The 221,846-nt window shown below is 51.0% G+C and overlaps 1 protein-coding gene and 4 long non-coding RNA genes across 5 annotated transcripts; 4 read left to right on the top strand and 1 right to left on the bottom strand.

The window, feature by feature from the left end:
* Positions 1 to 3,645: 3,645 nt before the first annotated feature.
* Positions 3,646 to 5,341, top strand: LOC125356387. Its single transcript, XR_007211886.1, has 3 exons — positions 3,646 to 3,701; positions 3,812 to 3,998; positions 5,166 to 5,341. It is a non-coding gene; the product is annotated as an uncharacterized LOC125356387 (long non-coding RNA).
* A 59,726-nt stretch (positions 5,342 to 65,067) lies between these two features.
* Mvb12b (multivesicular body subunit 12B) lies at positions 65,068 to 213,371 on the bottom strand. The gene is made up of 10 exons (XM_048343001.1): positions 213,221 to 213,371; positions 198,265 to 198,387; positions 166,390 to 166,497; positions 161,541 to 161,637; positions 157,579 to 157,708; positions 153,971 to 154,093; positions 129,129 to 129,223; positions 84,763 to 84,818; positions 82,744 to 82,803; positions 65,068 to 66,573 (listed from the first exon to the last, which is right to left on the bottom strand). The coding sequence occupies exons 1-10, from the start codon at positions 213,278 to 213,280 to the stop codon at positions 66,487 to 66,489; spliced, it is 939 nt and encodes a 312-aa protein (XP_048198958.1). The 5' UTR covers positions 213,281 to 213,371; the 3' UTR covers positions 65,068 to 66,486.
* LOC125349164 lies at positions 90,671 to 108,224 on the top strand. The gene is made up of 3 exons (XR_007210469.1): positions 90,671 to 90,800; positions 102,019 to 102,022; positions 108,214 to 108,224. It is a non-coding gene; the product is annotated as an uncharacterized LOC125349164 (long non-coding RNA).
* Positions 117,882 to 130,777, top strand: LOC125349157. Its single transcript, XR_007210468.1, has 3 exons — positions 117,882 to 118,109; positions 127,744 to 127,749; positions 130,764 to 130,777. It is a non-coding gene; the product is annotated as an uncharacterized LOC125349157 (long non-coding RNA).
* Positions 213,372 to 214,058: 687 nt separating the features above from the next.
* On the top strand, positions 214,059 to 214,999 carry LOC125356385. Its single transcript, XR_007211883.1, has 2 exons — positions 214,059 to 214,253; positions 214,771 to 214,999. It is a non-coding gene; the product is annotated as an uncharacterized LOC125356385 (long non-coding RNA).
* Positions 215,000 to 221,846: the final 6,847 nt, after the last annotated feature.

Raw genomic sequence — 221,846 nt, 5'->3', positions numbered from 1 at the left:
ACCTGGGTTCCGGGAGAAGCGCACAGACTCGGGAAATGGAGGCAGGACGCCCGGCTGGCTGGAGACTCAGAAGAGGATGAGTGCTGGAAATTCCCCACCCAGCAGCAACCCGCGCTCCCCTCGGTGCAGCCCGGCTGGGCTTGACCCCGGACACGTGGGTCAAAGGGTCAGGCGATCGTAAAGTAACACGGCCACTTTCCCACCGCCCCAGGAAAAGGGTCTGTGGTCCTCCTGTAGCGGTGGGTGAGCCCCAGCGGCCCCGCAGGGTGTCCTGTTGGGGTGCTTGGAGCTGGGTCCACACTCGCCTTGGGGATTTGGAGGCTGGTGGGAGAAGGGTGTGAGGAGAGGGGGTTTGCAGTGTGGACTTTGTGCTAGTGTGTGTTTGTGTCCATTCCCAACGTGGGAGGCAGAAAAAAAATAACAAACGCAGCTAAGCCCCCTCCTGCAGCCCCCTTTCGCCAGCCACAGACCCATGACTTTTTAGTGCAGGGTTTTGACCTGTGGGATTTCTCCCAGGATGCTGCCCCCCGGGGTGGGTAGCTGAGGGCTGAGTTCTCCCCCGGGGGGAAATCAGGAGTGGTCAAGAGCAGGTCTGGCTGGGTCTGGGTAGGAGAGGGCAGGCAGATCCTGCGTCTGGGTAAGGCAGAGTCCCTGCCCCGTGGTGACCAAGACCCTGGACCTCGTGCCACCTTCCATCCCACAGGGCTGCTGAGAGGAAGAAATATCCGTGCCTGCCTCCTGCCCTGCACATAGTAGGCTTCCACACACATCGGTTAAATAATTGGAAGAATTTAGTGAATGCCAGAACACAGAGGCGTTGAAACTTTCCAGCCACAGCTGGAGGGAAAGCAGCCCTAACCTCCGCTCAGCCACGTTGTCCCTTCCCTTCCCCAGGGCAGGTGAAGTTCAAGTACAGACCACTCTGGGCTAAGCATGGGAGAGCCCAGGCAGTGCCCAGACACTCAGCGCAGACAGCTCCCCTCGCCCTGCCCTGGAGCCTGAAGCTGAACAGCCACTACTCGTAGTCAGATACCTTGCAACAGTGTCGGGAGCCTTCCCTATGCCCTGAAATCACAGTGCCGAACTCCCAAGGTGTCTAACATTTATTCCAAACAGGCACTTTCTTCCAGAATCTTTGGATTTCTTGCCGAATGGTGGGATTATTTCAGCAACCCTATTAAACCCTCCCCCGGAGGGGGGGGGAATCCCCAACCAAGGACCTGAGCTAGAACAAAGGCCAAGGACCATAGTCAGAGCCATAAAAGCCCCATCAGAACTCTCACAAAAACTCACAGAAAGACATTTTATATGAATTGGACACAAATTCACAAAAGCTAGAGGATTCATTGGTCTCCATCGCGAGGGTCTGCGGCTGGGGAAGGGGCCTGGGTGTGAGCAGGGGGCCAGTGCCCGGTGTATTTGATCTTTATCTTAAATCCACTTCAAAACATCGAGGCTCTGCGGAGTTGGAGGTTCACCCCTTCCTGTAATTATTTGGTGTCTAGTAAAGTTTTTATGAGTGTCTGTGCAAATAAATGCATCTTATGTGCATTTGTTTTTGGCTATTGCCGCTTGATGTAGGAGGTGCACGCGTGCTCTGTTGGCCCTGGGAAGGGAAATGAATGACGGTGAAAATAAAAATAAAGCTAAAGACCTCTGAATCAGACAGAGGGTGGAGCTAGGGTGGGCACGTTGCGGATCCCAGCCCTCTGATGTGGGTCAGTGGGTGTGTGTGGGGGCGGGGGGGGGGCTGCTGAGATGCTGCCAGCAGAGTTTGCAACCTTTGGGTGTCTGTGTAGGGGTGCTTGTGTGGGAGACTTAGTGGCCTTTAGGTTTTAGGAGGACGTTTTTAGAAACAGAAAAAGTGTGTGTGTGTCTGTATGTGTGTGTGTGTGTCTTGATCGTGGGGCTTGAACTCTGGGCCTGAGCACTGTCCGTGAGCTATTGTGCCCAAGGCTGGCACGCTCCTATTTGAGCTCCACTTCCTGCTTTGTGGTGGTTGATTGGATGGGAGATAAAAGTCTTACATACCTTCCTGCCTGGAATGGCTTTGAACTGTGATCCTCAGATCTCAGCCTCCTGAGTAGCTAGGATTACAGGTGTGGCCATCGGTGCCTGGCCTTTTTTATTTTAAACTATTTATTTACTTTTTATTAAGTATTACCCAAGGGAATTTTAGTTCCAGAAGTCAGGTTATGAGTACCATTGTCTTGATGATTGTCATCCCTTCCATCCTTCTCCCTCATCTTTCCCCATCCTATCCTACCCTCAAGTTACATATTTCATTTTTACATAATGTACATTGAATATAATGACTATTTGCTCATACTTCCTCCCTCCATTCTGTGTCCACCTCTCCTATTAACCGCCCCCCCCCACCAGAACATGTTTCTAGCTTCTGGTATTTGTTTTGTTAAAGGGTTCATTAGTTGTTCAGAAGAGTTACACCATTGGACTCTTCCCCTAAGTATACCATCCTTTAGTCAGCTTGTTTGTGTGTATAGGCATATGACCCAGCACATGTTATGTATTTATGTCTATGAGATCTAATGTCCACGTATGAAAAAACATGTGTTGTTTGTCTCTCTGAACCTAACTTCACGTAACATGACTTTTTCCCCTAGGTTCATCTGTTTACCTGCAAATGACATAATACTGTTCTTTCTGATAGATGAGTAAATTTCCATTGAATATATGTACCACATTTTCTTGACCCATTCATCCCTTGAAGGGCGACTGGGCTGTTTCCATATCTTGGCTATCGTGAATTGTGCAGCAATGTGCAAGTGTCTTTACAGTATCCTGACTGGTAATGTTCTGGACAAGATGCCCTAAAGTGGTATGGCTGGCTCACAGGGAAGTTCTGTTTGTTTTTTGAGGAGCCTCCACACCACCTTCCAGAGAAGGCTTATTTTCCCCCCACCCCCCTCCCCAGCCCTGGGGCTTGAACTCAAGGCCTGGGCATAGTCCCTGAGCTTTCCTTCCTGCCTTCCTGCCTTCCTTCCTTCCTGCCTGCCTTCCTTCCTTCTTCCCTCCCTCCCTCCCTCCCTTCCTTCCTTTCTCTTTCTTTCTTTTCTTTTCTTTTCCTTCCTTCCTTCTTTCCCTTCTTCCTTTCTTTCTAAACTCAAGCCTAGCACTCTATCACTTGGCCACAGATTCACTTCCAGCTTTTTGGTGGCTAAGTGGAGATGAAAAGAGTTTCACAGACGTTCCTGCCCAGGCTGGCTTTGAACTGTGATGCTCAGATCTCAGCCTCCTGAGAAGCTAGGATGACAGGTGTGAACCATCAATGCCTGACAAGCCTTGTCTTTTGATGGCTGTTCTCCGGGTATTCTTGGTAAATGAAAACGGATAATAAATGAGGGTGATTTTTGGCACGTGCGTGCGTGTGTGTGTGTGTGTGTGTGTGTGTGTGTGTGTGTGATAGCACATGATGACTGAAGTGGCAGAGTATCCATTGTTTCTCCTGACTGTGCGCTCAGCAGATCTGACTGGGAGATGAAGCTGGTTGAAGGCATGTGGCTGTCTACCCTTCCTCCCAACAAGGCAGTGAGTGTGGGCAGGGCTGCTCCTCCGGAATGGTTCAGAAAGCAGTTGACCTGCTGGCGCCTACCAGCATCGGAGGGCAAAGGGCCAGTCCAGAGTGTCAGGGGCCGAGATCACCCATTCTCTGGCTTCATCGAGGCCCATCCAGTCTGCAGGTATGTTCTGCTCAGGACATGTACTAGCTCTTTCTCCCCAGCCCTGCAGTCTTGATTTGTTTTAAAATCTTTTTGTTATTGTTGTTGCATTTTTTGTTGGAGAAATATAGAAAATGCCAGGGGATATTCGTGTGGTAACTCCTGCCATAAGCCCAGAGTTTCTTCCCTGATTTAATGGGCTTCCCAGAAGCCACCACTGTGCACATTGAGGACATACATCTAGAATCTTCTTTCATCGCAGCCCCTCCAAAATCACCTGGTACCCCATGAGGCACAGAGCATGAGACCTTGTAACAGGTAAGGAAATCACCACCTCAGAGAAATGAAGTCACTTGCTAGAGGTGGTGGGGGGTGATGGGGGGGGTTGGAAATCACACAGCCTTGAAAGGGTCAGATCCTGGATTTGAACTCAACTGGCTGAACTCCAAACCCCAGGCTCTTGTCACCTCCCCATATGGCTCCCTTGGGCATCAGGCCCAGGCGTGAACAGTCCCCTCCTGCCTTCCTCCAGCAGGGAGGAAGCTGGACTTTCTCCAAAGGAAACGCTGGGAAACACAAAACCCAAATAGCAAACAGGGCAGGGATGGTTCCCAGGCCCCAGCTGCCTAACCTGGGGTGGTGGGAGCATGGTCCAAGCTGGGCTGGGTATCATTCACCAAGTGCCCACCACACAGCAGCACTTAGTAGTTGTTATTTCCTAATACAGCGAGTCTGTGAGGGAGCTATTGCTATTCACCCCACTTTGCGGATGAGGAAACTGGCAGTCATTGTGGTCCAATGACCTGCCTTAGATTACGAGTCTTTTCAATCCTGAGCTCTGGCTTTCCATGCAAGAGGGATGGATGCCTTCCCTGCGGTTGCTCTGTCCCCACCTCTGCTCTTCCATCATGCTGCAGGTATGTCCAGACCCTTCCTTCTGCATGCTCAGGGATTATGGTGTGGCATGAAGCTGTGATTCAGGAGCTACTCAGTCCGTAGTTCATGCCCCCGTGTCTTCATTTGACTACTTTGGAATTGGCAAAGTGGGGGTCTTTTGAGTCTGGAAGAACTGTCAATGGGGTTTTAGAAAGGTTGGGGGTTCACTGGTGGTGCCAAGGTCCGGAAGCAGGGAAGCCCCTCTTGTCATTGGAAGCCTGCACTGTTGCAAGGCTAAGGTATGGTTGTAGGGATGGGGAGAAGTCTGACCGTGGGGCCCTGTGGGTCATGCAAAGGAGTGGGGGGGCACTAGGGAGGTGCGGCCCGTCAGCCCGCAGTGCCTCCATCCGCTTTGATGGGCGAGGCCATAGGCAGGGGGTGGGGGCAAGTGACGATGAGGCCCCGGGGTTTCAATATCCCTTTTGTATGGAACAAGGCCGGGCGGTCCGCAGAACAGACCTTATCCTCCAATTTCCCATAGAGGTTGTGTTTCCAGAATCAGGGTTTCAAGTTACACAGAGTTATTCTTTCTGGAATGTGTCCCCCCAGCAACCCCGCTGGACCCTCGGTGGAAGGAGGGGCTCTTGTGAACTCCGAGACTCACGCGGACACAAAACAAGCACCCAGCCCAGCCCCACAGCTCAGCAGTGTCTGTCCCTCAAACAGTCTAGCCAGTAGCCAAAGCCACTCGCAGGAGCTGGGGCAAGTTTTCAGCACTAACAATAACACTGGCAGTAATTAATAATAGTATAATAATAAGCTTCATGAAGACCAGGCCCTGTGTGAAGCTTCTGAGATCAATGAATTATTTTTAAAAAGTGAGCCACGGATACACATTTCCTCGATGGGGAAAACTGAGGCTCAGAGGGAAGGGCCCTGCAGAAGGTCTGGCGGGGTTGCCCTGCGAGTGTTAGCAGTGGAGGGGGGAGGGGAGGGGGTACTGAGTGGGGAGGGGGCACTGGGTGTGCACTTGGCCTCTGCTGGCTCCAGACAGCCCTCTTGCTGCTCCCAGGGTACAGAGAAGCCAGAAACTGTCATCCCGGCGTTGGGGCCTCCACCTCCAGCTCCAGCCGGCACAGTCTGCTGCGTAGAGCTTTTCCCCCTGGAAGAGCTTGGTGATTCAGGCATTGCAACCCCCAGGAAAAGCCTCTGCGTGCAGAACCCGTCCTCCCCACGGCCTCTCCCTGGCCGGGGCTCTGCCTCCCTCCCCGTTGCTCTCTGTACAGCTTGCCAAGCCCCTTGGCCTTCATTCAGCTTCTCAGGCTTAGAACGTGCTCTGCTCCCCTTTGCCTGGAGGGGTCCCACCACTCCCTCTGCTTCCTGACTCTTGTGCATCCTTGTGCCTCCGTGTAGATGCCCCTCCCGCTGGGAGCCTTCCAGGACCTGCGTGTTCATTCTAGCAACCTGTCCCTCCTTCATGGTAAGGGCTGTATGTCTCCAGTGTGTGCTTCTCCAACCTGTGCCTGTGTCACCGGGATGACAGGTGTGTATCACTGTGCCCAGTCATTGGTTGAGATGAGTCTCATGAACTTTGTGTACAGAGTCTTATAGGAAGGTCCATAAATGTTTTCCAAGCCTGCTGAGCTGCAGTTTCTGCTCTCCTGATGTCTCCGTCTCTCGCCCTGCCTCCCTGTCCTGATATGTGTTTGTTGAAGGAACGGGCATGTTTGACCTGTAGTACTTTCCCCAGTCTGAGTCTTGCCGTGGGGTCTGTTAACATGCTCCTCTCTATCTCCTGTAATTAGATCTAGAGGCTTGATGGGATTCGGGCTCAGTTCTTGGCACATCCTTCTGTGAGGAGCCCGCAGCGTCCTGCCCTCTCTTTTGTGTACAAAGTTAGCAGTTGCTGCTTTTTGCTGCCGAGACTTATTAGGCCATTTGGGATTGCAAAATGATCTGATTCCAATTCTGTCTTCTGACTTCCCTTATTAGCTGGGATCCTTGAGAAAAGGGCATTGTCTCATTAACTCTTTTGTCACCATGAAGTACAAGATAGGATGATCTCCTTCAATGCATACTCTAGAGATGCCATAAGAACTTGATTCCTCCATAGTTTCCAAACAATGAGTCAGTTTTCTAACATCCTGGGAAGAGGTGGTTTTTTATTTTTATTTTTTGTATCCTTATGAGTAGGAGGGCATTACATATTAAATCACTGCAATTCTTATGAATGGCCCAACGTTTTCCTTTTCCTAGACAGACCCTCCTCCCACTGACTTTGAGGCTCTGATGGCTTCTTTCCTTTGTGGAATAGAGCATCTCATGAAAATTTCTGCCCCAGTCCTGAAACCAACATTTCTCTTAGGAGCCCTGGTTGCTTTTAGCAAATAATGCATTAGACCTCAATCTGGGTTTAAGCAGGGTTCATGGCTGTGGCATTGATCATTGTTCCTGAGCTTTCCCAGTGGATGAGTTAGGAGGGACTTGAACTCAGGGACTGAGCACTGGCCCTGACCTTCTTTTGCTCCAGGACAGCACTCTTATCACTTGAGCCACAGCTCCACTTCCAGATTTTTGATAGTTTATTGGAGAGAAGAGTCTCATGGGCTTTCTGCCTGGGTTGGCTTCAAATTGTGATCCTTGGCCCTCAGCTTCCTGAGTAGCTAGGATTATAGGCATGAGCCACCAGCACCTGGCTGAAAAACATATTCTTAAAAAGATAAAATACATCATAGATCACAATAGCTAAATCTTTAGAAGCAATTCAGGTGTCCTTTAATAGGTGAATGTATTAGCAAAGCATGGTACACCCATTCAGTGGACTGTCACTCTGCTAGAAAAAGGAAATGATCTTAAATGAATATCACTAGGCAAGACATATAAGTCTGTATGATTTTATTGACATGACTTTCTATAGAAGGCAAAACTATGGACACAGTAAAAGTGTTGGTCAGGTGGAACACGGGACTTAAGGCAGTAAAACTATTCTCTGTAACACTATAGCAGTTTGCTCTTAGTCACAGTTTAGGGTGGTTTGTTTTTTTTTTTTTCAGTTGAGGGGCTTGAACTCAGGGTATTGTCCCTGAGCTCTTTTGTTCATGACTAATGCTTTGCCACTTTGAGCTACAGCTCTACTTCCAGTTTTCCAGTAGTTAATTGAAGGTAAAAGTCTCACAGACTTTCCTACCTTGGCTGGCATTGAGCCATGACACTCAAATCTCAGCCTCCCGAGTAGCTAGGATTACAGGCATTAGCTCACAGTTTCGTTTTTCTCCAATTTTAGTTATTCACGGACAACCATTGCTCAGATATATTAAATGGAAAATTTCCCAGAATAAACAGTTTATAAGTTTTAAATCACACTCCCTCTGAATGACAAGATGTAATCTCACTCTGTCCCACCCGGGATGTGAATAGTCTTTGTCCAGTGTATTCATGGTTTATATTCTACCAGCCCATTAGTCACTTAGTAGCCCTCCTGGCCATGAGATGGGCTGTTGGGGTATGGTGGTACTGGTGTATCTATGTATTACAGTGCCTACATTGTTCATTCTGCTGCTGCATCCTGTCCTATAGGCCTGGGGTCATGTGACACCATCAAAGGAGGGTATTTATGATACAGGAAGCTATTTCAACATACCGCATTCATGTAAATTCGATTGGTCTGTCGTTACCATTGTTTTAGCTTATCAGTTTTTATCATCCATCTCTGTGTTAGTCACTTTGGCATAGCTGTGACCAGCCTGACAGAAAGAACTGAAGGGAGGAAGGGTGTACTTTGGCTCATGGTTTCATGGTTTCAGTCCTTGGTCACATGGCTGTGTATTTCTTGGCCTTCTGTGAGGGAGAACATCATGGCAGTGGAGGAGGTTCTTCATCTCATGGTGGACAGGAAGCAGCAAGAGACACAGGAAGTAGCCAGAGAGAAGATACTTCCCAAGGACTTGCCCCTGAGGACCTACTTCCTCCAACTTCACACCTCCTAAAGTTTCCAGAACATTCCCAACATCATGCCACCACTTGGGGACCAAGTGTTGAACATAGGAACCCGTGTGAGGACATTTCATATTCAAGCCACAGCCATCTTGTGTGCAAATTTAATTCTTTTATTATTTTTTTATTTTTTTGGCCAGTCCTGGGCCTTGGACTCAGGGCCTGAGCACTGTCCCTGGCTTCTTTGTGCTCAAGGCTAGCACTCTGCCACTTGAGCCACAGCGCCACTTCTGGCCATTTTCTACATATGTGGTGCTGGGGAACCGAACCTAGGGCTTCATGTATACGAGGCAAGCACTCTTGCCACTGGGCCATATTCCCAGCCCCTGCAAATTTAATTCTTATCATAGGTATGTATGACTAGGGGAAAGGTATATGTAGGAGTCCATCTTGAGTTCTTGGCACCCACTTGGGGGAGTGGGTCTTGAGATGTATGGCCCTCAGATGATGGGGAACTAATGCATGATGGTGGAGAATGGCGGCCAGTCTACACTGATGGAACCTGCAGTATGTATAAGAGTGAACCCTGGTGTCAGTCTGAACCTCATGTGATAATAACGCATCCATATTGAGTTCTGCATTGTAACAAATGTACTCTACTTGTTAATATGGAAGTTGTTAAAACATAGCACAGTAGAGGTGGGGTGGGGAGTGGGGAGAGGAGGGCCAAGTGGATGGGAGGGGAGGGGGATAGGGGATACTACTGGGAGGGTGGGGGGATCTGGAGATTTAGGCTGGGGTAACATGGAAGTTACTTTCTGTTCAATTTTTCTGTGAACTTACAACTGCTCCAAAAGTCTAAGTCTATTCATTATTTATTTTTGATCATGAGCTTGTATTGATATATCTAATTTAAATTCTGGGCTACAGTGTTTTGACTTGGCTTTGCGTATCTCACATCTGTATACTCTTTTTCTCATGAGAAATATTGTGTTTTTTTAAAACATCATTGAGTTTGTATTGTCATTGAATGTCCTCTTGTACACTTCATCACCAAGAGTGTGCATTTTGTATTTTACAGGGCACTCCATTTCTTTTCTTTTCCGCCCCCCCTCCCACCTGCCAGTTAAAGATACTTACCTGCTAAGTATCTTCGAGATAATACCAACATCATCATGTCTTAGACCATTTGCATTGTTTTAACAAAATGTCTTAGACTGGGGCTGAGTGGGGTAGTGCACACCTGTCATCTCAGCACGTAGGAGGCTGAGGTAGGAAGACCAAGAGTTGCCTAGTAGCCCTCTCCTAGGGGGGGGGAAAAAAAAACCAAATGTAAGCTCACTATGCACCCTGATGATGGGGGTAATTTATGAACAACAGAGGTTGTTCATGTAATTTAAACAATTCTGGAGATTGGAAGTCTCCGCAGATGTGGCATCTGGTGGGAAAATTCCAGCTGTGGGGCCATTACTCCCCCCCCCCCCCATGAGGGAGAGCCTGTTCTATAAAGGCCCCGGATTTCAGTCTCTACTGCACTGGACATTAGGTTTCAGCAAGGGAAGTTGGGTAGCAGAGACACAAACTCAGCCAACAGCATACTGACTTGGGGTCTGGGCACTGTCCCTGAGCTTTTCTGCTCAAGGCTAGTGCTCTACCACTTGGAGCCACAGCTCCACTTTTGGTTTTCTGGTGGCTAACTGGAAATAAATGTCTCATAGACTTTGCTGCCTGGGCTGGCTTTGAACCATGGCCCTTAGATTTCAGCTTCCTGAGTATCTAGTATTACAGGCGTGAGCCACCATAGTGCAATGCCTCTGTACTTCGTAGACAATTCTCTCAGAATTATAAAATTTCTTTCTAGTCCTGCTACCCTGACCTCAGACTTTGTGCTCTCATAATCTTTCTGATTCATAGTCAGTCTATCTTGTCTCTTTGTTGAGGGTCTAGAACTATTTTCTGGCATTGTAGAAAGGACTGGCTGTATGACCGTTGGGCTTCAAGTAGCTGTGGAGTGTGTTATCCCCACCTTTTGTAGAATAGGAAATGAGGATTGAAGAAGTTAGGATTTGAACTCCTGTCTCCCGACTTCATGTACTTGTTTCTAAGTATTTCTGGAGTGTCTGATTCTGTTCCAGACCCCATCTCAGGTTCTGGGGCAGAGAGGTGACTGAGACAGGGTCCTGTCCTCAGGGAACCCCTTCTAGTGGGGCCATCGTGTCTGAGCTGATGATTTTTGGCATAGTATTGTCCGTCTGTTTGTCCTGTGCACAGGTCACTCCTCAGGGTCTGATTCTAATCCACTCTGACCCAGGGCCCATCACAGCAGAAATTAGTGGCTGGGTGAACTATAAAATAAAATAAAAGCAGGAAAGTTAAAAGGAAAACACAGCCTGAGGCCCTGATGGAAGCTGTATGCCTCTTAGATGCAGAAACCTTTGTAAAATTTTTTAAAATTATGAATGTAATGTACTTCATGATAGAAAAATTGAAAAGCAGAGAAAATGAGAAAATAAAAATAACTATAAAACCAGCTCTTTTTGTTTATTCCTTTGGTCTGCCTTACTTATGGATAGCCTTTTCAAAAAAAAATATTGGCATGCTATATATATTTACTCGGCAGTTTGCATCCTAAAGAACATCACTAACAATATTTTATCAACGTTCTCCTAATTGAACATCCCTTTAAACCTAAGGGGTGTCTACTTAGGGGCTGGATTTATTTCCACCAGTGATGACATTCTTTACCATATAAAATAATTATAAGCTCAAGATTGAGGCCAGCATCGCAACAGGCAGAATAAGTAGGTTTTAGTGCTGCTTCACTGTTTCTTAGACATGACTGCAGCAAATGCTAGGAAGCTGCTGCAATATGCTCAGCCACGGGCTCTGGCCTGCTTGGTCTTTGCTACTTGGAGTTGTGGGGGCTGGAGGCGTGGCTCAAGCAATGGAGCTCCTGCCTTGCAAGTGGGAAGCCCTGACATCAAACTCCAGTACTGCTCAAACAAAAAAACACAGTGAAAGCAAAAGCTTGGAGTTATGGTCATGGCACAGTTGCTTTTTTACAGTCTGGTCTCTGCAGAGGACTCTGAAGCTCACTTTGGACTGACATTGGAAGGTGGGATGAAGAAGGGCCTCGAATCTCTGGGCCTCGGGAGTCAGACCTTAACCTAAGCTCTTCTCCACTGAGGTGGCCCTGTGACCTGGACCAGGATGGTCACCCATGAGTAGGCCTCTCGTCAGTAACAGAGGATGCAACTGTGCCACCTCCCGTGGCAGCCTGGTGTCTGACATGGAAGCCACTGAGAAATAACTATTCTTATCACATCTGTGTGGTTGAAGCTCCCCGTCATCCCTTCCCCTGAGTTGCACTTTGTCATTTACTGCTGTCCTTGGCGACTTGTCTGGATAGAAGGCTAATCCAAGCCTTATGGAGTCCCCACGTGTTGGGGATTCACGCTGCCCTTCTCCCAGCCCTGGGGCAGTGTAAAAAGCTAGCCACTCCCATCTTCCGGCTTCAACCGGAAGAGAAGTCCCCGCCCCTGGGGGGCGAACACGTTCCTGCCATCATGGTGGGGACTTCTACAGAGACCCAGCTCTTGGGGGGCTGTAGTCTCCGTCCACAGAGGAAGTTCCATGACATCACCTGATGGGCAGCCCAGTTCAGCCAATTAGCTAGTCACCCCAAGTCCCTCCCCTTCCGCCTTTGTCACCGTAATAAATTCTTCTGCCTGCCCCCTGGGCGGGTGAGACTCGTTCAATCCTCAGTTTCTGCGCCAACCTCTGACACATGAGAGGGGATGGGGGGAAGGTTTTCGGCAACCCTCTTCTCTGCTAAACGCGATCCACAAGAGCATGTTTTGCCTTCTGCGGGCAGGAGACAAAGCCGAGTGCTCTTTCATAATTTGGGGTTCAGGCATTTTCCCCGGGAGATGGGGGAAAAAGGGGTCCCAGAGATCCCAACACCCATGCAGCTGCCAGCAACAGGCCAGAGCCATGGTGGCCCAGCCACCCCCCCCCCCCCCCCACACACACATACTGTTTAAGCAAACAGGCACCACAAACCTGCTAGTAAGGGCCTATGATTCCATTTTGTTCCAGGATAACTCGAAATAACACGAAGCAGTGTCATGTAGTAAATAGGTGTATTCTCTGGAGTGAGACAGTACAGGTTTCAAATCCTGGCCATCTCTGGGAAATTGTTTCTTGTCCAATTAGTTGCAAATGTTCATTCCAGTGAACAGCTTTATTTTATTTTTTAATTTTATTTTTGTCAGTCATGGGGCTTGAACTGAGGGCCTAGGTGCTGTCTGAGCTCTTTGTTTTGCTGACTTTCCTGCCCAGGCTAGATTTGAACCATGACCCTCAGATCTTAGCCTCCAGGATCTTAGACTTGAGCCACCAGCATCTGGTGTGGGTGGTTTTGGGCCTTGATGTTGGTTTTGCTTTGGGAGAACCAATTTTGTAGGACTATGAAGCAAGATTTCATTCTCTGGCTTCCTGGGTAGGCCATCTGACCCAGGCTTAGGCCAATTGAAAGTCTTCTATTACTTGACCACAGAGATTGGTCCATAGATGGCCATGTGACCCAAGCCTGTCCAATAGCGAATCTCCTTAAGGCCTTGCATTTGAGAAGATAGCTGTGCAGACATCATCTCACTCCCAAATGGGCTGCCTGCCTGAGACAATGGAGTTGCCAGGAGACACCACAGGGTGGTGGACACCTCTTGAGCCCCTGCACCAAGCCAGTCATGGTTCTCCATGAACACTAGCCAGTTAATCCTCTTCCCTTGCCTAAGCTGGGATTGAGTTCAGCATTCTGTCAGTTTCAGTTAAGACCATCAAACTTCAAAAAATAAAGAGGGAGTATCCCTTCTCTCAAGGGACCAAGAAGTGTTTTAGATTTCAGCACCCCACCCCCGCCCCGATTTTAGAATGTTTGCATATTCTTTACCTTTGAGTGTCCCTAATTGGAAAATCCAAAACACCTTTTGGGTTTTAAGTAGAGATTTCCCATTTAGCTCAGGCTACCCTGAGACTCACTACAAAGCCCAGGCAGGCTGGCCTCAAACTCTCAATCTTCCTGCCTCAGCCTCCTGAGAATTGCAGGTGTGTACCACCACGGCCGGCTCAAACCCAAAACGTGTTTGAGTGGAATGTTAGTGCTCAGAAGCTTTAGATTTTAGAGTAATATAGTAATATAGTAATATAGTAATATATATATATATATATATATATATTTCAGGTTTTTGGAATAGTTACACCTCCTGTAGTACCTGCTTCCCTAAATTGCTAAAAAGGATTCACTAAGGAAGCATATATAAAGCTTTGGATAAAATGTTTGGCACAAAGTAAGTGGTAGTTATTTATATTGTTGTTGCTGTCGTAAATTTAACAGAAGAATGAGAAAGTACAGAGAGAGACAGGAAAAAAAAGTATGTTTTCCTTCATCTCACCTCTTAAGGAAGGGGTAGGCAAATATTTTGAAATATTTTTCTTCCAGACATGTTCTTATATATTTATAAAATTTTAAAAAATGGGATCATGCAATTTTGTAACCTCTTATACCTGGGTATAAATCAAATAAATCCTAAAGATTTATTTCTGCAGGATAGTTGTTGGTAATGGCTGTGTGGTTTCTGTGTTCTTGGTGGGTATTGATGATCTCCCAAGTTGTTTTTGTACAAATAACACTGATGATATTAGCAATGGACTGATCTATACCTTTGGGCATTTCCCAATGGTCTCCCAGTCACTGTGGGTGGGATTCCAGACTCTAAATATTTTAAAGATCAAAAACTTATATTGTAATTTAAACAATGAAATCCTTTCCTTTTTTCCTTCCTTTATTCCTTCCCTCCCTTCCTCTCTCCTTCCTTCCTTCCTTCTCTCCCTCCCTCCCTCCTTCCTTCCTTCCTTTTCTCCCTCCCTCCTTCCTTCCTTCCTTCTCTCCCTCCCTCCTTCCTTCCTTCCTTCCTTCCTTCCTTCCTTCCTTCCTTCCTTCTCTCCCTCTTTCCTTCCTTCCTTCCTCTCTTGCTTTCTCCTTTTCATTCCTTCTTTCTCTTTTTCTTTTGTGCCTGTTCTAGGGCTTGAACTCAGGGGCCTGGGTGCCTCTCCTGCCTGGGCTGGCTTTGAACCTAGACTCTCAGATCTCAGTCTCCTTAGTAGCAGAATTACAGGTGTGAGCCACTGGTACCTACCATGAAAATTTTCATTTTTGAATAAAATGCATTCTTAAGGACTTAAGTGCCTTTACAGAAAACTGAAAGCCCAGCTCTGTGGTTTCTGATCTGTGGTCCACACCAGACAATTTTCAAATTTTCAGCTCAGATGTTGTGAATCCTATGGCCGTCGGGAGGAGGAGGGCAGGGCTTTGTTTGCCAGCATGCTGACATCAAGAAGAAACATGATGACAGTGAAAGTTGGCTGAGTACCTCTGGCTCACACCTGTAATTCTAACTACTTAGGAAGCTGAGATCTGAGGACTGTGGTTCAAAGCCAGGCTGGACAGGAAGGTCTGTAAGACTCATCTCCAATTAGCCACCTAAAAACTGGAAGTGGAGCTGTGGCTCAAGTAGTACAGTGCTAAGGGACAGTGCCTAGGCCCTGAGTTAAAGCCCCAGCATTGGTATACACACACACACACACACACACACACACACACACACACACACACACCTGGATTTGGCTAGCTCTGAGGGTTATGTGTCTCCACCTCTGGGAACCTCGCTTTCTTCTAAGTGTTTCAAGGACCCAACAGATAGGTAGTGAGCATCTACCCACAGGTAAGTGCTGAATGCCATTTTTATTTTTAAAGAAAAAAGTAAAGTTGTATACTTGAAGAATGACACAATCATCTATGTCGAAAATGAAGCATAACCTACTGAAAGGCTCTAAGAACTAATAAATAGCTACATAAGGTTGAGATTATATAAAATAAAAAAATATAAAGCTCAGTTGTATACCTATATGCTGGCAACAAGGTCTCAAAAATTGAGGGGTGTGACATTGTTTAAAAAGAAATGTACTGGGCTGGGGATATGGCCTAGTGGCAAGAGAGCTTGCCTCGTATACATGAGGCCCTGGGTTCGATTCCCCCAGCACCACATATACAGAAAACGACCAGAAGTGGCACTGTGGCTCAAGTGGCAGAGTGCTAGCCTTGAGCAAAAGGAAGCCAGGGACAGAGCTCAGGCCCTGAGTCCAAGGCCCAGGACTGGCCAAAAAAAAAAAAAAAAAAAAAGAAATGTACTTATGAAACCTAAGGATTACAGTTCAAAACCAGCCTGGGCAGGAAAGCCCTTGAGACTCTTATCTCCAATGAACTACTCAGAAAATCCAGAAGTGGATCTGTGACTTGAGTAGTAGAGCTCTAGCCTTGAGCAAAAGAAGCTCAGGGACAGCTCCAGGACTTGCCAAAAAAAAAAAAAAAAAAAAAAGGAAAAGGGAAAAAACAAAAAAGAAATGTAGTCATTACCTGACTTAGGAAACAGTAATCCTACTGTACATCACCTTTATAGTAACAATAAAAAGCAAAACTAATTGACACATGTTTCTTTGTTTGCTCATTTGTTTATTTGTTAACTGGGGCTTGAACTCAGAACCTGGCCCTCTTGCTTAGCAGTTTCGTTCAAGGCTGGCTCTCTACCACTTGAGCCACACCTCTACTATACTTCTGGGGGTTTTTTTTGGTTGTTTTTTTTTTTTTTTGCTGGTTAATTGGTGATAAGAGTCTTTCAGATTTCTCTGCACGGGCTGGCCTTGAACTGAGGAGCTCAAGTTACAGGTGTGAACCATCAGCACCTAGATCTTTCTTTTTGTTTTTGATAGAATTGGGGATTGAACTCAGGACCTCACATTTGCTGGATAGGTTCTCTTCTTTTGACTGGTATCCCATCCCTTTTTGCTTTTTAGTTATTTTAAAGCTATCTTATATTCCAGTCCTTTTCGTTGTTCCCCGTCACTACTTTCGTCATTTCTGAGGACCAGGTCTGGCTTTTTCTTGGAAGTAGCCAAGCCCAAGGATCCTCTTACCTACACCTCTTGCATAGCTGGGACTATAGTCATGAACCCCTATGCCTGGTATATTTGTTGAGATAAGGTTCTGCTAACTTTTTGTTTTGTTATGGGGCCAAGGCAGACCTCAAACTGCATGCGGTTTCCATGACTCTGCCTTCTTAATCGCTGGAGTTACCAGTGTTTGGTCATCAATTGACTTTTTTGAATGGTGTTATTGAGATCTCAATTACCATCAGACACTCTCCCCGTTTCCCTCGCCCTCTGCCTCTGTCCCCCACCACAGGGCACTGGCCGTGCCAGGACTGTACAGACCCTCCACAGATCCCTGAGCCTGTGGGGCCTGTGGGGGACAGACAACACAGATTTGGTCCCGACAGCTCTCCACTTACCTGCACGGCTCTGTTTGACTGCCAGCGCACAGAGCGGCTCTTCCCTGTGAGCACGCTACGCTCCAGTGAAGGTGGACACCCCAGAGAAGGTGAGGACCCTCCTGCCTCACATTTGGGGGGGGCAGGGGGGTTCTCCAGCAGGTTGCTTATGTCCCTGGAGGGTTGGAGTCTGGTGAAGGGTGCAGGGGGCTTCCTTCTGCACAGGCCTCCTTCTCCCCAGGCAGCCATTGCATTGTCAGGAGACCTTGCCACCATCCTGGTATCAAGTGCCGCCTGCTACCCTGAGCAGCCCCCCTGTGCCCCTCTGCTCCTGGGGCCTGACTCAGTTTGACTCCCAGTCCCCTTCCTCCTGAGGTGGACTCTCCCTTTCGGGACGACTTCCCATCACCACCCCGGTCCCCAGCCCATTACAGGCGGGAATCGGCCTCTGCTCACCATGCCTTGTGCCACCTCCAGAGACCAACTGGGTCCCAGCGGGCATGAAGAGCTGCAGCAGGTGCGCACGGCCAATCTGCATGTAGCAGCGCTCAGCCAATGACACAGAAGCAGGGTTGGGGGGGGCGCTCAGAGCAGCCCCCTCCGCCAGTGACACAGAGACAGAGGCAGGGAGCACAGAGTAACCCCCACCTGCCCAAAGTTTCCCAGAGCCGGCTAAGATGGAGCCTGAAGTTGACTCCATTTCCCTCTGGTACTATGTGCCAATCGGTCCTGCCACATCCTCCTGGGGCAGCCCATTTCCTGCCAGCTCCAAGAGCGGGGAGCTGGCAGGCAAAGGGGTGAGACGGGTGAATGAACGGACACAGCACCCTGCGAGGGTGGTGTCCGTGTGGATCCCCGGACCCCAGTCCTGCGGCCCGAACCCAAGGACCCTGTGGGAAACTTCTCACACCCACAGCCGACCCAGCTTTCTGCCCCGGGGGTTCCTGGGCTTGCGGCCCCTCACCTGCCCGCTGGGGTTGGGATGGGGCTGGGTTCTGACAAGCAGCTCAGCTCCGGGGCCCAGCCAGCCGTGGGCCGCTGCAGGCCTGGCTGGCCCCTACCCCTACCCCAATCCAGCTGGCTGCGGGAGGAAGGCGGTGGGGGCGGGGGGGGGGGGTGTGCAGCTTCACAGGGAAACTTTTGTTCTTGTCAAGAACAGACAAGGGCTGGGGACAGAGCTTCCCTTTGGCTGCCACGGAGACGGGGCCACTTGAGTTCATGTTTATTTTCACAGCGTGGATTCCATGGAGATAATCAACGCCGACAGGGCAGCCCTGGGAAGAGGGCTCTGGCCTCAATGGAGCTCCTACTATGTGCTAGCACAAAGATAGACTGGATGGGGAGGGAGGGGGGTTCACAAGATATACAGCAGGTGTGTGGAGAGCTGGCGGGGGAGGCTGCCTGCCCCCCCTGGGGTCTCTCTGAGCGATAGGCACAGAGGCTCAGCATCCTGGAAGCTTCACGGAGGACACGTCCCTCACCCAAGCAGGGAAGAACACTAGCACCTTTGCCAAGACCGAGAGTCTCCGATCTAAGCCGAGGCCTCGTCCAAGCAATGGCATTCTCTGACCCTGTGTGCAATGGGTCCAAGTAAGAGCGTGTGTCTATCCAGAGGGTTTTGCAGTCGGAAGGGGAGCCTGGCACATCATTAAAAACTCAAAGACCACCATTGGAGATACCAGTGGCATCAGAGCCGTCCCTGTGTGCCACCCAGCCCTGGACCCTCAGACAGGCAGCGGGCCCCATCAATGCCAGTGTGGATGGAGACAAGTGTGAAGCACCCTACTGGTTGTCCCCCGACAAAACCAGAGTAGGGTTTCGTAAGGCATCACTGTAGCCTACCCTGATGATCTGAGCCTGCCTGCCCCTTTGGCCCTTGCTCTGTCCCCAGATCCGTCCTCTCTGGCATCTATCTATGTATGGATTATTTATTTATTTTTGCATTGACTTTTTCCCCTGAGAGTTCATTTCACTGCTGAAATACACTTGGGGAGCCCTATTACCTACCCTTCACTCCCTCAGGACGCCTGGCTAGGCTAGCTACCAACTCACCCCTTAGACTGCATCCGAAGCCGGAGGAGCCGAGGAAACAGCCGGGTCAAAAACCAAGCATGGAACCAATCAAATCTTTTAACCTGACACTGCAAACTTCCCACCGACTTCAGAGAAATACCTCAAGAAGTGCACGACCTTTTTTTTCGTTTCTCCCCACGGCTACCTCCTCCTCCAGCCGGGTCTTTCTAAAATACAGATTTGACCTTGTCACTTTCCGGCTTCCAAATCCACCCCTAGCGGCTCATTATTTATTATTCTTCTTGGCTAATATTGATCGAGGTCCTCTGCTTGCTGGGCCCGGCCTGGGCTCAGTGCCTTGCGTGCGTTTATACTCAGAGGGGAGAGACTACTGCTAGTGCCATGCAGGGGACCACAGAGCAGTGATTTGGGGGTGCCATGCATGAACTCATGATTAATGTCTGCAATGCGAATCGAGATCGGTCTAAAGCCAAAGCCCCCAGTCTCCTGAGCCTACCTTTTGGGGCCCTGCGTGGCACGGGGCTGCTGTATTCCCTTCATTCCCTGCCCTGCTCCCTCTGGTGACAGCCCATTACTTGGTCCCTCAGTCCTTCAATCTCACTGTGAACGAGCCCACTCCCACCCCCTCCCACCCTGGACCTTAACCCTGGCACCGCTCTGTCTTCAGTAATCCATCCACAGCTGCGATCTGCCTTCTGAGTGGTCACAGCTCTCCTTTGACCCTGAGCCTCCTGCTAGCTACTGTCTTCTAGTCCTCTTTCCCTCTCCTACCTAGCGTCTCCAAGACAAGCACATGCCCTGTTCTTGTCCATCTCCTCCCCGCTACCACCTCTCCTTTAGCTCTTTTTTTCTCTTCTTTTCTTTTGCAGGGGAGGGGGTACTGGAACTGGGGCTTGAACTCAGGGCCTGGGCACTGTCCCTTAGCTTTTTTTTGGCTCAAGGCTGGTGCTCTCCCGCTTGAGCTGCATCTGGAGATAAAAGGCTCACAGACTTTCCTGTCAGGGCTGGCTTTGATCCTTGATCCTCAGATCTCAGCCTCCTAAGTAGCCAGGATTGCAGGGCAAGCTGCCAGTACCTGGCCACCTCTCAGCTCTTGACTTGCACCTTTCCTCCAGTGGTGCCACGGGGCCACCTGTGACCTCTTGCTAGGTTCTCTGTCTCCGTCCACCCCATCTCTTCCCTGACTCATCACCTTCCCCCAGGCTGCTCCTCCTCCAGCTACTCGTGGACATCTCCTCCTTTGCTCTGTGTCCTAATAAAGGCACCCCCATGTCCCGCCCCTGCCCCGCAGCTGTCTCCCACTCCCCAGGGGAACTCAGTACCACAGGGTGCTGTCGGAACTGCCCCCAGCTCTGGATCCTCCCTCTTCCCCCTGCCTCCGACTGTCTGTCGGCCTCCTGGTGTTTTTCCTGGGACCGCCCCCCCGGCCCCCCAAGCCTTCTTAGTGGGGTTCCACTCACCCCATGTGAGCTCCCACACACTTCCTGTTCTCCTCCCTCCCCCACTTTCTCCAGGGAGGGCCAGTCCTGTCTGTCCACCTGGTGCCATGTGGTGTCGGGGGGGGGGGGTGGCATCCCTGGGGCTGCTCCGTCTAGTTCCAGTCCCCTTGTTCTCCTGCCTCCCCACTGGCCTCCTACCTCCAACATCCCCTCCATCCCCTCCATCCCCTCCCCTCTGCCCTCGGGGGGGGGGGGGTGATCTGCCTCCAAGGCACATTTGACCTTCTCCTGTGTCACTTCTAGGAATCTCTGTCCTCTCCCTAAAACCTGTCATGATCTGCCCTGGCCCACCACGCAGTCTCACTTTCCCATGGTGAGGTTTGAGACAGGTCCCCCTTCCCCCCCCCCCACGGAATGTGAAAATGACCCGCGCACAGGCGCACCGCACTCCAGGTGTGTGAGCCTCCCTCGGTCTCCAGGATCTTCCTCTCCCCGTCTTTGTCAGGTCTTCACGCCAACACCATCTCTCCTTCGCTCCCTGGAAGACACACATTCCTCCTGTGATCCAGCGGGAGCGGTACAGGTGTCTGTTAAAGGGACCGTTCAGGAGACCTTAATAAACTTCTCATCTGTCTGTCCTTCTGCCCCAGGCTGAATTGGAAATGTCTCCGGAGGCTGAGCTCAGGGACAATCTCACCCTGGGTCTACAGACTCAGCTCAGGGAATGCCTGGAGGAGGAGTCCAAGGGAAGGGAAGGGAAGGGAAGGGAAGGGAAGGGAAGGGAAGGGAAGGGAAGGGAAGGGAAGGGAAGGGAAGGGAAGGGAAGGGAAGGGAAGGGAAGGGAAGGGAAGGGAAGGGAAGGGAAGGGAAGGGAAGGGAAGGGAAGGGAAGGGAAGGGAAGGGAAGGGAAGGAAGAGGAAAAAGAAAGGGAAGGGAAGGGACAGGGTGGGAGGGGAGGGGAGAAGGGAAAAGTAGGGTAGAGAAGGGAAAGGAAAGGAAGGGAAGGGGAGAAAGGTAGGGGAGGGAAGGGGAAAGAAGGAAAAAGTGGGGAAGGGAAGGACAAAGGAAAAGGAAAGAGGAGGGCCAGAGGTTGTTCAATTGAGGCTTTGCGCCAAGCTTGGGGTTTCTCTTGTCATGGATACCCCAGGACCAGTTGTGGGTCCCTGGCTTTCCCACGAGCCCGGGGAGTCATCACTGCCTCTGGCTTTTGGAGCTAGAGAGGCCTGTCTCTAAGTCCTGTAGCTGAGTCACCTTGACCTCATCCCTTCACCTTCCTGGGCCTCCTTCGGTCCTCTTGTTCACGGGAATGATGACCTGTACTGAGGGGCTCAAGGCTTCGGTCTTAGCTGGGCTGGCACCGGGCACCTAGTGTGGCTCAGGAATTGCTCAAGCATGCTCGCTTGCACACAGTGTTGCTGCAGGTATGCATCCTCCGGGCCTCCCTGCAAGGCACCCCCTGGCTCTCCCCAGCATATGCACACGCGTACACGGGCCCACGTGCACGCGCGCGTGCAAGCACGCACACCCACCCACCCCCCACAGAAACCCCGCTGGGTAAAACCTAACAATTATCAATCCAAAGTCCTTGCGCCAGGCCCGAAGCCTGATGCCTTTTCTTCCTTTCCCGTGCTATTCCTACATGTGCCAATGAGGAAAATCTGAGTCAGGAAGGTCAAGCTATTTGCCCAAGGTCACACAGCCGGTGAGTGGAGCTCTGAAATCACAGAGCCCTTAACGGGCGGCCTGGTCTGTGCATCCTTCCTGGTTCGCCCAGGCGGTTCCTGGGCTGTGAGTCCTGACTGCAGCCCAGCTTTCTCTGCCAGCCAGGCTCCCCCACCTTCCCCCTGCCTACCGCTCGATCTGTTTAAACTAGCCGAGCAGGGTGAGGTGGGGAGGCCACGGAGAAGGTACGGAGATGTTTGTTTTCCTTGGGGGTTTATATCAACATTGGTCTTGACATTTCGCCTGTTATTATGTGTGGTTCTTTAGAGGGTGAAATAATATTTTCTTTTGCTTGAGAAAAGGACAAAGTTCAGACAGAGCTCTTGGCCCCAAATGGATTTTCCTCCTTCTCTGCTTTCCACGGGCTGGAACTACACAGAGTTCCTTCAGGACACTTCTGCGGGATCCGCGTCTTTGCGGGGCTGGGAGAGACCTGCAGTGGATGCTGGATGCCTTCCAAGGACGCCATGTGCAGCTCCCTGGTGCCTGCGAGCAGGGGCTTCCCTCAGTGCCCACAGGGGGTGGAGGCTGGCAGTGCCTGGGCACCTGCTCTGGGCATGGTGGGGTCCAGCCCTGTCTTCTAGGCTCCATCACCTTTGCCCCTCCCTGGAGCCCACATTGGGGGGATGGGCTCACAGCTGGGGCATGCTGGGAGGGATCCCCAGGAGGCATCATGCCCTGGATAGACACTTGGGCACCTGGAAACGCAGACATTCTCCCTGACCCGTGAAGAGCCCCAGCTCCAGACACATCCCGGTGTCATTCTCTGTGTGGCATGCCCAGGGGGCCAACACGCACAGGTGCTTCCAGGCCTGGCCACCTCAGAGACACCCACTCGGTGTCCCATGGGACACTGTGGTAACAGTCACCGCAGCTCCTGTTCTAGCTGTAGAAACCAACCACAAACTGGGTGGCTTCAAACCACAGAATCCTTCCAGGGGATTGGCTGGGTCGGTTTCTGTCTCATGACTTTCTCCTAGATTCAGGAGTTGCCTGAGATCCTGGGGGCTCCTCTGCTTGTGGACTTGGCTTCCTCTGATCCCTGCCTCAGTCTCCCCCTGGCTTCTTCCTTGTGCATCTCCTCCATTCTCTAAGGAAGACACTCGTCATTGGATTTGGGGGCCTACTCCAATTCAGTATACCTGCCTTTTCGCTCAACCAGTTTTATCTGCTCTATTTCAAAATCCTGTTATGTTCTAAAGAGGTGTGTGCTCCTCAGCTTTCTGACACATTGACAAAAATCCCTGACACAGACGATCACTTTGAGGAAGGAAAGGCCCAGGCCCATTGTGGTTCAAGGTTGCTGAGGTTTCAGTCCATGAAGGCCACTTGAAGGCCCCTCCCACAATGACTTCACCCCTTCCATTAGGTCCCATCTCTTTTTTTGGGGGGGGGGGGGCAGTCCTGGGCCTTGGACTCAGGGCCTGAGCACTGTCCCTGGCTTCTTCTTGCTCAAGGCTAGCACTCTGCCACTTGAGCCACAGCGCCACTTCTGGCCGTTTTCTGTATATGTGGTGCTGGGGAATCGAACCCAGGGCCTCATGCATACAAGGCAAGCACTCTTGCCACTAGGCCATATCCTCAGCCCGTAGGTCCCACCTCTTAAAGGCTCCACTACCATCCCCTAGCCCCATAAGAGAGGCTGACAACCAAGCTCTTTTTTTTTAAATGAAAAAAATTTATTTGATTTAAAATTTTTATTTACACAAAATTGATTACATAAATCTATACTTAAAAAGAGCCCTTTTTGGGAATACCAAAATGGAGAGACATAGGGTAAAAAGAGAAACAACTAAAAAAGCAATACTTGCAAAAGTGTTTGGTGTAAATGAATTGAACAATTCATGGGGGGAAAAGGGAAAGGGGGAGTAGGAGGGGGTAATGAGGGATGAGGTAACAAACAGTACAAGAAATGTATCCAATGCCTAACAGAACCAAGCTCTTGACATAGGGTATATTTAAGATTCATAACACAACAGGGTGAATGTTTTCCTCCCCATTTCATAGTCAAGGCAGCAGAGACTCAGAAAGGACTTCCTTTACCTCAGAATACACAGCTCCATGATTCACAGGCTCATCTCCCCCACCTCACCACCCTGTACCAAAGACACAACACACACAGACACACAGACACACACACACACACACACACACACACACACACACACACACACACACACACTGCATCTTGGAAACCAGGGCTTCAACTGACACCTGGGACTGATTCATTTCGTTTCAGTTCCATTTTACTATGGACTGATGTGTAATAATGGCAAGTGTGTATATACTGTGTGTGAGGATCAAATTGTAATGAGTGCATCTAATCACGTATAACGTGTGCATTCAGGATCCTTTCTTCTAGCTGTTTTGAAGCATGCACCATTGTTAGCTATAGTCACCATGCTAGGCAACAGGTCACTGGAGCTATTTCATCTGATGGTGACTTAGACCCATCGACCAAGCTCTCCCTACCTTCCTCTTCCCTTTCCCCTGTCTCCTAGCCTCTGGTTAGGCACTGTTCTCTACTTCAGATCAACTTTTGTTGATTCCATATCGGGGTGAGATCAAGCAGCATTCGCCTTTCTGTGTCTCAATCATCTTATTTAGCATAATGTCCCCCTGTTTATCCACGCTGTCACCAATGACAAAATTAACTTTTTTTTTTTAAGGCTGAGTAGTATTCCATTGCATGTGTTTGTTATGAGTCTGTATAATGTATGTCACATTTTCTATCCCCATTCCTTTTTTTTTTTCCATGTTACTGGAGTTTAAACTTTGGGCTTCGCATTTGCTAGGCAGGAGCTCTACCAGTTCAGCCATGTCCTCAGCTTATTCTCTGCCTTAATCCTTTCAGCTAGACTTGATGTTGTTGCCCAGGATCTAAAGCTTCTTCTTGAGACCCCCTGTGATGATACAAGGCATTACAGCCCTAGAGCATTTGTTGAGCCTAGACTGGCCTTGAACCGTGATCCTCTTGTTTACCTCCTGAATAGCTGAGATTACAGGCACATGCCACCGTGCCCAGCCCATACACTGAGGTTGATTCCATTTCTTGGCTACTATAAATAGGACTGCATAAATTATGAGTATATCCGTCTCTTTGACATACTATTTCATTTCCTTCATAGTAGGATTGCCAGACCATGCAATAGTTATACTTTTAGACATTTTTCAAGAAACTTTAACATTTTCTACTTATACGAATTTATGTTATTAGTGCGAAAGTATCTCCCTTTCTCCAGATCTTTAGGGATTGAACCTAGGGCCTTCAGTGTGCTAGACAAGTGCTCTACCATTTGAGACACACCTTCAGCCTTTTTGCTTGCATTTTGATTTTGAGATAGTGTTTTGCTACCTTTTCCTATGCACGATCTTCCCGTCTCCTTATCCCTATTAGCTGGGGTTATAAATGTGCACCAGTGGTAACCTTTCTGTTGCTTCCTTTAGCTTGTCTCCTTCTGAAACTCACAGTGTGAGCATTTGGTAATGGTATCTTATATGTTCAATTAGCTGTGTCCACCTTTAAATTTTTAATAGAGCTATCTTTCAGTTCAGAGATTCTTTCTGTAGCTTGATATATAGCACTCCATTCTATTTCTTATTTAATTCATGGACTTCCTCAACTCATAATTTCTATTTGGTTCATCTGTCCCTTCCTTCCTTCCTTCCTTTCTTCCTTCCTTCCTTCCTTCCTTCCTTCCTTCCTTCCTTCCTTCCTTCCTTCCTTCCTTCCTTCCTTCCTTCCTTTCCCTGTGTTAAAAGTTCAGATTACAAAATATTGCTCTGTTAATTTTGTTGAATTGTCTATTTTTTCTCTGGTGTATCACTGAGTTTCCTTACGATGTTGACTTTGAATTCCTTTTCTGGTATTGTGTGACTTTTCTTTTCTTTCACTAGAGCATTACAGTATTCCTGTGATGGTGTCATGATGTCCACAGAGCCACCACTTCTTCTAGACGTCTCAGCGTGGCTCTGAGGATTGGCTCCTGGGGAGCAGTAGGACCCCGTGGCCGTGAAGATCCTAGGACTATCAGGTTGGGGGGGGGGGTGTCTCTGGACCCTGTGATGGCAGGACACTGCAGCATCCTCTACTACCAAGCCGAGTGCAGAGGTGATAGGACCTGTGGAATGGCAGAGCACAGCTGCTGCGTGTGCCCTGGGCAGTGTAGTGGTGACCCCACTCCCCAGGGTGGGGCTCTCCCAGCTGCTCAGATTCAACTCCCAGAAAGCGGGGTCCCAGAGTTCCTTAACCCATAGGGCAGGGTATCTCAGCTCAGCCGAAGCTCATTTTCCCTGGACCGAGGACTATCAGCTTTGGGATGTACAGCTGCCCGGCTCAGCAGGGGGTGACACCCCACTTCTCCACGGGCCTGGGGGGTAAGGCTGCTCTGGGTCGTCAGGCACTGTGTTCTGGGAGGCAGTGTGTAGTTTCAGCCGGAGCCATGAGGGGCAGCAGCAGCCTGAGGGGAAGTGCGCAGCATAGAGTGGTCCTACAGCAGCTTGGGTCCTCAGTTAGGATATAACAGGGGTTGGCCTGGGAACAGGAACAGCTTGGCAACTAGGAGTGATTCAGGGGCAGCAACGCCCCAGGGGTAGAAGGATGTTGTGGCTACTTGTCCCCAGAGCAGGGCACATTCCTGCAGTAGCTACAGTTCCCAGATGACCCAGGGATTGGCTGGTTGCTCCTAGCATCTCTGGACAAAGGTGTTAGAACAAGGACAGTTCAGGAACTTGAATTCCAAACCCAAGAGCTGTATGAGTGACTTAGGAGCTCCTACCTGTACCTGCAGGGGGAGCCTCACCTCCCGCCATTGTGCTAAGATTGCTGAGGGGCAAATGCAGACTCTCATCCCGTGAGTGACTGACTGAAAGGCAATGCAACTCAAACTCTGCCCTGAGCGGTGTTCACCGTTACAGCGAGGGCCTTGATTGGGGAAGGATGGGACTCTGGAAGTGGAAGAGGGGAGAAGCTGGAGACACTCAGCCCGTAAATTCCAAGGAGTCTTCTTAGCTAGAGGAAGAGGTCTTCTTAACCTCAGCCTAACTGTCCCTAGCCAAACAAGTGCCTCAATGGGCCTGAACTCATGGAAATCACCAGTTCCCTTCTCTCCTGGAGCAGCTGGCTTAATAGATGGTGGAAGGGCCTGGAGCCTCGGGTTCAGAGCTAGCCTGGGGACAGCAAGGCCTGATCGGCCCTGGGCGAGGTACTCTAGAAGGTTGTCTGTGCTCCGAGTCGTGGAGTCCATCGTGTAGTTTCTCTCACAGCCGGGAGTCAAGTCCAGGAGCTGTGGGATGGGAAGAGAAGTTCTTCCCTTCATCATCACTCATTGACAAAATGTTTGCTTCCTAATTCTGTCTTTATGCTCTGAGCTTTTTTTGGCCTAGAGGTCTTAGTTCTGGGAGGAGTAAGGCATCTGTCAGGAGCCACCATGGTTCCATCGAAATAGCAATGTTTAATGGGGAGCTACTTGGGGGCTCTTCTTCATGCTTCCTAATCAATAGGCAAAGGATGAAGTTATGGCGCTGGTGTCTGAATTGCTCTTGAGAGCCAAGGGGAAATCAGACGGTGCCTCTCCGTTAGAGGGGTAAGAGTGAGCATGTCTGTGGAACTGGAGATCTCGTAGGATGTTCGAATATTATCCCACCCTGTGATTAAGATCAATGGGAAGCTTCAGCAACCTAGCCCAGGCAGGCCTAGGAATAATGTCCCAGGCATGTCAGAGTCAGTGCCTAGAACAAAGTACCATAGGTGGGTCACTTTATAAAGAACATGCAGTTCACAGTTTTGGAGACTAGAAGTCCAAGACGGGTGGCTCCATCTGTTCAGTCTCTGGTGACCATCTTCCGGCTGTGTCATGACATGACAGATGGCAGCTCATTGTAAGAGACAAGAGAAGCAAGATACTAGGGAAGGGCTAGGTGGGCTCCGTGTTGGATAACAACCACCTCTGGAGGGAACTAACCTAGACTCTGAAAATTACACTAATCGTTTTGAAGGAGGGTGTCCCCATGCTCCTAAAGCCCCCACCAATTCCATAGTACTTCCTTGGAAACCGGGCTCCCCGCATGCTAAACTTTTAGGGGATACACTCATGCAATACCCAAGCTGTCGCGCTGCTGTGTCCTCAAAACAGTGCCCAGTGCATGGCAGGGCCTGGGAGAGGCTCACTGATTTGGGGACATACGTGGGAAGAGGTTGGGATCAGCGGCATTGAGGGACACGGGGACAGTGCTAGACACACCCCTCATCGGTGGGCATGACTCTCCACAGGACAGGTCACAGGAGACCATGGCTGAAGACATGGCTGGACCATGGCTGTGTCACGGGCTGGGACTAGAGCTGCTGGGGACCAGAGCAGGAGAGTCCCCTGGGAAGTGTGACCTGTCATGGTCGCTGGTCCCTCCTGTCCCTCTGTGTGCCCATCCCTCATCCAGGATGCTTCTCCTGCTCTACCACCGACCACTGCCGGACTCGCCTTTGAAATCTTATCTCCCATCTCGTTCTCTGTTTCCTCCCTGTCCAGGCCTCATCTGTCGCCTGCTCCCCAGCCCCCACCTGCTTCCTATCTATGCAGACACCACCCCCAACCCTGTCCTGTCTTGTCCCGTGCTGTCCTGTTGGCTGCCCAGGCTCTAGCCTGTCCCTGCACCCCCCAGGGAAGACTGTGGAGCTGTGGTTTAGGACTCTGCCTGTTCCCCATCTCCCCTCAGGCTCTGCACCCTAGATCCTAGACCCATGGCTCTCTCCAACCCTTCCCCGGAAACGCAGGCTACGGCGCTCAGCTCCCAGGCTCCCTGACCAATTTTCTGATCTGGGCTTCCTCCTTCCCAGGCTTCCTCCCCCAGGCAGCCTTCCACACCCTTCTAGAAAGGCCCACCTCCTCCTCTTCCCCCTTGCCCAGGCAAGATGTCCTGTGGCCTTTGCGTCAGTCACAGCTGCCCTGGGCTTCTGCCTCCGTTTTTGTTGACCGTGTCTCAGGCGACAGGCTGGCTTAGCTGTCTCTGTGAGAATGGGAAACAGGCTTGGTGAGCACAGACATTAGCTCTGCCTGGAACTCTTGGCTGGTTCTTCTAAAGTCTAGCATCCTCCCACCCTTCAGAACTCAGCTGCAAGGCTGCCCTCAGCATGGCCGTCTGGATACTCTGCACCCCCCCCCACTTCTGCACCTCTGCACCCTGGTTTTGGTTCCTTTGGGACCTCACCTCTGAGCCCCATCTCGCAGGAGATTGGAGACTTCCCAGCTTCCTGACCTCTCTGAAGCCAAGAGTACCCCAGGGGTTCAGATGTGTCCAAGGAATCAAACTCCTAGCCAGACCCAGCCTGCCCAGCTTCAAGTCCTTCAGCTCCACTTAGCCACTGAGCACCCTGGGCCTGTCTTTATCTCTGGGTCTAAAGAGAGAAAACCCCTTCTCCAAGTCCCTGAGGCTGAGGATAGCAGAGCATACCTCAGATTTGAGACTACGACTTACTTCACACACACAAAGTGAAGGGACTTTGAGTATTGAAGGCCTGGCCAGAGTGGTAAAGTGCTGACCTAGCCACCTCCAGGCCTAGAGTTGAATGCCTGCTATTGCAAAACAAGACCCAAAACAAAACATCCATAAACACTTACCCCAGAGCCTGGCACATAGGAATCATTCAACCAATATCGACTTCCGCTTCCAGCAGGCTTAGCGGTGGCAGGAATGAACCATCCTGAACTTGGCCATGAAGCTGGCTCCTGCAAGGTTATCACAACGACAACTTCTGGGCGTGTAGACTGGGCAGGGCCTGGGTCCAGGGGCCAGCAAGGGGCTGGAAGGCCATGTGGTCTCAGGACGGATGTAGCTCGGGAACTTCCTCCCTGGTGGCGTGGGCAAGTCTTGTACCTTCCAGACCTTCATTCATCCATCTATCAATGCGGTCAGCAGGCTTCATGTCACCATGTGAGAATTCAGAGACTCTACAGGCATCTTGGGTGAGCTCTTGGTGGACGGTGACTGCCAACAGAAGCAATAAACTTGGCTTTGCCAGAGACCGCTCCAGCCCCAAGCCCGTGCATCCCTACCCCATGGCCGCTTAGATCTGAAAGGTCTCCCCAAGTGTTAAAAACTCGCTCCCTCGCAGTGCCACTCGCTCCTGGGAGGTGGTGGGATCTTCCACATACCCCTGCCCTGATGTGCCACCCCACCAGCAGGGGCTGACTAGCCATGGGCTGAGCCCCCAAAATCTGTGAACCCAAATAACCCTTTTCTCTTTAGAAGCAGGTCATTCCAGGTACAGGAAGGGAGAGCTGACTATTGCAGTGAGTGCCGTGGCCATTCACACTCAGTCAGGACCCCCCCAGGCCACAGCTGTCCACTGTCGGGTCAGGGGGTCTGGGAGGGGGCCGCAGCCCCATTGGGGAACACTTGGGTCTCTGTCTCTGGCCTCTGGTACTTGTTGAACTTCTCTGAGACAGTTACATCTTGAAAACTGAATCTTAAATGAGGAAGAAGGAGTCTCAGAGGGAAAGCACCTGAGGGTCCTTGGCAGGCATTTTCTGTTCACTCCATTCATTCATTCATTCATTCATTCATTCATTCATTCCTGGGATGCATCCCAGACAGCACCTCAATGGGCAGATGGAACAGGCTTACTGGGTTTGTGAACTGCCATCTGCCCAAACTTCTGATGGCTTCCACTGTCCACAAGGAACAGACAGCACAGCTGCCTCACGTGAAGCAGCACCTCTGGGGTTCCCACACCTGGGCCCTTCCCAGGCTGAGACCCTGGGAAAGTGCGTATCTACTCTGAGTCTCCATCTCCTACCTTACCTATTTCCCAGGTTATGGGAGAAGCTGGATTGGTTCAGGCAAACTGGGAAGGGTTTGTCACTTTGGGGGTTGGGAGGCCGAAAAGGGAAAATGAGCAAATGTCCAGCACAGGAAGGAGATGCTCGGGAAATGACAGGGATAGCCGAGGCTCTGTGTATTGCTTTTTTGTTTACAAATTCCTTGCATATCAGTTATTTCACATGCATGGTCACACTCCAAGGATGAGAAGCTGAGGCACAGAGGTAATAGACAGCGTATCTGGGGTAACAGACTGGAGAAACTCACTCCTACTCACCAAGGGTAACAGCATGGCAGTGTCAGGCTCAGCACAAGGGAGTCAGGCTCAGCAGGAGGGAACAAGGCTCAGCACAAGGGAGTTGGGCTCAGTATGTATGTGTTCCTGTGATGAGAGCCCAGGATATGCTGGCCTTCCTTCGCTCTGTTCTTGCGATTTCAACCAGGTAGTGAAGCCTGGGAGGGTAGATGGGTAGCCTGGGTAGGTGGTTGGGGCAGACAGGCCTTGGTCCTGGCGGAGGTGAGATTCCACACTTCTGCTGCAGGCTTTGATCTCAAACTGTTGTCCACCTGGGCCCCTCTGAGGCCAGTGCTCTGTGTCCTGGTCCTTGATTCCCTTATCCATCATGTAGGGAGTAATCAGCAATCATGGCGGGGTATTTATCTAATAGGGCATTTCTAAGAATTCCCTGGGGCCATCCTAACGGAGCTCCTGCTCTCGTAAGCACCTAGCAAACATCACTTAACCATTTGAAGTTTTTCATTAATACTCATGTAACTCACCAAACATCCCCCCTGTCCTAGGATCACACCAAATCCTTACAACCCCACTAATTTGGGAAAGGGACTGTGATTGTCCCCATTTCTCCAGGAGGGGAAAGAGAAGAGGCAGTTGCCCAAAGTTGCCACAGGGAATGAAGATCAGGGCTGGGAAGCCAGACCAAAGTGACAGGACAAGAGCAGAGCCCATGTGTCTCTCCTCTGTCCCAAAGGGGCCAGACAAGAACAGAGCCTGTTCACTCCTATTCCTGACAGCTTTTCATCCTGTCACCTTCCTGGCTCTGCTCCCAGGATGGACTTTGTCCTTCTGTTTTTGTGCTTCTGCACGCCATTCCCCACTTCTTTTCATGGTACTTATCACTAGCGGAAATCAAATTATTTGTTTTCTTGCTTATTATTCACGCCTCCCATACACATGGCAGATAGAGGGTAGAAGGGCCTTTTGTCTCTTACATTCATTGCAAAAGTCCTAGTATCTGAGCGGGTCCTCGGGAAAACACTTGTCCAGTGATTGGATCATTTTCTAATTGTTAGAAAAACAAATGAGGCACTAGCTGTGGTGCAGTGCCTCCTGCTAGCCAGCAGATGGCAGCAGAGAACAAGACACCTGCCGGGTGGAGCCCAGGTGAAGGCATAGGTTTGAGCTTCCAGGTTGGGCAGGGTGTTGTGTGTGCTTGTGCACTTGTGCAAGTGTGTGTGTGTGTATCTTCCACTTCCTCCTGTTCACCACAACCCCAATCGGATAGAAGGAAGCCTTTGTCTTAAGCAAGCCGCCGCTGGGTAAGCACAAGCTCGGGCACATTGACTACGGCATTGAATTCAAACATCATCCTGTGTTAGCTTCCCTGTGGAGACAGGAAACCTAGATGTGATAACACCGCCAGCTTAGACAGACTGGAAAGAGGCCTGGGATCCTTCCCCTTGACCACCATCGGCTTCCGTCACTGATCTGTGGACCTCATAAGCTGCCCAAGGAAGGAATGAGGTCCGAGGCACAAGGAGACAAGATGCCCCAAACCAAGAGCAAGCTAAGTGTATGGGAATCTTTGCTCCCAAGTTGTTAAGGATTTAGAGCCCACGAGGACAGACCCCTGGGAGAGCACAGCCCTCCTGAGCTGGAGAGGACAGACCCCTGGGAGAGCACAGCCCTCCTGAGCTGGAGGCTCACTGTGTCCACGCAGGCCCACGCACCAGCAGCACTCTTGCTCTGGGTGCTCTCAAGGTCATTCCAAGGGCAACCTAGTGCTAAGCCCAGCAAAGCCTGTAGACACAGGAAGGGGGATGGAGTGAGGAGGGACCGGTCCTGGAGGCCATTCAGGTTCTCTGAGCCAAGAAGCCCTGCTTGCAGGAGTCTAAGCAAAAGGTCTCTCGGACCCCTTCTCATCCTCCAACAGGGCCCCGCTTCTCTGCACCTTTTATCTCCCTGCCGTGGCTGTGATTTATCTTGCTGTGAAGGGCCAGGGCAGCCTCGGAGGCAAAAGGCCCTTTTGATGGGCCATGAATCTTTCCTCTGCCGATCCTCCGGCCACTCTCTGCGTGGCCAGGATGCCCCAGCGCTTCCTCTCTGCCAAGTGAGGATTAGGGGGGGGCCATAAAACAAGGACCCCAAAGCCCTAGCCCAGACAGCACACACATGGGCCTCAGATGCTCAGGAAAATGGGGGACAATCGGGGTTCGAACCTCGTCTTTCCACGGGAGCCCTCATTTCTGGCCTCCTATCTCCCATGGGGAGACTTCCTGATCCGGCCTGGGGTCTGAGCCAGTCAGGGCTACCCCCCCCCCCACCGCCATGGGAAAAGGAATCCAAGCCAGAGCTACAGGGGATCCCCGGGGCTGCGCAGGCTGGACTGGGGGTGAGGGGAGGCCTCAGCGGGAAGAGCTGAGCACCTACGAGGTGCTGGTACCTCTGTGTGCAGTTCCCACCGCTCTCGGATGAGAAAACGGAGATGAAACGAGGCTGGGATCTGAATCCTGGTGAAGGAACATCAAAGCTTTGCCCCCGGGGGAAAACTGAAACTATGACGTTTGAAACACGTTCATTCTTCCGGTGGTACTTGGTATTTGTTCGTGTTCACAGAGCCATGCTATATTGCCCAGGCTGGCCTCACACTCCTGGGTTCAAGCAATCCTCTTGCTTCAGCCTCCCCAGTAGCTGGGATTACAGGCACAAACCACCATTTCCAGCTAAATCTTTATTTATTTATTTTTTTCTGGTCCTGGGGTTAGACCTCAGGGCCTGGGCACTGTCCCTGAGCTTTTATGCTCAAGGCTTGCACTCTACCACTTGAGCCACAGCTCCGCTTCTGGATGTTTGTGGTTAATTAGAGATAAGAGGAATCACTGACTTTCTAACCTAGGCTGGCTTTGAACTATGATTTTCAGATCTCAGTCCCCTGAGTAGCTAGGATTACAGGTGTGAGCCACCAGCGCCTGGCTTAAATGATATTAATTTTGTGGTGGTTCCTACCTAAACTCCTAGCTATATGGGAGGTGAGATTGGAGAATCATGGTACAAGGCTGAGTAAAAGCAAGAGATCTTATCCAGAACAACGGACTAAAAACAGAAGGACTGAGGTGAGACTCAAGTGGTAGAATGCTTACCTAGCAATTTTGGGGTTCTGAGTTCAAATACAAGCACTGGAAGAAAGAGGGGGAGGGAGGGCTTGTGGTACAAAACTAAAAAAAAAAAGTATAAAAATGAGACTGAAGATTATGTCTTCCTCTCTTTTCCTGTGGGCCATAGGCTTCTAGTTCCTATTCTAAGAAGCAGTCCTGGCTTTTAGATAATTATGGCTTTACCATTGTAAAGTGTGTGTGTGTTTGTGTGTGTGTGTGTGTGTGTGTGTGTGTGTGTGTGTGTGTGTTGGTCCTGGGGCTTGAACTCAGGGCCTGGGTACTTTCCCTGAGTTTCTTTTTGGCTCAAGGCTATCACTCTACAGCTTGAGCCACTGCTCCACTTCTGGCTTTAGGGGGAGGTAGAAGAGTCTCATGGACTTTCCTGCCCAGGCTGACTTCAAACTGTGATCTTCACATCTCAGCCTCTTGAGTAGCTGGGATTACAGGTGTGAGCCCCCCCCCACTTGGCTCAGGGAATTTCTTTTCCTTCCTTCCTTCCTTCCTTCCTTCCTTCCTTCCTTCCTTCCTTCCTTCCTTCCTTCCTCCCTCCCTCCCTCCCTCCCTCCTTCCCTCCCTCCCTCCCTCCCTTCCTTCCTTTTCTTCTTTCCTCTATCTCCTTCCTTGCCTCCCTTTCCCCTTTCTCCCCTCCCTCTCTGTCTTTCTTTTTTGGAGGTAGTAGCATTTGAACTCAGAGCCTCCCCTTTCTAGGCAAGTGATCTACCACTCGAGTCACACTACCAGTCCCCCTTTTTATTAGCATATATTAGTTGTACGGGGGGGGGGGGCGCGTTCATTGTGACATTTCTGCACCGGTGAACAATGAATCTAGCTCCTTCATCAGCTCTCTCCCCATCCCCTCCCCCTTTCCGAAAACAATTTCTGCAGCTTTCGTGGTTCCATTTTCATGCATGCAGTAAACTACTTGGACCGTATTCATCTTCACCCTCCCTCCTTCTTAACCTTCCCCTTTTTGTTTTAGGTATTAGTGTCTTTGCCTGGTCGGGCCTTGAACCTTAATCCTCCTGATCTCTACCCCCACAAGTAGCTGGGATCACAGATATAAGCTACCTCACCTATTTTGTCTCTTCCACACGAATGGTAGCATTCTGTGCAACGTGTGCTCTTGGCTGGGTGTGCTCAGGCATCTGTGGCCAATGGCGGGTTGACAGGAGGCTGGCTGGCTCGAGAGGCCTTAGGTGGGTGCCTGGACCCTCCTCCAGGTGTGCAGAGTGGCAAGGCAGGGAGCAGTGCCAGCTGGGCGTCAGTCACTGGATCTCCAGAAGCCTTTGTACGCCTCTGTTACTGTTCAGCTGCCAATCACCCATGCTGCCCAGGCAGGCACCCACGGGACAGAGGGGTGCACAGGGCCCGTCCTCCCCCCTGCAGGGAGCCCAGGCTGGGGGCACTGGAGCAGAGAAGCACCTCTCCAGAATGGCTGCCACTTCTACCAGCGCAAGACCTAGGGGGCCAGAACACATGCTGGGATAGCCTGCCACCCTCCCGGCAGAGAGCGGCGGGGCGGGGCTGGCAGGTGTGGGCCAGAGCTGAGGCCTTACAGCAAGTGAGCTGAAGGAATCTGGCTCCCCAGCCTTTCAATCTCCCGCATGAATGAGTGGACGAATGAATGAACCAACCCACAAACAGGAAAGTGACAGGAAAAAAAAAATGGAGCTGAAGATGTGGAGCCCAGTGGCTCACGCCTGTAATCCCAGCCATGCAGGGGCCATAGGTAAGGAGGATCACAATCCAGGTAGCTTCTGGAAAAAAAAAAAATGAGACCCTACCTGCAAAATAGCAAAGGCAGAAAAGATGGAAGGTGTGGCTCAAGTGGTAGAGGGTCTGCGGGGCCCTGTGTTCAATCTCCAGCGCTGCTGGAGGGGGAGGAGGGGGGAGGGAGGGAGGGAGGGACCAAAAGGGATAACAAGGAGACTGGCTTGCTCCTTTTTATATAACCTTCTATCCTTCATACAGGCTTAACGTCATTTTAGTTTATAACCCAGTCAACGCTGCAGACAACACTCAAGGGGAGAGCGGGGGAGAGGGCGCACAGTGGAGATGGGGGAGGGGCTGTGGGGGTGTCAGGTGTGGGGCGAGGTCCAAGTGCGATGGGGTGGGGCCGGAGCCTCCATTCTTACGCCTGAAAAGCGGGTCTAATAGCCGCTGGCATTCGGGGACCCCCCCCCGGCCCTGCCCTGGTGCTCAGCACGCAGCACCACAGGGCCGTGGCTGTCCCATCCCATGGCTTTCCTTCCCAGTGAGGGAGCTACGGCAGCTGAGCCAGGATCCTACCCAGGTTGCTTTCCTGGGGTGAAGGGCTCTGGGTTGCACAACGCTGGCGCACAGTAGGGCTGCATACAACGGCCTTACCCGGAGCCCGACCCCCCCCCCAACCGCCCCCCTGCCCGGGTGGAGCCCCATGGGGGCTACAGGGCGCTGTGGCCGGCCAGGCAAGTGTTTCCCTGCCGCCGCCGCCGCCTGGCAAATGGGCCTCTCTTTCTAACGACCTCAGACAGATTTAATTAAAAAGCACACGCGCCCCCCTGTGCAGAAGGGCCGCAGCTCCGCAATTAAAACGTGGCCATGTAAGGTCGGTGCCTGGGCCTGGGTGCCGCAGCCACCGGGTTTTCTGGAAAAAAAAAAAAAAAAAAAAAACGCCGTCCCCCCCTCTCCCCCCTCCCCCGCCCCGTGCCCACATTATTTATTGAGTTAATTTTGTCCTCCGGCTGCAGAGGACAGCGTCAAGCCTTTAGGATGACCCTGACCTGCCTTCCTCTTGCACGCTGGGCTGGGCACAAGCCGCCTGCCGCGGGGAGAAGCGAGGCTGGGGTGCCCATTCCGCACCCGAAGCACCGGGCGGCCTCCTGAGCCAAGCGGCAGGGCACGTTTCTTGCCGTTCTTCTGTCTCAGCATCCAGGAGGGGCCCAGAGCTGAAGCCACCAAGGAGACCTCGGAGGCAGGTCTCAGCGCGCAGCAGCTTCTTGTCATTATCGGCAGCGTTGGGACCCCCGGTGTGATTGCTGGAGAAAGCCCAGGGGTCTTGGCCAGAGTGTGGCCAGTAGGGTTGGGGAGGCCCAAGCTGGACTCAAAGCGGCGGGCTGGGTATGGTGATACACTCCTGTAATCTCAGTAGGCCCACGTGAGAGGATCACAAGTTTAAGACCAGCCTGGCTACCAGGTAAAGAGACCTTGTTTCATAACAAACAAAAATGAAGACCAGACAGTCAGAAAGACACACGTTCTGATTCTGACTGTACCATTTAGTAGCCATATGGCCTCGGGGCTCTGTTTCCTCATCTGCTAAGTAGAGGAAACGTTTTTCCGTGTGAATGCGTTCCAGTACTGGGGTTTGAGTTCAGGCCCTGGGTGTGATCTCTTTTTTTTTTTTTTTTTTTTTTTTGCCAGTCCTGGGGCTTGGACTCAGGGCCTGAGCACTGTCCCTGGCTTCTTTTTGCTCAAGGCTAGCACTCTGCCACTTGAGCCGCAGCGCCACTTCTGGCCATTTTCTGTATATGTGGTGCTGGGGAATCGAACCCAGGGCCTCATGTGTATGAGGCAGGCACTCTTGCCACTAGGCCATATCCCCAGCCGATCTCTTCATTTTTTCCCTCCTGCTCAAGGCTGGTGCTCTACCACTTAAGCCGAAGTTAATTGGACATGAGCGCCTCATGGACTTTCCTGACTGAGCTAGCCTTGAGCCTTGATCCTCAGATCTCAGGCTCCTGAGCTGAGTAGCTAGGATGATGAGCTAGGGCATGAGCCATTGGTGCCCAACTGGGGATAATCTAATAAGATCGTAGACTGGGAAATCCACAAGCCAGGCCTCAAACCAGAGCCCTGGGAGAGCTCAGAGAGGGAGTGGCCTTGCGTGTCCTGGCCCGGGAGGGTGACACAGGGTTGTTCTAAGGGAAAAGCCTCTCTGAAGGCCAAGGGGCCAGAAGGAGGCCTCAACTTGTTTACTCCCAGGTGCTTCTGGATGCTGGGGCCGGGGGGAAGAGGGCGGGTGTTTGCAGGGGGAGGGAGTGGCAATGGAGGGGGACAGGGGGGAGGGAGTCAGCTGTCTCATGGCCAGATAGTGGTCTGATAGCAGGGCCTGCAGGACAACAAAGCTATCGGAGGCGGCGACAGGATACTGAATGGGCTTCTCCGGGCTGGTGCAGAATTGCATTTGGCTTGGATTTAATTAAAAAGACTCAAATCTTTCTGATAATCCTCCCGGCAACGGCTGGAGCAGGGCCCGCAGCCAGCTCCCTGGCAACGGCTCATCCTGCTGATAAAGAACTTGGTGGTGGTGAGGGGGGAATGGTACTCCCCCATGCTCTCCAGCCGCCCCCCCCCACGACAGCCCACCATCACTATCACCCTGCCCATCACTCCACGGGGGAGGGACGGGAGGCCAGAGAGGCAGCCTTGGCCCCATCTCCATGGCTAGCCCGTCCCCAGCTGGGGCTCCAGCCCGGGCCCTCAGCTCCCCCTCCCTGCTCACCTGCATGAACCTCTTTGTTCCTGGAGCCTGCCCCTCGCCTCCCGTGGCTCAGGTGGCTGCCCAGCTCTGGCCTCCAGGGGCTGTGAAAGGCGCAGGTCTCTGTCTGCTCAGAATCCGAATCCAGAGGGGAGAAAGGACAGAGAGATCTGGTGGATGAAGGAAGGAAGGAATGAGGCCAAGCCAGCCTGCCTGGGTACCAAGGCTTTGCCAATTGACCAAAGCCTGGCAGGCAAGTGACTGACCTTCAGTCCATCGCCTTCATCATCCCGACATGGTGGGTTTCCTTACTGACTGGTGGAGGCCCCAGAATTGACCCTGGGGATCCTGGCTCGGAGGTCACACTTCCCACCCCATTGCCCCCTGAGCCCCGTGGCCCCAGGCAAACTCTGGGACAGCCTCTTTCAGTCTGACCCACACAGGCGAGGGTGAAAACGTGACCCTTGGTGGTGGTCACCAGGGTCCAACCGCCCCATCACTGGCTTTTCTGTCGCCCTGGGCTCTTGTTGGCCACAATGTCTACTCTCCACCAAGAAGGCCTCCGCGGGCCTCCCTGCCCTGCCCATCCCAGTCGGCTTTCCTTTTCCTTTTCATGTATTCACTCCTTCGCTTGCTCACTCCTCCAGGCTTGGCCCCATTCTCGGTGGGAGGCCTGTGGGAGAGGAGGGCAGCCACAGGACCTGCGTCCCTGCTGAAGGAAGCTTCTCCTCCGCTGGGGAAGCTAACCCCCCCGGGGGAAGCCTATCCGCAGGGAGGGATAGTGACAAGTTATGGCTTTGGAGATGGGGAGGCAAAGGGCCAGAGGCCTGCCCGGGGGAGATGCCCCGAGTAAGTCGCAGGCTGCGGGTGGGGTCGTGATGGGGCAGGGGTCGGGGATTGTGACCAGGGCCCCAAGATGTCCAAGCTCAGAAATGGAGGGACTGGTGGCAGATAAGCCAGGGACAGGACGGTCCCAGTGGGGTCCCTGGTGCAGGGGACGGCGAGATTCCCCCCCGGAGGGACCAGGACTGGGGAACGGAGGCGGGCGGGCTGGCCAACCCTCTCCCAGCCTGGGATGATGGCTCTTCTCTTCACTTCTCTGTCTGACCCACTGTGCTCTGAGCGTTATGTCTGTCTCCTGGGCTCAGTGCCATCCTGTATCCTCCCAGCTCCCCACCCCGTCTCCCCATCTCCCCATCCCTGACTCCATCGCTGCCCAAGGAAGGCCTTCTTCAGAGCTACAGCCAGGAGAGAGGCTGCTCGTGCTCGTGGTGGTGGCGGCAAGGCAGGCAGGCAGGCAGGGGATGGAGGGTGCGCTGGGGCAGGGAGGGGGTGGGTGAGGGCCCCGTGCCCTGAGCCGGTCCTGAGTGGGGCATGTACATGGAATTTCTTAATCCACACCACAGCTGGGTGATGTGGATGCGGTCACTGTGGTGTCCGCTTAGCAGAGGAGAGAAGGAACCTCAGAGAGGTTCAGCTGAGGTCAGGCCTTGGACAAGTCCACGCCATTCAGGACAGAACCAAGAGTATCCCCACCGGCTCTGATTCCCAGCTCCAGCCCTGCCCGAGCCGCCATGATGCGGGCTGAGAGGGGGTCAGGTACCAGCGAGGGCACAGAGGCTGAGAGCTTCCCCATGCCCCTAGCAGGCATTGCACGGGACTGGGGGTCCCTCAGACACTGCCCCCCTCTCCCCCCCTTTCACGTCAGCAATATATCCAGGGTTTGGCCCACTCCGGGAGTGAGGGGCAGTGAGTTGTGGAGCGCCGGGAGGGAGGAAGGTTAGGGACTCTGTCTGTGGGACTCTCCGGTGCCCTGGGTGGGGCCCCGTGAGGGCCAGGAGAGGAGGACTCAGCCCCCAGCACCTTCCGCCTTCTGTGTCCCAGAAGGGGGTCCTGTGAGGTGGGGCTCTGTGCCCATCAGGAGATCTCCACCTGAGCTCTTGCTGGGAACTCAGCTTTTCTCCAATATTACATGTATTATAACTATATATCATGGTCCTATTATTTATTTACTTAGAATATATATGGTATTGTTATATACTACAACATGTATCATTGTATAATATAATAACAATATATATTCTATAATATATTGGCATGGTACATTGTATATTACATTATATCATATGCTACATTATATATAATAAATATAAGACAGGATATAATATATATTCTATTATACTATGCACTATACTAAGATATATAATATTTATATGTATAATTATAAAATATGTGATGTATAATATAATAAGTATATTATATAATATGTTATAAATAATACATATTCTATATTATAGTATATATTATCTAATATATGTTATATATTATAGAATATATATTGTGTAATATATTATATAATACTATATATTATACATTGTACATTATAATTCTATTATGTATATCATAATAGAATTATATATTATACTATAGGACATATTATATATTATACAATTATATTATGTATAATAATATATAATATAATACTCTATAATATGTAATATTACTGAGTATAATATTATTTTATATAATATACAGTATAGGATACTATTATGTAATATACTATCCTATATTATAGTGTATACTATATATACAGTATATATAGCATATATAGTATTATTATATTATAACTGTATTATCCTAGACAATACATAGAATAATAATGTAAGTATAATATATGAGGCCAAAAAGCAATGGGGCCAATTGATCATGATCTGACATCTCCATAATGGTGAGACACCATAAACCTTTCCGCTTTATAAGCTGATGATCTCCGTTATTTGTGACAGTGACAGAAAGCTGACACACCCCCTACCATCTAGTTATTTGTGCCACAGGAGCAATAGCCTTAAGAGCTTAGATGGTAGTAAAAATGAAATCAATCTATAGGAATTAATGAGTTTGGGAATCATTTCTTACTTTTAATTTGACCGTCACTTATTTAATTGCAAGTTTTCCAACTAAAACTTTTTCGAATTGAATCTCTGTATTGAACCATCAGCTCACAAAAATAATTCCCCCTAACTTCCCAAGCTCTTGCAAGCTGGTGTCAGCCAACCCCTCCTCCCAAGATGGAGACACGTCATCAGAGAGGCTGGCAGTTCTTGAGCATGTAACTTCCTGTCCGTGGGCCTCAGTTTCCTCCTCTGTGGAATGGGGGACAAGAAAGTACCTCCCAGGGTGCTGTTGCAGATCAAATGAGCTATGGCTCCTAAAGCAAAAGGCTGGCAGGAAATGCTTGATAATGTATTCACTGGCTGCAAAAATCAGGCAGAAAAGCAGGGGTGTGGGGTGTGGGGGGGGTGTTTCCCTGGAGGAGGTTACATAGGAACCAGGCTGGCAGGTTTGGGGGAAGGTGGGGCCGTAGGGGTTGGGGTAAGCTATCCTGGATGATGGTACCCAGCAAGCCAAGAAGGAAGGCAGCGATCTAGCTGGAATCCAGAAGGCCTGAGGAGAGGAGGCGATAAGACTGGAACCATCTGGAAGACCGCTCAGGGCCAAGTGTGAGTGTGAGCTTTCTTCTGAGAGCCATGGATCTCCTGCAGGCTGTCCAGCAGGGTCGGAGGGCCGCTTGGCACTGGGCTATGACTGCCATGGAGAAGAGGGCAAGGAGGGGGCCCCAGGGCTGGTGGCAGTGGCCATCTAGGGACAGCTGGGTGGGACTGGAGGTGTTCAAGGACCCCTGTGTCCTTGACCTCTCCTCTGCTCTGCTTGGAGTTCCTCCCTCGGCCCCATCCCCAGCCACTAATCCGGTGACACCAGGTCCTGGGGCTGGGGTGGGGCCACTGGGCAGCTGGCCTCAATTAGCTGGGAGCCGGGTCTGGACAGTATCATTAGGAGAAAACCAGAGCCCAGCCATAAACTCTAATGAATGCATTAATGGAAGGCTTGTGCACCTCAAAGGGGGAAAAAAAAGCGGGTCTAAATAAAGTTATTAACACAGCCCACCTGTGTTCGGCCCTCGGCCTCTATTGTTCAAATAGCCCATTAGCTCCTGAAGCAGCCAATCTTGGAAGGCCGCCCTGCCTCTCTGAAGCAGACGTTTAACGGCATTCATATAATTCAATTAGGTCCGAAAGCCCTGGTCCAAAGGCATCCCGGGGGCTTTCATCTCCGTAATGGCCTGCAGGCCGGAGCGGGGAGCAGCAGGTTAAAAAGGGAGATTTGGAACCTGCCTGGCAGCCCCCCGTCACCCTGGCACCCAAATGAATTTCCCCAGGCCACGCACATGTCTGCCCAGCTCAGGATTTGCACTCAGACCCCTCCACGCACTCCCCAGCCGGTAACCCAGGCCCCGGGTCCCTACTTTTCTCTCATCTGCATTGTCCAAGGGTCCATCCATCCCGACGGGGGCCCCAGGTCTTCTCGGTCAGCCCTATTAATAATAAAGAGTTAGGAAAATTCATTAGGAAGTAGGCCTTTTATAGATTCCGCTAAAGCCGCCTTCCTACTTCTGTCACTGAGAAAGGATAAAAATCCTTTTATCACTCTACAACTTGTTAATGGTCCTCCCCGGGAGGACTTCATCTGTAATAAACATCTTCACAAAATATGCCTCCCCAGGGAGGAGCGCTTAATTTCCTCAAGGCCTCACACATGTAAGGGATTTTATGACCTACAGGTGCTTCGCAATATTGCGTGAGCTTCTAATAAATGGCCAGTAAACCGCAGGTAGCGATTCGGAGAGCGATGGGCCCGTGCACCTGTCCACAAAGGGCCTCCACACCCCAAGCCTCTACCTCCCGAGGCCCAGCCCTGACACGGAGGGTCCCAACCAACCTGCCCCCAAGATAGGCAGGTAAGTTCTTGTGCCGCTGGGCTCCATGATTGACTTACAGAGCCGGGGAGGCAGGATGGCCAGGAAAAGTCCATCTTGGGGGTCTGCGTACCTGGGCAGGGAGTACGGGCCCACTCCGATGCCGCACACATTCCCTCCAGTTGCCTTGATTGCTTTCTCTGGTTTGCTTCTTTGAGTCACTCCTCCTATCCTCCTCTGTGGAAATGAGGAAATGAAAATGATCGGCCCGTTTAATTGCTCTCTCTGTTTGCATCTGGGCCCGGACTGGAACTTGAACTCAGGGCCTGGGTACTATTTCTGAGCTGTTTTGCTCAAGGCTTGTGCTTTACCACTTGAGCCACCGTTCAACTTCTGGCTTTTTGGTGGTTCATTGGAAATAAGAGTCTCATGGACTTTCCTGCCTGGGCTGGCTTTAAACCAAGATCCTCAGATCTCAGCCTCCCAAGTAGCGGGGATTACAGGCGTGAGCCACCACACCAAGCCTGGGTTTCCATTTTCTTATTAGGTGGATGGACGGGAAGCAAGCTTGCCTCTCTCTTAAGTGTGATTTATACAAAATATGGTTTGCATATCTTCAGGGCAGTTTTCTGGATGTTAAAAAATAATTGCTAGGAAAAAATTATGTTGTAGTTAGGTCACTAGAAAAAAAATTACCAAATGAGTCATTTTGAAGTTTGCATTTAATAAATATCTCTCTGTTCTCTGGGATTCCTTCCAAGCTTTGAACATGGAATACGTTGGGAGGGCTGGGCTGGGTGTTTGTCTGTGGTTGTGCTGTGTGGTGGGGTGGGGTGGGAGGAAGGGGTCTGGGGGAGGGGCGGTCAGAGGATGCGGCCACCCGCTCTTCCCTAACACAGATATAAACTGAGGCCAGGCCAGGCTCCTGGAGGTGGGCAGGGACAGAGACGCTGTCCTAGCCAGGCGCTAGCTGGACCAGGTGGCCTCATCCGCCCCTTCCAGGATGAGATGGCTTGGAACCAGGGGTGGGGCAGTGCTGTGAAAGGCAGCTCGGGTCTGTGGACCCCGTGGTGTTTCTGGGACAGCTTCACGGAAGTGGCTCTCCTCAGAGGCCCAGCCCAAGCTTCTGACCGGGGGAGAGCTTCCAGGAACTTAGTACTTTCGTTGTTGTTGTTCAAACCTGTGAGTGCTGAGTATAAATGCTAAGCTCACTTGGGCTTGTCCAGCAGGTGCCCGGAGAGTGTGGGTGCCGCTCACCAAGCTAGGAAGAGATGGGGGGGGGGAGCAGGCCCAAGGGTTCAGCCTTCCTGAGACCAGCAGGTACCACAGAAGCTTCCAGAAGGAGGGATTTCCCCCACTGCATTCTGGGAGTGTGGAAGAGCCGACTTGTTCTGAATGGCAGCATCCAACGGGCCCAGCCCGGGGCTCTCACGGAGGCCTTGTGCTGCCGGCCCTCACAGAGGGGAAGCCGGCGTCACGCAGGGACGTCCCTGGACCAGAAGCCCAGGGCTGCGGCTGGACCACCTCCCAGCATCCTCTTCGGTGCCAGGGACATGTGGGGCCCCTGTTTTAACCAGACAACGTACACAGGGGTTCACCTGGTAGTGCAGAGGCCTGGCATAGCCCTGAGGCCTGCTTCCCTCTTCCAGACATGGCTGCCCTCCTCCTCTTCCCCAGGCCGACCGAGAAAGGGGTCATTCACCCCCTGCCCTCACCCCTGCTGGCCAGCCTGGCCCAGCCCGGCAGAGCCATGGGAGGGCCGGGGAGCCAGAGTGGCTTCAGAGACCTGACGGTCATGATGAAAGCCCCGGACGGCGGGGGCCCAGCCCAAAGGTTAGAGGAAGCAGGATTATTCCGCCCGGGGAGCGGAAGGCCCAGGGGGCAAGGGCCCTGGCTAATGGAGAGCTCCAGATGCTGGCCAGCTGTTCTCTGTCTCCCTGGAGGCCAGTAGGACCAAAGGCATTGTCCTACAGCAGGGGGGAGGCAGGGAAGATAGGAGAAAGAACTGGCCGAAGGAGTGGATGGGGAGACAGGAAGATTTGGGGGAGCTTCCCTTTGAGAGGCTCGAAGGAGTAGGATGGCAGCTCCCGGTATGGCGTGGTGGAGTCTGAGGGGTGCTGGGGTGGAGGGGTGAGCCCAGCACCTGCTGCAGGAGGGAAGAGAGCCTGGGGAAAGTGAACATTTTCCTGTAAGGACATGATGTGACCCAGGGGAGTCCCTTACTCCCTGCATGCACCCCCCCAGCACCACCACCCAGCCGCCCGGCTCTAGCCAGGTCTGAGGAGGTCCTGGGGAGCCCTTGGGCCCCTTCTCCCGGTTCACTGAAGCCGAAGGAAATTTTATAAACCTGTAAGTCTTGAAGGCACAGACCCACCACTGACCAGGGCCAGCCCGTCGCTCACGACCTTTAACGTCCAAGGCCCAGAGACCATCACAAAATGCGCAGTCCTGAGCCTTGAGGTCAGCATTCGGAGCCCTTAGAACCCCCAGGGCCACTGCTAGGAAGTGTGAGGTGCTTTCCACAAGTTTCTAGGTGTCTGCGTTTAGCCAGCTGCCTAAGCATGCCATCAGACCCGCATTTGCCCCCCGGAGCCTCTGTTTTCCTCATCCCTAGTAGGGATGGGGTATGAGTTTTTCCCAGGGCTGAGTCTAACCTGGAAACCTTTGCCCAGGGAAGGCACAGAGATGGCTGGCTCCCTCCTGCCCGCTGCCCCTTCCGACCTCACCGTAAATCCCAGTTCACAGATGGGAAAACTGGGGTGCAGAGAGAGGCCCGGGCCAGGGGGTCACCCAGTGTTTCTAGCCCGCAGGAAGCACTGATGGAAAGCTGAGGGGTGTTCCTGCTTAGCTCCCGCAACCCAAGGATAAGTTTGCCACATAGATCTGGCATACAAGGTTAAATAGGAATTTCAGATGAAAAAAAACAAAACAGAAGATGCCAGGAAAAACAAAACACAACAGAGTGGTGGTGTGTCCCATAATACTTGTCCCAGAAAGATCCTTCAGTGATCTGAAATTCACATGGGAGTGAGATTCCTTATTCTTCTTTGCTAAATGTGACAAGCCCACTTAGGGTAGGGGCAGCCTCATCGCGCAAGTTGGGGTTACTTGCTGTGAGCTTGTGGAGATTCTAGGCGACCGTGATTATTCCTACAAGGAACAGAGAATGCGTTTCCGTGTGACATTGCTTTGGATATATGTTTCGGGAGGGGATCTCTCAATGGGAATTACTTATCAGGGAATAATGAAGTGCTCTTGAGTCCGATGTTTGCAGAGTACGGACAGGACAGGGCTGAGCCAGGCCACTGGTCCCCCTGACCGAGGGTTTTGATGGAAGAAGACAGAGAATAATCCATGTTGAAATGAGACAGAATTTTGCCTCTGCCCTTTTGGGATCTGATCTCCTCCATTTATAGCTTGTTAGGACACAGGTAGGTTTTTGGGGTTTCTTGGAGTTAAAATAGAAAAATAAGAGGCCACTTCAGAGTATTGTTTCTTGGATTCTTATTTTTATTTTCAAATGGTTGAGAGCTTTTCAAAAAGCATTCCAAAAGGGCTGTTGCATTTGCTCAAGAAGAAATCCAGAAAGGATTTTCTTTCTTTAGTATTTTCTTTCTCTTTCTGTCTCTCTTTCTTGAGCAAAAATAAAGATGAAAACAAATTTTTGGAAGGAAGCCATCAGGGAGGAAAACCCAACATTTGCAATCAAGAAATATCAGCTGGACACGAAAAAGAGAACCATAAATAGTGAATACAGAGCACACTAGAAGGAACCTTTAGATTTTCTTAAAATTACTTTAATGCTTGGGTTTCTACTTTGTTGCATTACAGTAATCATGTTTAGTTTCAAAAAATGCTGAAACGAAAACTTCAAATCTGAATTACTTACTCTTATTCTTTTCAAATATCCGGTGGTCTTTAAAAGATATAGATATATCTGTATCTATCTATCTTATTTGTTTATTTATTTACTTATATAGCTTCTTCCCAGAGTAGGAGAAATATTCGAAAGCCCCCAAATAATGTATGCAGATATTTCCTTTCCAGCACGGTCCTCAAAGGCGGTCGGGCTCTGCCCTTGAGGTTTGCAAAAGCCACATTCTAGCCCTTCTCCAAACCCGCGTTTACCCAAGTGCCGCGAAGGCTGACGAACGGAGCGAGTCCAAGATGCTGAGCACAGCCCAGGGCCGAAACCTGAGGGGCCCACGAGCAAAGCCTGAACCCCGTTTCCCATCTTCCCACTGCCCCTCAGAGCACGGACCCCAGATGCACATCTCCCCCCAAGCCTTGGGGCCTGGACGTGCAGCTCAATGTCAATTAAGGTCCAATTCCAGAGGTGCCATCAAAGAGTTAACTAAGATGTCCCAGTGCGCAAATGTGGGATAATTGAGAAACAAATTCTACAAACATCTTGAAAGGGGCAAAAGACCTTTGATCTTTCTATAGAGGGGCAGACATTACAATGCCGTCTGCCTTTGGGGGCCTGCCCACACCCCCGTGGCAGGCTAGAGGATGAGATCTTTGTGAGAAATCAGCCTACACCTCATTCCACCGCACCTTAATTATCCTAACTGGTTTCGTATGGCCCGAGGTATTTTCCCCAAAGATTAGAGGAGAGGGCCAGACTGACAAAATAATTAAATATGCAATTTGCCAAGCGTGGGCAATATGGCTTTGAAATCACCTTTTCAGGAAGTTTTACCGCTTGTTCATTGACATGTATATTGCAGGCTTCAGACTTTTATTTAAGCTGTTTTGATTGCCTTAATGGATTAATACTTGAGTAGCGTCGGCGCGTGTGCATACGCACTCAAGGGGTAGAGACGGGACTGTTTATGCTTTGATAAATATTGTGCCCCGCTTCTCCTGGTATTAGAACTGTAGCAAGCACATGGAACTTGCAGCTTCTTTGTAACAACTTATCTCCTCTTTGCCGGCTCAGGCAAAATCTCAAGCCCACTGTTGGAAGCTTTCATGATGCCAGGGCTGGGTGCTGGCTGGCACCGGGGTGGGCACGTTTGCCTGCGTTGTATGTGTTTGGGGCTTGGGTCTGTTTGGGTGGCATTGCTGAAATGAGTCTGTGTCTCTGGACAGCAGGCTGCCTTTCCAATAAGACCCCCGGCAGCATCCAAGGGAGCAGAGGAATGTGTTACTGTCCTCGCTTATAACTCCTGACACGAGCGTGAGACATTCCAGCGGGTTGGGGGCTGGTGAGGATTTGGAGAAGAATCTCCGCTCAGACCCTGCCACGTTTGGAAGAAGGCATCCGGAAACCGGAGCTGGGAGTTTGCTCCGAGGGAATAGTTTGCATTCTGTGCTCACGATGGGGAGACATGGAGTTCCTTCAAGAGAGGGAATTGTGGAATGACACTGTTGCATTCTCAGCTTTTGGCCGAGCTGGGTGTCTGGTCGGGGGTGGGGGGGTGGGGGGAGCATCTCCTCCTTAGATATGAGCAGAGGGCCACCTGGGGAAGCCCTGTCTGGTCTGTGTGCCCTGTGGGCAGAGGATTCTGGTGTTGAAGGATTGGTGAGAAGATGGGGGGGGGGAAGACAAAGAAAGAGGAAATCGAGAGCCACGTGGATGTGGCCACACACTGTCACACACACACACATGGACGTGGGGACAGCCTCTGAGGGAAGAGGGACAAGGCCTAATTGTCCTTGAGATGTGCGCAGCAATCTGGCTCTCTCTCTCTCTCTCTCTCTCTCTCTCTCTCTCTCTCTCTCTCTCTCTCTCTCTCTCTCTCTCTCTGGCTCTCTCTTAATCCTTCCCAGAACTCCCTAATGAGGCTGTGGCCTCTCCTGGTGGGAACTTTGCTCTCTGAAATTGGCTTTGATAAAGTGGACAGAAGGTCTGGGACGAGTTACCAGGTTTTCCTCTTTCCCTTTTGAACCCTGGGGTGGTTTTGCTCTTTCATGGCTGGAGCAGGGGTTTTGGAGCCTGTGTCCCTCTGTCCTCGGGCTCTTGGGACACCCTGAATAGGGGACAGGGATACCTTAGCCCCGGCCCTGGCCACCGGAAGTAGGGAAGGAGAGAGCTTTGCCAGGATCCCGCTGGACCCTCGTGCAAATCCTACTAAACACACAAGAGCACCAGGTCCAGTGTTGTGAGCACGCCCAGGCCTGGGTTGGCAGCAGCATTGGCGATGGAGCTGATGGCCCGGTGGAGACTCACTCTGTGCCAGGCGTGAACCGAATGTCTGACAGCAACACTATTGGTCCGTGCTCACAGAGGAGCAAATGGAAGCTCAGGGAACGGGGAGACTTGCTGGTGGGGGTAGGAGGGGTCCCATCTGTCATCCTTCATCTTCTCTCTCAACACTGACCTTGTGGAAGGAAGGGGCCTTCAGGAGTGTCACCAGCCCCGTGGGGCTTGGCTTTTGATCTCGGATCATTAACACAGGCATCTTCTCCAGGGCTCCCCTCATCAGAAGACCTTGGCCAGAGAGCGCTCACCCCACCCATACCACCCGCGTGGGTGCTGCCCTGCGCTCGCAGGCAGCTCTGGAAGGCCCTGCTCCGTCCAGGCCCCGTGGCCTGGATTCCTTCCTCTGATCCCAGCTGCCTTCCTCCTGCCTGGATCCCAGCCACTGACACCCTAGGGTTTTCTGTGGGGCTCCTCAACCTTCTCTGACACGGGCCACGTCTGCCTGCTGTGCTTCACACCCGCTTGCTGTACAGGGAGGCAGGCAGCGGCAGGGCCCAGTGTCCGTGTCACTGCTGCTACTCCTGCCGGCTCCCGGGGCCGTGGGACACGACCGTGACTCTGCCATAACGTGTAGGAAAGGGGACATCCGCTATAAGTTGGGATTCATCCCACCGAGGGTCTGCGTCGCGCCAGGAAAACAGCGAGCACGAGGTGGACAAGGGGCCTCTGTCCACGCTGATGGGCTCTGCAGTGGCTCTGAGCTGCTGTGCCCGCGAAAGCCCCCAGGGGTGGCCACGTTGTGTGTGTGTGTGTGTGTGTGTGTGTCTTACACACACAGAGACACAGAGATCTGGGACATTTGGTGTCTGTATCCGCCCTCCTAGGGGTCCCTGTGGATCCCTCTTAATAAGTTTCTTCACAGCTCATGGACAGAGCCTGGGGACACCTCTGCCAGCGCGGCTCGGGCACTGGAGAATTCTTCCCACAATCCATCACTGACTGGGCTCCTGGGACCTCAGGGCCACTCTGTGGTTAGCGAGCAGAGGGAGAGGGAGCGATGAAAGGGATTGGGTGTGAGAGGAGCTGCAGAGCGCTCTCCCCGCCGGTTTATGAGGAAAATGCCCAAACCTAACGAAAAGTTTCAAGAGTGCAGCCAGCTTCTTCTCTGCGGTTTTGCTTTTCAAAGTTTCAGTTAGCTGTGGTAAACCTCCCTCTGAAAATACAAATATTTATCTTGACAAGAGAAGGAGGGAGGGAGAGAGGAAGAGAGGGGAAGGAGGGAGGGGGAGAGAGAGAGAGAGCGCACACTTTCACAAACCATTTATCACAGCATATATATTGTCAATTATTCTACTTTATTGTACATTATCCTTGCGAATCTTTTACCATAGCTCATTTCAAAACTAAGCTTCATCGTAATTTTTTTGTATAGAAAACACATCACATATATATATATATATATTATAGTGGGTTGTATATATATGTATATCTTACATATTCTATAGTATCTATAGAGGGTAGATGTGTTGAGCAGTCTGTACAGTTTATATACAGGACATATAAACTCTAGCCAGAGTTTCTTTCAGTTACCTATTCGGGGCCCCAGAACACATAGATCACATCGCCATGGCCGAGGGGGGTGGGGTGGGGGGGTGCTGTAAATCATTGAACGACCACAGCCCACCCCCTACATTCAACTGGTGTACCTGCTCCGTCTGTTCAGGTATACATGTCCGTTTGTCTTTTTGTGCTGTAACCTTGAAACTAAGCTTCAGACATCATTCCCAAATACTTTGTGTGTTCCTAAGAGTGAGGGTATTTCCTCCTTCTTGTTTCTCTCTCTCCTCTCTCTCTCTGCCTTTTGAGACATGGTCTTCCTTGTAGCCCTGGCTGGCCTTTCAACTTGCAAATCTCTGGCCTGGCCTCTGCCCTTGGCGGTAACAGGAGAGGGTGGTTTTGAGAGCTGTCAGGCATCCATTCGACTTCCATTGCAAAGGCCAGAGGCCTTGCCGGTGGCCATCGTTGGGTTTTGGTCCCATGTTGGGCGGGGGGGGGGGGTATACAGTAGGTGCTCAGCTGTGCTTGTCCAGTGTGGGGGGAATGAAGGAGACTCATCCACCGCCTAGCCTGCCTGGGGCCTCCTCCTGCCTCTGAGCCCATGGCAGGGAGACCTCTGTCCTCACCACTGGAGGGAAACCCTGTGGGGAAGGCGGGGGGGGGGGGTGTTGTCAGGGGCTGGAGCTGAGTTCAGATCTCTGTGGGGCCTGTGCTGCCTGGGGCTCCCCCAGGTCCACAGCTCCCCTTGGGAACACCAAAGCTGAGTTTGGAAAAGAGAAGCTCTGGTCCCTCTCCAGGTGCCGGGCCGCCCTTCCCTCACCCCTGCCCAGGGGTCAGAACGCAACCGTCATGGTGCCCCCGGCCTCCGCGCTACGATGCATGCTTGGGGCCTTTGAGCTCTGCAAATCTCCCACAGCCCCTCTGACCAGGGTCAGCATTGGGGGAGGGTGGTCAGGGGGTACATATGTTTTGGCGTGTGTCCATGACCATTAGGATGGGCCTGGAAGTATTGGTGTGCAGGTCCGGTGTGTTCCTATGCACGAATATGAGCCTATTCCTCCCCCGCCACACCCCCGCCCGTGTGAAGTTACACGTAGGGCTTGGGTGCAATGGAATAGTATTCAGCCTCAAAAAAGGAGGACATTTTGGTGTATGCTACAACATGGATGGAGCTAGGGGATGTTGGGCTAAGAGAGAGAAGCCAGACACTGAAGGGGAGTCCTGAAGGGGTTTCTCTCATTTGAGGGACTTGGAGAAGTCAGTGCAGTTCAGAGACTAGAAGTAGCATGGCGGCTTCTAGGGGCTTAGAAAGGGAGGAATGGCGGGTTGGTGTTTAATGGAGGTCATTTTGCAAGATAAAAAGGTTCTGGGGACAGATGAGGGCAATGTCTGTGCAACAGTTTGGACGTATTCAACATTAAAAATGGTGACGAGGATACATTTTGCTATGTGTATTTTAGCCTAAATAATAAAAACAAAAACATACAACCCCGGGGTTCGGATCCTGTGATTGGCTGCGTTATATGGTTTTCTGTTTTAGAACAACAGCGTCCTCTCTCCGCCTTCACAAACCATGACCACTCACGGGGGCACGTGTGCTTCATGCCCATGCACATGTGCGCGTGCACACACACACACACACACACACACACACACGCCCACCAGAGTGGAAGCTCGGCTCGCCAGCCGGGTTGCAAACAGAGGCATTTTGTCAAAGGAAAAGCACTTGATGAAAAATTGGTTTATGAAACCTGAATTCTGGCATGTTTTCACGTTTTAGTTTTGTCAAACACAGGGTAATAAATGTTAAACATGTTGTTTATTATTATGCACGGTTGATTTCTTTACGATGACAATCTTATCTTAAAGTTCGTCGCAGGGTGAAGGGCCGGAGCCGGTACAGCTCTAGAATCCTCGAAGGGGAGAGATGTTTTACAGCCGGCCCCAGCAGGAATACCAGGAGAGCTGCTTTGTATTCGGCAAAATCAAATAAACAAAGAAGGGCACAGCCCAGGCCCCCGGCCCTACTGAGGTCAGGTTGGGGTTGATGTGGCACAGAGCAGCTCGGCCGGAGCTATAGGCAGCTCGGGCTTGGTGGCCGTGAATGGCGGCAGCTCCCCGGTGAGCCTGTGGCCTCGTCTCCATCCTTGTGCCGTGCGACCGGGCTGTGGTTCCTTCCGCGGGAGACGGGACTGTGCGTGTCTTAGCTGTAGTCTCTGCCTTCTGGAGGAGGGTCAGGCTCCTGGCCCCAGGGCACTGGGCGTAGCAGAATTGAGGAAAAGCCGAGTGAACTGCCCCCCAGCCGGCCCCGCACCCAGGGTTGGACAGAGCGCCATTCTCTCCCTACACCCGCGTCCTCGGCCGTGGCCCACTCAGGCTGTGAGCGCCTGCTCCCACTCCCTGGGTGTGCCGCTTGGGGTGGGGGCTTGGGAGGCTCTGCTCCAGCCAACCCTGTTCAACAACCCCCCCCCCCCCGCACACACACCCCTCCCCACCCCAGGCCTGCAGCCTGGGTCTAGGCCCTGGCTGTGTCAGCTCAGAGCCCACGCAGGCTAGAGGTGGACAGCGGAGCGGAACTCGGGCAGCCCCGAGGGTCTGGCCCTGGGCACGTCGGGGTGGGGGTGGGGGGGCTTGGGCTCCTGGGACAGTCTTAGCCAGCCGGTTCCATGTGGCCCAGGCAGCCCCCACACTGCAGATTTGCCAAGTGAACCCCAGTATCTACGGGGACTTCTGAGCTGGAAGACAGAATTGGAGAGGCAAGATGCATGACCTGTAGGCCAGAGGGGTCTCCAGAAGGTTCTGAGAGGAGGGCACAGAAAGATTGTGGTCCTTGTCTGATGCCACACAGCACATCATCCCTGCCTGAGGCTGGGGTTGGGTGAGATCAAGGACAGCATCCCCTGGCGCTGTTTATACCCCACCCGTGGGCTCTATTGTTCTCACGTCCTTTAGGGTGTCGATATGGGGTGTTGGGGTTTAGAGGAAGGGAACACGCCCCTCTGCCCGCGTGGTGTTATAATGCTGCTTTTGAGCATAGATTTGGGGGTCATTCACCCAGATATGGCCCAGGTACACCTCCGCCCCCCCCCCCCCCACTTTCAGGGCCCCGCAGCCTTTCTCTCCACTACCTTGGGCTGCGAAGGGTTTGGAGGGAAGGGTGAGCAATCGGAAAACCGAGCTGCCCAGGCCCTGCCCGGCTCCGGCCGCTTGCAGGGCGCCCGAGGCTCCTGCCCCCTCTGCCCCACGGCTCCCCCAGCCTCTGCTTACCTCAGCCTCCAGCCCAGCAGCAGAGCCTCCATAAAGGGATAAAAGATCACATTCTTCACTTTTTTAAGTCTCACAAAAGCTGTATGCATAATTAATGTGCAATAAACGTGAGCGGCTGGAAATTAACTAAATGAAAAAAAAAAGGAATATACTTAATTGTGAAAATTTAATTTTGCCTTTCTTCTTCTTCTTCCCCCCCTCCCTCCCTTTCTTCCCCTCTCTCCCTCCCCTTCCCCTGCCCTTTTACAACTTGTTATATTCTCAGAGCCCCTCAGGTCTTGCAGGAGATCATATTGAGGAAGGCTTGCCTCCTGACCTCCTACCGGGCTGCGGACAAGATTAGCAGAAAGGCAACGGAATGCCGAAGCTTCCTACCACCCCAAGACTTTGCTTGGTGGTGGTAGGGAACCTCCATGTTGGAACTTTAAGGCTTTTGGGGGTGTGCAATTTCGAGTTGCCTTTGGAAGGAACTCCGAGAGAAACAGCCCACCCCAGCATTGAAAACTCCTAAGATGAATTCCACAGTTAAAAAACCAAAGGACTAAACACATTTCCACATATCCAAACAAAAGTATTTTTAAGCAGTAACTTTGAAGGCTCTTTTTCTCATTCTAATTTTTTTTTTAAGGACAAGACCTTTTTCAGGTAGCTAAGCTCGCTCAGATGGTGAAATTTCTCAGTGAAAACACTTATTGACCTATCTTTTCATAAAACCTGAGGATTTGACTTTAAGAAACAATTCATATACCTGAAAAATAATTTTTTATAATGGATTAGAAAAAAGAATAAAACTCTATTAGCAGATACTTTAAAGTATGATTTATTACACATACACAATGCCAAAAGTAATCCAAAACATCGAATCCCTGAAAATAATTTGCTACTGATCCATACCCTTTGTATGCCAACTATAACTTCCTTTTCATCTTCCTCAGTCCCAGTCTAGATCAGCAGATAATTTTCACAGTGGAATGAGAAATCAAGAAACCCAGAAGTTTGGTTGGGGAAAAAAAAATCACTGCTCGGTAGTTAGCCCTTCTCAAGCCTATGCCTGCAGTCACACGAACTCAAGGTCACCTCTACATCCACAACAAGGGGAGATGGTCGGTACAGCTACATACACGTGCTGCCCTTTCTGCCCGGGTACCTGGTCCTGTTTAAGGAAAAACGGCTGTCATCCAAGCGATGCTGACCACAGCGAACTGCGAATAACCGCCTGGTGCCTGTGGATCCGACTGTGCGTGCTGCCTCCCCCGGCAGCCCAGCCATCAAGTGTGGCTGCTCCTGAGCACAGGTGGCCCTGGGAGGGCAGACTGGGGACGGGCAATGGGTGAAGATGACAGGCAGCTCCTGCAAGAGCCTTGAAGGACCAGCTTGGTCCAAACTCCCCCGCAGCACCCAGCTGGGCCCCGGTCCTTTGCACGAAACAGCTCTTGACACATTGGAATGCATTATCCTCTGAGGTCGCCTTATTATAAACAAAGCTTGCTGCTGCCGCCCTGGATAGATTTCTATCCTATTTGTATTGATCACGGAGAAAAACACACACACACACACACACACACACACACACACACACACACACACACAATCCCTTATTCCCTAGGTGATAGATACAGCCAGCAGGGAGTTAGCACTGGGAAGAAAACATTTGTCTCCATGTGGAGTTGAAGGGTCTGAGCTGGGATGGTGGCTTTGTTTGCAAGGTAGCGATGGACAAGTTCTGTTATAGAACCACGAATGGGGGGATTACAGTCTTGCAGCACCACTGAAGCTGTTGAAGCTTCAGAATTTCCTGATGCAGCTGGGGGAGACAATCCAAGGTGGCAGGGACCATGGAGATTCTAGGGACTTACCGATAGGTAACACCTGTCCGTGCAGGCAAAGACTGTTTATCACGGCACGCTCAGTGTCTACCGCAGCAGGTAGCTGGTAAAGTCACGGCAGAACGCCATCTTTGCTCTGGTCAACAATAGCTGGAGGTTGGCTGTCCACACATGGATCAATGAAATGCATCTATCCATAAAAGAAAAGTTGAAAAGCAAGCTGCAGAATAGTGTGCTTGTTATATTCTGTACATTGCCTTCATTTCTGTTTTCTTTTGGAGCTAGGATCTATGTAGCCCAGGCTGACCTCAAACTCATGATCCTCCAGCCTCAACTTCTCTGGGCAATCTCCTTAGGTTTAAGACAAGGGAGAAGGAAAGGAAAGAGTTCAGCCTAGATTTTTTTTTTCTTTGCCGGCCTTTGTAACCTTCTGAATTTCCCACGCTGTGTGTAAGTAAGTTAATATTAAAAATAAAGTCCAACACGTCAGCAGAGCCCTTCTTAAAGAAGGGACTACAGAAGGCTGGTCGCCCCAAGAATTCTGGACTTTCGAGGCGCTTGATCTGGTGGGTTCTTAGCTCTGATCCGTCCAAAAGGGTGTGGGGTGGGGGGGTGACAACAGTATTTAATTCCTAGAGTGGAAAGTGGAGGTTTCCTGGAGACAGAAAGGAACGGCTCAGCTCAGCGGCCAAGAGAAGTCAGTAAATGTTGACGTGATGTTAAGTGACATATAAATCATCATACACGCATATAAATCCCCATCGCGACCGCTGGCACCTTGGTTTTCATGAAAGACATTGGAAGGAGCCGTGTGTGTCCAGCATCTGAGGCCGACTTGGTTATGTGATGAGTATTTGCTCCAGTGGTGTTGGGCTGATCCTTCTTCCTTCCTTGCTTTTTTCTCCCCCCCTTTCCTTCTTCTCCTTCTCCTCCTCCCCTTTCCTTCGTCTTTCTGCTTCATTTTATTTTATTTTTCTGAACTGGCAAATGGTCTTCCACGCCTGTGTACACAGGCAGGTGAACTAATAGAATTAAGCGTCTTGGTTTAATTCCTCTGGGCCACTTGGCAGAGGAGGGCGGCTGGACGAATATTTTAATTAAGCTGACACCCAGAGTCACAGTCCTTGATTAGTCCCGCTGGGCAAGGTTTGGAAAATTTGGGGATTTAATCAAGTGTGGCTTCAAATTTCTTCCCAAGATAGAAATATGTCATTAGGTGTCCAGGCTGGAAAAAAAAGAATACAACTTGACTGTATTTTCTCTAGAGAATGACACCATGATTCGATTAGCCCCCTTTTCCTTGACATTTTGCCCATTTTATTAACTTCTGCTTTGCTTTTAAGCAGGCAACTACTGTTTTACTTCCCTGAAGAAGCTCATAATATTATAATTCAAATGTCAGGACAGATTAAGTTAAACGAACTGTGTAATTCCCCAAGGAAAACAAACTTCAGAACGGACACGGTTAGTTTTGTACCATGTCGCAGGCTGTATTAGCGGCAGCGTGCGGGGCCCCCTTCAGTCACCTAATGTGCCAAAGTTGGCTCAGAAGTTCCCCCGCTCTGCGAAGGTGAGAAATTACTTAGCTAACAAAACATTTCGTTCTTTTCCCCTCCCCTTGCATTCTTTCTTTATGAGACCCTCAATGTGACTTTCACCAAAAGGAGAAAAAAAATCTCTTGCACTTATTTGTGAAAAAAATGTATATTAAACCCCCACTCCCCCCCCCCAGAAAAAAAACCCCTCAAATGGAAAAAAAAAGTCACACATGGTTTTATTCACAAGCAGTAGAATTAATGGGCTCTCTTCTCTTTATAAAAATTAGAAGCAGATGAGTTCATTATGATTTCACCCTAATAAAGAAAACCTGCTTGATTCTGACAAGACATCGACTCATCTAATAGATCTCCTAAATAATGAAGCTACTTCCCGCCTGTTGAAAAAAAAAATAAAGGAAGAAAGAAACTTGCCCCCCCCCCCCCACCAATCACGGACTTTACCTGGGCTGCTTCTAGATTAATGAAAAACACACCAATCCAAAATTCTGCAAAATAAAAAAAAAAAATAAAAAAAAAAAAAGCAAGAAAGAAGCTTGGTGGAATTCAAGGGATTTTTTTTCTTTTTGGAAAATGTAAGCGATTTTGAAAAGAGGGCATTTTGAAATGTTTACTTTGCGGTGGTTTGAAATGTTCCCATCTTTCAACCAAGTGGGGCGGAGAAGTGGAACCATGTGAGCGGCTTCGCGGCCCAGCACGCGCGGGGCGCGGCCCAGCGGCCTTTATCTCGGGCGATCTGCACGCATCTCGTGCTGTGGGCAGGCCCGGGTGTGGGGGGGGGGCGGGGGCGCGGGGCTGGGGTCCCTCTGCTCCCCTCCTCCGGCCCAAGCCAGCAAGCAGCCTTACCCCAGCTTCAAAGCACAGTTGGTAGACTGGGCTGTGTTGCTCCATGTCAGGGACCCTCGAGGGGGAGGTGGGGGGGCCTCATTCTCATCCCCAGCGCGGCTGCCTGATGTGGTCCTCTCGGTTTAGTCACGGGGGTCCCCAGGAGGGGTTCCGTCTGTGCGGCTTTCAGCACTTGTTAAGCAAGAAGCTGGGGGCTTCTCGGAGGAACTGCAAAAGATATTTGCTCTCCCCCCCTTAGGTCACAGCAGCTGGGGCCACAGCCTATGGCCTCCTGGAGAAATAGAGTCAGCTTGGCCGGGGTGGGGTGGGGGTGGTGGGGTGGCGTGGAAAGCAGAGCAGGGGGAGGGGGGTCCTGTCGGGGTTGGGAATCTTCTTGGTGAGACCCCTGAGAAGAGCCCGGGAAGGCAGGGGGTGGAATGGGGGAGGGGGGAGGGAAGGGAAGCTCTGTCAATTCTGCAGTTCAGAGCTCTCAACGCTCTCCCCCACCTTTCCTAGTTGGGACCCACCAAGGGTGGACAGGGCCCGGCTCAGACACCTGCACAGACCTGCCGAGGGACAGATGCAGCCCCCACAGTGGGAACAAGTAATGTTTCTTTCATTTTTTTTTTTTTTAATAGTGCTAGGGATGGAAGCCAGGGCCTCAGGCATGCCAGGCAAATAAATGCTGTGCCCCCTGAGCCACCCCCCCCCCCGCCCCATTCCCGCAGTCCTATTTCTAAGCAATCCGTGAAGGCAGGTGAGCCCCGGTACCTTGTTCCATCTCGGGCCGCGTGCTGCTTGCTTCCTCCCGGCCAGAGGCCGAGGCGCCTCCCCCAGCCCAGGTGGAGCGGCTGAGCACGGCCATCCGCCAGGCCCCTCCTTCAAGCCACAGCCCCACGCGGACCACACTTCTAGGGAGAGGTTTTTTTTTTGGGGGGGGTGGGGGTGGGGGAAGCAACAAGTTTGAGCCAAGACCCTATGATTGCAATTCTCCAATAAATTCCTCCCAGCTGAGCCCTAAGGGTTTGGAGCAGCTTAGCCAGGCAAGGTCTCTCTCTGTGTGTGTGTGTGTGTGTGTGTGTGTGTGTGTGTGTGTAGGGGGTTGTTGCAAAGTTCAAACAAGACCTGGGGTTATGGGGGTGGAGGGGGCTTGTGCACCGGGAGGAGGCTCAGAGTTAATTAAAGAGCCCGCATGGTGGCACCTATAAACTCGGCCCTCTGCCTGTTAAAGCGTCGGACGGCCCAGCAGCCTGCAGGAACCCAAGGGAGGTTCAGAGAGGCCGAGTCCCCAGCTCAAGGGCATTTGGTGGAAAAGAAGAGTCAGGATCGGAAGCCGTGGCCTTACACCACTGTGGCTGGAGGTGCAGACAGGTCAGGGATCAGTGAAGGACGGTCAGCCCCGGTCCGCGCTCCCCTCCCGGGACCCTGCCCCCTCTCGCTGTCTGCAGCGTCCAAGACATTCAATCAGGTGCCGTTGATGCCTTGCCCAGCCGTTGGGGCAGGGCTGGGCCAGCTTCCCCAGCGACAAATGGTTCTCATTTGAAAGGGAGGTTATAAAAATACATGCCCAAAGACACTGTTGGGGAGCTGAGGATTAATCTCATTTCAGTCAAAGACATTCCAAATATTTTTCTGGCGTGTGTGTGTGTGTGTGTGTGTGTGTGTGTGTGTGTGTGTGTTGGGATGGGGGTGGGCACAGGCTGCAGCCCTGGCTGGGGAGGAAATCGAGTTCCTGGGGCACCCCTCAGGGTGGCCAGCCGTTAGGGAGTCATGTGGTAGGGGCTGGTAGGGTCAAGGGTCACCTTACATGTGCTTGGCAAGGCACAAGCGCCAAGGCTGGCTTTGCTGGGGTCCTCGGCTCTGGCCTGGACATGCGGAGCACATCCAACAGCTCGGCTGAATTTCAGATGGATGTACGTTTCCAAGAGGAACGGCAGGGGTGGCTCACGCCTGTCATCCTCGCCACTCAGGAGGCTGAGATCTGAGGATGGAGGTTTGAAGCCACATCTGGACCGTGCATGTGGTGGTGGGTGTCATCAGAGAGCGCCCCTGTGAGGCCAGACTGGGCGTGAGCTGATGGGCGGAGGACAGGGGCCTAGGTGGGCCCCCATCCAGATTGCGCCACACCCTACAAAGGAGGTATTAGCATGGCCCCACCCCCACCTTACAGAAGACTGTGAGATGTTTCTCCCCTCCCCATGCTGGGGGTCAGGACTCAAGGGGTGGGGTTGCCTCAGTGCCTCATCCCCTGGAGATCTGCAAGGACCCCTTCCCCCAGGCACCTCCTCTAGGCCATAGGGCAGGTGCTAGGTGCCCAGTCTGCAGCTCCAGCCAGGCCCCTAACTGCAGGGTGGCTTAGTTGGTAGAAAGCTGGCCAATGAGAGAAAACATCAGGCACTGAGTTCCAGTCTTGGTCCAAAAAAAAAAAATGGTGTCTTTTAAATGTTATTATTTTTCTGCTTAAATTTTGATTTGAGCTGAATAAATTATTGAAGATGAACTAGCACCTTTGTGTTAATTCAGCGAACAAATATTTGCTAGGGGCTGTTTGACACCAAACCTTGGTCTATTCTTGGGGGTGCCCATGAAGAGCAGAGGTCCTGGCTGTTCTGGATCTTATGTTCTTCAGGAAAGAGATCTTGGAGTATTAAGATGGATATGGGCCGGGTGCTGGTGGTTCATGTTTCTAATCAGAGATACTCAGGAGCCTGAGATCTGAGAATCGCAATTCAAAGCCGGCCTGGGCAAGAAAGTCCATGAGACTCATCTTCAATTGACCATCAGGAAACCAGAAGTGGTGCTTTGACTCAAAGTGCTAGAGTGCTAGCCTGGAGCAAAAACAAAAACAAAAACAAAAACCCCACTCAGGGACAGTGTCCAGGCACTGAGTTCAAGCCCCACAATTTAACCCCCTCCGCCCCAAAAAAAGGGATAATCTGCTAATTTTACATAGTTTGTCTTTTTTGAGTGTTCAAAAATCTATTTACGTGTATTTATGCGTGCTAGTCCTGGGGCTTGAATTCAGGGCTGGGTGCAGTCCCTGAGCTTCTTTTGTATAAGGCTAATGCTTTATCACTTGAGCCACAGCTCTGCTTCTGACTTTTTGGGTGATTAATTGGATATAAGAATCTCCCAGCATTTCAGGTCTGGGCTGGCTTTGAACCCCGGAGCCTGCCTTTTCTTGGGCCTGTGCTAGGTGCCCCGAGTATGTATGTGTCAGGAAAGGGCAGAGTGAATGTGACATTCCTCCAGGAGCCCAGACCCAATGGGAGGACCTAGCATCTGTAATTCAGTGACACAGGGCAAGGCCCTGTTGGCTTAGAGGTGGACGCACTTATTATACTGCCTCAATGGGGGTAATGGGGTCAGCTGGGCATTATAGAGAAGGTGCAGGAACTGGGTTTTCACAAGATGAACGGACGTTTTCCAGGCAGAAGAGTGGGGGGGGGGGGGGGGAAGGGGGAAGTACTGTAGGCAGAAGGAATAGCATGTGCAAAGGTACAGAAGCATGGGAGAATCTAGGATGGAAAGCCACACAGAATTCAGGGGCATCGACGAGGTGGGCCAGCCCAGGAAGGAGGGGTCTGAAATAAGTCCAAGGGGCTCCGGTGAAGGCCGCCAAGATGGTGGGGGTGGAGGGTCTTCATAGCAGGTATCAGCCACGTGAAGATGAGTGGAGCAGGACGGGATGGGGCGCCCCGCTTCTGCAGGCGGGGGGGGGGGGGGACACCACGGCCGACGCGCCGTGTGGTTGGAAAGCACAGGGCCAGCGCTGAAGCCAGAGCAAAGCCGAGGGGACGCGCGCTGGCCTGGAAGACATGTGTGCTGAGCACTGTCCGCGGGGAGCAGGTGGCCCCGGGGATTGGGGGGGGGGGGCGGGGGGGGCGCTGGGGTCCGAGTGCTGATCAGATGTGTAGCCGGATCTGAACCTCTGGGAGTGTGCTGCACCCCCAGGCTGGAGCTGTGGGGGGCAGAGGCATCACCTGCCCACCCTCCCACCCCACCCCCCCAGTCTGTGCTGGGACAGCGAGGCTGGGCTTCACAGGTGTGCGTGGAGGAGGGCAGTGTGGTGGGCTGCAGGGGGAGCCCTCCGGACCCCAGGCCGGGCCCACCAGGCACACGGGAGAGGGGAGGGCAGGGGCCGCCCTGGTCTGGCCCCTGTGAGGCTCGGCGGCGACGGCACCCAGCTTTGGGTGCTGAGGGGCCTCCGGGATGGCCCAGGCTGCTGGGCGTGGGTTTGGGGCCTGAAAAAGCACCCCGAGTTGTGGCTGGGCCCCGGCACGAATAACCAGATGCACCCTGCACCCCACAGATAGGGCTCATGCAACCTCGAGGTGGATGAACACCCCACATTCCCTGCTGGGCCCCCGCTTTGCTGGTCACCTGGGTTTGCCCCTGCTAGGTGCACCCAAGGGGGCAGTGGCAGCCCTCCTGAGTCCCATGGGCTTGAAACCAGGTCATTGAGACAACGGAAGCTCTTTCTAGAAGGCTGCAAGGCCGGGCTGGCCGTCTGCCTCTGAGGACAGATCCATTCGAGGGCCCAAGGATGCTTCCGGAGGCACAGTGACCTCTGGCGGCTTCAGACACCACAGCCAAACAGGAGGAAAAGAGGTTAAAACAAATGTTTATTTAACAAATTATATTAAGAATACAGACAACCACACAGTGAGACTTCCTTTGCCAAGTAGAGTCACCTTGAATAAATACGCGGGAGGAAAGTCCTCGCCCAGGCCCGCGGCCGCCCAGCAGCTCACCCGTGCCGGGCCGGAGCGCAAGGCCTGGTTTCCGGTCACCGAGGGAGGAGCAGGTGCCTGGCCTCCCCCCCAGGCTTCGCGTGGCCTGGTAGTGCGTGGCTGCCCGGCAGGGCCCCTGCTTCTCGGAGGCTGGCCTGTGATGGGGGCGGCCGGGTGCCGGGGGGCAGGGCTGCCAGGGAATCCTGATCCAGGGACCCCGGCCCCGCGGCATGGGCAGCACAGGGCCCGGGGACAGGCACGGAGTCCATCACAGGGCTGGAAACCAGGGCCAGCCTGGGGCGTGGGCTTAGGTCAGGTGGCTGGCCCGGGGTGGGGTGTGGGGGGGGGGGCTGTGCCCACGGGCCTGCCTCGTCTCGGGTAGAACCGGGGAGCAGCAGGGGAAATGTGCTTAGACTGCCTGGCCCGGGTGCCTGGCAGGGGCGAGGTGCTCAGAACTGGGGGGGGGGTGTCCCCGACTCCTCCTGTGCCTTCTCATTGATTGGGGGAACGCCGGTCGGTGTCTGTGGCCAGCAGCGATCTCTTCATCTGAGACCGGGGCCTCCTCTGGCCACGCGGCAGAGGCCGTGGCTGGTCTGTTCATGGACTGGGGTGGGGCGGGGGGGGGGGGAACGACTTTCTGATAACTTGCAAGTGAACGGGGGACAAACCACCTCCCGCCCATCGCCCGTGTGCCCCCGCTCCAGGCACCTGGAGCGGGGCGGGGCGCTGTGCTCTGGTCAGGTCTTTGAGGAGGGCTGGGGACTTGCTGGGTGGACCGAGGGAGCGGCCGTGGGCTTTTCCCCATTTCAGAGAGAATCTTTGTGCTTCCTTTCCCACGGCGGCCCGGGGCCGGAGGGGGGGGGGACGCCTTCCCCTCCCCCCCGCCCCCCTGCGCCCCCCTCACAGGTGTGAGCCAGAGCCCCGCCCGGCTCTGCAGCCTGACACTCAACGCGGGGGCTAGGATGCGCGTGTGCACGCGCGTCACCTGCACGGGCACACGTGGTCCACGTGTGCACACACCACCCGCCACTCCCAAGGCAAGACGCGCCACCCCGCCGTTCACGTAAGCTGCCGCCATCACCAAGGTCACAGTCAAGGTTATTCTGGAACTCAGCCTGCCGTGCTCTGGAGATATCCTCAGTTCGCCCTCTTGGGGGTTGCGTGTGGCCCAGTGGGGCAGAAGGGGGGGTACTGGGGTGGTCTCATTCTTTCTGTCTTTTCGATCACTGCCCCTGGTCTTACATCATCGCCCTTGGGTCTCTCAGAGCCCCCCCCCCCCCCCGCTCCGCCCTCCCCCCCCCCCCTCCGCCCCGGCTGTGGAGGAGTCTCGTTCTGGGCCGAGGGAATGGCAAGGCCATGAGGAAGGGCCCTGTCACAGACAATGTCACCGCCGGGACGTGGGGAGAGGTCGGAGGACAAAGTGCACCAACTGGAATGAAACAGGCAGGGGAGCCCGGAGCTCTGACCCCCCCCGCCCCCCGTGTCCCTTCTCTCAGGGTCACACTAGGCCTCTCCGCATTGGGCCAGCCACCATAGAAAAGCAGCGGGTGGCTACGAACATGGGGCTCCCAGGGCCTCAGATGCGCGGCCGGTGTGATTTTGTGCAGCCCTCTGTCCGCCCCTCTTCCCTCCCTAACCCCCCCACCCCCCGCCCCGGGCCACGGCTCCCTCCAGAGGCCGATGCTTTGACTTCAGGGGTCCCCACAAGCTGCTGGGCGGCCTCGAGGCCGGGAGGTGTGGGGTGTCACCGCCTGAGGCCACCATCCCAGCACACAGAAACGAAGATGCAGGGCCGGTGGGGGAGGCGGGGCGCCCACCAGGGGACCCCGAGGCTCTGGACCCGCCGGGGGGCTGACGCAGGTTCGTGAGGTATTTGGGGCCCCCGCCGTGGCTCTTAGCCGACCCCCTTGGCTGCTTTGAACTCCCATCCCTACCTGGCTGCCATGTCTGGCGGAGGCCACTGGCTGAGCCACCCCACGCCCGTCGGCCCGTGAGGACCCACCGTGGCCTCTCATCCAGACGGACCGTCTGGGGACCGGGGGGTGGGGTGGGGGGGTGTCGGAGGCCTGCAGTCTACGGCATTGTGACGAGCCCCAGCTGCCAGACACTGCGAAGCAGCCTGTTGGGGGAGAGGGCCGGCTCCCAGGGTGGCGGGGCCGCTGCTGCGACGGCACCAAGCACGGGGTTCACCTCGAGTCTGCACGGCACCAAGCACGGGGTTCACCTCGAGTCTGCACCTGACACGGGAGGAGTGGCTCCTGGCTGGGAGGCCTTGTTCGTGACGCGTCCGAGCCGAGCCTCTGCGCCGGTGTCCCTCGGGGCTGGGGCCACCTCAGGGCGGAGGCAGGCAGAGCTGTGGTTGGCAGGTGGCACCCTACGAGGAGCCCTTGGGGGGTGGAGAGTGCGGAGGAGCAGCGCCTGGCAGCCACGCCCACATCCAGGCGGGCACGCGTCACGGTCACCGCACCAGTCCCCGACGTCCAGTGTGTGACCCGCCGAGGGGTCCACGGCTGCGTGGCGTGGAGCAGGGCCTGCTGGCTCCCCCTCAGGGTTGCTGTAGAGTCCGGGGGAGGGGGGGGCTATGGGTAGCCCTGGGTCAGAGGACATCGCATGTCCTGAGGGCCACCCCTGGGGTCCTCAGGAAGGGCAGTGGGTTTGTGGGGTTCCCACGGGGGCGGGGGGGGGCAGGAGAACAGGAGCCAGCGGGCGTCCCTGGGCATCAGGAGTGGCTGCCTGGCCCTTGGGGGTGACTCTGGGCGGGGAGGATTTGCGCAATGGTCATCACACAACACGTGGGGGGGAGCCGCTGGTCGCTACAGCACACACAGATTAGTCACGATTATGGACAGTGTCCCCGGGGAGGCCGGGGGGGGGTCTCGTCAAGCAAGCCGAGGACCGGGCGGGTCGCTCAGCTGCCAGTCTCCGGGGCGGTGGGCGGGCACGGGCACGCTGAGGGAAGGGCCGGCTGGTGCCGGGGAGGGGGGAGGCAGGGGCGGGCGAGGGAGGGGGCGCCCCACAACCCCAGCCACCCTGTCAGTAGTGTGGGCACCAGGCAGAAGGTGTCTTCTCCCCCAGATGGCCGGCTCCTCAGGACTGGGGGATCTGCTGGCACCGGGTGGGGCTGGGCGGGAGCCGGGCGGCCGCGCTCTGCTCCGTGCGGAAGCTGTACTCGTACTGCGGGAAGAGCGAGACGGGAGGCGCCGTCAGCGCAGGGGCCGCGGCGAGGACCATGGCGGAGGGCTGGGCGGGCCCGCGGGCAGTGCCTGGACACGCTGCGCGGGGACGCGGGCCCCATGGGCACACACCGCCGGGCAGCAAAACAACCGGCCCATGCCGTCAGCAAAGCCGTACCAGCACCTAGCACCAGGGCAGACTCCCCTCAGCCCACAGGGTATTCCTCTAGTTTCTGTCTTGGGGGGCAGGTGGGACCCCAGGCCGGCCCAGCCACTGGGCCCTGGGGTTTCCTGGACAGGCACCTTTGTGGAATTTCTGAGCACTATGCATGGAGTCTCGGGAGTAACAGGAGGACGCTGGGAAGGCCCTCCCGAGTTGCCCTCTGGCACTCCACACTGTCCTCACCACCCGACTGGTGAGGGCCCTGCATATCACCCAGCTGGGCCCAGGCAGCTCTCAGCTGTGGGCTGTGGCCTTGTCCTGACCCAGGATCGCAGCCCTGACCCAGGATCCCAGCCCTGACCCAGGAACACAGCACTGACCCGGGGTCACAGCCCTGTCCCAGGATCCCAGCCCTGACCCGGGGTCCCAGCCCTGACCCGGGATCCCAGCCCTGACCCAGGAACGCAACCCTGACCCAGGATCCCAGCCCTGACCCGGGGTCCCAGCCCTGACCCGGGATCCCAGCCCTGACCCAGGATCCCAGCCCTGACCCAGGATCCCAGCCCTGAACAGGATCCCAGCCCTGACTCGGGATCCCAGCCCTGACCCAGGATCCCAGCCCTGACCCGGGATCCCAGCCCTGACCAGGATCCCAGCCCTGACCCAGGATCCCAGCCCTGACCCAGGATCCCAGCCCTGACCCAGGATCCCAGCCCTGACCCAGGAACGCAGCCCTGACCCGGATCCCAGCCCTGACCCAGGGTCCCGGCCCTGACCCAGGATCCTGGCCCTGACCCAGGGTCCCGGCCCTGACCCAGGATCCCAGCCCTGACCCAGGATCCCAGCCCTGACCCAGGAACGCAGCCCTGACCAGGATCCCAGCCCTGACCCAGGATCCCAGCCCTGACCCAGGATCCCAGCCCTGACCCAGGATCCCAGCCCTGACCCAGGAACGCAGCCCTGACCCGGATCCCAGCCCTGACCCAGGGTCCCGGCCCTGACCCAGGATCCTGGCCCTGACCCAGGGTCCCAGCCCTGACCCAGGATCCCGGCCCTGACCCAAGGTCCCGGCCCTGACCCAGGATCCCAGCCCTGACCCAGGAACACAACCCTGACCCGAGGTCCCAGCCCTGACCCCGGGGTCACAGCCCTGACCCGGGATCCCAGCCCTGACCCGGGATCCCAGCCCTGACCCAGGATCCCAGCCCTGACCCAGGATCCCAGCCCTGACCCAGGAACGCAGCCCTGACCCAGGATCCCAGCCCTGACCCGGGATCCCAGCCCTGACCCAGGATCCCAGCCCTGACCCAGGATCCCAGCCCTGACCCAGGATCCCAGCCCTGACCCGGGGTCCCAGCCCTGACCCAGGATCCCAGCCCTGACCCAGGAACGCAGCCCTGACCCGGATCCCAGCCCTGACCCAGGGTCCCAGCCCTGACCCGGGATCCCAGCCCTGACCCAGGATCGCAGCCCTGACCCAGGGTCCCAGCCCTGGCCCAGGATCCTGGCTCTTCCCAGCCCTGACCCAGGGTCCCAGCCCTGACCCGGGGTCCCAGCACTGACGCAGGATCCCAGTCCTGACCCAGGCAGAATCCCAGCCCTGACCCAGGGTCACAGCTTTTGGGGGGTGGCAGGGCGCGCTCAGCCCCGAGTACAGGCACAGGGGAGGGACAGGTGATGGGCATCCTTCCCTGCAGTGGGGGTACCGTGGGGTCTGCCAGCCGAGGTGCAGGCGTGGGGCCCTGGGGACAGCCTGGACACGCAGCCATGGGGGCCTATGCGCCACAGCAACCAGCAGCTTGGTTTACGTCTGTGGGCAGTAGACTTCTTGCATAAAGCAGACCAGCACGGAGCTGCCGTCTTTGGGCTCGGCCACCACAGGGTGGTCGCCTCTTAGGGAATATACTCACCCCATAGGAAAGAGGCTGCAGACCCCGCCCGGCCACCTAGCCCCCTGCCCTTCAGGCACACCGGCCTAGCCCTCAGATCACCCACAGCGAGCCACCCATAGCAAGGAGGCCATGGGGTCAGCACAGGACTAAAAGCCACCTGAGGACCGAGGTCGGCCTGTGCCTCAAGTGAGGAGGAGAGGAAAGGCTGGACGCCCTCGGGAGACCTCGGAGGACTCACCTCTAAGGCGGGGCACAGCCTGGGGCCCCCGGGAGGGGGCTGAAGGCCACTCCTGACACTGAGCAAGCCCCTTGCTACGCATCAGCCTGAGCCCCCCCACCCCCCAGCAGCCCCAGCCAAAGCAGGTTCAGAAAACGGCCAGAACAACACCGCCACCTGGTGGCTGCCTGTGCAACACGCAATCCCGTTCCCTCCATCCAGGGATGCACGGGGACCTCCCAGTATAGGCACGAACTCCATGCTCCCGGCCCGTGACACGCACTGGCCACTGGCCAGCAGAACTGGATGGACTCTCTCTCTCTCTCTCTCTCTCTCAGCTTGCTATCTGATGCTTGCTTTTGCTCACTGGCTGGTGCTCTACCACTGGAGCCAGCCCTCCCCCCCACCCCGAGCCTCTACACTTTCAAGGACCTACCTCCCAGGTGACTGGAAGCCAGGGGTCCGTTCCAGGGACGGTTTGGGCCACTCCAGGACCAGCCCCAGGGCCAGAAGAGACACGGAGGGGGATAGCGGGGAGGGCAGGCGGGTGAGATGGGCACACAGGTGGGAGGGGGGCAGGGTGGATCAAGGGTAGAGAGGTGGGGCGCTCACTCTGAGGGTCAAGAGGAAGCCCCTAGAGCAGGCCTAGGTGGAGGCGTGGTGACCTCAAGAGTGGCTATCCTGCCTCTCTGGGGGGGCTGCCAGCTCTGGGTGTCAGGGAGCCCACAGTCAGACCTAGCCCTGGCCCAGGGTGCTCTGGGTGGCAGGTGGGGGAGTGATTGGTGGGGCAGGTAGAGGGGCCTGATGGGAAGTCCTGCCGCCCGGCGGGCCGGGAGGAGGACAGGGTCTCTAGGGCATGGCCGGACTGCTTCCTTTCCTTTCCTTTTCTTTGCACTCGGCGACCCTGGGGGAGGGGTGCACAGCCTGCCTCCCTTGGGATTTTCTCCCCCTCCCCGCCCCGCCCCTTAGGGTATCTTGGCTGGAGACAAACATCACCCCCTTGTTTTCCCTAACTCCCCAAATGAAATTTCAACATATGTCCCCCGACATAATCCCCCTTAGGCTGTGGATAACCTTCCCAGACGCTGTCTTCCATCCAGGACTGCTCATCCCAAAAATGTTTGCCCAAGAGACTAGAGCTGCTTCTGGAAGGCCTTTCACTCCCTTGGGCAAACAGCGAGTACCTTTGAAGGTGGATTTGGGCTCGGGTCTGTTTACTCAAGACATTAGTCTCCTGCATAAGGAAAACCTGCACTCGAGTACAAACAGCAAATCCTTTTTGAATTAAAATTTTTTTTCAATTAAAAAGCATTTGGTTCGCAGAGCCCCGTCCAGCTGAGCAGCCGCCGGGACGGGCGCCCTCTGGTGGTCAACGGCTAGCACTGCAGGCACCAGCTCAGCCCAGGCTCTCCCAGGACCCAGGAAAGAGATGTCACTGTCAGGGGCTTTCCTGGGGGTGGGGCTCCCCGCAACTGAGGACCTCAGGTCTGCGAGGTCCTCATACCCAACAAGGCTCTGCTCCCCAAAGGGGAAGGAAGGGACCTGGGCTTCAAGTGGCCCCAGCCTTACTGCGATGAGGGTGATTCCCTACCCACCCAGGCATCATGAATAAAACCACCGAGCCCGGCCCGGTTCTGCACTGAAATCCGCGCAACCGCCCAGTGCCTGGGCCCACGAGGCTGGAGGAGCGTCCCGGGCGGGGGGGTTCCCTCCACACCCCTTTTTGGTGCCAGTCATGGAGCTTAAAATCAGGGCCTGGGAGCTGTCCCAGCTCTTTTGCTCAAGGCCAGTGCTCTACCACTTGAGCCACAGCTCCACTTCTTTTTGGTGCTTAACTGGAGCTAAGAGCCTCATGGGCTTTCATGCCTGGGCTGGCTTTGAACCATGATCCACAGATCTCAGCCTCCTGAGTGGCTAGGACCACAGGCGTGAGCCGCCAGCACCTGCCTGGCACCAGAGGATTCTGATGGCTGGGCAGGAGCAGCCCAGCCTGACAATGGCTGCTTGAGGGCAAGAGAGGCCAGCACGCTGGGCCCACATTCCAGACCCCCATATTCCAGCCCCTCTTCCTCTGCCAAGTCTGCATCTTCCCTGCTAGGCCGGGCCTATGGGATTGTTGCTGACACCTGTACTTTGCACACGAGGGAATTGAGGCCTGAGGAAGGATCTGACCTGTTGAGGTCCAGAAGGGCCGAGGGGGTAATGCTGGCCGGGGCCAGGCGTGGGGAGGCCCTAGGCAACCGCTGAAGACCCGAGGCAGGCAGGCAGCAGGGACTGCGGTGACTCTGGGAAGAGCCTGGAAGGGAGTGGTCCAGGGGGTGCGCCTGGAGGCCCGGCCTGGGCAGGTGAGGGAGGGAGGGAGGGAATAAGGAGCTGGGCCACAGAGAAGCCTGGGAGCTGGGAGGGTGGGCCTAGGTGGTCATGGAGGCCGAGGGCAGGAGCTGGGCAGGCGCGGAGGGAGGTCCTGCCCCGTGGCCCACCCCCCACCTCCAGATCTGCACTCTTACTCTCCTGCCCTCTCCTTCTAGGCCTTTCCACAGCCTGGGCACCTGCCCCAAGCCTCAGGCCCAAAGCTTCTGGCTCGCAGCTGTACCCCTGCAGGAACCTCCTCTCTGAGCCGCGTCCTTCCCCCACCCGGCGCGGCACGGCTGCTGCCTGGCCGGCTCGACGGGGTGCAGGCCGCTTAGTGGGAGCTTCAGCATCCCCCCCCCCGCCAAGCCCTTGGCTCCCAAGTGGCTCTGCTCCCGGGGGGGGGGGTGTCTGGAAACCCCTGAGTATGTCCACTGCTTTGGGCAGCTTAAGGACAGGCGGTGGGCCACATCTGGTCGCTGCTCCGTGGGAACCTTGTCCCTTGCCTGGACCACAGTTCCCCAGAGGCGGGGGGCCTGGACGGAGATGGGGGCGCTGGGCCCAGCCCGCTTTGCCCGGAAGACGCTGTTCACATACAGGTGGGAGAGGCAGACATGAAGGACGCTCTGTGCATGGCAGCAAAGTTCTAGAATACTCGGGAGCTGAGCAGAATACCTTGTACCATACCTGAGGGTGAGACCCCGCCACTTGGGGCTCAAAAGCCCCGCAGGTCAAGAAGTGACAAGGTGGCAGTCCTGAGGACTGCAGAGAGGGAGGGGCCGGATCCGCCGTCCCCTGGGGGGGGGGGAGGGCTGCTCCATGGTCCTCCCTGTGCAGGGGGGTAAACTGAGGCTCAGGAAGGTTGAGCCATCCATCCAAGACCGCCTAGGGACGGGACACAGCAAAGGGACAGCTGCAGCCGGGTCAAGGTGAGGGGCTGGGGGGGGGGGGGCTAGCGCCCTTCCTGCTCTCCTAGGTGGCCAGTGGGGCTCGGCGGAGAGCAGGAGTCGGGCACTGGGAGCCCCAAGTTCCCTTGTGGCTATGGGAGACCTCGCACTGGACAGAGGGGCTGCGGACGGCCCACCCTGTGGCGTGTCTGGGGACTGGGGCTTGAGCTCAAGCCTGGAGCTCCACCACTTGAGGACCGAGAAGGGGGGAGGGGGAGGCGGGGGGAGGGGTGACCGTCCCGGTCCAGAGCTCTTCTACCAGGTCCCCTGGAGCAGCACGGGGCCTTGGCAGGCTTGTCAGCACTGAGCCTGTCACCGCTGGGAGTTCAGAAGACACCCCTACCCTGAGTCTGCACAGAGACCCCCCGCCCCTTGTCTGCTCCCCGAGGCTGGGCGGCCTCTTCTGTGTCTCCAGTGCGGGTGGAGGCGGAGGCCTGGAGCGGAGGAACGGAGGAGGGAGCGGTGGGGTGGGGGGTGGGGGGTATTCAGGGAAGGGGCTGGCCAGGCCAGGCAGGACACTCTGGGTGACTTCAATCCATTACCAACAAGCCGGAAGCAGGGCTGTGCCCCGCGTGGCAGCATGCCCGCCTTGACGGGGAAAAGCGAAGGGATGGCCCCCAGGCCTCGAGTTCAAGCTCTGGGGCTGAGCACCGCCGACGGGAAGATGGCCTCGAATGCCGGTGACCCCAGACTTCGTTCAAAGACACGGTGGTTCCAGAAGGTCAACCTCATACATCGATCCGCTCCTGGGTGTGCCAGGCGCGGCCCTCCTGCTGCAGGCCCCATGGCCGGCCACCCCGCCTGGCCAGGACCTCACCCCGGGACGGCCAAGGATGATGGGGACCGACTGCAAGGAAAGGCTGCGATGTGAGGATCCTAGTTCAAAGCCAGCCTGGGCAAGAAAGTCTAGGAGACTCAGCTCCGATTAACCACCGAGTGGTAAGAACACCAACTAGCCGTGAGCACAAAAGCTCCGGGACAGCACCTAGGCCCCGAGTTCAAGCCCCAGGACCAGCGCGCACGTACACACACACACACACACACACACACACACACACACACACTCTGAGTGGTTCTTGTGCCCACGACCATTCCAAGCAGGGGTCTGGAAGACAGACTGAGATGGTCCAGGGCTGGGCAGGAGTCCTGGCAAGGGGTTGGGGGACAGGAGCCCTGGGCACCTGCATACATGCCACAGCTGGGCCAAAAACAGCTTGAGGACGCTGCTGTCACCGATGGGTATGGCATTTCTTGTCTTCTTTCTCTTTTTCTTGTCTTGATGCAAGTACTGGTGCCGGGACTCAGGGCTTTGCGCTCTCTCTTGGCTTTCGCCACTCACGGTGGGTGCTTTACCACTGGAGCCAGGAACAGGAGATGAGTTTCATGGACTTTCCTACCGGGGCTGTCTTTGAGCCGCGATCCTTAGATCTCAGCCTCCTGGGGAACTTGGGTAACAGGCGCGAGCTACTGGTGCCCACGGAGGTGGCATTTCAGAATTCATCTGACATCACCCAAAAAAAAGTGAGCCCTTGGAATTTCTCCCTTTTTAGATTATTTATAGAAACTATTCTAAGCAATCCTAATTTCCAGCATAGGCTTCTGGGAGGAAAGGGAGAAGGGAGCACTCTGAGGACGTTCTTCCCCACTCTTGTCTTCATGCTATTTTCAAAGACAACAGCACCTATATGGCTGGAAGCTCCCTTCCCCTTCCCCTTCCCTTCCTCCTTTCCTTTCCTTTTTCTTTTTTGCCAGTCCTGGGGTGTTGGGTTTTAAATTGCCGGGCTAGCTCTATCCCTCCCCAACACGTGGGGAGGGGTCCTGGGCTTATCTAACTCTTCCGTGTGGGATCTATACTCACTCTCTCACGCCACCCCCCCCGCCCCCGCCGGCTGGTAGGGTTCTGACGCGGGAGCGGGGTCCCGGGTGCCTCGGTTCGCGTGTGGGTGCCAGAACCCCTTGCCCGCCAGCCCAAGGAAGACATGGGCGCGTGGGGTCTTGGAGAAAACCTCTAGGGCTTCTGTTTATTCAAATGAGGAGCCCCCCAGATACACCCCCGAGGGCGGGCACAAGAGAGGGATTGCAGATTGGTCACAGAGGGCTGTCCATCAAGTGATGTCAGGGGACCTCCTTTGGGGGCGGAGGCCCAGCCCCCCAAGGATGGGCCCCTGGGGTACCCCTCCATTACACATGTGCTCGCCCCAGGAGCAGGGCTTCTCTTCCTGTCAAAGGCAGGAAGGGGAGGGGCAGGCCAAGGTCAGCTGTGGCCCCTTAAAGGCACAGCTGACCCCAACATCTGCTACTCTTTTTTTGTTTGTTTGTTTAAATTAAAGGCACAACTGACCCCAACACTGGGGCTTGAACTCAGGGCCTGAGCACTGTCCCTGAGCTTCTTTTGCTCAAGGCTAGCACTCTTCCACTTGAGCCACAGCGCCACTTCCGGCTTTTTCTGTTTCTGTGGAGCTGAGGAATGGAACCCAGGGCTTCGTGCATGCTAGGCGAGCACTCCACCGCTACCTGCCAAGGAGCAAAGCTTCGCCTTGACTTGGGTTTTGCACGAGCAGGTGTGTCACTCATGTAGCTGGGCCAGCTACCTCCCTGTCTGGCCAGTCCCCTTCTGCGGCCTTCCCCAGGTAACCAGCACGTGGGCCACCGTGCGGGGACAAGGCATGTGAAGGGTGGCAGGGGGGGACACCCCCGGATTCAGGATCGGGGCCATGTCAAGACAGCCCAGCGCACGCAATTGTGCAGGAGGCCCTTCTAGAAGCTCTCGTCCATTGCTGGCGAACACAGGGAGGGAAGGAGGGACAGACAGCCAACCGGTTCTTTAACATGATGGAAAGAAGCAGAAGAAGCCAGGAGAAGTGAAAACACAGAACGCCCAGCACAGCCTAAAGAGAATCACCAGGGGCTCCACAGACAACTCCGTCCAGCCTGCTGGCAACACCAGAGGCACACCTGTCCCCAGAGAGACAGGCCACGCTGGCCGCCCATCACCCCGTTCATGCACAGGCTCAACGAAGAGCCAGCAAAAATGGCAGAGGGTGTGGCGGCCCATACCTGTGAGCCCAGAACTTGGGAGGCAAAGGCAGGACTACATCAAGTTCAAGATCAGCCTGGGTGACATGGTAAGACAAACCATCTCTCATACATATGGTAGACTTTTCAGAGCCTCCTCCCCACTGGAGATCTGAAAGTTCACCTGGAAGCACTGAATAATCAGGCCACTGAAATTACGGAAGGGCGTGTGTGTGTGTGTGTGTGTGTGTGTGTGTGTGTGTTAAACTTATTAGAAAGCTGAACGATCAAAAGCAAAGTGTCAGTAATGTAAGAAAGAGGAAAGCCCAGTGCAGAAAACTTTCGCAAATTCGCTCACTCGTGGACAGAGGCAACCAAAGTAGCATTTGGAAATTAGAAGAAAAACAATCCGTTAATCTGAAGAAAACTGGGGGATAAAATAAAGGCAGTTCTAGACCTTTCTAATATATTTCAGATGGATTAAGTTGTTGGAAGGGAGTTAAGATTTTACTACGTAAAAATATAAGGGTTAAAAGCATTACAACAAAGTAGAAAACATTCAAACAAGGATAAATCATCATGAAATGTAAAAGCTTTTGTATAGTGGTTTTTTTGTTTATCACGAATGGGGGAAGATATTTCTCTCTCTCTCTGTGTGTGTGTGTGTGTGTGTGTGTGTGTGTGTGTGTGTGTGTGTGTGTTTAGGTACTGGAACATATGACAAAGAAACTTGGTCATGTTTGTATGACCTATCTCCATATGGGCATATGACCTTCCTTCCTTCCTTCCTTCCTTCCTTCCTTCCTTCCTTCCTTCCTTCCTTCCTTCCTTCCTTCCTTCCCCCCCCCCCCTCCCTCCCTCCCTCCCTCCCTCCCTCCCTCCCTCCCTCCCTCCACTGGGGTTTGGACTCTGGGCCTCGTGCTTGCTGGGCAGTGGTCCTACCATTTGAGCACACTTCCAGACCTGGTTTTGCTTTAGTTTGATAAATTGCTTTCAGCAGGACAGTGTATCTTGTTTTTGGCTAGGCCGGCCTCATTCCTCAGTCCTCCTCCCTCTGCTCTCTGAGTAGCTAGAATCACAGATGTGCGTCGCGGTGTCCTGTTTGCTTGTTGAGATGGGGTCTTGCTAACTTTTTTTTATTTGTATGGCAGAAGCAAGTGGTTTAGCCTCAGACTGTGATCCGATCTCTGCCATCTGGGTTTCTAGGATGACAGGTATGCAGCACCATGACCGGCCCAAGGTTTCTATCTTAGAAACATGCAGAGCTATTAGAAATAAATAAGACAAATAGGCTAAAAGAAAACAACTGAGCCAAGAACCCCCAACAGGAGAGATTCACAAGAGAAAGGCAAGCGGCCCATAAACATAGAAGTTCAACTTTAGAAGTAGTTAACTAAACAAGGTCAAACATCTATAACACCAGTGATGCTTAGCTAGAAGGAAGGCCAGGATGTGGAGGAAGGTGCTGTCACGCCCCTCCGGTAGGCATGTCCTTTCTGGAAGGCAAAAACGGAAATGTGCATTCTCCCAAAGGAAGGCCTGGATAGCAAAGGCAGACCCAGGGTGGCGTATTCCATACGGTAATGGGGAATAATGGGGAATACTGCAAGTCAGTCGTTGGTGACTGGTTAAACAAGGCCTGGCATAATCAGAGGAAATTCTAGGAAGTGAGGGGAAGGGTACAGAAGCTTGGGCCCAGGGTGTGTGTGTGTGTGTGTGTGTGTGTGTGTGTGTGTGTGTGTGTGTGTGTGTGTGTGTGTGTGTATCTGTGTTGTGCTGCACCCCCAGGGCTGGGTAGCAGGGGGCGCTCTCTATCCTCCGTGTTCCTATACCATTTGCATTTTTGTACATGTTCTCTGCAGAGGAAAATACTAATTTTTTTTTTAAAGATTCAGACTGGCAGGGTCACTGTTTGAGACAGTAAAGCTTCACTTAGGGAAAGGGGACCGATCTGATCAGCAGCATGAAATGCTCCAAGTCGGCAGCGGAGAGTGACCAGCCCAGGCTGTCACGGGGGACTAGGATTCCTCTTGTGTCTTCACAATGGCTACTTCACTAATTCACTAGGTTTCCTTAAAAAAAAAAAATCTAGTTTTAAACTAGGTGCCAGTGGCTCATGCCTGTGATTTTAGCTACTCAGGAGGCTGAAAGCTGGAGGATGGAAGTTTGAAGCCAACCTGGGCAGAAAACTCTGAGCCGCTCTTATGAACTGGAACTGGAGGCATTGCTAGAGTGGCCGGCACACACACACACACACACACACACACACACACACACACACACACACACACACACGTTTTGACAAACAATAATTGCGTTTTATTGCAGATTAATTCGGTCAAGCTAATCAATGTGCCCATCACCTCCCAAAGTAGCATCTCTGTGTGGGGAGAATGCTGGGTTTCTTTGTTTCAGGCTGGAACGATCCCAGCCCAGTGTGAGCTCTAAGAATGTGGGTGCGGCACGCTCCGGGTCTTTGTGCAATCTATCAGAGGGAAAGTTAGTTGGTACTGACTTAACTAACCTTTATTCAGTAAACAAAGTAGGAAGATGTCTCTTCCTTCAAACAAATGAGCTCCCTGACTGAACAACAAAGCAGTGGAACGGATGTGGGGTGGTGAAATTCCAATTTCATGAGTAGACAGACAGGCCATGGATTTCCAGCTGCAGTCCAAGACTCGACCACTAGATGGTGCAAAGTGACCACATAAATTTTGTGGCTGCAATGGGGCTCGGCACCAAGTTCCTTCACGTTAATAAACGCAGGGAAAGCTTCCCCAAAGTAGAAAGCACCGGCAATTGTGCGAGCATCTGAACATTTTTGCCTCCATAAAATTGGGACTCTGCCATTTCATTATGGGCATAAAAGCCTTCTGCCTGACTTTCTTCCTGTAGGATGTACACTCTGAAGTCCAGGGTGACCTTGTATTATCTGTAGCAGGCCGGGACTTAAGGTCCAAAAAAGTTGAATTTGATAATTCTTTCTGCCCTTCTGCTGCCAAGTGAGTTTTCATTAACTTCACCTCCGTGTCGTGACGTAAATGCGAGCGAAATCGGCCCCCAGCTAAATAAGCAGTAAGCCCCATTTTTCAACACACAAACACATAAAGATGTCAGCTCAAACTGTTTACTAATTAACACTTAAAAAGACACAAATTAGATATGCGTGGCTAAGAGCAATTATAATCAAGACGAATTTCTCTAGTCATTTGGGAACTGGGGAAAAAATGCCTAATTGCTGGAACCAATGTTTTAAAAACTGAAATCACGCCAGTTAGCAAATATGTTCATTTAAAGAACATTGCACGTGACTGCACTCCTGAGGACTGACTGCAAACACAAGAACAAGGAAAATATTTAGGTATAAAATTAAAATTTTAAGCTCCCTCAGATTTATAACTTCTTCATTAAATATGTCTGCAAATAGCAAGCAGCCCATAAAAACCTGTAGCAATTAAGTGGTTAAATGAACTGCCTCCCTTGTCAATTTTAAGGGACTGATTAATAATAGATCGTCCCTTTACTAATTAGACTCTCCCTCGTCTTGCAGCTTTCAAGTTCAATGAAAATGGAGGCTGTCTGCTCCACCAGGAAGCGAGGTAGGCTAATGAGCGGGCTCCTCACCACGCGCGCGTGTGTGTGTGTGCGTGCGAGCGTGCGCAGGGCCAGGGCGTGGGCCAGCCGGGCAGGAGGGGACCCGCTTTGCACGGCGCTGGGGTGGAGGGTGCAGATTCCCCAGCCACCGAGTGTCCTACGGCCACTGATGTGGCTGCTCCCCATTTAGAAGGCTTGCAGATTTTGCACAGAATGCACTACCCGGGCCCTGCCTCCTGGCACTGCATAGATCTGGCCGGGCTGGAATTGGGGGGGGGGGTGGGCGTGGACCAGGGCAGGGGTGCAAGGCGATCATCAAGGAGAGGGGATGGTGGTGAAGGCTGTGCCTGGCCTGAGTGCCGGGTGAGTGGGGACCCCGTTGGGTGAGTGGGGACCCCGTCGGCTGGGGGAGGTTTATTTGTCTGTCTTCTCACGCTTCATCCCTCTTCTGCTAGCCTGGCAGGATGCCTCAGCCGGGCACACACCCCTGGAGCAGCAGGGAATTGGGGCAGGGGAGGTCTCAGAAAATGGGGGCAAGGCGGGAGGCATCAGGATGCTAGTGGGAGCCGGAGGAAGAGCAACAGCTTTGAAGTTTCTGAGGACTTCCTTCATTTTCTACTCACATCATTCAAAGCCCAGGCAGGAGCTGAGAGAGGACTCATCTTTCCAACCGTATTACACACACATGCACACACGCACACACATATATAGTTGTTGCTTCTTTGTAACACCTCTCTGGCACGTATATTGGTTTTAACTTTACAACATGACCTTGCTCGGGTATGTTAAGGCGCCAGTGGCTCGCGCCTGTCATCCTAGCTACTCAGGAAGCTGAGATCCGAAGATGGTGGCTCGAAGCCAGCCCAGGCAGGAAAGTCTGGGAGGCTCTTATCTCCAATTCACCACAGAAAAAGCCAGAAGTGGGCGCTGTGGCTCGTGGCAAAGCGCTAGCCTCGAGCAAAGGGAGCTCAGGGACAGAGCCCAGGCCCAGAGTTCAAGCCCCAGGACCAGCACAAAGAGCCGAAAAAGGAGAAGAAAAAAAGAAACACACGTGAGGACCCTGTGCACATGGCTGGGAGCAGCCCCGGGCCAGGCTTCGCGTCGCCGTGGTGGGTGGCAGTGACACCGGGCACCCGTGGGTGGCACCAGCAGGCCTCTGTCCCGGCTCGAGGCCCAGCAGGCCCTGCCCCAAGGTCAAACCCAAGGGCAGATTTGGATGCCAGATCTGTGCTCCGTCTACACAGCACCCTTGCCTTGCTCAGTCTTGGGGTGCTGCCAGGTGTGTGTGTCCCCTACCTGCTCTCGGTGTCCGCAGCTGTGAGGACTAAGTCATGTTCTGCTTCCAGGGGGTTCGGGGTGCGCGGCCTTCTTACTGCCAGGCGACACTGTCCCCATGCTGCCCCTCAATGCCGGTGGCCGGGGCCTCTTGGGTGCTGGCGTTTAGGGGAACTCATACTCCATTTCTGGGGGTCATTCATGAGGTGACCGTCCCCTCAGGCCAAGACAGGGCCAGCAGGGCTCCGGCTTAAGCTCAGGAGCATGGAACAGAGTGGGGGGAAGCGCCTGCTCTGTCAGGCTGGCGTGCCCACCTCCAGGGACAGGGGTTCGATTCCCGTACCTGGGTGCAGGGGACACATCTGGGCCCCACTTGGCCCTCCCGTTGGCTCCGAGGAGGCCTGGTGACAGCGCCTTCGTTGTCGGGGTCATTTCTGTGCTGCCTCTGCATAGCAGCATCGTGAGAGGGGCTGGGTGGGCCGGGGGCAAAGCCGGCCCTGAACCCCAAGGCGGCTCTTCCGTTTACTTAGTCTACTTCATCGTATCTGCTTGGTTTTGGCTAAATGATATCACATACCAAGACTTACAGAGAGCAAAGCACATTTCCAAGCTGAAATCCCTGGGGCAGCCAGGCTTGCTGGGAATACAAAAGGAAAAACGAACGAAAAACCCCAAACCAGTTCTCTCTAGATGACACCTCACGCTTCTAGTCCAGGGGTAACTCTGCCTTCCAGGAGAGCCTGGCTAGCTCTGGGGAACCCTAAGCAGCTCCAGGAGACACCCTGCCTGCTCCAGAGACCTGAGCGGGAGCCGTGGCCGCAGGCCCCGAGGGAGGGGAAACCCCGGATGCCAGACGCAGCATCAGACTCCCCGAGATGACCCCCACGGCTGGCCTGGCGGCCCTGACAGCCGTTGACTAAGTGAAAGCCCCCCACATCATCCCGACGCCACGTCGCGCGAGGGTCCAGCGGTGCACTACACACACACACACCCACCACACACACACACACACACACACACACACCCCAGCCAGCTACTTCAACAGCGACACAGCCTCTTCCATGAAAGGAAGTTGCACCGCGGGCACTCAAAGTGCCCGATCTGGGCACTTGGAGCAAGAAGGGAGCCGCTCCCAGGTGGCCTGGGCCCGGCGCCTGCACCCCGATGTCCCCACCTGACCGGAAGACCTCCTCGGAGGAGCACGATCCCATGGATCTTCCGCCATTAGCAGAGGATCAACCTCAGCCTTGTCCTGGGCAAGACACCTCACTCACCTCTTGGAGCCAAATTTCTGCCTCTGGTGGTGGTGGGTGGTGGTGGTGGTGGTGAAATGAGGCAGCTTGGCTGACAGCGATGAGGTCCACCAAGCCCAGAGATACATCCCTAGCCCACGTCGGAATTAAATACGCCTCGTGAGGCCCACGGGGAAGAAAACCTGGCATGGCTGCCCTCTCTGTGGCACCCCCAGCCCCCCCAAGGATGGGCTGTCTGCTGCTGCCGGCCTCTCCCCAACACCCCTCAGAGACAAGTTCCAAGGTTACTCCGCCTTAAAGGAAAAGGGAGGTGACCTGGCCCCCTACTAGGGGCTGGTCCAGGTGTCTGTCTGTCTGTCTGTCTGTGGTCCGTCTTTAATGAACCCAGGTCTGCCTGACCTCCCACTTCACAAAGGCTGTGTCCACAAGGAGGGGGCCCTAGAGCCATCGCCGCGACCTTGCTCGCACAGAGGCAGGCGTGAGCATCTAGGCCCGTCTGATCTTCTCATGTCGTTGGCTAGCCTTCCTCCCAGGTAAGGAACCAGAAAACAGATCAAAAAAGGGAAAAAAAAGTGTGCATAGATGACAATCAGGTTCTTATGATTTACTGAAAATCAAAGACAAAGGGGTGTGTGTATGCATGTGTGCGTGTGTGTGTGTGTGTGTGTGTGTGTGTGTGTGTGTGTGTGTGGTTTTGGTCTTGCTTTTTGCCCTGACAGGTTTGGAAATTTGTGATAGTACATTGATTCAATTTCCCTTGATTTCAGCCATCTTTCAATAATGCAACCTGCTTGTGCTAGCTGGGTACAACAAGAGAAAACCCCAAGGAACTGAGAATATTGAAATGGTTCTACCATTTCCATCTTTGAGACAGATGTTCCTCTCCGAGGAGAGCTGGCGCCAGCACGTAATGGCCTCCTGCACACAGAGGACGACTGGCTCTTCCTGAGAGGAGGAGGGGGACGTCCGTCTCCCCGCCCCCCCCCACCCCCGCCCCCACCTCTCCTCGGGACTCTGATACTGGACAGCCTTGCTTTGTAGCAGATAAACAGCCCAGTGTACTCAAACCAGGCCGCCCAACGGGGTCTCCACCCGCAAGGCACTCAGACATTTTCCTTCGAATTCCAGAGGTCTGGTCAAAACCCACCCGCCCCCCCCCCCACCCAAGATCCCTTTGTAGCAATCAATAAAACAGAAGGGGGATGAAGGACAACCTTGCATCTGAACCCCGGCCTCCTCTGCTGAGCTCAAACGCTGACCCTCCCAGCTCTGCGCCTAGAGACGAGCACTGGTCGTGTTCCACTGGAAGCAGGGAGTCGGGATAGTCAGGTACTTTTCTTAGGCAATACACGCGTGAGATGAAGGGCGCCCAGTTCCTGCCGCTCCTGTCTCAGCCTCCAATGGGGGTGTGTGGGGGGGGGGCAGGGTCCCAGGCCTGCCCATCGCCGCTCGGGTGGCTTACTTACCTCCTTTTCAATTTCTGCTAGAGATTTGATGGTGATTCCCAGGAGGTCAAAGGGCTGCATCTGAAAGAACAGAGCAGGTCAGTGGCTGGAACACACGCGTTCCAGTCCACTTTCCTGCAGGGCAGGTGTGAAGTCTCAAGCCCCCTCCGGCAGGGAGCTGGCAGGTGGACTGTCCACTTGCTAACGAGGCCGGAGGAGGAATCAGTCTGTCGGCTGGGGACCACTGCCTGGTCACAAACCCGGGTGGGTCAGCGTCTCCCAGAAGAGGGAAACCAGGGCCGGTCAGCTTTACCTCACTTCTGCTGCTGTCAGAGGAAAAAACCGTGGGTTAAATCACCTCATCATTTCCTGGTGAGTGAGCTGGGTCCTGGGGGCTCAGGCCTGTCATCCTAGCTACTCAGGAGGCTGAGATCTGAGGATCAAGGTTTGAAGCCAGCCAAGGAATGAGAAAGTCTGTGATTTTTTTTCTCCCCATAGGCCATGGGGCTTGAACTCAGGACCTGAGCACTGTCCCTGAGCCTTTGCTCAAGGCTAGCACTCTACCACGTTGAGACACAGCACCACTTCCAGTGTTCTGGTGGTTAATTGGAGGTAAGGGTCTCATAGACTTTCCTGCCTAAGCTGGCTTTGAACCTTAATCCTCAGGTCTCAGCCTCCTGAGTATCTAGGTTTACAGGTGTGAGCCACTCCCTGGTGCTTGGCTTCTGTGAGACTCTTATCACCCACGTGTGTGCGTGCAGGTGTGCACACACACACACACACACACACGCAGCGAGTGAATTACTCAGGCAGGCTTGACCCTGGGCCGGGGCCCGTGTCTGTGGCCCTCAGCACTTGCTGAGTTAGAAGCAGCCCTCCTGTGAGGGCAATGTGGGGACAGAGCTGTCACGCGAGCCACCCCACCCCACCCCCCCACCGCCATGTTCCTGGGCTGCTCTTCGGTCAGCCAGTCTGGCTCTGTGAGCCGCGAGCCGAGCGGGGCGGTGCGGGGACGGGCGGCCTGCCCGTGCTGCCCGGGTCCAGCGAGGTCCAGCTGCTACATCATTAGGCTCTGACGACTCCACTAAACTTCGCCGGCTGGAGCAGGGGAGCAGGGCAGAGCCGCCTCTCCTGGGGAGCGGGAGGGAGAGGCGCCAGCGTCACCATGGCAACGCGGCCCGGGAGCGGAGTCTGCGGAAGTTACTCGGGCTCCGCATGTCACGTCAGGAGCATTTTTCAAGATTAAGCTGCTTACCAGAAGGGTTCAGAGGAGGCCTATTATATTTCAGGAAAATGGAAACTACAGAGCAGGTCAACTCGCAGGCCGGGTGGCTTTAAGCTGGGTCCAAGAAAAACACGGAAGGGGTCTTTAACTGGTGCCCAGACTGGGGCCTCCGCGCTTTCTATCGGGAGGGATAAAAGCCAGAGGCAAGCTTATGGTTTTGGCCTGAGACATAGACCCACATCCCCAGGGAAAGGCCACTGCCATCCTGGGGGGCCAGGCACCATCTGAGAGGGACCCCCCGGGCTGGGGTCATGGTGGAGTTTCTCGGGGTCTGCATTCTGGCCTCGGGTCCTGGCTGCCCCTTGGTCCCTTCTGACACCGACGAGGGCTGGGGGCTTGTGTGCGTGCTCACAGGCTGACAGCCAGAGGCACCCTGCCCCCCCCACCCCCCCGGGAAGCCCTGTACACAATGCAGTTACGATGGCAAAATGGGACTGGCTCCTCGCTGCCTGGATTGCCACCACTGACTATAAAAGAAAGCAAATGACTAGGCTGAACTAGGCAAACAGAACCAGCCTATCTAAGGAAGGCCCATTTGCCATCACCCTGGAGACAAAGGTGCGGCTGCGGGGTGTGGTGAGCGCAGGGTCTCCAGGGAGACCCAGGCACCGCTCACCGGGCCTCGCTCCCCTGGCTCCCAGCAGCCCTCAGAGGTCTGGGCAGGGGATGGCTTTCAGGGGGGAGAGAGGACACACAGGCAGAAACAATTCCCAGAACATTGCAGGCAGGGGAAAGGGATCACGCAGGACACTTACGTTTTCGGGAACACAGGAGAACTTCTCAGAAATCATAAAAGGCACGCCATCCATTGCTGCAAGAGGAAAGGAGAGACAAAGGCATTAACGACACCACAGGTGTTCAGGAACCTGAGGTGTCCACCCAGAGAACACCTGGCTGGAGCCGGGTAACCACCCAGTGCAGGTGAGAGGGCAGGGCCTGACCCCATCCGGAAGTATCTGATCTCCAGGCCACCAGGGCCTGGGAACAGGCCGGGAGAGGACAGGGTGCGCTGGAGGCCAGCGGGGGCACGTTCACTGGACATTCTCTACGCTGGGAAAAGCATCGTGGGAAGTCCAGGCAGAGGAAACAGTAGCTTTGGAGCTGGCTGAGGTCCAGGAAGAAGAGGGCGTGCGTGTGGGCTCAGCCGCTGGGAGGGGGACGTGCCGGTCACTCTCGTTTGACTCTCACTCAGGGCTGACTGGAGCTCACAGGCTGCTCGATTCTAACAGGACACAAGGGAAAGGCCTGGGATGGGAAGCCAGGGGTCCGGTGTCGCAGCTCCTTTGCTGCACCCTCAACTGCCACCCTGCAACCCACAGGGACCTCTGCGTCCTCCTTAGGCACGTGGGAGGCGGGCACTCAAGCCTGAAATCCTAGCATCCCGGGAGGCCGAGGACAGGAGGATCACAGTTTGAGGCTAGTCCAGGAAAAATCTTCACGAGACTCTATCCCAATCAAGAGCAGAGTGAATCATCCTGGAAGGGCTATGGTTCCAGGCCAGCCCCAAGCAAAAAGGTTTCCACCACCCCCATCTCAACAGAAAGAGCTGGGTACGGGATGGAGGTGTATATCTATTATCCTCACTGTAGGAGGAAGTGCAAATAGAAAAAATAGAATTTAAACAGCCCAAGTGTGGCCCTATCTCAAAGACAACCAGAGCATAAGGGGAACTTGAGATCCGGTTCAAGTGGTAGAGCACCTGCCTAGCAAGCACATGAGGCCCTAATTTCAAATACCAGCAACCTCCCAAACCCCCAAGCAAAGGCATCCACGGAGAAACACCACTCTTGGACTCCTATGCCAGGGAGGAGTCTGAGGCCAGGCCTGCCAGGATCTTCCTGGGAGGGAGAGGTGACAACTCTAATGCCAGCCAAGCTCATTCAGTTCAAGGGAAGGGGGACCCAGGATGGAGGGAGGCAAGAGAAAGGAAGAAACCCAGGTCACACTGATGGGCAATGTAAGTCACATGGCTTGGGTTAAGCTCTGCCCACCACCGGCTTCAGGGAAGTGAGTTGAGGAGAGAGAGGAGAGAGGAGAAAGAGGAGAGCGAGCACCCCAAGAGCATGCCCGGCCTCTACAGTGCTGTGGAACCGCCTCTCATGGAAGGCAGGTCCCAGAGTGGGGCCACTTGACTCCGACAGACACCTGCTGTGACTATCCCCTAAGAGAAGGGCCAGGTGCTAGGACAAAGCACGGCACCTGGCCCCGAGAAGAAGAGAGAGCCCCAAACCTTAAACACCATACATTCCAGCACCCTAGTGACATTGGTGCACGGCCTCGGGCACTGCGGCTCCTGACTCCTTGCTGACCCAGGCCTGGCGCTCAGCTCCAATCACTTCTGATGATTCTGAGATGAGGAAGAGGAGGCTCAGAGGCAGAGCTTGCTGACATCACTCAGGAGGTGGGGCTTGCTGACTGACATCACCCAGGTAGGACTCAATGACCCTAGACCCCTGCCTTGTGCTATTGGACCCTGACCACAGTAACATTTGGCTGTACACATGTATACAAATCACGCAGTAAGATCTCCATCATCTCATACGAATTAGGACATGTAAGATAGAACACATTTACACTGTGTATGGACTGGTGGCTGTCGTTTTCAGGGGCCTCTCCTAGCTGCCAAGACTGGGGAGCAGGGGCAGGGTGCAAAGAACTGTGCCCTCTGCCCGCTTCCACTGCGGGGTCCTCTTAAACCCCCTGGGGAACTAGGGGAGCAGCTGGCCGACACTGGGGTGTCCGTCTGTCTCCGGCATACTTCTGGTGGGCCCTAAGGTAGTTTCTTCCTGTAAGAACTTGAGGTGGCGGTGGGGAAGAAAGTAGGAGTGACGCCATTACAGACGCGCCCTTCCCACAGCGGTTCCCGCAGGAGGCAGCTGGAGGTGCCAAGGCTGGGATGCCAAGGCCGGTGCACTCTGCCTGGGCTGGCACAGCAGAGGGACACGGCCAGGAGCTGCTTGCACCCAATCCTGACCACAAGCTGCTGTGTGGAAAGCCCATGGAGATGGGTCCCCTCGGCCTCAGAGTTCACAGCAGGACAGATGTTCCTCATACCCTAAAACACACCCTCAGCTGGGCGCCGGGGGACTACTCAGAAGGCTGAGATCTAAGGATTGCGGTTTGAAGACAGCTGGGCAGGAAAGTCCCTGTGGGACTCTTAGCTGAGCAAAAGAGCTCAGGGACAACACCCAGGCCCTGAGTTCAAGCCCCACCACCACCACCACCACCACTACCACCAAAACACTCTCAGAGGAAAGAAAGCCAAGGTCGCGGGCTGCTCAGGAGGCACCGGGCTCCCAGCCACAACCAGGGCTTGGAAGAGAAGCAGGGACGGCAGGAGGTGGTCTATACTTGCTGACATGGGGGCCCGTGGGGGGGTTGTTACTAGGGCTTGAACCCGCCGCTCCATCTCCAGCTCTTGGTGGTTGACTAGAGGTAAGAGTCTCACAGATGTTCCTGTCCAGACTGGATTTGAACCATGATGCTCCAGATCTCAGCCTCCTGAGTGGCTGGGATTACAGGCGGAGCCTCTGGTGCCCGGCTGACCACATGTCCAATGCCACCCACGTGGATGAGATGCGTAAGCACAGTCGGGAAACGTCAAGGCGAGGAGAACCCCTGCGTGGCTGGCCTAGGCTGGATGAAGAGATCACTTAGACCTTGAAGGGCCTCTCTGAGGGGTGCCTGAGTATTGCCAGCTATTGAAAGACACCTGGGGTGCACCTGCTAGAGGCTGGTGGATGTCTGGGAGGACTGGGTATAACAGTGACACCCCGTGAAGGTCTCTGAACATTAGGGTCCTGGGGTACACTGATGATGGCTGTCCACAGTGCAAAGTCCTGGAGTTGAGGTCTGCCAGGACCACCTAGGAAGAGACGGGGAATAACACGAGGAGAGGGAAGAAGACACAGCTGTAGCTGAATACACCAGCAGTGGGGCTTAGCTATTAGACAGGGGGTGCCAACATAAAGGCCACGTATCCCAGTCCTGGTGCCCGGACCGTACAGCCATCGGTTCATTCTGGGAGTCCTGAAGGCCAGGAAAGAGAAGCACCTGAAGCAGATCCCACGAGGGAAAAGCAGCCGCCACCGTCAGGTGGAAGGGATCTGGACACTTTGTTCCCCAGGACTCCTGATAGCACCCTCAGAGCCCAGCACTGTGCCCAGCCCACGGGAAGGGCAGCCAGAGGAGGGAGCCCGTCCAGCTGAGAGCCAACTCCAGATGGACCTAAGCAAACGTGAGCAGGGCGTTGTAGGGCTGTCACAACAGGAAGACGGCTTCGCCTGCCTTGGGGAAGAGGTGCTGGGCAGGGTGGGGCCAGCTGAGCTGCTGCCCAGCATGGAGGCAGGGGGTCACCTGCTGGGGAGCCAGGGAGGGACTGCCTGGGTTGGGCAGAGCGGATCTGTGGGACTGCTTAAATCCTTTCTAATTCTACAACATCCATTTCTACTCTCCTTATCTGGGCAGCCTTTCCACATTTGAAAGTATCCAGAGGTTTGCCAAACATAATTCTTAAAATCAATGGCACATATTTTTCACGTTCCCAAAGACTGCTCAATAAATCATCTCTATGCTGGCTTCCTGTTGTGGGGGGGGGGCAGTGTCGTGTTTGCATTTACTTCTTCCCGCTCTCCTTTTCTTCATGAATGCTGCTCAGGAAGAGAGACACTGGTTCTGGCCATCTTAGCAGCCAGTTTCCTGCCGAGCCTACTCAGGGTGACAGAGTCAGAGCTCTGCGTGAGAGGCCACAGGCTCACTCTGCCCTGGCCTGTCAATCAGAAGGGTTAGGGCGGGGCTTCTCCCCCTAAGATCCCCTGAGAGGTGCTTAGTCACAACCCAGAAGCAAGGGTGGTTGCCTGCCCTGCCAATGATGGCATTTCCAAGGGCATGCATGTGGGTCCTTTCTCCAGGCCCTGAGGCTCCCAGGATGACATTAACAAGAGCCCCTTCAAGCCAAGGAGGTAATGGAAGTTCTCCCTTAGCTCCGTTCTACAGAAGAGAAGAGGGGAAAGGAAACCCACATTTCCGAGCCACGTACGTGGCCACGAACTTGCACCGGATGCTTTAACCCTCACATTTCCACTCACAGAAATGTGAAAGGAGTCAGGCTGGGATGGAGTCAAGATTCGAACCCAGAATCTGGTTTGCAGGAAAGGAGTTCAGTGGGTCTGAGTTTTCACATGCCAGATCAGCAGGTCGCCTTCCTCACAGAGCCTTGGCTGCCCTGTCTGGGAGAAGGAGGAGCCTGTGCACGGGCCGCCGGGCCGGCAGAGCGGACAACAGAACGGAGAGGCTGGCAGGTAGCGATCTGCCTGGCAAAAACAGTGGCCTCCTCTCAGCAGAAGGTCTGCACCAAGCAGGCTTCCTTTCAGTACCCGGCTGGTGGTGCTTTCTTCCCTTTCTAATTTTTATTTTATTTATTCATTTTGGGTAGCAGTTTTAACAAAAAAAAAAAAAAAAAACGCTGATCCACGCTAGCAACATCCGCAGATAAAAAGCAAGGATGTGCCTCCGGCTCCGGCTCCGTAGCGCAATTAGCATTCTCCTAAACAAACGAGCTTCAACAGAGCTGTAATTAAGCAGGCCTGTAATTAAGTATATGCCCTTTATCATAACGATCATGCTTTAAAATGGTACGATGCACGGAACTCTGTTATTAATGCTGTAATCCCAGACTGAAGTGCGCGTACATAGAAACGCGCGTGTCAGGCCTGTCACCGGAGTGTTTGTAAAATACATTAAAGAAAAAAACCCAGAAAACAATGAGTGCATTTAACTGTTCTTTTCACCACCAGGCAGGAGGAGTCAAGAGGATGGCGAATGCTTACAGATTCCACGAGGCTTAAACAAATAAAGCTCTGATCTGCTGCGTATTAACCCCACCCCCCGGTTTAAAGGAAGGAAAAAGGAGTATTCTCTTTTTGTTTGTTTGTTTTCCGCCTGCTGACATGAATCCTCATCTTGGGCTGTTCTTCAGGCAAGCAGGCCCCCATATGCATGTTGCATTTGTTTGGACATAAAATTGGGTTTCCGGTCCCATTCTACCAGGAATCTGTAGGTACTTCCTGGCAAGGGGGGGGGGGGCGGTGGTTTGCAGCTCCGGTCCCTGCCCTGGAGGCACAACTATGATTTGACTTGATGGCAGTCCCCCCTCCTCAGGCAACATGTCCCCTCCTCCCTCCCCATTGACCAGCTCCCAAGAGCTGCAGAGCCAGTGCCCCTCCCCTCAAGCCCCTTAGTTTCTCGACATTGCAACGAGCAAGAAAGAGGTGAGATACTCCAGTCCAGAAATGTCAACATGCGTGATAAAGAACATCATAAAATCGTGCGGCAAATACATACGATTTAGAGGAAGACTCCATTACCAGTACCTCAGTTGTTAACAAAAGGTGTTAAGTAACACCTGGGTAATAGTGTTCAGGAACTCCGGGCAATCATAAAGTACGCTTGGACACAATGAACAATGTGGCTTATTGGTGCACGGTCACTTTGAGAACAAAATTCAGTGCCATTGGAGCGGTGGGAGGTCTTTAACTCTGTGTACCTGCTTGGGATTTAGACTGTAATCCTTCCCCTCCCTTCCCCTTCCCTCCTTTTCCCTCCCCCTCCTCCTCTCCTTCCTCTTCCTTTTCCACTCTTTTCCCTCCCTCACACCTCACTTTCCCTTCTTTTCCTCCCCCTTCCCTTCAGCCATTCCAAGGGCTTTTTATAATTTGTGAAGGGAAAACTGCCAACAGCTCAAGATGTCAAGGCCATCCCTCAAAACTCACTCGGAACCCCAAACCTGGTGCCTGTGGGGAATTCCGCTGGGGACAAGCCTTGGAAGGCATTCGCAGACACCTCCAGGGCTGTCTGCGCCGTGACATTCCAATCGGGTTCCCACAACAACTTCCTTCCAGATCCCCAAAGTCATTTGTTTTGCCAAGTGATTCCTAGGCCAAAAGGAGTGCCTTATCAGCGGGAGCCAGAGCCTCCCGCCCCGCCCCTGCGTGGCATCGTGCGGGGGGGGGGGGGGGGGCGGCGGTGTGGGCGTCAGACACACGCGTGTGATGAGTGTCTGGCCACTGTCAACCATGTGGCTGCAGGCAAGTCACTTAACCCGAGTCCGATTTTCATCTGTCGTGGGCAGATAAGCATGTCCGCGCTGTGGCACTGGCGGTAAAAGGAGACAGGAAGCGCGGATGGGCCGGGCACAGTCCGAGCTCCAGAAGCTCCTCCAGGGCAGGCTGCCCAGGGCTGGGCATGGCATGCGCCCTCCTGCCTGGGGTGGGGGGGAGAGGCACTTTCCCTTCCATGGCTAATTTCCCCCCTTTTGTTGAAACCAGCTCATTTGTGCTCCAATGTATTTTTAAAAACTCCCCCAATACAAGAACCCTTGAGCGAGGAAGGAGCCGCTCGTGGGCGGGGCAGGTCTGCCCTCCAGACGCGGGGCCATTTTCTATGCATTTGCATGAATGTTATTCCTTGCATACAGAAGAAATACGGACGCTGGTTTTGTGTGTGTTGGCCTTCTTAATAAAAACAGCACAGCCGCAGGACGGATGGCTTTCTGTGTTCACACCACCTCGGGCTGACACAGAACAGTGCAGAGACCCCGGTCAGCTCTGAGGAGCCTTGGCTGCCACGCCAAGGGGCCTCAATGGCAGCCACCAAAGGCCTGTGGTACAGAAGGAACGGTGGGGTTCTTGTTTCGGGGTCTTGCACTTGCTGTGGCTTGAGGCTGGAGATGAGGCACTGACGGACTGTGGCAGGGGAATGGAGGAGAGGAGGCATCAAGATGGGAGATCCAAGGACACCTAATGAAAGCCTCAAGAGATGGGGGGCCCTGGTCTGAGGGGCTAGGAGGAAGCAAGGGATTGGGAGAAGGGGATTCTGGGAAATGGGGGAGGAGCAGAGAGGAGGCAGCAGGGAGCCAGTGTTCTGTCTGGTGTGCCAGCTATGAGGGTCTCGCAAGACCCCAAGAGAAGAAAGCTGATCCGCCTGACTGCACACCAGGCCCCACATGGGGGGTGGGGGCAGGGCTGCGTGGATGGAACACAGGTGGCAGGCCTGGCAGCTTGGGGCACGGTGGGAGAGGTTGGCACCTCCTACTGTGGTGCCAACTGAGGCCAGGAGAGAAGTTGAAACCACCTTGAAGGAAATACAGTTCCAAGTTCGGGTTCGGATCAGGGCTAAGGAATGTTGACACTGGAGAAGAGAAGTTGTTAAACACAGTGCACACACAAGCCCGTGACGGTCAGTCAGAAGCCCAGGGGTCAATGCAAACCCAGCCTCCTCGTGGCCATGTGGGTAGCAGTATGTAAACACAGGTAAGTGGGCATGTGTATGTACATGAACGTGTATACACACTACACAGTTTTCTCTGCCTTGGTTCTCAATGCAATGCCACCTCAGGAGCTGCAGCCACACCTAGAACCCGGGTTTTGGTCTCTAGCATACTGCTCTCAAACAAAGAGGAGCTGTGGGGAAAGGTGTGGTTCAGGAGCGGCAGGGAGAGGATAGCCAGGGCCATCTTCTTGTGCCCGATAGACACCCCAAGGAACCACAGGGACATGGCAGGACGGAGCCACCCGGAGTTCCCAGTGCCCGCTGCCAAAGCTCACCCTGTAAAGCCTAGATACGCAAGAAGCTGAGATCTGAGAATTGAAGTCGGAAGCCTGCCTGGGGACAAATCTGTGAGGCTCTTATCTCTAAACTACCAGCAAAAAGCTGCAAATGGAGGCATGGCTTATGTGGTAGAGCACCAGCTGTGAGTGGAAAAAGCTGAGCAAAAGCATGAAGTCCTGAGTTCAAGCCCTAGTATCAGTACACACACATACATGCATACACACACGCACGCGCACACATACACAGGAGTTCCCGCTGGCTAAATAAGGAACAATCTGAACATCAAAGAATGATAATAATGAACCAGAATCCACTTGTCTACACCATATACATAAACAAATAAGCTGGGAGTGAGGAAAATCTCCCCCTTATAACCAAATACCATGTCATACATATTAAAGGAACGATGGGGTGGGGACAATGGCGAAAGTTGGATGGGGAGCAAGCGGTTCACATTGTCCTGAAGAATTTGCAATAACCAATGACACCATGTCATTTAATTATGGAGGGAAAAACCAGTACTGTACAGCAAAGATACACAACAAGCACCTCCTTCACTAGGTTACCCGAGGGCACTCAGCGGTACTGCGTTGTGCCAGTCCACGGAGGGCCTGATATCACAGATAGACAGACACAGCACCATGTGCGTGTGGACCCTGCCACAGTGCACGATCCTAGTGGACGCGGTAGTACCCAGCACAGGGTCCGAAGCTTAAGTACCGAGATGGACGGCCAGGGAGTCCCCACACACCCGACTCACGGCCGTCCCGGAAAAGCTGAGGTGAAAGCGAAATGGTTTCTGTCAAATATGATTTCTCACAAAACACATATGTATTAATATCTGCAAGGTTCTTACATGCCCACCCCAGGGCTATTACGTGATTGTTACTAGGCACTTTCTCTAGCACTGGGCTCACTCAGTTATGAAGTGAATATCTGGGGTGCCACAGAAAGTTCTCTGAAGTAGATGTAAATACAGTCAGCAATATGGCACCCTCTTCTTCCCTCACACCCGCCAGGCCAGAGTTGCCGCCGGGCACATACCCAGTCCTCATACATTTGTCAAGTTTCCCACTGAGAAGCGCAATTCCTTTCTTCCTCCCATGAATCTGGGCTTGGCAATGGGACTTGCTTTGGCTAATCTGATATTCACCAGGGTAACGCCAGCGGAGACCTGAAAGGTGCCTGTGTGAGGAGGAGTCGCCACGTGGAGTCTTGGCTATGGGCTTGGCCATCCTGGGCCTCCCAGCCCAGCTTAGCTCACTGGACCCCAGAAGAACCACCTCACACATGACCCACAGAACTCGGAGAAAAGATCAGTGTCGGCTGTTTCCCACCAAAGCTGAGGACAGACTTTTCTGATCAGCTGCTAAAGGAATGGACAGTCCAACCTCTGTCAAAGCTGGCCTCCAGTAATTTTTGTGACATGATGTAGCCCTCTGTGTGGTTGTGAGTTAAAGGAGCGCAGAATGACTGAAGATACAGTCTAGGTAAATCTGAGTAATTTTAGACGATTAGCTTGGTGAATCCTGACCACTGGTGGGGGTTGCTCAGTGGGGGCATCCTTGCAACCACATTCCAATGGAGACCAAGGGTCTATTGTAGTCTCTTCAGAAATTCTACTTAAGATTTGAAAAGAGAATGTCTACAGGTTGTAAGAGGCCCCACATGTGACATTTCAGAAGTCTTTTGCTGTTGACTTGTGACATCAAGTTTGTTTGCCACACCCTGGGCTCTGGACTGGAAAGAAGGTGGCTCTGGGGTCTGGACCTCAGCCCTGGGCTGGGGGTTGAGCTCTCAAGGGGCTGTCACTAAGGGACAGGTGGCCAGAGAGGCCCCAGGCCCCATCCTTCTGCAGCCACGGTGACAGAGAGACACATACCACATTAAGAGGGACCTGCTAGGTCTAAGCCTAAATCCAGCTTACCTTTCCTAATCAGGCTGTGGGAGGGAGAGGCTTCCTCCCGGCCACCATCCCCGTGCCGGGCTCTAGGGGACAAGCGTGGCGAGGGGAGCTAGTTGAAAGAGCAGCTTGAGGGAGGATGGTTGGCTGAGGTGACACTGGCTTTGATTTGGAAACGCCATTGGATGTGCTTGCCTTCTCTCTGGCTGCCGTGTCAGTGAGCTACAATGCCATAAATTACCCCAGCTTCAGGCTCAATATTAACCTTTAAAGGGCATGCCATAAAAAAAAAAATTGTATCCTCTAAATATTGGTTGTTAGTTCGCTCTGTAGGTCTTTCAGGCAAAGCAGGTAGGAAGCTGCCAAGCGTCTCCAAGTGCACCTGTCAGGCCCATCTCCTGCCACCTGACAGTAATTCTAAGGGAACACAGCGGCGCCACGACGAACAATTCAGCCAGCCACTCCAGCCGCAGCCCAAGCTCAGCCTCGAGGTTTAATAATAGAGCCCGCGAGTATGACTCTAATTTCTAGAGCTGATGAACTTTCAGAGGCAACATGAGTTGAAATAACGAGCGTAGAGATGACAAAGAATTTTAATCCAAGGTTCTTTGAGCTCTCCAGGATAATAAGCACTTGTTCCTTGCTACAATGGGCATATAAAAGAGAAATCTAAATAATAATTGCTGTAATTATCTTGGAAAAAATATGCAGAGATTAATGGTGATTATGAAAATCCTGCAGAATTGTTCTGGGAAATCATCACCGATCAAGAGGTATCTTGAAATGGCCGCTGCCATGGAACTTTTGACACCACACTGCAGGTGGGCCTGGAAAACGTGACACTTTCGCTTTCTCCTGTAAAATATTACCCTGTGTTTGTGAAATTGATTTTCATGACTTCTCCTATCCTGGCTTGCGTTTTTAACTCTTCACACCCATACCCCCCCAAAAGAGGCTTCCACAGGACGCCCCTTCATGGCAGGTGCATGTCATTTGTGGTTCAAAGCCCCCCAAGTTCAACTTGTTATTTATTCAAATAATTAATTACTCTTGTATCCATTGAGTGGTTTGTCATGACACATTAATGACTTGATAGACTTCCATGAACTGGTGAACACAGAACAGCAGAGCGTTTTTATCGTCATTTAATTTTAAAATGATCCTGTGTGAAATTATCTCGTCGTGAGTGATGAGCGCATAAAGAACCGACTCAGCAAAGCCCCTTTTGGATCATTGCTTTATTAATGGTAACGTCAGGGAAATGAAAAATGCTAGCATTGTCATATTCCGCTGCTGGGTAGAGATAGATGGTGAGGGAGTGGGTGAGGGTTTGGTGTGCCGGCTGCCACCCGTGTGAACCCCCTCCTGGTGTGGCAGCCAGTGCACCCACCCACCCACCCATCTACCAGACCAGCCACCAGGCCGCAGGCTCAGAGCCAGGCTCTGTTCCTTGGCTCCCAGCAGCGATGACTTTGTGCGTCTCTGTGTGTGTGGTCTGCTCCTTTTCCTGAACTTGAATTTTTCCACGAGTGATATAAAAGCACCCTCATGCAAACATTTCGCTTTATTGCTTTGGACATTAAGCATTATTAATCCAATAGAAAAAAAAAGTTAAAGATATTGCTGTCACCTTTAAATGTGAAATGATATTAGGCGCTAAAAAAAAATGCTGGGTTAGGAGAAAAGATGTTCCCTTAGTCTCTCTCAAGTCTTGAGATAACCGTGCTAGCTTGGTGATAAAATAATAGTTTCACATGGTCCACAGCACCACATCTGCTTAGGAGATGCTTCCTGTTCACTTTTTTTTTTTTTTTGCCAGTCCTGGGCCTTGGACTCAGGGCCTGAGCACTGTCCCTGGCTTCTTTTTGCTCAAGGCTAGCACTCTGCCACTTGAGCCACAGCGCCACTTCTGGCCATTTTCTGTATATGTGGTGCTGAGGAATCGAACCCAGGGCTTCATATATACAAGGCAAGCACTCTTGCCACTAGGCCATATTCCCAGCCCCTCCTGTTCACTTTTGTTTTTCCTCCCCTCTCCTCTTTTCTTATATAGTGAGGATTGTTCTCTGATGTTTCAGTGACAAACTCGGGAGTCTATGTGAACCACTTGCCAGCATGTGCTTCCCCAACAGGCCGCCAGCGTCGGCCTGCACAATCCCGGGGCTGCCGCTGGCCACGCCGGTCCCTGTGGGGACACTGAACGGGGCAGGAGGGAGCCAGGAACTATTCCTGACCTCCTGGCTGGAAGAGGGCCAGACTTGGCTTTTCTTACAAGTGTTTCTGTTCCTCACTTTCTATGAACTGCTCCATGACGTGGGAGCAACAGGGACCTGTCCCCTCCCGCACGCGAGTGATCTGTGCTTCAGCTGCCAAGGAGGCAGTGGTGGAGGTTACAGTGGGCTCTGCTGGCCTCTAGTCTAGGTGCTGCCAGCATGCTGACGGACTGAATCCTCAGGACACCGAATGAATATACTATGATGATGATGATGATGATGATGATGATGATGATGTGTTTAGGAGGACACTGGGGCAAAGAGTATTCTGCCCAAGAGCACATGGCTGACAGAGGCAGAGTCTGCCTCGATTCCCCAGGACCCTGATTCACCCCACCACAAAGCAGTCCCTCCTGGTTCTATTCAGATACCTGGAGCCCACCCTCCCAATCTCATAGCCAGCATCTACCCTTCACCCAGCACCTTCCCTCTGGCCACACCCACCACCATAGCCTCCCCTATCAACTAGCCACACCCACCAAGTAGCCACACCCACATGACCACACCCACTCATCTGGACACGCCTCCCTCCAAACCACACCCACATCTCCAGCGCCAGCCTGAGAGGCACTACTAGCTACCCCCCTCCCCCCCACCTTTTTGGTCATTCATGATGTAGCCAGCCCAGGGTTCTCTTGGGTCCAGAACTTTTGAGGATGGATCCTTTGAATCTCACAGGATGAAAGGATTCCAGAAAGGCCTTTGGTTTGTCTCCATTTCTCCGATGAGCTTTCTGACGCCTTGGGGTTTCCATGGCTTTTACTTTCAGTGGTAGGAAAAAAAAAACAACTGGTAATAAACGTAGACACCTCATGACTGCCTTCTTTGAAATCCAGACAGGGTTCTCCAGACAAGGTTTTTCCTCCCCTTCCTCTGTTCTCTCTCTACCTAGCTCAAACCGAATCCCTCTTAGTGTGAAGCTAAGGAACATGCCGTTTCTGCCTTGTACTGAATTCTTGAGCTTCCTCTGAATCCTTTTGTGCTTCTGTGAAAATCGCTTCCAGCCACTTGAAAGTCTGCCCTGAAGTGTTTCAAGGGTTCCTTTGGTCAGAACAATATGTGAAAGGCCATATTTCCACAGACACTAAGGGCTCACAGAGACATCCAGGCAATTCCACACCATTCGGCTCCAGGGCGGGCAGCAGCTTGGGAGGTCGGGAGCCCACATTTAGGAGGCCCGCAGCATACGCAAGGCCCCATGGGAAGCTCTGGAGTAAAGAGACCTTCCTCAGATTCAGAAGCCCTGCCCGCTGAGAACAGAACCTGTAGGAGGGTTTGACAGGCCAATGTGGTGCCAGGGTTTGGACAAGGCAGGGATCAAGGACCCCAGGAAAGACAAGAAGAAAGACAGGCAGTCTCTCAAACATGCAGAAGTTATCACCACCTCTCTACTACCTTCTGATGTGCAGACCCAGAAGGATTCCCATCTACCCTCAAATTACCATGACATCAGATGCCCAGAGGTTTGCTGGCTAGCTCAGTGCCACCCAGGGGAGGAGGGGGCCAGCCACAGAGCCAGTGTGAATACAGTCTCCTGACTGCCACACAATCATTTGTTTGGAAAATGTAGTAGAAAAATGGTTCCAGCATAGCTTTGGCAAGGCCTCCAGAACCCAAAGGCAGGGCTGCCTGTTGGTAAAATAATGCTGGTCTGGGGTTTCCAAAGCTCAGGGGCATGGGGAAAATGGCCACAAGCTTTCTGCTTGGTCTTGTTGAGAAAAGTCCCCCACACCTAATGGTCTTTTGAGAGACACACTTGGAAAGCAACAAGGGTTTTGCTTGTTCTCATGTGTGCCATTCTTGCTGGAGAGAGGCCAGCCTGCCGATTCCTGATCTCGGCTTGATTCTGTCCAGACAGTTGGACAAGCACCAAATTATGATTTCATTTGTACGCACAGTGGTGAAAACACAGGTAGCTTTAAATATTCTGCTTGTAAAACCCGAACGGCCATGAGACAGGGGAGCTGCTCCAGGAACACACAAACCTCAAACCTGGATCCTCTAGATCTCAGCCTCCTCAGAGCTGGGATTATAGGTGTGAGCCAACAGCATCTATCTATCTATCTATCTATCTATCTATCTATCTATCTATCTATCTATCTTATCTATTTGGATATATATGTACACCAGTTAAAACAATTAACAACAATATTCTATATAGTGGAGTCTATTTTAGTGAGGGCTGGGGATATGGCCTAGTGGCAAGAGTGCCTGCCTCATATACATGAGGCCCTGGGTTTGATTCCCCAGCACCACATATACAGAAAATGGCCAGAAGTGGCGCTGTGGCTCAAGTGGCAGAGTGCTAGCCTTGAGCACAAAGAAGCCAAGGACAGTGCTCAGGCCCTGAGTCCAAGGCCCAGGACTGGCAAAAAAAAAAAAAAAAAGTGGGGTGAGGCTCACATGGGAGAGCATCCGAGCTCCAATTCCACTACCATCAACTGCCCCTACAGGAAAAAGCAAACAAACCGAACTTGATTGTCCTCGAATCATTTATGGTGGCTATTCAAGACTCAAATGTCAGTCCTAGTTGAATCATCAAGTAGGGAGGTTATCCTTGCGGGCTTATCAGTGAGGCCAACGCCCCTAGCACTGCAAAGCGAACTCTACTTGTCACGGGAACTTCCCTTTGGTGAAGACCAGGGGCTGCCGATCTGGGGACAGTTGCATCCTAGCACCAGAGACTGAAGTTCACGAGAGTGGCTGAAGAGCTGTGAGCAGAGTCTGAACAGGAAAGAGTTCAGCCAGGTTTCTGCTTGTTTGTTTTAAGTCCACCATGGGGTGCTGAGTGGGCAGGGTGGACCAGGACACGGAGCGGGCCCGTGCAGCGACGGGAGCTGGCTGAGGGGCAGAGAAAACACCCTCAGTGCCAAATCCTCCTTTTTCACACATGTGCAAAGCCTTTGGAATTTCCCTGGAAAAAGCGTTATTTCAAAAGGGATCTTTGAAGTCTGAAATGAAAGCAGAAAGCCACTTGTTGGTCTTGAAGGCGGGTTTTTACTGCAGAAGGGGCCCAGGGCAGGTGCGGAGGGTGGTGGCCGCCCAGTTCTGAGGTGGGGCGTCTGTCTGCACAGCTATCCACAGGGGGCCTCCTGCTCTCCTGGGCCGGGTCCTTCTCCCTCCTGGCTCTGCCCCGAGGGGCACCAGGAATCTATTGCTTTCCCCTCAGCCCCAGGTCAGGGCTGCAAAGCCTCACCAGAGCCTGGAGGGTAAGCAGGATGGACATGTATGCAGATGTATGTATGGAAATGTATGCACAAGCATGCAAGTGTACACGTGTGCAGGTATGTGGGAGGAGTGACCAATTAATCACCAGAAAACCGGAAGTGATATTGTAGCTCAAAGTGATAGAGCTTTAGCCTTGAGCAAAAAGCTCAGGGACAGTGCCCAGGCCCTGATTTCAAGGCCACAACAACAACAACAAAACACCAGAAAGAAAGAAAATGATAATTATAGCCAGGCACAGTGGCTCATTCTGTAATCCTAGCTACTTGGATCTGAGGATCAGATATGGAGTCAGGCCACGTGGACAAATCTGGAGGAGTATCTCCAATTAGCCAGCAAAAAGCTGGAAGTAGAGTAGTTCAAGGGGGGTAGAACACCAGTTCTGACTGAAAAAGCCAAATGAGAGAGTGAGGCCTAGAGTGGTTCAATCCCCAGTACTGGCATAAGGAAAAGGAGAAGAAGAAAAAGAAATAATTGGCAGAACCAAGGGACAGCTCCAGAATGGAAGAAAATCTTCACCAGTTATTCAACAGATAAAGAATTAATGCACAGAATATACAAAGAGCTCAGAAAATTACATAGCAACAGAACAAATAAGCCAAATAATACATGGGCAAGTGAACAGCACAGACAGTTCTTAGAAGAAGAAATGCAAAATGGCTAATAGATGTAAGAAAAAATGTTTGCATTCTTAGCCACAAAGGAAATGCAAATCAAAACTCCATCTCTCCCAAGTCAGAATCAAGGAAACAAACCATAAATGCCCACGAGGATGTGAGGAAACGGAGCCCGCATATACTGCTGGTAGGAATGCAAATGAGTGCAGCCACTATGCAAATGAGCATGGAGGTTCCTCAGAACTACTAAAAGCTATTCTACCTTCTGACTCCACCATTCCACAAGTGAGCATAACTCAACAGTATATACAAGAAAGATACCTGCATATTCATGTTACTGCTGCCTTGTCCACAATGGCCAAACTGTGGAATCAGCCAAGGTGCTTAACAATAGATGACTAGAAAAGAAGGCACAATACCTATATGCCATGGGATATTGCAATGCCATAAAGAAAAATGAAACCAGGCCATTCGCAGGAAAATGGTGAAACTGGAGACCATCATGTTGCGCAAGCCAAGTCAAGCTCAGAAAACCAGCCTATGATTTTGCTCATGTGTGGAAGTTAGACCTAAAAAAAAAATTCACGGACATGTACATACACGTCGTACGTAGATAAATATACACACATATCTAACACATGGAATACAGTTCTAACTATGGGACTGTTTAGGAGAATGAGGAAAAAGGGGGAGGGAGAAAGGAAGATGGAGGGTGAATAATTTCAAAACACATTGCAACTGTATAATAAAGGCAGTATAAAGAGTGTCAAGTTTGTTGATCAATAGGGGGTTAGGGGAAGCAAGGAAAGAAGCTGTAAAAGAGTGGGCTAGTCTGGTCAAAATACAATATATACACATCTGAAATAGCAGGGTAAAAGCCGCTGGTACAATCAGTGTACATTTCTGATAGGAGGGGGGAAGAGATCTAGAGATGCGGGCGAGTGAGGATAAATGTGGTAGTAATAATTGGTTTGCGTGTATGAAAACAGAACAAGGAAACCTGTTGAAATAGTTTCAAGAAGGGTGGGTGCAATGGAGAGAGAGCCAGCTGTGGTGAGGCTGACAATGTACGGACATTGTCGGCGTGGAGATGTCACCATGAGACCCACCCTGTCATATATGCTAATGAAGGAAGATGCTCAGCACTGTTCTGCTGTCTCTCCATCTCTGTGCCAGCCCCTAATCCTATAGAAAGCGGAGTCCTGTGTGCGCGGTCCTTGCACACGGGAGGGGCGGGGGAGGGAGCAGCGGGGCCACAGGCTGCCATGGCATGACAAATAAGCCGCACGATGTCTGAGACATATTGGTGTTTGCTTTGTGGTTGGGGTGTGCCATCTGCGCCTCGCCGTGGAGGCCGGCTTCCTGGGCTGCACTGGGAGGAGGCAGGTGCGTCCACCAGCCCCCTGAACCCCCGTGACACCCCCACCCCCACCCCCGGTGCAACAGAGTTCTCCCACTGCCTCTGGGAGCCGGGGCTCCTAGGACAGCAGCAGGCATTGCCTGACGGGTTCCACCCAGGCTGTGGGCCAAAGGAGCCGCGATGGCCGCCTGGGTGCCCTGCAGAGATCTCTGTCTACACGGACACCCCGTCTCAGAAAGCTGATGTCGGGCAACCAGGAGAAGGCCCAGCACACGCTTCTTGAGGCAGGAGCTGGCAACTGAGAAAGAAAGAAACTAGGAATGCAGGAGAGAGGCTGGGGAGGCACAAAAGGTTGGGGGGACCGTCTTCATTCGCTGTGTGACCTTGGGAAAGTGACTTAGCTACGGTCATTTAGTAAATGGGGGGTCACAGTGACGCCATAGGCTTTTGAGGATTAGAAGAGTTCACACATATTGGACATGATGGTTCAAGACTGTAATTCTAGCTACTCGGGAGTTGGAGGATCATAGTTCGAGGCCAGCCTGGGCAAAAATAAGTTTGTGAGACTCCATCTCAACCAATGGCTGGGAATGGTGGTACGTGCCTGTCACCCTAACTAGGAAGGAAGCATAATGGCTGGTGGTAGCGCCACTGGTGCCATCCCAGTGACTCAGATCGGAGGTTTATAGCCCCGGCTGGCTCAGGTATAAAGTGAGACGATACCTAAAAAATGTCCCTCACTATCACGCCTATAATCCTAGCTACTCAGGCGTCTGAGATCTCACAGTTTGAAGCCAGCCAGGGAAGGAAAGCTCATGAGACTCTTACCTCTAATTAATCGCAGAAAGAGCCAGAAGTGGCACCGTGACTCAAGCGGTAGAGCACCAGCCTTAAACAAAAGGAGCTCGGGGACAGCACGCAGGCCCAGCATTCAAGCTCCAGGACTGGCAAAAAAACTCCTCACAAAAAGGTGGCCTAGAGGGGCTCAAGTGGTAGAACACCTGCCTTGCAAGCATGAGGCCTTGTGTCCAATCCACAGCACTATCAGTTCCTGGAACTGGACCCTAACTTAGCTCCATAAATACTGGCTAGTGTTCCTGAAACAGGGAGTCTCTTGCTTCTCTATGGCAAGACGGACTAGGAGGACAAAGCCTGCGTGTAGTTGCAGGAACTGACTGCCATCCCAACTGGGCACAGGTGCCCTGGGAGTGCCCTGGACCCCTCCCCCCGCCCCCCATGTGGACTCAGAAACACTTCTAGGCCTGTGGGCAGGGAAGGGAGGAAGTGGCTACTTTGCTCAAGTATAACTGTCCTCAGGTTTATCCAGCAAGAATGCCACAGACATAGTCACTGTCCTCAGTAAACAGAAGTGACAGAGAGCCAGAGTGGCCTCGCCTGGCTATACGGTGGGGACCCTGGGGCAGGGAAAGGCCTGTGCATGCCTGTGGCCTTCTCTATGTGTCACGGTCACTGTGTGCCGGTGGCCAGTGAGCTTTCTCTCAATGGTGGCACAGTGTGGAGCACAGCGGAGCCCTGAGCCTGTATTGGAATGTAGATGTGGATAGGTGACATCAGGAGCAGATGGCCTCTGAGTGTCTGCTGTCCTCTCAGGCTCGGTGCCGGACTCAGTGCTTCTTGTTGAGCAGGCTTGGGCTTCCTCAGTTGTGGTGGAATGAGAGGAGGTCTGGTGTGTTTCTCACGGCTGGTGACTGGGGCATGGGTGGTCCCTGGGATCAGCCCTGCCCAGAAGACGCAATGAATCCCTGTGTTCTCCTACACTCCGCTGCCTCACATCCTGGCCCCTAGACTCACCAGGGACTGGTGAGAGTGTTTCACTTGAGTGTGCTCAATGATCTAAGTCCCAGGAGAAGCACACTTGGAAAAGGAACCAGCTGGTGTTCATGGTGAACGGCAGGAATGGAAGAATCCATCTGGGGTCCTTGGATCCTTAGCAATGGGTGGTTTATTTGGCAGTGACTGAACCATGCTGGACACAGCAGGTGCTCATTTCCGCTGGGGTTCAGGGACCCTGAAGTCCCCAGGCCTCCTGCCCATAAGGAGGGTGCAGATGGGACAGGGCAGCTGAGGGGTGCATGGAAGGGCAGCCGAGGGGTACATGGGGGGTGCTCAGAGGAGAGGCCGGAAGAGAACTCAGTCACCAGGGATGGTGTCAGAGAAGAGCTGGGAGGCAGCACAGGCTGGAGACTGGACTTTCCTGACCAGGCTGGCTTCAAACCAGGATCCTTAGAACCTCAGCCTCCTGAGTAGCTAGGATTACAGGTGTGAGGCATCAGCATCTGACTTAGAAATAGTACGATATTTTAAAGACATGATTCTGATTTTGAGATCAATGAAACATAATATTTTGTTAAGCAGTAAGCCCAATCTTCATAAATGCTAAAACTCCAAGTTAAATAACAGCAGCTCAAATCCAATACTTGAAGAAGAACACACCACTGTCAGAGTAAGGCGAAATTCACTTCAGAAGTAGAGTCACAACTTTGTGACCAGGGTTTGGAACCAGGGCCTGGCCCTCGGTAGTCAGATGTGCTACAACATTGGGCCTCACCGCTAGTCCTTTTCACTCTAGTTATTTGGGGGACAGAACCTCCTATTTACACCTGACGCTGGCCTGGATCTCAGTCTACTTCTTTAGGTTTTCCAGGTAGCTGGGATAACAGGAGCAAAACCTCCCAGCCCCAGCTGGCCTCGAACTGTGATCTTCCTGACGTCTACCTCCAGAGCAGCTGGGATTATAGGCAAATGCCACTGCACCCAGCCAAAGTGCCTGAGTTTAATTTTAAACCTGAAGTCCCAGGAAATAGGTAGAGAGAGTATTCTCTTGAACACGATCGAGTTCTCGTACTGCCATTTCCAGTCTTCATCAGACTTAATTTTGAGCCACTAGAAACATTCCACGAAAGCCATCAGCCAGGGAGACTGAATGGCAGCCAGGGTTCCATCACTGCTGCTCTGCACGTGCTCGGAATCATACAAAGTGGGAGACAAACTATCAGAGGCAAAATTACCTGAATTCGTAGACAGTATTGCAATCCACCAGAAACCAAAGTAAACCAACTTTGAAAATCACAAGCACAGAGAAGTGACCATTACAAAGTAGGCATTCAAAACGAATACTTCCCTGTCTATGCATATCATATGCATAAATCTATAACATTATATAAAAGCACACCATATTGTTACCATTACTATGTCATATCTATAAAATATCGATCTATCTATATGTTGTGGCTATATGTCATATAGCCATAACATATAAATTATATCTGTGATATATATTGTATACATATATTGGTGGATCTATGATATATGAGCTATGTAATATTTTATACACACACACAGGCAATCACTTGTTAAAACTTAATGAACAAAGCAGCAACTTTAGACTTTAAGCATGGGAAGAAGATAGTAGAGCTTTGGTGAATAATACAAAAAGGACATTCGAATAAATGGGAACTCATATTACTCTATTCTTTCCAAATTATTTTATGATTTTTTTTTTGATTAAAATCTGAAACTATCTCCCTTGGAATTTCGGGTGACCCTACATTTCAACTATGTTAAACAAAGTAAAGTGACACTGAGGTAGAACTACTAAGAACATTTTGAAAAAACTACTGAGACAGGAAATCAAGGCATATGCATTTATGGTCATCAACAGCCTGACCCTCGTCAGAACACGTGTTCCAGTCATTGGGACAGAACACAGCCAGGGGATGGGTCTTGGTGGATAAGGCCTCACTTTGCATACAAGTTGGTTAAAAAAAAGGAAGATGATGTATAAGCGCTGATGAAACTGATGGATAATTTGGGGGAAAAAATGTAAGTTGATTCTTTTTTTTTTTTTTTGCCAGTCCTGGGCTTGGACTCAGGGCCTGAGCACTGTCCCTGGCTTCTTTTTGCTCAAGGCTAGCACTCTGCCACTTGAGCCACAGCGCCACTTCTGGCCGTTTTCTATATATGTGGTGCTGGGGAATCGAACTCTGGGCTTCATGTATGCAAGGCAAGCACCCTTGCCATTAGGCCATATTCCCAGCCCCTGTAAGTTGATTCTTAAGCCATAAAGTAAAATTACAGATGAATCTTAGATTTAAATGTCAAAAAAAGAGAAAAAGTTACCAGAACACATCACTAGGCAGGCTTTCTAAAAATGTGGTGGCAAAGATGCAAAACCACAATGAAAAAGCAGAATAAAGGGCAAAGTGTGAAGGGAAAACCCAGCAGTCACAGGAAAGCAGGAGGGAGCCTTATTCCATAGGGGCTTCCGCCCCCATCATGAGGGCCAGGCGAAGCAGAAGAGACACCAAGGTGAACAGACAAGAGGACTGGCACGCACACAGCCAGCCCACCCGGGAGAAGCACAGCTGTGCTCGGTGCCAAGCAACAAGACACTTCCTACCTCTCAGAACTGACCAGGATTCGGGGCAATCACAGCCAGTTAGAAAGACCCCAGCAGGGAGGAACCCCAGAACTGACCTCCCTCATAGATGTTTAAGTAATAAACAAGTTCAACCCCTGTGGTGGACAATGTGTTACGATATATCAAAATGATTAGAAATAAGTTTATCTATCTATTTGTCTACAGGAATGCGTCTCAAAGTACAGTACAGGTGCTAGGCCCCTCCCCCTCCCCTGGAAGTTGTAAATCCAGGTGAACTTCTGACAGCCCGCACAAACAGGTGGTCATGAGGCAATTACAGCAGTATAGCACAGACTACAGTTTGTTTATGCACTTGTGATTCAATCCTGCATCCTTATGTTAGTTTTGTGTTTTTTTTTACATTTCTCTCAACTGCAAATGGTGTCATATACCAGCTGTAAGTGCCTTTGTAGTAAGTGTGGAGAAAATTTAACTTTTTATAATAGAGATTTGTGCATATTTTATGGTAGTAAATGACCAAGGAGACTGTGTGTGTATGTATGTATGTATGTATGTATGTATGTATGTATGTATGTATGTGTGTGTGTGTGTGTGTGTGTGTGTGTGTGTGTGTGTGTGTACCAGTACTGAGTATCAGTACTGAAGCTTAAACTCAGAGCCTGTGTGCTGTCTCAGCTTTTTGTGCTTTAGGCTAGTACTGTACTACTTGAGCAACAATTCCACTTTTAGTTTTTTCCTGGTTAATTGGAAATAAGAGTCTCACATACTTTCTTGTCTGGGTTGGCTTCAAACAACAGTCCTCAGATCTCAGCCTCCTGAGTAGCAAGGATTGCAGGTACGAGCCACTGGCACCTAGCTTCTAAAGAGACTACTTCTGCATATTTCATACATTCACAACATGAATATAAGATTTAAAATTTTTTCAATAGTTCCAGGTTTGAGGATTATTTGCAAAGTATTTTAAATGGTCACAAATCTTTACAAACATTGCTGTCAGTAGACTGGTATAGTTCAAACTCACTTTGTTCTGGGGTCTATGCCAATATCCAGCTACAGAGGGATAAAGTATTCTGTGTCTAGATGGGAGAGGACCATGCAACAGTTACTAGCACTCTGAAGGGAGACTTAACTCAATGATGAGGAGCAGGTCTCAGGACCTGGGTCAGATCTGGAGGGATTCACATAGTAACACAAAGGAGGAAGCTACCAATGCATGCAACATGGGAGAAAACTGAGTGCATTTATACTACAGAAAATGGTAAGGGATCACCAGGTACTATTGTGGGGAGGGAAATAACTGGAAATGCTATGAATGAACTTTTTGCTTTAGGTTTTTGAGGTTTGAACTTGTGCCTTTGAACAGGGCCTTGTGCTTGCTTCTCAGCTGGTGCTGTACCACTTGAGCCATGCTTCCAGTCGACTGGTTATTTTGGAGATGGATTCTCTCTGAGTTTCTTTGTTTTTTTTCCAGGGCTGGCTTTGAATCATAATCCTCCTGAGTAGCTGGGATTATTACAGTCATGAGCCACCACGCATACCCAGCTTTCAATGAACTTTTAGGGGTGGTGGGGACATTCTACATTTTGCTCTTAGAGGTGGTTGTCATGTAGTTTGACATTTGCCAAATTCCCCTGAACTGTGTTTATAAAAATGGGGAATTTTGGGCTGGGGATATGGCCTAGTGGCAAGAGTGCCTGCTTCATATACATGAGGCCCTGGGTTCGATTCCCCAGCACCACATATACAGAAAATGGCCAGAAGCGGCGCTGTGGCTCAAGTGGCAGAGTGCTAGCCTTGAGCAAAAAGAAGCCAGGGACAGTGCTCAGGCCCTAAGTCCAAGCCCCAGAACTGGCCAAAAAAGAAAAAAAAAAAATGGGGAATTTTACCGCAGGTAAGTAATACCTCAGATGCAAAAATGACGACCAAAAAAAAAAAACCAAACCACAACAGAATGGACAATGAGGTAGAAAGATATTTTCACATGTAAATATACAGTAAGGAAACATTTTCAAGAAAGGATATACTTAAAATATTGTTTCTCTGCCCAGGACTGGCCCAAAAAAAAAATATTGTTTCTCTGAGTAATAGGATTATGAGTGACATTTATCTTTCTCTGTGTGATTTAATATAGTTTCCAACTTTTCCACAGTACTTTCATAATTCAAAAGAAAAAAGATTTGCATTTGGTTTTCACTGCCATGACACAAAGGATACTCTATCAGAGAACATTCCTATCTAGCAACTAACTTTTTCATTCAGTTCTTATGGGAAATGACAGGCAGGCTCATACTCACAGAACTCTCTGGGGGTACCAGTTCCTGTGACACACCCAAAGGGCGAGGGGAGGGGAATGTGACAGAAAGACCACCTGGCAAATACCTCCATTTGTAGCCAGGAAAACTGAAAGAAAGACATCTTTTTTTTTTTTTTGCCAGTCCTGGGGCTTGGACTCAGGGCCTGAGCACTGTCCCTGGCTTCTTTTTGCTCCAGGCTAGCACTCTACCACTTGAGCCACAGCGCCACTTCTGGCCTTTTTATATATATGTGGTACTGAGGAATCGAACCCAGGGCTTCATGTATATGAGGCAAGCACTCTACCACCAGGTCATATTCCCAGCCCAGAAAGACATCTTTTAAGTCTGGAAGGTCAACAGGAGCCCAAATTTTAAATTCTGAACTTTGGTCAACCTGGATCTTTGGCTCTAAAGAATAGTGTGGATTTCCAACCCAGAGGAACCTCTGCTCTAATCCCTGGGCTTTGCCTCCCCACCTGCCCCAGCCAACTATTACAATTTGAATATGAAACCATCCCCACAGGCTTCTGTGTTGAAGTCTGGGTCCCTAGGTGGTCTACTTTGGGAAGTGGTAGAGACTTCAGGAAGTGGCCCTCAGCTGGAGGAAGTAGGTCTTGAGGGCTGAGCCTCTGAAGGGTTCTGGTCCCTGGCTCCTTCCCATCTTTCTCTTTGCTCCCTGGCCACTGTGATGGGAAGAGCTCATTCTTTCACATGCTCCTACCTCCCATGATGCTCTGCCTCGCCTCAGGTCTGGAGAAATGGCGTTAGCCTTCCAGACGCTGAGGCCTCTGAGACTGTGAGCCAGAACCCATCTTCCCTCCTTTAAAGTTGTTTCTCTCAGGTGTTGGTCACAGTAGTAGAAAGGCTGATTGACCCCAGGGCTGAGCTCCTAGGAGAGAAAGACCAACAATGCACAGGGAGAAGCCATACTGGCAGCCAAGGTTTCCAAGGCTGGAGGAGGAAGCCATGTCTCCCGGTCCAGGGTCACTGACTTTTCTTTTCTAGAACATTTATGGAGTTTATATTTTTCTTCACATCTAAACACACCTTTAAGACAGTTTCACCACACCTGGAGGAGTCTGACTGTCCTTACCCAATTCTGGGGAACAGGACACACTCCAGCCCTACTGATTGATGCTGGCTGAGCTGTGGCTTTGCCACGATTGGTCAGCAGCTATGAGAACCACTGGCAATATCTTTCCCACCTCTGCCAGAACAGCACGTTGAAGCTAAACACTGCTCGGTCACGCGGGATCTCAGAGTAAGACACATAGAGCAGGGTTCCAGCCAACCCAAGCCACCATTTTGTATGAGTGACATACAAAATGGGATAAGGCAAGCCACTGTGATTTGGGGGAGGGCTTTTGTTACTGAAGCACACCTCAGCAAGAACTGATTAACACACCAATTTTAATATCCCGAATGATGATACCCTGGTATGCTACTGTGGGTGAAATTAAAGATCTACAAGGCCAAGTCTTCTCTATAACCACCCCTCCCCCACGAGCACACATCTTTAAGAAACACGATACAGCCTGGGGGAAGAGAATAGGGCAGCCAGGAAAATGGTGAGGGGAGGGGCTCTGGAGGGTAAAGGCCCTAGGGCCATGCAGAGAAAATTCATCAGGGCACCTGCCCGATCCCCCATCCCCACCCCCACCACAACAGCGAGCTCTGTTGACAATGTAAGAAAGACCCAAAATCTAGAATTGTCTAAATGTACAGGCAAAGTTCACCTAAGAATCAGAGATATTGAAAAACATGGAGAAATCGAAGCCAAAGAACGATTTCCCTAAGCAGCTGGCTTCAATATTGAACAGTCCAGCTATTAATTCCTAAAGTGAAATCCATTGAACCACCTCAATATAAAACGTTCTCACCTACTCTGCCACTAATTTAGATATCTGGCACCACAGCTCCTATTCCGTTACCCAGAATTCAGCTAGATTATGGTTAATGGTCCACTTGTTTGGTGCAGGTGAATTACATTTGCATATGCAATTCATGCCTAAATATTCTGGCCTATTAATGTTATCACTAATTACATAATAATAGTTACCAATTTCCACCCGGATCAAACTTACAGTTTTGTAGCTATTAGGGAAATTGTGCTTTGTAATTAAGATAATCCTCATTTCCAGATGCTAATTAACTATATAATAATTAGTCTCATTCACTAATGCAAATTAAGGATTTTCATCTTTATTGATAAAGGAGTTGCTTCTTATCGGTTAAGGAGCTATGGTGATAGCAGCAGAAATCTTTGCGGAGAAATACTTTTTCCTCTCTAAGGGTGAAAAGGTAAATCCATTTTTATCAATCTCATTTGCAGATGCAAATGAGGTCTGATTAATCAAGTCAAAGATAGATGTGCTGGTCGTATTTCAGGGACAGCACAGACAGCTTACTGAGTTCGCCTCTTTTCCCCTATAAATACACAGATAAACAGGACTAGAGAACACTGGGCTTGGTCGGTCTCTGCAATCCTAAGTCTTTTGTTTCCCCTTGGGTGGCAGGCTAGATCTCCAAATAGCTGTGTCTTCACATCCTCACACAATAGAAACAAGATCTTTTTTTTTTTTAAATGAGTAAATACAGAGGAGAAAAGAAAAGCTATGTTTGCTTGGATTATTAAGTTTTCTGGGCTCCAAACAGAATACAAACTGGCACCTCCCATCGTGACTAATGAGAGCTGCTTGGGCGAGAACAGAAGGGCTGACAGCCAGCGAGGTCTGGTTGGCAGGCCCCAGCCCGGGCCTCGCCGCATTCATCATCCGCTAAACCAATCCACCAATTCCGTACCACCATTTGTCATTAATTATGCTAATCAGCACTCCATTACTCTCTGATGACACTGGAGCTGTTATTAGCTAGTTATGGCTTTTCAAAAGCACAACTTATTGTCATGCTCACAGGCTGTGCAGGCATTAGCCCATGGGGGGAAGAAATGTCCAATTATGAAAAGAAGAAATTTCCTATTATCTTAAAAAAAATAACAAACCAATTTAGTAATTAGAAAAGTCTCTGAACTCATAGGTTCTTTCTTTCCTGCCCACCTCCCTTAAAATGACTGAAACAAAAAAAAATTTTTTTAACGTGCTTTTTACTATTTCTCAGCAAGGGAAATTACCAACCTGGAAGTGTGTGTGTGTGTGTGTGTGTGTGTGTGTGTAAATGCATGTGTGCGTGTGTGTTGTTACTGTTGTTCTGGAAGAGGATTCTGAGAACAGGTGCGCATGTGCATGTGTCCAGCTTCTTTCCCTTGGCTGAATTAGCAGAATTACCTTATTACCTACATTTCAGTCCTGCTGAATGCCTGGGGGCCCAAAGCACACCCATGTGACCTTTTACCACACACTCTGGGCAGGAGAAGCTGTTCGCTAAGGACACCGGCCTGCACGCCCCTTACCTGACAGCTGCTGCCAGGACGGGGACGGTGACAGCCTCCTTGAACCCCTCCGGGCCCCAGCAACACCACTGCAAGTGGCACTGCCTCTCAGATGACCTTGTAGATGGAAGGTCAAGTTAGCATGGAGTCCTCTGGGGTCAACAGCCAGGGCAAGTTGTGGCACACTTCTGTGCCAAACTCCAGGCTTGGCAGAGGGACTCTGCTTGGCCCTGGGACTAAGCTTGCGGCCCTTGTCCAAACCAAGTTGTTGTGCTCAGGCTGGGCGGCTTTGCCATGAGTTTGAGAAGTTTCATCTGGATTAAGAGCTCATTAATATCATCAGAGTAAATGGGCCTATTAAAACATCTTTAAGCAATATCTGAACATAAATCTCCCTAAACTATATTTAATGACTGTACTTAAGATACATTATATGCAAGTCTTAATGAGACATTAGATAGCATTTTGGAGATTAAAATTAGAGGATCCATATAAAGTCTGTCCACTTAATGTAGCTGTAAGCTGTCCTGAGGAAAGCATTACTACCACATTATTACTGCATTAGAACAAATATTTTTAGTCATTTCTGATTTATGCAGACCCCTTTTCACATGACTTTCATTTTCACACACACACACAACACTGGATGTTTTCAAAAAAGTGTTTGTGGAAAGTTCTAAGTTCTTGGATGTATTCTGGAGGGAAAGGCAGAAAGAGAATCTCGCTGGTCCTGCCCAGAGATATGGCTCTAGGCTTCCCAGCACATGGCCTTCTGTGTCATTTAACTCGTCACTCTAGATCCAGGGGTGACCAGGTGTGTCCTACCACTTCCTTCAAGATTGGACTTGATAGGATACAGAATGAAACCCCCAGGTGTTCTTAAGACCAGGCCAGTATGGCAGACAGAGATCTATGCCTGTGGCACAGGCAACACTAGGCACCGCACATTTTTCTCTCCTGAGAGCAGTTCCCGGCCCACCCAGCACGCCACGGCCCCCTCCCGCTGACCCAGACGGGCTCTCTGCGGTGAGCTCTGTGGCCTTCTGTTTGCCTCTGTCCCCCCTGGGGCCTGCTGGAGGTGTCAGTGAAGTCCTCTTTCCACTCCAGGGCCCCCATGCCAAGAACAATCGGCGAGACTGAAAGGATATTAAAAAAAAAAAAAGTTTGATTCCCGTGGGGCCAAGGGGATTTGAACTCCTTAAACATCCAAATCCTCCTCAAGTCTGCTCAAACAAGCGAGGATTTCCAGGCCTGCAGGGCAGCTGGGGTGCAGGGTGGGAACTGACGGCGGGGGGTGGGGGGGGTGGGGGGATCTCTTGAAAACAAGTCCAATTTGAGACTGAATAAACAGGGATATCTTTCTACATATTTACCTGCCATATTTTAAATACTACAAACCCCAATCAAATTTTTATTTTGTTATTATTATTACCATCACCATTATTTGTTCTGTGGTGCTGGGGATGGAACCTGGGCCCTCAGGAATGCCAGGCAAGTGCCCTCACTCTGAGCTGCACCTCCTTGGGTCCCCAAACTGACCCCCACCCACCATTCCACTGTTTGCAGGAGGCTGAGCTCCCAAGCACCGTGCAGAGTCACCCCTGCCAGCAGACACAGAACGCCAGCCCTGGTCCAGGCTTCAGACCCCACTGGAGGCTGATCTGGAAAGCAAGGCCGGCCTGCCCCAAGAGGCTGGCCAGGAATGGCTTTCCACGAGTGTCAAGGGGGAGTACCCACAGTTTGAACCTGGACCCGACACCAGGGAAATGCGCATGGTAATAAACTGACACTTAGAGAGGAATTATCAGCGACCCTTTCAAGCCTTTTTAACTTCTGATACTGTATACCAAAGTGTAACCTTTTATACATGCTATTCAATTATGAAAGACTTCTGGGATTATGGAAATCAAGACGAGACGGCCCGTGACACCTCTCTTAATAGAATGAGATTATCTAGAGGGTTTTTATTTTTTTTTCCTCCTTCAAAGGAGAAGAAGAAAGTAACACAATTTAAACACCGTGGTCATTAAAAGGCGCCTCCTCCCGCAGCATGTAAAACCCCTCGGCAACCAGCCTATTTCCATTTGTTCCTTGCAGATATTCTTTCCCCAAAAGGAACCACCTCATAGTACAATTTTGCGTTTTTAACTGTATGAATGAGGCATTCTTCATAAATAACGGCAATGTTCTCTACACAGGAGCTCCTTTTTTTATTAGGGACACAGTAATGAACAATGAGCAATGTGTTCTATTATTCTTTGTCAAATCACAAAATGCTACATTAGAATAACTGTGCTGGTCAATGTAATATAGTAGATTAAATTCAACTTCTGTGGGAAAAAAAACCCCACTGTAAAACAGCATGATAAGAAGGCTATAAAAAATTTAATTTTACTCCAAACTCCATCACAAAAAAAATGGTGTGAAAAGTAATTTTGCATAATCAGTCCACGCCATCTGGAACAATTAACCGATTTCTATAGAACTATGAGGATCAGTCATATCTGCTTATTAAAGATCAGAAATTATACAAGTAATAAATCCTTGAAAAAACTAAGCGTACTCCCGCCTGTCAACGCTATTTTAACTTCAAATACTGAAGAACGCCTGATAAGGCTGAAAAGAAGAGATTAATATATGCAAATTACATCCAGCATTTAAAATCCCCACAACTGTCTCCGGTTTTCTGTCCCTTATTGCTGCTTCTATGTTTTATTCATACAGCAACTCACCTGTCACTTCATAAGCTATAATATTATGGGGGTATTATTAAACAGCATAAAGCCGTGCTTTAATTGGAAAGCTTCATTGCATTTTCCAATTATTTGGAGTAAATTAAAAGCAGATGCACATAGTTTAATAAGGATTCTAATATCAGTTCCGGGAAATCAAAATTCATTGTCATTACTATGCCGTGATAGTTTTGCAAACTGTACTCAATTTCAGAGGTTTTTCAAAAGAAAATCTGTCTATGCAATCTGTTAATTGTCATTCGGTTAATAACTGTTTAAATATCCAAACTACACAGCAGCTTCCTAATAAAAAAAAATTAAACTACAGGGTTTCTACAAGCAAACAAATAGAGTGTGCCGTTATTGGACTGGGCTGGGCCGGGCAGGGCTGGGCTGGGTTGGGCTGGACTTTTCAGACTTTGCTGGCTCACTTTACAACCATCCAGGGTCAGAGAAACACCCAGCTTCCCACAAGCCAGCTTGCTGGGAGCTGGAGGACAAAGAGCTGAGACTTTGTACTTGTGCACGTACCAGGCGCAGACCTGGCAGACATCTCTCTGTGGAAAAGGGCAGAAGGTATGTTATAAATCGTGCTTTCAGAGGTCTGCACTGCTCAGCACAAAAAAAAAAAATTATTAAGCCTCCAAAGTTTTAATTGGTCCATCCAAGATAAATCCTTTTAATGAGTGAATTAACGGATTCAGAACACAAACATGGGGGGGGGGGAAAAATCAAAGAAAGCAAATGTGAGCAATTTGTTCTTAAAAGAAAAAGAAAAAAAAAGGCCTGGCTAGCTCGTGACCCCTGGGTGGAATGATGCTGGCGCTCGGGGATGAGGGTCACGGTGTGTACGGGCTGCCAGACAGAGAGGGCTGCTCGCTACGCCTGGGGACTCAAAGGACCCACTCTGCAAGGCAACTCCTGGTAGGGGATCTGAGGGCAGATGTAGCTGTACTGCACAGATCGCCGGTCGCAGCTACAAGTTGCAAACATACAAATACATGGAGCGAACGAACGCATTTACAAATGGAAAGTCATGGGTTGGCTCCAACTGGTACACGTAACCTTTTCATTTTCAGACCAAGTGACAGACTTTTTCAAACCCTAGGTGTGTAAATTATAATAGGACAAGCAGTAATTGACTTTTAAACCCCACCCACTGCGAGGGCTACAATTAATCTGTTTTTAGCATAGGAAGCTGCTGCTCGCAAAGTTCATAACGTGTAGGCTCTTTTTTCCCCCGATCCAATTAAAATCTGAGTCTTTCTTATAAGTACCAGCGGAGAATTTACTCTGTGGCTCCTGTTGGAAAGGGCAGGAAGGGAAACACACCATCCATTCCCTGGGCGGGTCCCTCCAAACCAAAAAGGACGCTGGAGCCTTCTACCAAACAACCAGAAACTATGCCCGAAGATGAAGATAAAAGCAATTCTTGTGCAGTGATCCAAAAAATAGCATCTCTCCCCCTCCCCAAAATTACCTGTTTTAATAAAGTAGACACACTGTGCCAACTGAACCATTTAATTATCTGCAAAAATGATGAATCAAAACAATGGTTTGCAAAAATAAACGACTAACCCCTGATTAAAATGTCTGTCCTCATTAAATCCAAATAAAGGACACAATATCTTCTTCTTTATTTTTATTTTTGAAACTAGAGCCTGAAGAAAGGGGCAATTTCTCAGCATTGGAGGCTTTAGGCTTTGTATATGGTAAGACAACCTTCCCTGAGACAGAACTTGTAAGAAGCTTGTTAAGCATGGTGTGAAGGTGCATACCTGTAGTTACAGCTACTTGGGAGGCAGAGTTTGGAGGATGGAGTTTGGAGGACAGCCTGGGAAAAACACAAAAGCCTGTCTAGTAACAAACAAGCAAAACACAAACTAAAGCAAAGGGGCCCAGAGGTGTGGCTCAAACAGTAGAAGGCTTGCTTAGCAAGCATGTAGGGCTGAGTTCAAATCCTAGGACTGTCAAAAGAAAAAAAAAAGGGAAAATTGTTGTTGATTTAAACAGTGACAAGTTCCCTTTATTATATTATTATTATTTTTTTTTTTTGGCCAGTACTAGGCCGTGAACTCAGGGCCTGAGCACTGTCCCTGGCTTCTTTTTTGCTCAAGGCTAGCACTCTGCCACTTGAGCCACAGCGCCACGTCTGGCCATTTTCTGTATATGTGGTGCTGAGGAATCGAACCCAGGGCCTCATGTATACGAGGCAAGCACTCTTGCCACTAGGCCATATTCCCAGCCCAAGTTCCCTTTATTAAAATTGTTTTAAGCTAGGTTCTGGTGGCTCGAGCCTACTATCCTACCTACTCAGGAGGCTGAAATCTGAGGATCACAGTTTGAAGCCAGCCCAGAAAAATCTGTGAGATTCTTATGTCCAATAAACTACTCAGAAAAAGCCAGCAGTGGCGCTGTGGGCTCAAGCGGTTAGAGTGCTAGTTTCGAACACAAAGAGGGTCAGGGACAGCACCCAGGCCCCCCAGTTCAAGCCCCAGAACTGGCAAAAATAAATAGATGAATAAATTACCCAATAGCAGACACGAGGGTGGACCAATGACTGACTACTCAATCAGGAGGGCAGACTGGCTTTCTGTGACGCCAGAAGGCCCCCTGGTTGGGTGCACACCCTCCCCCCCCCCCCCCAGCGCCCCCTGCGTGTGTCCCCTTCCCACTCCTCAGCCTCCACAGGCACCTGCACCTGCTGGGGTGGCCGGCGCATGGGTAGATCTGAGGAACCTGTGACAGTCACAGATGCCAGCCCGGGGAAGACAAAGCTGTGAGAAGCTTATTTCCAATTAACCAGCAAAAAGCCAAAAGAAGAGCCATGGCTCAAGTGGTAAAGGGCCAGCTATGAGCAAAAAGGTCAAATGAGAGCACAAAGCCAAGGTGAAGCCTCAGTACACACACACACACACACACACACACACACACACACACACACACCCTGAAAAAAGACAATTCAAAAACATGAAAGAAAAGAAAAATGGGCTCAATCTCATGTAAACTAGATCAATGCAGCTACCAAGACCGATCCAACAACAAACGCTGAACGCTGCCCATGTGCTGGGTCCGGCCGGGGCTGGGTGCTAGGCTCTCGCCAGAGAAGGGGAACGGCACCTTCCACCTTTCCACAGTGCACCCTCAATTCTGGCTGAGGAGCCAGGCACTGAACAACGTGTTATAATCAAAGAGGTAGGAAACCAAGCTCTTGACCAAAGAGTCACACAAAGTATCATAGCCCCAGGGCTCACTGGCCACAGAAGCGACACATCTTGAGTGACAAAGGCCCCACCACCTGGTGGCAATACGCGAGTCTAAGGACTTTCTCCTGAGTGAGGCAGGAGCTCTGTAGGCTCAGGGCATATTTCAGGTAAACACATAGCCATGGAACATAAAGACGGGGTGTTTATTGCCTCTAGGTAGCGAGCGATTAAAGACTCTTAAGTGTGTCACCAGAAGCAATGGTTAGGGCCAACGAGGTGACCTGTCCTCTCTCCCTCACAATTATGGATGTCGCCTGGCTGGTGGATCCGTGAGATCCTTCATGCATGAGAAATCACTCTCCAACAAAGGATCTCACCTTGGAGAGGTGTTCTGCATCCTTCATTGTCTTACAGACAATGCAAAGACAAATCTGTGTGATAAATAATTCCAGCAGAGCTCCAGCCCAGAGAACTGAAGTTGTTTCTTATTTGTTTGTTTGTGCTGAAATACCATACATGGAGTTAGGATTCCCACTGACCACTAATAAAACCGGGAGGGGAGAAAACACATTCAGAATTCAGGACAGAAATGCAGAAGGAATGACGAAGGATGGATTCGTCAGGTAACCTGTCCATACAGGAAAAAGGTGGATCACAGTCCATCCGCCCAGCTGCCAGCCATGCGATGTGTTAGCCCCTGCACTGAGAAAGGAGGCTCACAGGGAGAGGTGCCAAGGGGAACTTCTGATGGCCTCCCCAAGGTCCACAGAGTCTGTGTCTCCTCCCCAGGTCCTGAAGAGTGTGGTCTGTGTCTTCACATGCTCAGCCACACCAGACTGGAACCTGCTACCCAGTGACCACTGTCAAGACGCAGCAAGGCACATGGCCAAAGGAGCACTGGCGAGTTCAACGCTGGCAGAAGAAATCTGGGCTAGAAGCTCATGGGTCACAGGCTCAGGCCGGTCTAGATGGTTGGCCAGGACACATAGGGTCAGGACTGGCTTGTGTCTCTGGGCTTGGTTATCCACAGATTGACCCTTAAGGGGCCCAAACTTCAAAACAGGGCAGACAGGTGGCATAAGGTGGCATAGTGGGACCCCTCCCTGGGGACAAGGATGGAGACTCAAGTCAGGGAGGGGAGACCAAAGGCTCCATCTCAGTGAGTGACCTAGTGGGCATGGGCCTCCCACCCTTACTAGCAGGCTCAGAGGACATCAGTGCCCCAAAGACTGCGCAAGCAGGGTGCACCTCAGGTCCCTCTGCATCCTGGACACGGTCTGACCCACACCGCCATTGCTCTCATCCTGCAGACCAAGAAACAAGCAGCGGCTGGTGGGCATGTGCCCAGTGGAGGCCTGTGACCCCCTACGCCGCATCCCTGCCCAGTTCTGGTCCCCGGGGGCACTGGGGAGGCCTCAGTAGGTAAGTGTGCAAGACCTGTCTCGGCCAGGTTCCAGATGATCAGTGCTGGAACTTCAAACTGCAGAGAGAGCCACGTGGCAAGCCATTCTAGGCATGTGCCATTCTCCACCTGCCATCTGAGGAGGGAGCACGGCCACATAGGACTAAAAGACATGCTCTGCTCAGTGCCGCAGAACTCAAGTATGGACTCCGAGTCCCGGGTTTGAGTCACTGCGCTAGGTACTACTGCGGGGGAGCAGGGCTCCCCAAACCCAACCCGCACTGGGGCTGTCTGGGTAAGGACAGGGCAAACTGGGACAAGGGACAAAAAGACATCGAGAGTGCACACGAACGCTCTGGGCATGTGCATGGTGAACACTACGAAATACACCAATTAATCTAATTCATTTTAATAAAGCGAAAGCAACTTTGGCTCCCTAAATGTGTTAAAATGAAAGGAGCTGCCTTAATTACATCATTTACCCCTCTCAGCTGAGAGTTCATTAGCAGGAGAGAGAGACAGACAGACAGAGGCCTGTTGACAGGGGTGTCTGGGAAGGGCAGATGAGAAGAGCTGGGACTAAGGGACCCCATGGTCCGGCCTGGCCCTGCAAGGCTCACACTCACACTAGGAAGAACTTACAAGGGCCCCGGGAGGGGGCACACTTTTGCTGAAAAAACAGGACAACAAGAAGATGAACACCTGGAAAGATGCCAGAAATCTGGGTTCAAGACTGTGTTTCAAGACAGTAGGATGCCTACGAAGTCCGGGACCTCTGGCTGCATCTGCCAGCCATATCCAGGCTATACCTCAAACCCCTCCTTCTCCTGTCCCCGCAGCTCCAGCCATGGGCGGCTCCGCCTTCACCTCAGACCCCAGGACGACACCGGCACCAGGTGGCCGAGGCTTGTGGGGTGGGGGTGGGGGGCTCGACCCCCCACGCCCCTGCTAGGGCCCCTCACGGCTTCACCGGTGGATTTAAGAAGGGGATGTGGCCCATTCAACCACCGCTGCCCACGCGCTGCTGCCACGCGCCGAAAGGCCAGCAGAGCGAGAGCCCAGTGGGAGGGTGGCCAGCTTTTCAAGAGCACTGAAGTATCTTTCACCTCATAATGTTTTTATTTCTCACCATGACGAAACAGGGCAGGAGAGAGCACCGCGAAGGCCCATGGCCCAGAGGCACCCCCCCACCCCCCACCCCCAAGACGCTTTTCCTCCTCCCAGCAAAGGCGCGCTGAAGATTTTATAGGCGCCGCCAGCTCACTCTGCCAAGCCCGGCTCTCCTTCCTGCTCCCAAGCCGTCATTCTGTCACCTCCCCAGAAAGGGACCAGGGGCCGCTCGCCACAGAAAATAGCCCGCTTCCAGGCAGTGATGTGACGCACGACCGCACCTCAGCTTCCAGGGGGTGCTGGGGGGAGCCGAGCCCGACCGGTGGCTGCACGTTTCTCTGGACGGAGGAGGACATTTTCATGGGAGCACAAGGCTCCGATGAAGCCCGTGCCGGGCATGAGCCAGTGTGTCCTGGGTGGGAATTCTCAACAACTCTGGGAGTGTCTCCATGGCTCAGAAGAGGCGAGTATGAGACACGGGATCCTGCCCTCTGGTTTACAACGTTCTCACAAACCCCAGGCCCTCACCACCATCCAGGGGAGGAAGTGGGCAGTCGCCATCGTCTTTTCCAGATGTGAATAACTAGCACGGAGTGACCTGCCCAAGGTAGCACAAAACAGAGCTCCATGGCACACGCACGCGCTGTGCAGTGCGCAACCTGGGTGGCCGCACGATGGCTAGAACGCGTGTCACGATGCTGAAGCTGTGGGTGGCTTCCCATCGCCTGGCCCACAGCAGCTCCCAGCGTCTGATGAATGACAGGAGAGGTGAACGATGCTCTTGCCTTGCCTTTGTTTATTTACATCCCCTCCCTTTGTTTATGTACATCCTCCTCCATCGCCACACATAGAGGCAGCCGCCTCTGTCGCGTCAGAAGCTCAGGATGCTCACAGCGGTGTGGGGTGAACCAGAGGAGAGGGACAGGAAGGTATGCTCCCCACCTGGCTGCGGGGGGCTCTGGTAGGCTTCTACGAAGATAGAGCAGCAGAGACAGATTCAGGAAGGCGACAGGGCAGATGCACAGAGACACAGGTAAGGAGGTCACAGGCGGCAGATGACTGGGCAGGTGAGGATGGATGCAGTCAGCCGTGCCATGGGGCCGTGGGGGGGGGGGGCGGTGTCCCATGGGTTGTAATGGAGGAGCAAAGGGGCTGAAGCTATGCTTTGGAGAGAGAGACAGAGAGAGGGAGAGACGGGGGGGGGGGGGAGTTGGCACCTGAGCAGCTGACTACGGCCAAAAAGGCCAGGCAGCCAAGAGAGCTGAGGAAGTGCCTGGCACCAGAGCTCAGGCAGATGTTGAGAGTGAGGACACCCAGGAGAGTAGAGAGAGCCCACTCTAACACCCAGCTCCAGGGGACTTGCCGGGGTCCTGGACTGCGGCTTAGGCTTGCTCAGGAGTCAGATGGCCAGGACCCCAGGGCAGGAACCCCGGGGTCTGCCTCCTCTGGGCAGCATCGTGGAGGGGCTCAGGGAAGCCGAGCTCCGAGAGGGCAGAGCTCCCCAAGCGCCCACACGTCTGCCTGTGTGCGCTGTTCATTAACTCCAGTGACACGGCTACCCTGCCGGATGTATAAAAGCTCATCCAATTAGCCAGGCCTACATGAATATTTGCACTCTTAAATCTTTTTGCATTTCGAAAGGGTTAAAGCTTATTATTAGCATATAATTTACAGTCCTTTCTCCCAGGAAAGGAATAATGCACAGTAAATGCCACATTCATTTTAATAATACATGTTACAGTCTGTGCCCAACATCTGCACAAAGGTAAAGGAGACAGATTTTTTTGACATGTCCCACTCTGCCATCTAAACACAGGCTTTTTGTTTCTTAAGTGACGGAAGGTTTAATCAAGAAAGCAGGCAATTCATCAATCGAAACAAGGCAGCGTGCGTGCGCCTGACAGCACACACATGGTTGTGTACGGAGCGAACCTGGCCACCTGTCAACCGCCCCTTTACATCAGGATATACAAATACGCTCTGCGAGCAATTCCCCGTCCGCACCCGCTCCCTTCTTCTTCTGCTTATTATATTTTTCTTTATACTCGATGTTGTTGTCAGTCGGGGCCAGAGGAGATGGATAGACAAGGCCAGTACAGGTGATGATAAAAATGTATACACCTTTACCACGACTTATCTCCTCCTTGATCTGAGTATCATCATTAGAGATATTTTCTTTTCACTTCATTCAGGAATTTTCTCCCTCTGGGGTGTGGCCAAACTGATGCCCCTCAACGGGACCCCAGCCGCCCTCCCAAACACCCTCCTACCACCTCTGTATCCCCAAAGCAGCTCTGCAAACCCCAGAGAAGGGAAAAGGGAGGCAGAGGTCTGAAATGTCAACACTGCCCTGGGCCACAGGAGACAAAGGCACAGGGATACGGAGTAGTGACAGTGGTTCTCAGACGGTGGTCTTTCCTCCCTGGTGATCACCAGTGACACACCCGCCTCATGTACCAGCTAACAGGCACGCCTTGCTTAAACATGGTGGGAACTCTGCACGCGGGACCGTAAGCACTGATGTGGAGCGACGGCTAGCACCGCCGACGGAGCGCACCAGCTTCCGTGTCTCTGCCCATTAAGGTACAAGGTGGATTTTTAAACTATTTTTTTTCTCCTAATTGAGAGGCAGAGATAGTATAATCACAACAAATGCGAGGGGAAGTGTGTTTGGGGCCGCATGGTCAGCGGCAGGTGAGGCTTTTGGGATCTCGCTCTAAGATACACAGGCTTTTTTTTTTTTTCCTCCCCATCATGAGATGAAGAACTGGTGGTAGAAATCTTATCCGATTGGATGAAATATATAAATCATGAATTTCATAATACTGATAATTAAATGTCCATCTTCCAATTTAAATGAGGACTAGATTAAAACTGCATGGAGAAGGCTGATACTCAGAAATCATTAATTATTTTTAATTGCTTCGTGCTTTCCCGGCCCGATGTCAGGCTTTCCCCGGCTCAGCCATGGATCTGTTCGGCTAGAACCCTCCTCCTCCTCTCTGTACTCACACACGTTCTGGTATCAAACCTCTTGCCTGGGGGTGGAGGGGGGGAGGGGGGAATGGGGCCTAAGAGGGAAGAGCTGTGGAGGGGAGGGAGATGGCTTCTCCAGCAAGCAAAGAACAAGTTGAAAAGCAAAAAATGAAAAAAATGGTAAGAAGCTAGCAGCACCGTGTGCCAGGGCAGATCCTGGTGGTGGCTTCTGTCCTGGTACAGCCATGTGGCTGGCTGTCGGGAGGATTTTGGTTTCCTTATCTGCCCGTTTTACTTATGTATTCGTTTGAATCTATTACCTTATACTAGTCTGCCATTTTTTTTTCAAGATGAAGGAAGACAAGTTTCCTTTAAAAATGAAACCCTTTGCACGTGGAAAGAAAGTCGTTTGTAAGAGCAGCAACAAGAGAAGCAGGGCAGGCTTGCTCCCGGTAGCTGGTTCCTTCTGCAAAGCCCGGGAGACATTGGTGGGGTGGAAACGAGGTCGTGAGCACCCCTGGCAGGGCCCTGGCTTACAGGGCCTCCGGCACGAAGTCTGGAGTGGTGCAGGTGAGGTTTAGATGGGAAGCTGGGCAGATCCGTCCTTTCAGATATGTCTGAGGTCTCCATTTCCTAACCCACATCTCAACTCTTTTATTTGTGCCAGTACTGGGGCTTGAACTCAAGGGCTTGCACTTTTGCTTGGCTTTTTTGCTCATGTCTAGCACTCTACCACTTGAGCCAGAGCTCTACTTCCAGCTCTTTTTTTTTTTTTTTTTTTTGGTCAATTGGAAATAAGAGTGTCTTGAATGTGTCTGTCTGGGTTGGCTTTGAAGCATGATCCTCAGACCTCAGCCTCCCGAGTAGCTGGGTGTGCATTGCAGCTAAGAGCCACTGGCACCTAGCTCATTCACTAGTTTTCGCAGTTATGGATGAGGCAGTTATTCATGTGGATAAAATGCAGATGAGGGCAGAAATAAAGAAACACATCCCTCTGAAGCCAGAAGCACACCTTGGTCCACAGCGATGTCTCACTCGCTCTGCGTGGCTTTCACGGAATCCATGGGAGCCCTCGTGCATCGCGGGATGGCTTTATGAGGAAAGGTTACTCCCTGGGCTCCGTGAGAGGCATAGTTAACTTCTTACCCAGCAACTGGCTAATTTTCATCCAATCTGGAGATTGTTTCCTGACTGGGAACCAAACCCAGAGGCCCCTGGATACAGCCACACTTGATTCCTACCCTCAGTTTTCACCTGCTCCCTTTTCTCATCCCATGTTTGTCTCATTGCAGGTATTTGGGGAGGCCTCCCAGATCAGGAGAAACGGAATCTAACGAATGGTCAGACATCCAAACATCTAAGAGAGAATTTTAAGGAAAAAAGGGAGGGAAAGTGATGCAGTCTGGGATCCAAATGCTAAAATAGAAGACGTTACAGCACAAGTAAGACACGCTTAAAGCGAAAATCCCCAGCCAAGTAGAGTTCTGGGGGAGGAAGACCATTAGGGATGGGGTGGGGTGCAGCCTGGAGAGACCCCACGGCCTGCCTGGAGGCCATGTCCTCCACAGCTCCGGGGACCTCCACGGAGGCCAGGCCTCCCCCGGCATATTCCAATGCCTGCAAGACAGCAAGACTCGCACGGGAAGGAGACGTGAACCACCGCACATCCACAGGAAGAACAAGAGGCAAACGGGGTGCTTTTAGAGATTATGACAAAAAGAAAAGCAGGCTGTGTCTGCTGAGGACCGCGGCTGGGGTGGGCAAGGGTGTTGTGGAAAGGCCAGAGGAGAAACACTGCGGGCTCTGCAGGCCAGCCGGTGCCCCGGCCGACGCACGTCTCCGCTACCACAGTGTGAGAACAGCTGTGCACACTCTGGTAAGGAACCTGAGTGGCTGAGTTTCAATAAAACTTTAGAGTTCACGTCATCTTCAAACATCAATAAAGAGTATTCTTTTAATTTTTTTTTTTACCAACTACTTATAAAAGACCCCCTGCACGATGGGAGAAGCTGGAGGAGTGAAGGACGGCGAGCTCTGCCCTGTCTGGGGCTTGGTGGGGGTAAAGAGGTGACTGAAGAATCTAGAACCACAGGTGTTGGAAGTGGAATGGACAGGGCTTCAGGGTCCGGATGAGAAGAAGAGGCTATACTCTCAAGATGGGACAAGCAAACCACCGATTTGTGGTCTAGAAGTGAGCTGAATCCATGAAATTCTAATCAGTAAAATTCAAATCCATATTATGACCCAAGAAACTTGTGAGCACCCAGAGAAAGCCCTGGGTAGTCACTGGGACGCCGGCTTTACCTAGAGTCAAGGGCACGCCAGGCCTGTGTTTTTCTCATTACACAAGCAACCCATGCTATGGTAGGAGAAGAAGAAATGGCAAGGAGGCCGGAGGAGAGGAGAGACGAAGGCTAGAAAGTCAGAAGGCCAGCATGGACATCTCTGCAGAACTTCAATGAGACCAAACTCATCATCCTCTTTTCCTTCTCAGCAATTTCCACATGCGTCTTTCTAGCTAAATCTCTCTTTTCTTTAATAGCTGTAAAGTAAAGGCCACTGGATGGATGTTTTGCAATATAACCACTGTTTTCCTTGTTTAGGGTCATTTAAGATATACCTAACTTGCCAGTCCTGCCTTGGAATATAATTTTAAAACATCAAGTTCTCGTCTCTTGTGGGAAAATCTTTTTGCATACCTGTAGATATTTTTCTAGAACAGATTCCCCAAAGAGGAATGTGCTGCACGGTCATTGTGACAGGGACTTAAGATGGCAGAGCAGGGGACATAAAGGGACACGACCCTCTGGGACTTCGCATGGAGCCAGGAGAAGTTCCTCATCCCCCCGTCTGTGAGCAAGAGAGAAATACATAGTGGATTGTGTAAATCTAGCTAATCTGGATGACAGACTGCAGAGTATCCCAAGTTGCAGGAAGACAGGGCCCAGGTTGAGCATAGGGGCCACAGACAAATTGGGCCAGAATTCTGGATAGGTGTTCAAGCAGCCAATCAGGGAGACCAGCTGCCCTGGGAGTTTATGTGCATGCCGGGCCACATGCTTCCCCACTGTGTGTGTGTGTGTGTGTGTGTGTGTGTGTGTGTGTGTGTGTGTGTGCGCGCACACGTGCATCCATAGTGAGGCTTGAACTTAGGGCCTGGGTCTTACAGTCTCCATGAACTTTCCTGCCTGGGCTGGCTTTGAACTGTGATCCTCAGATCTCAGCCTCCTGAGTAGCTAGGGTTACCGCTAGCACCTGGCTCATGCTTCCCTTTCTTTATGAAGACTCTACGAGTGCCCTGTGTGCCAGGGACTGAGTGTGTATGGTCTCTGCTTGTGCCCAGCCCCTCTGGGCTGGGGCTCTCCATCTGCAGGTGTGGTGAACTGCTTTTGTTCAAAGACCAGGTAAAAGGGGATGTAAGTAGGCACACCACAGGGCAGGCATTTAAAAGTAACCATACGCATGCATTAGTATATGGGCTGCCTTGCAAACTTCAAATTACATTGTTTTGGAGTCTACTTATCTTAGCAAGGAAGCAGAGCACCTCAGGAACCACACAGAACAGGCCGGTGTGATCAGCAAAGGCTCAGTGGCTGAGCTGCGCTGCAGACGTGGGCTAGGGCTGGCTTAGGAGGAGGACGGTTTGATGACTCATTTCATTACAGCACAGCTCCAGTTATGGAGACATGGGCATTGGAGCGGGGGCTGGGACCTGGGGTACACTTCCCCTTAACAGTTTTTGGAATAAACTACTGGAAACCCTCACATTGCAAGACCAAGCTGAGATGGGCTTTGGCACCAGATGCGGTTTATGAGGGGGTGGCAGGGTGGTCTTTGTTCCCTTTTAGCCAGAATGAGGCAGAGGCAGGCTGCCAGTGAGGGGTGGGCAGGCTTCCCAGTTACACCCTGATTGCCCAGTGCTGAGCTTGCAGGCCTGATGGAGCCAGAGGGTCCGGGGGTGTGCGTGGAGGGGTGCAGTTCTGGCAGCTTCTACAGAGCACTCTAAGTGCTGGAAGAGCAATTTGGTGCCTGCAGTGGTCGAGGAGGCCTAAGTTGGTTGGTGCCTTGGACCGGAGCTTCAACTCCTTCTGCAAGCTCAAGTCCCAACGAGTGCTGCTTACAGAAATGCAGTGGGAAGTTACTGAACGGCTTCCTCCGTGTCCCGAGGTGGGTACCTCACTATTGCTCAGCTAGCCGTTGAAACGAACCCAGGCAACACCTCATCAAAGCTGCAAGGTGAGAACACAGTGGGAGAGAAGCAGACAGCAACCTTCCTGCCAGACCAGAGGAGATTTCACTCTGTGGGGGCCTTTGCTACCAAAAAAAAAAAAAAAAATGCCAGCAGCTGGGAAAGCCATCAGAGAGCCCAGGGAACGGTGGTAGAGCCCGACGCCGCAGCAGAGAGAGGCTTTCCAGCTGCAGGGGAGAAGCCGCCTTGTGTGACAGTGCTGTCTTTGCTCACGATCTGACAAGGGTGGCCCGGCTGGATCTCCTGGGCCTATTACGTGCTACTCTGCCACCAAACATCTGGGGAAATACTCAGCTTTTCTACAAAAGCGGTCATCTTTCCACACTTGTTATGCTCTACCTGAAATAGCCAGCGCGCCGCAGCGGCCCTCCCGGGAGACCCCCCCTTTCTTAGACAAACTGCTCCTGCGGCCCTGGAGAGCCGGGCTCCTGGAGCGCAGCCAGCCAGGGGGCGGGCGGGGCGGGCAGGGTAGGAGCACCTCTTGGGCCTTCCTTCCCAGCAGGAGTGTTGCCCAGAAATGCAAGGCTTTGGCTTAGACTTCTAAACCTATTAGGGACTGATCAGAACAAGAGAAAGTAATACTGACAAGAATTATGCCATTGTTCTAGTTCATCTATTTAGTCACTCGAAGTTGCAATTTTTAGAAAAAAGGGGGGGAAAAAAAGAGATTACCTTTTAAATAACCGATTCATTATGGTACATGAATGAATGCCATGTTCCTCCGTTCAGAACGTCACTCAGCATTAGGGGTACGCACGGGTAAGTGGCACAGATTTACCACTTCCCCCCCACAAACACCTCTGCCCGGTGGTCCAGGGTAATCAGAGGCGAGTTTGTGAGTTTCCTCATGTCTTAGCAAGTCACCTGCCCTGCCACCACGCCTAATGAATCTCAATTCTGTAATCGGGCTGTTAAGGTTCCCTTCACCCCTCGAGAAGGCAAACAGGGGCAACGAGGGCCGATGAAGTTCCTGCCAGGTGAATGTTATCCATTTTCAAGGCTGAGTTCTAGCGTGGGAGGGGCAGGCAGCGCGCACTGTCTAGCTGCAAGCTCGCTGTAAGCCATGAGCAGCCAGGAGACCTGGATCCTGGTAGGCAAGCCAGGAGGCTGGCTTAGCTGGGTACTGCTCTGAGACCCCAGGGATCCCGTGGAGATCCCCCCCACCCCTGGGTCTGGCAGGTGCGCAACGGGGGTGAGGCTTCTCTGGGAACTTCCCTTCGAGCTGGTGAAACCCACACATTGATTTTCATCATTGGGTTTGAAACATGGCCGACTATTCTGCCGTGACACAAGCTGGGGCAGAGAGCCACGAGATAGACAGGAGAGAAGAGGAGGACACAGGCTGGTCAGCCCGCCCGCAGCGGCGACCCCACATACCTGAAATGGCATACAAGTTAGAGTGCTGGTATTCGTAGTCCGTGCGGGTGCTGTTCCGACCTCGGAAGGTGGCAGGCAGTGTTAGAGAGATGTGCCTGAGGAAGAGACAGAGAGACACAAGTGGTTATGGGGAGTGCGTGGGGAATTGCACCCCCCCCCCCCGGGCTCAGACACCACCCCGCACCATCAGTAGCTGAAGCACAGCCCCCGCCCACTCCTCCCCCAGCCTCAGCCTCCCAAGACATCCTGAGGCTTCCACACACCAGGGGGCCCCTTCCTCCATGCTGGCAGGGACGTTTGGGAGGAGGAAGGGGCGTCCAAGCGGCACTGGAGAGGCGGACACTCAGAGCCAGACCTCCACACGCTGCGATCAAAATGCCCAGCTCTGAACAGGAGCCGCCTAAAGACCTCCATGCCTGCCCACAGGGCTTCCAGGTGAGCCAAGGTAGCACCCCATTCTGAGGTATAGTACCGCCCCCCCATAGAGCTCGGTAAGTACCTTCAATTGGCCCACACTACCTTGAACAGATCCTACATGAGCAGGTGGTCAACAATGGCCGTCCCACCTGGAGGGAGGCAGGGGAAGGAGGGGAGAGGGAGGGATGAAATGGCATATAGCCTGTGCTTGGGCCATGCCTAGATGCTTCCAGACCGGAGGAGCTGCCAGAGTCCTGGGAGGGGGGTGCTCAGGCCATGCTGTTCTCATGGGCAGAGAAGCAGGGCAGGGAAACCAGGGGCCACAAGTGTGGAGCACAGGCCTACGGGCCAAACTATTTAGGGCTCCGGAGTTCTGAGCCCGCTCGATGGGGTGTCCCCGCGGAGTCACCACGCAGGACGGGACCTATGCCAGCTGTGTCCTTGGTGCAGTGGGTGCAGCAAGCATGGGAGGAGGGGCGGGCCGGGGGCCGGTGGATCGCATCTGGAATCGTAGCTACTCAGGAAGGCGAGATCTGTTGGATCCAGGTTTGAAATCAGCCACGGCAGAAAATCAGTGAGAATTCAGAAGCGAAGCTGTGGTTCAAGTGGTAGAGTGCCAGTCTTGAACGAGAATGCCAAGTAAGAGCGTGAGTCTCTGAGCTCAAGCCCCCACAGCAGCACGCACACACACACACACACACACACACACACACACACACACACACACACAAAATGAGGAAGAAAGAGGAAAAGAAAGAGGAGGAGGAGGAGGAGCTACCACTACCATGTTCTGGAATGGGTGAGATTCTGGAAGGATCCCACCAGGAAGTTAGCAAAGCCACACTTAGCTATGGGCACAGGGCATAGACAGGCTATGAAGCTGGAAAGGTAAGCCAAAGCCAGATGGAAACAGACACCAAATGCACAGTAAGGGTTTCAGTTTTGCTCCCTAGGATGGGGGTTCTCAATCTCTGTCCTTCCTGTGATGGCACAGACAAAGGCACTGGGTCCTTGGAACTAGCCAACAACACAGGTGCACAGGCATGGCTCTGGGGAGCCCCGTTCAGTGGCCTGCTGGGGTGCAGCCCAGAAGTGTGCTTCTCACAAGCTCAGGGCCGGCAACCCGGAGTGGTCCAGAGCTGCCGTGGAAGCGCGGTGCAGTCCATCAATGCCTCTGACCGCCGCACTCAGTCAATGACGCGTGCAAACAGAAGAAAGAATGATTGCCTGTGGTTGTGGCTGAATGGAGCTGGAACAATGACAGGTGACCCTGCAGGGGGCCTCCAGGTGGCAGGGCCGGGACACATGGCTGTCATGCCATCTCTTACGGGTCCCCCAGCATACCTGGGGCCAGACATGGGGGGTCCGTGTGGTAAGCAGGCCCAGTGCTGAATGAAGATGCTGTTGCCTGTACAGCCATGATGAACAACTCCATGGCAGCAACTGCGGAGCCCGAGCCCACGGTGGGCCTTCTGCGTGACTCCAGGGCGCCTGTCTGTGACAATGGCCTGGGGTAGGCACCCCTTGTCCCACTGTGCCACCTACGGGACCTCTAGTAGCCAGGACAAGCATGCTTCCGGGTGACCATATCTACTATTTCAAGGTGTCAGTCCCGCTGGGTGCATCGGTTCCCCTGACGACCTAAGGGCCTCACAGGCTGCGGTGGCCATTCCCGGGCTGGCGGCATGCACCCTGCTCAGGGCAGCAGCCACATCTATAGAACACAGGAAAACCAGAGGACCCGGATGGCCTCCAGGAGGTGGGAATGGGGTCGGGCACGTCAGCACAGATCCGTGGGGATCTGCAGCAGGACGAGTGGAGGGACGCGAGGATGTCCACAGCCACCCGAACACCTGCTCCCAAGCATGCGCGCAGGTGGAAGGAGACAGGGCTGCGTAAGGCGCGCCGGAGCTCTGGGGGTGACTTCCCAGGAGGAGGACCCGGAGGGAGGCTGAGGGCTCAGGCCCTGCTGCAGCCTAGGGCCAGCAAGAAGGTCTAAAAGGAGCCCAGGGTGAACCACGGAGCCACAGAATTTGGGGGCTTGGCAAGAGCTCCCTTGCACCCTAAGAACAGGTAGGCAGAGACTCAACAGGATCCAATGGACGGGCTTAAGGGCTCTCCTGCGGGTGGGCCAGGGAGGAAGTGGATCTGAGATGCTAAGGTGGATGATGGGAAAGGGTAGCCAACTGTGATGGACACTCCCACAAAACCACATGCAATTACTCAGCACCTGCTGTATACAGACTTCAAGTTCCTGTCCAAATCACCCGCCACAGATCCCCAGGTGGGAAGGTTTGGGGAAAGCTGTGGGAGGAAAACAGGGAGCCTGGCTACCCAGGGCTTCCTAGCCAAGTCTTCCTGCCTCTCTGGACATGGGTTCCACCTGGCCAGCTCCAGCCTGCGACTCTCCATGCCTTCGCCTGCTTCCCTTCCGTGTACCCCCCCCGACCCCACCTTAAAAGGTGTTGCTTGCAGGGGTCTGGGGCTTTCCCCGTGGCCTCCTCTTCTTCCTTCTCCTTTCACTGCTTGCTCTTCCTGCAGCTTGTCATGCTGCAATCTGATTCTTTATCCATGCTCCCTCTTCCTTCTTCCTCACTTATTTCCCAAACTCCTGTTCATCCCCCAAGGCTCCACCTAACTCTCCTCTCTTTGGTAGGATGGCTAGACTGGGCGCCTGCGTGTCTTCTCTTATCATCGTGGAACTCCTCAACAGTAAGGCCAGATCTCCTCAATTTTGGACTCCATCTTCTATTTGTTGCTGTTGTTACGGGGTAGACTAATAGCAAGCCTTGGTTGACGGAATCAAGTCTTTCCATGGCAAGAGCTTTCAGCTCAGTTATTCTTTCATTTCCCTGTGCCGCAGATTCCCCAAGCAAGCAGTGCAAGCTATACAGGCAGCACGCACGGTACACACAGAACCGGCGTGGCTGCCACCAGAAAACGCACAAGGGGAGATAAAGGTTTTGTTCACGATGTTAATCCTCCCAATCCAGGAGCATGGCAAGTGTTTCCAGTTCCTTAGTACACGTCTAGGATAATTCTAGCAGATCACAATAGTTCAATAGCTATGTCCATATGAACACATAAGGTGATGTGAAGCAAAATGAACTCCAAGTTACGGAAGCAAGTGGTTTATCGTTGTTGTTGTTATTTTCAACATACCACGTGAAATTATGCCTTTTTCTTTTGTCTTTCTTTCCCATGGTTTTACCCCTGAGTCACTGTAACCGATTTTGGTACCCTGGATATTGTATATATGTGTATTGGAACTAGGGAAGGGAAGGGGAAATATCAGAATCGAGAGACAAAGGATAAAAGACAAACCAACGCAACAGCAATACTTACAAAACGATATGCTGTAAGCCATCGGTACAACTCATGGGAGGAGGGGGGAGGGGGAAAATGAGAGAGGAGGTAACAAGTTGGATAAGAAATGGACGCACTGCCTTACGTATAAAACTGTAATCCCTCTGCACATCACACTGACAATAAAGAAATAAATTAAAAATTTTTTAAAAGGTTTTGTTCACCTCCAAGGGACAATGTGTCATCCTTTCGGGGAATATAAAGACTCCGGGTCACCTGCATGCTGGCGGCTTCTGCAGAGCAGCTGCTTAACAGGACTCTGTTGACTTGAAGTCCAAGTACCAAACACTGCAGCTAGAGAGGCTGGCGTGAGGCCGGGTGAGTTCAGAGGGCAGCAGGGCCTGGCCCGGGACAGCTGGAGGGTGGCCGCATCTCCATTTTGCACACAGAAGCTTTCCCTTTTGATTTTCCCCCTCCCACTTGTCTTGGAGAGAGGAAGCAGGGGGGACAGGGTCAGGAGGCCGAAGAGACCGCTGCTGTGGATAAGAATGACCTGCAGGGACCGAGGGACCGGGGAGTCACCTGCTGCAGGAGGAGCCACCAAGGGTGCTTGGGGGTGGGGGGGGAGGAGGCTGGTCGGAAAGCCACAGGCAAGGAGGGTGGAGCAGTGCGGTCAGCCACTGGGCACGAAAGGGGACTCTGGGTTCCCAACATGGGGCACGGGGCTGGGCCCCTGGGACCCTATCCAGCCGGACACTCCTGACCAGCTTTAGAGTAGTCATCCTTCTCGTGTAGAGGAAGAGGAGGCTGAGGCGCTCACAGGCAAAGCCAACGAGGGAAGGGCTCTCCACACGCCCGCCGTGCATGGCTAGCCATCTCATCGACCTTCTGTAGCTCCCTGACTGCCAGGACCACAGACTCCCCCCCTCCCCCCCGGAAGACCCCACTGAAGTCAGTGCCACCAGAGACTCAGAATCCCTGCCACTCACTGTCAGGTTAGCCCAGCAGGTTCCACGCATGGCTACACAGAGGGGTCAACCGCCAGTGGCCGCGGTTAAGAGGACTGCCCACTACAGTCCACTGGAGGTGGGTTCCAATTCCAGCGCCGGGACCCGGGGTCTGGGCAGCCTGGTGGGGGTGGGGCGGTTCAGCTCCCAGGGCATACCCACCCAGCTGCAGTGCAGGCACAGGCCACCGCCCCATCATCACCCTGAAGTCCTGCTGGTGAGGGCCCCAGCACGGAGGCACTGCTAAACCCACCGGACCATTCCTCTGCACCAGAATGAAATGGAAGCCATGTCACGGTCAGATAGGCTCATCTCTCCTCTCTGACAGCATCGAGGCCAGCATCACAGCACGTGCCATTTAGCCCCTCCATGTCCAGTCTCTCATTCCTGCCTCAGGGCCTTTGCACTTGCTATTTGTGCTGCTAGAAACACCTTCCCTAGCCCTGAAGAAGCTGGCTTTTCCTACTGGGTCAGACCTCCCCTCAGAGACGCTGCCCTGACCACTGTCGGGACGAGTAGCCCACCGCCAGACAACCTCAGGAGGAACTGTGCTCCTTTCCATGGGGTGGTCAGAGTTGCTTTTTTGTGTCCCCAGAGCAAGACCTCTATCACCCTTTCACTTCCCACCGGACTGCAGTGCCCAGCCCAGCCCAGCAGGACCTTACACGAGTTGGGGGAATCCAGTAAGATTATCCCATGCTCATGAGTGAGCAAATGGGTCTGATCGTGACTGTGATTAGAGATAATTTTGGGACTCATCCAGGAAGGCTCCCCCTTGTCTGTTCCTCCCCAGGGCTGGGTTAGTTAATGGCTTGGAAAATGCAACTATTTCTGATTCATGAATATTTTTATACAAACAGTGAATTCCTAGCGGTATTGCTCAGAAAGCCAAACACCGAAATCCAATGAAATATCAAACAATAGGGACTGATTAAGAATCACGGTCCAACTGTGTACTGGAACATTTTACGGTGTCCTAAGACATGTTAAGGGAATGCTTAATGGCCTGAGCCCACAGCACCCCGCGAGGGAGAGCCACACCTGGAGTCCTGACCATCAGCCCTGTACGGTCTCTCCTTTGTGGTCTGGGCTGCTCCCCAGTCCCCCCCTCACCCCGTGCTGGGGAGGAAGGGAGGGAGTGGGGCTTTATCGGGTGGGTACCAGGCCTCCAGCTCTTCCCCAGTGCCAATCCAAGGGTGCTCAGAATGAGGAGGGGCTGGATGGCTTCAAGCAAGACCCAGACACCCAAGGAAGCAAGGGTAGCTGGGTGTCCACAGGACGGACAGCAGCTTCGATGGGGTCACGTCGACTGGGGAGCACTCCGGGTGGATCACAGCTGACCCAGGACACCGAATGGCACCCAGGGAGGAAGAGCCTCTGGCACACACCCCCTCGGAGGTCAAAGGGACCACCAGCTTCTGCTTCTCCACTCAGGGGCGGGAGCATGATTCCGGAAATCAATTTTGTACCTAGAGAGTTAGAACCGGAGCAGTTCCTGAATTCCAGCGGCTTTCACTTGCTTTCCTCTGCCTGTTGCCCTGAAGCAACCCGGAGAACCCCGGGGCACCCTGCCAGGCTGGACACCAGGGCAGCTGGTCGCTGGATGTCTCCCTGTGGGAGGCACTGACTGTTCTAGAACACACAGACAAGCATCTTGTCCGCTGCCCACAATAGCTCCAGCTAAAGAGATGTAGAGGGAAATTTCATTTCTTTCTCCCAGTCCATCTGCGGCAACTTATTCAATTAACACGGCCACTAAGCTGCAGACAGCTCCATATAAAAGCCCTTCAGTTATAGGATACATTTTATTATGTGACAATAGTTGCCAGCACGATTTATTTCCTTTGATGGGATCCTGCTTTTTCCTTGTTAATTTAAATCTGTATTTTCCAGTGCTGATTCCAGGTCTGTGTGAATTTTTAAAATGTTACCATTAATCTTGCTGGACCAGGGGCCACATACAATGAGGACAGCTCTGCCCAGGCGGCAGCAGGGCCTGCTGTCCTTGAGAGCCATCAAAGGGCAGTGGTGGGGCAGTCTCCAGGAAGGCGGAGGCCAATGCACAGTTAGGGACTCGTGTCATTTCTACCTCTCTACCCCCCACATGTCCTTACAACCAAACTCTGTGGCGTGGAATTTCAGCTCCCATTCTATATTCCTCTAGGGTTGAAAGTTGTGCAAAAGCCACTCACTGCCTGGGGTAGAAGTTTTCAGTGTCCTTTAGGGAATCTCTGGGGTCCATAACATCACAAAGATTTTCAAAATAATATCAAACTATCTTATTTCCTTAAACAGCACACTAAAAAGCAAACTATAGAAGAAACAAAAATCCAGTCAATTGTCCTCCATCAACATTTGAAACCCTTACTCGTGGAAGGATGCTATTATGAAAATGGAAATACCAGCTGCAGGGCTGAAAAGGATTTTTATGAAATATACATTTGAGGCATACCCAGGATGCACTCAGAACTCTTACGACTTAACAGAAGTCAATCCAATTTTAAAATGGCTAAAATTTTGGACAGATACTTCCTTAAAGAAAATATAAACAACCAGGATGGGTATATGGCTCAAGTATTTGTCCAGTGTGTGTGAGGCCCTGGGTTCAATCCTTAATAAAAACCAAACAGAACAAAACAAAAGCAATGGTAAAACTGCACCTGGAAAAACGTCAATATTGTATATCATGAGGGAAGTGAGATGCCATCACATACCTTTCAGAATGGGAAAAATTAAATAGCTGAACAACATACACTGTTGGCAAGGACATAGAGCCACTGGAACTCTCCCGGGATGGTTTGACCACTTCAGAAAGTGGCATGCAATTCCTTTAAAAAGTTAATCATACCCTAGCATTCAACTGAGCTGTGGCTCTTCCAGATTTTTATCAAAGGAAAAAATGGAAATGTATTTATACAAAATTTTGTTCACAGACTTACCTATCATCTTTATTTGTAGTAGTAACACACACACACACACACACACACACACACACACACACACACACACGCCAGATGTCCAGTAACAGGTAGCTGAACTGATGGAGTACCATAAAAATCAGTATTACTCTGTAACCAAAAAGCAACAGACCATTCACTGGTACATTGGAGAGGAGATAATTAGGCTGAGTAAAACGAGGAGGGCGGCAATGAGTACATATAGCACAATTCCATTCATAGAAAATTCTAGAAAATGCAAATTAACCCGTGGAGCTAGGAAGCAGGTGGGTGGCTGCCCGAGGAGGAAGAAGTGCGCTGGAAGGAAGCACCGGGGAGGCAGGTGCTCTCATGACCTTGATTTGGGAGAGGGTCTCACAACTGTCCACATATACCAAAGCTCATGAAACTGTAGTTTCAGTGTGCTATTGATCACACATGGGTTAAACCTCAGTGAAGCTTTTGGTCTCTGACTAGAAGATGGAAACGGAGAAGCCAGCAGGGCGTACAGAATCCCGGGAAAGGCAGTGAAAAGCCCTAAGTGGGGTCAGCCCTGGCCAGCGCCCAGCGTGACTTCAGACTTGCTTCCTGCCACACCAGATGCCTGAAGACAACAGAACCAGCAAGCCCTGGAGGTAAAAGAAGTTGTGACTCAGAGACTCTTCACTCCTTCAAGGAGTGTCGTAATTTGAGCGGCACCAGCCACCAAAGGTCATTTCTGTCTCCTCCTGCAGAAGGAATACATCGAAATATGCTCCAATTTGGCTGGGGCGGCGTGCGCCTGTGGCCCCCAGCCACGCCAATGGCTTGGGCAGGAAGATCAATCGAACACAAGAGTTCAGAGCAAACCTGGGTGATATAGTGAGACAACTCCCCTTCCCCAGCTCAACAAAACAAAACAGAAAGGCTCCAGCTGATTCAGAATCCAAACTTAAGCAAGGCAAAGCACGTGGGAGAAGAGGCTCGGCATTGCTGGGGGGCAATGACACAAAAACTCTCATCCGGGCACCGCCACAGGGATACACATAGGACAAGCCAGATGCCAAGTGTGAAACTCCAGTGCGGCCAAAGCCTCCAAAACCTGGTATTTATTTATTCTGTCTCTTGAGATATCTGAGGAGAAGCTAAAGTGTGAGGAACGCTTTATTTAAGATGGAAAACTGTAATATTAGTTGGCATTTTCACAGTTCTGTCTCTCCAGGGTATCATGAACACCAGTACTTCTCCCCCACCCCCACCCTGCTCGGTCAACCCACTCCTGCGGCAGCTGGATGCTGCACTGAGAGCCCGAGCAGCTCATCCGCTGCCCAGGCATGGGGCACAGACACTGAATGTTCCTATGACACTAAGCCTGGTTACAACAAATAGATCTCAGACACATGGCTGTTAGAGAAAACCAATACCAGCCAACGTTGCACAGTGATATGTTTTAGATACAGACTCACTCATGGAGAAATCTATACAGCCAAGGTCCTGTGCCTCACGGAGGGAAGACTCTGGCCCGGGGCAGCCTACGGACTGGACAGGGGAGAGTATAAATACTACCTCGCCTTTATCTGTGTGTGTTGTACTAGGGCTTGAACTCAAGGCCTGGGCACTGTCCCTTAACTTTTTCACTCAAGAGTAGCACCCTACCACTTGAACCACAATCCCATTTCTAACTTCTTTCGGTAGTTAACTGGAGGTAAGAGTCTCATGGACTTCTATGCCCAGGTGGCTTTGAACCACGATCCTCAGATCTCAGCCTCTTGAGGCGCTCGGATTACAGCCACCAGCAGCAGTACCTGGCTTCACGTATTTTTCAATGTTAACTTTTTCGAGTTCTTCTTTCTATCAGAAAGAAGATGGCAAAAGTAGGAGGAGGACTCTTCTCAGAGCTGTTAGGCGAGTTCTCAGAGATGGTACCAGTGAAAAACCCACACAGCACTGTCTTGCTTTTTAATGTCACACGTCTGCTGGTGAGCCAGGACCTGGGCAGAAGGCAAAGCGACGTAATGGACGGGGCAGGGGCTGTGGAAGGAACATGCAAACGCAGTAATAATTGGGTTAACATGGCAAGGGGGGAGGCCAGAGCAAATGGCTAAATGAAATCCCCTTTTTATTCCTACAAAACACCGGCGGGAAGAACTCATCTGTGACGCACAGCTTCTGTGCCAGGTGTGGGGACGTGCTTAATGAATGCCACTTAATGAAGAAAAAGGCTCTTATAAAACACCTGGCACGAGCAGGGCGCGGGAGTCACAGGGAAGGGGACGTTCACAGCAACTGCTGGCATTTTAATAAGCACCTTCCAGAGCAGCGGCTCTCTGAGGCTGGTCAGCGGCAGCAGAGAGAAGGTCCCCGGCCACTGCCCACATGCGATGACAGGCTGGGGACCCTTATTTCTTAAAGACCATATGCTCAGGTACTGGTTTGCCCTGGAAGGTAATTAAAAAGACTCATTTTTTTTTTTTTCAGCTGGAAGGGCCTGACCAGAGCACAGACCTTCCTCAATGATTTTTCCAGCCCCAGGTCCCCTGTGGGTGCACACTGGGGCTCTGAGTTATGAGGAGACAAAGGAAGAGCAGAGATGCGGTGTGCGTCTACGAAGCCTGACTCCACTGGAGCAGGAAAGCGGCATTTCCATGACCCTGGGGCCCCAGGATATTTTAAATTATGGTGACTTTTCTTTACTCAGATGGAAGCCACCACGAGCGGTGGCTATTGTCTGATGCGACATGTTTTGTTTTATAATCAACACCAGTGAAGGAGCAATGAGCTGAAAAAAGACCTGTTTCCTCTAGAATGGTACTTATTATCTTGTGATTTTCCTAGGCCCAGACCCGGAACTGCATTCCAAATGGTCTCCGTGAGGTCCGGGTACGAGCTAGGGTAGGGATAGGCATATGGCTGCTGACTCGGTCCATTCGTTTTGAGTTGCGCTCTGAGTAGATGCTAAGCACTATCCTTGGCACTGAGATCGTTTACCAAAAATAAATATGAATCATACTTTCCCCACGAGGAATTTGGTTACAAGCAAACCAAAACTCACACGCAAATCCTCTATGGAAGACTGAAAAGCCCTAGCCGAAGGTCAGGTGTACAATCAAAGACTAAGAGGTTGTGTGCTTCAATTTAAAAATAATGCTGGGAAGAGAAACAACAATAACAACAAAAAACTAACCTGTGTTGAGAGTGGGCCGTGAGAAGAAGAGAGGGTAGCAGGGGAGAAAATAGGCCCAAATAGTAAAATAGCAATTCATGTGTTAAGAGAATGACCCAAGAGACATCCCACAGCCAGTGGGGAGGGCAGAGGGCCCAAGAGGAGTGCAGTGGGAGCTGGTTCTGGCTTGGAGTCAGGAGGGGCCTTCTGGGGGAGGTAGGCGCTGGGGCTCTGTTCCACTTTCCACGTGTCTCTATTCTACAGATGGAGGAAAGGTGGTTCAGAGAAGGGAAAGAAATGATCCAGAGGCACCCAGCTCCTGAGTGGGCCTACGGCTGAATGCATCCACACCCTGTCCAACTGGGCTCGGTTGCTTTACCGAGACGGCTGCAGGGCTGAGTGTATATGTGCGTGGCCTGCTCGCCTCCCACTCAAGCAACCCCCTTGCAGTGATCGATAAAACTCCAACCGACCAACCTGACTGTGTAATGAGTTTCCCTCATGGGCAACAACCCCTCCCTAGCCAAATCACTCTGCATCGGACAAGAAAGGAAAGAAGTGGGGGAGGGGGGGGCGAAGCTGTCACAGGAAGACTAAGGAAATCACGATTCCAAACTCCCCAAGTTCCTCAACACAGAGCTTTAAAGTGTGTGCAGCCCGATGGCATATGGCAAATCAATTACTAGTTTAAATCTTAAAACAAAAACATGGCAAGTGTGGTACAGAAATAATCGAGAACAACGGTTTGGCTTAGATTACAGCGGGCCACTGGAGTTTTGAATACAATTAATCATCATCCCAGGCAATGGGAAGCCATATTGACACTTATTCCTAATTTGAATATTTAATTAGGGTGAAGTTCTTCATCAAATTATCGCAGAACTGGGAGAAAGCCTGGAAGACTTACACAATTACTACCTTAACCCCTTCCCAGCTGCATCCTGCTTGCTGGGAGTCCCGGTCCCAGCCCTGCAGGGGGGCACGCCAGCTCCCGCCCTGTTGCACCAGGAAGGGAGCCCAATGGTAGCCAAAGGAAGGCTTCAGGGAGTGACTGGCTCTTGCCCAGACTCGGTTCTGAACCCTAAATGAAGGCCAGTATGCACCAGGCCCACAGGGCGCTAGCTGTGGCTACCTTCTACGACCCCATCCATCCTCCCCTGCCCCCCACCCCCGCAACCTGCAGAGGCCAAATCCCTACCCCATCTCACAGAAAGAGAAACTGAGGCCCACAGGAGTGCGGTCACTTGCCAGGCCAAGGTATACATCACATACACATATACACACCCCTCACCAAAAACTCATGACCAACACACTAGTCAAAGGCCAATGAGCATTTCTGAAGCAGGAAGATCTAATCCCAGTTCCTCCAATGAACTCTCAAGACTCAAAATGCCCCACGGGGTTCCTCAGAGTAGGCAGTGACAGAGTCTCTGTGGCCAGCTGCTTAGGGGGTTAGGGGAGGCGAGGGACTAAAAGGCTTGGGAAATGGTGTCCCCTGTGGACAAGTGACAGGCGTGGTCGCCCAAACCCAGCAGGGGTGGGCACTACACACACTAAAGTGATGAGAAGACAGCCAGGAAACAGAAGCTATTTCACGATTTGGGGGCAAGGCTACTGCTGGTGTTTCCTAGACCCCTCGGGACTCCATCTGACCAAGAGTAACGTGTTTTCTTCCAAAGCCCCCGGGGCAGGCAAAGGCTGACATCATACCTCGTGCAGGCCGTGAAGGTCTCGAGTCCTTGCTGCTTTGGGATCTGCTGAGGATGAAGGACAGACACCTTGATGGCGTCAGATTAACAACTGTCCTCACGAGTGGCTCTACTGGCCACTTTTAACTGCAAGTAGGATACAAGACTGAGGCAGCGCCCCCACTCAGAGCAGGGCAGCCTCCTCTCCCCCCTGCCTCAGCCCGGCCACAGCAGGGGCGGAGGGGGGGGGGACACCCCAGATCTGTCAGGCCCGCTCCGGGATAGCTGGTGATGGGAGCAAATGGCGCCGGGAACTCTGAAACTTTCCTTTGTATATTATATTAATCTGTACAAGAAAATCTCTTTTAATGAGGAGTGATGTAGTTACAAACTCTCCAGAGCCATAATTAGAGAAAACTAATTGAAGTTGTGTTTTGACACACTTTCCAAATTCACGGGTGCCGAATGACATATTCACAACACTCTGCCTCACATCCATGGCGACGGCAAAATCATTAGGCTAATCACACTTATTTGCATTCTTATCACGCCAGCAGCGCTCCTTTAAATACTGTTTCTACTACTGCTCCTTTACTGTAAGTTTCCACGGGAAGATATTAACAGTAATTATTAGTACTTTGGTGGAATTTTAACGTTAAGAAGAACAAGGCGTATGGCGATTCTTTTTCTGAGCCGCATGGGAAGGTGTGGCATTCTCTCCCGGGCCACTGTTGGGGTGACACCAGACGCCACCTCAGCCACATTTACACACTCACTGGGGCCCACACCCAGGGCGATCGCAAATCTGCTTGGTCGGAAAAAATCTTTCCTTTTTATTATTTTTTTTTCCAAGTACAGTAAAATGAAATCGTTAAGTAGAATTTTCTTTTCCAAGCAGTTAATTTACAGCAGGGTCTTTGGCAATAATAACTAATGAATTCCAGGAGGACAGGCTCTGGCCGGTCTCTGTCGCCACCCTCGCGGTGATGGGAGGCAGAGGCGGGACCAGCGGCTGGCGGGCCGGGGGCGGGCAGGCTCATCTGTCAAGATGGAGGCACCATTTGCCACCAACAAGGGCAATTTTTTGGATGCGTAACTCAAGACGCTCACACCCAGAGAGAACGACGCGACAGTTCTAAATAATGGTTATTAATGATGCTCTCTTCAAAAGTGACAAATTACTTGTGAAATTTAGAATCGGAGAGGTATGAAGACTGAACACGTCCCGTGAACGTGACAGGAAATGGCAGCGTGCACACACAGGCGCCCGCTCGCTCGCTCGCTCGCTCGGCGCGGGAGGAGGGCAGGGGCCTCTGCTCCCAGCACTTCGGGAATCCTGGTGCTCAATCCACCGTGAGTGAAAAGTATGACATGCTCCACGCACAGTACTCAGAGCCAAGTCCTAGTCCCTGCTTAGGGAGAGGCTGGAGAGAGAGCGGCTCTGACCCCAGGCTTCCGGAAATACCTCGAGACCAAGACAAAACAACTACTGAGTCCTTCACCATTCCTAATCGAAGGGGAAATGTCTTCATTCCATACTATCCAAACATCCACTGCAGAAGGGACGGTCAGATCTCCATCGGGGAGGATGTAACTAGGGCGGGCAAAGAAAATGCTTCCTTAGACAAAGGCCAAGGAGTGTGGATACTCCTTTAAAGCTCAGGAGTTTTCTGGGCTTAAGTTACAATTTTTTGTACCAATCTGTTATTTTTTCAAGTCACTGAATACTTAAAAAAAAAATAGCAAAGGAACCTAACTTTCATAGCTGCAGCAACAGCCCAAACCGTGGTATGTATTCACCAGATTTAAGCTCCTCCATTCCACTTGGACCGAATAACACCAAAACACCTCCCTCCCTCATAAAAGAAATGAGGACCTGATTTCTCACCTCCATTCCACACGATCTAGCCTAATCTTACAAACTGAAATACGTAAGAGTCTCTAAACCCCCGCTGACCCTCCTCCTAAAAACCAGAACATATGGGCTAGTTTTTTTCATCTTCTTCCAGCTGACTAAAATACCCATCTTTCCAAATTTCAGGAGTGGGGGGAGGGGGCCACCCAAGTCAGATTCATAGTGGCTACGGGGGGGGGGGGGGTGAGAGCTGGGGGCGGGCTGTGGGCAGCCTGCACCAAACCTGGAGCCCACCCTTGACAAAGACCCCAAGCCATGTTCCTCTACTGCCCAATCTGCCTCCTTCCTCACAAGCTGGAAAAACAAGGAAGCAGCATAAAGGCCTGGCTAAGGAGGACGTGGGCCAGGGGCTGTAAGCGAGACAGCTGTATGGGGTCTTGTGCCCTGTCATACACACCTAATGCAGGAAACTCGAGGCAGGGATCTGAGAAACAAGGAAGCCCCAAATGAGACTCCTTGTAGGACGCACTGGGCCCGGGCTTCCATGACTGGCTCCTCCCACCCTAATTTTCTGCCCTTGGCTAAGTCAGAAGCTCTCCAAGATCAGTATCATCTCATAAAATGAGGCAAACAATTTTACATAGGCACATGGAATTTTCAACTATAATCAATATACCTGTGTGCAAATGGAACCAGGTAACTTGAGGGAATGAGTGTTGGGAGAGATGGGGGAGAATGAGGAAAAGGGTAACATTGACCAAGATTCATTGTACCTATAAACTGACACGTTGAACTGAAATCCTTTTGTACCTAAAGATAATTTTTAAAAACTGAAAGCTACTTAAAGATAATTAAAAAAAAAACTTAAAGAGCTAAAAAACCTTTACCTCTCAGCACTGCTGTAAAGATCACAACTGTATACGTATTTAACTGGTTACACGATGCATGCCCACGAGATGTTCAGAAAACGGTAGCCAAAATAGTCACGATGATGATCACTGTATTTATTCAAGTAATAATAATTATTAATATTATTATTCAACTGGAAACACAACATCTGCTGCTGAAGAAAGGGTATTCAAGTTGAATGCTACCCAGCCCGTGGGCAAACACCCAACCTAAATAAACCCAAAAGGCCTTTGGAAAGTTACTGCCAGCATAGAATTTTATTAAATATCCAAATTAATAATTGAAACCTTGCCTTGAAATAGAGCAGCACAAGGGTGGGGGGAGCAGTAAACTCTTGGGGAGCAGCACCGGTGTAATGCTCATTTTTACTTTGTTTGGTGGCTAGATTTACACTGAGAGACCCGGGTGAAATATTCTATAGCGCTACCTGCAAATAGACTGTCAGCCTCCACTCTGATAAAAGGTAAAATATCCTCCACTAAATGGTCGGGTTCACAAAACCAGCCCTCAAGTGAGCTGATAAATCTGTTTTGACACACAGAGAACTATTTTCATAATCCTGAAAAAGGTCTTTCTCCAAAACCCTGCTGCCGAATCCAACTGTCCAGAGCGGGTACACACTGGCAGGCAGGCCCGGGAGAGAATGAATTCACATTTACAACGCTGCTTCCCAGACAGCCCCCCACCCCCACCCCAAAGCACACCTAACCATCACAACCACCCAAAGAAAATAAAACACTCACAAAGCCACAAACATCACAGAGAGAGCGAGCACATTTACAAGCAGCAAGTACCTTGTCAAACTCACGGTGAGACATGGAAAGCCAAGGCTGGCTCCAAGGTAGAAGCTGTATTGACTTATAGTCAATTCTTCATTAAATAGAAGCCCTGACTTCCCAAGAAGCCATATTAAAAATTAATATCAAAAAGTGTATTGCTCAGCCTAAACTCATCATTCATATCGAACAATACCAAACTGCATCCTAATGAAATTTCTCCTTCAAAATTACCCTGACACCAACGCTAAGTTGTGTAGCACTTCAGAGATAGCTAGGGCTCTGCTCCCTAGCATTTTGGGGGTACTCAAATGCCTTCACTGCAGGTTTCTGACCAGTGATTCTCACAACCCCACAATAAATCACACTGCTCAAAGCAAGGGCCTTGTAACCATTCACTGGAGGGGGCGGGGGTGGGGGGGGGGTGGCCTTTAAACCACTCACTGGGGGTGGCGATGTGGGAACCCTGCTGCTCTCAGGTGGCATCTCCAGCTTGAAGCACACATGTCAGAATGTGATTCAAAATATGTAAGCTGTATCTGGCCCTGGGGACCTCCTGGAAAATCCTGACCCCAGGCTGCTGGTCAGGAGAGCGAGGAAGCTTCCTGTGAAGATGGCCCGGCACCTAGGTGGCTGTCCCCCAACTAGGATAGTCTCAGCTCCTACAGAAAACCCCCCATCCGGTGGGCAGCCAGGCTTGTGGAAGTCTGCGAGCTGCAGGGGGGCTGGTCTGCTAGGTTCCGGTCCTAGCTCTGACCCCCGCCCCCGCAAAGAATGTCATCTCAGTTTCTTCCCCTCAAAACGGGGCAGACATCTGTACATCTATAATCGCAGCTGTACGGAAGGCAGAGATGGGAGGACTGTGTTCCCAAGCCAGCCGAGGGAAAACAGCTGGGTGTGGTGGATCATGCCTGTGATTCCAGCTACGGGGCGGGGTGGGGTGGGGGTAGGAAGATCACAGTCCAAAGCTATCGCTGGACCTTATAGGAAAAATATGAGAGACCCTATGTGAAAAATAAACTAAAAGCAAAATGGACATGGTTCAAGTGGTAGAGCACCTGCAAACCTCAATATTGCTAAAAACAAAAACAAAAACAAAAAACAAGGGCCGACACAGTACCTGTTGGATGACTGTAATGAGATATTGTCTTTAGAGATCCTGGAACATTGCCAGACATCAGCCTTCCACTCAACACGGGTCTCTGCTACCTAGCTGACTGACTGGACAGGTGGATGGACAGACAGATAGAAGAACCCAGGAAAGAGAAATTGGCAGACAATGACATTGCCTGGCCCTCTGCATCTGTACTAGCTCACTTTATCCAGTCCATACTCCCCAGGTGTCCAACACCTGGAATTCAGGGGTGCCCGTACCTTGGGGGCCATGTATTTCTCCCAGAACACTTCCTGTAGCAAAGGAGACAAGTGGGGTGAATGCGCTTTCTAGGTTCGGATGAGCAGGTGAAACAGTTATTACCACCCTGATGCTGCCGTGCCTGGCCTTTTCTGTGACATTAGGGGAGGACAAGAATCTTGGCCATGAAAAGCAGCCGGCCCCACTGGTGAGGCCGGAGGACAGCACAGGGGGCTGGGAAAAGCAGGGACCCCGTGGGCCAGGCTTTCTGGGTTCGACAGCAACGGCCGGTGGCCACTGAGTCCCACCAGCCTCAGCCCTGTCCGGGTCTGGGGAGCTCAGGCCCCGCTCTCTGTGGGGATGAGGAGAGGGGCGGGGTGAATGCCATGGACGTCATGGCATTCACGGTGCTCAGGGTAAAGCCCTACAGTCTAGCCTTCCCCTGCGAAGCAGTCACATCAAAGAAAGTAGCAAAACTGTGTGTCAACCTTTACACAAAACCACATGCACACAGCTTGTGCGTGGAGGAAACGGAACCAGAAGCCACCCGCAGAGGCGTCCCAAGCCCCTCATACAAACAGCAAACTCCAAGCCCTCCTCACTGGGAGCGGGGCTGAGGGCCTGGTGCTCTGCCACTGTGGCTGAGTGCCGGACTGGGCCCCAGGCCTTTCCCCCAGCCTTTCCTGCAACCGAATGAATGGTCAACACAAACCACAGCTTCCGGCTTCGGCCCTCTGGGCTGAGCCTTCCTGTGCTGCCCCAAAGAGAAAGTGCTGGAAGCTCCTCTCCCAGGCAAAGCTTCCCACAATAAGCCTTGCCACTCAGAGCAGGCGGAGGACGCTGCCACAGGACAAGCACCACTTCTCTTGGCGGGAGGCACGTGGGTCTCCATCCATTGCTACCACAGGTCAGCTGACAGAGGTCATCTTGTAGCTGAAAACTGGCAGGTGGCGGCCTGGCGATTCGAGGCTATCGGGGTGGCCGGGAGACGCCAGCTGGTGACACCAGATGTCTCCATCGCTGACGCACTCTGTGACCTCCATCAGGAGGTCAGAGCTGGCCTCCGGGTCAGGCAGGGAAACTGTGGGAACAAAGTATGGCCTCCAGTATACCCCTGCCCCCCCATTCCCTCTCCCAGGTGCTCTTGTTTGCCAGGCTGGTGCTCTACCACTTGCGCCACACCCCTGGCCCTACCTTTCGCTTAAGATAGGGTCTTGCAACCTTTTTCTGCTTTGGCTCGTTGTGGGTTTTGACAAGGGACTTGATGGAGACAGGCCTGCAGGGCCCGGCCTGAATTCCAGATCATAATGTGATTTCCCCTCTCCTGTAGGAAGGGCCATTAACCTTTCAGATGACAGCCCTGGGACCGGTGTGATGAAACGGTTTCCGAGGTCAGCAAGGATCTATGTTCTCAAAGCCTGACATCGACATGCAAAAGTTGTGACTGAATCCTGGTGTCCCTGAGAGGAAAACTAAGTGCCTGTGACAGATCTTCCACAGTCAAAATGCCCCATTTCCCAGAGTATCTGTCACAGATTGATAACATCCACGCAAAAAGTTAAGTACAATTATGTCTGTCACTAAGAAACATACTTCAGAGCCGGTGACTGACAACTTGCTGGAAGCTGACAAATCACTGGAAGATCACCGGAACACCCCGAGACACGTCAGGCCACCGACACCCGCGAGCGGCTCCCGGCAGGTTGCAGGAGCGGACGCCGCCAGCCAGGCCCGTGCCTGAACCGAGCCTTGTGCTCCGTGGCTTTGGGTAGGAGGCTGATCCTTTTCCTCCTGGGGCAGAGGGTGTGGGAAAGATACCCCGTGTGCCTGCGGCCCGAGGGCCGAGGGCTGGGCTTCCCCCTCAGGGATTGGGGTGCCAGCTGACTGACAGCACCCACAGAGCCTCAATTTCTGAGGGAGGGGGGACAGGGAAGAGAATACATTTTACACAGTCTTCCGGGACCCCCGAAGGTCTCAGCAATTCAAGGGCTGTCCGACCACCAGGCAGTCAGGAGAAGCTTTATGTTGCTGTGAAAAAAATATCCAAGATAAACAACTCGAGAGGGGAAAGACTTCTTGCGGCTCTTGGTGCAGAGGTTCTAGTCCATGGCCAGTCGGCTCCACTCTTTTTTCTTTCGTGCCAGTGCTGGGGCGTGAACTCAGTGCCTGGGCACTGTGCTTTAACTTTTTCATTCAAGGCTACTGCTCTACCACTTAGGCTACACCTCCACTTCTGGCATTTTGATGGCTAACTTGAGATAAGTCTCGTGGACTTTGCTGCCTGGGCTGGCTTCATTCCTCAATCCTCAGATGGCAGCTTCCTGAGTAGTTAGGATTTCAGGTGAGTCGCTGGCACCTGGTTTTTCCGTTGCCTTTTTTTGTATGTGTTTAAATTGTGGCAGAACATCAGGTAGGATCAGATGGTGGAGCACGCTGCTCACCTCATGGTGGCCAGGGAGCAGAGGAGAGGCGGGAGGCGGGGGGAAAGAGTACACTCCAGGACTGCGAACCAGACCCCATCTTTGTTTCCACCACCCAATAGGCCACCCAGTTATGAATCCATCAGTGGACTGATACACTGGTTAGTCAAAGCTCTCATGAGCCAACCAGCACTGCCTCGTCCTCTGAACAATGTATCGGGGACCAAGCCTTCAACACATGAGCCTTTTGTGGGGAGACACTTCATACACAAACCACAGTAGAACCCATAATTCCCAGGTGGCTCATCTAGTGCCAAAGAACTGCCTTTGGTAAAATGTGGAGTCCAAGTCTACCTCCTTGTGACCTCAGCCTAAATGATCCAGCTTGCTGCCTCCCTGCACACCCCCCCACCCCCGCAACCTCCACCAAATGGACACAGGCATGCTTTCTCTTTAAGAGACTGGAAACTTATTGTCTATTTGTTTTGTTTTTGTTGCCAGTCCTGGGGCTTGAACTCAGGGCCTGAGCACTGTCCCTGGCTTCTTTTTGCTCAAGGCTAGCACTCTACCACTTGAGCCACAGCGCCACTTCTGGCTTTTTTCTATATATGTGGGGCTGAGGAATCGAACCCAGGGCTTCATGTATAGGAGGCGAGCACTTTACCACTAGGCCATATCCCAGCCCCTGGAAACTTAGATATTGGAAATGAACTATCTGTCCTCACTGGGGTCAGGAGCAAGCTCTGAACTCAAGTCACTTCTGCAGGATACGTTGTGGCCATGGGTGTGACCCTTCTACACCTGACAGCTGGGGCAAGTGCAACAGGGCCGGGGCCTCCTGGCATGTCCCTGAATGTGCACAGCAGGCTGCATTTCACACAGCCTAAGCTCCTGACTGGCCTGTCACTTCGCACGCACGCGCACACACACGCACGCACGCACGCATGCACACAAGCACACCCTCCCTCAGCCGAGCCAGGTCTCCTGGCTTTGGCACCTGCACTGTGGACTGTTGGAGCCTCGGGACTTGTGTCTCTGGTTCCTGCAGGGTGCCGGCGCGGGGAAGATGTGGAGTATCGATTCTGTCATTCAGCACATCAGCTCTCCCTAATGACTCGGTGTCATCTTCAGGTTTGATAAGCATGCCTCTGATGTCTTTATCAAGCTGCTGATTCTGCTGCTCAGCAAGCCCGGGCTTGTGGCCTGCCATGGCCTCCTCCCATTCACACATCCATTCTCAGGGGCTCTACTGGCTGTGGGGCCCAGCCTCCCAGAGCTTTCCCAAATCTTTGTCCTGGCAGCAATTGCTCCTCTCCCATCCTGGCGGAACCAACCGTGAGACCCTGTGTGTGAGAGGTGGGGCTGCCTTTCTGGGTACCCCTGCAGAGGCCCAGGGAAACCCCACCATTGTGAGGACACACTCTGCTGGTCATCCCAGAAGAGGATTGGGGGCAGGATGAGACAGCCACTCCCTGCCGGGCTGTGTGTATGAAGCTAGTATACAGAGGACGGAAGGCAGAGGCTCTCCTGGACGAGACGACTTGTCCTTCTTCATCTAGAAACTCAAGACGGGTGTGTGAGGAAGAGGAGCTCTGCTGAGCCATGTTATGCGGCCTTTGGCAAGAACGCACTGAACATGGGTACAGCCAAGGAGCACCTTGCCTTGGCACCTGCTGGGCAGGAAAGGAGGTTTCTGGCCTCCTGAAAATGTTTTCTGCCCTAGTGGTAAGGTGCACGCAGAAAGGCCCTATCTCTCGGAGGCAGGCAGAAATCTAGAAAGCAAAGTCAGCACTGTCACCTGGGAAAAGGTCCACCGAGTGCCCTTTTGTCTGCTACGAAGTTAGAGGAGACAGCTGGGAGGTATGAAGTCTGAATAACGATAAAAATAGAAGCAGATCACATATGTTCTTAGCATGTTTCGAGGCAAATTCCAGGCTCAATGAAGGTGGCATGTATGCTACCAATCCCTTCCTCCCTCTTTCCAGAACCAGGAACCGTCAAAGATCTGCCAGCCCGGCTCCTGACCCGGTGCCTGCCACCTCCCGGTTGGTCAGTAGAGGGCGCTGCGTCACCACTCTGCTGGCAGCCTTGGTGGTAGCAACTTGATCCTGTGTCCACACAAAGACCACACTTGATGAAGTGTTTGGGATGCCTGTGGTTTAATTCTCCACAAGAAAACACAGCAAATCACACACCTGTTCTTACAGCAACAATGCCACCAATGTAAAAAGTATAGTTACAAAAAAAAAAAAAAAGGAAAAAGGTTCTGGGCATCTGTTCACCAGATATAGGATTTGTTCACCAGATATAGGATTTGTTCTTCTATTGTTTTCCCATGGTACTCGGGGACTTGGGAGCCGTCTGCAGGGCAATGGCAAGAGGTCCTCCCTGTTTGTGAAACCTGTGTGAAAATGAATCTGGGCCTGGGCCAGGAGGGTGTGGAGAGAATGGTGGGGGGGGGGGGGGGGGGAGCTGGCTCCGCCCACAAGAGGCTCCCAGAGGACCACAGGAAGGAGGGCTCTGCCCAGGGGCCCAGTGAAGACTTCCTGGGAGAGGAGACGTCCTCTGAGGCGGGGATGTAAGACACGCGTGCCACGCAGGGCAAATGCACAGAAGCAGGAAGCCGGCGGGGAAGGAGAGGTGGGCAGCCTGGCTTCGACTTTGGAGCCTGAAGGCTAGAGACGGAAGATAGGAAGGCACAGGAGCTGAACGTGGAGGCCTCCACAGCTCACAGGAGGACGGCTGCACTAGGCAGGTAGCCCCATCCAGAAAGAGGGGTGTTTGCCTCTTCTGGGGAATTTAGAGACGCCTGGTGCCTTGAGGAATAAATGACCATTTCTTTTCCTCAAGTAAGTAAGTAGCATTTCACTAAAAAAAAAAAAATCAAATAGATTGGCTAAGAAAACAATACCAAAAAAGCACGTATAAAAGACAAAAGCAAAAGGAACAAAAGAGTGTTGGTGAGTTAGGAGGTTTGCACAGGTGTGCACACGCTGAGCAAGGAAGGCACAGGACAGCTGATTTTCTTTTTTAACCTGGGAGAATTAATATGCATTCAACGATCTCACTGCACACTGGCTGACTTAACTCAGCCAAATTAGAATACATTTTATATTGACTATTTTGACATTTGTTTTATCTGGCAAGTAAAACAAAACTGATCCAATTTCCTTGCAGCCATTGTAAACCATAAACTGTACAACAGAGGTTATAAACTATATAAGCCTTATAAATACTTGGTTCAGCTGTGCTGCACATCAGTTCTGCCCAGCTCCCAGTGGCCGGGTGTTTTGGGGCCACCTGTTTCAGAGGCAGGTGACCCTGCTCTTCCCATTGAGCGCCAAGCTTCTAGGACAGCTCTCTCTCTGCTTCTCTGGGGGGAGACGCCATCTCTCTGCACCTCGCCGGGGGCAGCTGTAACTGCTGCTGGGTGACCAGACACCTACGGGCTCTCCAGCGTCTGGGGTGAGCCCACGCTTGAGCTGATCCTGGCACAAGCGACAGGCCTAAGACAACCCTGAGCACAGGACAGAGCAGTGCCAGGGCTGACGGTCAGCAGGAGAGGAAGTAACAAGTGTGAAAGCAGCATTGTGCCAGCCTGCTCACCCCGCAGCTCAGGGAGCTCGCTGGCTCCTCCCTCCGGCCTCTCGGTCACCAGAGAAACTGAAAATCACCTCCAAAAGGTCAGGTGACCAGGGCTAAGTACATTTTTGTTGTTGTTTTATGCCAGTGCTGGGACTTGAACTCAGGGCCTGGCCACTGTCTCTTAGGTTTTTGGGGGGTTTTTTTGCTCAAGGCTGGTGCTCTCCCACTGGAGCCAAACCTCAGCTTTTTAGTGGTTAATTGGAGGTAAGATTCTCACACTTTCCTACCTAGGCTGACTTCAAACTAAGATCCTCAAATCTTGGCTTTCTGAGTAGCTGGAAACACAGGCATGCGCCACTGGCACCTGGCACAGTTAGTTACGTTTGAAAACACTCGAAACGTCACGACAAAGACCCCGTTGTCTTTGGAAGCTGGGTCCCTGCAGCACAGAAGCCTTGGTGCTGTGGCACCGCAGAGCTCGTGCTGCTAGGCGTGGAGGCACGGCTCGAGGAGGGCAGAGGCCCCTCCCGAGGGGCGCTGTGGTGTGCGGAACCCGACAGGCCCCCACCACAGGCTGTTCTGTCCTGACAGATGTTCACTCTGCCCCCTCCCCCCACACGAGGGCTGTCGCAACCCCCAAGTGATGCGTGCGCCTTGCCATTCTCTCTTGGCTGTGTATCTCTGGAACCCTCACATGTACCCCAACTTCTGCTGTCAGTCCCTTAGCCTCCGGGGATTTACTCCAAGAGATGCCCTGTTTTATTCACGGGCAGCGGTGAGGATCAAGACCATTACACCCTCCCTCTGGCCCCACTCCGTCAGTACCAGAGTGGCCAGTCCAGGCTCTCCGTGAGATCAAACATTAAAATGAACATCACCCTCCTGAAAACATCTCATTCCCTCCCCCCCCCCCCAAGGATCTTGGTTTGTAGCACACTGGAAAAGAGCCAGTAAAAACATGAATACGATTACCAACGCCCCCCCCCCCCCCGGGTTTCAAAACAGCCAAGGCAGAGAGGAAAGCCCGCTTTCTGGAGGCCAAGCAACTCAGTCGCGTGGCTACCACACATGTCTGCTCATCAACAAGATTTTTGACTATATTTTTTTGGGGGGTCTTTTCTTTTTTGGTACTGGGGATCGAACCCAGGACGTTGCACTTGCTAGGCAAGCGCTTTGCCACTGAGCTACATCCCAGCCCTCAACAAGCTTTTTGAATAGCAATTGTAGCCTTCAGCTCTTGCTGCCTTAGGAGCCTGCGACACACAAATAAAAGAGGATACAGAAGGGCTTTTACATCCACAGAGTGCACACATCATCTCTGAAGCCACAAGTTTAAACTTTGGTAAGTTTTCAGTTCTAGCGTGCCTCAAAGTGGATGTGGTCTAATGTGCGGAGGGAGCCCAGGGACCCCCGAGCAAGTACGGAAGACGCCTCTGGGAGGCCTCACCTGGGCAGGTTGGGGGCTGGGGTGGAGGCGGCCGACGACTGTGAGGGCGTGGTGGGCTGGGACGAGTCGTGATTCCTTGGCACTTTGCCCATTCGGTACCAGATCCCCATGCTGTTCAGTTCCCTTCGGGAGAAAAGGAGGCGTCTTTAAGGGCTGCGGCAAACCAGCTCCTTCATGAGCCACAGCTTCAAAGCCCAGAGACTCCATTCTGACTCACCTCAGATGGGTCATGTCTCTTCCCATCTGTGCTCTGGGCATCCCAACCAGAGCCTAGTGTGGGGGGGGGGGGGGCGACTGTGCCAACTACCGGCCTTGGAGCCAAGACTGACTTCTCCACTGCCCGGAGCCTGCCCCTGCACCTCACGGCTGTCCAAATGAAACTGGCATGCTCTTCGGGACTGAACCAGAATGACTTCAGCCATATTCAACTTCTCCACTCCCTCCTCTCCCCACCCCCCTCCATCCCCAAACAGCCTCTTTGGGATCAGAAGCAGAAGACTAGCGTCTCTGCAGAAAACTCCGAGGACTTATCCTCTGGCTACCCCTCATCAGCTTCCCAGTGCTTTCTAGCAACTGTTCTAAGCCTTAATTCTGTCCTATTTGAGGAAGCCTTGGCTGCACAGCTGGCACCGGGCTCTGTCCTGGCTCAGGCTGCCAGGCTGCCAGCAGCCTTTCCAATGGGAAGTTTGCATCCCTCGTGGCCAAACCACATCCTTATGCAGTCATGTGTGGAGTGGCGCTCATTTTTAAGAATAAGTGCCTTTGCCGGGCCCTGGTAGCTCACGCCTGTAATCCCACCTACGCCAGAGGCTGAGCTCTGAAGATCACAGTTCAAAGCTAGCCGGCACAGAATAGTCCATGAGATTCTCATGTCCAACTAACCACCCATAGCTAATGAATTATCACTGACATTAAAAAAACAAAGAATACACTGGCCCAAGATAAATTTATTTTAAAGTCTACTTTTGCTTATCAATACAAACACAGGTAAAAAGCTATTCTTTGGAATTGTTTAAATTGTAACCATTTTAATTAAAATACACACAGTAACCGCATTTAGACTTTCAAGTTCATTACTGAATGGCTGGTTTCTGTTATTTGTATGTAAAACACTGTTTCTAGGAAAGAGGGGTTATTCTGAATCAATTCCCCCTCTTGTAACCTGTTTGCATAATTAGTTTGTAGCATGTTGCACAAAGCAGAGAGAGAGAGAGAGAGTGTGTTGAAACTGGGGCTTGAATCAGGACCAGCGTGTGGTCTCTTAGCTTCTTTGCTCAGGGCTAGTGCTCTACCACTTGAGCCACAGCTCTACTTTCAGCTTTTCAGTGGTTAATTGGAGACAAGAGTATCACAGACTTTCTGCCGGAGCTGGCTTTGAACCACGATCCTCAGATCTCAACTCCCTGAGTAGCTGGGATTACAGGCATGAGTCACCAGCACCTGGATAAAGCAGGGTTTTTTTTTTCTTAATTGGTCATAAGGCCTGGGTACTGTCCCTGAGCCTCTTTGTGTTCAAGGCTAGCACTCTTCCACTTTAAGTCACAGCATCACTTCCAGTTTTCTCAAGATAAGAGTCTCAGGGCTGGGGATATAGCCTAGTGGCAAGAGTGCCTGCCTCGGATACACGAGGCCCTAGGTTCGATTCCCCAGCACCACATATACAGAAAACGGCCAGAAGCGGCGCTGTGGCTCAAGTGGCAGAGTGCTAGCCTTGAGCGGGAAGAAGCCAGGGACAGTGCTCAGGCCCTGAGTCCAAGGCCCAGGACTGGCAAAAAAAAAAAAAAGATAAGAGTCTCACATACTTTCCTGCCTGGGCTGGCTTTGAACCACGATCCTCAGATCTCAGTCTCCAGAATAGCTAGGATTGCAGGTATGAGCCACCAGTGCCTGGCTCCAAAGCAGGATTTTGAGTGTGGAGGAACATAATGATCATGGTGGTGCAGGGGAAGGGAGTGGGCACCAGGCCTTGCACATGCTGAGCACAGGCTCCATCTTGAGCTACACACATGTCCAGCCACGTGCACCATAAGCACCACAGACTTGTTGGTTCAGAGCAGTTGGATCCAGAGCTGAGGACTTTAAAGAAACAGTGCACCAAGATGAAGTTAATCTCCATTTCGGTGACACACTTCATTCGAACAGTCAAGCTCTGTCTGCGGCCCACACAGTGCAGTGCCATGAGGAAAGCCCCGGCTTGGGGAGTAAAGGTTTAAAGGGAACAAGAGCCACATAGCGGCTAACGCAGGCCCAGCAGCTGACCTGAGAAGCCAGGTTATGAGAAAGCACTGCGGGGAACCTATAGTGCCAAGTGAGCTGCATGCTGCTTGCAGAACTGTGCTGGGGGGGGGGGGGGGAAGCCATGGCGATGGGGTGAAAACCACCCCCTGGGCTGAGTCATCTCAGAGACCCTATGTCACCTCGGCTTCCTCTCCTCTCAACCCTTCATGTTTATCTCCCTTCATAATTCTTCTTATCTGTCCTTTAGTTTGAATGTAGCCTCCATGCCTCCAATTCAGCTCGGTCCATCGGAAAATGACATTTTTCCAGGGAACACTGATCACTTCCGTGCACTTGACCCTATTTGATCAACAAGACAGGGTCTAGGAACTTGGATATACTTACTCTTTGCATCCAGGGGATAGATGGGTAAGTGGACAGTGCCACCATGCCTACCAAGGGGAGCAGGTGTGAGATGGAATCCTCCCAGGGGACTCAGCAAGGAGGGAGATGGGAACTAGGGCTTTAGGGTCCTCTGAACTCCTACTTCTAGCTGCCTGGAGCCCACCAGCCACTGAACTCATTTGTTCTATCAGCCAACGAACTCTTCCTTTTGCTTAGGCCAGTCTGGGTGGGGCTTCCTGTCACTTACGACCAGAGGGAATGCTGGGATTGCTTTATACTTGGAACCATGAAGCGGCTTGAGGGCCAGGCCCAGGCCCTGCACCGAGGCTGCCAGTGAACTACATGTGACGGGCCGGGCCCCAGGGGCTCTCTGTGTATCAGGAGACAAGTATCCAACCATAGACTGCCCCATGAGTTAGCACCAAGTCACGTGATATTTGTGATCCTTCCTGACTTGGAAACTTCCAATGGCTTTCCATTGTGTTGGGGATAAAGCCAGGCAGCCACCACATCCCAGGAGGCCCTGGCCAGGCCATTCCTCTCAGCCCAACACTCTGTCCCTTCCTGCCCACCCTTGGCACGTGGGACTCCACCCTGCTTCCACACTGACTCCTGCTCTGCCTGCTAACCTTCATGGCTGGCTTCTCCTGGCATCAAGGTCTTTGCTCAAAGTCACCTTCCTGACTCCTAATTGGAGTAGCCGCATGTCACCACTGGGGCGCATTTCCCTCACTGTGCGAGCCCTGTCATTTATCTTCCCGTCCGCTGTACATCTCTGCCTTTGAGAGCAGGCGCTGCGTAAGAGCAGGGCCTTTGCTTCGCTCTTTCCCTCCCACGTGCAGTGTATGCTCAGTGTACAAAATGGATGCTCCGCAGATGTATGGGGAGGTCAGTGCCCAGCGTGGAGAGGCCGGCGGGCCCCATCCTCGAAGTGACCCAAGTGCTCCCAGGGGGACGTGGCAGAGGGGACCGCATTGTGGACTCACCCGATAAACGTGTACTGAGGAGGCGCCTGCTTGGTCCGGCCCATGATGCGAATGTCACAAATGGCAGCTTCCGTGGAATCCCGGGGGATAAATTTAATGCACAGCCTCTTCTTTCTAAAAGCCACCTCCTCTGAAGGAAGGAACAGGGAATGGATGAGTCACAGAGATGCCTCACCTCTGCTCTGAGAACCATGTGTCCTGGTATGTCCCCCTCCAGGTAGCAGAGGTGACAGATCCCGGTCACCAGATGGAGGGCTGGGCTCTACCCTCGCCTCGCCTGGGGCTGCAGTGCACAGGCCGTGACAACAGAGTATATTGCTCACCCTGCTCCATGCCAGGACCTGGTCCTGGAACCCACAGGCCCCGGAGCCGGGCTCAGGGATGTCCTGATTAGCCACAATTATTCTGTATACAAAGCACCAAGGAAAGTGGGGGTGCTTTCACAGCCCACACACTGCTGCCCTGAGTATCAGCCCATTTCACCACGTGCCCTTCTTCTCTTTTCTTTATAACAGAAACCTCCAATCTCATCCCACCGTGTATGCATGGTGCTGGGGACAACTGAATAAATGCCCATGTCCCTTGCACCAGGCATCTGTTCTTGCCAATGTTGCAGGATGCTTAGACAGACCCCACCCCCAGCACCAGATCCTGCCCAGCCCCATCTCAGCAGGCATTTCTTTCCACACCACCACGTGCCACGGGTATTCCTAATGAAATCAGGAAACTTGTCTCCATTCTTTCAAACCATCATTTGCTGATGATGGGCGTGGCTCAAGGCTGATGGTTCTCTTGATCCTCTTCTTCTGTCCCAAGCTCCCCTGCTCAATTTCTCTTCAGGCACACACACAGGCTGGAGAGATTGGGACATTCTCTCCTGTTTCTGGTGGGTAAAAGCTGGATTAGGTCATGTCAGATCTTGCAGGCAGAAACAGCTCATGGGTGGCATGTGTCCTGATTAGCTGGAAGTCTTCTAAATATTTGGCCTGCTGAGAGTAGGAAGGGACAGATCACTGGGCTTTTTTCTCTCATTGTCAAGTCTTAGCATAATGAGTTAGGGCTCTCGCAAGTGCTGCAGTGACCAGCGATGAAGTGTACTTTGTCATTCATCTGTGGTTTTGAACACGGTTTCAAACAATCCACAAGTCAGCTGGATCTGGGCTGAAACCCCAGCTCTGTCATTTTCTGGTGGTGCGACCTTAGGAGAGTTGAGTGAACTCTGTAGGCCTCAGTTTTGTTCTCTCTAAAAGGAAGCCATATTGGAGCTTGGAAACTCTGTAGCTTCTTTCCTGGGGGCAGAAGCTGAGGGCTAAATCAGCCCTACAGACAGTAATGAAGCCCTGAATCCAGACCCTAAGCCTTGTCCCTAAGGCTAAACCTTGTCCCTGATAAGGCAGAATGGCATCCTCCTGGTGAGGCGTCCCTGAAAGCCACCTGGCACCTTCCGAAACCAATACCTGAGCAGTCAGACCAGCCCCGAAAGCCCCTTTGGAAGTGTGGAGAAGGCGAGACCTGCCTGAAACAGAGAGCCAAGTGCAGGAAGTTCACAGGCTTTAGCCACACAGCCCCGGGCCCCAGGCCACTCTCTGTCTGCCGCCCCCTGAGGTTAGGGCTGGAACTGCTCATTACACTGCGCAGGCCCTGGCAGGCCTGCTTTTAAGTAAGTATATTATCCACAGGCAATAGAACTGTGTTCAGTCATGCTAAGAACTAAGGGAAAGTGCACAGCCCTTTACCCAAACAAAACAGTCTTCCCAGGTTTAAGTGCTCTGTGGATTGCTGCAAACTCATATTTGAAATCAATTACAGGAGTCTCATCTTTTTGGCTGACTTTATGAACTCAGAGTCTTATATACTCTCATGGGACACGGGGGGAGGGGGGAACATGAGGTCTCTGTCCCCTAGGTAAAGCCACTGGGAAAGGGTCCTTGAATAGAAATGAAGGGGCTCTCAGACCCGAGGTTCCAATACAGGCACCCGACGGAGAATCCAGGGCCTGACCTCAGAATGTGCATGGTGGATAGTACCTGATGGAGCCCCAGATGTGGGGGACAGGTTTCTCAACCAGACCCACATGACCCCCAACTTGTGACTACGGCTTCAGACAGGACTCAGGCCTGGGCTCATCGCTGACCAAGTTCAACAGCACAGGAAAACTGCACTGTGCCTCTGCAGCCGACCAATGCAGACAGCGGGGTCCATTCACTATTCAAAACCACCAGCCACGCCATGCCCACCACTGTGAAAGGCCTGGGAGCAGGGGCCAGAAATGAATGAGCAGTTTTAGTCCAGAAGCAGATAACACACATACGAAGAAGTAAAATCCACCGGTGTAAAGGCCTAACCTTGCTAGGGAGTCATGGAATAAAAATTAAATACAAGTAAACTAGGACAACTGAGTAAGAGTGTGGAAACCTATGCTGGGAGGTGGGAATCAGGCACAAGCCCGCATCATCAGCAGAACGGGAGATTTCTGGGGGTCCACTGGTAGCAGAGGGGGAGTAAAGCAGGGGTCTCCAGAGGCCATGTACTGCTGAAGGCTCTACGCTGGGCAGGTAGCCCAGGTGATGCCAGGAGGACATGGCCCACGTCCGAGAGAGAGAGAGAGAGAGAGAGAGAGAGAGAGAGAGAGAGAGAGAGAGAGAGAGAGAGAGAGAGAGAGAGAGGTAGCAAGGGCTGAGGAAAACAAAGCAGCAGCTAGGATGCAAACTGCAAGCCACATGCTGAGGCGGGAAGGGCCCCTCCACTTGGCAGATGAGGAAACCGAGGCCAGGAAAGGTGAGGGGATTTGTCCGCATCTGCTCGCTGCCCTCCATCCTTCTGTAACTCGGGCGAGGCCCGGTGCGCTGGAAGGCAGCAGAGGAGGCGCACCAGGCTCTGCCTGCCACATCCAAGTAACAGAGTGATGGTGGCGTCTGTACCGATATGGAAACTGTTCTGTGGGAAATGCCAGCAGGAAAATGGAAAACTGACAGTGAGCCCAGAGTGGGCTGACTGCAAGAAGAACATGAGCATAATGAATTAGGAGGCGCAGAGCTGCCCAAATGACTCATGCCACAGAAGGAAGATTTTCCTGCTTAACTGCTGTGCAAACTCCTAAGGTGCTAACACAGAATCGAAAGTAAGCACGCTAAGTGAATTACAGCAAAGCGAAGAAGTCCAAATATCCAGAAGTTTCCTGGCATAGTTTCACCATTAGAACAGGACAGGGGGCTGGGAATATGGCCTAGTGGCAAGAGTGCTTGCTTCCTACACATGAAGCTCTCGGTTCGATTCCCCAGCACCACATATATGGAAAACGGCCAGAAGGGGCGCTGTGGCTCAGGTGGTAGAGTGCTAGCCTTGAGCGGGAAGAAGCCAGGGACAGTGCTCAGGCCCTGAGTCCAAGACCCAGGACTGGCCAAAAAAAAAAAAAAAAAAAAAGGACAGGACAGGAACAGCAGGACCAAAATCATTACACTCGGCTCCCAATGCTCCCGGTCCAGGGCTCCGAGCCCTGAGGTAGCTTCTGCTTCAGTAGAGTTTACTTCTGCCCAGCATGGCTCAGTGGTCAAAAGATGTAGTCAAATTCAAGTCCTGTGTGCTCTAACTTGCAGTTTTTCTGACTTTGTTTCTGGTTTGCTGTATGAGACCAAAATGGACACATTATTGCCCTTCTGGTACCCAAGCATCTTTTGATTTCTCTCCTTTGGCTTCTGGGTCTCATGTGGTATTTGGCTTCAGGAGTATCAGAGCACAGACTACAGACGCAGGCTATCCCCAGATTCCTGGCTCCAATCCTGAGTGTGCTCACGCCACCAGGAACACTCTGTAGAAGCCTCTGAGAGCCCAGGCAGACAGGCGTTGCGAGCAGCAGGCTCTATTCCTGGCACACAGTGAGGTCTCCTAACACTTTCCCAAGAAAAATCATCCCCAATCCTCCTGGTGGGGAAGAAGGCTAGCAGCACCTAGGGGTGACTCACGTGTGTCCACCGTCTCTTGGATCGGGATGAAGCCCACGGGCAGCGTGTCCTTGATGTCAATGAGCTTCATGTCCACTAGCACATTCCCCAAATGACTCTTGGGAAGAAGAAAAGAGATACAGACGATTAATCTGAACCTGCCTATGGTAGGTTGGCCATGTTGGCTTTAAGGCGCATATTTAACACAATGACTCACTCGGTTTTACGACAGCAGATTAATTAGAGTAGGTGACACTTAATGTTCCCTCCTGGTTACATGGGGACTCCAGTGGCCCCAGGAAGGAGTTTCACGCTCAGAACCTCAAGGCCACCTTCTCAGACTTGGCTCTGGCGAGCTGGATGGATGACCCAGAAAACACTATGGCCAGAACCCAGCAGAGGGCAGCGGGGCAGCCAGCCCCTGGACCCACAGCCGCCCAGCCCCGGGCCAGGAGGTTGGGGAAGAGCAGCTATCGGACCAGGAGGGGAGCCATCCTAAGTGATCATCCGCTGCACGCAGACACACGCTTTGGTTATTAGCTACTTTCTGCAAAAATCCCAAGAATCATAAACTAACAGAGAGAATGCCCTGCTGCCTCCACGTCTTCTGGAATGACACGCACAAAGGGCCTCTTACAGCTTCCGTTTAGTGGTGGGACGTGGGGTCCACAGTGCGCAGTGTACGTAACGGGTATAAAAAACATCTTTTGAAGACTAGTGCCCCATTCTGTAACTGCAAGAGAGAATTCTTTGTGAACACGCCGGCACTTGCAGCCTGCATTTCACATTTAGAAACAGCCCTAAAGAAATTTGTCCTGCAACTTAAATACATAGGGCCACCACAGAGATTTCAGTAACATCTTCAGGGCCATTTGCAGCCTAGTCAGAGCCAGTTAAGGGAAGAATGATGGGTTCTCATCCCAAATCTCTCCGTTAGGATACTAAGCAACACACTCCATACTCCCATTCTCCAGGAGTACTGCAGCCCCCAGAGCCCAGCACGACTGGCTCTCCTTTGGCTTGTCTGTGCCCTGGACAGCCTTCCAGCCAGTCAGCCCATGCTCTGCCTTTGACCACAACCCTTGTAGGCCTTTCTTCTTGTCTTGCTTAGGGAAAAACGTTTCCATCTCCATCTCCCTGCCCGGGCAGCCAAGGCCTCGCTCTGTCCTCATACAGCACCAATGTCTCTGAAAGCCATCAGGAAATTCCTGCCAACTAAACTAAGCCATCCCACCCACCCCCATACTCGGTTTTTTGTTTGTTTGCTAACTTTGTGTCCGTTTAGATCTTCCCACTAGAGCTTAAGTGCTGTGGGAACCAAAATGGCCTCTGCTTCCACCTCAAACTCAAGCCTAGCATAGTGCTCGTCCCACCACAGATGCTTGATAATTATTTGCTGAGCCCATTAATGTGTGGGGGCACATGTTTCAACTGAGAGTCAGAAATCAAATCAGATTTGCTTTAGGTGGCATATCACAAAATCTAAGCCATATCATAATAAATTCTGAAAGTCTGTTTAAGAAATACATTACGAACCAAAAGTACACAAAGGAAATGAATTCCTCACACAGCAATATGAAGGTCAAGATGGCAAATGTAGCCTGTGATGGGTAAGTTCCTGGCCTGCCATCACGAATCCATTCCTCCCTCTCAGAGTATTATATCAGCCAACAATTTAGTGTCATTACATCCCAGATGGCAGGGGTGTGTGGCGGGGGGGATCCTCGGAAGACAATGTACACTGTTAGTGGGACGTGACACCCTCCCTACAAGTGGAATAAATCTCTGACCGCTCACCCAACTCACACACATCAGCTGCTTTCAGAATCGCCTGATCTAATCTATCATAATTTCTCCCCCCTGGCAGTTGCTTTTCCATGTCATCACTGCTTTCTGCATTGAGAAATTAACAACTGGGCATGTTTTGCTGCCCTGGAGATGGATGGGTATTCATCAATATCCCCTCCAACGTCTTCGACTCGACAAGTTGGGTTTTACAGAAGTCAACTACTAACCACTTAGTGACCAGAGCATGGGGGGGAGGGGGGTGCCACCATTCAGATGAACACCAGAAAATCCTCCTGCGTCTACCAAACGGGAGGCTGCATGGGTGAAGCTTCCTGCAGCCCAAGTGAGGCCCTCGTCCTCCGGGCTGCCGCTATGCGGGGGTTTAATATAGTTGGGCTGCGACACCATTAATTTCGCTTGTTCCTCTCCCCTCCCCCATCCGGGCTCCCTTTCATTTCCTCCTCATAAATATGAAGAACGTATTCCCAATCCTTGTTGAGCACATGATTCATGCCAAAAGCCCAATACACACTGACTCAGTGTATTTATATTGTCTCTGGTAGCCAGTATTTGCTAGTATACTGTAATTATTTTTGACAACCTTGCATTTAAGGTAGCCACAGATAACCAACTTAATATTCAAATGTTCATAAATCCTTCTGTTTAATATCCTCCCTACCTAATCTATGTACATTATTATTACAGGTAATGCAGAAAGTACAGGGCATGAAAAGTGCAATTAATCTCCATCCTTCCCCAGGAAGCAATGTCACTCCGAAGCCGGGTTTCTATATTAATAGCATTATTGGGAAAAAGGAATTTAGGTTCCAAAGGAGGCTCCCCAAACTCCTACACTGGGAGTCTCAAGTCGCCTAATTAAGAATATGCCCAGCCTTGAGGTCCCCCCCACCTGCCGGCACTGCTGGAAAAATTATGCTCTACAAAGCTCTGGTTCCAACGGCAAGGGCTGGGACCGACCGAATGCAACCGGTTAAGATACCCCTGGTTCCTGCCCCGCTGCTCCTGGGCCGGAGATGGGGCCCTTGCCAACCCCCCAGATTCAATTCTAAATCAAGTTCATCCCTTGACCTGACCATCTCGATCTCAATTATTCTGTTCCCCAAAATAGAACAACCCCAGTCTCCACACTGTATCAAAGCCTAGTAGGTAGGGGCTTCTCCCACTGTTCTTCTCCTTCCTGATACCCCTTGGCACCCCCAATACTCAGCTGTGGATGGTCAACAAATCAATGTGCTCTCTAGAATGTGTTTACCCAGGACACACAAAACTAACAAGCCCTGGTGACATCTCTGTCGGCTGGACTTGTCACTGACACCCCTCCCACCCCCCAGGGAGTGTGGGCTTCTTATCCTACAGCCAGTGGAGGGAATGTAACAAACAGAACACCAAAAACAATAGAACCAGGACTGGCCACAGAGGTCATGGCTGTCCTCTGCAGCCATGGACCGAAGCCTCTGTGGTCAGGGCGGAAAAGGCTTAGGGAAGAGGGGTATTTGTCAAATCGACAGGTATCTGTCAAACCCTCCATAGGAAGTGGTGGTGGCCAGTAACAACACAGAGGTGACAGGAATTCAAAACAAAAAATGGTTTCCAAGAAAGAGTGGGTGAGCCCCAGGGACAGCAATGCTGATAGGGCCCTGTGGGGGGCTACAATACAAAGAATGGGTGATAGGACCTATGGATACCCTCATGAGCCCACGTCTGGGAGGGCGATGCCACCGTCAGGCTTCCTCTGTGGCGTCTCCTAGGGCCACAGGGAGCCGGGGGACCTGCACAGGTGCACCGTACGTGCTTGGTGCCATGTTCCCAATATTTAAAAACATTCAAATCCCTGCAGTAAAAACGCTCCCTGTGCCTGGTGCGGGCACCTTCTCCTCCTCTGTCACAAGCAAATACACTGCTCTTCCAATCAGGGGAAAAAAATCAATGTCCTGACATATTAAGAATCACTCTAACAGAGAAGAGAACCAATGATCAAGAGGAACAGGGCAGGAAGGGGCTGCGAGCCAGAACACAGAGCCCCAGCTGGCCACATCTGGGTGGGGGGGCCGTGTCAGAAAGACTTCTTCCTTCATGCTTCTGAACAAGAAGGTTTCAAGTTGCTCTGGTTTTGGTGAATCTTATGAATCATAAACCAATATTACTTCTTACAGTTAAATGTACAAAAACAAAGTAGCTTAAAAAAAAAAAGTATTTGCATTAGAAGGTGACAAGAACACATTTAGGCCAAAAATAAGATGTCCACTCCCTCTCCCAACTTCAAAAAAATAAATGGAAGTTTTGAATACTCCCTATTTGGGGCCAGGGAAAACAGGTGATGGTGGACAAGCCATATACTTCTGGATCTTGGTGTATACGTGTGTGGAAAGAGGACGACCCCGGAGGCCCATTTATAGGTGCCCGGGGCCCCCTCATCAGGGCAAGGAATTCCCTTCCTCTTTTGCTAAGCCATTCATTAAAATGCTATATTGGGAAAGTCTTAGTATGTACGTTTATGGGCCCAAGTATTAAAATCCAGAATAAGCTGCACATGTAGATACCTACCTAGAAAAATAATAGCAGGACCTATGTCCCAGAGAGACTCAGAGAAAAGGGAAAAGCCCTCTGGAAATAGGGCCATGTCTGGGGCTGGGTGTAGAAGCCAGGAGTGGCCTTTAGGGCCCTCCCGAGAACATGGCTGTCACTGGCTGGCCAGCATTAAGCCAGGTTCAGTGGCTACTCTCCATCCATACTGCCAGTGATTCATTGCTTGCTGCCTGGCAAGGAAAAAAGTAGGTAAATGAGAGCTGGGAGAGAAATTTCCTGATTTCCTTTGGAGAAGACATTTTAATGGAATTCACTGTACACTTGGGTACGTGGTTAATAACTCTGTTAATAAATGGGGCACAGCGCTGGCTGCCGATGCTACCCAGTTCCCTAAAACCACAAATAAATTAATATGGCAATGAAAATAAACCACCACCACCACCACAACAACAACAAAAAAAAGAGATGAAATTTCCAAGCTGAAGTATGAATCACTCCTGCATACTCAGCAAACAGAAATCACCACTAGACTTACATTTTCTTTGGAAAATGATCTTGTGAAACACAGGTATCTGGTAACCTTGGACTTGAATAAGCCGTCCTTCCAGAGGTCAGCATCCACGCCATCTGCCGTCTGTGCCACCTGCGCAGGGAGAGAGAAGAGAGTCGCAGGTAAGGCAAGACTGAAGGTGTGCGCAAGTGCTGCTTCCATACCTGGTCCAATTAACACCGGCCCGAACTCTCCTGGCATCTCATTAGCTTGTTTCACCAGGCACATGGAAGAGAGCTTCCAAAAGGGGAAAAGGGAGAGTGTGAAAAATACAACTTCTAAAAATATGGTCCCAGGGGAAGCCATTGATTAAAGACACCCTGACAAAAGTGGTCCTAATGAGGAAAAGAGCAACTTTTGTTGTAATGGACCAAGAAGGGACTAGGAAGTCAGCACATTAGGATGCTCATTAACAAGCACTCGGGGGTGGGGGGGTGGGGCAGAGGGGATGGCATGAGATGCAGAAAAAGGCCCAATGGGGTGTGAAATGCACCTGAGAGGGGCACCCCTGTGGTGGGGCTGGCAGGACCTCCTGCCTGGTAGGGGGTGGGGGAGTGGGGGGAGTGGGCCAGAAAAGCCGCTTCCATGCTGCATCCTCCTGGTACAAGGCCTTAAGGGGGAATTCAAGGTCAGCAACTACATCACGACAGACTCGGTTAGTTCCCTGTTTCTAGTCTCACTGGGAAGCTGTTTTCTGGGAAGCGTTCAAGGGCAAAGGCAGCTTTTTTTCTGTGCATTATTGGTCCGGGGTGCAGGGTATTTGTGCCGGGGGAAGCACAGGGCTGTGTCCTCCTTCCCTCTCCCCAGCTGCTGTCACTAGATGGCGAGGGCTCAGTCCCTGTGACACTGGGGGAGCCTCCGTGCCACCAGAACCACATGGGCGCATTGAAAGACCCAGAAAACGGCACCATCTTTCCAGATCCATCCAAACGGGCCTTGAAGCCATGGCCTCCTGGCTGCTTTTGACTGTGCTTTTCTGGTTTGCATGGAGATCCCATCCTTGTTCTGATGAGCTCCCAGACATTCTGGCAAACTGTTAAGAGATCTCCTTTCTCTATACAAACTGCCTTGATGGAGCCTACCAGTGCAAACTAACCCCATGCTGCATGCAGTACACCCTTCTGAGCAGCACAGGGGGTAGGGAAAGGCCCCCCCTCACCCCGACACGCCTGGAGGCCACCCCAGCCACAGTCTCACAAGGTAAGAGGACACTTAGCAAACACCAAGATGGGAAAATGGAAGGTTTTTACACCAAGGGGCAAACTATTTGTCCTGAACACCGAAGGAGAACTAGAATGGACTAGAGAGAAATAGAACTAGGAGAACTAGAATGCTCTGAGCATGACTGTTTCGGTCACCTCCTGTCCCCATGATGTGGCAAAGATCAGCCCCATCAGTGTTTGTCCCCATGACGGCTCCGTACTCTGCGTTCCGGGCTTGTGTGTGGCGTCCTCCCTATTGCAGAGGAATAGCCCCAGAGGCGGCTTCCCGAACCAGTAATTTACAGAACCTGTACCTTCTTCCTCCCGCTAAGCTGGAGGAGCTAATGATCTACACAACGAATGTCACAGTGAGAAGAGGGGTCCCCATGACCTTTGGGGTCCAGAACCAGAAAGGCCGAGGGAGGAGGGAATGGGGAGGACCACGGTCTAGCAGCGTGGAACTCGTGGGTTTGACCTCGAAAGCCAATGGCTTCGTTTGGCAAGTCCTCTGCTGTGGGTAACATGGACACACTGCCCTCCTCGGGCACTGCGGGGAGAGAGGAGAAGCGGCCAGTGAAGGGCGTCCACCGTGGGTGTGAACACTCACAGGGAAGTGCTGGCAAAGGCAGCCCTAAGATCCCAAGTGAGGACAGACTATAACCAGGTCTTGGTTTTGTCATTTTTCTTCAAAGTGCTAGCGATGGAGCCCAGGGCCTCACACCTGCCAGGCAAGGGCCCAACCACTGAGCTAACCAGTTCGTTAACGTGATGTCACAAACATTAGGATTCATGAAGCCCTCCATTGTCAAGTGGGGTCTGGTTCTGACCTCTGCTCCCCTGAGATTCCCTCCCCATCTCTGGGCCCAAATCCAGTCTTCCAAACACACCTGCAACACGGTGTGACCTGGAGACTGTGGCTTTCTCCGGGACTAGGTGATGCCTGTTGTGTTTGACAGCTTACCAACCATACCCAGCGTGGTCCCTGACACACATGGCCTCAGGACAATTTGCTACAGGAACGAATGAACAAGCCAGAGTGAAGTGGGCAAAAGCTGCCCACCCTGCTGGCCACCCAGGTGACACGGGAGGTGAAGCTTCCAGGACTGAGCCCACAGGATCGCTTTCATCCAGACGCCGGCCCTCCCTCCCTCGCCAGCCACCATACTGTGGGCCATGCACCCTCAACCCCAAGGCCACTGCTCTTCCAGTCATCGTGTCCATTCCCCACAACACTGCTGGTGACCACAGGCCATCCAGACCCTGGCACGGACATGCGCACGCACATGACGCACGCACACACTCACTCTCCTGACTGCCCTCTCTCTCTAGCCTTTCTTCCCAGGATGCAGAAGCCACTGGAGTTAGAGCAGGAGGTGGCCCAATAACCAGGGCCCAACAGATCTCTTTCTTCCCTGCCAATCATCATCTAAAACGACAAACAAAGAAACCAGCAACGAGCTAAAGTTAAGAGCAAGAGGGAAACCACACACAGACGAGATGCAGCCCATGCTGTGGTCTAAGGGCCTGTCAGCGAGGACAAGTGCTGAGCCCACGCCCCAGCCAGGTGCCACTGGAGGGTGGGGGGTGAGCTTAGGGTGGCAGTGGGTGACAGGAACTATGTCCATAAGAAAGCAGCTGGACTCCCAGTGGCAGGGAGGGCGGGGGGGGGGGCAGGGGGGGAGGGTACAGCAAGGCTCAAGACTCCTGAACCCCAGCCCAGAGGGGAAGAAGTGGGAGGGGGAAGGGGCGTGACTCTGAACTGCAGACAGGGACTTAGCTGTGGATACTGAGTGGTGCCCCAGCACCTCTTTCTTGCTTCAGGTGACCCTCTAATTCTAGATGCTGAAGGCCCAGTTTGGAGAAGCAGAAGCATTGCAGAGGTGACTTCTCATAGGCGTTGTATGTATGTCCTGGGTGTAGCCCCCAGGGAACAGGCCACCCTCTCTCCCTCAGCTCCAGCTCCCTCAGCCAGTGAATTACACCTAAATATCCACTGACAACAAAGGACCACTAGGCTCTGGGGAAAAGTCACAGATATGAACAAAGTACCCCAAATACAAAGCAGGGAAGTGGAAGTAGCATAACTAATAGGAAGAAATCAAGACAGCTAAAAGAACAATCTAGCCTATAATCAAAACCCTCCAGGGAGGAGTCGGTTTTCTATACCCGACAAACAAGAACAAACACTGTGACAGTCCTTAGGAACACGGTGAAGATAATATAAAGAGATCAGAAACCAAAAAAGTGAGAGCCGAGTGGCTGGTGGCTCATGTCTGCAGTCTAGCTACTCAGGAGAGTGACACTGGGGGAATCACAGTTTGAAGTCATCCCAGGCAGAACAGTAGGATTCTATCTCCTACATAACGAGCAAACAGCTGGCTGGAGGCTTGGTTTAAGGGACAGGCCACCAGCCAAGCAAGCAAGCTGATCAAGAATGAGGTCCTGAGTTTAAGCTCAGGTACCAGAAGGGGCGTGGGGGAGTGGGGAAAGAGAGAGGGGAAATATAGAGCTAAGCTTAAAAACTCAAGAAAGGGCTGGGAATATGGCCTAGGGGCAAGAGTGCTTGCCTCGTATACATGAAGCCCTGGGTTCAATTCCTCAGCACCACATATATAGAAAAGGCCAGAAGAGGCGCTGTGGCTCAAGTGGCAGAGTGCTAGCCTTGAGCAAAAATAAGCCAGGGACAGTGCTCAGGCCCTGAGTCCAAGAGCCACAACTGGCAAAAAATAAAATAAAAATAAAAACGCAAAAAAGAAAAACAATTGCCCAAGCACTGGTGACTTCATGCCTGTAACCCTAGCTGCTCAAGGAGGCTGAAATCTGAGGATTGTGGTTTGAAGCCAGCTTGGGCAGGAAAGTCCATGAGACTCTCTTCTCCAATAAACCACCAAAAAGTCAGGAGTTGTGGCTCAAGTGGTAGAGCACTAGCCTTGAGTGGAAAAGCTCAGGGACAGCACACAGGCCCTGAGTACAAGCCCCAGAACTGGTACACACACAAATGTGTGTGTACATACACACTATAAACAAACAAAAAATTTAAGTATCTGAACAGCTGAGCAAATGAAATAAGTATGCATTGTCCAAGAAAGAAAATCCACTCCGAGTTCATTGACGGAGAAAGAGGTACTCAGTCTCTGTAGCTTGTAGCCACAGGGCACAAGTAGTGTACCCAAAGTCTGTGAGGAGGGAGGTTACAAGAGGACAAATGTGTGGATAGGTAAATCACAAAATAAACAGTATGTCGAATTATTCTAACATATGGAGATGGTGCATCAGGGAAGAAAACCTCACAAAGTTGAAAGCAACTGCTCCTGGGAACAGAGGAGGACAGCAGGCCGGGATCATGTCATTTCTCATTCGCCTTCGGCGCATACATCCATCACTTGGTGAACATAAAAGCACATTTCAATTGTAGAAAGCCAGATCGCGGGATGGACGATCATGGAAGACGGTGTGGAGCTCAGGGTTCCTTTAGACAAACTGCCCGTGTCTCTAGCATCAGGGACTTCTTTTTTTTTTTTTTTTTTTGGCCAGTCCTGGGCCTTGGACTCAGGGCCTGAGCACTGTCCCTGGCTTCTTCCTGCTCAAGGCTAGCACTCTGCCACTTGAGCCACAGCGCCGCTTCTGGCCGTTTTCTGTATATGTGGTGCTGGGGAATCGAACCTAGGGCCTCGTGTATCCGAGGCAGGCACTCTTGCCACTAGGCTATATCCCCAGCCCCTATCAGGGACTTCTTTAGTGGCACAGCGTGTGCTCACACCTACGTGGTACCTCCTGCGTTCCAAAGCTGGCAATCATGTCTAAGGTAGCATGTGGCTGGGTTCATTCCTACCTCTGGTGTCCACCAAGAGAACTTCTGGTTGCCCCAAAGAGGGCTATACAATGCTGCAGGGAGGGGGGTGGGGAGGGAGTCCCTGGAGGGTGGTGGCTATTGATGCAGCCTGGACAATGGGGCTTACACTCAGACCGTCCTCAGACCGTGAGCCTCCACCTCACACAGATACAAAGTGTGTGTCTGTCTGTCTGTCTGTCTGTGCAGTCAGGCAGACAGGCAGACACACACAGTCAGAGAGACAGACAGACAGACACACACACACACACACACACACACACACAGCAGACAGACAGACACATAAACAGGAAGCTGGAATGACAGCCTGGGAGTGGTAGGTCTGGCTTCCTATAGATCCTTCCTACAGACATTGCAGCTGTTTAGGAGCTTGGAGGTGAAATAAAAGAATTCTGCAAGCTTAAGGAACCTGCCTCCCAGGGCTGCACTCTGCCTTAGACACTGGCCCATGCAAGTCAGTCGTATGCACTTTTTCACTGAATCCCAACAACCAACGACATAAGTACGGCTCACTCCCCAAGCTTCATTCCACTTACAAATGAAAAACTAAGAATGTTATTACATTTGGTCCAAGCCACTCCCTATGTGCAACCTCCTGGTCACCATCAGGACACTCAGGAGCCCAGCCTTCAGGAAATGCTCTTAGGACTGCCGACAGGCATCATGCAAGCCTATGTGGAATATACCAGAAGTGCTCACCTGATGGAGAAGAGCCACTCAGAGCCACAGTGAAAATTCCCTCTCCCAGCTCCCCCGACTTTCCCCTCAGTCAGAGGGAACTGCGAGCACAGCATCAACACAGTGCTGAAGGCTGCAACTGAGGGGCCACTTGAGGCTCTGTTTGGAAGCACGAGGCGTTAAGAGCTTGCTCTGAGGACAGAGGACCGCAGGTGGGAATGCGCTCTGCTCTTACAGTAGGAAGAGGTGGGGCCTTGGAGAGGTGCTTAGGCTCTAGAGCTCTGCCCTCAGGAATGGCCTGCCGCTGATAGCTGACCCATGAAAGCGGGGGGGGGGGGGGGGGGGGGGAGGGAGGGGTGGCGGCAGGGGGGGGAAACAAGTTTGGCCTCCAGGTGCTCTCTCCTGTGCTTTCTCCCAGGTGAATCCTTCAGTCAAGTAAATACATAGCAAGAAGGTTTTCACTAGCTGTCACTCCTGCATCTTGGATTTCCCCACTTCCAGGGCCTGGGACAAATAAACTTTCGTTGTTTATAATTCATCCAGTCTGTGGTTTCCTGCTATAGTAACCAAAAACAGACTAAGCTATAGTTAATACTAATTTTTATACCCAAATGCCTCAGTTATTTTGTGAGACCTACGTCTAACATAGTTCTGTGGCTTTAAAAGGTCTCTCATCCACGTGGTTACTGTATATGATTTTGGTACATTGTATATATGCCTACCTGAACCAGGGAAGGGAAAGAAAAAAGAGGGTGTAACAGATATCACAAGAAATGTACTCACTACCTTATTATGTAACTGTACCCCCTTTGCACAACACCTTGTCAATAAAATTTGATTAATAAAAATAAAATAAAGAAACTAGAGCAGACAAGGGGGAAAAAAAGGTCTCTCATATTCAGGTAAGGTCTGCAATCTTCATATTCTTTTGCTTACAAGACAAAGAACTCAAGATGGCCCCAGGTAAAAGAGAAGATAAAGAACACATATTCACAGAAACCAAGGGGAATTTGAGCCACCGCATCTCAGGAAGAGAAAGCATTTTGCGGGGAGGTCAACACTTCAGGGGGGTCCCATGCTCTGGCTTCTCCTCTGCTCTCTAGCTAAGACTTCTCCACTCACTTCTGCTCAATCATGCAGCATTTATTCTCCATAAACCATTAGTGTCCGTGACTCACTTGATACAGCAATGTCTGTGAAGTAGCTGAGGTTCCTGTCCAAAGCAGAAACTGAGGAACCAAGGATCCTGGTTTAAGAAAGTTGAGTGTGTTCATGCAATGCTGGTTCTGCTCTTAGGATGGTGGATGCATACAGAATTATGCCTGTGATCGGTCAGGTGGGGCAAAAGCAGCCTATCAAAAAGTTTGTGAGAGAATATAGATAAATAAAGAAAGAAAAAAAAGACAAGGAAAAGACAACAGTTCCGTTGGAAAATGAACAAGGCTATCAAACCAGCGATTTCTAGAGCATTGCAAATAGCCAACAAATATGAAGGACTGGTGGGCATGGGCAATTATTAAATTCCAAAGGGAACAACACATGGTGACGTTTTCTTTATCCGTGTAGTAGAGACATTTTTCGACAGGGCAAGGAGTGGCAGTGCTCAGCACTGAGGGGGCTGCGGGAAGTGGACCTCACTGTCACTGCTAGGGTAAGCACAGAGAAGAACTAGAGTGAAGTATATTCGACATTGCCATCAAATGCCTTGAAATTTGGAAAAGATGGAGGGGGGGTGGCAGGGAGAATGATGAAAGAGCTAACATTGATCAGGATGGATTGAACTTATAATCTGACTTGTTAAATTAAAACCCCTTTGTACAACTACTTAAAGATATTTTCTTTTTTTAAAGCTGGGAGCTGGTGGTTCATGCCTGTAATCCTAGCTACTAAGGAGGCTGAGATCTGATGGTTCAAAACCAGCCCAGGCAGGAAAGCCCACAAGACTCTTATCTCTAATTAACTGCTCTCCAATTAATAGCTCTGGAAGTGGCGCTGTGGCTCAAGTGGTAGCGCACTAGCCTTGAGCACAGAGAGGCTCAGGGACAGAGCCCAGGCCCCGAGTTCAAGCCCTAGGTCTGGCAAGAGAGAGAGAGAGAGAGAGAGAGAGATACTTTAAGTCTTGAAAACACATATATTCTGTGACAAAGGGCAGGCTTCAAGGACAGGTCAGCTGGTACACATGGGGTACAAAGTAAGGATGCTGAGCTTCTGGGGGCCCAAAGCCACCTTGATGCTTAAGCCAGTGCGTTGAAAGAGATGGGTCAGTCTCTGACCCCTAGGTGCCACATTCTAGATGAGAAAAGACACATAACAAACACAGAAACAAACATGAGATGATCTCCGAAAAATGCCTTGTAGAAAGTGAGACCAACGGGAAGAAGGGGGAGGGAGGCCTCCATTCAGGCGGGTCTAGAGGGGTGTACTCAGAGGAGGTACGGGAAGAGGCTGATCTTTGAGGTCTGGGAGGGGATGAGTCCCTTGAAGACCCGTCAGTAAACTCAAAGCAGATAAACTGTAGAGACAGAAAGGCTGCTGGCTCTTCCCGGATCCAGGTAAGCTGGGAAGGGCATTACTACAAGGTCTGTGGGGCTTCATTTACAAAGCAAAAAGTGAGCAAAGATGCCCCCATTCTCATGATTATGACAAAGACTCAGTCATTTAGGCAACTTTGGGGACCTTGATCTATGAATGCAGATGGCTCACAAAACAGTTCACAAAACAGTTCGGATACTTTGGTTCTAGTGTTGTTGGGGATTTAGTTTGGCCTTAATGGGGGATGGGCGACAAGAGCCAGACAGACGCTGCCCTTCCCTCCCCAGCCCTGGGGCAGTGTGGGAGCCCCTCCCACCTTCCAGCCTCCACCGGAAAAGAAGCCCCCCGCCCCTGGGCGGCGAACACGTGCGTGCCACCATGATAGGGTTGTCCAGCCCACAAAGGAAGTTTCATGACATCACCTGATGGGCAGCCCGGCTTAGCCAATGGCCAGTCCCCCTCCTTTCCCGCCATTACCGCTATATAAACCCCCCTCCCAATTAAATCCTTTGGAGACCCATTCAACCATCCAACCGTCTCCCCGGTATCTTTGTCCTGCGGGGGGCCGAGGAAGGGATTTCGGCATCCCACTTCAGCTTAGAGCAGTCCGGTAAGGACACGCCTTACTCCTTCTGCCGGTAAGAGGGGTAGGGCGGAATTTCTTTCATAATCGAGGTTCAGGCATTCCCCCGGGAGATAGGGGGGGGAAGGGGCCCTAGAGACCCCATCATTTGGGCATCTCCTCCGGAGAAGTGAGGAGAAGGGGTCCTCAGAGGCCCAGACACAGTGTTATGTTTTAAAAGTAGTCTATACGTGCATGAGGCCCTGGGTTTGATTCCTCAACACCACATAAACAGAAAAAGCCAGGAGTGGCGCTGTGGCTCAAGAGGTAGAGCGCTAGCCTTGAGCAAAAAAGAAGCCAGGGACAATGCTTAGGCCCTGAGTCAAAGCCCCAGGACTGACAAAAAAAAAAAGAAAGAAAAAGAAAAAAGTAGTCTGTATAAACTGGAAAAGCATGCAGGAAAGGGTGACATTGTCAAAAAAGAAATGTACTCTTTGCCTGACTTACATAACTGTAATCCCTCTGTATATCACCTTTATAGTAACAGTAAAAAAATTCTAAAGTAATCTATATGGAAAAGGATCTAGAAAAATATAAAGCAAAGTGTTAAACACTAGTTAATTCTGGTCAGTTGAGATTATAGATTTTTTTTTCTTTTAAATGATCTTTTGCCTGTATGTTGTGGGTTATTTTTTTTTTTGCTTTTAGTTAATGAGCTTTTTTAGAATAAGAAAAATTATAATTGTTAAGACTTCGTTTGATGGGTAAGAAATCTAAATCCTGCTGGGCTCAAACTTGAGAAATACCTTGTAAATCAATCAGCTACCCCACTCAGTCAGCCAGAGAGGAGGCCCCCATAAACCATTAGCCACAGAAAGCTCTTGGCCCTCTGAATCCAGCAGCCCAAGGGGAAGTTCTCTCAACGCTAACCACCCATTTTGACACCATGTTTACACCCTGGGGTTTCAAGAGGGCCCACCCACAATTCAAAGGTGTATGTTGGGACCAGGAAATTCTGCAGACATTCCAGAGGAAATATCTGGCTGCCACTCTGAACGAGAATGAAGTTCAAAGGCCTGCAGACACGTTAGATCATCCACTGTGGAAACACAACACTTGGCCCAGGTCAGAGCAGAAATGACTGAGCTCTTCATCACCGCCCTCTGCACACAGCTTGGGGGCAGGGAGCCGAGCCAGCCATCCCAGTGAGCTCTGCAGAATTACTCCAGGATCTTCCTGGAGTCTGGTTTGATTTGCCTCATCTTATTATTTTATATTCTGAATGGACAGCTAACGTCTGCCACAGTCCTTCAGCTGAAATGTCTGATATTTTTAAGCAAAAGAAATAGAATACCTGGTTCTGCCCCTAAGACTGAAAGGTGTCTCTCAGTCTCCCGAGTTGTTCTTTCTACCCACATGGCACAAAGACAGAATGGACCATCCACCCCCATTGGCCCAGAGCCTCTTGGAGTCTTCCCTGCCCCCCCCTCTGACTCCTGCATGAACGATGTCTCCCCCAGCCATGCTCACCTGGTCTTGCCTCCTGCCTTGGCTCCTCCCATCCCTCACTCATTCTAAACAATGTCATTATCTAGTGCCTGGCTGAAGTAGTTCATGGCCACAGAGTGTCCGTGGTAAGACCAGCCAGTGAACTTGGATTTGGGGAGTCAGGTGGATTTGAGTTCAAGTCCCAGCTCTGCTGTTCACATGCGGGATTTCCCAAAGACACGCATGGACTCTCTGAGCCTCACAGAAAAATGGAAAACAGCAAAATTCTCTTCCTCATTGGATATCTGTGAGGCTCGAATGAGGAAAAGCACAACAAACCATTTATCCACTCGTTTCAGGCCTACTGTAATGGGTGCACATTAAAAGACAGATAACAGATGTTGGTAAGGATGTGAAAAAAAATTCAGAATTGCTGATGGCTTCAAACCTGGGTTTGCCCACTTTGGAAACCACGGTGGCAGCTCCTGGTGATTAAACATAGGTTAGCATCTGATCTCACATTCCCATCCTGAATAAGAGCTCAAGAGAAAAGAAAAAACAAACATATATCCACACAAAATCTTTTGTGTGAAAGGTTCACTGTGATAGTTTTCATAGCTGCCCAACACGGAAACAACCCAAATGTCCACTGACCAACGAAGTGTGGTTTAGCTCTACAATGGACCATTATTTAGTCATAAAGAGGAATGAAGAGCTAGTACATTACAACATGGACAAACCCTGAAATCATCCTGCTAGAAGTCCCAAAAGTACTCAGATGATATGGTATTGATCATATAAAATATCCCCAAGGGAAAAGCCTCAGGGGCAGGGGCTGGGCTGGTAGCTGCCAGGGCTGAGGGAGGGGGTAGAGGCGGCTGGGGGGGGGTTCTCCCTGGAGATGACTGTGTTCTGTAATTACACCGCAATAACAGTGTGCAACTGTGACTATACTCAAAACCACTGAACTGTACACTTTCAAAGAATGAATTTTATGGTATGTGAATTGTGTCTCAATAAAGTGCTCTTTCCCACCCCCCCAAAGCACTTAGCATAAGATCTGGTACATGGCAGACACTCAAAAATCTTAGTTATGTATTATTATTTCTGGCCTCCAAAGTCAGGTCCTGTTGATGTATCCCGGGCTCCCCGAGACAGCGCTTTCCTCAGCCTGTGTGTTGCTCAGGTATGTGACTGTGGGAGGTAGCAAGAGGCCAATTCTCCTGTGCATTGGGAGGAAGAAAGCAGGGCTTCACTTATGACCAAGGCCCTGAAGACTGGGCAGGGCTCATGTACTGGGCCAGGGCAGGCGGGGTTCCCTTGTTCCAGGACTCCAAGAGGGAGGGCCTGGGCTATGGCGCTTTGGCCTCTGCCACACCTTGAGGGCCAGGTCATGGACATGTGAGGCACAGCCTTGGTGGCTGTCACACATGAGGTATAAGTCATTCTGTTCAGCCACAGGACATGTCTGCCACAGAGCCTCTGGTGACAACCGGGGCTGAAGGACCAACAACCCAGTCAACAGCATGGCCACACCAGACAGCCATGGCAAAACAAAATGCCAATCAGAGCCTACTTGAGGCCAAAACCAAATTTTTTATTAAACAGTAAATATAAAAAGGAAAACTTTAAAAACAATTAGAAGAAAATGTATAATACCTTTGTGTTTTGATAGAAGGAATTACTGACGGAATAGGCACGGGTACTATTGATTAAGTGCTGATGACTTTTACTCTCTTAAAAGACTTGCTGGGCTCCAGTGGCTCACACCTGTAATCCTAGCTACTTAGGAGGCTGAGGGCTGAAGATTGTGGTTCAAAGACAGCCCAGCAGAAAAGTCCCCTCGAGACTCTTATCTCTGATTAACCACTCAAAAACTGGAAGTGAAGCTGTGGCTCAAAGTGGTAGAGCACTAGCCTTGAGCGAAAAGAGCTCCTAGACAGCTCCCAGGCCCTGCGTTCAAGCCCCACAACCACCACCAACAACAAAAAATTGAAAACTTAGATACACACACAACAACAACAACACACCACCGACCAACCGAATAGCATAAAGGTGTAAAAAAAACAAGCTGCAGACCTCAAACAAAGCTGATGAGCATTCTCAGTAATCAACAAGATAAAGAAGTAATCCACAAGGGAATGACACATGATACAAAAAAGCCATATGAGTTCCATGGCCAGGGTACCAGAGCATTCATAGTATCATTTGGCTTTTCTTAATTACGAAGATATCCTTATAGTCTCTTCTAAATCCAAAGAACCTCTTTTTTTTCCTTTAGGACAAAGAACAAATCTTGATAGGTTACTTTGTGGCCCTCCACAGGTTGCAATTAATAGAGAAGAAAGATAATACTTTCATTCTTTAAGAGCTTTTCTAAGTTTTCAATGCCAAGGGTCCCAGGCCCTCCTCCTGCTGCAGGACCTGGGACTGAGAGGTCACCTCGTGTGGATGTTGCACCTGCTGCACAAGGACAAGTGGAGAAGCTATGCACCAGATGAGGCTCTGATGGCCCTGAGTTTCTGGTAAGAACGGCAGGGTTGCATAGCTCCATGGGGGCTGGAATCTGGGCCAACCCCCTCTGCCAAGCCCCTCCCCTGCCACACCCCGACCCTGCCCACGCCCCAACTCTGCCCAAACCCTTCCCCTGCCACGCCCCTACCCTCGCCCCGCCCCTGCCAGGCCCCGCCTCTGCCCACACCCCACCTCTGTCCAAGCTCCCAATCTCTAGGCGCCTGGGCCAGACTAGCAGAGAACACAGCAGCTCAAAACATGGTCAGATGTGATTCAAGTCCTTGCATCATTTAGTAGTAGCTGTGTACTCCGGGGTACCTTCCTTACCCTCTCTGATCCTCAATTTCTGTCTCTATAGATAGAAAGGACAGATTCTCCCTCATGTATTGGTAATAAGAATGGAAAGAAACAAGGCAGTAAAGTGTTTTGTCCAGGACCGATACACAGCCATTACTTGGTGGTGGTGGTGGTGGTGGTGGTGGTGGGTCAAAAGCATTGTCCCCCCACCCCCACCCCACCTCGTGGCCCTGGTGAACATGAGCAGTGGGGGTGCTGGATTGGAAGCACCACTTCCCTTCCACACCCAGGTAAATCCTCTTCTACCCATCAGCCATCACCAGGGCCCACTCATCCCTCCCAACCACAGTCTTTACTTTTCTCCCTGCAAATATTGACCAAGCACTCCTGCTCTGACTGTGAACACACAGACATGAGCCCCATCCCTCCCGTTGGGGGGGGGGGGGGCGCGGCACACAGGGAAGGCGAGGGAACCGGCAAAGAGCTGGACGACCTGGGAGAGCATGGGCTCTCTTCTCTGCTTTCTTATTTGTTATTTCTGTCGTGCTGCTACATAACAGAGGTGCCTCGGCATTGCAGGGGAGCATGCAGCCCAGCAGAGCTCCAGGGTAGGGAAGGAAAGGCAGGATTTGTCAAAGAGCACCACCAGAGCCACAACAGGGAAGAGGAGGGAGGCCCAGCCAGCCAGGGGGGAATGTCAGGAAGGCAGAGGTGGGGGTGGGAGGTTTGTGGCCTGGGCTGTGGGCCGTGCAGAGGAGAATGGAGATCTGGCTAGCTGTGTCCATGATGACATGAGTTCAGATCTGCCCCTAGGGAGCCCAGCCAAAGAAAGCTGGGTAGGGGTGCTAGTGCTAGAGGAGTGCAGGGCCTCCTGGAAAATGGGACAAGAGTAAGATTCGCACCTGGGTGGAGGCAGAATGAAGAAGGTCCAGACAGGGAGCTGGGAGCCTCTGGGCTCTGTGGTGGAAGGCTCAGAAGAGGGGCTGGGGCTGACTTGAGGGTGGATGGAGGTGTCTCCTAGCCACAAGCCACCCATGGGCATCTTGTCTAGCCAGAGGTGGAACGTAGGCCTGGTACGAGCTGGGGAATGGGCAGCCAGGTGCAGGAACATCTGGTTCCCGCTGCACAGCTGGACAGGACAGGCAAGAGAAGATCAGGCCGCAGAGGAGGCTGTGGGAAGGGACTGCAGAGGGGAGGGCAGGGACACAGAGCAGAACACAGGGGAGAAAACAGAAGGGATGCTAGAAGTCTAGGGGTGGCCTCAGGAAATACAACAACAATAGTGCAGAAAGAAAGCCTAAGGCTATAACAAGCAAGTTATAAAGTAACGTACAGAGCAGAACACACACACACACACACACACACACACACACACACACACACACACGAAAACCAAAGACACAGGACAAAATGTTAGTGGTGGCTTTCGTGTGAATGGCAGGCTGTGGGCCACTTGTCTTTATCCTGAATAGCCAACCTCGGCCAGGGAGAAGAGGACTGGGAGGAAGCCCTGGGTGGGACACGGGGGGGGGGGGGGGAGGGGAGGGCTGAGGCCTGAGCAGAGCTGGAGCCATTGGGGGAAGAGCATCCGAGGAGAGGCCAGCCAGGGCCATGAAGCTTGGCCTGGTCTTGGCTTGTCCAGCACAGAGTGGACAGCGACACGTTTGTGTGGCGAGTGAAGAAGGAAGAGACTGGCAGAGCAAGGGGGGGGGGATTGTCCATGGAGACAGCAGGTAGGGATGTGGACACGGGGGTGATTTGTGAGGGGGGCGGGAGGCTGCAGAGGGGCTCCTCTCCCCACCAGCCCTCTCCTCATGCCATCCTCCGCCTGGGAGTGTGAGTTCACTCAGCTGGGCTCTCCATCAGACACATTCTAGCACATGGCCTGCACACACAACTCCCTAGAGCTTGGCAAAATCCCCCTCTGGACCCAGAGCAGGCAGTTGGTGTAGGAGCCTGTAGAAATGCTCCTTTGCAAGCACCGCATGTGGTTCAAGATCCTGGAGACCCTGCACACCCAAGAGCCTTCTTTTTGTTTTTGTTTTTGTGCCGATACTAGGGCTTGAACTCATGGCTTTGTGTTATTATTTGGCTTTTTTTTTTTTTTTTTTTTTGCTCAAGGCTGGTGCTCTACCACTTGAGTCACAGCTCCAGCTCGCCCAAGGCCTTAAGAACAAGAAAGCAGCCCTGCCCATTGGTGCTGAAGCAACTGACCTCTATGCAGTCCCAACCAAAAGACACTGGGTCTAGGCCAAGTCTCAGACAAGGAGGCTTAACCCTAACCGTGTAGTGTTTACGCTTGCCAGCAGGGGCTTAGCAAGACTGTAGAGAGAGTAGTGATCTGGGACCAGCCAAAATCCCCGTGACCCTGTCCAGCCTCCGCAGGACTTGGGAACAGAGGTGGCCTGCATACTGGTACAGGCCAGGCCGCCCAGTGTGGTCGCCTCCTCTCTCCATCTCTTTACCAAGACCACCTGGGGGGGGCAGAGTCAATCTGCTCTGGCTCTGGGTGTCACGCTGGTATGAAGAACCCCAGAAGAGACTCCACAAGACAAGGAGGGCAGGAAGAATTGAAGTGCTGGGATGTATGAGAAGCTGAACTCGTGCTGTTCGTGAGTCATGCTCGGTGACAGGAGACAAGAAAGCAAAGGAGATGAACTGGCCCGTGTGGCTAAGTCACTCGTCTTATTTACTCTATTTCTCAGCTCTCAAACCACAGTGCTGGCTGTAATTGCATTTCAATTCATGTTTAACACGAACATAACTTAGCTGGATGTTGGCATCCAATATCCCAGGCACAGAAAGGCAGACAAGAAAAGAGGCAGCGGATCCAATCTAGTAAGCGGCCCTCGCATGCCTGGCGGAGACTGACCCACCCAGGCCCTGCACTGGGCACAGGGGTGCAGCTCTATGGAGGCCACAGGGCCCGGCCTGCAGAGGCTGAGCACCCAGGGAGAGACGCGCCCACCCACAGCTGGGAGGAGTGCTAAGAGCTGCAACAGAAGCCGAGTTGCTATCAGAACCCACAGCCAGAGAGAGAGAGAGAGAGAGAGAGAGAGAATATGCTTCCATGCGCATGCATGTATGTGCACAAAGACACAGATGGCCAAGCACTAAGAAACTGTGTGGAGTTCAAGGGGATGTGGGGTCTGTGGAGGATGGGTCCAGCCTTAGACACCAGTGTAATCTATCCATTGGATAAGCACCTAGTGAGTGTTACTGAGATACTGAACATTCACTAGAAATTTAAACAAAGCCAATACCAGTGGCTCACACCTATTATTCTAGTTATCTGATAGGCGAAGATCGGGAGGATTACAGTTCAACCTGGGAAAAAAAAATTCACAAAACCCCATCTCAGCTAGTAGCTTGGTTCAGATGACATGTCTGTCGTCCCGGCTACATGGGGTGGGGGGGGGGGGCTGAGATGGGAGGACCATGGGTCCAGGCCAAGCCTGGGGGTGGGGGTAGGGGGAAGCTCACAAAACTCCATGGAAAAAGCAGAGTATAGTAGCTTCGATCTTTTATCCCAGCTATGGTGGGAAGAATAAAGAGGACTGTGGTCCAGACCAGCCTGGCCCTATCTCAAAAATAACAGAGCAAAAAGGGGTAGGGGCAAATAAGCAGTAGAGTACTTGCCTGCCAAGCATGAGACCCTGAGTTCAAAGATACACAGTACTGCTAACAAAAAAAAAAAAAAATAGGGAAGTGAAAAAAAATGAGCATGAAGCTGGGTGCCAGTGGTATCATGTGCGGATGACCTGTGCCTTGAAAATTTGGTGATTGGACCTAGAAACAATTGGGGCCTAATTCTCTTTTTGGAAATAATTCCCTAAAAACATCTCCAGTTTCTTTGTTGGATATGTAAGGGATAGGCTTTCTTCTTTCTTCTTCTTTCCTCCTCCTCCTCCTCTGCCTCCTCCTCCCCCTCCTCCTTCTCCTCCTGCTTTGTTGCTTGTGGGGCTTGTTGGTTCAGGGCTTGGGCACTGTCCCTGAGCTCTTTTGCTGGAGGTGAACCCTCTACCATTTTGAGCCACAGCTCCACTTCCAGTTTTTAAGTGGTTAATTGGAGATAAGGGTCTCTCAACTTTCCTGCCCAGGCTGGCTTGAACCACGACTCTCAGATCTCAGCCTCCTGAGTAGCTAAAATAACAGGTGTGAGCCACCAATGCCTGGCAAGATTTCTTCTTAAATAGCAGTAGAAATTATCCAACACATCCCAAGATTTTGGCTTTGTAAGGCTGCACACAAAAACTGTATATCATCTTTTCTTAGACTTTACACATTTATTTTAATTCCTTTCACTATCAGACTTGCCAGTTTATTATATCCTTTTTACAAAGACTTTCAATTCTCTTTTTTTTGTTTTACGTGTGTGTGTGTGTGTGTGTGTGTGTGGTGTGTGTGTGTGTGTGTGTGTGTGTGTGTGTGTGTGTGGACTTTCCTGCCTGTGCTGGGTTCCAATCACAATCCTTAGATCTTAGCCTCCAATGTAGATAGGATTACAGGTGTAAGCCACCAGTACCCATACTTTTCTTTTACTTTTTTTTTTTTTTTTTTTTTTTTTTGGTGTTGGTCCTGAGGCTTGAACTCAGTCTCAGTGCTGTCCCTGAGCTCTTTTGTTCAAGGTTAGTGCTCTACCACTTTGAGCAATTCTACTTCCAGTTTTCAGTGGTTAATTGGAGAAAAGAGTCTCATAGACTTTCTTCCTTAGGGTGGGCTTTGAACCATGATCCTCAGATCTCAACAGCCCGAGTAGCTAGGATTACAGGCATGAGTCACCAGCCCCAGTTTTCTTTTAATTTCTGATTTTTGCTGTATTTTTTCTCTATTTCTTTTCTATCTACTTAAGCTATAAGACTATCAGACAGTCTAATGTATGTAATACTGGATCCCCAGTAAGAGAGAGATTTAAAAAAATGTTGAAATAATGACCACAAGTTTTCCAAATTGAGTGACAACTATAACTCCACAAATTCAAAAAGTCATCAGGTAAAATAAACATTAATAAAATCACACCAGAGCATATCACAATGAAGATGCTTAAAACCAGTGACAAAGAAAATCCTCATGAGCAACCTAAGAAAACAGACCCACAGGTACAGAGGAATTACAGCATGCATGCCATCAGACAATGGAGTGGCAACTTTAAAGTACTGGGGAAACATAGCCAATTAGATATCTAGAGCCAGAGAACCCTTTTAAAAGCAAAGATGAAATAAAGGATTTTTCCAGGCATAAAAAGGCTGAGATTATGTTGACAATACCAGTAATATTCAAAAAAGTTCTTAAGGGGCTGGGGATATGGCCTAGTGGCAAGAGTGCTTGTCTCGTATACATGAGGCCCTGGGTTTGATTCCTCAGCACCACATATACAGAAAATGGCCAGAAGTGGCGCTGTGACTCAAGTGGCAGAGTGCTAGCCTTGAGCAAAGAGACGCCAGGGACAGTGCTCAGGCCCTGAGTTCACGGCCTAGGACTGGCCAAAAAAAAAAAAAAAGTTCTTAAGATGCTGGGCATCAGTGGCTCACACGCAGGAGGCTGAGTTCTGAGAACCACAGTTTGAAGCCAGCCTGGGCAAAAAAGTCTATAAGATTCTTGCCTCCAATTAGCCAGCAAAAAGCCAGAAGTGGAGGTGTGGCTCAAGTGGTAGAAAGCCAGACTTGATGGAAAAGCTAAACAAGAGCACGAGGCCCTGAGTTCACCACCCAGTTCCGGCACATACACATGTATATGCACGTACACACATACACTCACACACAAACCAGAACACATGTGTATACACACACACACACACACACACACACACACACACAAGAAATGCAAGGTGTATGATGGATGCTGTAAAATTTTCCTGAAGGACAGAAACAGATCTAAATAAATGAAAATACAAACCAGGTTCCCAGGCAAGAAAACACAAATGTAGACCTGTGTTGGCCCAGGGCTGGTGGGAGGAGGGGAGCAGCTTCTTAATGGATCCAGGATTTCCTTGGCATGTGACAGTGATGTTCAGGAATTGGGGAAAGGCAATGAATGCATACAATGTGAATGGTTTCAATGCCACTGGAGTGGCCCGCTTGAAAATGGTAAATTCTACCTCTAAGTAACTTTAACCTCAGTTTTTAGAAAATCAAGGAACTGCCAACTGCAAATTTAAAAAAAAAATCCCCGTGATATAACTTTCAATAGTTGAAAGTGCATTATAGGAATAATGTATATAGGATTAATAATAACAGTAGATTCACGAAACAGAATGAGGAATAGGTTCAATAGATTCATGGAACAGAATGCAGCCTAGGAAATGTCCCTCTTTGGGCCCTAAGCACATACCACCCTGCAAGGAGATTTCTCACTGCCTTACCACTGCCATCACCAGGCTCCTTTCTAAATCAAGTGAAACCTGTAGGCCTTAACTTATAAGGAAGACATTGTGCCTTTGTCATAATGCAGTACAAACGCTGGGGTGGGATGTTAAGGCCATGCTATACTGTTAGTGGTAGACTACACTTGAGTGTTTGGAGGTCCCAGGCCTGGGCCCGCTGCAGGTGGCTGCCTTGCATCCCTGTCCTAAAGGGTGTGCATGCAGACTCCAGGATCCATCCTTCTCACTGCCTACAGGCCCTGGCTTGAGCAAGCAGGGGTCTGACTGAGACAGCAAGAAAGCTTGTTTCTGTTTACCTCAAGTGCTGCTCTGCATAAGGCCACTATCCCTTCAGGGAAGAGAGGCTACTCTGGATTTCAGCTCCAGGACAGGAAATGAGCTCTGAGTGAGTGAGCTCATGAGGGATCTCACCCAGACAGGACAAGAGCAGCACAGCAAACCACAGGTAGGATGTGCTTAGGAGATGGCCACATATTTAGGAAAAAAAATAAGATCGACTCCATCTGCTACTATACGTCAAAATATAGATCTAGATATTTTAAAGGTCAGATCAATACGATGGAATGGTAAGCCAAAAATATACAGTATTTCTATTACCCTTGGGTCAGAAATTGTATTTCCTTGTATTTTTCTTAAACTTTAACTCAAATGTTTATGTTCAGATTTAGAGATAAGTTGCAAAAATAGTTCAAATAATTTCTTTATAGTTTGTCCTCCAATTTTCCATTATGCTGCATATTACATGTGTACACATTTCTATGTCATCTGTGTGCATGTGAATGTTTTTTCAGATGCTGGCTGGTGTATCTGGAGGCACCTGGTCTCTATATCTCATCACTGTGAATGCTAGCTTGGACCATTCATTCAAGGTGGTATCTGCTTCATTTCCTAAACCTTATTCCTTTGTAATTAATAAATATTTTGTAGAAGGTACTTTGAGATTTACATATGTTTTGCACAAAAACTGAATGCTACTCTAGGTTTTTAAAAAGCAAGGAAGGAAAGAAGGGAGAAAGCAAGAGAGGGAAAGGTGAAGGAGAAAGACAGGGAAGGAGGGAGGGAAGAAGGAAGGAAGGAGGGAGGGGTGATGGAGGAAGACAGAGGGAGAGAAGGAGAGAAAGAAGGAAGGGAGGGAGGGTTGGAGGGGAGAAGCAGTGAAAGAAAGGCAAGAAAGAAAGGAGGGAAATAAGGAAGTAGAAAGGAAGGAAAGGGGGGGGAGAGGGAAAGGGAGGGGGAGAGGGAGGAAGGGAAGGAGGGACCAAATTAGTCAACTATAAAATCCAGAAATTAATGGTTTAAAATAAAAGCAATAGCCAGTAAATATGAAAAGATGCTAAGCTTTACTAATTACAGACCCCCAAGTTAATACATGAACTCTTACCTTGGAAAAGTAATTAAAAGGCTGAAAATAAGAAATTATGGTAGGGATGAGAGTATACAGGGTTTTTTGCTTGCTGTTTATGGTGCAGTGTTTTCATGGCAGAAAACTACTAGACTCTTTGTTGTGCACCCCCTTTCATCCACCAGCATGCACCCCCATCTAGGTACAGGGGTGCTCACCATAGAAAAGAAAAATCTCAGTCCTCCTTGCAGGACAGTGGTTAATAAGTCACTGCATAGTAGAAAAGAGATTGGTTGAGCACTGGTAGCTTTCTCCTGTAGTCTTAGCTACTCAGAAAGCGGAAATCTAAGGACTGTGGTTCAAAGCCAGCCCAGGCAGGAAAGACTATGAGACTCTTGTCTATAATAAACTACCAAAAATCCAGAATAAAGCTGTGGCTTAAGTGGAAGAGCACCAGCCATGACCATAAAAGCCAGGGACAGTACCCAGGCCTTGAGTTCAAGGCTCTGTACTGGCACAGGAAAAAAATAAATGAGATTGGGCTCGAAATCATGATGGAAAAAAGACTTCCTATATGTATTTTTTAAGGGAAAAGGAGTTTAAGGGACATTATTGGTAGCATATGCATAAATAGCAATAATTAGCTAGCAGCTAAGAGGACTGCTGTAGTCCATCACTGTTCTTAGTACTTTAAGAGTGCTAACTTATATATATATGCCTTACCACAATTCCATGAAGAAAGTCCTATTACAAACCCTCACTTTACAGACAAGAGAACCAAGGCCCTAAATGGCCAAGTAACTTCACCAAAGCCACACAGCTTTGAATACACATAGAAATGCAGAGCCTAAGCTTTTAACCAGTAAACTACCTAGCCTCTCTGGAAGTAGGTATTTGAGAATTTTATGGGAAAAGGATTGGAAGGATGTGGATGTACTAACAGCAGATAGTAGAATACTGGTGATATTAAAGCAAGCCTTTCCTGGGGCTGGGGATATGGCCTAGTGGCAAGAGAGCTTGCCTCGTATACATGAGGCCCTGGGTTCGATTCCCCAGCACCACATATACAGAAAACGGCCAGAAGTGGCGCTGTGGCTCAAGTGGCAGAGTGCTAGCCTTGAGCAAAAGGAAGCCAGGGACAGTGCTCAGGCCCTGAGTCCAAGGCCCAGGACTGGCCAAAAAAAAAAAAAAAAAGCAAACCTTTCCAAACACATGGGTTAACGATGATATGTAGGTGGAGGAAGGAATGGGGTGATGGGTCCTTGGATGTCTGCCTGCTCCTCTGATTTTCCCTATTTGGAGTATGGTATGGTGAGCTGGGTCTTTGAATACCAGAGCTTGCCTCTCAAATCCTCAGCTCCAGCGACCACCATTCCTCTTGCCCACGTGACTACCCCTCATGTGAATGGCCTTTTGGTGCTGTAAACACAAACCCCAAAATGAAGGAGGGTAGCATGAAGCAACACGAGGTTTGAGGACTTTATGTAATTACTGCCAAGTCATTAATGAGCACACGCTGGCATACTTCCTGCGTGTAGACATAAGAAGGCTGAAATACAGATGCTTTGGAAAGATTTCTGACAGGCTAAGAAATGCACACATTCTCTGGTTAACCCTAAATTAACGTAAAATTATAGTAAAACAATACTTCCACGTTCAGGAATATATAGCATAGACTTTTCCCTATTCCTCCCACTAAGTACAACTAAGAACCCAGGCCATTACATGAAAGGCGAACAAACAGGCAAGACCAGCCAGTGGGCTCAAGATCTAAAGAATAACAGAGGCCCAACAAAAGCCAGCTTTCAAGTGGGCATCCTAGCAAGACAGAAAACTTGCACTCAAAACCCCTCTACTCTGGCTAAACATCACATACAAGTAGTCCACTTTCTATTGCTGATAACCCAATACTGCAGACAGAGTGAGTTTTATTGAAAAGTATGCTTTGGCTCTTGGTTCAGAAGGTTCAGAGTTGAGGGGCTGCATCTGGTAATGATGGCCTCTGTGCTGGCCAAGTCCTGAGGGGGTACAGGGTATCATGTGCAGAAGGCCAGGGAGTGAGTGTGTGTGTGTGTGTGTGTGTGTGTGTGTGTGTGTGTGTGTGTGTGTGTATCTTCTGGTCTCTTCCTCCTCCTTTTTTCTTTCTTTCTTCTCTCAGTATCATCATCATTGTTATTATTATTGTTTATTTTGTGGTACTGGAATTTGAACTCAGGGCCTTGAGCTTACCAGGCAATGGCTCTACCACTGAAACATGCCTCTAGCCCATTTTCCTCACTCTTGTAAACTAAAGCCACATCAGCCCTCTCATGTCTCTACCCCAAGGACCTCATCTACTTCCCAGCCTTTCCCAAAGGTCTTCTTTACCTCTGAAAACCTCTCGGTTTGATTAAGTTTCCATCTTCTTTTTTTTTTTTGGCCAGTCCTGGGCCTTGGACTCAGGGCCTGAGCACTGTCCCTGGCTTCTTCCCGCTCAAGGCTAGCACTCTGCCACTTGAGCCACAGCGCCGCTTCTGGCCGTTTTCTGTATATGTGGTGCTGGGGAATCGAACCTAGGGCCTCGTGTATCCGAGGCAGGCACTCTTGCCACTAGGCTATATCCCCAGCCCCAAGTTTCCATCTTCTTAATATTTCACATGAAGTTTTGGGGGGACACAGTCAAACTACAGCCAAACCAAAGCACATAAGGAAGAAACAAACTGAAATTCTAGAACTGAAAAATACAATAACTGAAATGAACTCAATCATTGGGTTTGAATAGAATGAGAGAAGAGACAGAAACCATGAGCTGGAAGACAGAGTAAAGATTGCCCAGTGTGAACAGTAGGGGGGAAAAAAGCTTAACAAAAACAAGAATAGCACCTCAGAGACCTAGGGGACAATAAGAGAAGAAGTAGCATTGGGTCAAAGGAGTTCCAGCAGAGGACCTGCTAAAATATATTTGAAAAAGTAATTCTTAAAACTTTGAAAATTTGGCAAAATGCATAGAAGTTAAAAAGTTAGGAAAACACCAGACAAGATAAATCCACACCCAAATACATTATAGTCAAACTTCTGAAAAAGACAAAAAATGAAAGTACTGAGGAAGAAATGGTATCTTTTTGGGGGTACAGGGGGAGGTTGGTCGTGGAGCTTGAACTCGGGGCCTAGGTGCTGTCCCTGAACTCTTTTGCTCAAGGCTAGTGCTCTACTATTTTGAACCACAGTGCCACTTGCAGTTTTCTGGTGATTAAGCGGAGATAAGAGTCTCATAGACTTTACAGACTTTACTGCCCATGCTGGCTTTGAACCATGATCCTTAGATCTCAGCCTCCTGAGTAGTTAGGCGTGAGTCACCAGTACCCAGCAAGAAATGATATCTTATGAAAGGGGAAAAACAAAAACAAAAACAAAAACAACTATCCATATGACAACAGATCTCTCAGGAGACATCATACTGACCATAAGGAAGGGTACAATATTATTTTTCAAATGCTAAAATTTGTCAACTAAGCATTCTACATCATGTCATTCTCTTTGGGAATAAAAGTGAAATAAAGACAGTCTGAGATAAAGAAAAAAAACTAAGTAAAATAAAAATTCATTCCATTCAATGGAAATATTCTATTCAATGGAATGGAAAACAAAAAAAAAACAACAAAAAACAAAACAGTGAAAGAGAGCTAGTTTTTGGAAAATATTAATAAGTATCAAACCTGTAGGAAGTCTGACAAAGTAGATACGATTATCTAGATAAATAGATGATAGATGGTTGATAGATGGATAGATATAAAACATTACAAACTCTGTAGACATCAAGAATTCTATGAATAATTTTACACACAACTTAGAGGAAACAAACCAAATTCCTTAAAAGAAAAAAAAATGACTACAACTCACATAATAAAAAAATTGGTCATATGAATAGCCTCATAACTATTAAGGAACCTGAATTTGAAATTTCAACACTTTCAAAGCATAAATCTTCAGACCCAGGAGGCACACTGGAGAATCCTTCATCTTCTATGCCTGGGATTATTTCTTAAAGAAACAAACAAAAATAAACAAAAAGGCCACCTCAGATTAATACCTTTCACAAGTAGAGATGCAAAACTTCTTAACAAAATATTAGCAAAAAGAATTCAGCGATAAACAAAAGAATCATATACCATGACCAAGTAGGATTCAAGCAAAGAATGCAAGGCTGGTTCAATATTCAAAAATCAATCAACTCTCCCCTAGCCCCACCCCCAAAATCAATCAACCCACATATATTAATGTGATGAGAAAGAAACTAATCATGTGACCATATTACAGTTGATACTGTTGACAAAATTCAGCAGTGATGTATAATGAAATCCCACCCAGACCACACTACTGGCTCCTGGTCAGGTTCTTTTTCCAGGGTGATCCTGCACAGCATGGCATGGTACTTCTCTTGGCAACTCTGAGCAACAACTCATGTTCCAGTGGCAATCTTCTCCTGAAACACTGGCTACATCTCACCTGAATAAGCACAAGATCCAGGTATGCTGTACAGAAACGTGCTCGACCTTCACTGTGTCCATTCCAATATTATGGTGGTATTGTAGTTGTGCTACCATGTCAAAATTTGGGCAAATGGGTAAATGCGTAGGTTGGACCCTCTCTGCCTTACTTTTACCAGTACATGTAAATCTACAACTCTCTCAAAAACAAGAAGCTTAACTAATATAAAGAAGGAAAAACTAAACCACTCCCTTCTCATTCATTTCTATCATCAATTCAATAAGCAAAGGTTTTATCCCAACAGACCTATCTAAAGGCTTCAGACAGAAGGAAAGCTCTGGAACAAGCTGAGTGAGTTAAGTGTGGAGGAAGCCAAGAGTGCAAAGAGAAGACCTTGGGGCCATGTTGGGGAGACCTGAAGCTGGGGGATGGAGAACCCAGAAGACAAGACCAGACCTCCACAGCTAGGCACTGGAAGCCACTGCTCCTTACAGAGCCACCCGTTGCCTGGTCTTGGCATCTGCTCACCTCCTGGAGGCTGGCCACTGCCTCACGGGGCTGTGTACATCCTCTTGGGACCAGCCCTGTCCCCAGCAGGTCACAGAGGTTTGCCAATTCAGGCCACCCAGAACAAAGGCCCCAGGGCTGATCATAAAACCATTTTCCACGTTTTTAGTAAATCTCCATGTAATGTGTTTTCTATCAAAACAAAAAAAGGAGGAACACCTGGTGCCTTTTAGCCAAACAAGCTCTTGTACTGAAAATAAACCAAGTCTGCGTGTGGATATTTCTCTAGTGAGGAAGGAGCCTGTGCAGCCATGTGCGGAGGGGGCAGAGCTATGAGGCACAGCTGCTACCCTGGTCTCACCTGCTGGGGGGTAGGGGTGGTCACTGGAGGCGCAGCCTGTGGCTCTGGGCTCTCACCATCCTCCAGCAGAGAGGCACAGCGTGGTTTTCCTGTCCACTCGGAGCCTCTCCCCACAACTTTGGCTTTCCGGAGAGCCGTGTGACCATACTGATTAGACCAGCTGCATGACCATAGCTCACGTTTTCCACTTGATAGCTACCATATGCTGTTAACACGGTATGGCTCCCATCCTCTCATGCTTCTCATCGGGATTTGTTTAACTCCTTGAACACTATATAAGGTGCAAGCTTGCTTGTGTAGATTCTTTTTTGTTTTCTTGTCCTCATTTGTAGATGTTAGGTTTTTTTAACCGGTCCTTTCCTGTGGTCCTTAAACCCAACCTACTCCCAGGAGTAAAGCTCATCTCTTCCAGTATTTTCACCGCCTCTCCCATCTGACAGTTCAAGATCTGCGCTCTAATTGTCCAAAAAATTCCTAATTCATCTGGGCATATATAAGTTATACAAGTCCAGTAGTTTTTGTTGTTGTTTTTTTTTTCCTTAGGTACTGGAATTTCAACTGAAGACCTTGTGCCTACCAGAAAGGTGCTCTACCATTTGAGCCATGCCCCCATCCCTTTTTTGCTTCAGATATTTTTCAAATACAGTCTCACATTTGTGCCCTGGCCAGATTAGACTGTGATCCTCCTATTTGTGTTTCCCATATAGCTAGGATGACAGGCATGCCCCTACCATGCCCATCTTTTTCTTGGTTGAGATGAGGTCTCATCAACTTTTTGTTGGGTTGGCCTTAAACTGTAATCATCCCAATAGCTACCTTTTGAGTAGCTAGGATTACTAGCATGAACCACTTTTCCAAGTTCAGGTCCAGAAGTTTCAACATTGAAAAGAGAAAGACAGAGACAGAGACAAAGAGACAGAGAGACAGAGAGAAACAGAGACACAGAGAGAGACAGAGAGAAACACACACACACACTCTCTCTCTCACACACACACACACACACACACACACACACACACACACGGAGGGGAGAAAGAAGGAGGGAGGGAGAAGTGCTAGCTTTCAGGACAACAAATCCATGCTGCCTAGGGAGGCGACAGGATAAGTCAGAGGCCATGACCAAGGTTAGCTTCCAAAAGCTAAATGTCACCTTCTGGGTTTTGTCTGACAGGACTCTGCTTCCCTATTTCTCTGCCCCACTTGGCCTCGCCCCATCAGACAGCTTTTCCTCCCACAAGTGTCGACCTCCCCTCACGGTGGGCTCCTTCCCACAAGCAAAACTTGCTCAACATTTGCTTAAAGAGCAAAGAGGAAAGGGCTCTCAAGATCACATGATGTCTAGCTGCCACTTTTCCTTGTCTCTCTTCCTCAAAGGCACCCATGTTTGAAGTGGAACTGTGGTTCACAGAGCAGAGCCTGGAGTGAAAAAGACAGGCAAGAGCTCTTAGCCCTGAGTTCAATCCCCAGTACAGGCACAAAGGCATCAGTGCTCAGCCTCTTATTGCGTTATAAATATGCTCTCCAAGAACCACTGGAGTCATAATGATAGGCACGAAAATAAAGAATTGTCTCAGTGATGCAAAATTTACTTCTGCAGAAGAGTGCACCATCAGCCAAAAATCTGACAAGCAAGCCCATAGGCAGGTGCTCTACTGTTTACACCTAACACAGCAGGCCCCGCCTCTCTGCTCAGATTGGTTGAGCTCATGTTCATAATCTGCTTGTGATTCGCTAGTTTGAATAGGGCAAAATGTATTACAGAAGGTGACTTTGAAATAAAATTAACAGTATATTAAGTATCTCAAAATATACCCATACCCTCTGCTACTCCTATTTCTTGAATAATCTGAGGTGTGTCTTAATTCCATCTTGGAAAGAAAGCAGTTTAAGACAAAACCTTACACGTTTCCTTATCCCAAAGCAGCTCTTCTTTTCCTTCACAAGAGCCAAGTCCCCAGGCCCAAGCAGGAACTTTTAAGCAGCACACTTTGAGAGAAGAGAGCAATTTTTCTCACAGTTGCCGCTTCTATCCCCTTCCTCTTCCAGTGTACTCCAATCCTGCACGGGTGCTTTCTCTGCCCAGTGGGCACAGGCTCTGCCTGAGTTCTGTGCGCTCTCTCTCTCTCTCTCTCTCTCTTACTCTCTCTCTCTCTCTGAGTGGGCAGGTGGGGTTGTATCCAGTCCTTGCTACATGATGATGAGCTCCAGCCCTCTCTCCAGCCCCTCAGACCTCCAGCTCTACCAGGATGTCACACACGCATTTCAGTCTCAACATGTCCCAAACTGACCCTATCGTCTCCTTCTTGTCCTCACCTACCTGGGTGCCTGGGCTCCTATCTCAATGGACAGCATCCATGTCCACTCAGCTGCCTGGCCAGGTAAACTCCATGTCACCCCGATCCTTGCTTTCCTCTCCTCCTACCGGCTCCCAGCATTCAATTTGTATGTCCAGGTTCCTTCCCCTTTCTCAGTTAATGGCTCACTGTGGGACAGTTATTTTCCTTGCTAAGCAGCGTGTAAATGCCTGAAGGAACCTTTTCCTCAAGAGTCCTTTGCTCCACTCCCCCATGCCCCACCTAACAGTACCCCCGGATGCCTCCTTTGACCTTTCACTACGGAAGCCCACATCCCAGGACCTGGGACTTCAAGGACAAAAGTCAAAGGTCAATAAAAATCCTTGAAACCAACAAGTAAGGCATAAGGAAGTAGATAAAAAAAAAAAATAAGCACGGCTCGGGAAGTCCCACTAAGGAAAACTAGGTTTGGAAGGATGAGTAAGAGAAAGAGAATGGGAGCCTCTCGGAAATCTGGAAAAGTGGGTAGGCTTAGAGGCACAAAGTTACCTCCCAGGCACGTTTCTGCAGCTGTGCACACAGGTTTGGAAAGGTGAATGGATGTGTGTGAGAGGTAAGACCTATGTCACTGAAAGGCCCCCACAGGGACCCCTGGCTCTCTCCCACCCACCCCCCAGGCAAGGCGGCACCCCCCCCCCCCACCCCAGGGACCTGGAAATCAAAGCTAGATCTGTGCGGAGGATTTGTAGCACAAAGTACTGCTTGGGCCATCACAATTCTTGAAAAACCGACCCTGCACTGGTGATGCAAGAGCCTGTGCTCCCTTTGGCAAATGCCAGGCTCTTGCCACAGAGCCATTTTGCCAGACACTGTGGGATCAAAGAACCGCAAGCCCTGCCTGCCCTCTGCCAGCAGGAATATGTGTCCTGGCCACGCTGAGATCTGAGCACGGGGCTTCGGGAGAGAAAGAGGAGGCTGATTCAAGTTAAGATCACAGACAGAGACAATAAATGGAGAAGTTTACTGAATAATTTCCAGCCCCCACTCCTTCCCTAAAAAGCTTGGCCCCACTGGGCAGAAGGGAAGTTGAGTAAATCCAGTGTTTGTAAATGAACCTTCTGTGTCTTTACACTTCCAGCAGCCGGCAATGCCTAAATCTATTTTAAAACAGTTGTGCAATGCAGGGCCAGCAACCCAGCTGGTGCCCGACACCCAGGCCTGAGGGGTCACTGTACTTGGGGCCAGGACTCTGGGGAATGAGATGTTTATCTGAGAAGAGACCAGGGGCCAGAACAAAGAGAGAGCTCCCAGCGCTCTCTCTGAAGGCTGGATAATTACCAGGCGAACTAGCTCCAGCCCTTGCCCTGCTCACCTTCCACTAAAATGCATGGTACAGCATGATCATGAAATGTGCTTATTAATTTTACTCATTTGACACTGCGCTCCCCTGCCCTGAGCTAGACGTTAGGAGAAAATGATAGGGATGGATCGTGCCCCTGTCAAGCTTACCAAGACTTTCAGAAAACCAAACTATCAAAGGCCATCTGCCACCCGCTAGCCAAGCGCTCACAATGACTCCGGAGGTACAAACTGAATGTCACAGATACTGATGGACAAGAGAATGGCAAGACACGAGACATAGGCGCAGGGCTGGAACTCCCTTCCCGCCTTCCCAGGAGAGGGACCCAGGACTCCATCTTCCCAGACCCTGAGATCCCAGCCCTGCCTTGATTCACGACGATGTGCCGCCTCAGACCTAATTCATCAAAAGACACTTTGGCTTCTCAAGTCAGGAACGTTTTTATTAGCTTCCCCAAGAGTTTTATGGCACAAAGCCATAACTAATGATTCTGTTTTATGGAAAGTTATACATTCCAATGGGGCTTTGAAGACAGGCAGCAGGTAAGATCCAACTCTTTGTTAAAAATAAAAATAAAAAAAGATTCCCTTGTTCTTGCAGTTTCCAAATGTCTTCAGCTTTTAAACATTTTGGAAAGTGACATGGAACACTTCCCACAGCCAGGACCCAGCATGAGACAGACCCAGGAGAGACCTGCCTTAGCCACTGTGCTGCTCAACGGGGCCTGATTTTGCCCACCCACCCCTCCTCCTGGGGACATCTGGCAACACTGTTGACTGTCACCTCTAGGGGACAGGACAGCTTCCATTGGCATCCACTGAGTAAAGGTGAAGAATGATACTAAGCCAGGCGCTGGTGGCTCACGCCTATAACCCTAGCTACAAAGGAGGCTGAGATCTGAGGATTGTGGTTCAAAGCCAGCCCAGGCAAGAAAGTCCATGGGACTCTTACCTCCAGTTAACCACAAAAAGCTGGAAATGGAAGTATGGTTCAAGAGGTAGAGTGTCAGCCTTGAGAAGAAAAGCTAACAGCATCCAGGCCCTGAATTCAAGCCCCAGTAATCACACACACACACACACACACACACACACACACACACACACACACAATGATGCTAAATATCTCATGATGTGCAGGTAAGGTCAATGACAAAGAATCATCTGATTATCTGGTCCCAAATATCAGTGGTGTAGAGAAGGGGAATTTCTGCCTGGGCCCAGGCATTCAGCCCCTCTATGTACCCCAGGGAAGTGGTACAGCCTCCACTGCTGGCTAATGAGACCTGTATTCTTCCGTTCTTATGTATTCTTGGTGAACATTTTCAATGAACTACAATAAAACATGATCATAAACAAAATGAGAAAGTATGTGTAAGATCACATTAGAATCTGAAGCTTTTTCTCACGTCACACTGCAAGTATTTAGCTCCGCCCAAATTGTAAATTATCTACTGAAACAACAGAAAAACCAATGCTGGCTCTTGGGACTATGGACGCAGCATGGAAGTCTACCACAAGGGAAGATCTCCACTAAGGGAGGTGCTGTGACATCTGCTTCCAAATGGTCACTGAGGACCGGGACCCTGTCACCTCACTTCTCAGAACTTGAGGATTCCTAATCTTCAGAGTAGCAACAAAGCATTGCCCTCCCAGTCTTCCCAGGTGAGAGCTAAATGAGTTCCTGGATAGGAAACCCGGTGAACAATTGCATTTCACATACACCACCCTACATGATGACCAATGATCCCGTTCATGACATCACAAGTTATTTGGGAAATCCACAAAGCTGTCACTTTGACTTTACAGAAGGTGAAAAACAACCATCGTAGAGGTCAAATGACAGCCACTGGCAAAGACAGGAAACAGCTCCCTCTGGCCTCACATCCTCTGACCCAAACTGGGCCCCGCCTCCCCACGCCCAATGCCCTGCTCTGCCTACTTTCAGCTTGGAGAAGGAAAGAACACATTTGACAGTCAGAGGTTCCTGGACATGGAACAAAATGCACAACTAGTATCTGGACTTACTACATCATAGCCTGTCGGGGCTCGGTTCCGAGATGCCACCACCCCGACTCCCGTGATGGGGTCCATTGAGGTCTCCGGCAAGGCTTCCGAAAGGTCCTTCACTTCAGGCATGGTGGACTGGTTCTGGTTCGGCAAAAGAGAAAGAAAGAAAGCACACAATTCAAACTTAATGTCTAATGGGAATAATACAAAGTCTCCAATGGAGAGAGCAAGAATCTTGGCCAACCATCCAGAGCTAAGCCAACACATGCCTGAGTGAGCCGAAGGGTGCTAGCCTCCCTTGACCCTTTCCCCAGATCAAGAATCCACATTCCATGTGCCTGCTCAGAATGTCATTGACTCCAACCTCAAATCACATCATTCTTAACTCTTCCTGCAGGCGCTCTGATTTCTTTTTTTCTTTTTGTGCTGGCATTGGGGTTTGAACACAGAGTCTGGGTGCTGTTCCTTAGCTTTTCTGCTCAAGGTTAATGTGCTATTTCTTGAGCCACAGCTCCCACTTTCTGGCTTTGGGTGGTTAATTGGAGATAAAAGTCTCATGGACTTTCCTGCCTGGTCTGACTTCCAGCCACATTCTTCAGATCTCAACCTCCTCAGTCAATAGGATTACAGGTAAGAGCCACTGGCACCAGCCTGCCTCATTGCTGAACAGAAACCCATAACTCCATTGAGGCTAACCTGAACATGGCGAATGTAAGTTTGTAGAATGCCCCCCCCCCAGCCCAGACATAAGATCTGCCCTTGGCAATGTGACTCTGCCCTTGTTGATGGTACCTGAGGGGCACACCCTAGCCCCATGAGGGTATAAAGGTCCCCCTGGGAGACAGTCTGGCACCATTTTTCTTACTCCTTTATGGGAACTTGGCCTTGTCAGCTCTGCTGGCAAAAAAAAAAACAAAACTCTTTTGCTCTACTGACTTTGTCCACATGGTCTTCTGGGATAGTTTCCTTTCAGCTAACAGCAGTTTTTGTTGTGTTCTCATGCTCTCTCTCTCTCTCTCCCTCTCTCTCTCTCTCTCTCCCTCTCCCCCCCTCTTCCCATCCCTCTCACTCCCCCTCTTCTCCCTTCCCTCCCTCCCTTAATGGGGGCAAAGGCTTCCAAATCCACAGCCTCTACCACCACAAAAGTAGACTCTCAGCAGGCAACACTGTGCAAACAGGCAAGGAGCTTTGCTTGAGAGAATATTCTGGGCCCCAAGCAAAAGGAATGATGTTTTGAGTCCAGGCTCTATGACCTACCAAGTATGACTTTGACCAAAAGATTTAGTCTCTTGGGGCCTCAATTTTCTCAACTATAAACACAGGGCCACCATACACTCTCAGAGCAAGTACAAAAGCTAATACACGACATTAATGAGGGGCACCCAGTGATCCTCAACAAAAAGCAGGTGGGACTGGCAGGTGTGTGGCACACAGCCCCAAAGTAACTGGCAAGAAATAGGAAGGCGCCATCTCTAGAGCACCAGCAGATCCTTACGACAAGTTTCTCTATCAGATCATGTGGGCATTTACTCAAAGCTAGACATTAATTCTTGCTGGGCATGTTGGGTGAATGGGAGGTGAAAGGAAACTGCTACTCTGCTGCTGCTAGCTGGCTCTGGATGGGACCAGAGAAAATGGGTACATTGTGGAGAGCTCTAAGCCTGCCCAGCCCAAGTGGCTGAGAACAGAAAACAAATGAAAGAGGAAAGAGCACCTTATATAAATGAAGTTGAGTGCTTTTAACAGGTCCAGCCATGGGAAAGAACAAGTAATGACACTCCACCATCTGTAGGCCCGCCAGACCTCTCCAGGAAGGCCCCTGCTTCCACACAAAGCAAACATTCTGCCTCCCTAGGCAGGCAGTAGAAACATGGCTACTCCTAAGCCTGGAATCAGAACAAGGAGAGGCCACCGACAATGAGTACAGTCTCCTAAAGAGAAGCCATCAAAAAGCTGCATGCAAGTGGTCTGTGTAGCCAGCGGAACCCACACGGGCTCCGGAAACAGACTTGTCACTGCAGTGGAGACGGAGCCAAGTCCCTGATCAAGGCTAGGAAGCGCCTGGTGCAGCTGCCCTCTCAGCTTCTGTGTATGATAAAAGCAAGTGTAAGTTATGCTTTATTTACTTCTACCAAAAATAAGCTTACAGAAGGGCCAGGGCAGGGGGTAGGAAGCGCGCGGCATGGCTGCAGAAATTTGCTGTTTTCAAATCTCATCTTGCAGCCAGGTTTATCTGTATAAAGCAAAGCACAGGGCTCCGTGCTGCCCACCCCCAGTAGGCATTAAAGAGGTATTTACTGAGTGGCAATGCATACATGGCCCCAATATATACTTAGAGTTATATATCTGCACCTGTCTGATCCAGAGCAAGCTCTAAACAAAACGTCTCTGCGCCTGAAATATCCCAGATTATTAGGGGTAACGGTGAAAATAACATTGCTGTGGTTTGCAAAATATGGGTACTTGCTGCTGTTGGCTACCAAAAATGCTTTGCAATGAACAACTCATTAACAAATGTGCAAATCCTGCCAGTGTGAAATATCACGCTGTGAATTTAATAAAGAACATGTGAGATAAGTTGGGGTTTTTTTTTTAGATACTACTGCCTTTACTACAGAGAGAGAGAGAGAGAGAGAGAGAGTGAGAGAGAGAGAGCGTGTGTGTGTGTGTGAAAGAATCAGGGAGGGAAGATTAAGAAAAAGAAAATGAAAAAGAACACGAGGAGGATGGAAAGGTAAGTATACATAAGAAATATCTTATTTGCCGACAGCTCTGTGTCCTCGGGTTGCAGTGATGCGATGACAGGGCTCTCCTGCTCCACCAGGCACTACCAATTGCAGGAGGGAAAACACACTATCAAGGCAAGGATGCGGCTCCCAGAATGCACCTGGGGAGGCGCCAGGCAGCAGCTCCCAAGATGGCTGCAGGCTGAGGCAGACAAAGAGCCCAGGCTGTTGGTGCTGGGGAGCCAGAGCCGGGCACAGCAGCGCAGCCCAGCGCATCTCCCCCCCACCCCACCCCCGCCCCTCTCCTTCCCTGCCTGCTGTGCCCTGGGGATCAAGGCAGCCTTTGTGAAAAAGAGACAAATGGCTGCAGCCCACTCGGCAGTGGGGGAAGCCCCCGCCACCAGCCAAGGAGGCTTTTAATGAGAAACACCCAAGATATCCATGGCAGAGGCCATCGCTCAAAGCGGCTTGCCCTGAATTACATATTTTCTGACTGCAAATTACTTTTAACAGCGTCTCTACCGTCACTTCAATTGACCTTCCTAACAAAAGGCCATTTATTAACTGGCACTCCACGTTTCCCAGGCTGCCTGGAGCCTCGAGCTAGGGGGAAGGCACTGCAGAGCCCAGGGCTGCAGGCCAGGCCTCTGCCGTGGGGAAGAAGAGACCATGAACCAGAGCCTGTGGGGCAGATCTAAGCAGGGAGGGAGAAAGGACGTTAACCTGTCTGACAAGAGGCAACACTGGATAAAGCACAAATTTGGAAACCCACTTGCAGTAACTCTGACTTCACCTCAGCAGCTCCTTTTCTGGGCTCCACCCCGAATCTCTGAGTCCTAACTACACAAAACATGACAATACTTCTGTTGAGTGTATGCAAATCGCAAAAGGTTTCTCATAAGTTGGGTGCCCATGGTTCATGCCAGTAAACCTAGCTACTCAGCAGGCTAAGATCTGAGGATCAGGGTTCAAAGCCAGCCTGGGGAAAGAAAGTTCTTGACACTCTTATCTCCAAATTAACCACCCAAAAGCCAGAAGTGGAGCTGTGACTCAAGTAATAGAGTGCTAACCTTAAGCAAAAAAAAAAAAAAGCTAAAGGATAGTGCCCAGACCCTGAGTTCAAGCCCCATGACCAGCACAAAATTAAATAAGTAAGTAAATTTTCCCCAGATTCCTTGTCATCCAGGAGGTGGCCTGGCCTTGTTAGCCAAGCTTTACGGGGGAGGAAGTTCTCAGAGCCCCCCAAGAGCGGCATCCACCTCCCTAGTCAGGCTGCTTTCCCTTGTACTGCATACAGAGACCAACATCCAGCCTAATCAAGAAAGCAGTTTCTACACTAATTATATTTTAAAATGCCAAAGCTCTTTCTTTCTCTGGTCATAGCTCAATAAGTCAAACAAGGGGGAGAAAAGTACAGAAAGATAAAAGTAGCCTGGGATTAATTTTCCGTGCACCTCAGTTTCAAGATTCAACATTCCCCTTATAAATAATTTACAACAATAAAAATGAGCTAAGGCCGTGTTTGTGTAGGATGGAGGTAAATTCAGGCCTAATGAGGGAGATCCAGGCTCAGGAGGGAACAGGTTGATCTACGGCCCGGGGTGTGCGGGATCCACGGCACACAGGGGCTCTATTACCCAGCACAAGCTGCGGGCCAATGCGGACAAGGAGAGCTGGATATGGAAACCCATGCCGTCCTTCGGTGGCTACCGGGAAAACCAAAAGCAGACCTGGTGCTTTGAATGGCAAACACAAGCTAAGATTTCCCCAAACTTCAGCGTCTAGCCTATCTGCAGCCAAATCATTTTTTTCCTCCCCCTGGTCTTGGGGCTTGCATTTAGGACCTGGGACTGTCTGTCTCTGAGCGTCTGTGCTCATGGCAAGAGTTCAACCTCTTGGGGCCATAGCTCTACTTCCGGTTTTCTGGTGGCTAATTAGAGGTAAGAGTCTCATGGATTTTCTTGCCTGGGCTGGCTTTGAACCACAATCTCAGCCTCCTCTTGAGTAGCTAGGATTACAGGCGTGAGCTACCAGTGTGCAGCCCAAGTTGGTTTTGAACACAGGCCAGAGAAAGAAGGGAAAGCTGAGTCCCTGGGAAGTCACATCTGCTCTTGGGTATTAGTGACAGCGACACAGAGGTTTCATCTAGTTTTGTCTCTCAGGTCATCTGGTCTCAATTCTCATCTGACCTCCCTAGGATGAGCATACTGACTCTGCTACATATGTGACATATAGTATAGAGGATTGACTCCATACATACAGAGTATACAGAGTATATAGACTGATGTACTGTCTCATCCTGAGGCTGGGGGCTGCTGGCAGGTGGTCCTGTGTTGGTCCCTGAGAGTTCTTCCCCCAATGGGGAAGAGTGAGTATATGTGGTGCTTGTATGTCCGTGTGTGTGTGTGTGTGTGTGTGTAGATTGGTGGTGCTCGTATGTCCGTGCGTGTGTGTGTGTGTGTGTGTGTGTGTGTGTGTGTAGATTGGCAGGGAGGAGGATGTAATCTATCACACTCTGCTCAATGCCCAGGGGCGTGTGGCCAGCGGCATTTGGGGCACAGACTCTGACCCACAGCACCATGCCAATGGTGTCAGCCAGGATCACACAGGAGAAGACTTTAACTACAAGGCCCCCGCACATAGACTGCAGGCCCGCGGCTACCTTGTAGCTGATCAAAGAATCACCACAACCGTGTGATTAATCGAAGAGTCAGCCGCACTGGCTTAACCCGTGCAAGTAGCATTGTTTCAGAATCAAAGCCCGCCTCCCACCCAGGCCTGGGAGAGAGAGCTAAGTTACTGTATCACTGCTGAATACTCAGGGGGACTTTGATATCATCTCTGTTTAATTTCCATGGCCCTAGTGAGCCTGGGGTTTATCACATTTTTATCAACTCCAGTTCTGCAATCAAAACCCAGCTAACCCCACGCTCAGCCCCTCTCTCTACTGAGGCCCTTCTAGCGGCAGGGAGTGGGCTGCGTTTAAAGTGCTTTCTGGGCAAGGACTGCAGGGGGCAGGGGGTGCTGCCTTCAAAGGAGGGGCCTCCCTGCCGTGCACAGGGAAGGCTTAGAAGCTGTGCCAGCACTGCCCGCTAGGGCCAGAGCCATGACTGCATAACTTTTGAGGAGAGTAATTTCAAAGTATTAAAGGGGGGAGGGGTAGCGGGGGTGTTCAATCAGGATGCTGTATTTGAAAGGACAAAAATTAGTGGGTTAATTAAGTCCCAACAGAATAATGAACTTGTGATCAGCTTGCTTGAAATCCAAGTTCAAGGGTACCAAAGACAAAAACTGTCTGTCTACGTGTTACTGGCCCATAGGGCCAAGGAAAAGGCACAAAAGCACAGGGCTGCCACCAGACCTGGTTGTCCCCAGTAAAAGCTGAGCTAGAGCCGGGTGATTGGGGGAAGGCTCTTCACCTGTTTCCCCAGAGGCACTGGTCTGCAGGCCCATGCGTCTTCTGGTCCTTCACAAATACTGACACCTTATGACTGACAAGCAAGAGACGGAAATCCCACAGCGCCATCCACAAGAAAGGTAGTCCAGGGGAGTGGTACAGCTCAAACGGTAGAGTGCCAGCCTTGAGTGAGAATGCCAAGCAAGCACGCGAGGCCCTTAATCCAAGCCCCAGTATTAGGACAAACAAATAAAGAAGGTAGCCTGAGGCCAGGTTTCACCAACACACACTACAACATTCCAAGGACTGACTTCCTGGGGAGGCTGGAAGCCTGTGGTCAGCCGGCTCCCAGGTCACCCAAGGGCACGGGGCACAGGCTGAGGCATCTGTTGGGGCAGCTCCGCAGGGCACTGGTGCCACCTGCACGCTAGGCTGGGTAGATACTGATGTCAAGGGTGGGTGGGTGGCAGCAGGCATGGCCACTGCTGGGCCGGTATTTGGAAACTATAGCAAGTTGGTTGGGGTTTTTTTGTTTGTTTGTTTCTAAGCAATCCTACATCACAAAGAATTTTCCAGCTAGGAAACTAACAATGGTGAACACTTCCTCCCCATTCCTCCCCCCCCCCCCCCGCCCCGGTCCCCACCAGTTCTGCGGTGGGGTTTTTTTTTTTCCTTTTTCTCTAAAAGAAGAATCTGGGTACAGAAATGAGTCAGTTCAACCTTTGCTTGGATTTATATTAACCATTGGAGGACCAAACATACATTTCCACAAACTACATAAGGCAGGCCCGCTCTTAACTTCTCCCTCTAAAAATAAACCCAGATCGAGTTCCACAGCTCTGCCCTGGTCACGGTCCTGCCAGCTAGAGAAGGTAGTGTGAGGGCAGAGCCCCACCCTGACTGCTCACCAGCACCGCAGAGCAGGCTCATCCCTGCCCACTCCTATCAGGTCTGGTCTGGTGGTGCCCTATCATCCCTGGTGGACAGGAAAAAGGAGGACCCCACCATTGCCTTCCAAATGAAACCATCCCAGGAGGCCCCAAGGGCAGGGGTCACTTGTCCAGATGGCTGGGGTGTGCAAAGTGCCAATACGCCACCTCACTGCCAAGCAGAGGGGCTCCCAGGACAGAATCATCAGCACACCTGGCTCTCATTGCATGGGCATGGTGTGGGGTTCTTCTTGTGAATTTGGAAGTCTAATCGTTTTTGTTCTTGATTTCCCAAATGACCTTCAAAGGACAGTTTTTCTCCCGAGTACTCCTGTGTTTACCTAGCATCCTGTGGGCTACCTGCACATCCCACTGACATCTCCAACTCAGCTGACTTTGACACATTCCCATCATAGAACATCCGTAACGGGGCTTGGAGCACCACTGCCCATAGATGGTATTAGTTACTTGTCTAGTAGCTGTGACAAAAAAAAAAAAAAAACCCAAACCTGACAGAAACAACTTAAGGAGGAAGGATTTATTTTGCCTAAAGCTATCAGAGGGTTCACTCTGTAATTGCTTTGGCCCCAGGTGCACAGATGTAACATCATGTGGCAGAGGAGGTTCTCATGGTAGGCAGGAAATAGAGAGCAAGAAAGAGTTCCCAACGTCTTAACAGTTCCAACACTGTTGTTCCAAAGCAAAGTGCAAAGTCTCCTCTGAGACTCAAGGAAAAGTCTTTCAGCTATGAGAGTCTCTGCAAAGTCAAAACCAAGTGACATAGTTCCAAATACGATGGCACAGAATAAACATTCTTATTCCCAGGAAGGAATTTGAAAACAGTAAAGGTTCAGATCAAAGCAAGACCAAACTCAAGCAAAGCAAGCATTATATCCCATTCTATGCCCAGCATTCAAACACCGTGTTGTTGTGCTGTGAGCACCCAGGACAGTCCTATCCTTAAGGCCTTGCTGTTTGCAACCCACAGAGCTGCCCTCTTGGGCTGGCTCCACTTGTTGCTTGTGGCTTTTCTCAGCAGGGGTTCTGCTTTCCTGATTTCTCCAGCATCCTGAGACCCCACAACAGCTTAGGATTTACCCTCTTGGTTTCATGCATCTCCCTCTCAGAAGCTGCCTACAGGGATCCTGGCTCTGCAGCTCTTGCAATCTACCACCAGCCTGGAGAGCCTGCATCACGAATGCTATGCCAAGCAAAGTCTGCTACAAGCTCAAACTGTATCTGGATTCCCTTGGACCAAAGCCACTGCAAGCTCTACCTGCCTGGGCAGTGGAATCCTGGAAAACATTTTCTTGAGAAGCCCTGCTTTTCTCAAGGGGAAAAAAAAAATCCTTGAATTGAGTTTACCATTTTATATCCTGGAGCTTGTGATGGGTAGACTGGAACTCAGTGTCTGATGCGTGCTTTCTCAAATGGGCTGACATCCTGTGGCAGAAGCCATACCGCCAACCCCACAAAGTGGTTTTTAATGGCACTAATCTTTTGTTGTTGTTGTTTAACAACCACATTCTCATTGTTCGAAGCCAAGTCAAACTTCTCATTTCTCACATCTTTCTTCTGGATATTCTGCTCCAGCCCCTCATGGTAACCTAGCTAAATGTAGTTGTCAGGACCACGCCACAGCCTAAATGCTGTGCCATCTTGAACCTTCACCTGCCAAATCAATTAGCCAATTACACTTAAACTTGGCATCACTTAAAGTCCTAGGACATGGACAAAATGTAGACAAATTCGTTGCCACACTGTAACACAAATTGGCCTTCAGTCCAGTTCCCAGGAGAGTCCTTTTTCCCATCTGAAGCTTCGTGAGCAATCTTTACTGTCGACATTTCTACCTGTACCTGGTCTTCGGGATGCCACCAGAATCCCCCACTCTGCTTAGACTCTAGGGCCACATCTCTAAGTATTTCTGAACTCTTCTACAGATCAGTTACAAAAGCTTAAGAACCACATAGTCAGGCTTATGACCCCATTTCTCCGGCCCCAGTTTTTTAATTGGTGACTTCTCTCACTACCACAACAAAATACCTGACAGAAACACCTTAAAGGAGGAAGGGTTTACTTTGCCTCCGAGGTGTCATTCCATGGTTGCTAGGCCCCAGGGATCACCACATAACATTATAGCCGTGGGAATTTGTGAGAGAGGAGGTTCTCACCTCACGGTAGACAGGAAGCAAAGAGAGAGAGAGAGACAGACAGAGAGAGAGAGAGGAGAGAGAGAACGAACAAGAAGGAGCCTAGAACCTAGGGACCAGGTATAACTTCAAATGCACACCCCATAGTAACTGACCTTCTTCCTCCAGCTAGGCTCTACCTCATGAAGTGTCTTGTGAACCAATCAATCAAAACATGAGCATATACAAGGACATTTCATATTCAAGCCATAAAAGAGCCACTGTAAGATGCACCATTCCGCATTTGGGAGAAGGAGTCATCCAGTTGTAGCAAGTTTATGTAAGAGTCCCCTGGGGATGCCGTCAAAGCAAACAGTCCTGAAACCACCCCCCAGAGACCCTGGCTCTAGAGGTGGGAGTGGGCATGAGGGGAAGGAGTAATTCTAGAAAGCTCGCAGCTGACACTGTAACAGTTTGGTACTTATTAGGTGCTCGATGAGTGAATGGAGTGAACCTGAAGGTGGCACTCAAGGAGGACAACCTCTGGGCTATGTCTCCCAGTCTCTTCCTCCCCACCCCAAGTCAAGACAAGAATATTTCAATTCCTCCCCTCTAGACATGCACCCCACCATTCAGGACCTGAGCCACATCACCCATCCTCCCAAACCTCCCGCTGCCCAATGGGACAGGTGCTGGCACTCAGGAGCTGATACCACCCATGCATATGGTCTTAGCATACATGGACTCACATGGACTCATGCACAGGGCCTTGCCTCTCGGGCTCCTCCAAATCGCCTTTAAGCTTGTAGCTCAGGGAGGGGGTAGCAGGCAGAGCCGAGGATGGAAAGGCTGCAAGCACCAGAGTCAGATGAACCAGAACTTGAACTGCAGCTCCACCACTTACAGGTGTGTGACCCCAGGCAAGTGAACCATACTGGGGCTGCAATTCTAGGAAGGCTACATAGTATTCTGCCTACAGAATGGTAATGTGCATAACACACCTAGAATTTGCATCAAAGGATACAACCAACAGAGTGAAAAGGCAGCTAAAGAATGGGAGAAAATAGGTACAACTCATATATCTGATGAGGGGTTACTATCCAATCTATAAAGAACTCCTACAGCTAAACAACAATAATCAAACCATGTGCTGGTGGCTCACACCTGTAATCCTAGCTACTCAGGTGACTGAAATCTGAAGACAGAAGTTTAAAACCAGTGCAGGCAGGAAAGTTCATGAGAACTCTATCTCCAATTTACCAATGAAAAGGCCAGACTGGGGGCTGGGGATATAGCCTAGTGGCAAGAGTGCCTGCCTCGGATACACGAGGCCCTAGGTTCGATTCCCCAGCACCACATATACAGAAAACAGCCAGAAGCGGCGCTGTGGCTCAAGTGGCGGAGTGCTAGCCTTGAGCGGGAAGAAGCCAGGGACAGTGCTCAGGCCCTGAGTCCAAGGCCCAGGACTGGCCAAAAAAAAAAGAAAAGGCCAGACTGGAGGTATGGCTCAAGTGGTTGAGCACCAGCCATGAGCAATAAACACCAAGTGTAATCACAAGGCCCCAAGTTCAAGCACCAATAGCAATACACACACACACACACACAAACACACACACACACACAAATAACACTAAATAATCAAACTACCCAATTAAAAGGCAAAGGACTTGAGAAAGCATTTCCCATTGATGATATTCAAACCACAAACAAACATGTTCAACTCCACTAGCAACAAGTTACCATTAGAATGAATAACTAAACGGAACAAACAACAACAAAAACAATACCCAGAAAATAACTAGAAAATACGTGGAGAAATGGGAAATTCTGATGTACTGTGGGTGGGAATTAGGATAGTTACCTAAAAAACTAAAAATAAAATTTCCATTTGACCCAGCAACTCTCTCTCAGTAAATATCCAGAAGAATTAAGAGTAGGGCCGCAGGAGATACTTCTTCACCTGTGTTCAGGGCAGCATAATTCACAACAGCCACAAGGGTCTACAGCCCATAGAATAGTATTCAGTCTTCAGAAGGACAAAATAAACCTGACCCATGCTGAACCTTGGAGGTGAAATCAGCCAGTCACAAAAAATTAAACACAAGCTAGGTGCCAGTGGCTCACACTTAGAATCCTAGCTACTCAGGAGGCTGAGATCTGAGGATCACAGTTCAAAGCCAGCCTGGACAGGAAAGTCTGTAAGACTCTTATCTCCAATTAACCACTAAGAAGCTGGAAGTGGAGCTGTGTCACAAGCAGTAGAGCACCAGCCTTGAGAGAAAAAGCTAAGGGGCAGCGCTCAGGCCAGAAGTTCAAGCCCCAGTACTGGCATACATGCAAAAAAAAAATATTCAATGTGGTATGATTCTACTTCTATGAGTTCCCAAGACTAATAAAACTCACAGAGACAGGAAGTAAAATGGTAGCTTCCAGAGGCTGTGAAACAGGACATAGGAAACCGTTTGTTTCATGGGTACCAGAGTTTCAGTTTTGCAAGATGAAAAGATTTCTGGATGTTAGTTACACAACAATGTAGACATATTTAATGGCAGTGATCTCTTGATTTAAAAACAGTCAAGATGGTATATTTTATGTGTCTGTGTTTAACAATTTGTTTAAGGGATCTAGAATTGTGCTTCTGAAATTTCAGCCAGCATTGGCACAGCCCAAGTGTGCTTGTTAAAACAAACAGGGGCAGATTGTAGCCCAATAAGAGGACCTGTGGTCCTCAGGGAAGTCCTGGGGGAAGCATGGGCTACAAAGCTCGCGTGTGTGGCCCTGGGCTCCAGGCCCGTGGGGCTCTCACATTTCTGCCTAGACAAGCTCTGCATCTCGCCAGAAGTGTGTCAGGCAAACCAAACACATACCCACAGGATGTCCCCAACAAGGGAGGTAATGTCACACGCCCTTCAGTGGCTTTCCTCCCAGGCAGCTGGAGAGAGGAGATCTGACTCGGGCAAGGACACTGAACACAGACAGTACAGGAAAACCATAACTCTCGAGGACAGCCCCTCGCAGAAGGCCAAGCAGAACCCTGGAGCCAAGGAAACATAGGCAGGAAAGGAAACAGCCTGGGGAGGGACAGCTCACTCTAGGAAGCTGAGCCTCACCTTCATGACCCAAGTGACAAAGGAGGCTCTGCTCATTCCATGACCAATGACCTCCTCTCAGCCCAACCACATTAGCCACATAGCCATTCTATCTTCATCAACACCTCCGACATTCCCCATGCCTAACTCCAAGGCCGCCGTTACTTTGCAGTGTACAACAGCAAAAGGCCCTGGGCTACTTGGATTCTGAGCCCTTAGCAATGTGTTCATATGGTTGTATGGTTTTGCAACACAAACAAAACCAAGATATTCTGGAATTCCTTTTTTCTGTTGGCACTGCCACCAACAAATAGTGTAAGTATTGTACCCACAAAACTGGAATCTGCCACTGGACACTGAATCTCATTAGAGTGCACAGCCATCTCCATCTTTCCTCAGGGTCTAGGAAAGTCACATACATCGCTCCTTCAGCCTTGATGACTGACTACCCTTGGGTAGGTTTTCTTCGTATGCCTCATTTACAATGAAGAAAATGGGAGTCAGGTGCTGGTAGTTTGTGCCTGTAACCTTAGCTACTCAGGAGGCTTGAGATCTGGAGGACTGCTGTCCAAGATCAGCACAGACAGAAAACTCCACTCGACGCTATTACTGGCCAAAAAAAAGCATCGTGGAGGAGTGGTTCAAAGGGCAGAGTGCTAGGTGGGCAAGCAAGTCAAGCAGGCATTGAAGCCTTTGAGTTTAAACCTTGGTGCTGGCAAAATTAATTAATTTAAAATATATTATGGGGTAGGAAGGGAGGGAGGGGAGAGAGAATAGGAGGGAAGGAGGGAAGGAAGAATAAGAGTCTTGGGGCAATCTAAAAAGTACCGTGATGTTACACATAAAGCCTCCAAACCCAATCATTAGTTCCTACTTACCATGATAAGAACGAAAAAAAAAACTACAAACAAAAAAGCACTCTAAAGTAAATAAATAAGCAAGTATGTGTCTCTTAGGATCAGTCAACTTACAAACCCTTAATAATCACTACTCATTGGGGCTGGTAGCTCAATGGTAGAGCAGTCACCTAACATGGCTGCAAACAAAATAATAATAACGCTCGCTAACTTTTCCTTCAGTATTTCACTTACATCTCATCATAACCCTATGGGAGCAACAGTCTTTAGTTCACTCCTCAGCTGAGGCACCTAAGAACAGGAAAGGTTCACTGATTGGCCCAACAACACGCAGTGAATGGGAAAGCCACAGTTAGGCTGCAGGCCTTGCCCTAAGCCATGGTGCATTATTCCAAATGTGGAGAGAGCCCACTGGTGACATACAGGTAGGAAAGGCAAAACCTTTTTGGCCTTTATCTGGGATCTAAAAGGAGGGATGAAAATGTGGATGAGAGAAAATGGTTTTAGATTCAAACAAACTGGCAATGAGTAGTGTTGGTACCCAGAACCCTGAAGAGGCCCCCCAGCTCTCATACCTGGGCATGGCACACTTCCTTCTAGTACCCCAGCAAGAAAGATGCCACCATCGCCTGTAACCAACCATCCGGGTACCCTGAGGTTTTTTTTTTTGTTTTGTTTTGTTTTGTGCTCAGTTAGTCCGGGTTACCACAGAGCTTATCTTCTAACTTTCCAAGGCTTTTCTGGTGCTGCTGCTAATTCTTGGTAACTGTGTTCAAGTGAGAAAGGTGCAACCAGAAATGTACAACGCTTACTGATTATTCACGATGTTTGTTGTCTATTTCTGTGGAGAAATATACAATGAGATTATGTGGAGAAGGAACCACCAGAGACAAAAGGCCCCTAAAGAGAAGTGGGGCCTGCTTGTCTTGCTTCTGTGGCCGAAATCCAGGGACTCCGATGGGGGCAGGGAGTAGAAAAAGGGGGACAAGAGCCATCTGCCCAGTGCCTTCCTGAGGTTCTGCCCTGTGCCTTGCTGAACAGGTTGTGGAGAGCCAGGGGACAGAGGAGATGCACTCTGAATGGGGAGAAAGATGGACTAATTATTTAGGAAGTGCTGGGTGCTGATAACAAAGGGGGCAGGGATGTTCCTGGTCTGCCTTGGTCGCTGGGCCTGTCCCCGGCGCCCTGCCACAGCTCCTGACCCAACCCTGGGCGCCCAGGAGTGAGCAGTGACCACCAGGCGCTCACCAGCGCACCCACCGGCCCTTCTGGCTGGATAGCTTGGGTCTGGAGTATCCAGGCTAGGCCCAACCCTCTCATCTGAAGGGCAGGTGCCCTAGAGTGTGAATGTCCAGGTCCCCAGAAACGGCGGGCCACCCCCCCCCCGAAATGATGCCTGAGGGGGTCAGGTGCACTGTGCTCTGCACCCACGTGACCACAGAGAGCTGCACCCCAAGTGCCAGGCCGCTGGGGCCGCTGCCCGGGTCCGCGCCGAGCCCAGGTGGGCCCACGGCGCCTCCGCACGGGCTTGCAGGGCCCTAGCCCCGGAGTGGGGGCGGGGAGAGAGGGGGTGCAGTTGGATCGGGAGCCCCCCCCCCCCGACTCCCCGCTTCCAGCAGGCCTAGCTGCTGGGGGAGGGGAGCCCGGGCGAGCGCGGCCACCCGGCCCGGCCTGGCCCCCGCCATGGATCCCGCAGGCCGCCGCCAGCCCGGGCCGCTCCGACCGATCGGCGGGGCCCTGGGCCCGGGGCGCACGCGTCGCCCCGCGGCCGGGCACCCCGCGCCCCCCCCCCTCCATCTCCCCTCCCCGGCCCGCGCCCGCCCGCACGCACGGCCTCACTTAACTGTTCCCCGCGGGGGCGGCGGCGGGTCCCGGCTCCGTCTCACGCAGAAGCAGCTTCTCATCGCCCGGGCGGCGCGGGAGGGGCCGGGCCCGGGGCCCAGGCGGCGGAGCCGGCGCCGCGGCGGGAGCGCCAGCCGAGCCTCCCCGGGCGGGCGCGGGGCGCGGGGCGGCGCGGGGCTCGGGGCGGGGCGGGCGGGGCGCGGCCTGGCGGTGGCGGCTGCGGCGGCGGCGGCGGCGGCGGCGGCAGCGACCACGAGCGCGGCGGCCGCAGCGGGCCCGGTCCGGACCCCGCACTGGCGCGGGCGCGGAGGGAGCGGGAGCCTTGGCGTCCGTCCGGAGCCGGCACCCCGCCTGCCTCCCCGATCCCCCCCACCCCCCACCTCCTGTGGGAGCCCCGGCCTCCGGCAGCCGTGAGGTTCTGGGATCCTCCTCCCCCTTTCCGGGGACCCCCTCCCCCCGCCCGCCTGGCGCCCCCCTAGGCCCGGCTCCGTGTACCCGGGACGTGTCAGCCCGACTGCGGTCCTCGCAGCCCCCTCCCCACCATGGAGAGGGGCCTCGTCCAGGGCCCCAGGCCGCCCGCCCAGCCCTGGTCCGGGCTTCGGCGACACCCCACTCCGCTCCCCGCCCCCCCTCCGGCGCTTCCCACTGCCCAGCTAATCTAACGCCCTGCAGCCGGGCCTCTGCGATTGAACCCCATCTGCTATGCTAGCAAAGCTCAGCCTCCCCCTTTTGCTGGGCCAATGATTTATCCACAGAAGCCCGGAGCCAGGTGAGTGGGGCCTGCCTAAGGAAGCCCCCAGAGCAAGAAGGTGAACCGGTGGGGAGCCCAGCCTTGCAGTACCGGGGTGCGAGTGGGGGGTGGGGAGGTCCAGCCAGGGGATGAAATGGGGCTGGAAGGAGAGAGAAGCCCAGAGCAGCGAGCCTGGAGCCGCTGGAAGGAAAGGCAGGAGCAGACTTCATCCCTGCTCCAAGAAGAGAGGCGGACTGGGCGAAAACTGTCATGATTCTCTATGTACATACTGAAAATGGAACCAGGTAACTTGAGGGGTTGGGTGGCCTTAGGAGAGAAGAGGAGAACAATGGTAGGGGTGATCCTGATCAAGTATTGTATTCATAAATTGACAAGTTGAAGGAAGCTCCTTTGTAAACAAATAGAACAACAGCAATAATAATAACCAGATAGGCCTCAGCTGGTCGTGGCCTGCAGCCCTAGGCAGAGGGTAGGCTGTTTGTCAGGACTCTGGCCAGGAAGCTGGCACCTTTAGGACAGAGGACCATGGACAAGTGATTCCCTTCATCAGTTCGCTAATACATCGAGTCTCCTTTTTACACATTCTAGGCTTTTCCTAAAAAGGTGCCAAGCAGAATTGTCTATTGAAGAGAACATCCCCTTGGGGAAGCCACCTGAGTGTGGGCATAGGTGTCACTTAGAAATTCCAGCAGGAGAGACCATTTTTAGGGCAAGTTCTGTTATGCCATCAGGGGACAGAAAATCTCTGGATTATCTAAGCTGTTACATGGCAAAGTAAATAAAAATGTTTTTCTTTCCCAGGTGTAGCATAACAACAGATACCAATCACCAAGCAATAATACCAAGAAGGAGAACTGCAGATTACCCCCAGAGAATTTAATGTGTGATTGTGGAAGAAAACCTTCTGTAGTCTAATAACGTGAGAATGTTTTGCATCCATGTAACCCATGTATATCTACATTTTGGAGAATTACAGTAGGTGTTAATACATGGGAGGAGGGGGTGGCTGTCTCTGTGAAGTCCAGGATTGGAAAAAAAAACAAAAAAAAGGAAACACCTGTCTGGTTTGTTTAATCTGGTATTTCCCAAACTCATCTGGGCCAGGATGACCTTTTCAGAATTCCTCAATTACTCTTCCATATGTGAATCACTGCTGCAGACCAACGCACTTAAATATAAACCAGTTGCAAAGCTACTAAAAGTATGCTAATAATTTGATTCCCGTTGACTACAAAGTATTTCAAAGCCCACTATGAACAACTACATTAATTCCATAAGTGCAGAGAGAAAACTCAAATTAGAGAATCTGTAAAATTCATTGCATTGTTAAGAGAAAACAGATCTCAGATTATTATCAACAGGGTAGACGCTTTTAAAGTATCTGATAGTTGGCTACATCCATGATTTATAAATTTGAAAATACTTTAGGAAACTAAAAGAAAATGTTAGCCTCTTAACATGACAAAATTAAACAGAATCCATCAACAAATACATTTAAGGGTGAAACAGTAAAGATATTCTCATTTAAGTCAGAAACAAAACAAGAGAAAGCCAATGCAATAAGATAAGAAAAACAACTACAAATATTGGGAAGAAGGGATAGAGCATTTTCATTATTTGCTCATGATTTTAGTATTTCCCTAAGAATAAAAATCAAAAGAATCAACTAAAAGTACTACAGACTTGTTAAAGTAGCCCCTTATAAGATAAACATCAAAATCAGTGGTTTTCCTAAATGTCAAGGAGAAAAGTTGTTGAGAGATAGATAGCTCCCTTACAGTCAGGCTCTGACCCTCTCTCTCTACCCTAGGGAACTAGAAAGTGAGTTTGGAAGGCATGATTAGTCCATTTAGGAAAAGGAATTAGATAAGAACAAATGCTTCTGGATTCTCCTTTTGGGGTTGGCTGATCAATTACAGAAAGCAAAAAATTTCATGCACTTTGATTGGTAAGTGAACCTGTTTCTGGGGCACATGTATTCATATCTCACAATGCCTACAATTGTGGAAATCGATCTATCTAATTCAAGAGGAAATATAACAAGCCCACTTAGCTACAGAGCAAGAGCAACAGCTATAGTATATACTATGCCTAAGCTGAACAAGAAATGGCAAGGCCCTCCTTTAGAAAGGAAACTAGAAAGCCTTACTAAAGACCCTAAAAGAAGACTTTCCCAAATGGAGGCTCATAACAAGCACCTGGACAGGAAGTCTCAACATTTGCAAAAAAAAAAAAAAAAATACCATATCTTCCCAAATCACTGTATAAATTTAGTATGTGTATCAAATAACCAATATGATTTGAAGGATGAAGTGAGATAAAATTATTTTAAAGCATATCTTGATAAGCAGAAACAAGGAAAATAGCCAGGAAATATTTGCAATAGAAGGTTGGTAGAGGTGACTGTTGCTCTAACAGATTAAGATAGAAAACTCCAGTGAGTAAAATTATGGGCTACTGGTATAGGAGTACATATCCTTATTATATATTGATTCACCTATAAATGCTTTCTATCCACTGTTCTGTTTGTACCTTCCCATACAAATTTATGTATTCACATAGGCCCTAGTCCCAGCTATATGATCTGGCCTAGACTCTCCATCATCTGCCTCTGCCCCCATCCAAACAAGGGAAGCGAATAAAGAAAGCAACCATTAAAAAAAATACTAACAATAAAGTGAGATAGGTCATTGTCTTGCTTGGTGCCATCCAATGACTTTCCAGGAAATAAAATAAAATTCAGATGACCCTCTGGGCTCTTGTAAGGGCCCCCATCCTCTGCACCTAGCCACCCCTCCATGTTTTGCTCTGTCCCAACCATCCTGGCTTCCTTTTGGATCTTTGTGTCTCCAAGCTCTTTCTTTCCCGGTGATTGCTTTCTGTACTGTTCTCAGTCTTCATAGCCTGGGCTTTTCTCCTCCTTAAGCTCTTGGCTTCAAATGTCACTCCCAGGAGGCCTTCACGGGTCATCTATGTAAATACGTGTCCCTGTTGTTTCCGTGCTGCATGCGCTCATTTCCTGCTTATCACTCATCACAATATGCAACTGGCCACTATTTGCTTACCCGTCCAGCTGGCAGCCTTCCCACCAGATCCAAAGCTATAGGTGGGGAACATAGCTGGTTAGTGGACCAAGCATAAGCCAGCTACCACACATGCTAGCCCCTCAGTAAATATTTTCTTTGACATCTTGTTGTTGTTTTATTTGTTTCTGGTAGTACTGGGATTTGAACTCAGGGTTTTTTTTTGGCCCGTCCTGGGCCTTGGACTCAGGGCCTGAGCACTGTCCCTGGCTTCTTCCCGCTCAAGGCTAGCACTCTGCCTCTTGAGCCACAGCGCCGCTTCTGGCCGTTTTCTGTATATGTGGTGCTGGGGAATCGAACCTAGGGCCTCGTGTATCCGAGGCAGGCACTCTTGCCACTAGGCTATATCCCCAGCCCTGAACTCAGGGTTTTGTTTGGCCTTATCCTTGGTCTGTGATCCTCCTACCTCTGCCTCCCATGTTGCTGGAGGCATCAACCACCATATACATCTTGTTCTTTGAGATAGGGCTTCACTAACTTTTTGCCTAAGCTGGCCTTAACCTACAATCCTCCTACCTCTGCCTCTCAAGCAGCTGGGATTACAGGCATGAGCTTCCATATGTTTTCATAGAGGTGTTAGCATTTAATATGGGTCCGTTCTTTGTCTATGTCTAATAATTTACTATTGTAGACAGTAGAACAAGTGAATACAGATGTATTCTTAAGGCTAATTATCTTAATATTGCCTATAATACTGGACATATCTTCATGTCAAGAAATAGATGACAGAGTCATTTATGCGATGATGCATGGACATGGAAATTACCATAATATTAACTAAAAAGCAGGTTATATAACAGTATGCATTTGTATCTATTTATATGTACTCAGATATAAATATTTGAAAACACACATACGCCTGCACACGTGTGCGTGCACACCCACACCCACACCCCATTCACTCTTAGCAGTGGCCATACATGGGGGATGGGTTACATAGAAATGATCATTTCTATTTCTATTAGTACATTCGTATCACTTAGGAATACAGATGCAAGTGACAGAAAACCCAACCAACAGTAGCTTCAGTAGTAGGCATTTATATTCCTACATGGCAGGCATCTAACTTTAGTCTTCTCCTTCTCTGAGAATAACACCTTTAAGAACACAGTCTTTCTACTGCCTCTTACGTCCTCAGCCTGATGTCATTTATCCTCACACTTGTCCCTCCTAGGCATAGGATTGCTCCTTTGGGTTCAGATTTCATGGTCTCCCTTTTGAAGGCAGAAGATAGGAAGCAAAAGATCCTAAAAACCTCCACAGGAGACCTGCCAAGATTCCACTGGCCAGAAAGGATCCCATAACCCTGCTCTTGCTGCAAAGCAGGCTGGGATCGCAGTCACCCCTTGAGACTTACTATATTGCCAGGTTGATTTAAAGGGAAAAATAATGCAGCCCTGTTATTAGAGAAGAAGGCAATTAAGACTTCTTTTAAAAAGTTTTTAATAATAAACATAAGTGACCTTTATAATCAAGGAGAAAATGTCAATGCATTTAAGATATGGAAAGATTCGTGGGGTTGGGGGGGTCTTCAATACCACAAATAGTACTTTTTCTGACAATGACGGGTAAAATGAGGAGCGTAGCAGAGAGCAGGTCTTCCTGCTTGTAAGACCTCACCCACACAGGTAGAGGACCTAATTTGCAGCTTCACAAAGCTCAGATCCCCTTTTATTCCCTCTTTGGCCCTCCTTCTTAAGACTCTCTCAACTAATAAATGCATCATTAGTCCTTGGGCTGTTTTCTAGTATTGATCTGTGGGCACTAGAATAAATTGATTCTGGCTTGAGAGAGCAAGGGTAAAATCTCAGCAGTTAGCAATCTTGCCAGCTACACAGAACTTTCCCCTGATCAGCATGGTTTGGAGTCTGATCTGTGTGCCCAGCTTGCACACAGGTGTTTGTAGGGAGCTGACGGCAAGCAGGTGGCATTGAACCAGTAGGAGAGAGGGGTGGCAATGTGGCTGTCTTTTACAAGAGTGTGACTGGATGGATGCTAGAAATACACATGGAATCCCCACAAAGCAGTGCTGTTGTAAATTATAAACTATAAACACATGCAGACCCTACATCTGTCCATCCAACCATCCATCCATCTATCCATGACAGCACGGCCTAGAGAAATCCAAATTGTGAGTCAGTATCATTAATTGAGAGGAACTGGGACCAGGAAACTAGGCACAAAGAAACCTACTTCCTTGTCTTTAGATTGTAGGTTTTAAGAGGGCCAGCCTATTAGAGGTCTTGTCTTTCTTACATTCCAGGACATGGTAGGTGCTCAACAAAATTGGTGTGGGTATGGGTGCCAGCACCAGGTTTAAACTCAGGGCCTCCAGCTCTTACTTAGCTTTCTGCTCATGGCTGATGCTCTACCATTTGAGCCACAGCTCCACTTTCCTGCTTTCTGCTGGTTAATTGAAGAGGAGAATCTCAGGATATGTTGGCTGGCCTGGCTTTGAACTGTCATCCTCAGATTTCAGCCTCCTGAGTATCTAGGATTACAGGCGTGAGCCACCAGCCCGTAGCCTGATGAAAATTTCTGGAATGAGTGACATTAGTCCTAAATGGCAAATGTTAGGCGTTGTGGTCATTTGCAATCATATGACCAGGCACTCCACTTCCCCTTCCATGTTGAAACAGCAAGAGGCCCTCTCCAGTGCTCCTGGACTTCCTGGGCCCAAATGAAGTTCTCTTCTTATAAATTATCCAGTCTCAGGTATTGGGTTATAGAAAGTGTTAAGGCAGAATCTGGTGTGGTGGCGCACCAAATTGCAGCATTTGCAAGGTGGAGGCAGGAGGATCATGAGTTCAGGCCCTACCATGGAAACAAAGACCCCACAAGGAAAACATATAGAAACTGCCACTGAGACACTTTTTGTATGGACCACGTCCCAGAGCTGTGTGTGAGGCCATATGTGGTAGAGAGCACACGCTTGCTTATCTGATGACAAACTTCTCGTGGGCAGTTCCAGGAAGCCAGCAAATGTATACCTGAGAGAAGGAGCTAGGATACCTGTGCATGTGTGTGGCGTATACGTGTGATGTATGTGAATTGGTCAAATGCTATTTCTATGAAAAAAAGTGTTCTTCTCCTATCACTGTCCCCTTCCAACGTATAAATATTAAATTGTTCTTGGCCAGGCTCAGTGGCTCACATCTATAATCCCAGCTACTCAGGAGAGGAGACCTGGAGGGTCACAGTGTTGAGGCCAATCTCAGCAAAATGTCTAAGATTCCATCTCAACCAATAAGCTGAGCCTGGTGGCCAGCACCTGGCTGTAACCCCAGCTACTTAGGAGGAAGCATAGGCACAAAGATTATGGTCTAAAGGCAGTCCTGGGCGAATAAAAATGAGACCCTGTCTGAAAAATAAGCCAAAAAGGGTTGGGGATATGGCTTACATGCTAGGGTACAGCTCTGAGTTCAAATACCAGTACTACCACAAAAGAAGAAGGTCTTTATTTGATCAAATGTTGATGTCAGTCTATATACTTATCAGACTGCCTCATGCTCTGTTGATTTATTTATGAGCAACTCATTCTTGGTTTCTAAGTTATTTTTTGGAATTTACCCATCCATGAAATCCCAAGATCAGGGAATCAGAGCCTCTCTGATCAAGAGGTCAGGGTTTTGAACTCTTAGCAATCACTTAGGACACAACTTTCAGTATGTGTTTTTCTGATCCAGAAGCTAACATTTTCCCCCAGCATTTAACTCTGACAGTGACACCCTCAGAAGCGAAGGAATGGGAGATCATTTCAGAGCCAGTAGCTGGAACTCCCACTGCTCATGCATGCTAATGAAAATATAAACCAGATGACATTACTCTCTGTGCTAGACACAGCGGATCTCTCCAATATATCTCTGTACAACTTCATGTTTCCCAGCCTCCTTTGCAGTTAGGCTGTACATCTGACTAGCTCTAACCAATGATATGTGAGCAAAACGTAAGTGTATATGTGTGTACATACAGACATATGCAGGTACGTGTATATGTATAATGTATGTGTGTATGTATGTGTCTGCTATGTGTTTCCACCCTCTCATCCCCTTCCAGTGGCTCCCACGTAGATGACGCTGGGGTGACTTTGGAGCTAGAAGATGACGTCGCCGCAGATGGCGGCATCCTGAGCCCTTGAGATGCCATTTAGAAGAAATCCTCCCCATCACACAGCAGACTGTAATGAAAGAGAGAAGTAAACATGCATCACAGCAAGCCAATGAGATTACTAGCATTTGTTACTGCAGCAGAGCCTCTCCTCTTCTGACTGATAGACCACCTTGCTCAAAACAAAACAAAAAGCAGATCTGCCAGTGCCTTTTCATTGCATTTAGGACACAATCCATTTCCCCCCTGGTCTTACAAAGCTCCCCTCCCCAGGCCACCCAGCCCATCCCTTGAACACCCTAAGAAGGTCTTTCTGCCAGGACAGATCTGCTGCCAGATCTTTCGGCCCTTACCCCAGTGAGAAGGCTCCCTCCTAGAGCAACCTTCCCTGATCACCTAAGCAGAAAGCTACCGTTTGTGACTCTCTCATATTTTATTTTCATCTTGGCACTAACCACTGCCTGGCCTTCCCTTTTCCTGTTTCCCAAGCTTGTCTGTCCTGTCCACCCCTGAATCTTCCCAGAGCCTAGCCAAGAGCCTGGGCCACAGTGGAGCTGGGTACATGTTTGTTCAATGAAGGGATGAGAGAACACAATCATGCCTCTCTGTGCCCTCATGTCTGCCCAAAGAGCCAACTGTGCCTAGAAAGCAACAGGCAGTGCCCTGTCATCCTCAAAGAATGAGGGC

The sequence above is a fragment of the Perognathus longimembris genome, chromosome 1, assembly GCF_023159225.1.
Source record: "Perognathus longimembris pacificus isolate PPM17 chromosome 1, ASM2315922v1, whole genome shotgun sequence".
Lineage (NCBI taxonomy): Eukaryota > Metazoa > Chordata > Mammalia > Rodentia > Heteromyidae > Perognathus > Perognathus longimembris.
This window is presented reverse-complemented; position numbering and strand designations above follow the sequence as displayed.

Excerpts from the sequence above, each read along its gene's own strand:
- Mvb12b (XM_048343001.1), bottom strand. The coding sequence starts at position 213,280 with ATGAGAAGCTGCTTCTGCGTGAGACGGAGCCGGGACCCGCCGCCGCCC. Across the intron at positions 166,498-198,264 it reads CCCCGACAGGCTATGATGTA|GTGGCACAGACGGCAGATGG; the intron begins GTAAGTCCAGAT and ends CTCCCTGCGCAG. Across the intron at positions 66,574-82,743 it reads TAGCAGAAATTGAAAAGGAG|TACGAGTACAGCTTCCGCAC; the intron begins GTAAGTAAGCCA and ends CTCTTCCCGCAG.